We start from the raw sequence: 283,589 nt of genomic DNA, 5'->3' as shown, positions 1-283,589 counted from the left end.
TAAACAGGTTTGTTCTGAAGATAGAAGTCTGATTTTTTTGGGGCTATAAAAAAATATGAATATTTTAAATGAAGGTGATTAAAATTGAGAAATTGCTTGTACAGTATTGAAAACAATACTTTTTTTAAAGAAAAAATGTATTTTTTAATTTGTGCAACAAATTTTATCTGTTTTGTAACTTTTTCTGTTTTAAAAGCTTATTTAAGGGAAATTTCAATTTTGTTTTGATCAAATACTTCACTGCTTGATGATCAGCAGCTAAGAATATCCACAAATATTCTAACAATTAAAGAATTGTTATTGGAGTTTATTTCATAAAAGCAAAGTATAAGTTATCATAAAAAATATGGTTTTAAGCTTTTCTGTGGATGATGTCAAAATTTGCATTTAAGAATGAATCATGTCGGACTTCGACAGTAAAAGTTTGCGTCTTAAACATGAAAAGTACCCTTTGTCTAAGGAGAAACACTGTGGCAAACGTCGGAGCTCAGATGTACGACATACTTTTGTGGCTTTACTTCTGGCTTTAATGTCTATGTGAACAGTTTCACTGTTTACATTTAGAATCCAAACCAGACAAAGAAGTTGCTCAGTAAAATGTCATCTTGAAATTTTCTGCAAATCAAAACTCGTGAATATTGTAAAATCTTAAGTGTGATTTTTATTAAGAAAGAAAGAAAGAAAGAAAGAAAGAAAGAAAGAAAGAAAGAAAGAAAGAAAGAAAGAAAGAAAGAAAAAAAGAAAAAAAGTAATGACGCTGTGTGTAATACATAAATGTTAACAATTAGAACAAGAAGAATGTTTATTATTACAGACTCAAAGTCCGTTTGCCACATTACAAACAAAACATATAAAAGACTTAAGAATAAAAATAAAAATAAAAAGTAGTCAAGATAAAACAAGTATAAAAACAATAACATAAAATGACCAAGTATAATGATTAAAACTATTGCCAACTAAAAAAGTTTAATGTTTAAAAAAGGCAACTACACCAAAACCTATTACACACAATTACAATTTTTTGTTTTGCTTGAGTTAAAAAAAATCTTCAGGTTTAAAAAAAATCTTCAGGTTCCCAGAGTGAAACACTTTCTTGGGAGGTAGTTTGTTACTCAGACAACATGTAGAACAAGGAAGCGCAGTGACTCAAACTTTTGGGTTTCCTGCTTTCAGTGAAGTGTGACTTCTGAAGTCAAATTTCTTAAAATTCAAAGCCATTTCCACAATTGTCAGGGGGGAGTATCAGGTCAGCAGAAAGTTCAAATGTTCAAGTGTGCCCGCTTGTCTCTCGTGTTTGGTGTATTATGAATCACCTGGTTTCAAAAACAAGAAAGGTTAGCATAGACAAACAGATGGCACACTGTGGGTGCAGCAGGTCAGGACTTTCCCATCAACCCCAAGAAAACATATTGGCCAGTTTTTCCCACAGCCCTCACATTCACTCTATTATTATATCATCATATTTTCTGTTTGTTCTTCTTTTGATTTTCTGTTTTTGTGCATTTTGTGTATATGTTGTGTCACTTCTGCATTTCCACTCTCACTGTTCTTAAACTGTATTTATTTATTTTTTTAGTTTGACAATTATTTTCATTGCAAATAAAAGGAACAGAAAAGTTTCATTGTTTCAATGAACTCATGTTGAAATTATTTTTTTCAGATCTTCAGATTTTTATGATATAGAGCATATTTTTGTGAGTGTGGCTCTTTTTACCGTAAAATTAGCAAGACACATAAAGTCTAAGGTCAACCCCTATCCCCTCTGCTTAACCCTTGTGCTATCTTAGATGACCGCACCCTTACTTTGACGTGTTATTCCTACCATGACAAAAGTGGATAAAGGTGGAAAGATTTCATGTAATCCATGGACACCAGTGAAGATCACAAATCATTGAAGAAAAAAGGTTCAGCGCACTGTCTAGTGGGTCCAGATGACCCAACTCCCAATGTTAAAGTGCCTAGGATAGCACAAGGGTTACATGAGCATAAAAAGATGGCAGTTACTGCTTTCCCAGAGGCTTCACAAATGCTGATGTTTAATCAAACTTGTTTTTCACCACCAGGAAAATAATGACAGTCAGAAAGAGAAAGAAAGAGTCAGAAAGCTAAATTAAGTCTTTTTTCTTTATTTTTTTTTTTTAAGTAATACAAAGCATCCTCATTTTGATTGCAAACCACAAAAGTAAAACACAATATAAGCTGGGAGAAAACTGTTCACAATATGTTGCCCTCAATGTTTTTTTTTTTCAGTTCCTGGTATTAATATAAATTTTTCTCATTTGTAACACGTCTAATTTTTATAATTTAGTCAAAAAAATTATAAAAAAAGCCACAAGAGAAATTCATGTTTTTAATTCATTTTAGAAAAAGGGATATTTCTATTAAAAAAGAATAAACTACCGTGAGAATAAAGCATTTATAAAAAGCCTTCTGCCATTCTCACTTGCACAAAACGAAAGGTGAGACCTCAAACTGCTGCTTTCTTTTCTTGTCATTGGCCAGACAATGTAATAGCAATGTTCTCACAGACGTACTGCAATTCTCCCTGCCTGGGAAACTCTCAGAACTAAAAATATTGATTATCTATATTAGTCATCCTCTTTCTGCCATGGAAGGTAGAGACTGAAAGCAGGACCAACACAGATCATGTGAATGAGCTTGAGATGATAAGATAGCAGAAGAGGATTCTGCCAGTCTGGCACACACACAAAATGAAAGGTGAGACCTTGGCAGCTCTTACAACCTGCAAGTTTCAGTTTTTATCAGTGGTGAAATGAAAGAAAAGCAGCGTTCCCACAGATTTATAGCAATTCTTCACAATGGAAGGACGATCAAAATTAAAATCGAAACTATTTGAACCAGTCATCGTCTGTGTGCCATGGCAGCTAAAGACAGAAGACAGGGCAATCAAAAGAGCTTATGAGCGATACGATATGAAAGAGTTTCCTTTTTTTGAAATTAAAAATAACTCTTGGGCCTCTTTTTCTCATCACTTGTAAAGGCAAGGTTCCTTAAAGCTGCAGAACTGTGGCTCCTTGGTTCATGTTTCTTCACCAGTGTGTCATTTTTGGGATGGCTGTGAGTTGCACAGCTGAGCAACATGTGACATCTTTGACTTTATGACTTTTTCTTTTGTTTTAGATACCAATTTTGTTTTAGCAGTAACATGTAAGGATTTATGCTCAAAAAAAGACATAAATACTTAAACGTTCAACAAACATGATTTAACAAGTTGTTCTTGAAACTCAGATTACCTTTAAGACCTCCAATTACTTTCCAAATTGTTCCAGCAAATACGGAAAAAAAAGGGTCGATAAAAGGCTGCTGTGTCCTTTTTATTCTTTTTTTGTTTAGTTTTTATGTTTCAAAGTTTAATTTGCCTTTTGAACATGCAAAGAATAGAAAATACTAAAAAAGCTTAAGAATAATTGTGCAATTTTCATAATATGTTGGGTCTGTTTAATCTTTTTTTCTGTTACTGACGAAAAAGAACTTTTAAAACAGATAGAATCAAAAATTTTTTGGTTCAATTTTTTGCCATTTAAAAATAAGCTTTTTTTAATAGGACCTTTTTTGTTTATTTTAGTAAGTTAAATGAAACTTTCACAAAATTAAATTAAATTAAAATTTCAGCAAGTGTTGTCACGACAGAAAAAGGATGTCGATACTTGATGAAATGTGCAATAACGTCCAAACAACCAGAATATACTAAATTTATTATTTTATCAGCAAAGCATTTTCTTTTCTTCAGAACTTGACTAACCTTGTCAGATGGAGAAGAGACAAAAAAAAAAAAGAAACAAGCCCCACACAAGATCAAGGTGGTGGAAACCAAAACTCTCTTTTTCTCTTTTTTATTTGTTTTTTTCTCATGAGGCTTTGTCAGTGTAGATACTTTTGTGCTAAACATGAAAGATAAGGTTCAAAAGAAGTAGCAGTTTTTAAAACAACTTAAAAACTATGCGTTTTAGTGGTCTGTGTAACTCTTGTAATTTTGTTTTTTTTAACCTTTGTACAGCTTTTTGCATGACTTTTGGTAATAGTTTGGTGGTTGCAAAGACCAATATGAATATAAATATGACTGTTTCTACCGCACAATAACAGAAACATAAAAAGAAAAGGCATTGTTCTTTACCCTGGGTAAAGGTGAAACAGCGTGCAGAAATGTTTTGCCATGGATTCAGAAGTTCTGCAACCCTGTTGGATGCTCTAATTTTAGGATACTGTGGCATAGTACAATCATTTTTGTACAGTTAAACCACAATTAAAGAAGTAAGCATTCATGCTTAGATCACGCCAATTTTTCAATCTTTCAACAACACATTTGTGGCTTCCTCGCTCAGGTTCAGTTTGGCTCAATTTTGCAGGAGCAGCTGACGCAAAAGTCTGCTTCAAAAAGAGCTGATTTTGATCCCAAGACGATTTATAATCCGATTGCATCAGTCAACACTGATTCAGCTATTTTAATTACACTTTTCTGCTAAAGTTTTACAGAGCTTTATTTTATTTGTAAGTATTGGTAGTAAAGTGTTTGCTTGAATTAGATTTTGTAAAAACTTTATAGAAAAAAACTTAATCACATATTAATTTAAAGGCTGAACTTCATTTTGATGTCAGCATATACTTGCACAGGTTATCTGTACTTTATACAGGGTACCGTGTAAATTAGGTTTTAAAGTAGATCTATAGTTGTCAATCGTTAATTTAAAAAAATGACACTTGGCACATAAAACCTTAAAATCCAGGAACAGTTCCCAATTTGATGATCTGCTGACCTCTACTGATTGTAGGGGGCATTGCAACATCGTCCAGCTTAAACATGTTCTGCCCAAAGACATAAATCAAAATATATCCTTCATATTCTAACGGTAGTTTATTTATTCTACAACTAAAACGTATTAGTGTGAAATGTGTTGCATTCAGTTGTTATCTGAGTGTTTAGATCGGGCAAAACAAATAAGAGTTGCGTTCACAGACCATCTTAAACTCGTAAATTCCCCTTTTAATCGTTTCAGCAATTCACACCTGACTTGAAAACACAATCTTGTGGCCCAGATTGACAAATTATAGCTACTAACATAGCACTTCAAGCCATTTTCGGACTTGTGGTTTAAGGGAATAAACTTTAATTGCAAATTATCACAAGAAATAATAAAAATAATATGTCTAATTATCCTAAGTATTATTTCTACTTAATTGCTTGAAATAAACCATTTCAAATCAAATCAAATAATAAAAATAAAAGTGTATTGAAAAAAATCTGCTGATAAAGGAACGTAAGTATATCGTATGATATATCTATATATAACATTTACAGCCTTTTTTGCTTAATTTGTATGCCTGATGGGTTGTAGCGCATGGAATATAATGTTTTTGATACATTAAGTATTTGTTACACTTCTGTTTTACAACTTCGCCTGAATGCATCACAGCATTGCTTTACTTTACTGAGTTCGAGGAGTTTTTTCCACAAACCCAACTGCCTTTTTGCAGATAGTTCCAAAATGTAACGCTTATTTTTTGTTCAATATGTTACGTTAACTTTTAAAATGCAACGTAGCATCGTGCTCACAGCTTTTGTCATCGCGGAATAGTCATAAGTACATACAGTCAAACGGGTTGATGCGCGGAGCGAACATTGAATCGGCTTCCAACGGGAACACCATGCTAGCAAGCTAACAGGCTACAGGAGGTAAGAGCAGAAGGAGCGGCTAAATATGCTGACAGGATTTGTTCGCCGTGCGGAGACGTTGTCGAATTTACCCACAAAAAAATCACAGTAAACCTAATAGTTTGAAACTTTTGCGTATATGTCTTTTTCGGCCCGTCAAGTGAGCATCCAAACTTTGGCTAAAGAAGCTGGGGCCCAGCAGCAGCTGTACTAACTTTCTCCAGCTGCTTGGCGAAGAAAAATTACTCAAACACTATTTTATTTAGAAATAGTAGCTTTCAGGTTATTTTTTAAACAAATACCCCCTCTATTTGTCCTTTAAAAATGTTCTTTGGAACATTTAAACATAAAATAGGATAAATGAACAATCGGCACTAAAGAGTATGTTGCCATGGGTTACCGTGGGTGTAGTTCCTACTCACGCCCTACTCTAATTTAAAAAAAAGGGAAAAAAAAGTTATAATCGACTAGATATTATGGCAGCGCTGGGCTTTTGTCCAAAAAAGGTGAAGTTTAAAAAACCCCCATTATAACATGTAAATATGTGGTGCTGGATAGGGAAGTTCTTCAGTGCAACTTCCGCCTTTTTGGTCAGAAATACACAATAATTTCAAATAAAATATATGTGATTGGTGCAATCAATTGTGTTCCTTTTTGTCTTAACTGCTGCAACATGACTTATGAATATTTATAATGGTTAAATAACTCCAATAACAGTGTCTTATCTTTAGTTGAATTTTTCAGAGCTGCAGGGTTATTAGCGGCTGCAGGATCTCTGTGGCTCAGATCACATTCCTCAGCTCTGACCAGGGGGCAAAAACTTCTCAACTCCCGCACCTTCACTGACCTGCCAGTGGAACGGTCATTAAAAAGTCATGCTGTGCAGTTCTATTCCTTCCACTCCCACGTTTTTGGTGTGGATCCCATCGTTTTCCAACAAAGGTTGTATTTACATTCTCTTAAGTATCCAGGTTACGGTCAGCGTTCTCCAGTAACATCCCTTTTTAAATGGTATTTAAACTAAAAACCTGATAGGAGATTATGGGGGTACTTTTTTTGTCTTAGGAGTTTGGGTGCACTTAAGTAACTTTGTTGCCTGGGAAACTGGTTACAGGATAAAAAAAAAAAAAAAAAGCAAATGCCTCCTCTACCTCACGGGGATGTGATCACATTCATCCAGCTGCTCTGTGTCAGCAGCCTGAGTCATGCAAAAGTTTTCTTGAAGAAAGCCTGAGGAACCTGCGTTTGACGTACCAGAGTTACCAAGTTTGTGGTTTACACATCTAAGAAACCAGAATATTTGAAGAAGAAGAAATAGATTTTTATCAGATTTTTAAATGCATTTGAAAGTCTTTGAACTCTGGAGTGCCAATCTAAACTAAAAATAAATAAATAATCGAACTCACAGTTTAAAAGACACTCAAGTGGGATGTATGAAACTGATTGGATGGCCAACTTTCACTTAAGTGTCTGTAAATGTGTTAGAGGACTCAGAATGAGGAAGTTTTAACAGATTTGTTGTAAAATGTCAAGTTTATGCTGCTTTAAGTTGTGGTTTGACAGTGCTCATATACTGCATGCGTTTGAAGGGACTGATAGGCATGACAGTACCATGTGCTGTTAGCCCCTCAATGCCTTTTCAGTCACATTCCCAAACATTTGTCATTTTTAGCGGTTTCATTCACCTGACATCATTGGAGTGAGAAGCGCCTGACTGTTTCTTCCCATTTTCTTGTCAGACCGTGAATCACATATTGTCATTTCTTCCTTCCCGTGATCGTACTTGTTTTATCCCAGCATGCCCTTAATAGTGCAACACATGCTTCTTTTTATCAAAAGGGGTCATTTTAACAACACATTGTTATATCTGAGTGTAAACAAGTTTTAGGCACCGACTGAGTATCGAGTATCACAAGAATAAGTTTCACTTGATCCCAAACTTCAATACCTGAGGGAATCAATTAATATCAAGTAAAGGCAGGCCACTTGATTCAAATGGTGTTAAGCGGAAAGTTGTTTAGTTCTGCTTAAACTTTATTAAACTCTGTGCATTGATATGTTGTTTAAAATTCTGCCTGTTTGTCATTGTTTTTTGTATATTGGTTTAAAAGATAAGCCTGTGAAAAAAGTTGACTTTTTGATGAAAAAGATTATGGATAAGGGGTATTTGTACCAGTATCAAAACATTTGAAATGATAAACTACCGATTGGTCAGTATTGGCTAATAACTTAGCTTTTCTTAGCCGTTATTATTTCTGTATTGCCTGGAGGCACTAAATGGGATTATTTGAATTTTGCTTCAACTTTTGCTACACCTTTTTCCAATGTTATTTATTTGTAGCCTTGTTTATAAGGATCCAAAGTATGCAACTCTATAGAAATGTGTGGCTCTGGTTTCAAACTCCACTGTATGGTAAATGTGGAAAACGCTGTTTTTCGCAGGCAGATTTTGTTTTCCTGTTTAGTTTTTAGAAGCTTCACCTTTTTTTTCAGTTGGGATTTTGCATTTTTATTTGTATCCTTTTAGCATTTGGGATCATATAAAACAAGCATGAAAGCGGTGGTGGATTAAATTTGAATGTTTACGGTGTTATGCTGTAACCTGTTGCCACTATTACTTTACCACATAATAAGTCCATAGAACAGAAGCCTCATCATCTATTTTGTGTGTAATAAGTTCGTGACTATTCCAGTGCTAAACCTTGTTTATCATTTCTTGTTTATTCCTGTAATTTCATCCGGTTTGTTGACCTTTAAAATCAGAAAATGCAGCATGGAATTTTTTTTTTTCTATTTTAAGAAATGACAAAAAAACTACTTTGACATCTAGGGAAATGGGGCAGTTAGAAGTAGTGTCGGCGGATGGTTCTCTGGGCAGCAGACATCTATCTGTGCACCTATAAAAGAACTCAAAAGTATTTCAAGAATTTGTTTTGCCAGCTGCCATGTTGCCTTCTCAAGGCTGCTCTTAGTCTCTTTGGGGCTTTTGGTTTATATAAACTAGCCATGACATCCAACAGCTGGCTTGTGCACTACTGGATAAATGTCTTTATGGTGGAGTAGTTGTTGTAAATGCAAAATCACAAACTGCCACTTCATGATTTTTTTATTTTTTTTAATTTGTCTCAATATGTTTTTATTTACTCCTCTGTTGCTGTTTCATTCCTGCTTGATTAACCTTGAACTGCAGTTTCCCACGGCCAGCAGACATTAAAGTACCTTTTATTTTGTTTGACTGCACTTCCTGATGCTCCATTTAAGGTAGTCAGTGTGCTTTAGGATCCACTGCATATCTGCTGCCTTTTCCCATGCAGTCTTTTCTCACACCAAATAACATTGACATTTAACTGCAGGCAGTCAAACAAGAACAAAAAAAAATTATTTTAGGATGTTTTTGCCTTCTATTGTAATGTTTATGATGTAAACAAAATCTAAAAAAAAAGAATTTAAGAGCTAATTTTCAGTTGATTGTGTGCTTTTTTCCCAAAGTGGTCACACAAAGTGATTCTAAGCTGTTATAAGTTTTATAACAGACTTAAACTTGTAATTTGATAAAAGTTTTCTTTGTGTTTTTAATGCCCAAAACATTTGTTTAAGTACAACAAAAGCACATTTGCCTCATTTTGTCAGTAAATAATTTTTGCAGGTTCATAAACACTTCAGATAGATAGAGACGTCCAGCCCCTTCCTTATAACTGAATAACACAGGAATTACAACCTGTGCTTTATGATGTACAGATATAACACAGAACGGTTACATTCCCTATTAAAGAGATGTAATATTTACTTCTGCATAATTCCAATCCTTTATTGGTTTCTCCCCTGCCTCTTTCATGGAGCATAAACATCTACTAGTTTAACTTTTGAAGGCATGTCGGAAAAATACCCGAACCCATGCAGCTCATGCTTGGTGTCCAAGAAATGTGTCCATACGTTGTGAAGTCTAAATGTAGATGTAACTCCACCAAGACTTTAGCAACCTCTGACAGAGCGCTTGTCCTGCCATGTGAGATCCAATCGTTGGGTGTCTGGGAATGGCCAGACCCTTGACTGCGTGTTGGAGCACGAGCATTCCTGGAAAGCCAAAGTTAATATTGAGATTTAGAATGAATGTGAGCCACGCAGAAACCAAGCAGGTGCCAGTCAAGCAGAATGTCCTGTTGCCATATGTTTACATTTTTAATGGTTGGAGCACCATCCAAAAACAGCTCTGTAATCAGGTTTAGTAGGAAGACTCTTTAAGGTCCAGGTGACAATCAAAGTTCACTTAAATTATTTTAAACGTTTTATTTTGAAGATAAGGGCAGCAAATGCATCACTTTAAATGTTTGCTAGTCTATGTCAAGAATAAACTTGTTAGGGATAATATTTAAAACTGTTAAGTGAAACATTTTTTGTCTTTGCAACCACGCTTATAATGAATTTGGTCTTTTAAACCTTCTTGTAAATGATACCCTTTAAACGGCATTAGGATAGAATGAACTTTAATGTAATTGCCAGCAGCAGTTAAATTGTGGGTGGTCCACCGCAGTAGTGCACAGGGCAATAGAGTAAAAGGAAAAACAATAAAAGATAACAAAAGGCAAGAAACACGATAATAATACTGTATACAGGATAGAGTTGGGGTCAGTGTAGTGTGTACAGTTTTTATCCATATTACAGTGGGGTGTTGCAAAGTTAAATAGTTTAAAATGCCGTTTTACTACTAACTTTATTGGTTTTTAATGTCCGATTTGAATAATTTTTTAACCTGCCAAAAGTTGCAGATATTTGTACCATAAATGTGAAAACCACCAGGTTCCTATTATGAAATAATGATTTTTCTTATTTGAACAGTTACGTTAGCACTTCTTATGAGATTGAGCACATTTTAATGAATGTTTTCTAATCCACGTGTTTCATCAACAGTCGGGAGGCTGACATGAGCTATCAGTTCCCTCTGTGTGGGTCATTGTTGTTGACGGTATCCGAACTCTGTCAGGAGAGTTACATGACACCGTTTCAAGTGTTCAGCCCTCTGTTCACGGCCACTCCTCTTCAACAGGCGGCGCTTTTTTTTCAGTGGGCGAGTTTTTTAGTCCTCACTTTTAGTTAAGCTGAGTGGAGACGTCTCCTCTTAACAGTTCCCCTCTTGGATTGTCTTAGTTCTTTTTACATTTATCAAAGTAAGTACTTTACTCTTTTCTTTTTCTGCCTGGCAGTGGTTCAAACACTGTTGATGTGCATTCATTCAGCTTTTGTTGTTAAATGATGTAGAATTAACTTTTGGTTTACTAAAACTTGTGGACTATTTTCTGTCAAAACTGTGTTAACCTGAGAGGAAATATTCTGCTTGTAGTTTCTTTTTTTCAGTTAATCAGTTAGTTTCCTAATCAATTAACGAATCAATCTTTATTCATTCATCTGTGGAGCACGGTGCAACAGCTACTGATGGGTAAAGGTGACTTCCATACAAGACGTTAATAAATACTCCAAAACATAAAACAAATGTTAACGTAAAAATAAAATCAAATCATAAAATCCCAAATAAACATATAAGGACAAGAAGTGCCAAAGTACTTCACGATAAAAGCGATTGGTGACATGATTATGTGTATGGATGGACGTTTACCGGTATTCCTTTTTGGTACAAAAATAAAGTTGTTAAAAAGATTAGATGATATGTAGACTTTTTGAATGTTTTTTTATGTTGTTTCATTTTTTTTTCTTTTTAAAACACAGTTCACTTTTTACAAATAACTAAAAGTTTCACTTTGCTTTCTTTCTTTCTTTCCTTCACTTGCTTCCCAATAATGTCTGAATTACTTTTTTATTTTTAAGCTGCTGTTGAAAATCATGCAGTTAAAATAATGATTTAACTGCACTTCATTGGCTTTATTTATTATTATACTACTGTTGAAGGCATCCTATAGCTGTAGGAATATTTTAAATAACCTTAAATGCTGCTGCTAAGCCAAAGCTTTTCCCACAATGCAGGAGCAGTTTTGTCTTCGCTCTGCTAACTTCAGCCGCTATCTGTCAGAGTTCAGTCATTGTCATATGTTCTGGAAAGGATATGTCTCGTGTTCATGTCATATTTGGGATGATAAAGTGATTCACTTTTTATTTGTTCTTCCTCATTTTTATTCCGAGACACAGTAAATTATCTCATGGCTTCACCTTCTGCCAATGCTTCAGACACGTTGTTGTTTTAACTGAATAGACCCTCAGCTGTGCTCTGGAATGCTGTCAACTCCACATTCCCATATTGAACTAGTTGATAATCAAACTGACTTTATTTATATTTGAGATCAGCTGGATGTCTTAACACACTTACCATTAATCACAAGAAACGGGGCGATGGTCATCATGACATCAGCTTTTTATGAGCAGGAAGCACCTGAGACACAGAAACGTATGTGTACCCAAGCTGTTAGAGACTATGACTACACCTGTCTGAGGTCAAAGAGACAAGAAGTCACACCTGAATCACTGAAGTAGCAGGTCACATGATTGGACTGTTGGAAAGACTGCCTGCTTATGTCTCGATTGTAAGTTTGAGTTATGTATGTGGATGTTTCCAACGTTTTGGAACTCCAGTTTGCGTTTTAAAACAGAAATCCAAAAAAAATTTTCTTACTTGAAATTCTGGTAGAAATGGTTAAACCACAGTACTCTGTTCCTAATTCAAAAAAACTTCCCTAACAGGACATGAAGTGGCTCTAGGTTCTCCTCTTCCTCTGCTGAAGGACAACGACAGGAAATAACGCTACTGGCATGGAGGGCACCGGAGAGATCAGCGACACGGACAGCGGCATCATCCTTCACTCAGGTAAAGTGCTTTTTGCTCTTTTTCTTAATTTATTCCAGACCTACTCTTGATCACATGCATGACATCTAAGTTCTTGACTTAAAGACATTGCCATCATGGACTTTTTTTTTTTTTTACCAGTATCTAAATTTTTCTTTAACTAAATGATAAATCATTACAACTTTGGTGATTTGGTCCTTATATTTTTGTTTTTGTTTTCACATACACACTAATTTAACATTTGAATATTTATTTATTTTAATTTAAAATAAACAGAAATACAATTGAGTCTGTAAGTGTAACAGAAATCCTGATTGATTTTCAGACTGTTGTTAGCAACACCGGATCAGTCAAACTGGAGATGATGTTATCAAGTTGTCTTTGTGATTTTTGAAATTTTCTTGAATCTTCTCTCGGATCTCTTGAAAGATTTGGAACACATGGATTTATTCAGTTTTTTCATTCCACAGGATTGAAAATCACAGTTTTAGTTTTAAACAGAACTGATTGATCCTAAAAATTTCTCACGTGTTTTTTTTTGTTTTGTTTGTTTATTGCTGTCAGTAAAAATTAAAAATTAAAAATTTTGAGATAAGAAAATAGTTGAAGCTTTTAGACCTGGAACATCTTTGATTAATTATGTAAATGTTATACATTAAAAAAGTCATTTAATTAAATTAAAGCTACATACTTGATCTTTTTTTTCTAATTACATTAAATTATAACTTATTGTCAGATGTTTCAATGCAACCTCCCACCAATTTAAATTAAGTTTTGTTCATTTAAATTCTACCACCGTGACCTTCAGGCGTCTGTTATATTTTTCACCTGTATCAGTGTTGGTCTCTGAAAAGTCCTTAAGCTGTTTGAACAAACCATCGTGGCCATTGCTTAGTTCTGAAAGAATTTGCTTTTCAATCAGAAAATGCAATTAGGCAATTGCAACTCAATTAAGTTTATTTAAGAAGCGCAAGTTATTAACCAAATGCATCACCAAAAGCAGGAAACATCTATTACAGTTGTCATAATCCCATCCAGATAGTTAAAGAATTACATATAATTTCAAGTGCATGATGATGATATATCTAAAATGTGACAGATTATATTAAAGGGTTTTTGGTGTAATCCCTGAACTAAGGGGGGGAAACATGAAAGATTAGGAAGAAACTTCCAGCAGATCTGGATTTAAAAAACAACCACCTGCTGTGATTGGTTGATCTCTGAGAGAACAGAAAAGAGAAAGACAAAACCAAAAAATTACCGGGACATCTGCAGTTAGACTAATAGGCTGGTTAGCAACCGCAACAATGAGAGAAGATGAAACAGATGGATGAACACAAAATCGCTGGAATCGCTGGCCTCAAAGTCACAAATATTTATTAAGTCAAGAGAAATGTATTGAAATATGCCGCAGTGAGAGCTGAAAAGAGGAGTGACACAAAACACTAGAACATCTGCTAAAGGACAAAACAAAAACTCAAGAAGACAAAACAGAAGAAATATAAGTCTATACATAGATATGTCAAACTTAGGATAATTATTCATGAATTGTTTGAGAGAGAAAAAACAGAGTAAAAACCTATAAGGAAATACACAAAGATACACACAACCTTTACAGTTGTTGGTAAGACAGAAGATAAACAGAGGAAAGGTCTGGAGAAACTAAGGTATTTCTTCAATTTTCATAGAGTCAGGCAGGGAGCAGGTACAGGAAATGGGATTTGTGTTAAAGTGTCATCTACAATCTTTAGGTGTGTACTTTGTTTGAAAATGATCAACTTTATTTAGGGGATTTTCCAGACTTGCTCAATCAGGTTAGCTTAGGTGGAATATAGCATCATTAGGATTTTTGTTGTCAAATCCTGTTAAATATTTTGTTCTGTCTTTCTAACGTTCCTCATGCTTAACTTCAACCATGTGGTTCCTGCTGCGTACAATGAGACAATCATTACATAAAACAGAGGGATCGCTACTTGGAAGAAGAGGAATTCTTTAGCTTATTGTAATGCAGTCACATTTGCTTCCTGTCACGCCTCAGTTGTTTGTCAGTACTTGCAGGGATTCCTCTAGTAATCTTTAAAGGAATGCAGGCACAATGCATTCTGCTCCAAGCCCCTCCCTCTTCCTGAGACCCATCTGAATGCCATCAGTCACCAAGGCGATGGACAGCAGCCGCCAAACATTCGTGTTTACAAAAACCAAGGAAGTATATTTTGTGTCTCTAAAGTGAAAATCAACGAAAGACAAAAAGTATATTCTTCTTTTATTAGACAGAAGAATAGTTTGAAAATGTTTTTGTTATTGTTACACGTTGTCTTATCCTTCCAGACGGCTCAAGGCAAGAGAAAACTGATGGTACATGCTCCATTTGTTCAGTTTCAATGAGCATTTTGTTTCCTAGCAGGTTTAAAATGTTTCTTATCTGTGATTTCACTCTTGACCTTTGTATGACAAATGCGCGCTTGACGAGCAGATAAAGGACCGAGCTGTCGGGCAATGCAGTTGAACAGGCACGCCGTTAAAACAACTTTGTAGCAGAAAGATTTTTATAAAATGACCACAAACCTCGACGAGGAAATACTTATTTCTTGATTCCTATTTTTTTTAAGATGTCACTTAAATTACACGTGTCTTACATTAATAAATTTTACTCTCCACTGTCTTTTAAACAGGATCTGACAGCCCAACAACGCATATGAAGGACGTAACACATACACGGGCTATGAAACTGAGACAGCAGGAACTCCAAGATTACTTGGAAAAGTGCATACTGGAGCTGAAGGGACTGTGCATCCGAGAAGCTGTGAGTGAAAACTTGAACCATAAAGGCTAACAGTTTAACCAGGAAATTCATAATAACACTGCTTATACAAAATTTGACATTTTCAATGTTTTCCCAGTGGTCTTTAAACTATGATTATGCAGTTTTTAGCCAAAATAAATTAAAAAGCTGTCATTTCCTAGGACATGGTTTCCTCAAAGCAGCAATAGTTCAGTAGAAATTCAGCTCCGAGTTGGGGGCGAGACTGTTGATGCAGAGTAAACCTGCCCCCTCTTCCCGTCACCCATCTGTTTACACACTAGCTAATTAACAACTCCTCCCGCCCCCAACCTAACATTAGCTGTGCAACAAAAATGGCAAGCAAAATTGAAGCTATCCGGCCGTACAGATTTGAGACAGATACCAACTCAGACGAGGAAAACAAAGATGGACATAAATCTAGTCGTCTACAAGGGGATGCATCAGAATGGAGCAGAGCAAGAAGCTGGTATTTTCCACATGGCAAATACATTTAGTCGTTTTCAAGCTGTATTTTTTATGTGCTCTTGATTCACAATGATTTTAATAAATAATTATGCAATTTTAAGCTTAATTTTATCATCTATGTCCTCCATCATAAAAAACTACCACAAGAACATGTTAAAACACCAAAAACAGGATTTCCATTTGGATGGGTCTTTAAGGGGCAGGATTGGTGGGTCAAACCATCAAATTGTTACCCAGCGTGGCTGTATCTGGAACTCACCACTCCCCCAGGGGATGGGTCAAATGTGGAGAACAAATTTCACACACCCATGCGTGTGACAAGTGAGACATTAAATGTTTTTGTTAACAGCCAAACTTAAAGTGAAGGGAAAGGATGCGTCATTAATCCAGCTGTGGGGCTGCTCAAAGCATACTGGTGATAGTGGATTACATTGGTGTGGCAGTTCTGCGCAGGGTTTTGATGACGCATTCTCCAGCATATGTAAAGCCGTCGTCCAGAGAGAAGACGAGAGAAGAATGTGAATGCAGATGTTAGCAACATTTTGATGCGTTTTTCCAACCATCTCGCTGTTATCATTTCTGCATGATTACACACATAGAACCTAACCTGTTCATGGTACTGTCCTGCATGGGATGCCTTTTTCATAAATTCACTGCTTTAAATTAGTTGGAAACTCAAATCTCTTTTTTACTATATATGTGACTGCAACGAATCAGTATACCGGTACAAACAGTCATACACAAACCTGTCATTATTAACGTGCTTAAAAAGTAAAAACAGACCGAAACTCCCAGAGCTCACAGTTTCAGCTGCATATTTGCTGCCAGGAATTTCCCTCTTCATGGGTGAAAAGCAACTGTTAAACTTATTTAGCCATGCTGTCAAGAAAGGTTTTTCTGTCCTGAGAAAATGTTCAAAATAGGGGTGTAATCGACAAAACCAGAAGTAACAGTGTGTCTGTAAAAAAGAAACAAGAACAGTTGATTTTCTAAAGCTGTTCCTGGTATCTTAATGCCCTTAATGCCATTGTCACCTGTGAGAGACACTAAAAACATTTCTGTGTTTGTCCTGAGATAAAACGTCTTATTTTTCCTTAGATTTATGGTTTGGATCATTTCTCCTCCTGTGATTCAGATCATCTTTGTCTGAATCCAGCATGAGCTGCATGACACTTTCCATTGCTCAAATATATTTTGTAATCATTTAAAGGAAGAAAAGTTGGTATCTTAGAACCTTCAGACTTCAGCTGACGTGTTTCTGCTCCAGGGTAAAGTCCCAGGATGGATCATTCTTACTTGTTGCCTCTTGGGCTTGGCAAGCCTGTTGAAACATGCTTGGATGAACCAGTCCCTTTCCCCCCTCTTATTGACAAAGTATTAAGTAATCTCTTTGACCGTATCGTGTAAATGTACCTGACTCTGAATCAGTTGAAAAAAAATCGCTTTTTTTCTTTTAAATAAAGCTGTAAAAAAGCTTGTTGTCGCGCCAAAGATTTGATTTGGACATTAATTCTATGATAAAATGAAATGAAAGGAATGTACTGAGGAAAATATCCCCGCTATCACAATTGTGCAACACGTTTCCTGAAACTATAAGTCTGAACATGTCAGGAGACTACATTATGATTCTTGTGCATTGTTTCCCAACCGACAAGGAAATTGTTGCATTAGCTCTTCTAAAAAAGAAACCAAAGAGATGTTTTTCCAGTTTTTGTTTACAACAGTTATTCTGATTGTTTTTTTAACAATAAATTGTGAGGAATACTTGAATGCAACTGTCTTGTTTTGCTGTTTTTTAGGAGTTGACAGGTCAGCTGTCAGAAGATTATCCTCTCCAGCCAGGAGAGAAGCCTCCACGGATCCTCAGACGCATTGGAGCCTCCTTTAAACTGGATAAACAAATCATCCCTCAGGGATCACAGGTACACGGTGCAGACATTTAGATGGAACTGTGTGTTTTTATGAAAGTATCTCAACCCTAAAGGACAAATCTTCCTTTTCTGTCACCCTGAAATGATCGTCGCAGGACTCAGTACTGAGTTTAAGTCACGCTGACCTAGCTATTCAGACTAAGATTTATGAAGCAGCACGCAAGCTCTGTGAAGAAGATCACCTGAGCAAGGCTGTTAAGAAGAACCGAATGCTGCAATGCAAACATGAGGAAAAGAAACTGAAGCAGCTGCAGGAGGCGGCCTTCAAGTTGCAACTGGAGCACGGTCGGTCATCACCGCACCCTGTTTTCATCAGTGCACAACAAGGTGAGGCCGCCTGTCCAAGCAGAGCACTGGATGTCAAGTTTTCTCAGATTTTAACAGTGATTGTCGCTTCTTAAAACACACATGAAGCTGTTTTGTCCTTTTTGTTTTTTGCCTAGATCTTGGCACATCCCATGACAGCACTTTGTCTGATTCGGTAGTACAAGATGAAGGTACAGCTCAGTTCTCAGCTTTAAAACTAGCACATTTTTGTTTAAATAGAATCATCCGTGAGTCTTAATTAAGTCTCCATAAATGCCTTTTGTTTCTGTTCATAGATTTAGCTAGATATTTAGAACTTAAATCCTTTCCTTTTCTTTTTTTTTAGATGTCACAATTCAATCCTCGCAGCCATTCTCTGGACTTCCTTATTCTGTGGAAACTGATTCTCTGCAGCCTTCCCCTGTGTCCATACGTTCCTACACAGACAGATCCCAAATGTCTCCATGCATAGTTCCAGGGTCCCCACGGTTGAACTTGTGTCAATCTCCTTCTCCGAGCCTTGACTCTAATTTGAGTTCAACCTCCACCCCTGTTTACGACTCCCCGCCCATCCAGAACTCTCCTTGGTCAGAATCTAGTCTTGACCAGCCTTACCAGAAGACCAAAAAGACCCGCTCCTCCAGCAAGACGAGGTAACTCGGATCATCCCTCACGGCTTATTTCCTGTTACAGTGTGCCCTCCTTTGTCGTTCTAAAAATAACCAGCGATAAGTGAAATATGCAAAATAATCATCTTTATTGTCACAATATATACACACTTTATACACTTTTCTCAGACAGACGGGAACATTTTCAGACTTTTCCTTGTTTAAACCTTCAGTTAAAACCTTTGTAGAAAATTAATCCAGTTTTATAGAAAAAAACAAAGATTATCTTTGCAAACTGAACACATTCTTAACATGACACAGATTGACAATACTCTACAACCAATCAGAATACAAAGCACTGAAAAAAATGGAAAAACAAAATTGCACCCAAAAAGAACAATCTGCAAGGCCATGAAAGGTGTACCGTGTCATAGCAAGGGACCACTGTATTCCATTTTTGAAAGTTTTGCTAATATGTGATGTTCTGTTTGGGTTCCTTTAAGAGATATAATGATATTACTCTGAAAGTTAAAGTATCATTTTAATACAGCCTACCTACTTAAAAAATAAGTATTTAGATAATCACCTTCCTATTTATGCATCACTATACAGTTCAGTTTGTTTAAAGTGTTTTGTGATTATATTGGTACAATTCTTGATTGATTTATTCATCAAAACACGTTTTATTTTTGTTACTTTAGTCCTTTCCAATGCAAATGTACTCCTTTGACTTTAACAGAAGTAGAGATATCACTGTTGCTCAGTAAATGTGCAATACTGCCATCTGCTTTACATTCGATGCTATAACAAAGAACCAACATATCTCCATATTTTACAGGTGTAGCATCAATTTTTTTATTTTTTTATTTTCTGTCAGTCATGGTTCATTTAGATTGTAAAGCACAATTAGCTTGTAGTTTTAAACCAACCAGACTGTGATTTGGGTTTTTCTTTAAGAAAAAAAAAATATATCATGCCAGCTAAAGCTTTGCAGGCCAATAAAGTAATTTATTGTTAGTACCAACATAATATTGGTTGGTTGGTTGATTTCAATCAACCAACGAAGGAAAAAGACAGTGAAATTGAAAAATACATAGATATATCAAATCCATTGAATATATTAATTCATAGATTCATTAGAAAATAAAAGAAAATCATCCAATCTTCTTGACATTTAATTTGCTCCTAATAATAAATAGAGATATTTGCATTATGGAGTAACACGCTCATGAAATATTGAATCTGTTAACCCTGGAGAACCCAGAGGGTCAAATGAACTTTTTCATTTTTTAATGACTTTTTTTGTTAAATGCTGCTTCCCAAAATGAACAAACCAAAACCAAACATGATTATAATAAAACACTTTTTTGTTTATTTTCAGCAGTCCAGCCCAATCCGACGTATTACTACCTCCGCTGGATTCTTGTTTATCGCCGCTACCGCAGCAGCTTTCTCACCTGAGGCTGAGCCAAACGCAGTCAAACAGTGCCCCCTCCACACCAGAGATGCGTGTGCACAGACAGCTCTCCCTCAGGTAACTACACACCTGAAGTATATGAAGGAGGCGCCTGTCTTTATGCTACATTAAAAAAAAAGCTCAGAGTGGGGTCTTTTTTCAGACTTGGATAAAATTTACGTTTGATAAATATTTCATTTCCCAGATCCCTTCAAACAGCCAGTGACATTAATTTCAGAATATGTTCAACCACGATTGGCACGAGCAGCTACACATAAACAATTAGAGAATAATTGTACCGAGATCATGCTCCTTGTTCCAAATATGTGGTCTAAACTGTATTACTATACCTGAAAACACAAATTCTCTTTTGAGGCCATGCTAATTGTGTTGTATTATTTGTGATTCCTGTAGGGTGTCCAGCCCTGAATCATCATCATTTTATAAGGAGCGCGGTCGACCCAGAGGTCCAAGGAGGCGACTAACAGAGTTCGGAATAACGTTTGCAGAGACTCCGTCCTCTCAAGCCAACTATGAAATCCATGCTAGCTCTGAGGATAGCAACTCTGAGAAATCCTTCTCTTCTCATGGCAGCTCCCCATGTCAGGATCTGCCTGCTGATTCACCCAAAGGGTATCAAACTGGATACTCACTGGGTCTTCCAGTTGGCAGCTATGGACAGCACATCATTCCAACTCCTGGCTTTCACTCTAACAGACACATGTTAGGCCCTGGTTTTCAAAGACCTTTTTACAGAGAAGAAGTGGCCTACCTACCCGATGCAGACGTGGATCAAAGCCATTTCCTGCAGCAAGCTAATCGTCCTCCTTTAAAATATGACGGTTGGCACGAACAATATGTTTTACCTCACCAGAGACCACAAAGGCATTTACCTCCTGGCGTCAGACTCGCATCGCTAACAAATTTAAACCACTACCACCCCAACCATCTGTCGCCACACATGGTGAATGAGCATCTAAAATCGTGGCACCATAGGAACCAGCTCAGAGCTCCAAGGTCTCGCTCTCTGGACCGACAGCAAGCAGCCTTGATGAAGAACATGACGGAGACACCCTGCAAGCAGAATCACATGTACTGTGACCAAGTAAGCACAAACTACCTGTTATGTCACTAAGAAAAACCACAGTTGTAAGAACCCCAAAAGCTGCAAAGATTAAACATTTTTTGGTGGTGACTTGCTGCCATTGTTTGCTATTGAGCTTCACTCAAATATCTTGTTAATATTTATTGTAGTGCTTAAGGTAGTTTTGTTGTTCCAATTTTAACTTAACATATTTTTTTTGAACAGTGGAGCCTGTATTTTAAAGTCAGCATTTGTTTTGTTGTGGAATCGTGTTTTATTTTTTTGAAAGATAACCAGTTTTTGGTCAAAACTAGCTCTTATTAATGGTGATGGAAGCGAATATTAATATAATATAATATATACACTCACCGGCCACTTTATTAGCTACACCTTGCTAGTTTTGGGTCGGACCCCCTTTTGCTTTCAGAACCGCCTTAATCCTTGGTGCCTTAGATTCAACAAGGTACTGGAAACATTCCTCAGAGAGTGTGGTCCATACTGACATGACAGCATCATGCATTTGCTGCAGATTTTTCGGCTGCACCCGTTGTGGTCTTCTGCAGCTGAAGCCCACCTGCCTCAAGGTTGGACGTGTTGTGCGTTCAGTGATTCACTGTTCTGCAGACCTCGGTTGGAACCAGTGGTTCTTTGAGTTCCTGTTATCTTTCCATCAGCTGGAACCAGTCTGGCCATTCTCTTCTGACCTCTGGCATCAACAAGACATTTCTGCCCGCAGAACTGCCGCTCTCTGGATATTTTCTCTCTCTTTTTGGCTTATTCTCTCTAGAATGGTCCGAACTCTCAAGAGATGGTTAAACTCTAGAGATGGTTGTGGGTGAAAATCCCCGTAGATCGGCAGCTTCCGAAATACTCAGACCAGCACGTCTGGTACCAACAACCATCTTCTTCCACTTTCGGCTTCTCCCATCAGGGGTCGCCACAGCGAACAACCTTCTCAAACCGGGCTTGGAGCCGGCACAGAGGTAGAGAAGGGAACAGGGAGCAGCCCGGAGTCGAACCTTGGTTTCACGGACGGAAGGCGCCACAAACCAGCACGAGCTAAACCAGCTCCCTGGTACCAACAACAAGACATTCAAAGTCTCTTCAATCACCTTTCTTCCTCATTGTGATGCTCAGTTTGAACTGCAGCAGATCGTCTTGACCATGTCTACATGCATTGAGATGCTGCCATATGTGATTGTGTGTCTAAGAAAGTGGCCAGGGAGTGTATAAGCTTTGATCTAATGTTTTTATTATTGTCATTTTTTACCATCCAGCTGTTAAAACACTGGATCTTGAACTTTTTTTTTGTCCTTAATAATTTTTAATATTATCAGTTGTCCTTTTTCAACTTGGTATTAGAAGCAGTATAATAAAATTATGCGTAATTTTCTAATAAAAGTTACAAAACAGAAAAAAGTGTGGTTAATTGCAGCTGCTCCTATTTTTTATGCTGCCGTTAAATGTTTTTTTTTTCTATTCTTTTTTCTAGATGATTCAAATGAGCTCCGTCCAAAGAGCTGCTGAGAACACTGCCAGCCCATGGATTGTGGACGTCGGCTCCCACTTTATGAGCCAAGTGTAAAGAGAAGAACATGTCTGCCATGGTGGATGTGCAGACTGCTGGTTTTATCATTTGCTCAGAGGATCAGAACTAGCCATCACCAATACAGTGTAATGCCATGTGGTTACTAATTTAAGGTTTTTTCTGTAAGTTAAGTTTTACATGTTATTTGTTTCCACTCTGGAGAGGACAGAACTATCTGTACTGCTACATGTCAGTTTGAGTTATTTGTCTAAATTGGCTAATTCTTGGCTCAACTACAGGTGCATTTGTAATAAAATATAAAGATGTCCATTAGTGGATATCAAACTATCAGTAAATATTAATTGGAAGAATGATGGAAACAGCTGTTTTTTTAGACAACACAAGTACAACCACTAAAATGCTTGATCGGAAATTAATTAGATGTGTCACATTTTTTAATTTAATGTCAGTAAATAACTAATGTAAGATTAAAAAAAAATCAGGAAAATTTACTTTTGCTTTTTATTCTTTTCAACATCCTGATTTTTTTTTAAATCTGTATCTTATAAAGTGTTTCCTGTTTTATGCTATGTCAGGTAAATAGAACTAACCAACCCAATCAGCAAATTAAAACAAGGTACTAACAAATGATTTACAAACTATATGTTAGTGGCAGAGTGGCAGGGCTTGGCAGCTATTGAGACAAACAGAAAACTATATATCTTCAGTTTTGTAACTTTATCTTGGCCGGTTTGCTATTTACAATGGTTTTTTTTTCAGTGTAACTTTGTTTTTATTGTGTATCCCTTTTTTGGCAGCAGTTTATTTGTATGAATTGAAATGGAGCAGATCACTACACATTAGCCTTTTTGTGACCACTGGTAGCAATTTAAAGCAGTCATTAGATGAGATGCTCAGGTTTCTTTACCTAAGCAAATACATTAACCCTTGTGCCATCCTATGACCCCACCCTTACTTTGATGTGTTCTCCCTAGCATGACAAAGGTGGATAAAGGTGGAAAGATTTCATGTAATCCATGGACACCGGTGAAGATCACAATTCATTGAAGAAAAAAGGTTCAGCGCACTGTCTAGTGGGTCTAGATGACCCAACTCCCAACGTTAAAGTGCCTAGGATAGCACAAGGGTTACGAGGAAGATTGTACTAAAATTCAGTTTCAGCTTTACCAGTGTCACAGTAATCAAACTGCACATTTACATTCACTTAGTGATATTGCACCACTGGATTTGCATTAAGCAAGACTTGAAATATAAAAAGCACATAGACAAAAATATGCTTAACAAATGTTTCTGGTTACAAATATTAAGATTTAAAATACATAGATAAATATTGTGCCTCATTTTTATTTTTTTTAATCCATTTTATTAGTTGTCTTTTTAAGAAAGTATTTTAAAAGGTTTTTTTGCTGAACAAAATAAAATGTACTGTTTGAATATATTTTGGTCTTGTATTACTTTTTCTAAGTGTAGTAAAGGATTTATTTTTAAATTATATGTTTTATAGAATAGTTTAATTTATTGTTTTTTTAATGGTCAAAACATCAGTTGTTTTTAATTCTTTTTTTAATACTATAATATAAAAATGATATAAACATGGCTTTTATTGTGACAGTTAGGTTTGCAGTCCTCAAACCTATTCTCCATGGAGCAGGAAAGTATTTTCTTTATCCAACTAGCCGTTTCTCAAAAATTAAGAGAGACTAAGATGTCTTTATGTAGTTGGTAGCACTTAAAAAATGTGTTTCGTAAAAAAATTAATTTGACATTGAATGCCAATTAAATGCATTGGAAAAAGATTTTTAGGGCATTACAGTGATAAACTATTGAATGAGTTATGACTTATATTCAACATGTTGAAAATACTTTAACATGTTGAAAATACTTATATAAATAAATAAAACAAAAACACCTCCACAACAACAAACTCAAACTAAAGAATAAATAAAAAAGTAATGTTCGAAATGGAGTATTGAAACTCTGATTTTATTTTGAAAATAAACAGGATGTCGTTTTTTGTGTAAGGGACTTCTTCCGGAAATAAGTGGATTTCGCATAACGATAAATAATTCATCTTCCCGGTCAAGATTCTTTCTTACCAGGTAACTTCTACATTCAATATTAATTCACAAAGGTTTGTTTTGATGTTTTTTTGGCTTATTTTTTGTATTAATGTCGTAACTATGTGGTTCATGTTGACAGTGAGTTCATTTAAGAAAAAATAAAACTCCTGCTTGGGTATTGAGCGACAGTTTAGCGTCGTTAGCTAACAGGTAATGCTAGCAATCTGAAATCGGACACTAACCGATTTATTGTTTTTCCTATCACACCTCGTTGTATCTGACCCAACATATTTTAATTAAAAACAAATGACCACACCGAATTCGTTGATGGGGAAAATCTGTTGTCCTCTGCACTTGTTTACATTTTGTACTGCGTGTTCCGCCTGAAGCTTTGCTAGCGTTGTTCATCCAAAACCTTATAGGCACTAACTTTGTCAAACGTTCAATCAGGATCCTTATTTTTTGACATTTGTATTCAGTCGGGATTCCAAAAATGTCGTAAGATTATTTTGTCGAGTGAAAGGACGAAAGTATTTAGTCCTGTTTGATATTTTTGCTGGTGTTTACGACAACATTTTGTAAATACTATCAATATTTCTAATAGAAACTCCGCTAGTATGACGTGTGACTTCACTTCTCCTAGCTCTGAGCTATTATATATAGGTCACATAGAGTTACATATGTGCTGTAAATACTGGTCTGTCTTCCTTTTTGGGTTGGCTAATAACTGCGAGGCGGCTTTTTAGATGATTGGACGGATCTCCTGGCTAGTTATTCTTAAAATTATGGAGGTTAAGCTAGTTAGCATAAATATATATATAGCCTCGCCCACGAGTGGCCGGGATACCTCCGGCAGTCCCGTGACCCCGAATGGGACAAAACGGGTTTAGAAGATGAATTTATAAATACTTATCCCATAATTAAATGCATAAAGACATAATATGCTTACACATATGAGAGCATACCTTGCACATGCTCAGTATTTTAATGAGTATTTTGATACCTATAGATGTATATCTGTAGTTTTAGTACACTTTATCTAAGTACCGTAAGCACATTTTACTTGGAACACTGATAATATCATGAAAGTTGATTGTCACTCTGGTTTCTCAGGGAGAGACTCCTTTGCCCATCTGAAGCAGACTAGCGAGACTCTACGTGCTTTTTCAGCCAGTCTTCCTATGTCAGTCCGAAACGGGTCTGCTGGTGATGCAGACTGCCAGATCTCTGAGGACGGTCACGTCCCAGATGTTGAGCTGATGGAGCTTGGGCCCCTGCTGGAGGAAGGAGGTGGGCAGCAGGTGGCATCGGACGGCATTCATTCAGAGGTAGGACTCTTTCGCAAAGCTCTTCATAACCTTGTTGTGTTTTACTTAAACATTGCATCTTCTATTCATATCTCTTTGAAGGGGGCTGCAATGCTAACAGATGAGGATGAGGAAGAGGTTCTCACCTTGCCTCTTCAGGCTCACCATGCCATGGAGAAGATGGAGGAATTTGTACATAAGGTAATAACCAAAAGTAGGGCGTGTAGTTTAGAAGTTAATGTTATCAAGACACAAATGTTGTCAAGATGTCTTTATCTTTTGTCCATGTGGTGTAAATATATTTCCTTTTAAAATGACAACCAATATTTTTGTTATGTATTAAAGAAAAACCAGGCTACAACAGTAAAGGCACCCAGTTTGTCTGGAGCTGAAATCCTAGTTGTTCTGCCCTCAGAGTTTCAAAAATGACCCCCTTCAGCATCCAGAAATAGCCTGTGCCCCTCCCCCCCTCACCACAGAGAATGCACAAAAACTTTTTTTCTAACAGTGGGAAGCAACGGGAAGTAGCTTGTAAAAACATTAGTTTAGTTTCAAACAAAGAGTCAGCATCCTATGACTGAGTTTGACCCAACATAAATTATCCTCGTCTCATGTTTTTTAATCCTCTTCATCACCTGCCCGTCTAGCTTTACTTGCTCTGCAGGCCTTCAGAATGGCCTCTCCTTTTTTTAAGAACCAGCTGATGATTTTTTTTATGTCAAAACATGAGTAGAGCCGACCGGCTGCACACTCCTGTTTCTCAAGTCTAATAATTTAATGATAATAATCCACTTTTAATTGCTATCAACATTGATTGGTCTCTCTAAAGTTTGCATCTAATATTATTAGAAGCTAAAATACTTATCATAGGGATTATTACAGGAATTAACACTTGTAGATCCCAAAACAGACCTCCATCTCTTGCAGTAACAGATTTGTAAGACTATAAATATTATCTAAAGTTGTGCAATTGTTGGTATGTTTTTTAGGCCAATGTCTTTCAGCTGTTTATTTTTATTGTTATTTTTGTGTGAATGACAATGTTGTGTATGTTTGATGTGCATCTCAATACATGGTCCACAAATCAATACATAAAAAATGTAACTACATTTGTACCCAATTATTATCTTTTCATTGAAACTCTTTTTTTGTTTTTTTGTTTTCTTGCTTACTCACACTTTTCACTATCCTTCCAACTTCCAAACCCCTATTATCCCTTTCGGGGTCACGGGGCTGCTGGAGCCTATCCTGGCCACTTACGGGCGATCATATGATTGTGCACACATCCCTCCTTCACCCAATTGTTATTGACCCGACATGGTAAATGGTAAATGGCGTATACTTGTAGCGCTTTTCTACCTTCTTCAAGGCCCAAAGCGCTTTACAGTCACAGACCCATTCACACACACATTCACACACTGATGGTGGCTCTGCTGCCAAACACTGGCGCCCGCCTACCACCAGAGGCAAGGTGGGGTTCAGTGTCTTGCCCAAGGACACTTCGACCCATAGGCGTGCAAGGCAGGTAGGCATGGTAAAAGCAAGCCTATGATTGGACGTCTTTTTGTTTGGATCACATGTACATAAAAATGCAGATGGTAGAGAGAAATTGGCGGTTTGCCAGAAATGGATTATTTACTTGCCGATCAATTTATCCCTTTGTGCCTCTATAACCTTGCATGAAGTTTTCAACCAATGCTGCTTTTAGTTCCAGTGCTCAGCTGATTTGATAAGCCTCTGTATCTTTCACATCCCCAGTTAATGCTGTTGTTACGTTCCAGGTGTGGGAGGGGCGATGGAGGGTAATTCCTTTCCATGTCCTGCCTGAGTGGCTGAAGGACAATGATTACCTCTTGCACGGACATCGGCCTCCCATGCCCTCCTTTAGGGCCTGTTTCGGAAGCATCTTCAGAATTCACACCGAAACGGGAAACATCTGGACTCATCTTTTAGGTGACTTTTCTTTATCATTTTCCTGTTGTTGCTGTTTGCTCAGCGAGGACTGGACAGAAGGCAAATACAGTAATTCTGTTTTGTCTCTCCAGGGTTGATCTTATTTGTTTGTCTGGGCACCTTAACCATGCTGCGTCCCAACATTTACTTCATGGCACCATTGCAAGAGAAAGTTGTTTTTGGGATGTTCTTCCTGGGAGCTGTGCTCTGCCTCAGCTTTTCCTGGCTTTTCCACACAGTCTACTGTCACTCAGAAAAAGTGTCTCGCACATTCTCCAAGTAAGTGTCATTTTTGTCAGAACTGTTCGTCACGTACGTCTTCTCCATGTCGTAAAGAGTCAAAAGGGTCACATTTTCATGTTGGATTTGCTACTCAGTTTTAAATGTACTTTGGTGCTTCCTGTTATTTTTATGCTTTATTGTAGAATTCAGTAACTCCTCACCTTTCGCAGTTTTGTATTCTTTTCAGTGCAATTTTGCTAATTTATTCATTTATTTATTTAACAGCGCGTTGAGATTTTCTGTAGACTGTTGCCAATGTCCTCCATGCTGTGTCTCTTGTACCCATTGCCGTCAGTTGGCAGAATTTACACAAATCTTTGATCGCATTAAGAATGTTGGTTTCATTCTATTGTACTGGATGTGTTTTTCTACAAAGGCTTCAACATTGAGAGTTTAAAGAAGAGATAATAGTCTGAAAATGTTCACGTCTGTCTAAGAAGGTGTATAAAGTGTTTTGGGAAGGTTTTTCCCAAACACTTCCCAAATCCTGCCTTGTGGATTTTACCTATCACTGTTTTTTTCTTTCTTCATTTAGAACCTTACTCCTGTGATAAACGGGGGACCATTGTATGTCGTTAAAAATTGATGTTGGAAACGGTTCTGAGTGTGTCTCTGCATCCTCTTGTCTCCTCAGGTTAGACTACTCGGGCATTGCCCTTTTAATCATGGGTTCCTTTGTGCCCTGGCTGTACTACTCCTTTTACTGTTCCCCCCAGCCTCGCCTTATCTACCTCACCATTGTTTGTGTCCTGGGGATTGCTGCCATCATAGTTGCTCAGTGGGACCGCTTTTCCACACCCCGTCACAGACCAACAAGAGCAGGTCAGGACAAATGTTTGCTTTTTGGGGAATGTAACCTGGTAAATATATAAAGTATGAGTAACCCCTAAAAACTCTCCATCAGGTGTTTTCATGGGTCTTGGACTGAGTGGCATTGTCCCCACCATGCACTTCACCATTGAGGAGGGCTTTGTGAAGGCTACCACAGTGGGACAAATGGGTTGGTTTTATTTAATGGGTGCCATGTACATCACGGGTGCGGGTCTTTATGCTGCCAGGATCCCGGAACGCTTTTTCCCTGGGAAGTGCGACATCTGGGTAAGAAGTCCAGGTATTTTACCTGGACTGAAATGATTATACTTTGTTAAATATTTTTTGAAATGCTACATTTAGCTGCACTCACAGATTTTAACTCAAATGATACTGTTGGCTTTTTTTGAAGTTTCGATTTCAGTCTTAAACTTACAACTACATGGATGCTGATGCAGTTTTTAAAAAGATCCCCAAACTCTACTCTTTTTTTTTTTCTGCTCAAAAATTAGTGGTCAGTTTCATGGATTTCTGTGTTTTTGTATCATACAGTGTTCCTTTGCAGATTCTTTTCAGCGCAACATTTCATGGTTTTTTATTTTATTTTACCAGCGCATTGTGTTTTGTATAGCGCACTAAAACATCTGTAATCCTACTTTGTGGATTTCACCTATCATAGCTTATTTATTGCAGTAAACGAGGGAAAACTGTACTGTGTATGGTTATTAAATACAGGCATCTAAGCTGAATATTCCTGACCGACCTTTCCTTTCTTTTCCTTCCGTAGTTCCATTCTCATCAGATTTTCCATGTCCTGGTCGTGGCAGCTGCGTTTGTCCACTTTTACGGAGTTTCCAATTTGCAGGAGTTTCGCTACGGCCTCGAAGGCGGATGCACAGATGACACGCTACTTTAAAAGGCTCGACTGTGACTTATTTCTTTGTGCAGTTCCACAAACGCACACGCATTCACACAATGCTGCTGGAATTCAATATAGTCCCTTTCTGCTTCTTCTGTAATTCGGATTTGCTTCCATTTTGTTTGGGTTTTTGTGGTTTCCTTTTTGCCTTTGGCTCTTTTTTTGCTCCAGTACTGTAGCATAAACTAGCCAATGTACTGTAGATGGAACGGCCCCTACTTATTTCTCTTACTGTCCATCTTGGGAAGGGTGTTTTTAAATAAGGTAGAAGTATTCATTTGTACCGACGTGTTCCATGTGTTCCTGCCATTCTTAGAAACTCGCTACTATCCCAACCTCTTCAAATTTGTCTGTTCAAATTTACAAAGGATTTTTTTTGTGCTGTAGCAGAAGTCACTGACGGTGACCTCACATGTTCAGATTAGAGAATACTCGTTTCTCCATAACTCCAGAGAAGTGGGTGATCTTAAAGTTTTAAGCAAATTTCTAAAAGAAAAAGTTAATTCACACAAAAGTCACCAGCTGCAGTTTTTTTTGTTATTTATACTGAGGTTATTTGTTTATCTGTTCTTTCAAACATGGAGGACTGCCACAAACCTGCATTTTACCATTCAGCAATAAATCCTAAGTACTTCAACAATCCCATTGAAAAAAAATAAAATAAAAAAAAATCGTATACTCCGTTACCGTTTATGACTGATCGTAAGATGACACAGAAGGCTAAATGCAGCATATGATCAAACCTGTAAATCTTTTATTCGGAAAGGGATCCAAACTAATCAGGATTTAATTGACATTTCTGGGAAATGAAATGTATATAAATGTATCAGTGGCATTCCATTGTAATGACATAAGTCCCATAAAAAGCGCCATATGTCTAATTGAGTTTTTGCTGACTCGTGGCTCATGTCATGGGTCGGATGGTTAAAACTTCTCTAATAAATTTCCAGAGCAGCAGTTCACCAGGTTTGCACAATGTACAGAATAGGATTGGTTTGGATTCATTTTTGTCTGCTTGACATTTTTCTTTTGTGGCTTTATTCCAGATGCAATGTGAGGTGTAAATATGGAATGCACCTTAGTGTTTATGAATTTACTGAAAACTTTAAATCACCAAATGAGGTTTAAAAAGTATTCTGTGCGATTGATATAAACTGTTAGTATTCCTGTGCCTTAGGCCAATGGAAATGTTTTTAAATCAAATGGCCTATCTTAAGAGACAAAAGAGTATCTCTTCCTATTGGCGTTTCTTATTTTCCTTGCCATATATATGGTATGTATACAATCAGATCATAACTAAAGATACAATTCCATTGATAGGTTGTATGAACTGCTGTTTAAGTCTCCTTTTTTTAGATGAACATATTCGAGCTTTATCACAAATTTAAATGATGCGTATTCTTGACTTTGTGTAATGTCTTGTGTAGAAAGTGATGAAACCCCCATTTCACTGAAATGTAAACCTGAATATTTATTAATGGCAATCTTAAAAGATATTCTAATAAATTTTTTTTCTCTTATTGTTTTCTTTCATAGAATTTCCTTTTAATAAAACTGGGAAGAAAAAAGAACAGCTTTTGGTCCTCATATCACGACACCATGTTACTCTGAAGTCTGTCGCCTGTCTGCCTGCCAATCCGATGTAACAATATTAACAATGAGGACCACCACCATCAAATTTGACTATTCACCAATAATTTACCAAGTACTTCAACAATGTCATTCAATTCAGTTTTATTTACATGGGCTAATACTACAGCACAGTTGTCTCAACAGACTTCGCTACTTGTACAAAACATAAAATCTGATAGATAATACTATAGCTGATTACTAAACTAACCAGACTAGGTTAAACTGGGCATCCCTGCCTTTAGACCTTCCTGTAAGGAAAATCTCAAAAAAAAAAAAAAAAAAGATTCCAGGATAAAAAAGAAGAAACCTCGGGAATGTCCACATGAAGGAGGGATGTTTCCCAGGACAAACAGACGATGTTCCAGGACTGTAAAAGAAAAATTAGCTTATCTAACTCTACAACTACATGTTTGAATAGTGCAGCAGAGGAACAACACATGAATCGCACTGCACCAAACAGAGGCATGGAGAGCTAAATGATAAATAAAAGATCCAAAATAGAGGAGGAGAAGCAAATGAGAATAGAGGACAGACCCCCAAGTGAACCATACATTCCCCAGCTTCTAACTTCTACAATAGTAATAACGGTGGCGCAGTGGTTAGCACTCTTGCCTCACAGCAAGAAGGCCCCTGGCTCAAGTCCCGGCTGAGGGACCTGAAACAGAACATCAATGGGGGACCTTTCTGTGTGGAGTTTGCATGTTCTCCCCGTGCATGCGTGGGTTCTCTCTTGGGTCTCTGGCTTCCTCACACCGTCCAAAAACATGCTTCATAAGTCAAATATTGTCTAAATTTTCAATAGGTGTGTGATTGTGCGACTGACCGGCAAACTGTCCAGTATGTCCCCTGCCTTCACCTGCAGGTGGCCGGGATAGGCTCCAGCAGCCCTGTGACCCCGAGAGGGACAAACAAAATTTGAAAAACCAAGAATACTTTCAGATCTATTTACTCCATGAGCAAAGTGTTGTGTATCAATAATGAAAAAACAAACCTGATAGTAAATATTTCAAGTAAAATGTATTAAAGTTACATAGAGGTTTATATATTGTCAAAATCGTTGTATTCCCCCCCAAGTCCATATCTTTTTTTCAGGGATGGAATACTCTGACCCGGAACTTTTTTTCTCTTTAGGTGTTTCAACTCGAGAGTAATTCATGATCGGAACACTGTAGACAAGAACACATAGCTATTTGGCTAACTTGGCTTTACGCTGGTTTTTCGATTTGAGATTGTCTTTATATTAGTTTTCAGGTATGGTTTTTATGGCTTTGATTTACACCTTTTAAGAAATATCCACCAAGAAGTGTAATATTTTGTAATTTTTGGTTGATTTTGTTCGTGAGGTTTTAGCATCAAAATACATAAAGAAGTGACACCTCAGGTGTCACTTGGTTTGATTCGGTTTTATCTACACGATTCGGTTTTGTTTTTTAGATGCCTATTTATTCATTTTTAGCTATCATGAGTCAAGAGTGTTTTTTAATTGCAAACGCTGTATGTGTTTTGGTGTTAAAATTATATTAGACATGTTTACTTCCGCACTACAAATTCCCAAATACTTCTAGTTCCGGTCCAGTTTCAACCTTTGTTTTTGCCAAGAATTCCCTTCATTTTCTAGATAGCAAGGTTATCTCGATCACAATGTCTTTGAATTGTTTTATTATTATTATTTAATCTTAGATTGAGTATCTTATACGTGCGCAACTGTTTACAAACCTGATTATTAGGTTTGAAGATGGACAGCAATCAAGAGTCCAAAGATGGCTCAGACCGTTCAGAACTGGTGTCTGAAGACGGCAAGAATACAAAGTCCGTGTTGTGCCAACGCTGCGGATGCAAAGTGCTGTGCCCAGGCATGGCCGTTTTTGCAGAAAAGGAGGTACTTTTCTTTAAGTCTACCTGTTTGTTTTTTTAATTTATTTAAACATTAATTACAGGTTTGTCATAAAATGAAAAGCAATGTATGTAGCAATCCACAATCATGTGATTTATTGTAATTTATTGAGTCACCAGACAATCCAAATTAGAAAATAGTAGTATGTAAGCTACCCTTTTCAAATTCAAAATAATAAGCGATGATTATGATTTTGTCTTGGCCTGCTGTATTTTAAAAATAATTTTCTAGGATGAAATTCTAGAAAATTCAATACCCTTTAGTTTTTGAAGAACCAAATTTTGAAATGTTTAGAAAAAGGTCATTTCTTGTGACGTTCTTGTTCTGACGTGAGGACAGTTTTTGAAATTCTCGGACTCTGATCTTTGTTTGACTATTAAGGTCTTGTGTTTGATTCTTTAAGCTTAAATAAAAATATTTTTTGAACTGCATGTTTGTATGTTCTGTTGAATGTTCCGCGTTATTCATTCGTAAAGCCAGTTTGGTGACGTAACCATAGAGCTTTATAATGTAAGCAGATGTTTTTGTCATGACTATGGCTTCTGTTTGTTGGCTGAAAAACAAAACTTCATGTAAACAAAAGCAGGACTCGGAAAAGGTGGTCCTGAAGCGGGACAGTAAAGTAAAAGATAGCTGTGCAGTTCAGTTATTGTTGTTGCATTATCTCACAACCTGTTTGTTAAATCTGTGAACGTTTGTCTAAACGCGTCACTTTAGGCTCACAATAGTTCATTTTTTTATGTCTTTGAATCATTTTAAATTGTGCATTGGCAGTTTTGTCTTTAGGGGCTAACTAATTTATAAAGTCTCTCAGGTCATATTATTAATTGATTTGTTTGTTTATTGTTTTTCCAGCTGAAGTAAACATTACACCACTACCTGTTGTTCATTATTGATTTCTGGGTGCACATGTGGTTGGAGTTTCCAGCTTGGCTTTTACACAGGTCACATTCTGACTGTAAATGTAAATGAGGACTAAAATATCATTTATTTACAAGAAAAGAGGGAACAAATTTAATAAAGTCTTTTACAGATTGTCCAGAATAGTTGCAGACATAGAATAGTTATCATTTTCAGACTTACAAATGTTCATGCATTGTTACAAAGTCCATAATTGTCATCACAAACAGTTTGTGTTCTTTCCCTAAATCTCTCTCTAGCTCTTTCTACCAGCCATGCAAAAAAAGCGCAGCCTCAACTCCACAGGAGACTCGGTTGATGGCGACACTCTGACTTCTCACTGGTTGGTGGACGACATGTACACTTTTGAGAACGTGGGCTTCACAAAAGACGTAGGAAGAATCAAATATCTCATCTGTGCTGATTGCGAGATTGGACCAATCGGTTGGCACTGTTTGGATGACAAGAAATGTTTTTATGTGGCTTTGGAAAGAGTGAATCATGCATAATGATGCTGAATATGTGAGCCCTAAAGACTTCAAATAACGTGTTTGCAGACTACGCATTACTTTGTGGATTTAACTTGATTCAATCCTTCAGATATCTGTATGTTTACAGAATTGTGTGTACTTTGTTGTCTCAAAATTGCACCGTGTTTATTCTTATCAATTACACTGACAATATGGAGATCATTCTGATCATTCTGTCTTAATAAAAGTTTCTACAAAGTCATTCCTAATCACTGTTTTTCGCTGGTGAATTTTCTTAGTTTTCCTTAACTTTGTTTTCAAATCTCTGAAAAAATCAGTTCAAGTCGTTTGCCGTTGTAAGACACTCGACAGCTGGGGAGTTTGCGAAACTGCACATTTTGTTATTTCTGTCACTTTTTTTTTGTCTGAGATTTTGAGGAACTTACAAAAATAAACAAGAGAGTTTTTATGTTTTCTAAGTCATAAAATAATATTGTTTGTGTGGACTATTCACAAACGTACAATAAGACTGCAGGTTTCCCTTCAGACCACCTTATAGAATGGATGGTGGGGTTTTCTCTACTTAAGTAGCTCATTTTAAACATTCACTCAATAGGATTAAATTAGTAATGAAATGAAAATGATAAAAAAATAATATAAGATTTCAAACTACTATGCATTAGAGGTGTAACAATTACTTTTAAAAACAATTTGATGTTTGTGGTTGCCGATTTGATTCACTTTCAATTTTGGTTCATTTGGAACGACCTGATTCAATCCAATTCACTGACCTAAGATCGATCCAGGACGTCTTCAGCCAAAAACTCAACCAGTGACCCTCAGAGACAAATCTGTGCTGAACAGTGCGGGAAAAGTTTCCAATATCAATTCGATTATCAAGTCACCTCATTTAAATATTATTTCATAATGGTATAATCGATTCAATTCAGCCTCAGATCAATCTGGTTGGATCATAGGAATAGAAATCGATTAATCGTTACACCCCTACTATCCATGCATAAAGTTCAAATTAGAACTTTTCATACGTACGACAAGTGGTACTTCAAAAAAACTAAAAATGGGAAATAAACTTTTTTTTTTTAACTTGTTCTGTCCAACAGCTGAGCAAACAGATTAGAGCTGAAGGCTTTTTGTGTTGGACAGGTTTTACTATCACAAAAAGAGGTTATATAGCTTCGAGAAACGAAAGTGTAGATTTGTATAAACCCCTTTTTGTCGTATTTTTTTCTTTTATTTATTTGTTACATTTAGTGTGTGTGGGGAGGGAGAGGGGAAGAATGGGAGGGGGGGGGTGGAAGAGAGTAAAAGGAAGAAAGGTGAAAAGGTGGGGGATACAAGCACTGATTTGAATAAGTTATTATTTTAAGCTGTTACAATTATACCAGATCTGCTGGAAAGACGAATGTTACATCAAAGGTGAAAATCTGACACTAAGATGAGCGAAAAATATCTGTCCATCAATACACTGTAGGTAAGGAGGAGGGATGAAGCAGACAGGGAGCAGTGTGGCAGTGTGCACGTGCACGTGGGGGTGGAGATACATGCATGCTGCCGACGTGAACCGTGTGTTCATAAGGGGAACCAGATCCTACCCAGCCTGACCAGCCAGACCAGGAAAGGGGAGGAAAGCCCCCCAGGCCAGGAGCCCCCCCCAGCACCCGGACCCAGGCAGCCCAGGAGGGGAGGAAGAGGGGACCGCCCACCCCACCAGCCAGGCACAGAGAAGGCCCCCCTACAGGGGCCCCCCCCAATGCCCAGAGGCATAAGCGAACCCAGTGTCCGGCCCCCGGGCCACAGGACAGGAGCGCTTAGCCGTACCAGGTGGCAGCCATGGGGGCCACCGGACACCTAGACAAGGGCCAAGGACGAAGCCAGGGCCTCCAGAACCCATGAGCCGCCCACCACCCGACCGGCGCCCCGTCTCCGCAAGCCAGCCCAGGCACGCGACCCGAGCAACCCAGGGGCCACCACGCACACAGCCACCCCCTAAGTTGAGATGCAATAGTGTTTGACAGATTTGAAATGCACTATGTGTTGCACAAAGAATAGCAAAACAGTAACTAAACTGCAGATAGAAGTGGATACATATTTTTTACAAAAACAGTTGAGTTTGTTTTCTTTTATAGAAGAACTTTCTCAATCAATTTAGTTCTGAATTGAGAAAGTTTCTTGCCAAAAATGTTGACTCAGATGACTTTTTCAGAAAAACTATCTGTGATGGAACCATCCTGGATGAAAGTGAGCATTGAAAGATGTTTTCACATCAGTTAAAAACTACAATTTTCTTTAGGACATTATCAGTTTTTATCAGTTAAAGTTAGTCTTTGCTTACTTCTTAACAGCAGTACTTATTTTTTTGTCAATGGCAGAGTCCTTTGCACGAGTCCTTGGTTTTAAATTCATGCATTATGTAGCCTGAGAGTGAATGCTCTCTGCTTCTAAATAGCTTTCTAGGATGAAATTCTAAACACTCTTTTCTGAAAGCCTTTGAATTTTCTGCATGATTGGCGTCTATTGTTATTATGGTTGAAGGACCGATCTTCATTTTTGTCTCTGCAAAACATTAAGGTAAAGTCTAAGCACATATGTTGTAATGTCCCAGTTTTTTATGCTCTCTGAGTAAATATGTATTTTTCATAAAATGTGGAGAAAATGTTACAATAAAAGAGTAGAAATAGAACTGCTGAGAATTTATATATTTTACTTAAGAAGCAGATTAAATTACATTTTTTTGTACATGATGCAGGATTGACCTAATTTTGCACCTGTTTATTCTCTAGCCACACTGCTACTAAAAGTAGTTTCAAAGTACAAAAAAATGGAGGGAGTGGGGTAAAGAAGGTTTTAAAAAAATTACAGTTTACATAGAAAAAATTGAATTCCGATCGTTGTTTAAAAATTTTTTGCAGTGAGTTTTAAAAATAGATCATTTTATGGAATTTGTGTTTCTTCTAAAAGGTAGCTGTTAAACACATGTTGCTTTTTAAAATCTACAACACGGAATTGATGTGAAACTGAGAACAGGGAAATTCAAAGCAGCCTTAAAGACAGTTTAAAATTGAGTTATGAGAAGCCTTATGTAAATCTCAAAGACTGCACAGGTGGCATGTTAATCTGCGCAGACTAAAGAAAACTTTGCTAATTTTAGATATTTTTTATTAGATGCCCACATATTTTTTAAAAAAAATCTTTCTGGAATTAAGTGCATTCTGTTCTATCACTAAAGTGTGAGCAGTGTTTTTAATCAATGCTTTTTTCATGAAGTAAACCCATTATTGCAATGCGTCCAGAGGAAGAGGTTGGCTAAAAGGAAGTGGGATGTAGAAAGGACTGAGGAAGGTAGACAGGAGTACAAGGAAGCGCAGCGTAGAGTGAAGAGAGAGGTGGCAAAGGCCAAACAGAAGGCTTACGATGAGCTATATGACAGGTTAGACACAAAGGAAGGAGAGAAGGACTTGTACAGGCTAGCCAGACAGAGAGACAGAGATGGGAAGGACGTGCAACAGATAAGGGTGATTAAGGACAGAGATGGAAAGGTGCTAACAACCCAGGAGAGTGTACAGAAAAGATGGAAGGAGTATTTTGAGGAGCTGATGAACGTGGAAAATGACAGGGAAAGAAGGGAGGAAGATGTGGTTGTTGTGGAGCAGGAAGTAGCAGAGATTGGAAAGGAGGAGGTTAGGAAGGCTCTGAAAAGGATGAAGAGCGGAAAGGCCGTTGGTCCTGATGACGTACCTGTGGAGGTATGGAAGTGCCTAGGAGAGACAGCAGTGGAATTTCTAACAAGGTTGTTCAATAGGATTTTAGAGAGTGAGAAGATGCCTGAGGAATGGAGGAGAAGCGTTCTGGTTCCGATCTTTAAGAACAAGGGTGACACGCAGAACTGCAGCAACTATAGAGGAATAAAGTTGATGAGCCACACAATGAAGCTGTGGGAAAGAGTAGTGGAAGCCAGGCTTAGGAAGAAGGTGGAGATTTGTGAGCAGCAGTATGGTTTCATGCCCCGTAAGAGCACCACTGATGCCATTTTTGCTTTGAGAATGTTGATGGAAAAGTACAGAGAAGGTCAGAAGGAGCTGCATTGTGTGTTCGTAGATTTAGAGAAGGCGTATGACAGGGTGCCGAGGGAGGAGCTGTGGTACTGTATGAGGTCGTCTGGAGTGGCAGAGAAGTATGTCAGAGTAGTTCAGGACATGTATGAGAGAAGTATGACGGTGGTGAGATGTGCTGTAGGTCAGACAGAGGAGTTCAAGGTGGAGGTGGGACTACACCAAGGATCAGCTTTGAGTCCTTTTTTGTTTGCTATGCTGATGGACAGGCTGACAGACGAGGTAAGACAGGAATCTCCCTGGACAATGATGTTTGCGGATGACATTGTAATTTGCAGTGAGAGTAGAGAGCAGGTGGAGGAACAGCTAGAGAGGTGGAGGTTTGCTCTGGAAAGAAGAGGCATGAAGGTCAGTCGTAGTAAGACAGAATACATGTGTCTGAACGAGAGGGATCAAAGTAGAAGCGTTAGGTTACAGGGGGCTGAGGTGAAGAAGGTGCAGGAGTTTAAGTACTTGGGGTCAACAGTTCAGTGTGATGGGGAGTGTGGAAAAGAGGTGAAGAGGCGAGTGCAGGCAGGTTGGAGCGGGTGGAGGAAAGTGTCAGGAGTGTTGTGTGACAGAAGAGTGTCAGCAAGACTCAAAGGAAAGGTGTACAAGACAGTGGTGAGACCAGCTCTGCTCTATGGGTTAGAGACGGTAGCAGTGAGACAGAGACAAGAGGCTGAGATGGAGGTAGCGGAGATGAAGATGTTGAGGTTCTCCTTAGGAGTGACCAGGTTAGACAGGATAAGGAACGAGTACATCAGAGGGACGGCTCATGTTGCCTGTGTTAGCGACAAAGTCAGAGAAGCCAGACTGAGATGGTTTGGACATGTTCAGAGGAGGGATAGTGGATATATTGGTAGAAGGATGTTGGAGATGGAGCTGCCTGGCAGGAGGGCAAGAGGACGGCCAAAGAGGAGATATATGGATGTCTTAACAGAGGACATGAAGTTGGCTAATGTTAGGGTAGAAGATGTTCATGATAGAGTGAGGTGGAAAAGGATGATTCGCTGTGGCGACCCCTGATGGGAAAAGCCGAAAGAGAAAGAAGAAACCCATTATTGCAATGTAATACCGTCCTATTTTGTGTGTTTTTTTAATTCTATTTAATATAAAGAAAAATTACTGAAATAATGAGGAACTATAGATCTCTCTTTTGAAGTCATTCAAGCTATAAAATAAAGAAATGTTTGTCATAGACACAAACAGTTGGTATTGACACGTGACAGCTTTCAACCAATTAGCGAGCGCCTCTAGACCTTTTAAAAACAAAGTGCCGGTCGGCGCGCAACGATATGGTGGGTGTGTTCGAATAGAAAACACAGTGCATCTCCTAATATCTATTCATTCAGTGCAGCCGGGCGGATTAAACAGGAAGCAAATCTTTTATTTCATTTTTTACTTAAAAGCCACCAGAACTTAATATCCTGTCGTGGCAAAAGTAAGCAAATCAAACGCCTTCAAAACTAAAAAATTAGGAGAAACGTTGACACATTTCAAAGTCTCAACTAAGGGCTCTAATTGTATTATCCCTTTAATGTAGGGTAGATGGAATCACCTTAAATCATTAGAAATAGTTTATTTTTTCCATATAGTTTTTTGTTTGTTTTTTACACAATTAAAAGTGGTGTAATGAGTTGTCTCTGTTTAGTACAGTGAAAACGTAAAATTAATCAATTCTAAATATGAAACAAAGAATATATTGTAAATTTCAATGGGGTTAAGAACTACTTTTCGGTTTTTTTATTCCATGAGTTACTTTATTAAAAAGATTATGTTAAATCTCCCTTTTTTATTTTTAGAAACGACATACTATTTTATTTATAAATGAACATTCTTGATTTGTTTGTGTTGGAGCTGAAATCATGATGAGAGCGTTCGTTTCCTTTTGTGTGATGTGTGATAGGTGTCTATTTTTCAAGGCGGATGTATACCGTCTACTGTCATCAACTCGCCTCCAACTACTGAATCCGTCTTTGAGTTGAATGTGTGGACTGTGGACATGAACTGAAAGATAAAAAATTAAGGGGGGAAAAACCACATTCGGTTTAAAAAAGACTTTTGGACATATTTCAGCTGATCGTGGATGCAACGATGAGCCAACCGCAGCTGAATGAATTCATTCCTCCCCCAGAGTGTCCTGTTTTTGAGCCCAGCTGGGAGGAATTTGCTGACCCTTTTGCGTACATCAACAAAATACGACCAATTGCGGAAAAAACTGGCATCTGCAAAATCCGACCGCCACAGGTGAGCACATTTTTCACATCAAAAGTATTTTAAGGTGTTTCTGCGGTGTATAGGGGTCGATTGTCGTGAATAATTGAGCAAGGAAAGTTGTGTTTTTAGACAGCTTTCAACATGGCGGATTGCGGCTCCGAGTAGAATAGTGAGCCCGTCTGAGCTGGAGTGGGTTCAGTTGGTGATGGTGCGACGCTCCGCGCAAGTCCCTTTTAACACGAATATTTGCTTGTTTTTATTAAAATAAATTAAAGTTCTGGGCACCCAGATAGTTTGCATCCGTCCTTATAGGTCCTCATCGAGGATTTAACAAAAATAATAAAAAAAAATTAACACCTTCGTTGAAGTTTGTCCGCACGCAAATAATTTCTTTTTCTTCATCATCAACACCGAACGAAGTGTTTCCTCCAGTCTGGACGCGGAAATGATCAGCCGGTGTTCGTATTTTGTCCACTACCCGTGCAGTTTAGATGGCAACTTTAAGCAGGATTTGACGGATTTAGTGTGCGGAAGGCGACCGAGGCCCTTTTAAAGCCACAGTTTCCTGACACCCAACGCCGGCCATCGTACGTGCTCGGTGACCAACTGTTTATGGAGTCGGCGGCCTCCTAGAAACGACGGTTAACGGACACCGTCCGGTTCTTTGAGTAGTAGTTATAGATCAATGCATCCTCCTACCTGTATTATTATACACATATACATTTTTTTTAAACTTGCATAATTCTGCGCCACATAGGACGAGAGGCCTCTTTTGTTTGTTTTTAAAACATTTTTATTTTATTTATTTGATGGTTACTCGACAATCGATGCCTTATTTGTATAATAGTGTACAGTATTGCAGAAATAATAAACATTTACAAAAATATATAAATTTCAGAGAGAACCCAAATCATGGTCCACTTGATTGAACACAATGACCTTATTTCCTAGATGGGAGTGGGCAGATCCTTTCTTCGTGGGTGTATCCGTGGGATAAAGATCAGAATTAACTCAAATACATGATATTTCTGGAAGGTGGCTTTTTGTTTTGTTTTGTTTTAACTGGATGGAGGCGTTGAGGGGGAACGTGGTACAGTCGCCTTTAACAGGACCAAGGATCCGCGGAGGGCCAGTTGGCACAACCAAGGCCGTTGGACGGGGGTACAAGGGACTGGATTGTTAACAAATAGCGGTGGGAGGGTGGGTGGTGGTGGTGGGGGGGCTACCTTCAGTGTTTGTTGGTTGGAAAACAAAAACACTCAACTCATGTAAACAAAAGCAGGACTCGTCCTGAAGCGGACTAGTAAAAGAATAGACGACTGCGCAGTACTATTATTACTGCCTTCGAGTAATTCCATTACGTCACAGCCTGTTTCTTAAGTCTGTTATTGTTTGTTTGTCTAAACACGTTACTTTGGGCTATAAAATCGTAAATTTTTGTATTTTCTTTAAACAGGTTTAAATTGTGTGCACCTAGTGGGAGTTTTGTCTCTAGGAGCTAACTAAAGCCTCTCAGGTGGAAGGATACCTTTCTGTCCTCACTGCGAGTTGTTCGGTCCTGAAATCTTTCTTGATTTTTTTTTTTTTTTAATTTTCTTCCATAACTGCTTATTTTCTTTGATCTTTTAGTTTTTCCGGCGGAAGTAAACATTACACCACTACCTGTTGTTGATGATTGATTTCTGGGTGCACATGTGGTTGGTGTTTCCTGCTTGGTTTTTACATTTTGACTGTATGTTAGAACTGATGGGGGGGGGGGGGGAGTTGTACATGTGGTAAATCTGTGTGTCTTTTTTTATTTACGCACACATTTTAGTCATCCTTTTTCTCCTTAAAGAAATATATTTTAAGAATTTCTTAAGCCCCCATCCTTTAAACGTGTGCACATGGAAACACAAATTCACTTTATTTACTGTTTTTGGTCAGAAAAAATGAACAAACTAAAACCAAGTCATTGATTGATCTTCATACACAACAACCATATATATGTTTTGAATGGTTGTAAATGCACAATATTTGATATTCCACCTTTCACAGCTATAATTGCCCAGTTGAAATAATTCATATTTCAACATGTTTTTTTTAATCATTATTTTTTCTTATTAACCTAATGTTCTTTTTGTTGTTGCAATAGTAATGTAAGTTTTTATTACTTTTCTATTTGTCATCATAATCATCTTAATGAAACTGTCTTCATGTTTCATGTTGTTGTCCAGTTTACTCGGCCACCCATAAATAAACAAAAACGCTAAAAAAATTTCTAAACAAAGTAAGCATGTCTCTTCTTTATATTATCTGCAGTAGAAATGCAGCAAAACATTGCTTAACTCTTCTGATTAAAATGATGTCATCTGTTTTAGGGTGAATGGTTGGGTCATGCTCCAAGCTAAAAGACAACACAAGAAGTTCCTGTGTTCATTATAATCTGTGCCACAAAAACAAGTTATTCTGTAATAAAATATTTAATGGATCTGAATTCTTGCATGCTTCCTTTTTGATCACCTTTTAATGTTTTTAAAATACAAAGATGTATACTTCCTCTTTTTTGTTTCTTGTCTGTTTAAAACATTAAACTTGATGTTTGTTTGTTTTGTTTTAGGAATGGCAGCCGCCTTTTGCTTGTGATGTTGACAGATTAAAATTTACACCCCGAATACAGAGACTCAATGAGTTGGAGGTATTTTTTATTATGTTTATGTATTTAACTGATGAACAAGTCATTTTTTTCTTTTTGCTAATGTTTGTATTTTCTCAGTTTACGATTTTAGACCATTGTGTTTATTTCAAAATTCGACTTTAAAGCGTTTCTAGTTTCATAAATCTTTTGATTTGCCTAGATTCAGGTGGAAATATTTCCAAATTTAAAAGATGCGTAGTTTTATGCCGTGTTAAAACTCCAAACTGATTTTGCTCAAATAAATCTTTTCTGTTAATGAAGTGTTAAATACAATTACTAATCTTTGTTTTGCCTTCTAGGCTCAAACCAGAGTTAAGCTTAACTTCTTGGATCAAATTGCAAAGTTCTGGGAGCTCCAAGGATGCACTCTGAAAATTCCTCATGTGGAGAGAAAAATCTTGGACCTATACCAGCTGAATAAGGTTTTTACATTTCAGCATTTTACAATGGAAACTGAATCTTTCCTTTTGAGTATGCAGTTGCTGCCCCTACATGGGAACTCGTTGTTGACGTTGCTTTAAAACCCGCTTTGAACAGTTGGTGAATGAAGAGGGAGGCTTCGATGCCGTCTGCAGAGAGCGGCGCTGGACAAAGATCTCGGTGAAGATGGGCTTTGCTCCTGGCAAGGCCATCGGCTCTCATCTGCGTGCACATTATGAGCGGATCCTTTTCCCATACAACCTTTTCCAGACTGGAGCCAATCTGCCCGTACGCCCAATTACCATCTACAGTGGTTTTGTTGTTTTACTTTCAAATCACCACAAGTCTTTTGTTGTCCAATTTAGTTTACTTACAAGCAACATGTTTTTGTATTTTGAGTTTATAGAGAAATACTTAAAAGTTTCATACTTAAGTAAATATTAGCAGAGTTCATTTCTTTTTTTTTTTAAAGATCATTAATGAATATATTCATTATATAATACATATATTATTTTTTGTTAAGTGATGCCTGGCAGTGCACTTAAACAAGTCGCTCCGTGTTTGTCATCAGACTTTACTCCCAGCAGCAACAGTGATTATTACAATGTGTCACAAAGTTATTAAAGTAAAGATTTGTTTATATTGAGCTGCTGGTGCCTCTAACATTAATTAAAAAAATACCCTTCATTAACTGTTTGTTGCATCAGATAAACATTTAGCTCAGTAAGATTCAAACAGCCAAATCAAGATGACCAAAAAGCATATAATAGATCCGTTTTATTAGTATTTATAGTTCATAAAGATGTAAAAACCACTTACAAATTCCAAAATACCGCTTGGTCATGCAGATGGCTAAAAGGTTTGAATTTTCTTTTTTCTGTTTTAATCTGCAGAAGGCGACTTTGACTAATGACACTAAAGACAAGGAGTACACCCCTCATGACCTGCCCCAGCGTCAGTCTGTGCAACCCCAAGAGACCTGCAGCATCGCTCGCCGGGCTAAACGAATGAGATCTGAGGTGAGTGCCTCGTCTTTGTTCGCTGATGTTTGAAAATCATCCCAAAAAAAAGCCAAAATATAATTGAAGGCAAATGAACAGGAAGTGTTTGAAACTGAACTTTGGTTGGACAGAAAAACAAGGAAAAAAACAGGTTTTTGCTGACTAAATAGAAGTTTTCATGAAGATTCTGGACAACGCAGATTCTTACAACGCCTCAGAAGAAAAAATATGTATAATAAAAAATCAAATCTGAAATAAAATAACGTCTGTAGACTTGGACAAAAGCATTTCTATTTGATCACAGTTTTGTGATACTGTATCTCAGAGTGGATTTTATAGTTATCAAATGACCGAAAGCTTTGTCCTCCTGGATCATTTCTAAAATGTTTCTAAAGAGAGGCTGTTTTTGGCGTTTCCACACCTCCCATTCTCTACTAAAAGTTATGGACAACAAACCATTTCTAACAGGCATTTTCTTCCCGCCTGCAGAGAGGCAGCTTTAAAACAGAACCAGAGGACATTTGCGACAATCGTCCCAACCTGAGGAGGAGAATGGGAACATGTGCTGCCAAACCTGAACCAGGTAAGAAAACTCAAGTCTGCAGGCAGCGAGTCATTCATTTTCACGGGAACATGATTTGGGAAGCCTCTTGGTCTGTACTGAATGTTCATCCTTGTGTTTCAGTGAGAATGGCAGTCACTGTGGTGAAACAGGAGCCCACTGAACACACAGATCCAACCAATTATGAAGAATCTAAAATTAATAATATAAACAAACCAGCAGGGAATAAAGTAAATGGATTTTTTTTAACTTCTAGAAAACATGTTTTGAAGTCACTCTACATCAAAATAATGTGAACATGAATTGAGCGAGTGCTGCAGTCAAACCAAACTGCTCTTCTTTTAGGTGGACCAGTACATCTGTCTGGTATGTGGCAGTGGCAGTGCAGAGGACCGCCTGCTCTTGTGTGATGGTTGTGATGATAGCTATCACATCTTCTGTCTGATCCCGCCCCTCCACGAAGTCCCCAAAGGTGACTGGAGATGTCCCAAGTGCTTGGCTCAGGTGAACAGCTGCACCTCCGCCCTCCAGGGAGCCAAAGTTTGCTCCTAATTGGGAGCTACGGTCTTTGTATCGCGGGCTGCCTTTGTGCTTCATGGTCTTTGTTTTTGCAGGAATGTGGCAAACCTCCTGTTGCATTTGGCTTTGAGCAGGCCAGCAGGAGCTACACCCTCCAAACCTTTGGAGACATGGCCGATTCCTTCAAGTCTGATTATTTTAACATGCCAGTTCATGTGAGTTTACAGCACTTTTAAATGATTTGAAACGGATGCTTCACACACACAAGCACTCACAGACTCCTGAGTGAACATTAATACAGTCATCATTTATAAAAACAATAGAAAACAAAATATGCTTGAACAAGTAGTGAACATGAACAGACAACAAAGGGCAGGAGAGCAGAACAGAGGAGTTCTTTAATGTTGCACTGGTCTAAAGATCTTGGATTCTACAATAGCAGGGAAAATATCTGAAAGCCTGATGGGGAAAGAAATTCTCAACAGCAAATAGAACTTTTGAAATTGCCATTAAGCTTTTATGTTTCATTCTCTTTTTAGATGGTTCCCACTGAGCTTGTGGAGAAGGAGTTCTGGCGTCTCGTCAGCACCATCGAGGAGGATGTCACGGTGGAATACGGAGCAGACATCGCCTCCAAGGAGTTTGGGAGTGGTTTCCCTGTGAGAAACAGCCATTTTGAAGTGTCTGCGGATGATGAGGTACATCATGAGAATCTAATCTAATCGTGTTCTGTGAATGATTAGAAAGGATTTCTCATCTTTTAGTTTAATATGAATTTAATTTAAAAAAATGTAACATTGTCAGTTTAAGAGTTTCATTAATAGTACAAGAGTTCATGATTGTCATCAGCTGGTAACTTAACACAACTTTCTCCTTGCTGCAATAAAAAGTGAATCTATGTCTGTGTTTATTAATGTGAAGACAGAAAGGGCTGTTTCTGAGTGAGAAATGGATGCATTGTTGAGACCTGTCTCTGACCTGCAGCATTACCTAAGCAGCGGCTGGAACCTGAACAACATGCCAGTGCTGGATGCCTCCGTGCTGACCCACATTACAGCAGACATCTGCGGGATGAAGGTTCCCTGGCTCTATGTGGGGATGTGTTTCTCCTCTTTCTGCTGGCACATTGAGGACCACTGGAGCTACTCTATAAACTATCTTCACTGGTAGAGTGCTTCCCTTCAGCTTTGTGGATTAGTAATCAAGTATTAGTTGTTGTTCTTCTAGCCTGTTATGTCTCTCCTCTCTCTATAATCTTGTTTGGTCTCAAACGCAGGGGGGAGCCAAAGACATGGTATGGTGCTCCCGGTTATGCTGCAGAGCACCTGGAATCCGTCATGAAGAAATTGGCTCCTGAGCTGTTTGAGTCCCAGCCAGATCTCCTTCACCAGCTGGTCACCATCATGAATCCCAACACGCTGATGAACAACGGCATCCCGGTATCTGTTCTGTGTTCACCGTCACTGGAAAAGTGTGAAATAATGTTTTCACACATTTGCAGATTATGATAAACACAAAACTGTTCTTTAAATTCTAAAATAACCCCACCAAACCATTCTTATCTTGTGGCCAATTAGCTTGTTATACTCTGCTGTCTTCTGACATGTTTTTAGTAACCGCTTGTTTTTATCAACCATAGATCTATCGCACCAACCAATGTGCTGGGGAGTTTGTCATCACCTTCCCCAGAGCTTACCACAGCGGCTTCAACCAGGGTTTCAACTTTGCTGAGGCGGTCAACTTCTGCACCATGGACTGGGTAAAACCAGACTTTTGCACTGGACAACAATGCATTTTATTGTGTCAAATGTTTCATTTAAGAACGTACCAAAAAGAGCACTATAAGAGATTTTATAGATTTTAACAAAGAATCATCTGCTGTGATGTAAAGAATCTTCTTCTTAGTGTTTTTGCTCTTACACTTTGCTTCACCTCGAGCCTGTTTTGTCCCAACAGATGCCTATTGGGCGTAGCTGTGTGGATCACTATCGGCAGCTCAGCAGATACTGTGTCTTCTCTCACGATGAGATGGTTTGTAACATGGCCCTCAAAGCAAAAACCATGGATGTTGAGCTGGCATCAGCGGTGCACGAAGACATGAAAGTCATGATTCAAGACGAAAAGAAGCTAAGAGAATGGGTCAGCAAGCTGGTAAGCAGCCATTCAGCATCAACTTGTTCTCTGCGAAAATCCTAATCGAATCTTTAAGAGGTTTGTTTTTCTCTTTGGTTCTTTCTAATGTCTGAATCTGTGTCTCTAGGGTGTCGTGCTGTCTCGCCAAGTTGATTATGATGAGCTCCCAGATGAGGAGCGGCAGTGTTTCAAGTGTCGGACCACCTGCTACCTGTCTGGCGTCACCTGCGGCTGCAGTTCTGACAAGATGGCTTGCTTGTACCACGCCCAAAGCCTCTGCTCTTGTCCTTTTAGTAATCTAACACTCAAGTGAGTATGTAGTAAACAAACGACACTAACAAAGCATCAGCAGTGATTCTTTTTTTTATTTTTGCAAATTAACTCAGAAATTTGCTATAATTTTATTTTCAAAAAAAAGCAGTTAGACATAACAAATATGAAACAATAAAGTGCTACATTTTGCACATACATTTTCACACCCTAACTCAGATCATTGTTCAAATAAATACAATAGAATTGAATAACAGAAAATTACAAAACTATGATCCAGGTACTAAAACAGCTTCCCAACTTCATCCAATAAGTAAGATATTGAAAAGAGTTTTAAATTAATCTTTTGTCGCTTGTTTCCTTTTTTTAAATTGAAAACTTTAATTTGTGATTGGTATTCTGAAATAGTAAACATTATGATTTATTCCTGCAGTTACAAATTTACTCTGGACAAGCTGTGCCCTCTGATGGACTCTGTGAAGCTGCGTTCAGAATCCTATAAAGACTGGCTTTCCTCTGCTCAGGACATAGTGGAGAACAAAGGAAGCAAGAAAAAAGGTGCAAAAGATTAAAAAAATATTCCAAATCCATCATTAAGTTTCTAATGATGACTGACCGTAAGTTAGTTGAATGTTTTAAGACAATCTTTTTCTGGTCAGGTCTGGAAGAACTTCACAGTCTGGTGGAGCAGGCAGAAACTAAGGCCTTCCCTAAAAGCAGCCTCGTGGATCAGCTGCGTTCCATCACAACCGAGGCGGACAAAGTTGCTGTGATGGCGCAGCAGCTTCTCAATGGGAAGAGGCAGACTAGGTACTTTTATTTATTTTTTTTAAATCTTTATGAAAAATGATTTTCATGTGTTGAAAATTGCATTTGATTTGTAGTGAGAAATTAGAAAAATCAGGGTGTTGGTTTATCTAGCCTTTATGGAAAGTAGCTTTTATTTTAGTTATAGCTTTTAATAATTTGGGTGCAGATATCGCTCAGGAGGAGGAAAGTCTCAAAATCATAATGAACTGACTGTGGAAGAGCTGAGGTCCTTCGTGCAGCAGCTGGACAACCTGCCCTGTAACATACGACAGGCCCCTTTACTTAAGGTATTTGCTGTTTTCTTTATGAATCATTTGGTGTAACGATAAGAAGTGGTTTATATTCCGTAGAAAATTGATCACATAACATTGTATGTGGCCTTCAGTAACAGACGTTCATTCTTGTGGAGTTGCGTAACGCTTTCGTTGTGATGTCCAGGACCTGCTGGCCCGAGTGGACGACTTCCAGCAGTGCAGCGAGCGCCTCCTCTCCGACGAGTCGCCCAGCCCGCAGGAGCTGCAGGACCTGCTGGATGTGAGTCTGGGCTTGGACGTGGAGCTGCCACAGTTACCCATGCTGAGGGAAAGACTGGAGCAGGCCCGGTGGCTGGAGGTCGTGCAGCAAGCCAGCAGCAGACCCGACAGCTTGTGCCTGGACACCATGAGGAGGCTGATCGACCAGGGCGTGGGCCTGGCCCCCCACAGCTCGGTGGAAAAAGCCATGGCTCGTCTGCAGGAGCTCCTAACTGTATCGGAGCAGTGGGAAGAGAAGGTGCTCGGCCTCATGGAAGCCAGGTGAGAAGTCCCTTTTGGAAATGTTTTTATAGGAGTTTTCTATTAAGCAGCAATTTCCTTTCATGTTGATCTTGTGTTTTTTAAAATGTTTTAAAGTTGAATTAAACAATACTATTCAAATAATACATTTTAAAGAATGAATGAATTAAAAGTGATTACACTTCATCATTTGTTTGGAACATTTGACAGTAATCGCAACCATTAGCATCACTTTTGACGCTTTGATAAAATAAAGTCTGTTTCTAACAGAAAATGTTGATGTGAGAAAAGGTAGGATCGCCTCAAACTTTAGACTCCGGGAGTTAAATTTTATGTCTGTTGAGCTGGATTCGAGTGAACAAAGAGGATCAGTAACAAACTTTTACCTTTATTCAGTCTCCAGTGTGAATACTTCTCTTTACTGCAGACTCAAATCTGTATGCAGAGGGCTGTTCTGAAGGTTTCTGTAGAATCTGTACAACAATTGTGCACCATGACTCTTCACAGGCCATGTCACAGCGTAGACACCCTTGAGGCTGCCTTACAAGAAGTTGAAAACATCCCAGCATATCTGCCCAACTGTCTGGAGCTGAAGGACGTCGTCACCAAAGCCAAGAAATGGCTTCATGAAGCGGAAACGCTGCAGGTAAAACCAAATCATTTTTGTGTTTGACAGAGGTTAAAGTGATGCATTCAGTAAAAAGGGATTACCGGTATGTGGATTTATGCAACGGATTGGACAAAGGTTTAAAACGAACCAAAAGTTTACATGCATTCAAAAAAAAACACAAGATGTCACAGAGGGAACTGTACAAGACAAGTAATGATCAATAAATACAAAAATGTAATTGAAATGAATATTGAATATGTTCTGTTTGCAGCTAGGGGGACGGATTCCTGTCCTGGAGAGCCTCTCTGAGCTGGTTCTCAGAGCAGAAGGCATCCCGGTGAGACTGGAGCCTCTGAGTCGTTTGGAGGCCCTCATCAGTGACGTTCAGAACTGGAAAGAGAGCGCCGCAAAGACATTCCTGCTGAAAAACACCCCCTTCACCCTCCTCGAGGTAAAGAGATGAGCCACATGAACCAAGCGGGGCCTGCATTTCTAAACGTTGCTCCAAGTAATGAAGCGTTTGTCACTCTGTTTTAGGTCCTCTGCCCAAGATGTGACGTGGGATCCGGAAATCACAAGTTAAAATCTAAAAAACTGAAAGAGGTTTCCCAGCACGTTAAAAAATCTTCAACAAAACTGGAGTCGGTTTGTGAGATAGAAAGAGCTCTCTCGGAAAGCAAGGACTCTGCTTCTGCTGTGAGTTTGGCTTCATGTGTCTTTCACTAACAGGAGGATGTGGCTGAGTCTGAGATGCACTTTGAGCCCAGAAGGATGCGTCTTTCAGAACATGACTGAAGTAGTACGCGTTTAAATATATACAATATTTCGATCATCTCTTAAGCTGCTTTCCTAGCGTTTTCAGTGCTCTTTTCATTCCGATTGTCCCATTTTTAGCCAGAATCAAAACCTGTGTCGTTTTCTAGGCCAGAGTTTCTGAGGAGCAGCAGTAGAAAGTAGAATTTGAAAGTAGGCAAAAGTAGAATTCGTCTCTGAATTGTGGGCGGGACCATTGGTCCAGAGCAACCCCCCTTCCCGGCACCTATAACTGAGAGCTGTCTGTTTACATGCCCTCCCACTAGCTTACAGCCCCCCCCCCAACCTAATATCACTGGTGCAAAAAAAATTCTGAGCAATCTTGGTGCTGTCCAGCTGTAAAGTTCAGAGCCACATTCCAGCTCAGGCGAGGAAACCGACGATGCCCCCAGCGTAGTTTCTACATCACAAATGAGCTCTTTTTCAAATGGCGTTTTGTTCGTCTGCTCCTGATTCACAACAACTGAATAAGGAAGTACTCAGAAATGCAATGTTGAGCTTAATTTTTTTAAATAAATGTGAGAAAAATGCCAGAAGAACAATTGTGTCATTAACATTGAAAAGATTTGTACTTATTTTAAAGCTGTTGGTAAAGCTGATGTCAATTTGCTTCAACAGTCCTTTCAGTCATGGAACTGAAATACTCCTCTGCTTCTCTGTCCATTCAGATGAACACGCTTGCTGAGGTCCAGCAGAGGGAGATGGCCATCCTGCTAGCTCTGAGAGATTCAAACGAAGCCAAGCTTCTACCTGCTGAAAACTGTAGTGCACTTAATGTCTGTGTGTGCCAGAAGGCTCCTCTGGGGGAGATGGTGCAGTGTGAGCTCTGTCGAGACCTCTTTCACTGCAGCTGTGTCGCCATGGCCGCAGACCTCGAGTTCGGTCAAGCCTGGCTGTGCCCGCTTTGCAAGCGGTCAAAGAAACCTCCTCTGGACAAGGTCCTGCCTTTGTTGGCCTCGCTGCAGAGGATTCGGGTTCGCCTGCCGGAAGGAGACGCCCTGCGGTTCCTCATTGAGAGGACGGTGCGATGGCAGCACAGAGTTCAGCAGGCGTGCACAGCTGGACTGCTGTCCGTTACAGTGCGTAGAGAGGAGTTTTTTTTTCTTCCAAATACATCTGAGTGGCTCACCATGACTTAACTCAATCCTTCATGTTTATACTTCAGGCAAATGCGTGGCCCAGAACGGCTACATATCTGTCTCAGGAAATAAACGGTGGTTCTTTTTACACAGAGCATCAGTCGCTCCCACCTCAGGGTCAGTTTTCAAGGTTTTCTTCTAAAAAAAACAACAACTCTTGTTTGCCCTCGCTTTAGATCTGTATACTAATAATGCGGGTCGTGTTTTGTCACAGCACTCAGTCCAGATGTGGAGGAGCTCATGCTGGAGGGATTCCTGCTGCAGGTCACTCTCCCCGAGACCGAACAGTTGTACAAATACTTGACATACAAGCTCGCACCGCCGCCCTCGCACAGCAGCCCCAGTGGGAGGGGCACGGAACAGTCTCCGAGGAGGAGTCCTCAACACAATAAGGTAAATATGAATGCAGCTGGTGGTTTTAAATGAAATTTTTAGAAATGTAATGTTACATGACGAGTTAAGGTAGAAGCGATTGTCAATGCAGTAATCTGGATGTACAAATATTTACTTTCATTCAACTGTTAAGGGTGGAGTTTCCAAAAAGGAGTCACTGAGCAGTCAGAGCAACAGGACCAAGAGACGCAAAGAAAGCTCCGACTCACAGCACAGCGAGAAAGCCAAGAAATCCCGGAAGAAGAAGCCCAAAAAGAGCAAAGAACGGAGCGAAGAAGTGAAGAGGGTTTGCTCGCCGGGCCACACGTCCTCTGACCCCGCCCCTTCAGATTCAGAGGAAGACTTTTCACTCTGTGCTGCACCGTGGTGCAGAGAGCCAGAGGGGGATGAGGTAATTTCTCCCGGCATTTTTAACTCCCTCATGCTTTCCGACGGCAGCCACATCCCTTCTCTCTGTGTGGTTTCAGGTGAACTGGGTCCAGTGTGACGGCAGCTGTAATCAGTGGTTCCATCAGGTCTGTGTGGGACTCTCTGCTGAGCGAGCGGAGAAGGAGGACTACATTTGCATAAGCTGCACACAGCCGGACTATGAAAGAGGAGATTGAAGACCAAAAAACCCCGTCACATTAAAGGATGAGCAGTCTCTTTGAAAGCCGCTGCACTGGAGCGCACACTTGAACTCCTGTGTGGCTCCTCCCCTTTACCTTCTGGCTTGCCCTCAGTGAACATGGTGCTACTGTATTTTATTTTTTTTTTGTTTCTTTTTTTCCATCAGTTACTAAAGACTTCTGTCACTGCTTTTGTCTTTTGGCTGGTTTTTCCAGCAAATCAACTAATCTTTTCTCAAGAGTTTATACAGATGTGGTTTAAAAAAAAAAAAAAAAAAAAAGAGAAGAGCCAGCATTGCAGGGATCTTTCAACCAAAAGATGTCAGTTGACATTTCGGATATATTTTTTTATTTTTTTTTTTTTTTTTTTTTGACATGCATCTGAACAATGTGAAACTTCTCTTTTTGTTGTAGATTAAATTGTATTTATCTGAGCAGTAGCTGAACTGATGATTTCAGATACAGTTTTCACCTGAACTATATTTGTGCGTAGAGATACTTTGATTAGATGCCTTCCTGAAGCAAAAACCCTCAAGAATACACTTTATAAGACCTTTTAATATCTTGTGATTGAGTCAACAATTGTGTGCACCTAAAAATAGAAAGTGGAACTGCACGGTTCTGAACTACTAAAGTTTGCACCTGGTTATTTGCCATTACCCCCTTCATGTTTTCACTGGCTTACATGTAGTCAGGATTTCCTTTAGCGCTTGTTCGCGGGGGAGGATGCAGGTCCCGGACCCCCTTGTTCCTGGAGGTGGAAGACACTTGATTACGTTCGGAAAGTGAGAATGAAATGCCCCGACATGAAAGGAATGTACATTTAGTTTTTGGGTGAATTTTCCCCTTTATGGTTGAGGTTGAAAATATTATGTTGGACTTGGATAAGACTCAGACTGTGTGAATTATTTACCACGGGTATATACACTTTTTTTCTTGCTCCTTTGGATAAATAATATAATTCATATGTTGCATTTTGCATTATAAAATAAAATGTTTGTTCCCATATGTTTGTGCTCTTTAGTCCATGAAATCTTTTGCAGTTGTTGATAGTTTGCTTTAGCTTTTTATTTTTTAGGTGAGACCTGTTTTGTGTTACTGATGATAAGCTCTTCCAGCCTCATTCTCACTGGTTCGCTGATGACCTCTGACCCCGCAAATCCCTTTTTTAAACTTGTAAGTTGATTACATCTCATATAAAGCACTGCAGGTCCATTATAGAATGTTAAATACGTCACTTTTGATGTGCATCTGCTCAGTTTTTTTATGTGCTTTAAAAATATTTAGTTTTATCGATGCACTTCTTAAAATTAATAAAATGTTGTTTTTTATGGAACCAGGAGTCAAATCTTTTCAGGAGGAGTATGTGGGCCTGAAATCTTACATTGATTTCTGATGATAACATCACTATTTTAGGTATAATTAAGACACTTAATCTTCTCTAATAGAAATAACTTAAAGTTTTCTTAAGACACCATTTACTGCAAACCTTTTAGCTGCTGTAAAACGTGGAAATGATACAATCATCCGTATCCATAACAAGCTTTTTTTCACAGCAGTCTGTTGGAGAACTTTCATCTATTAACTAAGGTCACTCCCCAAGATCTGACCTTCAGTGAATAGTTGGAATTCTTGATGCGGCTTGACTTTTTCCGGTCTCGCTGCAGAGGTTAGTTACCCTTTTGGCTCCAAGCAGATCCTGGTCAAATCCCATCTGAGGTTCTGTGCACGCTGTTCTCCCAGCGTGTTGCAAATGTTTTATCCGAGTGTTTTTTCGTTGCCCCAAACCATCTGGTGGATCTTTGATTCTTTTTCTATTCAGTCTGTGAATTTTTAATGCTGAGAAATGGCATGGGACCTGGCAACCTCCACGATCCAGGATGGAACATGTGAGTGAAAAATATGGTGAAACAACAAATACTGGTCTTGGAAATCAATGGCCAAATATTTAAACATCAAGTTTTACATGTTGCTTTGAAATTATACAGTCTAGAGGACAGTATGGTTTTCCTGAAGAAGGTCAGTGTTTGGGCTAACAAAGTTTTGGGATTCCTATAGAGATATACAAAGTTCCAACTTGAAGAAAAAATTGAAACAGTAAATATGAAATCTACAAAATTGGGTAATAAACAAAGCAAAAATACACTGTGCATCACTTGAGGCATAAATGTGTAAATAAATACTTTTCACCACCTATGGTTTCAGTCATGTGTATGCAAATGCAAATAATCTGATCCCAAACATAAAGACTTTAAGCATAGTCCATCATTTGTAAAATGTTTTGATACTTTAGAATATTTATTACAAAAAACAGCAGAAGTTTGATTTAACTTTTGGTGTGGTGGCTCCAATTTTCTTTTTCTTCTGGTTGCAGAACAAATGTCATCTTATGGAGAGCTTCTATGAGGTACATTTTTCTTTTTTAGCTTATTGAGCACAAGATAGGTAGCTAATTTATTTTTCAAACAGGGTAATTGAAATTGTTTTACATGAATTATTAAGATATAGATTTTAATTATTAATGTTACAAATAAAAAAAAGACATTGAAAGACAGTATCTAATCGAACAAGTTACAATAAAGCATTTTGAATCTATGAATGCATTTTTCTTCTTCTTCCCACTCTCCTTTCTAGATGCTGCTCATAAAAAATTAAAAGAAAAAATATGTGAATGTGTGATGCAATTTAAATACCTAGAAATATTAACGTCTGTATTGAAAATCACTTATTTGACCATCGGTATACTGGATGTATGTATGTATGTATGGATGGATGTATAGATTTGTATGGATATATCTATAGATGTGTTCATATATGTAAATACCTGGTCTGATTGCCCCCCCTCCCATTTTTTTAACCAGTTATATATATGAAATTTGTGATTTTGACACAAAGAATGTAAAGGTAACCAGTTTATTACTGCTCAAGCCTTTTATGGCAATTTTTTTCTTCCAAATATATTATACAGTTATATACGAGAGGAAATGTTTTAAGACTTCATAATTGTAAAGGAGTTAGAGCCTTTAAATCTGAACCAGGGGCTACCCAAATAGATTTGGGGGCGTGATCATGACGTCACATCCTCGCCATTTTCCTGCTGCTGTTGTTGTTAGCCTATTAGCTAAAATATCAGCATTTGCACAGAGAAAAGGCGGGTCTGCGATACATGTACCCCGCATAGCTCAGCTTCTGCAGTGAGTTCATCGTGACTGTCGTTCCTGCAGTCATGGACGAGGATTTCTACAGCGGCCCAGGCGACTGGGAGAGCTCAGACGTGAACGTGGTGAGGAACCGGGGCTTGTTGCTGTGTGCGCCCGCTCCTAGCGACAAGAAGACCGGAAGCTTTTAGCTAAATAACCGGGTTTGACACACCGAGAGAACGGCTCTTTCAGAGTGTGAACGCTGAGCACTTTTCGAAGTTTTAAGACCCTCCTTTTATTGTTAACTTCGTCTTTCGGCCAGTATAACAGAAGTGTTTCAAGTACCAAAACAGTTAGCTTTGTCACGGGCTAGCATCACTTCAAAATAAAAGTCATAACCAAAATAGCCTTTAAAACAAAAATTAAACCTCATGTGGTTTATTATTGGGTTTTTATACATTAAGGTGAAATGTAAAATAAACCAAAACAAGGATTTTTTTATAATCATGATTTTTTTCTTACCCAGTTTTCATTTTGTGCGGGGTCTTGTGTGTGGGCTGATGATTTATTTTGAATTTAAATTTGTATGTTTATTTAAATCTTTGTTTTTAACTGTAAAGCGCTTTAAGCAGTTTAAACGCATGACAAGTGCGTTTTTATTAATAAAGCTTGATTGAATTTGTTGTAGATGATCTCTTTCTTCATCATCATACTTTTAGCTCGTTTTTTTTTTGTCCTATAAATGGGCTGATACTATGATTCTTTTGCCCTGATTTTTTTCATTAAGGAATTTGTCTGGGTTTATGAATCCATTAATGCTTATTGACACGTTTATGTGTTAAATTGAATGTTGGAGCTTAAACGTTCCTGTTACAGGAGGACGGTCACATGGAAGGAGAGACCGATGGTGCAATCCAGGAGGCTTGTCTGCAGAAGTTTTCCAGCAGGGATTACATCATGGAGCCTGCTATCTTCAGCACCCTCAAAATGTAAGCTTCTGGGGTCCAAATCCAACAGTTTAGTTTGTGTCATTTCTTTTATGGCGTTCTATATTGGTGTGAAGATTTGCTTTTGTCATATTGTGGCTTCTGGGAGACTGACAGCCGTTTTTGGTGTTGCAGGTACTTTCAGGCCGGTGGCTCTCCAGAACATGTGATCCAGCTTCTGTCAGAAAACTACTCTGCTGTGGCTCAGACTGTGAATCTGCTCGCTGAGTGGTTAATCCAGATGGGTAACTGATTCAATTATTTCCTATTTCCTGTATTTGTTTTGGAGTATGCTCAATCCTCATTTTTCCTGGTTGCAGGTGTAGAACCCGCTCAGGTCCAAGAGCGTGTGGAAAATCACCTGAAGAGTCTCCTCATAAAGCATTTCGACCCCCAGAAAGCAGATTCTATTTTTACTGTTGAGGGAGAGGTGAGCTCTATTTATCCTATATTTTTTAATGGATCCTCCAATTAAAATTGAACCAACATGAAGCTCCCATGATGCTTTGCTCCGTGTTTAGACTCCAGCTTGGCTCGAACAGATGATCGCACACACAACCTGGAGGGATCTTTTCTATAAACTAGCTGAGGCTCATCCTGACTGTTTGATGCTCAACTTCACAGTAAAGGTATCACAGTGGTGTTGTTAGGGCTGAATTAAAATGTACTTTTTTACTGCCCTGAAATGATTAATTAGGACTTTTTATTTAATTGTTAGATAAACTAAAGCAATCTTCTCTTCTGAGTTTTCTTCTTTACCATAATCTCAGAGTTTTTTAACATTACCCCTTTGGAGCATTTTGGCACCTTGAAAATAAATTGAATCTTTATTATCTTTCGGTATTTCTGCATGACACAACCACGCAAAGTTTTACCTCCAGTTTTCTGTTTTTCCTCTCAAACGTGTAGCTTATTTCTGATGCTGGTTACCAAGGAGAGATCACCAGTGTGTCCACAGCCTGCCAGCAGCTGGAGGTTTTCTCACGGGTGCTGAGGACATCTTTGGCCACTCTGCTCGATGGAGGAGAGGAAAACCTGGAGAAGACCCTGCCAGAATTTGCTGTGAGGCTTTTGTGTTACCAATTAAAGCACCGTTTCTTTTTTTGTTGTAGTTGTAGGAGATTTAACACTTTCTCAGATTGTTCTGTCCTTTGTGTGCATTCTTACTTGCTGTTAAAGTTTCCACGTTTTCTCCACCATGTTGCTCTACAAACTCTGCATTTGACGCTTTTCCTCTGGCGTGTGGTAAAGCAGCTCAGCCTTTAGGGCCAACCTGATCTGCCTTTCTTGTCTTTGTTGGTTCCACTTTCTGTCACAATAGGAAATTTGGAGCAATCCTTTTTTTTTTTATCATGGGTGCAAAATCAGTTTTTATTTAGAGTAAATCTGGAATTAGATGTGTTTTTCATAACTAAATTTCATTTGATCACTTACTAGGACTTACTCCTACTCCGATCCTCTTTAGGTTAGAAAAACGTTCCCAAATGTTTTTTTTTAAATTATGATTATGCCATTTTTAGCCAAAATTAAAAAAATCCTGTCATTTTCTAGGATAGTTTCTGCAAAGCGGCAGTAATTCATTAGAAATTTGCCTTTTGAGTTGTGGGTGGGACTTTTGGCTCAGAGTAAGTGTGTCCCCACTTCCTGTCACCCATCTGTTTACCCTCTCTCCTGCTAGCTTTCAGCACCTTAAACCCTCAACCTGAGCAACATTGGAGCTATCCAGATGTACAGTTTAGAGCCAGGAGTCGGTTCCTAATTCTCAACAACTTGTTTGAAGAAATACATACCGGTAATAATTCTTAATAATCTGCACTAGGGAAAGAAGAGGTTGGATTCCCTGCAGAGTTGTTGGGTGTCTTTTCTAAAGCTCCAGTGGGCTAAACTATAATTCTACTTTTGGTTGTGTAGCACTTAGGGTTCCTGTGCTCCATTTGCAGAAAATGGTGTGTCATGGCGAGCACACTTACCTCTTTGCCCAGGCGATGATGTCCATCCTCGCTCAGGAGGAACAAGGCGGTTCGGCTGTTCGCAGGATCGGCCAAGAGGTGCAAAGGGCTGCACACGAGAGGTACACCCGTAGCAATGGAGCTTAGTCCAGGGGTTTGCAGGCTGCAGCACTTAAAAAAACGGACCGGAAGGTTTATTTATTTATTTTTTTAGGAGCTATAAAGTCTTACTTTCAGGAAAATAAGACAGATTTGTATTTATGTTGCTGTTACTGTTATGGTAAATATAAATAAACTGTTGTTTTTGGCTTCAATAAGATATAATCATTAAGAGAAAATAGCCTTTTTTTCAGATTATGAAATGGTTTATAATTTTTGGCGCGACTTCCTTTTGAAATTAAAGATACCAGGTGTCGCATAGGATCATGTCAAGGCAGCAAATATAGTAATGGGCAGTGTAATTCCAGCAGAGATTTAGAAAAAAAGTTTATGTTACCGTTTGCGGTAAATCGAACAAAGTGAAATTAAATCAGCGCTAATTAAGTGACCAATATATATATATATATATATATATATTTAACTCTATGGTGCTCTTAAAATCCTTTAATTTCTTCAAAAATAGAAAATATTCCTCAGTTCTGGTTGTTCTTACCGACTTTCAATCATTTTCTGTGGTAGACTTATTCTGTGCTGAAAATTTGCGACCTGGCTCTGGACGAAATGGCGCCGGACACAAACGCCTGGAGGCGGACTTTCCCAAACCCAAAAGTGTTCAGAATTGTAAAATAAAACATTTTATTAAAGCTTAAACTGAGAAAAAAAAACATAACTATTTGGGTCGCCAGTTAAAAGAAAGTTTTATCAGCGGACATTTGTCTTCTGGCTGTTGATGTCTGCAGCCAGGTCCTTTTGCAAAAGTCTGTCAAAGTTTTAGTTGTGACACTTGCTGAACCCCATTAGAGGAGTTAAAGGTTGCAGACCCCTGCTTTAAGCCTTATACTGTTAGAGACATCTTTAGGTGCCGCTCAGAAGTGAATTTTATAACATGGTTCGAGGGAGGAAAATTATTTTGATTTTGCAGCTAGAAATTGATGAATGCGTTCAAAAAGATGCACCGTTTAAGGTTTTACTCCCCGACATGCTATCTGGACCAACAGGATGTGAACTCTTGTCTCTTGTTTTTAATGGCAGAGGCCACGATGCCAGCCAGATCACCCTGGCACTTGGAACCGCAGCCGCCTACCCTCGAGCCTGCCAAGCTTTAGGTGCCATGCTGTCCAAAGGAGCCCTGAATCCTGCTGACATCACAGTTCTTTTTAAGATGTTCAGCAGCATGGACCCTCCTCCTGTTGAACTGGTAAAGAATCACTTTTCTTTTTTTGTAGTGTCGATAAAATGCTGTTATTTTAAACGATCTTCTTGTTTTTAGATCCGAGTGCCGGCGTTTTTAGACCTTTTCATGCAATCGCTTTTTAAACCCGGATCAAAAATCAACCAGGACCACAAACACAAGTACATCCACATCTTGGCTTATGCTGCCAGTGTGGTGGAGACGTGGAAGAAGGTACAGAGTTTGCTGACATCATTTACGTCTGCTTTTGGTGCAGAGGATACTTTTTACAGGATAGTTGGCAGCTGTTGGTAGATTATTCATGAAAAGCAAAATTCATGTGCGTTTTTTATGGCTTTGATTCACCTCGATAAGTTCTTTTAACATTTTCCTGCCATTCTAGAACAAACGGGTCAACATCAACAAAGATGAGCTAAAGTCCACGTCCAAAGCCATAGAGACCGTTCACAACCTGTGCTGCAACGAGAACAAAGGAGCCACAGAGCTGGTGGCTGAGCTGGGCACTTTGTACCAGTGCATCCGGTGAGACGAGGATCCAAATCAGTAAAACATATAAAAAATACGAGCTCAAAGACAGAACTGCTTCAAATACTTTAGTTCTCATGAATGTTCAGTTGGAAGCTCCAAAAAGGTGCACGTCTACAGAGGAAGAAGGGACACAGTTCAGCACAAATTGAGCTGATTTGTTGATTGGAAATGATGTTATTGAAGTTATCAGGAGCTAGCTGAAGCTCTCAGATCTCCAACTCTGTTGTTTCACACAAAATAAAACAACAGTTATTTACTTTGAAGACCGACCATGATAAAAATCCTGTTTTTTGGGGTTTTTAACAGGTCATTTTCTGATGATACATTAAGAAAATTAAGCTCCAATTTGAATTTCTAATTATTTCTTTATTCAAATCGTTGTGAATCAGGAGCAGATGAAAAAATGCAGTTTGAAAAAGTGCTTTTTTCTTTTTGCTGGGTTGGGGTTGTGTGGGGCTGGAAGCTAGCGGCAGAACTGGTAAACGGATAGCTCGGTTAAGGGTCAGGGGAAAAAGGGGCGGGGTTGCCCCGCGCCAACTATCCCATCTGCAACACAGATGTGAATTTCTACTAAACTCCTGCTGCTCTGCAGAAACTATGTCCTAGAAAACGACACAGGTTTTTGGATTTTGGCTAAAGGCAGCATCATCAAAATTAAAAGACCACTGGGAAGAATAGATAAAAGATGATTGGAGTGGGACTTTAACCTTTGATTTAGCATTTACTCATGGCTGAAGACGGTTAACAGACTTATTGTGACAATATAAATCATATTTAAAAAACTGTTCAACAGACAGTTTTGTTTTGTTTGATTAAAAAATAAAAACTCTTCAGCAGACAAATGTCTATACGTACACACACACACACATATGTATAAATAAATAGTATACACATATATAAAAAAATGGTTGCTGGAGCCCGTCCCGGCAGGCGGGTTAGGCCCTGGACAGGTCGCCAGTCCATCGCACACGATCGCTGCTCATCAACGTTAAATAGTTTCATCATCTTCTATACAGCAGTGGTTTTTAAGGATCACCACATGGTTTTCTGCTCTGACTTTGCTGTCTGGCTGTTTCCAGGTTTCCCGTGGTTGCCATGGGAGTTCTGAAGTGGGTGGACTGGACGGTGTCGGAGCCACGCTACTTTCAGCTGCAGACGGACCACACGCCGGTTCATTTGGCCTTACTGGATGAGGTATAGCATGCCAGTCTAAGGATTATTCCAGGTGAAAAGTGCAGTGATATTAAGCTTTTTTTCTTCAATGCAGATTTGCACGTGTCACCAGCTGCTGCACCCGCAAGTCCTCCAGCTCCTCATCAAGCTCTTTGAGACGGAGCACTCTCAGCTGGACGTCATGGAGCAGGTACGCCTCCACCTGAACTCTCAGATGAAGTCTGTGGGATCTCACTGTGACGCCGACATGCTGGTGATCTTTCAACCCCCAGATGGAGCTGAAGAAAACTCTTCTGGATAGGATGGTTCACCTGTTGAGCCGAGGCTACGTCCTGCCTGTGGTGGGATACATCAGGAAGTGTCTGGAGAAGCTCAACACCGACATCTCCCTCATTCGATACTTTGTCACTGAGGTAAAAGCTGCTTTAGATGCTGTGAAACAAACTGTGTGGACTATGCTAAATTTACTGCTTATGAATGATTTTTATGTATTAAATAATTCCAAATTATTCTCCCCCAAATAAATATAAACTGCTAGTAGAACCCCATGTTTACTTAGCATTACTGTACTGAAGAAAATGTTTTTTTTTTGTACTAAACTAAAGCTTTTAATAAAAATGTTCAGGGATCACTAGTTCTTAGTTTGAATCCTTTAAGGTTTAGAAAACGTTTGTTTCTGTAGTTGGTATTTGTAGTGTTTAGCACATTTCTGGATTTTTATTTGAAGGTACTGGATGTGATCGCGCCTCCCTACACCTCAGACTTCGTTCAGCTCTTCTTGCCCATCCTGGAGAACGAAAGCATCGCAGGAACAATCCGGACCGAAGGAGAGCATGACCCTGTAGCCGAGTTCATAGGTAAGAAACCACATCCGTGTCTCCAGTAGAACATGTGAAGCTTTGAAGCAAACGTCCTTAAAAGGACATTTGAACTTTTAAGTTCAGAGAAAGAGGAAGTGGTTTGATATGTTCAAAAGCTCTAACATGTGATTGTTTTTTGTTTTCTTCAGCTCACTGCAAGTCAAACTTCATCATGATCAACTGAGCTGGAAAAAAACAGACCTAAATTTTCTTTTTTCCACATGTATATTTGATTTAAATATATTTTTTGTACTGTTATGTTGAACATTTGTGTTGGATTCATTTCCTTGAAAAAGATTCTTGTATGTTCCTCCTCCTTTTAGGATAAAAAGTTTTAATAAAAACATTATTTAAAGTTAGACCCATGTGTGGCTCCATCCCAATGCACCATAATGAAGGGCTTCATTGATTTCAAATGTCTGATAATACATGTTTATTGGCATAGTTTGACATCTTTGAATCATTTCAAGTGCAAAATGAGCATAAAAACAGCAAGATGCAACTATCTGAGCTTCATGCTGAGGCACACAAGGCACATTTAAAAGTGAGTTTTCATTAGCGTGTAGTGCATCATGGGAAGTCACCCCACGTCTGTCTTTTAAAAAATTCAAAGCATTATCTAGTTAAAATTTTGTTGTTGCTTGAAAATCAAGAAATGAGCAACGAGTGAGCTCCTTAAAACAGCAGAATATTTATCATAAAAATCTAAAACAGATGTGATGTTGATCTGGAAGCCCTAGAGAAAGTTCCCTTTTTTTTATATTTACGAGTATTAAAGTTTCCTCTTTCCCTGATTTGAAAATGATGACAGCAGAAAGCTGACTAAAGGCTGATCTACACATAGTTTTTGGGAACAATCGGATCTCCATACATGCAGTCCTCCTCCACCGCCAGATTATACGAGCTGCCGCTTCCTCCTTTGTAGGCGCTGGTCACAATCCGGAGCCAGCCCTTCTCACCCTGACGAGAGGAAACGGATTCATTATAGATCCATGATGCAGAAAACAGAAGAGGAATCAGATTGAAGCATGTTTGTGTGTGAGAATCCCAATCCAAAGATCAGATATCTTAACTTTAAAATTACATCATTGATGCACAAATCACTAATGAATTGCATATAGACGGCGCAATAATCACGCACGGTTCATGTTCTACGCTGATTTACGTGTCCTTTGCGTGGTTTAAACCTTCCATGGTTCATCTGAAAATTTCTCGTAAAGACTACAACTTTTCTCACTTTTTCCACATTTATTCATTTATGACCAAAGCAATGTGCACAAAATCTACACGTGTGACGTGGCCTGAAGACTCACCCAGGGCTCTCCCCAGGAGTTGCGAACGATCCAGTACTCGACGCCGTCCTCCATCCCCCATCCTGCTACCGACACGATGTGGTTGATGAAAGGCTCGTCCTGGTACTCCGAGTATACACCGCCCGTGTAAGCGTCCAGTTTATCTGTGGCCATAATCCCACAGCTGGGCATCACAAAGGTCAGAGGTTATCTACTGGATCTGATTAATGGTTACTAAAACATCTGATGAAGAAAAAATGAACGGGTGGAGCAATGCGCGACTGTTCATTTGTCAGGAAGACAACAGAGGAGAGACTAAAACACAAAGCAGCTCGAGTATGAAAATAGATCATTACAACAGTAAGCTCTCAAATCCATCATTATCCAGGCAAACATCCCATTCTACCAAATAAACAGATATAAACAACTCAAGCTGGGAGTTTTAGCTTCAAATGGAAGACTCTTTATTGACGTGGAAGATTGTAATGTGTACGTGCAGAAATAACCTCTGAAAAAAATGACACCTTCAACTTTTACAGCTTTAAAATACAAATGTAGATGTTAAAAACCTGAAGACCTCCTTTTAAAGGTGAGTACAAACTATTAAAGACCAGCTCTGATTATGTTTTTGGTGTTTTGTGGCGGACATATTTAGAACATTCAGCTCAAAACTGCATTTCTGAGTATTTATTTAAATTGTCATGAATCAGGAGCAAATTCACAACAAGGAGCTTTTTTTGTCAAACCAGAGTGGTTGAGTCATGGATTTTGGACTTGAAATATTCTTTCTCTAAACATTTTTCCACTCATCCAAGTGGCTTTCTCCAAAAATGATGATTCAATGAAGCCACTTGGAGTGAAGCGTTTGAAGTCTAAGACTGAAATTCAAGACGTTACCTGGACGTGAATGCATTTGCGATTGGTGCCTTAACCCTTGTGCTATCCTAGGCACTTTAACATTGGGGGTTGGGTCATGTAGACCCACTAGACAGTGCGCTGAACCTTTTTTCTTCAGTGATTTGTGAACCTCACTGGTGTCCATGGATTACATGAAATCTTTCCACCTTTATCATGGTAGGGATAATGTAAGGGTGGGGTCATGTAAGATAGCACAAGGGATAAAGTATTCTGTAAAATTGTAAGGCGACTGTATTCAAGCTTTGACGAACCTGATCGGTCCGTTGGCGTAGATCTCAGCCATCATCTTCTCTCTCCCGCTGACAGCACCGTAATCTCCGACCTTCCACAAGGTGTAGTTCTTCACCACATTGCACACTCCGAAGGTGGTGCAGGTGCCGCATTGGTTGAAGGGCTTGCAATCTTGAGGGGAACAGAAAAACCCGCACGGATCAGATTCACACCCGGAGGACCCTAACTGCGTACAGATAGGCCAAAAAAAGGTGGTGGCATAGTAATTTATGTTAAATCAAGATTTGAGACTTCTATTCTACTATCCGAATCAATCTGTAAGCAACTGGAGTTCTTAGCTTTAAAAGTTGAAATCGCTGAATCCCTCTGTATAACAGTTGTAGGCTGTTACAGGCCTCCCTCTGCCACTAAAGAGGCTTTGTCATCTTTGAAACATCTTCTGTCCAAGGTTCAGTTTACGGAGCTCCTACTGGCTGGAGATCTGAACAGGGACTGGCTAACCTCAGTTTCAGAGGAATTTAAAACTTTCTGTGATTCTATTAATCTTAGTCAATTGGTTAATGTACCCACAAGGCCAAACCTTAAACATCCAGAGAAATCCACCTTAATTGATTTAATTTTAACAAACGTTCCCCATAAATTTTCTGCAATTGGAGTTTTCTTTGCTGACATGAGTGACCATTGTGTTGTTGCTGCTTGCAGGAATACTAAAATCCCCCAAAACAAACCAAACATTATCTATAAAAGGAACCTAAAATTATTTAATGAGCAGGCTTTTCACCATGATCTATCTCTTATAGATTGGGAGCAGATAGACCTTTTACCAAACGTTGAGCTAGCTTTGACATTCTTTAAAGACACTTTTACCAACATTGTTAACAAACATGCTCCAATTAGAAGATTCAGAGTGAAGGGACGGGAGAATCCCTGGTTCACTCCAGAGCTGTCAGACACTATCCACATGCGTAACCTAGCATGGGCTAGGGCCAGAAAAGGTGATTCCTCCGTTGATTGGACTGCTTTTAGACAACTACGGAATAAATGTACCTCTCTTATCAAAAAAGCCAAATCAGATTATTACCTATCTGTCACAACTGACAATCTTAATAATCCATCCAAATTCTGGAAGGTGATTAAGTCTCTTTTTCTTATTAAATCTCCTCAAACTCTTCCAACATTTGTCCTTAAGGACTCAGTTCCAGTCCTAGACAAAGTTGATATGTTGAATTGCTTTAACAAACATTTTATTACAAGTGGAGACTTATTTAATCAAAAAGGTGCAGCACTCAATACTCCCTGCACAGATCCTCCTCTCTTCCCTGGGGATTCCTTCAACTTTACTCTCTTTACGGTGCAGCAAGTGCATAAGGCACTCAGGATGCTCGATCCCAGGAAACATCCTGGTCCAGATTCAATAGAACCTTTTTTTCTGAAAGCTGCAGCTGATTTTGTAGCACAGCCCCTTACAGTACTTTTTAACCTCTCAATCCAAAGTGGCGAAATACCTGCTATTTGGAAATCTGCCTTTGTTCGTCCTGTATTAAAGGGAGGTGATCCAGCAGTCCTATCTAACTATAGACCAATATCAAATTTATGTGTATTGTCAAAAATTCTCGAATCTCTTGTTAGCGATCAACTAAAAGACTATTTAACGATTAATGAACTTCTTTCAATGCTGCAATCAGGTTTTAGGAAGAAACACAGCATAATCACAGCCGCTACAAAAGTCGTCAACGACATACTTCTTGCTCTTGACAAAAAGCAACATTGTGCTTTGCTTTTTTTTGATTTGTCTAAAGCCTTTGATACTGTGGACCATGGGGTTTTAATGCATCGGCTTAGCTGTTTTGGATTCTCCAATACTGTGCTTTCCTGGTTTAGAAATTACTTGAATGAAAGGACTCAGTGTGTTAAATGTGATGGCTTGTCCTCTGAATTTTTAAATGTCCACAGGGGGGTGCCACAGGGTTCAATATTAGGACCTCTACTTTTCATTTTATATATTAATGAACTAGGACAAGATCTTCAAGATGCTAATATTCATCTTTATGCTGATGACACAATTATCTATTGCTTTGGACGAACTCCTGCGAAAGCAGTTGAATCTTTACAGAAAGCTTTTGATAATGTGCAGCTTACACTTCTGCAATTGAAACTTGTCCTAAATGCTGAAAAGTCCAAATTCATGTTCTTTTCTAATGCCAAAAAGGTGCCAGAAGATCTCCCTAAGATTCTCACTCTTCACGGAGATGCTATAGAGCAAGTACATGAGTACAAATACCTTGGGGTCTTACTTGATGACTCCTTGACATTCAAGCCCCACATTGAAAATGTTGTGAAGAAACTAAAACTGAAATTGGGTTTTCTTTTTAGAAATAAGCTTTGCTTCTCTTTCAAAGTAAAAAAAAAAGACTTGTGACAGCAACATTTCTATCTGTTTTAGACTACGGGGACCTTTTGTACATGAATGCTTCAAATCATTGTCTTTATAGATTAGACTCTGTGTATCATGCTGCTCTGAGGTTTATCACCAATTGTAGAGCATTAACACATCACTGTGAACTGTACTCTCGTGTGGGGTGGTCATCTCTGTCCACAAGAAGGCAAGGACACTGGTACATTTTTATTTACAAGGCCATGCTTGGACTGCTTCCCTCCTACATTGGAGATTTACTACAGAGGAGAAATGTTGATTCATATTCATTGCGTTCAAATGATCAACTGTTGCTCAATGTTCCATTTGTCCGCACAGAACTGGGAAAAAGATCTTTTTCTCACGCTGCTCCCACGTCATGGAACACACTGCAAAAAAACTGGAAGCTCCCTGATCTTATCTTTTTAAATGATTTTAAAACCAGACTGAGAGCACTTGAGGTCAACTCCTTTATATGTAACTGTTTTTATAATTGAATGTAATTTTATTTGTTGTCTGTGTTTGTAACTTTTTGCTGCCTCTTGGCCAGGACTCCCTTGCAAAAGAGGTTTTTAATCTCAATGGGACTTTCCTGGTTAAATAAAGGTTAAATAAAAAAAAAAAAAAAAAGTAGAAAACCGACCCTGATCTTTGGCCTGATAGTTGTTGCAGGTCTCATCCGGAATGCCGTGAGTGTGGGCAAACTCCCACACCCCAGTGTGATCTCCACCATGGCAGGAGCCAGCCTCGCCACAGTCGATCACATGCTGGACAGAAAGATATGCAGAAGGCCAGGCTGCTTTTCGCTTGATATTGATGCGATCTAGAAAACAAAAAAAAAGGGGGAACTGTCACATCTGTTGAGGAAGTCTGATGTCCAGACACAATGCTCTGGCTTAAAGATCCTACCTGCCATGGCACTGGTGCTGCCATGGGCCCAGCAGGATCCACAGTACTGGGGAATGTGCTGGTTCCGTGTGGTGCTGGCAAAGTTGACGCCGTTGATGCTCCTCCAGTCCCAGGACTTGGGCAGATCGGAAACATTTAAATATTCATGAGGTCGAGGAGCGGTCCTGTCAACACACACATCATTCAACACTTCTCTGGAGTTTTATCGAGTGGTGAATTCAGACTGGGAAAACCATTTGGTCTGGACCGGGTCCTGAACCTTGCGTTTGGTCAGTATCAGACTGCCCTCAAGTGGACATTCCTGTTCTGGGCTACAGCTTGTAAACAAAACCACATGACTAAAGATCTCTTCACTCATTGGTCAGGAATTACGAGGGCGGGGCAAAGCAACTAAAGGCCATGGATTACATGAAATCCTCTCCAACTTTATCCACCTTTGTCATAGTAGGGAGAACACCTCAATGGTCATCTTGACCCCATAGGATAGCACAAGGGTTACGAAGGTTCGCTAAAAACTGTTTGACATATAGATTATCGGGAAAACAGTGAGAAGCAATGTGTGTCACGTTAAAATTGTTTTAATGAGCCTGTATTCTTCCAACCACATTTCAATGAGTTGCTGTGTCTCATCGTTGTGGTTTTATGGCATTATTTTCAGACAATTCTGTTAATGAACTACAGGAAAGTGTGTAAGAAGCGTTTTCAGCGGCGTTGAAGTAAACTATCTAACAAGTAAACAGTTGGACTCTTTTTTTCTGTTTGATATCAAGACAATCGTTGCTTTACATTTGTCCGGCTCATCTGTTGCTTTATTCCTATTCTGTTTACGTCAGATACGGTGGCCGTTTTGGTTCAGTTGTTCTGCTCCGAGGACAGATTGTATTCAGACGAAACTCAGTCTGATTGGAAACAAACCAAGACCACCTCCAAGAGCGGTTCCTGGTCCCGGACCAGGGTCTGTTAGGGTGCATTCGGACTGAAAATTTGTTACGGATTATTGGGGGGGAAACAAACTCTGGTTCACTTTAAGCAAACCAAATGTGTCCAGTCTGAATACACACTTATTCAAGTTCAAAGTCCAATTCTGAACATTTTCTAAAGCATTCCTGGTGCTCTTTTAATCAAAATTATTTTTTTTAAGTGTTGTTTTATAGGACATGGTTTCTGCAGAGTAGCAGTAGTTCATTAGAAATTCACCTCTAAGTTGTGGGTGGGACTGTTGGCATAGTGTAACACAGCCTCCCCTTCCCGTCTGATTACACTCTTTCCTGCTAGCTTACAGCCACTTGCACCCCTTACTAATGCAATATTGGAGCTAACCAGCCGTACAGATTTGATCCAGATTCCAGCTTAGACAAGGAAAACAAAGACGTACATGGATCTATTTGTCTACAAGTGGATGCATCAGAATGGAGGGAGCTTGTTGCGATCTTTTCCCAACCACATTTTTTCATCTGTTTCACAATTATTTGAAAAAAGAAAAACTATTTTGTGCTTTTTTTTTTAGAAAAAGGCTACAAGTACAACACAGTTTTCATCAGAGTAGGTCTTCAATACCAAAGACTCTCAGACGAAATGTGATCTGTAGAGCCTTTTTGTACAATTAACTTCTGTTTCTAATAGTTGATAGAGTGAAGACGCTTTTTGTAGATTTTCTGTTTCACTTTCTTTTCCCCGTTGTTGAGCGACTCAAACACCTGACAGACACCGAGGGAGACTTTGGTGTTCTGACAGCAACATGTAGTTACAAATCCTTTACTGGCAAAACAATAGAAACAGCAGCAGTGTGTGATAAAGATACTTCCTGTTCCTCTCAGATAAAAAAAAAAAAAGAAAACTCCAGCCTCCTTATGGTCTGATGACTCATCAAACCTCGTGATAACTTTTTGTTCCTCTTTCCTGATTTTTTTTTTCTTTTTTTTTATCATGGCTGCTGTTACAGTAAATCTGAGATTACACATAAAGACAAATGTAGATCAAAGAAATCCAAATCCTTGTGAACGCACTTAAAGTCTAAAACTGTAAAAATGTAATAAATGCATATTGTTATACATAGCCTATAAACAAATAAAATGGTATAAAAATGAACGTATTTTTTATAACAAATAATAAAAACATATTTGGTTACTGGTATGGGTTTATGTAGATCGGAGAGTGTTTGGGGTAAGAAATGTTTAACAACACTTAAAATTTAGATCAAAATGTGACCTAGACCATCTTTTTAATTTTATAGAATCTTTACTTTTATTTTTTTCCCTTAAAATTACGAAAAATATATATGTTCTTTTCACTTTATTTGATCAAAAATAATCACTACATTATATTGGAGTGTGAATTTGTTCTTTGACAGAGATGATCTGATTTATGCTTAACCGAGCTAAGAGAACCAATCCGGCTAACAATCCAAGCTAGCAATTCAGCAGTAAAAAAAATGATCATAAATGATAAATAAATCAACTTTTTCCTGTCCCCCTTTTCAGATTTTTTTTTTCTTCCAGAAAATCGTTGGTTGCTGGGTAGTGTAGTTCCGCCAGTCAAACTGACCTGACTCCGGACAGGTTCGTCCCGGCTTTGCGAACATAGCAGGGCTGTTTCTTGTTGAAGAACACCCCGGCGGAAGCGGAGGACAGCACCGCCGAAACCAGGACACCGACCACGGCTGCCTTCCCGAACATCTTCCCCGTTAGAACTGAAGACCTGCACGCAGACAGAGGACAAACGGGCACGTGCGAGCTCAGACGACCTGCGCACTGACGGACTTTCTGTGGAAGATCGCAAGAACTTAAACAAGTCAAGCGGTTGTAAAACGAAAAGTCACATGACCGCATCAGCAGCTCGCGCGCCACATGTTTACAGGAAGCCTGAATACAGCTTACATTTTTGCATGAATCTCTACAGTTCTAATGGGTTATTCTGGTAAAGCATCCACGTGTCTGCACCTCCCCATTTGAACCCTCTACAAGGTTATTACTGTAAATTAAACAAACAAAATAACAAAAAGTTTTATGATCACATGACATATAAGGCCATGACTCAGCAAATTAATGTAAAAAAATAAGACTTTTTTTTCCCAAAAAGAAACTGCTTTACGCAGATTGTTTTGTCCACGAACCAACATAAAAATATATGTAAATTTTCACTGCTTATAAATTAAAATGTATTCTTATTTAAATTAAACATGTATAAATTATAAAGTGCTTCGTTTATTTGATAAATTCTAAACTTTGTTACATGAAAGTTTAAATAAAGTTTGATTGAAGAGTGACGTCTAACAGATGTTTTTTCCTCACAAATTTCAATTTCAACTTTTTAGTATAATGTAAGGACACATTTTCATTACGAAAATCTGTGAAAGAAAAAGACCGCTTGAAAATAGGATGAATTTTACATTAATGTGAACAAATCTAAGTTTAAGTCAAAACATTGTTTTTCATTTTAATATTTGTATCTAAAATCGATCTGAGAAGATATTACAACTAAAAATGGAGGAATTTCTCCTAACATGGATAATCCAAATTTGGTCTTTTTTAGTATTGACCCAAACTGGCTGCTGTCACTTTTTAAAAGACAAAGCAGTCACTGATAAGATGCAGATATGAACCATATTCCATCATCACAGCTACGGGCAGAATAGTCAGGGATAATGCTTGAACGCAGTTCGGAGACTTTATTATAGAAAATGCAAAGATTATCAGAATAAAAAGTGCATTTATAGACTAAAAGTCAACTTTAAAGATAATATGCTTTTATAGAGTACTACACGCACAAAAAAAGACAGTTGGCACCCCCCAAAAAAGATTGTATTTGTGCATCAATCAGACAAAGATCGATCAAGCCCATCCAACATCATGAAAGTGTAAACCGAGTCCTCCATCGAGCTGCAAGGATCACAACTGTTCGAAGCAAGATGAAGACAATTGTCATGGACAGCAAATAGAACTGTGCAATCAAGTACATTTCACAATTTCTACATTTCACAATTTCTAAGACAGCATGTATGGCGTTATCCTTGGATTGCATAAAGTATCAAATTCTCAGTGAAAGCTAAAGCTTGTGAGGTATGAAGTCAAATCTGAAACCTGTTAATTAATACGGTTACAGGAAATCTCTGCTGAAGCTAACACGCTGACACCTTCCTGCAGAACATAACCACAGTAGGAAGGCGAGAGCCTCACACATGACGAGTTTAAAACAAAATAATGAAATCAAGGGTGTTGTGGCAGTGGACCAGCAGAGGAGTGAACAGCTTCTAAACAAGTCTCCTTCTCTTGCAGTCACGCTCCATCTCGTCTTCAGCCCTGCTGGCAGGAGCACCCAGAGGAGACACTTTGTTCAGCAGGGAGTCTTCTGATGCCTGACCAAAGAGGGCCATGAGCAGAGCAACGCCAAAACCAGTGGCACGCTCCCCCTAAAAAGAAAAAAACTTTAATACAGATTTCTGAAAAGTTATTTATTGTTGTTAAAGAACATTTGTGAGCTTCTTTAGAAGAACAAAAAACACAAAACCAACACAAAGCTTCCACAAACAACTCACAGGAAATACAGTAAAAGGTGTTTTCAAACAGAAACGTTTCTACTTAAAAAAATTCAAAACCTGTTAGATCATTCATTTACTCTGGCTAAGTGGTTAATGAATTGTAAATATAACCATCCTTCTGTTCTGCCAGGTCAAATCTTAGAATTATGAGAAGTAAAACTTTTCAGTTTGAAGTCTTTAAACCCCATTTAACCTTCTGCTCTTTTTTTTCTTTTGCTACATAAAAACATTGAACATTTAGAAATTTTTGTGATCTGTCCGTCCCCCTTCATCACAGGATTCTTTTTAATATAAAGATGTCTGGGTTGTGAGGACATTTCCAGACTTGTCAACAAAGAAATAAGATGCTGCATCGGGTCACATAACAGAAGCATGTCATAAAGCGATTTTCTGGTTTTTGAAAGAATAATTTGACAGAGCTGGAAATGTGTATTTATTTGCAGCAAAAACATATTCAGGGAACAGGTTTAGCGTGACACGATGACATTTAATTTATGATGGCACTTCATTAATCTGGCAGTGGAAATGATCTCATCAAATTCACTGAAGCTTAATGAAAATTGTTTTGAGTCAAAGAAAATTGTCATTAGAAGCCTGTCAAACTCAGTTCTCTTTTAACCAAAATAAATTAGCTTAACAAAAAAAATGACAAAGTACAGAGGATTTATTTCATAAGACAACTCAGCTTTGGTCTTTAGCTTTCTGGTTTTAAAGGCTCACACAGGTTGGACAAATCAACTGTAGGCATCGAGTGTAGAGCTTAATTCAACTAGAATGTTTTGAGCCTGCAGAGTTGTAACATGTTTTTCTTAAACAGGTTTCTGTATTATTTGAAAATACAGCAGATAAAATTTAGCAGTAAATATCGTTGAAAATTGTGTTGTCATGGTAGCAGGACCTTCCCAGACTTTGCAGGCACCAAACCACCTTAAAAAGGCTCTGCGGTCTGACGGAGTCTGGCCTTCTACAACCCCCTCCTACCAATTACATTTCAAACTAGAGAACGAGAGAATCTAATGCTTTGGACTGATAAGATACTCACAGCATGAACAGGGGAGGCGATGTCAACGTGGACCCAGACGCCGGGCCAGTCAAAGCCCAGGTGAGAACCAATAAAAAGGCCGGCACAGGAGCTCTGGGCGTTTTCCCGATCCTACAACAACAGAAGAAACATATTTAGTAATAATTCAATAATAATTCAATCTAATATACAACTTTCCAGTCTGTAGCACTCCACACAGCTATATGAACGTGTCAAACAGTTTCATTAGACAAAAGCGGCTATAGGTGTAGAGCCGAAGCTCTTTCTTCATGAGGTTCTGAAACTTTATTGCGCCAACATACAAAGCCAGAAAATTCTCATTTTTACTTAAACGTGAGCGGAAATGTAAACAAATCTCATTCTCAAGTTGTTTACCACGAGCTGGGGAAGTAAATAAAAACAAATGTTACTTAAAAATTGCCATTAATGGTAAAATAAAATCCTTAATACAAAATTGCAAAGTGAGTCAAAAAGTGAAGATTTGAAGGCCAAAGTTCTGAAGTAAAGATCAGAAGGAACACCACGAGTCTCCGTTTCAAATTAAACTGCATTTTACATCGTTGAGCAAAGTGAATTGTTGCATCCTTTTTGCACATGTTTACACTTCAAGTGTCAAAAATGTGTGTTGTATTGCTTTACGTCAGGCTTAGTATGAGCCAACCGAAAGGTCTGCTTCACTCTTACTTGCTTATTAGCAAATAAAAATAAAGGACTTTTCTAAATTTTTGGTTGTTTTTAATGCTGCTTTGTAAAACAAATTCTGTACCGAACCGAAACAAAATCGAATTGTTGCATCTCCCATGTTTAGCAAAGAGAAAGTCCTGCTCTTGTGCATTTCATTTTGGAAAATCCTCTAAATCGTCCCGAGTTTCCGACTGGAAGTTGTGTTTGCTAGGACATTTGGAAGAATCCTTGTCACTCACAGCCACAGAGTTCTTCATGTCAGCCACAGCGGAGGTAAACTCGCTGAAGTGCAGCTCAGGACAGAAGACCAGAGGGTGAGCCAGATCCCCGCTGCTGCGGCCGGCACGAACACAAGCCACTTCCCACTGCTCGCTGTTGGTCATCACAGCAGCGTGGTACTTTCCTGTGGAGATTCCCTACATAAGAAACACAGACAATTTAAAGGATGTTCGGGTGAAAATGTGGGTGGATGTTCTTTTAACATTCACCTGAGCTCCTGTCAGTGTGGCCATATCCAAGATGATATCAGCAGACAGGTCCTTGCAGGCGTAGACAACCCCGTCAGCAAGCACCAGCCTGCCCTCTGCATCAGTGTTGTTGATCTCTACGGTCCTTTAGAAACAAACTCACATTTTGAGGATTGCCTCACATGGTTTGGCTTGGAAACCGATCTAAAACATGAGCCATAAGCAGCCACTTTGTCACAACAAGCATCAAATTAAATCAAGAATTCCGTCTCTGGGAAACTGAATAAAATGTAAATCCTTTTTAAACAAAAACACTCACTTTCCAGAGTACAGAGTGTGGATGTCATCAGGTCGAGTGGCTGTGGGTCCAACTGAATTCTCAGCGAGGCAGAACACCGCGTGAAGGTTATCCTTGAAGCCCTGAAGCGAGGAGAACATTCATTCTAAGCACAAAACCTCTGACGTACAGACGAGGCTCAGAGACCTCTGGCATGGAACAATACAACAGTTTTCCTGTCTCACCTGTTTAATAGTGGCTTTAAAGGCTCCCAAAATGGCAGCCGCCCCCCCACAGTCTCTCTTCATCCCAGGCATGGTGGTCTAAGAGAAGAAAGATGTGTACAGGTTTGACCTCTGCAATTGTAATTCATTCTAAGTTATATGAGATCATTTACTTTTTTATTTTCCATCTCAGAGTGCAAAGTGGAAAACAACTAGAATCTACCAGACTAGGGGTGCTCATTACGTCGACCAATGGGGGACCTGTGTGGAGTTTGCATGTTCTCCCCGTGCATGCGTGGTTTCTCCGGGGACTCTGGCTTCCTCCCACCGTCCAAAAACATGCTTCATAGCTTAATTGGTTACTCTAAATTGTCCCTTGGTGTGAATGTGAGAGTGCATGGGTGTATGATTGTGGCTCTGTGACAGACTGGCGATTTGTCCACGGAGTCCCCTGCCTTCGCCCTTCGCAAGTGGTTAGGATAGGTTCCAGCAGCCCCGTGACTCAGAAAGGGAAAAAAAACGGGTTTGACACGCAGAACGGTCAATCGAACATCCTCTGAAACAAACGTCACCGTGTTTAACGACAATGAGAATCTTTTACTCTCCCTCTTCTCTTGGCACACAGTGGGGCTTCTGCTGGTGTTCCAACAATCTGTCCTACTTGTGTTTTTTCCCTACCTACACTTACGGCACACGCACATAGCGAAATTGTCATTTCTTTCAGTCTTGGCGGCCCGTCCGTAATTCTGTTGATCCCCCTTGTGGTTAACACCAGCCCTTCAGTTATCGCTTCGGAGTGAGGCTGCACTGCTTCTTCAATCCAAACCCTCAATGCTAAGTGTCCGGCAAGGAGCCAAAAGGTCCAATTTTTACAACAACCATTGGGAATTGAACGTCGTAGTGTGGAAACCATTAGGCCACTCTGAGACGGACCGATTTGGTGACAGGTCTGCAGTCTGTCGCAGGGCACATCTAAATACATGTTAACAAAAATTACTGTGAATTTCATGCCTGAAGAATAGAAATAAAATGTAGTAAAAGTCTGAAGACACCTCTTTAAATCTGGGTTATATAAAATGTTACATATTCACAATTAACCGCTTACTGTAAACTTCTAAATGTGAATCATGTGAACAGGAAAATGGTTCTCTTATTCAGAAGAACAAACCTGTGTGAGGAAAAACAAATGAATCTGTTCCTCGCTCATGTCCACTCCTCTCAAATGATTTATAAATAAGTGGTGCCAGATTGCGTCTGTTTTTAGAAAGTCCTGGGGGCCGCATTAAAAAATTTTTTTTGAAAGGAAATGTATATCCTGGCCACATCAGCGTTTGGCCCTTGAGCTGGTCTATGTAATAACAACTGCAGATCTGTCGTTTGTACTGGGGGAATTGTGCGTACCTTTCCTTTGATGCTAAGTCCTCCTGTGTCATACACGATGCCCTTTCCCACCCATGCAATGGTCTGGGTCGCCCCGTCCGGCGTGTGGCTCAGAACTGCCAATGCTGGAGGATGCTCTGCTGCCTTTCCCACACCATAAATACCTGAGAGGACAAAGAGAAAAACGACTAAGTGTTACTTCAACTCCCAGAGAAAATCAGACCGAGCTGCAACATTTGTGGGTTTTACAAAAATCAGACTTTAGGTTTGACAGAGATTCCTGTAGTTTGTCATTTCAGAGACACTGGCAACATGAAAATCTACTTAATGTGAAAAATGTAGGTCTATATTCACAGCCTATGCAGAGTGCAACAAACAAAGTGCATTTTTAGGTTGTCCATATCACCTCTAAGCCCAAGTTTGCCCTCTCATAGTATTTACTCCACTAGGAAAAATATCTACTTAAAATGCGATATTGTGGGGGAAAACACTAAAATAACAAAACAGATGAAGGACATCAGACGGCAGCAAATGATCCAAGTCTCTTCTGTTCCTTATAAAATGAAGAATTCAGGAATGTTTGAAATTAAGCCACAGATTGTTAGAGAAGACATTCAGTGAGATTTATGAAGGTCTTCAGTTCAGGTTTATTGCTTTTAGATTTTAAATGGGTCAAAAAAAAACATCTCCTGGAGTTTCCTTAATCCAATAAAACCCAACCGAGATTTCTAAATCATATTAATCTAATGACTTAGTTAATATGCTTGCAGGTGTGTTTTAATGCATCTTATTATTCACTAATACTTGTGTGTGTGTGTGTGTGTGTGTGTGTGTGTGTGTTGGGGTTAATGGGGGTCATGTGAAGCCCTTTGTGCAACTAAGATTGTATGAAAAAAGTGCTGCTTTACAACAAAAAGTGAGTCTTGAATGCACCCAAACCGGTTTTCCAAAGCAAGTCCAAAAGCAAAACAAGTTTCCAGCATTAAACTAATTCAAACTCAGAAGACGTTTTATTTAATGTTTTTGTGCCGCTTACAACTAAATGATTCATCTGTTTCACTATAGGTTAAGTTTCCTTTAAAATCAGGAATAATAATAATAACAAAAAAACTGGACTGCAGAGTAACCCCCCCCCCCCCCCCCAACACAAACTTTACATTTATTCTTTTTTCCAATTTTCAACAAAAAAAAATGATTACTGAGAAAATGTCAATTTTAGAAAGGGAATCTGATATTTTACATTTCAAAATCGGATTCCCTTTTTACACTAAACCATTGAAAACACAGACTGCATCAACAGCACAACAAAACGAATCAAATAAAGTATTGGCTGAATGAAAAGACTTCCACTCGGGTCGTACCTCCAAACCCTCTCTGCTTCAGCTCCTCTCCACGAATGATGACTGGAGTGATGGCGAGCTCGTCTCCAACAGCTTTTATTTCCTAAAACCAAAAGGGATCAAAAAAGCTGCTAAGAATAATAATAAAAAAAAAACACTTAAGTTTGGCTACACTTCACAAAATTACCTCTGTTTTTGATTACAAGGATAAAGAATTAATGACACGTATCTAATAAGAGAGGGAATGACTGGTTACAGCTGCATGAAAATCAGCCTGTTTCCCTAAAGACTGACTTACATCCAGGAAGTGGTCGGTGTTCATCTCATTGCATGGTGTGTCCACGATCCGAGCTGCTAGCCGAACACCATCGGCGGTGTTGGAGAGACACTGAACAGAAGAAAAGCTTTGAAGCTACTGCAAACAACTGGAATCGCACAGCCCTGAAATGTGCGGCACCAATAAATCAAGTCACTGATGTGTTTACCTCAAGTTCTGCAGGATCCAAAGAACTGCTGTCGTTCCCAACAATTAGAAACTCCACAGTTACATGCTTTTTGTCGGTCCTGCGTGAGGCGGTGGAGCGGCGTGAGAAGATGGGAAAAGCCCTTGCAATGGCACAGCTGGAAGCAAACACGTCTGAGCGCTCACACACCATCTGGACGGGAATGAAAGAACCCCGTTTGATAACAAGCTTCTCTACTGGATAACCCAAAAACTCCCAGACGTACCAGAACAAAGCAAGACAATAAAGGACAATCACTAATAGTCAACAGAAATTGAATACACTGACCACAATGCAACGATTGCTGCCTCCAGGAAGGCAAGAACGAACTATGCGAGAAAGAAAGTGGGCAGAAGAGGGGCTGTTGTGTCTGCTGACGCGTGAAGGAAGGGCAGCCACAGCGGCTTGGTTGAGGTACAGGGAGCAGCTGTCCGTGGGGTTTGGGTTCAAAGTACCGAGAGCTGCCTGCCAGGTCTGAAGAGACAAGATGCAAGAAAGAAAAAACTGTTTAGGTTCTCCACAAACAACCCACTGTAAAGGAGCATGCAGTCTAAACAGATGCACTACTTTAAAACTACAACTGAGCATCTCTATGAAAGTTGTGTGTTTGCCGTTTTTAACGTGCTCTTGTGGCGGTTTCCTGATGATGGAAAATTAAGCTAAAAATTTCATTTCAAGTATTTCGTTATTCAAATTTCTGTGACTCAGAGGTAGAACAAAACATGGCGTTTGAAAAACATGATAGTTGTTACATAGAAAATACTCTGGGCGGACAACAAATTCCATTTTGATGCATCCACTCGTAGACGACTAGATCCACGTTAGTCTTCTTCGTTTTCCTCCTTCAAGCTGGTGGGGTTACTCTGCGTCAAAAGTCCAACCAAAACTCAGAGGCGATTTTCTAATAAGCTACTTCTGCTCTGCAGAAACTATGTTCCTGAACATTAAATATAGATCAAAAGATGATCGGAACGAGTCTTTAGTAGGTTAAATTTAAACCATGTTTGAATTTTATTTTAATTTTTTTGATTAATTAACTTCCCTTTCAAATTTGTTTGGATAGGAAATAGCGTTTACATATTTAAACTGAAACAAGGGGAGACTGTCATTTTCAAAATTAAGAAATTTTGCACAAAGCAAACAGGACAAGTATTGAAAACTACTTGCCTGAATTGACGTCAATTTTTTATTTTTAGAAAACTCAGCCCCTAAGACTACACAAATATCAAGGGAAAACAATATTGATAAGTGTAAAATGTTAAGTAAAGCAGCACATCTGCTTTGTCAAACTTGACTAATAAAACATAGTAATAATGATAATCCGTGGTGATTAATATAAATATGTGATGACTGAATGTTTTACAGTATTTTTGCGGGCTCGTACTGTCATATAATTCTATCATAGAAAACCAGGAAGTGATAGAGGCTTAAACTGTTAGAGCTCCAAGATGCTGCTGGGTAATTACTGCTGGAACCTTTTAATTAGCAAGCAGCCAACTTAGGACTTAAATAGACTTTTGCTGTTAAGTCAATCATCGCTGACTGACCGAGTCACCGACGGCGTCAACTGCTAAAGGCACCAGAAGAAGCCTTTTCTTTTCAGTTACGTTGCGTTGACTAAAAAACTAACACAATTTAAGTCCGTATGAAAAAAGGAACAATCTTAGATATAATGCACGTGGATTTAACCGTTACTTGTAAACGTGCTTTGAACTGTGACAGAAGCTTAGCTGTTAGCTTGAGCTAGTTGGCTGGCTGCCGCGCGCTAAACATCACCTCTTTGCTGACGGCATGCTGCAGCTTTCCTTTGATTTGGCTCCAGTTGACTTGCTGCAGGTTGCTCAGCTGTCCAATAATAAGGACAGGGCGACTATGAGGCTCCGAGTCACCGGCAGAAGGTTTAAACTCCAACATCACGTTCGCCATTTTTGGGACTCCAGAGAACTACGCCGAGAGAAGAAGGCGACGGCAACTCGCAGGGGACAAAAATGCTTTGATGCGCTCAGACCAGAAGCTAAGCGGTCATCTGTCGACCTCTACTGGTGAGAGGTGGGAATTAAACGTAGCGCATAATTTACTTTTCTTTAAAATAAAAAAGTCGATTTAATACTGTTTATATAATACATTTTCACCTCATCTCACAAAAATGTATTTATCACAAATGTAACTCAATTTAAATGAGTCATATTGCCAAGGAGTTCTGTATGCACAAATAATCATCTAAATCTACATTTTCTTCCTTTTTGTGCTATATTTCCCCAAAGCTGCAAAGAATTCCTTTAAATCCAGTCGCACTTTCTTAAAATGGTTTATTTGTAAATGACGAGTGTAAAAATAAAGCAACAGGAACACATGCAAAAATAATGGCTGCGTTAAAGAACATCTCATAAAAAATGTACGCCATAAAACTGAAAAACCTTTACATTGTTCAATCCCCACAAGCAGAATCCCAAAAGCAGATACTTAAGCAACTTTTTAAAACATATTTGAAATCATAATTGAGTCCAAACTAAAATTTTATTTCATTAATAAAGATGAATATTAAATATTTTTCACTTTTTCTCTTCCTTATAAGAGTCAAAAAGATGATTTGCATTTAAAAATTACATTATACCCGGTACAGTACAATGCCTATGAAGCTGTATTTTAGAAACACAAAAGTAAAGTTTTTTCCAATTTTTAGCCTCAGATGTCAGTTTTTTTACTCAGTGGTCTGGAAAAATCAAATGGGTGGAACATTTTTCGTCCATCAAATCAAGAACTTCCGTAAATAAAGCAGAGAAACCCATGTACAATTCCAACTGCAGTAACTTTGTGAAGCAAGTAGATTAAACCAAAACCATTCACTTTATTAAAAATGCAAAACCCTTCTTATCATTGCTGCAGTCTGAAAGTACTCAGCTCTTCAAAGAAACTTTCTTCTGATATTAAGTTTTTATTATTGTGCATTCTTATTGTTTTTGCTTCCTTGCTGCTAACAAAAAGCAAATTCGTTTGACATTAAAACACCTATAGTCTGACAAAGATTTAGCCAATCATGTCCACTGTGTGAAAAGATTTATGAATTCATTTGCCTTTAGATTTGCTGCTTTGATTCACGTGAAGGTTACTCTTCTACAAACTATTGCAAAAAGGACCATCAGGAAAACGGTTTGCCTTCATTCCAGTAGGAATCAGTGTTAAAATGCTTCCAGTCGTTGGTTCATGCAATGCAATCACTGCAAAATAAATGCAAAACACAAACTAACAAGTAACTCCTGGAAGTAAGCATCATTCCAACCTTCTGCTTTAGTAAAGTGACTTTTGTGTTTTGAAAATGCAAAGAATATTCTCACAAAACTAAAAAAAAAGGTTTTGTGAGAAAAAAGCTTTAATATTTGTGTGAACCAAGTGGCCTTAAAATTAAGACACTTTTATTCGCTAGAACAACTTGTACAATTATAGGCTTCCTAAGCACTCATTTATTGCCAGATATATTCCTTTAAGTTGTGTCTACAGCAAAAATGCACTGTATTTTGATACAGTATAGCATCAATCAAAACAGAAGGTATTTTTGAACATTTGAACACAGATTTATAGAATTTTATATTGAACAAATTTGGTTTCATCTTCTGTTGTACAAACATGACACAAATTATACTGAAACACAAATCGTCATTTAAAAATGCTAAACATTTGTTAGTGTTGTTGTTTTTTTTAACATCTTTGGAGTTTCCCTGCTTAGAAGAAATGGTGAAAATAAAAAAAGGAAGATCTTTAATTACTTGAAACTTGGCATGTTAATCTTCAACCGCTACAGATTCACATCTTGGACCCTTTTCGGCCTGGCTTCTTTTCTTCTAAAGTATAAAACTTCTTCTCTTTTAAGTTGAGCACAATGAGCAGCATCTATCAGATGGTGTGGAGGCCTCACACCTACAGTACAAAACACACTGATCTGGGGTTTTATCCCGATAAATGAAAACTGCAAGATTTGTTTCTGGATAATACAGGCATAAAAGCTCAACTTCAATTCAAGATATTTGTATTTATACATTTCTATATGACTCTTCGCAATAAGATTAAACGATAGCTATGTTTTTTAAGCAGCTGAAGTGAATCCTTTTCTCAAGAGTGCTTTTTGTGTAACACTTCAGACAGGACAAGAAAAGTAGAAAGGTCTCAGTGTGTAAAAGGCTGAGTTAACATTAGTTTGAAAAGAATCTGTCTCTTCACAGACAGGCAGGTGGGTTGGACTATTTTACATCCCATCAACCAGTTTTACATTGAAAAGATCCCAGTTTTTTGTTAAACAGAAGCCCGACAGGACGCCATTTCAAACAAATCTTTTTTGGGGAGAAAATTCCACGAGCCCTTGCTAGTAAAAGGATGACTATTTCACTCTGACACTTTTAACTTTGATAACCTAAGTGCAACAAATGCAATGCCGAATACAAAAGGATGCCGAGCGGAAAGGATGTCAGGATTTTTGTAACACTATTAAATAAATTCTACTGGGAGTAATAACTTGTGACCAGTTGCAATACCCCTCGTAACCGTGCATGAATAAAATGTTTTGGAAGTTATTGAGGGAGGATGCTCAACAGAAAAAACTTTGTTTAGTGACATGCTGTTTTGTAAATCATTATTTGCAGAGATCCATTATGTAGGACTTCAAAAAGTCAAAAAGAACTGACCCAGGAAAACTATCTTGAGTGATCAGGAAATTCATTGCTATGGGAGCAGGCTGCCATAACAATCCAAACATGTCAGTTAAACCAGGATGTGGAACTGCATATTGACTGGGTGGCAGGATGTTCCACCCATGACACACCGCCGCTTTAGTTAGGACACTGAGGACATTCTTTTGCTACTTGTAGTGGTTGCATGAACTCCTTTTTACCCTCCATCTGAGTAGGAGGTGACCAATCTTTGCCCTGACATACAAATCAACTGTACAAATCTATTTTAATCACACACCATCATTGTTAAGATAAGGTCCTGAGTTTTCTTCAGCAATAGATTTCCTTCGTCTTCAGGCTGAGGATTCCTTCCCTCTGCATCCATTGTTAGTAGGCACACTTTCCTGCCAGAGTTTGTATATCAGAGTGTTTTAACATTGTTATTACACAAAGCCTCAAAGCGGCTGTGTTTGTGTACGAAAACTGTACATAATGTTGGCAGGCACTATGTATCCCATGTTAGAAGGCTCCTATTTAAGCATCACTTCAAAATAAAAGCACCTTTACGTACCGGTAGTCTTTTAGCTGTTATGTTTCCATGGAAAAGTTTAAAATGTGTTAAATGGAAAGTAGAGCTCAGCTTAGAAATAGGTGTATGGATTTTTAAGCTTATATAAAGCTAATACTGGCATTCAGTGGAGTAAAACTATTAAAGTAAAAGAATAAGTTCTGATGATAGGTGCTTCACAACTCAAGCTAGAGTAAATGATAGGAAGCTTCCGCTAATAAAAACAACACCAGATTGAGGAGAATGGCTTATGTTTGAGTCTGTGCTTGATGATGACCGAATAACACTTTCAGCAATAAGTGGTGGATTTTCCCTTCGGAGAATACCACTGTTTAGGCATGACACAGATTTCCATTAGAGCCACAGGTGGCAGAAATAGCACAGTTCTTGAGGATGGGGTTGAAGTGCGAGGCTGTCGTGGCGTCAGCTTCTCTGGGGGGGAAAGGTCTCATGGTGGAGAGGATCAGGGCCAAGCAGTCGGCTACGTTCTTGTTTGGGGCGCAGGCCAGAGCTGGTGTGAGTCCTGCAGAGAACCACCAGAAAAAAAGATCGGTATTTGACGAGGAGTTTCTGACGTTCTCCGGAAAGACGAGCAACATGCTCCTGCGCACCTTTCTCATCTAGAGCCATGACGGCTGCACCTCGGCTTAGTAACACCTGCACGACAGTGGCCAGGCCTTTTCTTGCAGCAATGTGAAGGGGCCTGCAAGACAAAGACGGCACTCACTACAGAGAACAGAAGATACAGGAAACCTGTGACATGAATGACTAGAATCAAAGACTTTCTTTTAGTCCACAAAAGGCTGACAGTTGCCTTTAATTCACCAACATTAAACAAATTATTAGAAGGAAGACTCATCCCCTTGACAAAAACAGTAAAAGGTTATTTAAAGGTAAAAAAGAAAAAAGTTTTTTATTTTTCTTTAAAAAGTCCAAAAGAAGTCCATTTTTTTAGTTATTTAGGAATGTTGGAGGCATAAACAGCATTTGCATAAAGAACTTTTCAAAAGCTTCTGAAGTCATGAAAAATTGTCCCTCTTTATAGACTTTAGACATTTAAATTAGTTACAGAGGGGTGGGGGGCATTAAACTAGGTCTTGCTTGCCTTTTTTCTTAATTTCTACGTTGGAGTTGAAGCCCACTGTGATGAAAATTGTGTTTTGGGTGTTTTTAACATGTTCTTCTGACAATTTTCTCATGATGTAAAAGACAAGAAAATTAAGATTAAAATAGCATTCCTGAGTGTTTCTTTGTTCAAATACTTGTGAATCAGAAGCAGACGAAAAAAAGCCGTTTGAAAAAGAGCTTATTCGTGATGTAGAACAGTGGTCCCCAACCTTTTTGTCACAGCGGACCGGTACAACGCAAGGCACGTTTATCGCGGACCGGTGGGGGTGGTGGTGGTGGTGGTGGTGGTGTGTGTGTGTGGGGGGGGGGGGGGCAACGCAAGGTGTGTATCACGTGATGTTTGGTGTCGCGACTTTGACGTGCGTTAAGTGTGACGGATGTAACAGAGAGAATCTGGTCACTTTTCAAAATAAAACATTTTTTTTTTCGAAAAAAACAATCAAATGGAAATTATTTTTTCTTTCTGTGCGGTGCCAAGTGTCCCGCGGACCGGTACCGGGCCGCGGCCCGGTGGTTGGGGACCACTGATGTAGAAAGTATGCTGGCTGGGCCACAAGCTCCCTGCTTTGTGATCTCAGCAACGGGAAGGGGAAAGGGGCGGGGTTGCTCTACGCCAATGGTCCCACCCACAACTTAGAGAATTTTTTAATGGACGACTGCCGCTCTGCAGAAGCGATGTCCTAGAAAACAACACAGGTTTTGGCTACGAACGGCATAATCATAAATAAAAGACCACTGGGAACAGAGATGATCTGTGGGTCTTTAAACGAACAGTCAAACCAAATAGTGACGTGTTGCGACACAACGTTCTTGACAGAGTACAAATTTAAAGACGCACTGACCGACATCAATGCTGCTTACTTTTCTCAAATAAATGAGTATGTTTGTTTCCAGAGGAAATAAGAAACTGTATCCCACTATTTTAACTCTTAACCTGCTTTAATTATTCGTTTGTCGTATTTTTGAACAATAGCAGAGACAGAACTTACATCTGAAGAGAGTTATTTCTGGCATTGATGAGAGAAGAATCTGTTATTTCTCCCAGGATCAGCAGAGCACACATCTCATGACCCTGCAGAGTAAAGCAACACGGGTAAAGACACACATGGTGGTGTGTTTTGTATTTCCACAAGTTTTTCTTTTTAACCCTGCATTCTAAATGGTTTTTATTTTTTACAATATTTCTCATTACGTTCATCCACTGCATGCATGGAATACATTGTTTAGAATGTGTATGTGACCTTGTTGCAGGCCAAGTGAAGTGCTGTGTTATTATTAGCATCCACCAGGCTCAGGTCTGGATTCGCTTTGTGCAGCAAGAACTCTGAAATGCAGAAAATAAGTAAACAGTGGATTCAAAACAATCACTCATTTCTTTGTAGAGTGGCATTTCAGTGCAATCAGGCAAACAATATGTGAAATAAAGTCACAGGCATGATGGTCAAAAGAGGAAAAACGGAGACATACCAACAGCCATAGTCTGTCCACAGTCAGCAGCAACCATCAGGGCAGAACGCCCAAAGTGATCCACAGCATTAACCTCTGCTCCGCAGGTCAGCAACAGCTGGAGGCCGGCAACACTTCCTGAATGCGCGGCTGCATGCAGCGGACTCCTGCACACCAACACACACAGTGAGAACTAAACCACTGCAGGCAACAGGACATATTTCATAGGCAAAAACCCAAACACAATTCCTTGAAGTTCAACACAATCTACACAAAAATGAGATTTTCAAACATACCTATTCTGATTTAGGGTAAAACTGTAGTAACTGACAAACAGATGGTGGACAAATATGGTTGTTCTCCAATAATTTGACCGTTTAATTCCAGTTCTTAAATTAACGCTTACATTTAAAATAATGAATAGAAATCATCACAAAATTATTGCTTTTATTAGCATCCTAAAATAAAATCCAGGGCTTGAAAAATGATTTGAATTAGAATCAAACTCACCTTCCTTTTGCATCCTTTTTGTTGACAATTTGAGGCCCAGCAGCCTTTACTAGCAGCACCGCAGCAGCATCAAATCCACCGACTCTGTGCAGGCGCAGAAAGCTTGTTAAGACTTTGGATGGTAGCTTTAAATGCAGTAAAATGATTTATTTCCGGTTTTAACAGGAATGGGACTGATACGCACAAAGCACAGTGCAGCGGGGTGAACGGATTCCCTTCCTGGTTGCTAAAAATCCTGTTTTCAAGTAAAACGTGTAAACATCCTTCATGTCCTGGAAAAGACAAATGGATCTAATTATTACATCTATAAAAGGGTTTATTCCTGTATATTGGATTGGCATACTAATTTATATCTGTTTTATGTCAATCACCATGATAGGCAGCCCAGTGTGTAGGCGTGTAGCTTCTGAAGTCCAGCATGGAGTCCAGAGGATCCGCTTTCCTGGCAGCTTTTAGCAAGGCACCGAGCAGCTTTGTGTGCCCGCAGGACGCTGCGAGGTGCAACGGCGTTCTTCCCTGAAAGTCTCTGCACAGAGCAGAAGCCCCGTGTTCCAACAGAGCAGATTCACACTCCTCGCTGCCCAACATGGCCTGCAGGGATAAATAAAAACCACCATGTAAGAGGGAAAAAAAAACTAGGATTGTTATTCTTTTTGTGCATTTACAACATGTAGACTCACAACTCTGTGAAGGGCAGTGAAGCCTTTTTTATCTGCTGCATCAGGATTGGCTTTTTTCTCTAAGAGGATGTGAACGCAGTCCGTGTGACATCCCAGAGCCGCCAGCATGAGAGCCGTTCTGAAAAGAAGAAGTTTCATTTCTAAGAGTCAGAATAAATTACGAACTGTCTCAGAATACTAGACCTGCCTTAGGTCGCTACACTCGCAGCAGCGCAGAACTGTGCACGAGGGAGAGAGACAGGATCATCGACAAGAGCCAACACCCGCACAGAAACATGAAGGCAATGAGGGACAGCGGGAAAAGAAGCCAAATCTAAACCATTTTCCTTTGATGGTGAATATAAAGGCAGAATTTAGAGTCTGCAGATATAATTGAATCTAGAATCGGCTCCAGAAACCTGAGAACTGAGAGAATCTTCTCCAAAACAGAGTCATTACTGAAACTACTTAGTATTTTTAAACCTTTACAATGTTTGTTGTACATTTTAATTTGTATTTTGTGCTGTGGTTGCTGGTTTGTGTTATTTCACTATACAATTGCTTAAAAACCTAAACCTAAACATTTTTTTCAAGTAAAAAGTTGTAAAAGGTAAATAGTTGTTTTGAAAATTTTAGCATTGACAGTTTACATTTAAAATGGTTCTAGCCCCGCCCCCTCCAGTCAGAATGACATTTTCGCATTTGAGGAAAAGAGCAAAGTGCTGGAGGCGTAGTGCACAGTGCTAGTAGGCGTAACAGGTTTTTTTTCCCACATCGCACTTTAAGCAGTGGCATAAACCACATGTGTTGCAACTTATTTTATATTATGTTGTCATTTTTTACACTGCTGTCTGAATTCTAATGTAGCCAGGTCTTGTCTTGAACCAGGTTCACACTTTATGCTAGGTCTTTAATTATAAAAATTAAATTAAAGAGGTTCTTCTTTGTGCCATGTGGTTTCCCCTTGAGAATTTGCATATGAGCGGACAAAAAGTAACGAGTAGTGAATTACTTTTATTACAATTTCATCCAGTAACTAAAGTAAAGTAGCCCAATACTTTAAAAAAAGTAATTTACCCAACACTGGTGATCAAATATAAAAAGTGGCAAATTATATTCATCAATATTAGTACATCACTGAATTTGATGATTATAGAAGTCAGCACAGTGTGTTTAATGTTTTTATGCTCTAGTTGAATTGGACTCATTCTACAATATGCTTTTAAACTACAGCTGATAGAGACAGACTTATATTTTTAAAGGAAATAACATATTTTTGCTGAAAATAGTAAATTTGAAAAGCAAATAAATAATTCAGCTCCCCATTTTAATCAAATCTCAAAGAAAGTGTTAGCAAAACTGGTTTTGTTAAAATCATCCAAAATTATTCATTTTTGTGGCTTTTTTTTTTTTTTATGTAATGCAAAAACATTTAAAGTACATCATATATTTATGATATAACGGATTCACTCACCGCCCCTGTGTGTCTTGACTGTCAACGACGTCCACGTTTTGCTTGCAGTTGACGAGTAAAAGCAGACAGTCCACCTGGCCTTCAGCAGCTGCACAAGCAAAAGCTCCATTTTAATCATTCGCATGATTTAAACCGTATGGATATAGGAGGCCACATACACAAAACTTTGAAGAAAAGACCAGGTCAGAAATCTGAGGGATTCACTCACCTGCAGCGTGCAGAGCTGTCCACCTGCGTTTGTGCTCCCTCAGGCCGTAGGAGGCGCCATGCTCCAGCAGGACCTCCACACACTGAGAAAAGCCCCTCTGAGCAGCCAGGTGAAGGGCAGTTTGCCCTTGAATGTCGCGAACATCCAAACTCACTAAAGTCTCACAAAGCAGCCCGAGTGCTTCACAGTGACCATAATAAGCCTGAAGCAAGAGAAGCAAAAGGACCAATCATTTCAAAATAAAACTTTTTTCCCTTAATAATCGTCATTATTATTATTAAAATACTCACAGCTAAGTGCAAAGGACTGACTGGAATATTGCTTTCAGCTTCTTCAAGGCAATTAAAAGAAATCTCCAAGAGCTGCAAAAGAAACAAACTTGATTTTAATCTGAAGTAAACAAATGTTTCATTAAAACTGCTTGATGGAAAAACAAAACTGACCAGCTCCAGATGCTGTTTGTTCCCACACGCTGCTGCGTAATGCACAGCGCTGTAACCCCGACAGTTCTTCAGAGTCGGGTCCACACCGTTGTCTAGCAAGTAATCTAAACACCTGAACACAAACCGTACAAGCAAGAACTGCAAAAACCCTCTACTTGTTTCTTTTTTTCAAAACAGGCAGCCATTATAAGCAAAAAAAACTAATCAAGAGTCCATATGAAAAAAACATGTAAAGTAGCACAGGACGACTAAATGAACTTAAAAATAACCAGCAAAATATTGAAACATAATCTTTTTATAAAACTGAAACTTACAGATAAGCTTCATGTTCTTTCTCCTCACTGAGACTTGAACCGGAGACCGTTTCTCCCCTGTGGTTAAAAAGACAGACCCTTTAAATGTAGGGGGTTCTACAGGGAATGGTAAACATGATTGCCCCTTAAAGGGCTGTCTAATGGATATAAACTGTGAGTTGCAATTGCATCTGTAATTCCAACATTTTGGGATAACGTCTCCATCAGCAGTGCTTTTGCTTTTCCGCAGAGCCTGTTTGGTTTTAAAATGACCGTGAGCTTTCTCACCCGCAGAAGGCGTGTGAAGCTGCAGCGTAGTGAAGAGGGCTGCAGCCCATCAGGTCTGCATCGTTGACCTCTGCACCAGCTCTTACCAGGGAGACGGTGCACTGGCTGTTCCCGTTGGCTGCAGCATAGTGCAGAGGAGATCTGAGAGGCAAAACTGGAGTGAATTCAACCCGTTTTCAGTAAAATCCTTTCTGGCAGTTAGTCAGGCCTGCTTACCTCCCCAAAATGTCTTTTATATCCAACTCTGCACCACAGTTTAACAGCAAATTCAGACATTCTACATTTCTGCAAAGACAAACAATAAATAAAAAGACATGTTATCTGATTATTTCTACCATAACCAGGGGAGAAATTAGATTTTTGTTTGTACTATAACAAGTTTCATCAACATACATTTTTAATAGCAGCAAATGCAGATTAGTGTGTAATGATTAGTCGATCCAAACAAAATGATTTTTCTGACTTAAGTCGTTAACTGAATCAAATTAAATAATAAAATCATTTCAAAATGAAATAAATTGATTATAATCGATACTGGAAAATACCATTTGGATTTAGACACGGTGCGTTTATTATTATTATTATACATAAAATCTGTGTTGTAGTTGCAAACTTAATTAAAACCTAATTAAATTAAATTAAAACCAAACTTAATTAAATTGTGTAAAACAAAATAAACAACAACAAAAAAAGACCTTTACCCACCATACTTTAATTACTGTTTTAAAGTCACATTCAGACCGTTTTATCTCATCATCTCTGTGCCCCAAAAATAGTTTCCAAGAATAATTTCATTACTGTCCTCTCTAAAAACATGGATGGCTCAGACCTCTAACTCACCCTCCAGACGCAGCTGCATGCAGGGCGGTCCTCCCATGATCATCTGACATGTTTATGTCCAATTCCTCTCCCGAGCTGGGGCTGCCCACTGCAGAGGGCATGGAGTTGTAGAAATGGCCTAAATGACAAACAAAAAGCAGCTTTATGCATGTTTTTTCCACTCAAAACCTGATGGAACAGGTGGGATTAGATGATGGCGCTTTGGAAGTCTGGCTGAGACTCACCGCTGGACAGCAACTTGCGGCAACAGTCTGGAAAGCCGCAGAGGGCTGCCAAATGCAATGGAAGCATCCCATGAATCCCTTGTCTAAAAAGATCAGAGCAATACTCGTTTATACCAAACCTTTATGTTTTGGTCAATAGTAAATTGACTTTGTTTTTTTAAATCAAGCAAACCCACAAATGCAGCACTTTAGAGATAGAAATGAGCTCCAACAGCTAAGATCAAAACAGGCCCAAAATAAATGTAAGTCTTAGATTTAAAGGGAGACACTGACATTCACAGGGGAAGTCATTTATTCATTCAATAACTTTTCTTTTCATTGAAAAAGTGATCTATCTCAAGAGACCACAATGATCCGCTTTCTGAAACATTCTAACATCAATAAATACATTAACTTCATGATTCATGATCACAGGATCCTTAAAATGTTTGTGTCTTAACTTCTGTGAGATAATGCTTTCTTAAAATGAAAATGAGAACATTGGAATTTTGGAAAATTCAAATGCTGCGATAACTGTGATTGACAGTTCAGTTGTGTCTACTTCAGCCAGACTAACCTGTTTTTGTCAGCGCCATTTGTCAATAAAGTACTGATCAGTAACTCCTGCCCATATTTGGCAGCAATATGAAGTGGGGTGTTTCCATTTGTATCCCCACAATCAATCTCTGCACCTACAGAAGGGAAATTACATGTTTTAAACATGAAAAACAACCAACAGATTCTCACAAACTGAATATTTTCAGAGGTGCTTTTGTATTTTGTGATTTACTTCACCATTTTGAATCAGAATCTGTGAGCCGGTGAAGCGTCCATACTTTGCAGCTATATGTAAAGGGGTCTTCCCATCTTTGTTCTGTCAAAAGAAGATTTGGAGAGAAAATACAAGTTCAGTCAGTCTGAATAAACTACTCCCAAAGATAAGTTGTTTTTTTTTTCTTTTTCTTATTCATCTGTTTACCTGCACGCTGACATCAGCACCGTTGTTGACCAACAGCTCAAAACACATCACCCCACAGGAAGAAGCAGCAGCCATGTGCAGTGGAGTGTTGCCATGGTAACTTGGCTGGTTAAGGTTGGCGCCACAGTTCACCAGTTCTGAGGCTACGATGTCCTGCCCCGTGTAACAGGCCATATGAAGGGCCGTGTTCCCAAAGCTGTTGGGCTCATCAGGCTGACAAGAAAAAACACAAGACAATGAAAAAAATTCAAGTTTAACATCAAAAAAAGCAGATGGGAAGCCTTTGCAGCAATAAATACAAAAGATCCGATTTGCGGATTAGATTCAAAATAATATTAGCCTGCTGTGATTAAAAATGATAATGTTTGCTTTGCGACAGTGATATGACCGAGCCACAGCCATGTTACCTCAACCCGAAGTCTCAGCAGATAGCTGACCACGTCGAGTTGTCCACTGACAGCTGCAACGTGAAGTGGAGTATAACCATGCTTGTCTTTGCACGTCACACTTGCACCATGAGAAACCAGCAGTTTCACAACCTCCAAATACCCTGAAAGAAGAGCATCAAATACACATTAGTAAAACCCTAAAGTATGAAAAACCAAACAAATGTAAAATATACTGTATGGGGAAAATTGGATTTGAACATTAGCAGTCATTAACAGACACATAAAGGTGGAAGATACCCGCAGCCTGTTAACAGAAATGGACATTTCTTCACTTAATAAGAAGTCTTTCAATATGTCTAAGCACCAAAAGATTAGCAAACGCTATAGATTCTCTTAACACAGAAGCCATCCCCATTTAAAGTTTTCAAGAGCTGCTGACTTTTTTCACGTCTTTCTTGCACTCATAATGACAGTTTAATTATCTGGATGTACCCAATTATGTCTACCTGACAAGTGTTTCACTCACCAAGGTGTGCAGCCCAGTGAATTGGCTGCCTCTCCTTCTTATCTTTGGCGCTTACATTGGCTCCTTTGCACACAAGCAAGTTCACCATCTGCAATGCAGAAGCACTGAACTGTGTGAAGCTCTCCTAAAATACTTACACTTGAAGGACTAAGATCATCTATATTTACAGAGAAGTAACATATAAAACTGATTTAATTTGTTTGGTCCGTAGCAAAAATTGTAATATAGAGTAATATCCTTCCTTGTTCCTCAAGGACATAAAAATTATCAAATGTATTCTTTATATAAACCAATCACTGAAATAACCACAAAGCATAAAAGTGACTGTTAACGTCACATTACCTCTCTGTGGCCACTGTGTGCTGCATAGTGAAGCGGTGTCCTTCCCAACTTGTCGGTAACATCCAGGCTGCAAACATGTGGTATCAGCGCCGCAGCGCAGCTTGTGGCCCAGTTTGCTGCTGCAACATGTAAGGGTGTGTGCCAGAATTTGTCCCGCGAGTTGACTTCTGATTTGTGTTTTAGCAGCAGCTCCACAGCCCTCTGTTAAAAAAAAAAAGAGAATTTAAGTACACAGCAAGGTAACTGACTTTTCCCTTTATTCTGTTTGTTTTTTTAGAAGATATAGGTACTTTGTTTCTTGAGGCAGCAGCTCGATGTAAAGGAGTAAGCATCCCAGTGTCCTTAGCGCTGATATTTGCTCCTAAAACAAACAAATATTAGCTTTGCTGTGTTTTCTTAGGGCAAGGAGGAAATACTCAAGATCTTCTTCTACTACCTGAGCTAATAAGTATTTCCATAACATGGACATCACCCAAATAAGAAGCAGCATGAAGTGGTGTCCCTTGTTCTTGGTCCTAGACACATTAAAAAAAAATAAGAGTCATCATGTTAAAGAAGCAAGTGATACTTATTTTTTATTTAGCTTTCATAAAATATAATTTTCCAATGTTATTTATACTTCTGTCATAACATCCACCAACTCCATTATAAACTTCAATTCTTTTCAAATGTGTCAGCGCTCTTTTGTAAAATCAAAACACTGACTCAAATCAGTGTTTTGATTTTACTTTTTGCTCTTTTGGTCAGCAGCATCACCAGCCTGACTAAATTTATTCTTATAGTTTTAATGACAATGGAAAAAGGGATGAAAGTCACCAAAACGGTGAGTGGATGATCTTACCTGTGCGTTGACATTTTCGTTGTGGTTCAACAAAGATGTAACATCTTCTGCGTTTCGGCTAAATATGGCTTGGATCAGTGGAGACTGCAAGAATAGATGAGACGTGAAATTAACCCTACTGCCTCTAACTTAGAACTCTACTATCAAAGAAATCACAGGAAATGACAACAAAACGACAATTTTAACAATGACAATAAACAACAGCGATCTTAAAAATGTATACTATTAAAAAAAATGTAATTCACCTTTGCACAGTATAACATTTACTACATAAACTCTTGTCAAACTTTTCTCGTTGACTAGCTTAGCAGGCTAGCCACTGTTTACAAAAGCTATGAAGTGAGTTAGAATGCAACAAAAATGTTTGCACTACCTGATCCGTGATACTTCTCAAGTCCATATTCGAATCACTGACAAGGCATCTTCATTGTAAGTTAATTGGAACTTCATAACACATCAGTATGATGCTCTTAAGCTGTTAGCTTAGCACAGCTGAAAAATTTGTGAATGTACAATAAAGGTTTTTTTAAATATCGCGAGAACGCGATTTTGAGGGTCGACGGGATTTAATGCAATTATTTATTTATTTTCCTATAATGAGCTGTTGTGCACATTTTATCGTTTTTTTCTCCAAAATTAACAAATAAGTATGTCATAATCTCGAGATCACATTATTTGTCCGAAATTAGTATGTGTGCATTTTTTGTTGTGTACAATAAAAAAGTCACACACGTGTGTTCCTCTTTTACATTAAGAAAGCAAATGACATGTGACTTTGAATAAAAACATTATCGCGTTTTAGATAATAGGACCAAACCATAGAACTGATCATCTCCTAGTAATGCCCGGGCGTATATATCACAAAACTGTTGTTATTTTCTAATGTGCTCCAGAAAATCAAATGCCTCACAAAAACCTAAAAAAACGAAGAATTTTCCCATCTTGTATGCAATAATATTTCAAAATCAATGTATTGCCAAATTATGAAATTAATGTACCTTAAGAAAGTTTGATAAAGCTTCACTGATCAAATCCCTAAAATTCTACTCAATCTCGATTAAATATGTAACTCAGGAGTTAATCAAGTTAAAAACCTTTTCTGATGTCAAGCCGCTCTGAGGCCTTTAGTTGAACTAAACTCAGAGTTTCACTCTAGTAAACCTGTTCCAAGGAAAAAATAGAAAATAAGTTCAAATGGAAAACACAAATAACTTTTTATTATTATTATTTTGTTTTGACACTGACAAAACACACTGTCTTAAATAACTTTAGTTCAATAATAAGAAATAATAGAAGTATATCTCAGTAATTGATATTGTACTATTCCACAAATAAAGCATATACATTTTTCCTTTATTTTCTTGGGGTTCCTTAATGATCAACTGAATTATAACAGACCATTATTACAAAAACAATTTACTTGTCCCATAAACAGGGATTATGCCATTTTTTTCAAATATATATTTCCACACTTTAGATCAGAAACATAAAAAATGATTGTTATTTTGGCAAAAAAAAACTAGACTGCAAAAAACTCAATCTAATCACAGTCTGTCAACTAGGCTAATGACTGTAGAAACACTAAAATATTTGAATACATTATTGTTAAAGATAAGAAAATGGTTTAATGCTAGATATAACTTATTAGCTGTGAGACTGCAAACAAGTGCATCATTTCTCATCTAGTAAATAATTATTCACCAAGTTAAAGTCCTCAAATTTTTATGACCTTTTTATGCCCAGTCTGTTAAAATATATTGACGTATGAAAGAAAAAAACAAAAAACAAAGTCATGCAAAGTCTTTGAAAGTTTTATAAAGTCTTACAAAGGTTAATCTTAAGAAAAGGTTTCATTGGTTTCAGTCTTCCTTGATGCCTTTAGCTTTCAGGTCCTTCTTGACTCTTTCCAAATAGTTGGGATCAGGATATCCAAAACTGTGGGAGCAAAACATAACACATCAAATAATTATGAAAAATAAAATAAAAAACTAAAAGACATAGTATATAAATTGTGATATGTACTTCTTTATGCCTCCTGACAGAGATGTCTTGTGGGAAATGTCATTCCAAATAACCTGATTTTCTAGGCCATTTGTTTCGGAATTGCCAACTGTAAAAATCAGCCTCTGGTCAAATGCTTTCTTTAAAAGTTGCAGAACAGCATTGCCTTCTTTGTTGTCTGGAAGATATGCAGTTCTGCAAGTACCAGAAAATGGCTTTCCTGGGTTGGGATGTCTGTCCTGCAAAAGGAAAATTAAAGACAGATTTTGTAATAGTTTGAAAGGAACACTTAATAAAACAAAATCCATCTATAATTTCACCTCAGATTAACAAATAAATCAAATAAACAGAACACACAAAAAAGGAAATCACCATTCATTATAAATATTTGTGCTGATTGTAGAATGAATTTATTTTACAATGGTTTCTTTTGGAATCCATGGAGATTTTTTTTCAATCAACCAAGTGTTAGTGCCAAAAATTTAGTTGCAGTTTAAAATTTTGTTGTGTTTCAGAAAACATTCTTGTTTTTCTGGAAAAAATGCTTTAAAGAGCCACTCGAGTCAAAATCTTTTTTTTGGTACGTTCCGGCAGTCTAGTTCAGGCGGTAGAGGAGGTTGTCCAACAACTAAAGAGTTGGCAGATCGAACCCTGCTCCCCTCAGGGGATGGGTCAAAATGTGGAGAAGAATTTCCCCATTGTGGGATACATAAAGTATCACTTATTATCATTATAATTATTTAACATGTTTCTCATGATCAAGGACATACATTGATAAAAAATTTGATTAAAATAGTATTTCTTGATTAAAATAGTATTTCTTGATTTAAATCATCATCAATTGAGAGCAGACAATATAATGCCATTGGAAAAAACCTGTTAATGACGCAGCTGTTACAGTTGGTTGGTCAAAGATCTTTTTTTCAATTGTGGCTAAAAATGGCATAATCATTCTTAAAAGACCATTGGGAACGATTTCTGGACTAGATCAAAAGATGATTGGAGTGGGACTTTGAAGAAACTGAAATGATTTCTGCAAATATTTACCGTCTGTACTCCATTGGCGATGTTGTAAGTGATGACGATGTGGCCACAGCCTGAGAATCCAGGGAGAGAATCTGAATTTTTGACCCATGACATCTGTCCGTTTGGCTGATCTCCCGTTAACACATCAAAGACATGGTTGCATATGGGACATATGGACCCAGTCTGATGTAATGCATCCTCTAGGCACTCTTCACAAAATTCATGTTGACACTTCAGCCGCCTCTTTTTATTCAATGGCAGTGAACATATAGAACAGTATTCTTTACCAGGCTTTTCTTTTGATAATGTAGGTTTTTTAGTGATTTTCAAAGAAGTGAATTTATTGCCACCTTCTGATGTACTTTTAGAAGGAAGGGTGAAGGACAAAGTTGATCTAGAAGTACAGGACTTTGGAAGCTGGGCTTTTCTTTCACATGTTGGGAGTCTGAAAGCATTTACTGCATAAGTCGAAGTGTCAGTTCTTTTGCTGCAGAGCATATCCATTTTTGTTGAAAGCAAATCTTTCACGTTCTGGTCCATCTTTGATGGTGTTGCCTGAGCTCTCAATTCAGACTCCTTGAGAAGGTTTGTTCCTTTCTTCATTGCATTTATTGCATCGCTGAATGCATCCTGACTGCAGCTTGGCCCAAATGCAGTGATTTCCTCAGATGTCAGAGTAAGCAAAAACTTTTTTTCAGCTTTCTGGATGACCCTGAATGCATCGCTCCACTGATCTGGATCAACAAACTTGAGAGGAATGAGTGAACCACAAGATTCAGCTCTAAGAACTCAGACATAGCTGCAAGTGGACTTCCAGCTCCCTGATCAGCTTGAAATGACACATTGACGTGTGCCACCATTTGAACTTTGTGCTTTTGTTCTATGACTTTAATTTCTTTATTGCAGACATGATTCAGATACCAGAAAGAACTCACTGGGACTACACAACTCACTTCAGAGGTTATGGGATTCATGCTCTTGAGTTGGGTTTGAGTTGGGTTTTTCCCCACGTATTGAAGACGATTTTAAGATACTATCCTCATAACACAATGTGTTCAGTGGAGAATTCACCTCTAATCAGAGATTTCTTTGTGTGGAAATCAAAGAAAACATTTGCCTGCTGCAGGGGCTGGTTGAGAATCTGTACAGTTTCCTAGAAAAACAAAAGTATAGCACTTCATTTAAAAACAAGTCGTATTGTTTTTTTTTCTTTATTAATAAAAGAAAAAGCTTTTTCTTTCACATATTACTAATCAGATACATGGAGCAAATTGTAATTTAATCCCGAAGAAACTAAACATTAATTCTCTAAAAGGATTAACTCCTGGAAGCAGATTAAATTAAACACTTTTTTTTTAGATTAAATTAGATTTATCGTCATCAGAAAACGTTTAGGTATAGAAAAGAAAAAGTTAAAAACAAGAGAAAAGAAAAAACATCTTGTTAATCAGATCACTACAAAGACAGCACTTTTTTTTAGAATTATGTCACAAAACAGGATTTTTTTAAGAAAAAAATGAGTCAAGCGTAACAATTGATCAACAATCATCATCAAAACATGACTGTTACATATTTTCATCCCCAAAACCATTTGAAACTGTTTTCTTGAACTAAAGTTCAAACTTCTGTAAGGCTGTTTCTAGCTCTTTCACAATTAAAGATCCGCTAAATCAAAATTAAAAGATAATTATGACGTGATTTTAACTCAGAGGATTTTTTTAAACAGTAGCACAAGGTTCAACACAAACCCATATTTTAAACTTCTTCATTTTTTTGGCACTCAAATATTGATAAAAACTATGTTATTCTGGCTTTTACTGAAAATAGCGAAAATAAAAAATGTAATTCTAGCGTAACTATAAGGACCACAGTATGAATGCTGGCAACTCATTAAAGTTTTATGGATTTTTTAATCACATTTTTGTCCTTTTTCTATCAGAACAAAAGGTCAGTAGGTCATTGAATTAAATAAAAAAATCCATTGAATGTATGTTGACAGAAAGTTTGAATTTCAGGCAGCAGTTGATCACTTACCGTCCACCGTTTGGCTGAAACCAACAGAGGAGAGACTGAATCACTGGAGGATCAGCCAAGAGAGTCAAAGTGAAACTTTAGTTGCGTAAACATAAGGAGGTTGAACCTCATAAGGAACTCGACTGCGTTTAAGCAGCTCTACTAAACTAGTAAAGTCACAGCAGGTGGGTGGTCACCTGATTGTGACTAAAACATGATTTATAAATCACACTGAGGGTAGGGGTTCTAAAATAATGTTTCATTTCCCATTTTTATAATTTTGTTCCCCTGAAAGAATAATGTTTTTAGCATGTCAAAAAATAAAAAAATAAATATATATATATAGTTGTTAATTATCCAAAACTGTCTTTATTAACCTCATTCCATTTAAGTGTCTGTTTTTTAAATGTCTTTATTGCTCCTTTACTTCATGGTTTTACCAAGTTTATTTATCTGCCACAAGCCTGGATTCCTGCATTTTGGGTCCTACACCACCAGTTCCTAATAAAACATAACAAGAGCTTTGCGGATTTGGAATCATCTTTTCTAATGATAGAAACTTAATTACACTTATGAGGTTTACTGATTAATTTACATTTACCACACTTAGCCTTCAACAACAGGACAGGCAGAAAAGGTTGTTTTTCTACTTACAAACCAGTAGAGAATGAAATAAAATGTAATTAGATACGATTTACCTTTTGCAATAAGGAATTTCTACGTTTTCCTTTGCTCTTACAGGTATTTGTTTAGAGTGGACAGTAAAACTTGCAGAAACTCAAAAGATGTTGCGAGATTTTCCACATCATTTTATTGTTATTTGGCTTTTTAGCAAACAGTATTCAGTCTGATATCGCAAAGGCACAGCTACAGACAGCTGCTGACGTGAAGCAAATATAAACGATAAAACACAAGATTGAAAAAAAGGCACTTTAAAAATGAATTTCTGTGGAAACATCCACTGCAAGGATTTTATAAAATAAGGTTGAAATGACATCAATATTGACCAATGAAACATAAAAAAAATTAATATATAAAAACATGGAAAAAATACTTCATTGAGAAGTGTAAAGTTCTCTTACAACATCAAAACCTCTTCAGTGCCGTCTCGTCTGTCAACGTCTTTAGTTCCTCTTTAATAAACTGTTTTAACTCTCAACACAACTATTTTATTTTTTTCCTCTTTGGTTGGTGGAAGTGCACACAGTACAGTAAACATTGAGTAACACAGTGAGCTGGGTGGGTGCAGTAAAGCTGCCGGAGTGGTGCAGGTGTGTGAAGAGCAGCAGCAGAAGGAAGGCTGACTGATTACATGGTCGTCGCCATGCGACAAGATCGGCAGGCAGGAAGTCTACTCGGCTTCATCGCTCAGAGCAAACCTGGACAAGAAAAAACATGTTCACAGCGGAACAAATTATTACAATCTAAGAGCACAATAAAGAGGAGCATAACTGATGTTACACTTTATAAAAGACTCTCCCTTAGAGACCCAATCCAATCATCTTTTGATCGATCGTAAAAGCTTCCCCAGTGGTCTTTTAATTGGGATTATGTCGTTTTTAGGTTTTCTAGGATATACTTTGCCCAGAGCAGAAGTAATTCATAAGAAATTTGCTTCTGAGTCCTGGGCGTGACTGTTGGCATGGAGAAACCCTGCCCCCCTTCCTCTCTTTGTTGCTGAAAGCTCCAAGTTTACATGCTCTCCTGCTAGCCTACAGGCCCTCACACCCCCTTCATAACATCATTAGTACAACAAAAATGGCGAGCAATGTCGGAGCTATCCAGCTGTACAGTTTAGAGCCAGATTCCAGCTCAGATGAGGAAAACAAAGACGGTCATGGATCTAGTCATCTACAAGTTGATGCATCAGAATGAAGCTGTTACTATAAATAAGTTTCTTTATGATAAACATTTGGTATCATGTATCAAACCTGGTCTGCTTACCACTGTGTGATTCCAGACTTTAGATCCATCTGAGCTAACTCAACCTGAACCTGAGGAACAAACATGTCATATCAGCGTAAAGAAAAGAATTGAAGACAACAGAATAAGAAAAGAGAGAATAATTTTCTCACTAAAATAGAAACCTTAGAAAAAGACTGATCTGGCTTTAATGTGGTGAAACAAATGAGCTTGTTAGCATTGGGTACATATTTGAAGTTTTAGAGCAGCAGGGGTGACATTATCTGCCACTCATCTGTCTTATGTTGTTTGTTTGCAGCAGTGGCGATTTCTTTAAGACTGCAAGGGAAGCTCAGCTTCCCTTATAACGTCACAAAATTAATGGTCAAATATGTACTAATGTTTTAACATTTTATTGACTAAAAATGCATTAGAAAATGTTCATCTCAAAGACGTGTTCGTTCAGAATCCGTTACATATAGAAGGTCGGCTGACTCGATTTTCTTCTCATACATTGCTGCAGCGTCACAGTGCATTTCCCTATTGAAGCCCAGCGTCCATTGACTTCAATGGGGCCGCTTTGAACGTTTTTTTTCAGCGCTTCGAAACTAGACGGTCATTGGATAAACGCTGCGATTATGTCCCGCCCACGGACGCTCAGCGTCTCTGGGGGTGAATGGGGAGTGGGCTGGCCCGGACTCCAAGCTTCTGCGTGATGATTGGAGGGTCTGTCAAAAGACTGCATCTCTTTTTGACTGACAGCGATTCTGTACTATGAGGAATCACTAAAGCTATTCGCGCTCAGTCCCATCGCGGATTTCTCAAGTTCAGTCGAAATAAAAACTGCTGCAACCTATTTCTTTGATATTTGCTTGGCGAAATTGCTTGATTTTCATCATACATTTCACACAATTATACACCACATTCCTTGTTTCAGTTTTACAGAGTTTAATATATTTTTTTAGATCGTTCAGTCATTCATTCCTTCATTCATTCATTAATCCATTCATTCATGTAACGTTAGTAGGCTAGGCTAGCGTCTTGGGTGAAACTGCTCATAATGGCAGACGGTGCTAATATTGTCGACCTGATTTTGGCGATTCCTACACCCGAAACACAATGGGCCAAGGCCGTTTAAGCAGTCTAGCTCTGCTGGCCATTGAGAGCCACACTGGACAAGTCACTTGAAAAGACGCCTAGTTGGTATGACAGGGTCACAGACAATTTTCTTGAAAAGGAACGTAGGGCAGAATTTACTTTTAAATAAATAGACAATTTTATGATGTAGGCCGAAAAGGAGCTTTCCCTCTCTGACAGACCAGTAGCTGGTTTGCAGAACAGAATCTCTGCTAAAGATTCTGACTTCCAGACTCACCTGTCCAATAACATCTTTGCCTCTGAAGGAGTTATTTTTCACAGATGCACTGAGGCACTTGAATGGAACCTCCTGCTCCGGCAGATCAAACTCAAACCTTAAAGACACAAGCAGAGACGTCATCAACGTTTATGGAAGACTCGATGGAGCAGAGACACTGGGTTCTTTTACCTTTCATTGTACTCGGGGTTGAGGTCTTTTTTCTTCACGGCGGTCTTTCTCTTGGTGGCTTTGGTTTTGTCTGGCAGCAACATGAGAGAGACATAGCTGTCTACTCCATCCTTACTTTGTGCCAAAAGGCCTCTGTGTATGGAGATGATAACAATTAGAAAACTAGACCTCAGCCTGAAAAAATAAAAAGAATAAGAATAGAATCTAAGAATACAAAAAAACTGCTTTTGATAAGTTAGACATTTTTCAACTTTCCCCCTTAACTTCTCCCTTCAGTCTTGGATGTTTTAGACTCATGTGATAAATATTTCCTCATTAATACAAGCAGATAATTGGTTAAATATAACTGCAGGACCTTCATCTGTTAAATGTCTATATTTTATGATGTAAAAAGGACTGGAGAGCGAAGACTGCACGTCGAATCCAACATGCACGGTTCAGGCTCATAAATAACAAATTTTCAAAACAATAAAGAAAATAAGGAGATTCTGTCTTTTAAACACATGAGAACTGATCATACCTAAGCCTTCTCCCAAGAACTAAACAAACAGATGATTAATTGAAGCACATTGTGTTGGAAGGGCCTATCGAAGCTGCAGTGATTGGTCCTGAAAGAAACATCTCCGCATTCTGGATTATTTTCAAGTGAAAACCAAGCAAAGGTGTCCGAACAGCTACATTTCTGAACATTTTTAGCTAAAATTGCATCATAAACGCAGACGGTCTACCTGCAAACCTGAAGCACACTGTCTAAGAAAAAAAAAAGATAAAAGTCACGCTGCTGGAAATTGCCCATTTTAAATCCAAATGAGCAATGAGTTTTTGACGGAACCTGAAAAATGTACGGTGGCCCAGAAGTGCAAATCAACAAGTCACTCAATGCAAAAACATATTAAAGATCACACAACTATTAACAAAGCAAAAGGCATAATTGAAAAAAACAACATTATATTTTAAAAATCAAAACAAATTTCAGAAACCAAAATGTAAGAAAGCTTCTGTTGGAAAATGTTTCCATGACAATTAACTTCTGTTTGAAAAGGTAAACAAACGTCATCAATTAATCAAGGACATCCCACAATAGCTACCTTTTCCAGATTCTTATTTCGTGTATTTTTTTACATTTAATTTAGATTTATGAGAATTTCTTTTGATGTTCAAATTTTTTTCAATGTTTTTATTTTATTTTTTAAATGTAATGCTGTTACTTGTTTTGTTTTTTTAACTGTTGTTGTGGTCTATAATATGTTTTTGTGTTAAGTGATTTATTGATGTGATTTACAGATTTTACTTACTTCTTTAAAAAGATGTAAGGAACAAAAAAAGGATACAATAAAACTATTTTTTTATTTACTTTTTTTATAGAAATTAAATGTACATGGCTAATCACTTTAAGGGTCTTGCAAATTTACCCAACAAATTTAAAAAACTAAAACAAATCTAACTTTAAGGAAGGAAAAAAAAAAGTATTCTACAAAAATCAAAGATTGTGCTGTGACTTACCTGCAGGCATGGACGAGAACCACTAGTTTTTTCTGCTGAGGGGCGTATGTGAGAGACATCTTCAACTGTCCGGCGCTTGCCGCGGCACACGGAAGAGCCTCCGTACCGATCAGATGCAACATTTTAGTGTTCAGAATCTTTAAAAAACCAACAGAACCTTCAGTAAGAGTCAGCATTCATTGTCATGTCTTTTCGTTTGTTTTGTGTTGCCACCTTGAGTTCAGCCCGCAGCAGGATCTGGCTGTAAGCTGAGGCTCCATCCAGATGGAACCAGCGGTCCAGAACCAGCTCTGGTTCTGAGAGCAGCTCCCTCACAGGAACAACCAAAGATCCCATTGGTTCGTCCCAACCGCTCGAGAGCTGCAGTGTGAGAAAGAAGAGGATGCTGTCATTGGATCATCTTACAGGTGCAGTGGTGTAAACCCATCCAGCCTGAGCTCACAAACTGTGCAGTGAGCAACAACACGTCTGTGGTCTGAAGATGCGGATCTTGCCTTCACGATGAGAGTCTGACGTTTTGGGTCACGAACCACAAAGTGAAAAGATTCATTCCACTGAGGATTGGCACTGCGGTCACACAGCTAAGGGGAATATGAAGATGGCATTAATAACATTTTTAGACAACATGACACAGCAGCGAAAAGAAGATCCTCACTTTGGTTTTGGAGGAAGCTTCTCCCAGAACGAGCTCGGCTCCTGCTCTGGGCTCTTTTCCACTCTTCTTTAGCTATGTGGTAAATGAGAAACAGGGGGGGGGGGGGGTGTGTCATTGTGTGGATCTTTGATAAGTGTGGGACAGACTGTGGAAAAACTGCAAACTCACAGGCAGTGACTGTGCTGCCTGGATGTAAACAAAGAGCAGCGCTGCAGAGGGGACCGCTTTATTCTGGTAAGACTGGAGCGACTCCAACTGCATCACCTAAAACAGAACCAAAAAAAAAACATGGAGTCAGCTGTAAAAAAAAAAGATTAAATTAAAAACATGCAGGAGGGCAGACCTGGTCCAGTCTGATAGAACTTGACACTGTAGGAACCCACTCCAGAATTACATGAACTTGTCCAGACTTCACATCCTTGAGGGTGAACCACTGCAACACAGCCGCAGTTGAAGAGGCAGCAACTCCTCATTAAGACCAGATAACAATCAATCAACAGCAGCTACTGACTAACCTGATCTGTGTACTGTGCACTCATGACCTCATTCAGCCGAACACTAAATCTGTGAACACAAGAACGAGAAATTATTCCATCTGTCTGAAAAAAAAGAACATTTTGATGCTGGCTAAAGCCTTTAAATAACAAAAACTGAAAAAAATATGATAAAGTACTCCCAAACATTTGATTAAATCAAAAAAAAAATTTGTACCAAAAAACTTTAAACAAAAATAATCTCTCAATGTCAACTGTAGTATTGTGTTTTTGAAGATCCAATCATGGAACATTTGTCCCTAAAACCCAAACATTGCAGTGAAACTTTTTTTTTCCCATAACAGGACTTTTTCTCTATTTATAGATCAGGAGCTTGAGAGAAAATCACCTCCCCAGGAAGTCGTCAGAGTTCAAATCCTTATCGAATGCTTCAAACTTGATGTCCTGGTCATGGTTCCCACTCAGAACCACCTGTGGATCACAAACAGATTAAAAAATCTGCAGAGAAATATCCGCGAGCATGAAGTTCTTTACCGTATGTGTCTTACCTCATACATTTCATTCCATGTTGGGTTTAGATTCTCTTTGATAACATGACTCTTAAACATAAACCCCCCAATGTTGATTTTTACATATGGGTCGCTTTTGCCCTTTCCCAGAACGATGTCCTTTGCCACCAGATTCTTTGCCTCCAGCAGATGGATCCTCAGCACCCCCTACAGGACAATGAAGGTAAGATGGTAAGCAGCAGAGCCACAGCTCATAAACATTTGAAAGACTTTAAAAACTTATTTCTGGCAAACAGTTTTGGTAGAGTTTTATTCACTTCTAATTGAAACAATTAATTAAAAGTAGTCCTTTAGAAAACTGAATCCAATTTTTCCCCTTTAATTCACAATATCTTTATTCCTTAAACCAGCCACACACTGATGAAAAAAAAAATATATATATTTTTTTTAGCAAATGGTGAGTTTTACTTTAAAATTATGGGACTTCCTTGTTTTAAAAAAAGCTAAAATGACACATAAAAACATGCTCAAGAGTCAGAACCTTCTGTAGGGGGGGTAAGATAACCTTACATCCAAAATTTAAAAAGGGAAACTATAAGATCAACTTAAGTCTGATAGAAACAGTTCTAACCAAATGGTTCGAATACTTTTCCAAATGTCAGACAAATGATGCAATTTAAATTTGAAGTCAAAAAATAGTCAAATTATATATACTATATAAATATATTTTTCCCAAATACTAAAACTAATTCCCAGCATGGTTTTAGTGACTTTACACCCACAGTGGTACTAAAAGCATGGAGCACTTTTTATTGGCTGCTCCACAGGCAACCTTGTAGTCTGTCTGATCTTGTTGGGGTTGTAATTTCATGTGCCAGAGAAAGCTGTGCACATGAAAGCAGTTTATTTGTTTGCTACGTTTTATTAAGCAAAATGCAGTATATGATTTAAAAAAACCCCCACCTCTTTCCCAAAGTCTCTGGGTGGCGTGGTGCGTGATTGAAGAGCGGTCTCCGCTTTAGGGATTTCACTGACTTTTGCAGATGGCTTTTTATCAGTGGGAAGACCTGAGAATGTAGACTGAGCGAGGTCCTCCATGGTAGTGCTGCAGTTACACACACGAGCATTAATTATTATGTATGTATTTCCTTTTTGAACTTGTTTTCTATCAGACATGACAGGAAAAAAAGAATAAAAAACATGTTTTTACTCACCAGTCTGTTTGGGCGCTTGGCTCATGATGTGTTTTTAAATCCTGGGATTGTTCCTTTATCGTCTGACGGACAGATACAATACAGTTACTTAAATAACAAAACATATTTGTGGGATTTTTAACTAGTCCTTTTGGGAGACGTGACTGACCGCAGAGGAAGGACACACATCCAGTGTGGTTTGAACATCAGCTGGTTTCCTGGGATCAGGCTTTTCTGTGGAGAGGTCCGGATGTGCGGCTTCAGGCTCTTTCTGGGGCTCTGACACCTTAGGAGATCTCAAACCAGAAAGTGAGGTTATAAATCATGACAACCAGCCTGCACTGACACACAATAATATGGCTTTGCTGTTTCTGAGCGGTGGGCTAACAGGTCCAACCTTCCACATGAGACAAATAACTCACTGGGTTGCAGGCAGTTCAGAACTTTTTTCCTCCACATGTGCTGCTTTGGGAATTTTTTCTGCATCAACTTCTTTCTTGGAAGCAGCAGCAGACGGTTTTGGGACGTCTGTCATCCGTGTGTCAAGGATCTGCAACCATCAACCTTCCACTCAGCCTCTGTGTCAGCCGCAGCAGCATTAACCTGTGCATGTGCATGCAGTCGTTTACCTTGAGCTCAGCTCTGAGCAGAATTTCACTTTCAGGTGAAGCGCCATCCAGGTGCAGCCACTTGTCCAGAACCAGCTGAGGTTCAGACAGCAGTTCCTTCACAGGAACTACCAGAGATCCCATTGGCTGGTCCCATGCACTGGACAGCTGCAGACACACAGAAGGTTATGGGCTGGAAATGTTCTGACAAAAGATAAAAGTTTGTGGCTCCTCTGTTGTGTGACACGTAAAGAACATCCACCTTCACTATCAGCATTTCCTCTTTGGGCTTGTGAACCAAGAAGTGAAACGCTTCACTCCACTGGGGGGACGTGGAGCGCTCACACACCTTCAAACAGAAAAAAGGACGAGACAGAAGAAACAATATGACGAGATACAGTTTGTTAAATGAGTTTGAGTTCAATTTTAAGATGGATTCAGTAGAAATGAACAAGCTTTCAATGATTCACAGTTTTACATTGATGTGAGGCCAGGGATGAAATTAAAAAGGGTTCAATTTGAAAGCTTTATGGAAAGAATGTAATCATTTTTAAACTATTTTGCATCACACTTTTAACTTAACTTAAGTTCTAACATTCAGGCCTAAATAATATGACACACAAACAGAAGTTGTGCATGCATCCCTGCATGAAATCTGTGTGTGTGTGTTTGCTTCATGCCTCCATTCATCACCTTTGTTTTGTATGTAGTGTTGCCCAACAAAAGTTCCGCTCCTGCTTTGGGCTCCTTTCCACTTTTCTTAAACTGCAGAGTAGAATTAATTATTTTTAAACCTTTTTATCCATTATCCCTTAACGTAGTTAAGCCTTCTTGAAGCCATTGTATTTCTAGAGTCATAAAAATATTTATATGCAAAACAAATGTTTCATTTCAGACACAGAATGTGGAGTTTAAAGATGTGAGGACTCACAGGAAGCATGCGTGCTCTGTCCATGAAAACAAAGAGCAGCGCTGCAGACGGAACTGCCTTGTTCCGGTAAGACTGCAGCGACTGCAGCTGCATCACCTGCATGAATCCAACAAATTCATTTACTGCTGTGACACAACAGAACCTGGAGAGGAAGCATCAAGCTGGAAAAATGAAAAACGGCACAAACTTGAGCCAGGGCGTCATTTCGCGACACAGTTGGAACCCACTCAGTTATCAGACGAACACGACCTGAATTCACATCGTTGAGAGTGTACCACTAGAAGAGAAAAGAACCATCTGAGTCACAGCCTGTAAACATTTGAAAACCAGATCTGCAGTGATCTACCTGGTCCTTGAACTGGGATTGGATTATGTCAGACACGCAGATTTTGAACCTGTTAGGAAAAAAAATGTAAATGTTCATCAAAAAGTTGGATGAAGACACAAAGGTTTTACGACTGAGACTGAAATATCCAAAGGAAATGTAACATTTAGAAACTTTAGTAGTGAAAAATAATTTTCGTTTATGTTCATTTGATTTGCAAGTTTGCTGATTTTCTAATAATGTTTAAATACTAATGTTTATGGGTACATATAGTTAAAATAACTATGTTTTGGACAGTAAATACAGTTTTTTATTACTGTATGTTCTGAGGTTTTACCAATAACAGACTTCTACTTCATCAGAAAAACTCATCAGCCACTTTATTAGGTCTTTTTTCTCTCTATTCTCTATTCTCAATTCTTACAATGATTTTTAAGTTTAAATGATCACATAAATTATAAATACACTTTTTTATTTGTTACTTAGAGGATAATGTTTGAAAGGCAGTGTGATAAGAGTGGAAAATATCGCCAGCTGGATCAAAACTTTTTGCTCCCTTCATTTATTTAACAAAAAGCAGACTCGAAAACAAAAAAGCTGTTTAACCATAAACAACATGAAGCACAGACGTCTCAAAGAAACTGCCAGACATTATGCTAGAGTCAAATACAAGGTCATTAAACCTTTTGACTTGAACTAAAGTTAAAGTCACAAAAGTCTTCCACAGAAAAATGAAAACAAATGAGGTGATGAAATGGTCCAAACACCACAGGTTGAAATGAAAAGGCTGTAATGCAAAGGAACTATGACCTCTGAGGTTCCTCAAAGGATGGAGTTGAAAAAGAAATCAACTCATGGGTGTTTTAACAGAGATATTTTTTATTGTTGTATCAATCAGGGAAAAAAGTCTGAATTAGGCCTGAAATGGAATCAGATGAATAACAATATGAGCTGATTTGATTGTTTTTGTCTTTTTGTTTCCTCTGGCTTTAGACCATTGACTGCCTATGAGAACTAGACTGATTGACCCCTCCCCCCTGGCGTTCAGAAGAGGAAGTGCCTGCGGGCTCCAAAATCCCATAAACTTCTATAGAGAACTAAACAACCAGTACTCAGTCATTAGTTACATTTATTCATTTATTGAGACAGCGTACAAAAAGGCTACATTAAGCTACATTAAGCACCAGATTGTAGCTCAATAGCTAATTTCCATCTGTAGTCCCAAAACAATACATTATGGTTAAACATTCTAAACATATTTACCAATTTAAAAGAAGTGTAATTAACCTCTTTAATTACATTTGTCAGAATAACAATTTTGAACATGATCTTGATAATCCTAATTTTTTTCATGATAGTGCAATTTATTCATGTTATAAACTGACCAATCAGATGATGTGGTCTCACGTCAAAAAATCTGACTGACAGATTTCGTGTAGCCCACTTTCAAGTGGTAGGGATGTGGACTTCCAAGAAGCTCACTCTTGATTGGGGAGAGAGGTTCCCATAGAAACAACCACTCGGACGAGTCACTGCTAACTAATGATGTCAAGCTCCAACAAGGCATATCACCAAAAAAATGGCAACAGAATTGACTGCATTTAGGTGGAGCTCGATGTAAGTTGTTGCTTTCTATGGATGACGTCACACTCAGTCGGTCCAGCTCTCATATACATTCAATGGTTTAGAGCCCTGATGACTGATGTTATTTGTTTGAGAAATAAAAACATTTTTAATTAATTCTTTATGCTTTGAAAATTGTTCATTGAGGCTGAAAATCAAAGCAGATTAAGACCACTCTGGGAATAATAAAACAGAAACATTTGAAATGAACCCTCACCTGCCAAGGAAGTCATCTTTGTTGAGGTCTTTGTCAAACAGCTCCACCTGCACTTCCTGTCCAGACTGAGGCCTGAGCACCACCTGTGGCACCGCAAAGCAGTTTAGACTGAATAATCCGTGTATTTAAAACAACTATAACGCCTTCACGCACCTCATACATCTCATTCCAGACTGGACTGAGATTTTCTTCAACCACATTGCTCTTGAACAAGAACTCTCCAACACTGATTACAGCATAGGGGTCACTCTTGCCTTTCACCATGTGCCCAAACCTGTTGTCTTTAGCAATCAGATCCTGAGCCTCCAACAGGATGATTCTCAGCAGTCCCTAAATGGAGGAAATATGAATACAAGCAGCACTCAGATCAAAGTTTAAACTGGGTTTTTGTTTTTCTGCTGCCCTCAAATTGTCACTTTGTGATGTTACCTCAGTGGCAAAGCTAAGGTGTGGTGAAGTATGAAGGGGCTGCATTGTAGCAGGACTTTGGGATTCTTCTGTCTCATCCTTGTTGACATCGTTTTCAGTTTCTTTTCCTTGAATTACTTCATCAGAAATCACAGAGGAGGTTATGGTCTCCATGGGAGTGTCCACTGAACTTGACCTGGAAAGGTAAAGAGGTATAATGAGGAACATTGACAAGATAATAAAAAAAAACGTTGCATCAAAAACCATCTCTGAATTATTAATCTCACTTAAGAGCCGTGTCTGCCTCTGACTTGTGTTTGGCTGGTGGATGATCAGCTGCTGCATTGACCTTAGGCTTTTCAGCAGCACCAGGACATTTAGTAGAAATCAGCACCTGGAATTAGATTCACTTTGTTACCATATTGTAAACAGCGGTACTGCTGCCATGATTTTGAAAACAAGTATCAGAAAAAAGGTTCGAGACAAGACTCTGCCATCCCAAAAAGAATAAGAACATTCTAAAAGAAGTTAAGAACAGCAACATGATAAAGAAAACAAAACGTTTCCATTACTTTCAGTTCGATTCTCAATTGGATCTGGCTTTCAGGTGACGCTCCATCCAGGTGGAACCACCGATCCAGAACCAGGTCCGTCTCAGAAAGCAGTTCTCTCATTGGAACAACCAAAGAGCCAATGGGCAGGGTCCAGCTGTGGGAAAGCTGAAACAGCAATAATAACAAACAATATGAGAGAGAAACAGGGAGATCTCCCTTTTTATCACCTGTGTGTGAAGTTGCTCACCTTAAGTATCAGAACTTCTTCTCTGGGGTCGCGCACCAGGAAGCAAAAAGCCTCATTCCAATGAGGAGATGTTGTCCGATCGCACACCTTCAGAGGAAAATTAGCAAACATCCCTCACAGTTAAAATGTTGAGTCAATACCAGCACTCTGGTTATTCAAAGACTCATTCCAATCAAAATAGTGTTTTTGGTGTTTTTAACATGTTATTGTGTCTCTTTTCTAATGATAAAGGGCCACAATGAAAATTAAGCTCAAAATTGCATGTCTGGGGATCTCTTTTTTTTTTTCAAATTTGTTGTAAATCAGGAGCAGATGGAAAAATGCTATTTGAAAAAGAGCTTATTTGTGAAGTAGAAAAGACAGTGGGTGGGCCACAAGCTCCCTGCTTTGAGCTCTCAGCAATGGGGGAAAGGAAGGGGGGCGGGGTTGCTCCATACTCAAAACTCAGAGGCGAATTTCTAATGAACTACCACTGCTCTGCAGAAACTGTCTCATAAAAGACAGTTTTTTTTATGTTGGCGAAGTACAGTATAATTATAATCAAAAGACAACTGGGAAAACTTAAAAAAGATCAAAAGACGATTGGAGCTGATCAGAGTGGGTCCTTAAGCAAGATTTGGGTCTTACTGTGGTTTTATGGGACACTTTCCCAAGAATCAACTCCGCTCCTGCTTTTGGATCTTTTCCACTCTTTTTGACCTGAAGGAAGCAAAATAATAAGGATCGTGGGCTCAAAAGGTGACAACCATTTTTTCACATTATTGCTCACAAAGTAATTAGGAGACTAACCGGTAAGCCATATGCCTGCTCAACAAAAACAAAGAGGAGACCTGCAGAGGCCACGGCCTTGTTTTGGAAAGACTGTCTGGAGTAGAACTGGAGAGCCTACGCAAACAGGAAATAAAGACAGAATTAAGCATGATGAATCAGACTTTGGACGCAGTAGTCATGAGTGATTAAAGACTAAATGTGAAAATGCTGACTTGGTCCAATCTGTCTGCTTCTGAGGATGTCGGAACCCACTCGAGCACGAGGTGAACCCGCCCAGACTTCACATCACTCAGGGCGTACCACTGACAGAAAAAAAGGCAGAAAAGATAAAGAACATCAAGCAGAGTCCATTCCTTTGACTTAAAGTGCAGCATCTTCCCACCTGATCTGCGTATTGGGCGTCAATGATGTCCTTCAAATCGATCCTCAGCCTGGAGTTAAAAAATGGTGAGATTAGAATGTGTCATCTGTTTATGCTCCATGAGAAAAAAGCCTGTGTTGTAGTGACCTGCCCATGAAGTCATCCTTCATATCCATGTCTTTATCAAACACCTCCAGATGCAGCTCCTGGCCCGGGAGCTGGGTAAGAATCACCTGAGAAGCATTCACAGTTTGTAATTGTCATTATTTTATTTTTAAATACTTCACCAGGGTCATTTTGGATATGATCCATGTCAAACAAGCAATTCAAGGCAAATCTATCAATTATTTTTGGTATGTTACAAAAAAACTCCTAAATGGCTTTTATTTGATATTTCTAGATGGCAACTTTTGCTTTAAGGTCTATGACGCTGGGCTTTATAGCCACACACACCTTTTCTCGCAAATGCATCATTCAATGAAAGCTGTAAATGCAACAAGAACCTGACCTCATACATCTCATTCCAGGTGGGATTCAGGTTTTCTTTGATGGTTTGGCTAGTGAAGGTTTCACCCCCAATGCTGATCTTGACGTAGGGGTCGCTCTTGCCTTTCAACATGCTGCCTATCCAATTGTCTTTTGGAACAAGATTTTGACCTGCCAACAAGTGAATCCTAAGAAGACCCTAAATATGATTAAAAAAAAAAACGTATTAAATGTTTTAACACACTTGTATCAGCCATGACTGTTTCCAACAAACGTCCCATCTTGTCCTTATTGCCCCTCATTACCTCTGTAGCAAAGCTCGGATGGGGGGAGGACTTCTGGGGCAGCGGTTTCTGCATTGCAGCTGCTACACCGGATGACACATCAGATTTAATATTTTCTTCATCCAACCACAAGACCTACAAGTAAAAATGTGAACATAAAAATAATTAAAATGAGAAATGTTAATCCATTGTTGCACGTTACAATTCAAGAAAGGAATCCTGCAATGGTACCCTGAGAACTGCATTGACATAGATGCGACTGGCTGGTCCAGAGTTTTCCAACTGGAACCACTGGTCCAAAGACAGGCTAGACTCTTCCAGAATGCGAGGAAGAGGGATTCTCAGGCTGCCCAAAAGCTGCTTGCTGTCAACGTCCTTGACCTTAAAACAGACGAAAGCTTAACGAAAACCTTGACTCGTTTAACTATCAAAAAGAACACTCAGTTGATTTAGACGATACCTGAAAGTCTATGTCCTGTTTGTGGGGATCCTGAATGAAGAAGGTAAAAGCTTGCTCCCACTCTGGATCAATAGTTGTGTAGCAGGTCTGAACACATGGAAAAACAGCATCAACATTTGCAAGCAGCACGATGGACTGCCTCTTGATCACCTCTGCAGCCTCACATTTTTACCTTGCTCTCTCTTTTCGTGTCCTGAACAGATATGTGGACCGTGGGGTTTGGCTCTTTATTTCCCTTTGTCATCTATAAAACAAAACACAGTAATAATAAAATATGGGCTCGCTGGAGAGCTAATAAATAGCAACCACTAACTGTACAACAAACTGGACAAGTGTGACGTCACTCATAGAAAATGGCTTACTACTGGCTCCAACCAAATGAAGTCATTTTGGTCACCATTTTTCAGCAAAGATCAGTGGCAGTGATTGGTTAGAGTCAGTCTTGACTATGGCAACCACTCTAGCAATCAGAAGTGAGCTTGTTGGATGTCCACACTCTTACTACTTAAAAGTGGGCTTAGAAGAATCTGTCAATCAAACGCTTTGAACGTTAAACCACATTCTTTTTTTGGGGCATCTGATTGGTCAGTTTATAACTTCATGATCATTTTTCTTTCCTGTGCTCTCTCAGTTGAGTCCTCCTGCTCTGGGTCAGCTGCTGTTTAGCTGCCTCAGCTCTGAATCGTTGCTTTGCTGTAGTGAGGCTGGTCCCCGCCTGTGATGCTGCACTTGGCTGGCTATGTGGCTTTCCATGAAGGAGGAGGTCCTAACTATTAGCCTTTCCGCCGGCCTACTTTTCCGTGCTCAGCCTGTTTCCTCATGTTTATCTACAATGGTTAATGGAGGGTTGTGTGTGGAGGGTGTTTAGCTTTTATATTACTGTGCTTTTTTTTATATACATTTATTTTGCTGTACAGCACTTTGAGTTACCTTTTGTATGAAAAGTGCTATATAGACAAAGATTGGTTTGATCTGATTTGATTAAATAACTTGTAAAACTTACACGACATGAAAAAATATTATTTAGAAATTAGGTTTAGCAAGAATATGTTAAAAAATGTAGCAGAGCAAGAATAGTTAAACTGACAAATATAATGACTGAGTAATAGCTGCTTATTTCACAATAAAAGTCTGTGGAATTTTGGCTTCTTGGAACCAGTGGGTACTTCCTGTTTGGAACACGAGGTGGGAGGCTACACGCAGTCCTGTTCCTATATATAGTCAATGATTGTGACGCTCTATAGCTGGATAATAAACATGTGGGTCTTAGTAATGCTGTATTTGAGTAACCATGGCAGCAGCAGAAACACTTCAAAAGGTTGTGGTAAAATCCAGGAAGTGAGCATAAAACCACACAAACTGGCAGTAAACACCTAGTTTCTGCTTTTCTCTTACAGGGCTCTAACAACAACAGGTATTAGAGTAAATTCTTTCACATCTCAAGAGAACGGTTGCGATTAAAGTCTACAGACGAAGAAAGGGAAAAGAAAACGCCTTTTAAGGCTGTAATAGAAATCAGCTCTGCGGCCGACACAAATATGGCAGAGATGTTTGACTCACAGGAAGTGCCTTAGCCTTGTCTAGATACACAACCAAAACGGCAGAAGAAAGTGGCTCCAAATTCTTTCCAGTGACGGCCTTGCTCTTCTTTAAGACCTGAGGAAATTCAAACAAAAAACGTGTCACTGGAGTACAGTCTTTCATAAGTTTTTATCATGGAACACTTTATAATGAAAAAAATAAAATAATGATACAGAGTAAGAAGAAATAGGAAAAAAATGAAAATTGGAGGCTTCAACCTGTTCTAATTTATCAGTGTTGGGAAGCAAGGAGAGCCACTCCAGCCTGAAGTGAATCCGTCCAGATGAAGATTCCTTCAGTGTGAACCACTGCAATGATGTTAATGAGCATACATTTGAATATCACTATATTTATTCTTAAAAGAGACCTAACAGCGTTCACTTACATCGTCCACAACAATGGAATTTTTAACAACGCCCAAATCCAGTTTGGTCCTATATGAAGAAAAAGAATAAAACAAATGAAAGAGCTTTTCAACAGTTATACAAGAAGTTGAGGCTTTTCGCATGCCGATCTTGACAGATGACATTTGGAAGAGTACGACAAAGATGGAAATTTTTCACCTTCCCAGAAAATCGTCTTGGTCTCTGTCTTTGTCGTACACCTCCACCTCCAACTCCTGACCTGGCACCTCATGGACTATTACCTGATGTTTGTGACACACACGAGGACATGAGCACTGATACGAGACAAATCCTAACTAACACAACACGCAGAATGGACTCAGGTGGGAGGATGGCACACCTCTCAAATTTTAAGGACAGTACTGCGATTCTTGCTCACCTCATACATCTCTCCCCACTTGGGACAGTCCGTATTGTCAATGTGTTTGGATGTAAATGTCTGAGGCCCCACCCTTAATACGGCATAGGGGTCGGACAGGCCGGCCATCACCCCCTTTACATTGTGGTCCTTGGCTGGCAAATTCTGTGCCTCCAACAGGTGAATTCGAACCACACCCTGGAAAAAGAAGAAATTAACTTATAGTAGTATTTCCCAAGGACTCCCATCATCTACATCTGTGTTCTCAGACTTCACCCTGGGAAGAGGACAGCGTAACTGGGCCAAGTGCAAATCAGGAACCAGTGGGACAACCAGCCGGTTCGGCAACACCAAGAACGAAGCGATGGCATCCATAATCATGCTGTCTGACTTGGCGCTGCAATGACCCACAGTCACATTTCAGTGAAAAAACTTCAACCCCCTCAGATAAACATTCAGAATAAAGGCGTGGAAAGGACTACAGTGCAATTCCAAGAAGGTTTTATTTCTGTAGGACTCACTTCACTCCAGGAATGTCAAACAAATTTGTCAGTCCAGTCCAGTTGATGTCTAGTTTCTGGGAAGAAACGGGAGCCCGGTCAAAGAGAAAATCAATCAGGATTTGCAGCAAATCAAACAGATATAAGTGACACATGATATCTGCAGCGGGAAGGGTTGATGATACAACAAGACAAAGAGAGAGGTGACCGCTGATGGACCTACAGGACGACGGATGAAAAACATGGTAACTGCGCCCACAATGGGCACATCGCCAATCAGAGGCTCCAGAATCACACGCATCATCCCATGAAGCTAAAGACAAAGAAACACAAAGGATGTAAGCCGTCTTAATGCAACCCAGATACACAGATGCCTGCTGAGGTTGAAAAACCTGAAATGGTATGAAGTTGCTCAATAAACAGAGCTAATTGTCCAGGCCCACCTGTATTCCCTTGACTCCAGCCTTGCAGAAGTATCTTTTCACTTCAACGTTAATCTCCACATTCCCAACATAACTGAGGGGAAAAAAACAAGGAGCTCATCAACACAGACAGGCAAAAAATCCCAAAAGCAGAAGTCACCACCGTGATCAGAGTACAACGAATGAACAGTCACCTGATGTAGAGATCTAACAGGACTTGTCCTTTATCGTTCTCTGTGTGGGCCTTGATTCCCACAACCTTCATGGCCTGAATCAAGCAGAAGACATTTCATTTGCACACGAATGCGGGAAACATTTTGATGTGGAACAGCCTCTATACCTTGTCTCCCATGTCGACCTTAGTGAAATTAAAGGTCTGAAGGTGGGTGGTGGAGGCTCTGATGGATGGAGCAATAGTTTCCACCAACAGCTTTTCCAAGTACTGGCCGACAAAGGGCCACACCTGCTGCAGTACCTGTCAAGGACAAGCTTGAAGTGTAATTAACTTTAGAGCTTTGGGAAAAAATTTCAGCAGCTGAACAGCAAAACGGTCAGACGTGTTGGCTTGAAAGACCCACTCCAATGAAAATTGTGTTTTTCGTGTTTTAACGTGTTTTTTTTGTGGCATTTTTCGGATGATAGAGGACATATATAGGGAAAATTTAAGTCCCACTCCATTCACCTTTTGATCTATTGTAAAAGCGTTCCCAGTGATCTTATTATGATTATGCTGTTTTAGCCAAAATCAAAAAACTTGTCATTTTCTAGGATATAGTTTCTGCAGAGGGGCAGTAGTTCATTAGAAATTCACCTCTGAGTTCTGGGTGGGACTGTTGGCGCGGAGTAAGCCTGCGCTTATTTCCATGATCCCTTTGTTTACACTCTGTCCCATTAGCTTATACAGCCCATACAGCCCCCCCAAACCCTAAACTAACTGTAGCAGTGCAAAAAAGATTGGTGAGCAATGTTGGAGTCATCTAGCAGTCCAGTTTTGGGTCAAATGCCAGCTCAGACAAAAAAAAAGAAGACATACATGAATGAATACATCAGAATGGAGGAGGGCAGGGAGTTTTTAGCCTGGTGATTGTAGTTTGTATGTAATAAATACAGGCTTTTTCAGACAACATTTTTCAGTCTGCTCCTTATTCACTAGGATTTGAATAAAGGAACACTCAGACACACAGTTTTACTCTTAATTGTCTTTATGTCCCCCGGCTGTAAAGTTAGGTTTGGGTGTGAGGGGCTGTAAGCTAGCGGGAGAGAGTGTAAACAGCCCACGCTCCCGCTCACAACTAAGAAGCAAACTTCTTATGAACTACTGCCGCTCTGCAGAAACTATGTTCTAGTAAATGACAGTTTTAAAAAAAAGTTTTGGCTAAAAACAGCATAATCATAAGTAAAAAAACTGCTGGGAACGCTTTTACTAAAGATTAAAAGATGATCGAGAGGGACTTTAATAAGCAAAAAGAATGACAGAGTCAGCTGCAGCCGCTCGCCCTTCCCAGCTGCTTTGTCCTCCTATTTATGTTCACGACACGACATGACACAATGAGCGGGTTGAATGGGTTCACTGCATACATTGTTGTGTGGCAAGCAAAGAAATTAGACATCTTTGGTACTCTTGGGGGAATGTAGAGTAACCTTGACGCAGGGGCGGTGTTTTGTAACAAGCGAAAAAGCAGAACAGTTGGTTACTGTGTGGCATAAATGCAGAGTGAGTCATAAACTGCTGGCTCCTGTGGAAGTCAGAGGAATCTGCTGACCGCCCCTCCAGTTATGGCTCTCAAACCGATGCTTTGTTTGTCATCTGCTGCTTGGGTCTCATGGCTCTGCTATAATGAAAACTGTTTTTTTTTTTTTTCTGGTTAAGATGATTAAGGAAGCTGCCTTTTTTTGGAAGTCTGAAAAGAAAGGGCTCTCTCCCCCACTTTCCTGTGCTGCCGGCGCTGAATTGGAAATGTTGAGAGAGCTGCCTGGCGCCGGGCCTGCTCCCTGCAGCACACAGCAGCCAGCAGGGGTGTGGCCTTCGCAGGAGCATGCCAGCAGCAGTGCTACCTTCTACCATGCAAGCTCAAATGTCAATCAGCATAAACCCTCCTGCTTTAAACATGCTTGCCTGTGAGACTAAACATCTATGGAAAGTGAAGGTTTTCTTACCTTATTTAGCCATTCCACTTTTTCTACATCAGGAAAGTTTACCTGAGGGAGGAGAAATGGTTTTTATTTGTTTTATTTTCAGCTACACAGCCTGGTAAACACACAACAGGAAAAGGAAATGATTTGTAGACTCCAGTCTGGGGATGTCATTAGTTATAAAGCTGGTATCTCTCCATGGTTTACAGAGAGAATGTTTGCAAAATGAAAATGTGGACAAAAGGGAATATTTTAAAGCTTGTAAAAAGAATGCAAATATGCATGTTTTGCAAAAGTTTATCGAAACTTCCTGTGTGACCTGACCATGCATGCCAATTGGTTAGAAGGAAACCCACTGGTGAAGGCAGCACGAACGGAAACTTATCTTCTCTGCAGCTTTGATGGCATCTTCTTGCAGGTTTGAGTTGCTTTTATTTTGCTGCATTTGCAGAACTTTGAGAACTTTAGTTTAATAACTAAGTTATGCAAACAACAGATAAATCATGAGATGGCTTTTTGCGCATCTGCATTCTTATTGCAAAAAAATTGGTTAAGTTTCAAGACTGCTCTGTTTACAGACACCACAGATGTGATTATTGTAAGGTTACTGCAGGTCAAAGAGGGAAGTGACTGGATTTTTATTTACATATTTGGCTGTTTTATCTCACCCAGGCTGGAAGATCTCGCTTGATTTTGGAGAGCCTGCTGGATGCGTAATCGTCCCCGTCGCTGAGCAGCTGCATGGCCGACCTTAGGCGCTCCTCCTTCGCTTCTCGGACGTGTTTCCATCCCGTGTAAACCATCATGCCGAAGACCAGCAGGCTGGTGCTCACCCGGTAATAACCGGCGAGGTAGACGGGGAGCAAGGCGCTCAGGCATTTCCCGAAGGTCCACAGCACCGCCACGGCGCTGATCCCCTTGACTTTGACGGGATCCTCAGCGCCGTCACTCGGCGGGTTCGAACCCTCGGCGCCCTTGGGCTCCGTCGGCTCCGATTTGTCGTTTTGCATGATCTTTTCTGGACTCCCGACTAACTTAACGGCTAAAGCTCCATATCTAGAGTCGGAACCTGGAAGAACAAACCGCGCAAGTGGGTACAGTGTCCGACCAGGTGTTCGGTTAAAGGTGGATAAAATAAAATAACCTGCAAGTTTCTGAGTTTGTTTTGAGTGAAGGCAGAAAAGAAGAGACTAAAAACAAGCCAGTCCCGTTAACTGGATGAAGCCCGAAGCCACGCCCACCGCCGCAGGAGAAAAAAAACGGCCGAATTTTTCGATGCTGTGTCACTCCCATCTTAAAATAACCCTGAGATTTGAGCGCAGCTTTGTTGAAGAAAACGCCCCGGAGGCAGCTTTAAATTAACAAAACAAAACGTTTTCACAAATTAACTCATTTAAATTCTGATTTTATTCTTCATACAAATAAAGAAACCAATGACAAAGCCCCATAAAAAGGTGGAAATAATATGTAAAAAAGTGCATCACAGACATTGAAAACACACACAGACAAAAAAAGCCCAGAACATGAAAGACCCACTCCTATGAAAATCCTGGTTTGAACATGTTCTTGTGGCATTTTTCTGATATATTATGAATATAAAGATCAAAATGTAAATTTTTTAATGATTGTTAATTTACTGGATTATTTTAATGTGGCGGTATAATGAAACAAGACCAAAATGTTTGTTCAACTTGTCAGGTGCTGCCAAGTTGAATCACCACACTCGTCTCGTCGGGTCTCGCGATACTACAGCATGACCAACGTCCAAAATTTATATTTTGGACGCTTAGACAGACGAGACAGATTAGACAGATTTTTAAGAGTTTATCTGTGACTTTTTAGAAAATCCTCTGGGCGGGCCGCAAGCTCCTTGCCCCGCCCACAATTCAAAGGCAAATTTCTAACGAACTGCTGCCGCGCTGCAGAAATGATTTCTTAGAAAATGTGACAGTTTTGTATAGTAGTACGCATAAAAACGGCATAATCATAACAGAAAGACCACTAGCAACATTTTTACTATATATCGATGATCAGTGGTTCTTTGAAGGTGAACTCAAAGGGCATCATTGTCAGATTGAACTATCACATTATGAGACAACATAAAAACCCAACTGTTGAAAGTGAACAATTTAAAAAAAATCTACAAAGGATAATGAAGGCGCAGATGTTTGATGAAGACACTTTTGATGCCGACTAGAGATGACACACCTCGTTTCAGCCTCTCACTGAGACCAAGTCACCTGTTTATTATAAGAGCGAACAGCAGTTTAAGGTTTTCATTTGCAGATTTTCACTGTTTTTTTTTTTGTATCTAGTATTACTTTTGTCCATTTCTGGTTATTTCAGTGATCACAGTAGCTTTCATTACCAGAGGATTATCAATTTTGTCCATTCATCCATCTTTTGAACCCGCCGAATCCCATTTTTGGATCACGGGGCTGCTGGAGTCAACCCAACTACTGTTGGATGAACAGGTTGTTGTTGGTCTGTTGCAGGGCCACACAACACACACATTAGGCACAATTTAGAGATACCATTTAACCTATGAAGCATGATTTTAGACTGTGGGAGGAAACCAGACAGCACAGAGAAAACCCATGCATGCACGAGGAGAACATGCAAACTCCACACAGAAAGGTTTTAAACCAAAACCCTCTGACTGTGAAGCGAGAGTGCGTTGGAGAAGCTGCACCTGGATGCAGTGTGCAGACCGAGGTGTGCCGCATAGCATTGAGGCAAGCCCACTGAATGTGATTTTGGATTACAGTAAAGGCTGGCATTCAAAAATACTAAGTGTCTCATCTTTTTGAAGCTGATCTGGTTTCTTTGGTCAGTAATGATCTGCTGTTTAGGAGAAAATTCTCTATGTTCTCAGGTGCAGGGTGGTTGTGGAGTCAGTTCTAGAAGAAAGGAATGTTTTTTTGTTTTGCTTCTTATTCCAGTGGCACTCATTTCTGTACGTTTTTGTGTTGATGTCTCGTTTTGTGTTTCACCTGGAGCTCAATTCCATTCACGCTGCTGCTGTGCTGCGCTGAGCGTGTGATGAACTTTCACTACTCCTCCCCAGCTCAGCACAAGCACTGTATTGACCAATTATGAGCGGCTTAAAGAGAAAAAGGAAGCGTTTATGAATTTGTAGATACAACTTTGTTATAGTATTAAACATTTACAACCCTGCAAACCGGAATAAATTTTATGTGTCCCACCTCTTGAATCAAAATACCACTTAAAACCCAAAAACCTTCGAAAGAATTTAACTGAGTGTCAACATTTGTTAAATTTAGAGGCCATGTGATTTCCACTTTTGTTCCGTCAGTGTTAAATACTGTTTAATTACATGCACAAATGTGACTGGAGTGGACACGTTTGTTTCTCTTCTGTCAACTACGAAATGCGTAAACATTTATGAATGTAAATATTCAGTTTGCAGAAACGGATAAAAATGGATTGACAGTGAGATGGTTACTGTTTTTTTGTGTTTGCTTTAATGTGCAAAGTACCAAAGTTATGTTTACATAAGAGCAACCGACAGAAACAACGGACACAAAGCAGTCTCTGTCTGGAAACGTCACGCATTCTGTGGCTGTTGACTTTTTTTTTTTAAATTAAAAAAAAGGTCCATTGAGCTTGTGGCCCGCCCGGCATCATCTCAAATCGAAAAGTAGACAGAAAAGCAGTTCAGTAAAGTCACATTACACCACCATGTGTTGTAAAGTCATTTAGTTTTTTATTCTAGCCTCCTTTGGATGATTAAAGTTCAGCCATCAGTTTAGTCTTAAATATAAAAAGAGCAGCTTCCAGTTGAGGGTCCTACAGTCTGCTAGGTTTCTTCAGTGAGGCAGGGTGGTGATCCTCATACTCTGACTTGCAATGGGGTACGACACCATAGGGGTGGTGGCATGACTCATGGTGATGCCCGGCAGAGGCTGGGTCATGGACACAGCAACAGGTGCCACGGACACCGCCACCTGGGCCATGGAAACAGGCGGGGCCATCCCTTGGGCGATGGTCTGCGCCAGGGCAGCTGAAAGAGGGGTGATCTCAGGATTGAGGTGGGGGGCCGTTGGTGGGGCCGCATTAGTTGGGGGTGCAGAGGGGGCACCGGTGGGAGCGACCAAGTCTTGCTGGGTGACGGGTCGAGGCTGCAGTCCGGCACTGCTCAGCGTAGTGTGGGTCTGGGCAATGCTGTGGTTGTAGGAGCTGACAGCACCAACAGGGGGCGCCAGATTCTGCTCAGTGGGGGCAGGTGTGGAGGACAGGGTCATCACCTTGGCTTGGCTTCGGAACTGGGCGTTTTGCTCGAGAAGAACCTCATTTGTGGCGAGGAGATTAGTAACCTTCAAATCAAGACAAATAAAAGCAAATCAGCGCATTTTCTTTTTCAAATAAGTTCCTTTATGTCAAACATCCTTCCTTAAATGCAATCCTAACTTTTCATCTTAACATTTTTTAAGCTTTCCCATCAGGATTTTTTTTATTTGAATCAGCTGATGTTTGAGGGTATTTCTTAGTGATTTATGAGAGTTCTTGTTAGTAAAATTACAGAACAAAGGTCTTACTGTGTATTTAACCAAAAAATACTGTTTATAAAACTCAATCTAAAACAAATTAGGAATGTCTTTAACATTCTGCAAAGTAAATATTATACAGATAAAATTCAATTGATCAGATAAACATGCTAACATCTTTATGTCCATGCCTGAACAATAATTCTCAGAAACATTTAGCTAAAGTCCGACTTGTCAGACTTCTTTACATATTCATGTTCTTCCTAGGAACTGCTGTTGTCACAATAATAGAAGCAACAGCGGGTGGACCAGATGCTCAGAGGAATCCGACAGATCAAGTCCTTGAACAAATACGAACACGGGGCCGCATAAACATCCTGCTCTGACTACAGGTGCAGAACCCACCTGCTCTGCTCCCCATTCTCACACGACGAGGTAGTCAATGTAGATGATTGTAGCCTTGGAAGAGTTTTGAAATAAGCATTAAAATGTCTTTTAAAGCATCAATAGTAAAGGCAGCATGTGGGTTTCTCAAGCTGATTACAGCTGTTTGTTTCTGTAATTTTAAACCTCAGCCATAGTAGAACAAAGCTCACTTTAACTGTTAGTATTACTGTGGTGTGGCACGGTGCTGTGAGACAACTGTAGGAATTTTTCCATCTAATGTTGTCCACACATCACTGATGGACCTTTTAACATTGTGTTTTGTTGTGTGTGAAAAGGCTCATGGGACATTAAAGAGAGCTGAAGTGTCACTGACAGATTCAACTTGGTCTTTTGAGGTTATATCACTCGTAAATAAAAATTAAAAATCTTTTGTGCAAAGAAGAAAAATAAATCAATTAGAGGGATTCTGTGATGCTATGAATATTCAGCTGGATTGTTTTCTGAGACAAACTGGAGAATAAAACAGAAAGAAATCTTTATGTTAGAACTTGAAAATGACGTCTGTTTACTGTCAAACTGGTTAAAAAAATGTGGGGAGCATTGGTACCTCATCATGGTTTCAATGCTAGAAAAACAATCCAATCCAAAATCCAAAACAATCCAACTAAACTCAGTTTTCATCTCAAGTGGCTAACTTTTTTGCTTTGACTTATAAGATGAATTATACTGTAAAACACAATTAGTCTTATAAGTAATATATAAGTATACCTATTATAAGTATATTGAAAATTCACATTATTTCCTATTTTTATTTATATATAACAGAATATATCCTACTGCTGTATGTATTACAGATACCAAATATTAGTAACTGTATTCTGCCAGTGGTTACTATTTAAATTTCCATTGTTGAAACTTGCGGATTACATTTCAGGATTATGTTCCGCTTGTTTTTAATCAAGTTAAAAAGTTGTCAGTGTAAGTCAACATTCAAAGTGGTCCCTCAACAAATTTCACGTTTGCAGTCCAGCATGTTTTCAGGTAATGTGAAGAGTAAAAGGCTGCAAATACAGCCTGACTGTTTCTCTCATTAAACACTGAATCAGGAGGGGGCAAGACTGCAGCCTCTCTGTCAGCAACGGGAAAACAAAAGTCTCCAAATGCAGTTGGAGACTTTTAAAAAGCAGAAGAGCATCATTCCACACAGAACCTGCACTGCTTTAGAAATGCTCTGTGGATTTATGTGGGATACATCTTAAGTTATTCACATCAACAAAGCAAAAAATACATTTTCGTCTCTGCTACTCTACTAGGGTGTGTTTTATTCGCAAGACTGCTCCACTGCATGTAAAAGCAGTTATCTGTGTGGTTTAACAGACGCTTAAGTTAAATATAAATTTTAGTCATCTGACAAAACATAGGTAACACAAACCCAGACAGATTATGTATTTTATTTTGAAATGAACCAGGAAACTTATTTCTGAGTTTAGACTTTAAACATGAAGTTGAACTGTCTGCAATTTAAGACGGATTTCCTTTGAAAATAGATCGATAGTCTTAAATGGTATCTAAAAATTCATCCAGGTGGATTCCATCATAGTAGTAGATTTAGTTTAATTCTGAATTGACAAAGCCTTTTGGATAAGAGGTGAAACGTCTTTTAACTTTGTCCAGGTGGCAGCCCCTAAACCTACTACTCTGATTTTACTGAAAATGTTTTTATTTAATGATTTTGTGTTTTATATGATTATAAAACTTCTGTTTGCCCCCTCTAAATCAGTTCTGAATAAAATTTTCAAATATGTGCTGTCAAAGAAGATCAAATTGATTCCTACTGTGAACAAAGAAACGTTTTTAGACTTAAAGATGTTATTTGACATGGTTTAATGCTGAAGCTAATCAGATTCCTCTTCTTTTTCAGGAGGATGCAAAGACTAACCGTCATATGTAATAAGTGGACAAATAAAAAAAGCTACTTTGGGATAACCTAGAGTGGCTTTTTAAAACAATACATTTTACCCAGTTCACACTAATGTGCTCTTCAGTCAGTGTGACTTTGACAACATTGCTTCAAAGGTTTTATCCTAACCTGTTTCTTCAACTCCTCCACTCTCTTCCTCAGCAGAGCATTTTCTTCTTCGAGGAATCTGTACTCCAAAGGACGAGATGGCAGGGTGGCCTGAACCCCGAACTCATAATGTCCACTTCCACTCCCATCTGTCAGACGGAGCCCCTCCAGCCGTCGTCTCTTCAGCTGCAGGGAAGTGTGGTCCATTGAGGCCTCCAAGGAGCTGGCCTCAAGCAGCCCACTGTCAAGCAGTGGTTCATACACAGAGCTCCTATCGTATCGCCGCTGGCCAGAAGAACCGAGCGACAGGCAACCGCTCATGCCACTTCCTCCTACTCCACCGACTCCTGAGATAGCTGTATCTCTGCAAACCCCAAGGCTAGGGCAGCCAGTCCCCATTATATTACCAACACTTCCACCTCCCACAAGTCCCTGCATTGCTCCACAGGTGACCCCTCCCCCACCCATCCCTCCTCCAGTATTTACCACCCCACTGGTCCCCTGACCCATAATGGCACCCACTCCAGCCCATGAAGGTTCATACTCGTAGTCTTTTTTCACATGGCGAAATTTACACTTATTGCCTCTTTGGCACTCTCCCTTAAGGAAGTCTCTGCAGATGGGAACCTCGCCGCGGCTGTGGGGGAGGTCCATTGGGGATAGTCCGAGTCGTGCTGCAACTTTTCCTCTGAGACGGGGGGGCAGTGCTCCAGTTTTCTTGTAATAGTCCTCATCTTCTCTTGAGCCGTGGACAAACCGACAGCTGGCGCGCAAACACTCCTTATTTTGATGGTCGTGACAAAAAATAAATTCGTTCTTTTGGACTCCCAAGTCTGGAACCTCATTGACATCCGGGTGTCTAAAACGACAGCGCTTCCCTCTCTTGCAGACGTTGCGTATAAAGTCCCTGCAGATGCCGTCTAATGCCAGACCTGCTCCTTGGCCTCCGACCCCACTGCTGCCATTGCCAAGCGCCGCTCCGCCCCCCATGCCCTCTGAGCCACACACGCTTCCGCCAACGTCTGCCGAGCCCCCTGCCAAACCAGAACCAGGACCTTCGTCAACCAGAATGGCACAACTCCCACCACCACCTGACAGGTAGGAACTGTCTCGATCAGGCATGGCGCTCGGCCCGGCTTAAGGAGAAAATAGGACTCATGTATGTGGGGGTGTCTGACGCGACCTGGCAAACATGCACATAAACAGAAGTCATAGAGAACCCTTTATCCTTGAATCGAGAAAGTCTGCTACGCATTGATCTGCAAAACAAACAAATAAAAGCTCTTGTAAGCACCTTTCCAATACAAATATAAATTCTGGCATAAATATAGGAGAAGTTTCACTTTCAGATAAAAACAAGTTCCCAACTCCCAACAGTTGTATGGCGAATAACATCCATATTATTAAGGCATACATAGTTATTTGAGGCATCAACATCATATTAGGAAGTTCTGGACACGCTGAGCAACATTATTAATATGAAAAAGGCTAAATAGAGTGATTGCGACTAGCTTACCACGCTAACTGCAATGCTAATAGCTTACAAACATTGCCTAGCTGCTAAAACGTACCTTAGAACAACGAGGAAGTAACGGAGCACCACGGAGCCGCAATGTCTGCAGCTATTATAATAAAAAATATTCGAATAAACAAGCGTTTCTGCGTTTTTGTCTTCAAATATCTCAGGCCTCCGTGTTGTTTACCACGTCTATTGATGTATCTTTCAGTACCACCAAAGAAGACCTCCGTTCTCAATTTCTAATTTCCATACTATTGTGCGCCCTCTACTGGTAAGAGGGACCCATTGCAGCTCCAGAGAAGAGCTTCTCGTTGAAAACATTTTGTAAAATAAGACAAAATTTTTTAGACGGTCTACATTTACGGTGTTTGGAGGTTGGCGTTCTGGAAAATACGTTGAAGTCCACCTCCAATGACGACCAGACACGGTAGCCTTTTGTTTATTATGATAATGAGCTGTTAAACAAGATAGCAGCTGCTAGATATTTGATACACTTCTGTTTTCTCTCAGTTGTTCCTGCACTTGTGCTGCTGTCGCCCAGGATGGCAGCCTTTCAAGTCTGCATTGTCTTATTGCTGCTGTTGGTGGAAGCCTCAGGGACGGTGAAAAACTATTATGACATCCTGAAAGTTGAGAAAACAGCAACCGAGAGCCAGATAAAAAAGGCTTTTCGCAGGCTGGCGCTAAGGTTTCATCCAGACAAAAACAGGAGCGCTGATGCAGAGAAGGTCTTCAGGGAAATGGCTGAAGGTAAATAATGATTTCATCCATTCATGAAATTAAATGATGTGAAATCAAACAAATTTTTAATGATCTGTTTCCCCTTCTCCAGCTTACTCGGTTCTCTCTGATAAGGAGAAAAGGAGGCAGTATGATAGTATGGGCCATGGCGCTTTCCTAGAAAACGCTGACACAGACCAAGAACAGGACACAGGCTTCCACTTTAGTTTCCCTGACTTCTTTCATGACCTCCATGGTAGTCCCTTTATGGAGGATTTCCACTTCCACTGGAGTTTTCCTCTGGAGGAAGAAGAAGAAGAAGATGATTTATATGAACATTTCTCCTTTTCTGAGCCAAATGTTATCTTCTTTTCAGAGGATGAAAACGAAGAAGATCTGTATTATTAGTTTTTAAAAATCTTTTTATGTACTTTTTTTTTTTTTTTGCTTCCATATACTTTTATTGTATTTATAATAAAGTTACCTGATTAAACGTGGCTTGATCTCAGTCTAAGTTGAGTTTTTACTTCACTCTTTTTTTATGGAGCAGGCAGCAACACCAGTAGCTGAGAGATAACTGAGTGGACGGTTGTGGCACTTTTCCTGTGTGGGCGTGCCTCAGGTCCACAGTTACTGACTAACTTACTGCTGTTTGTCAACGTCAGCACATTACATTCACCAACGTTTTACTCTGCTTCTCTGAGGTCCACTGTGCACTTTGAGCCAGAGGATATCCTGTGCCCTCTCAGCAATTGAAGCTGGAGAGCAAACGACAGACAAAAGAGCTGAATTTAGTGAAATAAAAGGAGGTTCAAACTTTTTTTCAAAGCAAACTGGAAGCAAACATTTGATAGACGGAAAATGATGGTAAGTCCAGCAGATATCAATTTTGAAAATGCGTGAGTGTCATGTGATTTGTAAACCCAACTAATCATCCATCAAAGGACTGAAGTGTGCTTTTTCTTCTTTCTCCTGTCATTGTTTGATCTTTGCAGGCATTGATTACAAAGATTTTAACATGTTTTTTTTCTGCAGGAAGAAGTGAAGGATACGTCCTCATTTCTGAGCGTCCAAGTCCACAACATCAAAGTTACAGAAGTGCTACAAGAGGGAGATTCGCTCACCTTTATAATTGTGTCTCAGAAGGTATAAAATGTATGTTTTTGCTGCAAAGGGGATTTATTCTCTGAATGAATGTTTGATTTTCTTTCCACTGGGTGTTGCAGTTGTCTGGAACAGGAGAGTTTCATGTGGATCGAACTTACGAAGACTTTGAATGGCTGCAGCAGCACCTCTACTCCATGGAGGATGTCCCTGGAATACAGGGAGTCATAGTAAGACCTCTTTTAGCATCTGCTGACCCCATATTGTAGCCGGTGTATATTTTCCTAACAATCACACGTCAGAAACACAAACTAATCTTATCACAATAGACATTACAGTTTGTTCAAGCTCTGTTATCTGGCATTTTTCTTGTGGGTGTGCATAAGACTAAAGTGAAACTGATGTCTTGTTTTGACACCATGAGCTAAATGTGCAGTTTTCATTGTTTTTAATTATAAATCAAACAATAGTTTAAAACTGACACAGTTTAATGACATCCGAACAATTGCTTTTCAATGCTTAAGATAAACAAGTACAAAAGAATAATTAAATGATTACAAAAAAATTGAAAAATATAGAATTTAACCAAAGAAGTGAAAAGAGAATTAGAAGCTAAAAAATGCAATGAATTTATTGTGATATAGATGCATTTACATTTGCACCTGCCAAAATGTTAAAAATATATTAATTTTGTTAGACATTATCTGTTGGTTTTTGCTCACATCCCCCTTTTTTTAACCAGGAAGATCATGTCTTTCCTGCTCTTCTCCATACTATCTTGTATTGTAAAGTGACACATCTGCATGGTCTAAGTGAATAATGTTTTCCTTGTTAAGTTATTAAAGTCTGTTTTGCCAAATACAGTGGCACAAAAAAGTATTTAGTCAGCCACCAATTGTGCAAGTTTCTGCACTTAAAAAGATGAGAGAGGCCTGCAATTTTCCTTATAGGTAAACCTTAACTGTGAGAGACAAAATGAGATCAAAAATAACATTGTCTGATTTTTTAAGAAATTATTTGTAAAATGGTGGAAAATAAGCATTTGGTCAATCACAAAAGTTCAGTTCAATACTTTGTCATATACCCTTTGTTGGCAATGACGGCAGTCAAACATTTTCTTTAAGTCTTCACAAGGTTTTCACAAACAGTTGATGGTATTTTGGCCTATTCCTCCATGAAGATCTCCTCTAGTGATGTTTTGGGGCTATCACTAGGAAACATGACCTTTCAACTCCCTCCAAAGATTTTCTATTTACCGGTATATCACAATTGTGACTAAATACGGTGCTTCTCTGCCCCAGTGTTTATTCGTTTACAGCTTCAGTGTCCCAGGAAACCTTATTTTCAATGATGTTTTTAAGCCCTTTTTACTCATATGTTTATCAATTAGTAGTTATAATTTTGCTTTTATAGTTTTATTAGCAGCTTTAGTAGTGTGATTGTTTTTATGACTGCTTGTGCAGCACTTTGGAAACACTTTTGTTTGTTCGAGTATGTGAATCCATTGATTTGCCTACAGTAGATATGAAATGAGTAATTTTCTAAAACTGAGTTTGAAAAACAACTCTTTTGGTTTTTCAAGTTTCCTCCTCTTCCTGCAAGACCTCAGGTGAACGCATCGTCCAAAGTTCTGAAACATCTTGGTGAGTCTGTCATCACATTAAACGCCTCATACTGTATCTGCATGAACGTTTACCAGATAAAACGGTAAAATGTCCCGGTTTAGTATCTGATCAGAGATTTTTTTTAAGTGAAATCAGAAATGTTTTTGTCGTATCTGCAGGTGTCCTTGGATTGGGAGAGTGGCAGCCGTACTGCAGAGCGCTGGAAACTTTCCTCCGGCAGGTAGCGGCACACGGTATACTCGGCAAAAACAAGGGCGTGGAGATCTTTCTGACGAGCTCAGATGTAAGTGGCCAAAACTGGTTTGCTCCACTTTTTATTCCTTTTTTTCAAACTATATCCCAGTAAAAAAAAGAGTTAAAGAACAGTGTGAGGATGTTTGTTTTTACAAGAGAGAGATAAAAATAGTTAAACTTTTACAGCATCATTCCAGAGGAAGGGTTTGTCATGTGACTAACAGAGTAAACTTTAAAGTCACAAACGCTTATAACTTTGCAGAACCACTTTGATGACAATAGTGTTTTTGGAGTTTTAGCATGTTCTTGTGGCATTTTTCTCATGACAGAGGGTTTATTTAAAGAAAGTTAAGCTGAAAAATGAAAGAACAATACAGTTTGTGACGCAGAAAATACTCTGTTTCTTGCTTGAGCTCTAACAACAAGGAAGGGAAGGGGGGCGGGGTTGCTCCGTGCCACCCACAACTCAGAGGCAAATTTCGAATGACCTACCACTGCTCTGCAGAAACGATGTCCTAAAACAACACAGTTTGTTTCATTTTGGCTAAAAATGGCATTATCATAATTAAAATAATTCTTTGAAAATAAATCAAAAGATGATCGGACTGGGACTTTAATGTTTGAGGACGCACACAAAAAAAGACGACTTTCAACCTCAGAGGTTAAGATCTTGTTATCAGAGTTTTTTTTAGCTTATTAAATTATAGAATGCATGTGTGCACATGTGACAAGCATAGAGGAGTTCTCATTTATGGATAATCAGATTCTATGCAAATGAACACAAAGGAGAGCTTCTGATCATAAAACTGAAGCTCAAAGAGAAATTAGTGCCTCATTACAGGTGCAGCTTGTAAAGCATGCATTTTAAAATATGAGTCAACCTTACATTTATGTGTTACTTTGTTGTATACTATTGCTTTTAGAGCATGAAAAACTTGAATTTCTATGTCCAGCCTCCAGGAAGACAGAAAGCAAAGAAAAACATTTTCAACCGACTGAGTCAAGCCGTGGAAGAGATGAGGAAAGAGGGCCATAAGGTACGCCTAAGGCAACACAGAGACAACATGTCGATGTTGGATGTCGGGGGGGGTTCATTGCTGTTAACAACTGACTCACTAGGATGTGGACGACTTCTTCCAAACCAAGCGAGATCACAACTTTTTGCTAACTGGTTACACCAAGATGGCCGCTGAGGTGAGGGAGTCGCCTGTCTGTCTCTGTTTTTGTCCGTCTCACGTGTTTTCAGAGAAAACCTGATACATTCACATTTTTTACATCTAGAAATTCCTGGATGTGGTGCTTACAGAGCAAAGTAAGAAACATCTGCCTTTGTCATTTTCTAAATGTTGTGTTTTTTGGGATTTATGTGTTTCTTGTTCCACTGAAATGATGTGGCTGCATCTCTGCAGAAATTGCAGTTGCCTGCGGTCACTTTTCAGCCTCTCTTCACCTCTGCATGGAACCAGAGGAGAATCCTGAAAAGCACGATTTTTCTCAGTAAGGGGAAATACACACAACAAGTGATCAAACTGACCATTTTTGGTTTGTGTCATTTATTTTTATCTCTAAAACAACCAAACTGTAAAAAAAATTGTAAAGATATTTAAATTAAGGTTTTATAGGCTGAATAGTCTGGTCCTCCTTAGTTTTAATAACTTTTTTTACACTGTCCCAAATATTTTTAATAAACTAAATACCTTTGTGTTGCAAAAAAAAAGAAGCTTGTAAAGTAATTGATTATGACAAACTTCTTTACCTCTCTACAGGGTTTGTGTGAAATTATCAGAAGTCTTCAACTCTATGAAGGTAAAACTTTTAACCCAAATATTGTAGAAGCCTGTCACTCACTGCTGCCCCAAAAATGACCTGTTTGTGTTCTTGTGTGTTTTTTCTTGCAGAAAAGCATGACTAGCGCTGCCATGAATGACATGAATACTCTTGGACTGGGTCTGGATCTGGAGTCTCGATACCAGGAGGCAGAAAAGGTCTGAAGTTCATTTAAAGCTACCCAGAAAGCAAAGTTGTTCAGTCAAACTCGAGTATCTTTAACCCAAAAAAGCATGACGTGCTTTAACCTTTTAAAGATCCAGAAAAGCACAAAATATCTCTCAATATTATTCTTTTAAAGTAAAGGAAATCTGTGTAAAACAATAAATGAACACTATTAGACTTTCATAGAATACATTTGTAATATTTTAATTTGTATTCTTTAGCCTTTAAATTAATACAGAAATAGTTTTATTCAGGATTTTTTTCTTATTTATATACTTATTTATTTTGAACTATTCATTTAATATTTTTTATTTATTTTAGTGTTGTAAGAAACAATGTTTTTGCAGTTAACTTTGTAATTTTTTAACCTAAACTTTAAAAATATTTGGTTCAGGTAAATATGTTAGAGAAATAAAGTGGATTGAGCTTCTGGAGGTCTTTAAACATTTACTTTTTTGTTTAATTCCTACATATTCAACCCGTATAGTTGCACACAATTTAATCACAAATAGCCAGAAAATTTGAGGAACTATTTATAATTAATTTTCCTTATTAAAAGCAAATCAAGGCAACATGGAAATTACATTGAGTTTATGGCAGAAACGTAATTCCATAATCCTGTATGTGTAAAACATATCAAACAGAAACACTGACTGACTTCAACCTCTGATTCCTTTCAAAATAAAGGAAATGCTTTTTAGGAGAACCTGCAAGCTGGTGGAGCTGCAGAATGCGACGAAAAATGCAGACAAGGCCAAACCCCTGAAGAAAACTGCGGTGAGACTTTAGGCGCATTCTCCTTGGTGACCAGCAGGTGGCAGCACTTACACATGAGTAGCGACAAAGACACATTGTAAGGTGATGCTCACTTTCTTCAGATGGAGGAGGCAAAGAAAGCAACAGAGACGGAGTTTAGGCAGATTTGTGAGGTTGCAAAGAAAGAGGTAAGACACACATTGATGTTTGTCCACAGATCTGCAGAAGGCGGTTCTCATGGTTTTCCTTTCTTTGCCACAGATAATTCAGCTGGAGAGCAAACACGTGGAAACACTGCAGCAGGCTCTGGTTCAGTGGTGTGAAAAGCAGCTTCTTACAGCCAAAGAAAGCGCTGAGGTGTACAGCCAGCATCTGCAAACTTTTAAACGGATGTAGTGACTTCAAGGATTCACTTTTTTACATAACCTGAACCTCCAAATATAGCACCACAGGGTGGTTTATGTACATTTCCTTCACTCACAAAACATTTTCTTATTTCAATCAGGTAAATCGATGCTCACACTCGCACACATTACCCATATTCTCCTAAATCACAATAAAAAAATCTAGTATCATCATACTGAAGTGATACGGAAGTGAGATGCTTTTACTGTGCTGCCACAATGTGCTGAGATTGTATTGTACTGCAGGAGCTCGAGGCTCACAAAATAAAGTGTGATGAATTGATTCCCAAAGTACCTACTTGCCTTTGTGTGAGTTTCTCACTGCTGGATCATTAATCAGTTGGTTTGACTGCTTCTGCAAGGACATGGCAGCAAGGACATTGTGCACCGTCTTTTTGTTTGGCTTTTTGAAAGCCCTCCGCAGCTGTGAATACCTGTAAGTGATCTCTCCAGCAGCCATTCTGTTTCCCCTGTGATTACAGAGAAACCTTAAGGAGCGCTGACACGTGGCTGCGAGAGATGGTGAAGGTTTCTGCACATAAGCCAAGCGTCAGCCTCCACCTCCCTGTTTTCTGTGGAGTTAAGTTCACTTCAACACTGCTGTGCGCTTCCTTTCATTTGTTCCGCTCTGTGACTTCTGGTGGAGCATTTCCCATTTGACTGAATAGGTCTGAGAGATGAGTGGGCAGAAATAAGATTTAACTTTAAGGGAAAAAAAAGTCTGAATCCTACAGGAGGGCTAAGGTCATGTTTTTCAATTCTTCCAAAATCTTTCTTTTAAATTGCTTTAAAAACATATTTTCTCGCTTCATCCTTGCTCTCTGGCTTAGAGGATCATCCAGCCTCATAAACACCAACCTGCTCCTCAACCTTAACAATAACTTTGATCATTTTATTACTCTCTATTCTAGGCTAGCTCTAAAAAGAAAAGATTGTCCATTGCTTGCACGTTTTGTGACAAAAAAGGATGCTTTCATTAAATTGTGAAAAACTACATTTGTGCATAAGTGTGTTTGTGTAAAAATAGAGCATTTGATGATAAATGAAAATGATTGTAATATTTTTGCCTTTTTATGTTAAAGTCCCACTCCAATCATCTTTTGATCTGTTTTCAAAGTTTTCCCTGTGATTTTTTAAATTATGAAAAATCATTAGAGCCCCCCCAACAAATAAACATTTTCAACCGACTGAGCCAACAGGAGTGGCACCGGGTAACCCTCTGTTGGTGAAGTGAAGGAGGGCTTTTACTTCTCTCATAGTTGATGAGAGCTCTCTGTTTACATGCTCTCTTGCTATCTTACAGCCCCTCCCACTCCTAACCTAATGTTGAGGGTGCAACAAAAATGGCATAACTGCATATTTTTAGTCACAAATACAATCTTTTTCAAAAATATTTTTTCATTCCCTCACAATTTAAAACGATTTGAATAAATAAATACTCAAAAATGCAATTTTGATCTTTTTTTTTTTACAAATAAATGTCCTCTATCATCAGAAAAATGCCACAAGAACATGTTAGAAATACAAAAAAACACATTTTTTGAATCAATACGTCTTTAAACAAGGAAGTGATCATAAAAAACTGTGGACAAAATTTAGTACCAATTCATTTCAATAGTGTCTTTGTTTTTCTTAAGCATTTCGCTCATCATCCTTTTTAAAGATTTATCTCTGCAAAGATCACATAAAGTTTCACCTCAGATCACTGATGACGGATTGTCGTCTCTCCTCGAGTCAAGATAGTTGATTAGAAATGTGTTCACTTTGGTGCTGAATCATGTGCTTCCATGTCGGACGGTAACCTGGTTTCCCAGCTCCAGGTGGACCGCACAAGGTCTACCAAAACTGAAGTAGGGGTTTCAAATTCCACACCTCTAGGGCCGGCGTCCAACATGTTTTCTTACCAAGCTGCCATAGAAGCTCCTTATTGGCTAAACACACCTGATCCTGGTAATCAACAGCAGATGAGGCGGGATTTCTGGAAAACCAGCTGGAAGCCGCCCTCAAGGCCTGGATTTGAACACCCCTGAAAAAGAGTGTAGGGATGAGCTCATCCCCTTTTCCACAAACAAAGATTTTCATGAAAATCATGGGAACTTTAAAACAAAGAATTTTTTACTAATGTGTTCATTTTCTTGTTAAAATCCCAGCTGATCTGAGGTTTTGTCCTAGCCAATAATTATTTTTAATTTTATTCTGTGATAAAAATCCTCTCTCTACATTCACATCAATGGCTCTTTAAATGTCACCATCAAAGCTTTTGCACTTCATCGCTGTGTGGTTTTAATGAAACTTATCAAATTTTAACCATGCTCCTTCTTTTTTATTTGTTTATTTATTTCATAAAATCTACCTAAACCTCCATTGTTGCATTACAAAGAGACAGCACAATTAAGAAATGTAATCTTTCACAGGCTTCATCACATAATTCTCTGCACTTTCATTCTCATTCTGGATGCTCATGCAGGATCCCTGTAACTGCATCAGAGCAGATGAATTTCTCAGCAGGGGAGCCTCATTACTGCTGCTTTCTTTGTGGTGCTGCAGTGGCTGACTGATGTGCATGGTGGATGCACACTCACACAGCTACAAGAGCTCTCCTCCGCTGAGAGCATGACCCAGTTCAGGGGTGAGTAGCTCATAGCAACACTCTGTGTGAGCAGGAGAGTGTGTGCGTCCTACTGAAAGCGCACACCTCGAGCTGATTCTCTAAAGCAGCTCATTACTGGTGGAAAGGCAGCACTCAGCATATCGTCCCGTGCCCTGACAAGAGCCGGTTTGTCAAGTGAAAAGTGAACATACAGTAGGACAAGGTGCCATGACTCAGCCAGTCTCTCAAAGCTGCAGCGCGTCCATTAGATGGGGTTTGGGAGCTGGTTATATGAGAGTCAATATGAAGTTAAGCCACAGTTGCTTGGTAGGTTTCACTGACAAGTTGAACAAGGGGGCGTTCTATTACAACATGCTCATCCAGAACCATGAAAATGATGCGCACAAGCTGCAGCACAACAGAGACAGTGTTTTCACTGCTGTCTCTGGGGGGTCCCAGCCCTTGGAAAGCAAAGGAAAAATCAACATTGTCATCTTGTTTATCCATGCTGCTTAATCCCAAACCAAAAAGCATGATGGACAGTAAAAAAACTCTATCCAAGATTGTTGACGCTTTGTTCGATTTTTTCACAGTCAGTTTAAAAATTGCATGTCTGATGTCCTGCTTCTGTTTAGAGCAGCTTCATAACTCACATTTATAATAGGAATGACATTAAGATTGGACCACTTAGAGCCAAATCCAACCCTCAAGGCAGCTCTCAACCCCTGATTGGATCCTCCATCGATTCTCAATCCACTGCAAAGCATTAGAATTGCTAATCTTCCCCATGTTTCTGTTCAGTTCTGAATAGAGCCTTAAATATTAATAGATTCATGCACTCCTCCTGACTGCTTGTCATGCATTCAAGGGATAACGGGTGATGGCCTGGTACTGTTAATTAGGATTGTTGAGTGCTGTTTGCAGCAGTGACTTTTCTGACATCTCCTAACACATGACGGTTCCCAGAAAACACAAAAACATGCAAAAACCCTCTCATAGGAGACATAGGGGGGGCAGGGTGAGGCTTTTCTGAAATTACAACATCATCTTTTATTCATTCGTTAATGAAATATAAAAAAAAAATGGGGGGGATGCACACAAAACAGTTTCAGTAAAACTGGGATGATGCTTTGTTGTCCAGGGATGATCAAGTTCATAACTCAGAACACACGCCGTTACACACACACTACAACCACCCATTATTGTAAGATCAATTATTCATCAGTTTTTCCACAGCAACAACACAAGGCTCCTGACCCCAGAGGTCACCCTGTCACATGTGCTAACATGTGGCTCTCCTGCATCTCCATTATTAACATGGCGTTTGCTGCTGCGTGGGCTCCCACGTGGCCACAGGAAGATATATCGTGTGCCGCACGCTCTTCAAATTCAAGGCAGAGATTAAAGAACGGGAGAGCTGCTCGACTTCCTGTCTCTTGCAACTGCAAAGGGAGGTTTGAGAGATCTAAGGAACCTGGATCCTCAGATCTTCGAAGAAAAAAAAAACTTTTCAACACTGCAAAAAAAGATCTTGCAAAACTTAACTTTGTATCCTGGAGTTCATCCTGAATTGCACTTTGATTAAAGTAGAAAATAAACCCGTGAAGTGCTGTAAAATTATGCAGCTTTATTTCAAGGACAGATGACTTGATGGGATGCTGCGCTATGGCAGAGGAGACCAGGTCTTCTAAAGGACAGACTCTGTTCTCTCCACCTTCAAACAGCATTTCAAGGGCAAACAGCACGAACGCCCCTGCAGCAACATCTGTCACAGAGACATTTTCAATTCCTGTTTTTAATTTCACTTGTCCATACAGTCATTAATGTCCTCTGGTTATGGCTCCTAAATTACATTTTGAGATAATACAGGCAAAGTATCATTAAATTCCAGTCACAGGTAATGCCTGGTAAACTCCCACTATGATTCAATTAGAAAGCACACAGCCTGCCTCCCTGCTGATTGTGCTCTTAATCAGACCATTCCTACTGCAGGGCTATCAAGAGCTAAGAGAAGAAAGAAAGACGGAACAAAGCCACTCAAATTGAGCAATTTTTTTATGTTGTGTGCTTTACCTGATAAAAGCATTATAACTCAGAGTTGTTTTCTAGTGTAGTGTCATTCACGACTGCACATCAACAGTTTGTTCATTAATCTGAGCAAGCTCGCTTTTTTCTTTTCATGCTTTTCACAAACTCCTGGGCAGCTTGCTGCTCCTCTGCATTCAAATATCTTGTAATAGTTTTGCTTTGTTGGAACAGAATTATATTTGCACAGTCTGCTGTTTGTGTTTTATAGTACTTTCTCTGCAACAGAGAAACCCTTTTGTTCAGACTTTCTTGTGAATCTTATTTTTCTGTCCTAGAACACATTTGATATTGAATGAGGATGTGTTGGACCAGAGTTTTGTTTGATGCCTTTTCTGTTCTGACAGTAGTTCTTTGAACCCGATCGTAGACTTTTCATGTTTGCACTGAAAAAATTAAACAGGAGAAAAATGTGTTTGATAAATTGCTTAAAAAAAAACCAAACAGTCAACCCAGATACTTTAAAATCAGTGTTGATGCTTTTCGTGTCTCTGCTCATGGAATGTAAAAAAAGTAAAATTGTTTTTTTGTTATGACAAAGTGATGCTGACATACAGTCCAGGAAAAAGGGAAAAATGCATTAATGCTCGGCCACCAGGTTTCCCTCAATGACAGTTGTTATGAATATCAGCGTAGAACGTGCACTAATGCAGGTATTTAGCTTACTTTAGGACAAAAAAAAACAAAAATTCTGAACAAAACAAAATTCAATTAAAAGGTTTTGATGCGTCTGTATTTCAAGCACAGACATTTTAACAGAATAGGAATAGCAAAACAGCCAAATGTCTGAACAGAGCCTCAATCGCATAGAGGACTTCTGATCTGATCAAATGCATGGTCAAATGGAGTTTCCGAACAGTGAAAAGAAATGCTCTTTTATTCTGGATTTGAAAATCACAAGTGTGCAGCATCTGTCAGAGAAGATCAGAGTAAGAGTGGAGTAAGGAAGGCTTTTCTTGAGGATTTTCTTAATTCCTGCAAATCTGGAAGCCTGGTTGCTGGATTATATAGTTTAATATGCAAATGCTCAAGCTGGAGAAATACAGTCTGTTTCATGGATGTTCTAGATAAAGACGTATTTCTATAGGGCACAAGTCAGAAAATTGCGCATTGTTAGAACAAATGTTTTTTCCTGGGAATGTGCCTTCCCTTTCTGGAGAGACTGTGTTTTTTTTTTTAGCCCAGAGTCTCAGCAGGGACTTTTTTTAACACAGAAAGAAAATCTGGTACAGTTTGCAATAAAGGGTAATTTTCTGTTGATTACAGAGCAGCTGCAGAAGAATGATCATCTCCAAACCGGATCGCTGCAGATATCTCCTGAGCTTTACCTTCCTAGCTGTCAACTCCATAAATGCTGTTCTACAACTTTTACCAGACGTTCCAAAAACACAAACATTCATACCAAACTAATGAGAGACAAGGAAAGTCTGAATGAAATTTTCTCTAATTGGACAAAGTATCATTTATACTTTACAAGGGCAACTTAATTTCATGAGAAAGAAGGTAAAACAGCAGCAAATTGTCTGCATAATTTCTTTCTTCATCACAACACAAGTTTTTTAAATAAGTCACTTACAAACCAAATTTGAGGAAAATTTAAAGTACACATACTCCAACGTTTGTGTTTTAAACAGTTTATCGTGGCATTTTTCTAAAAATTGGGGACATTTGTTGGGACGTTAAGCTTAAAATTGCATTTCTCAGTATTTCAGTGTTGTAAATCAGGAGAAGATGAAAAACTGCCTTTTGAAAAAACACAGAAAATATGCTGGGCGGACCACAAACTTCCTGCTTCACCAATTTAAAGCATTCACTTGTTTATCTCCATGTATGTCTTTGTTTTTCTTGTCTGAGCTGGCATCTGGCTCATAACTGTTCGCCTGGATGGCTCCAATATTGCTTGCAATTTTTGTTGCACCGCAAATGTTAGATTGGGTGTGTGAGGAGCTGTAAGGTAGTGGGAGAGTTCCCAGCAATGGGAAGTGAAGGACGTGGCGGGGTTGCTCTGCGCCAACAAAAGCAAATTTCTATCTGTCGCTCTGCAGAAGCAACCCATGTTTTTTTTTATTTGCTTAAAAACGGCATAATCATAATTCAAAGACAGCAGAGAACGTTTCAAAAATAGATCAAAAGATGATCGTAGTGGGACTTTAGGCAAAGCTTAGACAAAGGGAAAAAATAAACTGAGGTTTTCTGTGAAGGTGGTGCTCATATTTTGGTAAAAATCACAGAAGTGGATGAATTTTTGTCATGAAGTGATAATGACTGATGAAGGAGCGCATGCCCCATCCTGTCCAAAAGACCCCTTGTGAACTGGGAATTAGACTTCCTGCTAAGTGAGAGCTCAGAGGGAAACAACAGCAGAGCCGGCGTATGAGTCACAATCCCAACACTTATTAGAGCTGTTCTCACTGGGACAATGAGCACTAAACAATCGTTTGTTAACAGTACAGCTACAAACTGAGTGAGGAAAAAGCACAGCAGATAAATATTTTCCAATACCGAGGAAAGTTTCTGTGCAAAGAAATGCCAGTTCTGTTTATCTGTGTCATCAAAGAAAAACCTTTGAGAGCTGCACTGCTACTGCAAGGTCAGGGAAGAACAGAGCTGCGTCAGTACAAGCAAACACATCCTCTTTGTGCTGAAAATGAACAAAAACAGTATTTTTAAGCACATAGTGGAAAAGAGCAAAGAAAGCCTTTGCTGTGATGACAGAATACATTGAATGCTGGGTGTTAAGTGCCGTAAGTGACTGGAGAAGACAGTCAGCCATGCAGGTTTCAGTACTCCACAGATGGGGGCACATTACATTCAAAGGGCTGTTGCAGAGTTTAAGGAGCGGTCACTGCAAAGACACCATTTCTCTTAATGACCAAACTGATTGATGAACAGTTAAAAGCATTGATTTGGTGGATGTAAGAGCTCTGTTGGCAGACAGAAGCAGAAAGTTTGGAAATCCGTGCAAAACAAGTTTCATGAAAGGAAACTTTAACAATGCTGTTTGTTTTTGTGGAACCATGCAGAAATCCTGCTGCAGTTTTCTCCAACACTGGCAGACAGAACATCTTTAACTGGCTTTAACCCAAACCCAAACAGTTACAAAAAGTGCTGTCCATGTACAGATGTCTTGACTGCCCTTGTGATGCCCAGCAGGTTAAATGTGTTTAAGATTGACTGTCTTGCAAAGGCTCTCCATCACTCTGTGATTGGCTCATAGCAGGTCATCCATCCTCTACCTCAGGTGCAGCTTCATCAAGCGCTGGAGGCAGAAAAAGAGCAAGACTTCCCTCCAGCTCAGAGGTCTCGATGCTGGCACTATGTCCTTCAAAGAGATTGTGTAAAATGTCTACTTCTGTTTGATAATTTCAAAGGTTTTGCAGCCAAAATGCTTTTCAGATCCTCTTTGGATCTTTCAGTTTTCATTCAGGTTTTATGTGATTGGTTAATTTTCTTTTTTCTCCAATAAAAAAAAGATCACTTTCTTATGAAAACCCCTGCTCCTCTTTTCTAGACTTATCTGTATATTTAACTGATACCAAGAAAGTGTGGTCCCGAGGGAGTTTATTTTTCTATTGGCAGATGCACACAAAAGAAGGCAGGAGACGGAGGTACAAAAATTAAAATGATTTTATTACAAAACATTAAAACCAATTAAAAATGGACCCGTTAAAAGACATACACAACAAATTCAGTATGCTGAGGACCAGCAGACTTAAGGGAGGTGGAGGCTCCCAGAGAACAAAGATAAAATTTCACCCCACTCACGTGATGCAGACCACACACACACTGTGAAACCTTCACCCAAGGACACGTCACTCCAAACTGGGGGGGATAGCCTCCACCTAGAATTCTGGGCTGGCACCTGAGTCCTCAGCACTGAGGGAGGGGGGAAACAAAGGTGGATCACACAATAAAATCCAGTTAAAACACAGGTCTAAAAGAATTGTGTAAAAATGCTAAAAGCAAAATAAAAGAAACTCTCGTGAGAGTAAGTCCGCCCGTAGGGTGCTGCTCAATGAACGGAGCGCGGCCGAGCTTTTATTCTCGTTGGTGGAGGATTCAGGCGTGACGCCCCGTTAGTCCTCCGTTGCTCAGGCTCAAAGGCAGCTGAGGAGCACCCGGGCCCGGCAGAACCCTGGTCAGGAGTCTACAGGGATTCTGATCACGAGCGGTGACAGTTCCTTAAAATAATTCTAAAATTCAATATATAAAAAGCAGCAGCTGTTCAGCAGGTGGGAGCGTCAGAAAGTCCCCGGCGCTGCAAGAACAACAAACATTACCAAAATAAAACAAAAAAAGAACAGCTTAAAGGCAAGCGCAGGACTTGACCCTCGCCGGCTTACCAGACAGACTGTTCGTCACCTGGGAGGCGCGCTCGATGGCAGAGGCTGTATTTTGCTCAATCTGTGCCTGCAGGTCTCATCCGGAGCTGAAAGAGTGTGTTAATATGAGGCAGCGAACAAACTCTTGTCCTTAGCCTACCACCGCTACTTTACCTGTGAGGCTAGCCGGAGGTGTGAAAACAGGAAGTGGGCGGTTCCAATGGCCAAATGCTGCCCCTGGCCGAGTGAAGGCTTCTTTGCCCTTTATAGCGCCCCATGAGGCCAGTGCTAGTAATCCTCTGCCCTACAGCACCTGAGCCAATTAATCCTGCCACAAAAGCTTTCATTCGTTGTATGGAAAAAAGGTTTTCAATCTCAGGTCGGAACACAAACAAGTGTTTAACGCTTTTGACCTGAGGAGAAGTGTGTAGAGCACAGTGTGACTCAAACATGACATGTAGTTGATTATCTTAAACCAGGAGATCTGAAGCTGCAGAAGCATCCATTTCACAACTCTGAGAAACACATCTGAACAAAGCCTACAGCATGCAACACTCAAGAACTCCTTGTGCAGATGTCATAATGAAGTTTACACGAGAATTAGAATTATTTTTTTGAATCAAGTAAAAGCCATGGTTGTAATGTTCCAAGCAGGACAACTCAAACTAGAGAAACACATGGGAATAAATAAATATTAATTTATTTGAAGATATTCAAAAGTCAAATGTTCCGCCAGTTGCGGGGGGTGGGGGTGAGGGTGGGGGGTTGCTGAAACTTCCTAGTGACAAAAAAACAGAGAAGGAGCATGCTAGAACAGTCATGGAAAGAGGGGGAATCCCTCATGGGAGGCAAACAAATCCATAATCCAGAGGCAAAACTCAGAGGCAGAAAAGGCAAGTAGATACACCAAGGGGACAGACTTAATCTTAGGCAGGGACAGAAAAAGGGTCAAATAACAAATAAGCAAAAACTATGGAAACTTTGAAATGCTGGAATGTGAGTTACTGTCCGTCCTAAATAATGTGGCTCCCAGGTGGATGAATGACAATGATTAGGCAAACTAGGTGGACACTGGGAGAATCGAGATCATGCAAAGCAAAACACAAAGATCGTGAGGATGGCCACCCTTTTGAAATGTTTGTTTCAGTTGACATGAGCAAATCTAAAGCCAAAGCTATGGCTCTGATTCACCTCAAAAGAGGATCAATGGATGTGCACACAAGGCTCCATAATCAACTGTGTGTGGCTCATCATGTATACAGGTGAGCACATGAATACAGATGAGAAAAAATTAATTTAGTATTGATGAAGACAATTTGTCCTCCTCTTGAATGATGTTGTGGGGCCACAAAGGTGATCTGGTCAATCACTCAGCTCTGGTTGATGATGATTGATGTGGTCCTGTGTTGCACTTAATAGAACACCAGTCCACAATCCTCTGAAGGCTTGTGTGTGCGGCTGCAGGTACAGGAGCACGCCTCAGCCTCTGCATGAGGTAAAGCTGTTTTTAGTGCCAAAAGATTATTTGGTAAACGCTGGAACGTTTACTGAGAGAATAACTGAGATGGGGAAAAAAAGCATGTGTTCTACGATCACACTGGTTAAATCCCCCATGGGAGCTTAATGAGGTTTTGCGGTCAATTGGCAACAACGCTGACAAAACTATTAAGACTTTTTTCACAAACTCCTGTGTTATTAGCATTTGTTTCTGTATGTTACATTTGTTTTAGATGAGATCTTTACAGCTTTACCCAGACATCACAAAATTCATCCCATTTCGATTTCACTCTAAGAGCTCATCCAGGCTCCCATGTGTTTCATTATGAGGCTAATGCAGCGTCTCCTGTACCCACACCTGAGGGATCATCTGCTGCCTCTTTGCCTTGCTCTTCCTTCCATTTACCCCAGTTTTCCATTGGAGGTAATGAGTCAACTGCCCTAAATGGCTGCGTGGATCTTAATGTTCCCTCACCATCTGTGCAATATCGACAGCACAGCCCTTGATCCCGCTAAGAGAGGAATTAGATTCAGGGTTGAAGTGTCAGCATGGACAGATGCACACAATTACATTAGTAAAGAGTCACAGCCAGTTCAAGGGCTCTTCCTTTGATGACTGAGGTGCATCTCTGCCACCAGTAGAAATGTCTGGGATGTGATTTTATCTAAAATCGAGTGTTTATCAATGTAGATCAAAAATATGACTCAAAATCTAAAAGAATCCTAAAGTAAGAATTTATCTGATAAACCCTTAAATGTGTTTGGTAGGAGTCATAAGGAGGTTAAAACCAGTTTTTGTCCTACAGAATTTAACATTTCATCTATAAAATATGATCCAAAGAGATTCAGGAGCTTTACCACCAATCATGTTTGTATGTCAATAAAGTTTTCATCCATCAATCCATTTTCAGTCAGACAAAAACTCTTGCAGTAGAGTTTTGCAGAGTTTTTGGCTGCCTGAAAGGCGAACTCGTTCGCTGTTTTCTAGGATCGGGTTGCGTGAACAGACGTCTTAGCAAAAACTTCCCTCTCCCAGGTCACTTCTTCTTCAAAATAAAGGAATCTGATCTCTCAACATCCGCTGTGTATTCTGTGCATCGTAGATAAGACTTACACAAACACTGCACCATGTAGCGATTAGGCTAAATACATTTGGCCGTTGCTCCTCCCACAAGCGTCTGGGGAGCAATTTTTTTAAACTCTTTTTTTGGGTCTCGTGAACTTGCGTCAATCGCATATCTGTGTGTGAACACAGGATTATGCAGCGGAGCCGCCATCAGTGTGTGTGTGGGTGAATGAGACTGTTACATGCAGGGGTTTTTCATGTCTTTCTTTTGTTTCTTTCCTCTGCATGTGCTTAACGAGCTGAGTGAAGACACCTGGTGGAGACCTGACCAGCTGCACAATCAGGCCCCAAAGCCAGCCACCAGGCCTGCATATAAGCTCCTGTGAACCACTGGAGGAGGAAGCTCTTCCTGGATCACTACCAGATGAATGTTTTGAGCTTGCTGTGTTGGAGATTGTGGGAGGTTTGTGGACAGGTAAGACAGGGTACCCTGTACACCTCATGCAGCTTGCGTTCTGTTAGACACACTAGGTAAGTTGGTTGGTGCCACCCCTTGTATGTTTTATCATCACTTTATAGATAAGGCAGTGAGTCTTTTCTTTTCTTGTTTTAGTTTTAGCGCTTTGATAGCCAGGCTGAGTTTTGTTCTATTAATTTCATTCCTTTGGCCCAACCTTTGTCCCTACCTCCCCATCTCCACGTTCAATAAAATCTTTAAAAGTTCCTCATTGTGTGTTTATGTTACGTACACCTCCGCCCTAGACCTGTACGTTTGTGAACGTAACAGAGACTATGCCTGTAAAGCGCTTTGGGCCTTCTAAGAAGGTGGTAAAGCAATATATATGCAAACGCCACTTACCAACTTGTTATTTATTGTAACTAAGATCAACCGGTAAATTGAGAGCTTCACTTTTTGACTTAGCTCTCTCTTCACCACAACGGACTGGTACAGGGACCGCATTCAAATTATGCCACTCCAATCCGCCTGTCATCTCACACTCCGATCTTCCCTCACTCATGAACAAGACCCCAAGATACTTACTGTATACTCCTCCACCTGGAGTAGGAGCACTCTACCTATACCCACCTTCCTCCAGTCAAGAACCACGGCCTCAGACTTGGTGGTGCTGACCATCATCCCAGCTGCTTCACACTCAACCGCAAACTGCTCCAACGCATGCTAGAGGTCCTGGCTCAATGAAACCAATTGGACAACATCATCTGCAAAAAGCAGTTTTCATGAATGGTTCTTTGAATTTTTGAGTTTTATAGCAGAACTAGTGACCTGGTGACCATCTCTGATCACCTGTCAGGAGTGCCTGTTCTCTCTCTTTATCCTCCTAAAAAGTCAAGACAAAAATGTCTGATAAATCCTATAAACCTTTTAGTGAATTAATCATTCTACTGTTTATTTTTCTTTGCAGGTAGGCACCATCCATTCATTTTTCACTCATATTCACTCCTCAGCCCTTCATCCCTCCCTCCTCCTTCTTAACCTTGTCCATCTCATTTTTCCTTCTCTACTGTATTATCATTTGGCAGAAAGTGGATTCTGCCAAACTCACCAAGACATTGACATAATCCGCTCTCTCTGAGTATAGCCCCCAATTCCACAGTTAGAAACCTTGGGGTTTTACTTGACCAGGATTTATCATTTAAGGCTCACATATCTCAGGCATGTAGAACTGCCTTTTTTCACCTGCGGAATATTGCTAAGATCAGAAATATACTTTCTAAGAGTGATGCTGAAAAACTCATCCATGCATTTGTTACGTCGAGGCTGGATTACTGTAACTCCTTGTTAGCAGCGTGTCCTAAGAGTTCCTTAAGAAGTCTCCAGCTTGTTCAGAACGCAGCTGCTAGATTGTTAGCTGGAACCAGCAGAAGAGATCACATCACTCCTGTGTTAGTTTCGCTCCATTGGCTCCCAGTTGATTCTAGAATTAAGTTCAAGATCCTCCTGTTAACCTATAAGGCCTTACATGGAATGGCCCCGTCCTATATTAAGGACCTCATAGTCCCTTACCAACCAATCAGAATACTTCGCTCGCAAAATGCAGGACTGCTTGTGGTTCCTAGAATTAGTAAAAGTACGGTTGGAGGTAGAGCGTTTAGCCACCAAGCCCCTGTCTTATGGAATAAACTCCCAGCTCATGTAAGAGAGGCCGACTCAGTTTCTACATTCAAAGTTAGACTGAAAACATTCCTCTTTGGACAGGCTTATTGTCAGACTAGTTAGTATTCAGAGATTATTTAACTTAATGTTAGTTTGTTTAAATTAAACTTAATAATAACTATTTCTTTTAAAAGGCTGCTAGAAGTTGAAGCTGGGGTAACTATGGTACACTGGGGTTCTGTCCTCTTTCCTTTTTTACTTCTACCCTTCCTCTCCTCTATTCTTGATCATAATTTATCATTTAGTTCTCCATGCCTCTGTTTGGTGCAGTGCGATTCATGTATTGTCCCTCTTTTCCTCTCCCCTCCTGGGGAGTGGGAGTGCTTCCAGACTCCAGTTGGCTCATCCGTGCTCCAGTTCCTGACCGTTTACCTCGCCTTTGCTCCTGCTCCTACACCTGGCTGTGGATCCTGCCTCTGGCTCATCTCTGGCTCGTCTCTGCTCTGTACCTGACCGAGTACCTCGTCTCTGCTCCTGCTCCTACACCTGGCTGTGGTTCCTGTCTCCGGCTCGACTCGCGCCTTTGACTGTCCCGATAACCACGGCTGGATGAAGCTCGTCTGCTGGACTTTTATATATGTAGTTGTAGATTTAGATAAGTTAATTCTTCTCTAAGATTTCTGGTAAATCGCCTGTCCGTCCTGGGGGAGGATCCCTCCTTCATGTGGGCACCCCTGAGGTTTCTTCGTTTTTTCCGGAATCCGGTTTTTTTGGGAGTTTTTCCTTACCGCGAAGGGGGGTCTAAGGGCAGGGATGCCAGTATAGCTTAGTCAGTTTGTTAGTTCATTTTAGTATTTTTCTATTGAACTCTTTGTATTCGTGATCCTTTTGATTTCATGTTTTACTTCGAAGCCCATCGAGACGACTGTTGTTGTGATTTTGGGCTATACAAATAAAATTGAATTGAATTGAATTGAATTGAGACCACGTAAACACTGCTATCGCTATGAGAAAGCCTGAAGTCACATTCTCTCCAAATACCCTGTTGTTTGATGTTATAACTTTGTGGTCCTTCTAGTGAACAAAATGATGCTTGCAGTTGTGCTCTCTCTTGACCTGTTATGACAAAAAATCCATTAATGGAGGCAAAACTTTAAATTGTGTGGAAAATAAGAGACGTTGATGGCAGCAGAACAACACGTTCTGGACCAAATTACAGTGAACTGTCATACTGTCTCCATGTTTAATGCTGGAAAGCCACATTAGCGAGACTACTCCTAGGGGCACAGTTTACACAAAAGAGAGGCTAAAACCATCGATGCCCCTGTTAAAGAGAGAGCCCACTGTTCTATAATAGCAGAATTACGACCTATTATGCAGACAATTGGTAGTTAAGTGCTCATAAAATGTTAAATAATTGTCTCTGGGTGGGACGTAATCGGCTTATACAAACTGGCCAGGAAGGTTTTTAGGCTGCCAAAACTACCAACACCCTGGGGGCCGCACATTTGTGTTTCTCTCCTGTATGCGACACAAAACAGTACAAATGAAGGTTTAGCTATCAGCAAGGGGCCGCACAAAGTGTCCGCATTTAAGATTTCTATCAATTAGCTGGAAGCCACATGCAGGATGTCAGAAGCGAGATCATGAACTAAGAGTTTTAATTGGAAAATGGACTCTGAATTAGGATGTGAGTGTAGGAAGATGAACCAGGTTAGATATTTATAAAGCCAGAAAGTGAACTCTCACGTCCCATAAATCAAAGTTTCTTCCTCTGTCTGCACTGTAGAGCCAATTACTCAGATGGATGTGCTGTGGTATATCGTCTTTGGTCCATCTCTACTTTGCACCACTATAAACATTTGTGGTCAAATAGTGCCGGATAAAATCAATCCCTTTTGGTTTTCCATGGGAGTAAGTAGCTTGTAGTTAACAGCAACTGGTTATTTTGGTTCAATTTGGCTTCAAGTGTTGTATTGACATTGCAGAACACAAATAAGCGATATATAAAATATATATATATAAATATATATATATATATATATAAATAAGAACACAAACACAAATAAATAGGCTAAGGTCCATCAGGACCAGAACCTCCAGACACAAGAACAGTTTCTTTCCCTCTGCAGTCAGACTCTTAAACGCCCTGTAACCCCCCCCCCCCCCCCCCCCTAAATTTCACGTCAATGTCCAACCAGTCACCAGCCCACTACCTGCACCTTGAACATTCTCAGTCTGCACTGTTTTGACACTCCTTGCACTACTGACTCTATTTATATTTTTGTTCTGTCCATTGTGTAAAAATTTTGTTGCTTACTGTTCTTCTGTTTTATGTTGCACATTTGCACCGAAACAAATTCCTACTCTGTGTAGCTACGCAGAATATGGCAATAAAAACCTCTTGAATCTTGAATCTTGAGAACACAAATAATCTGCAGAGGACTTTTTAAATGAGAAACAACACCCAGCATTTCAATGAGAAAAACTTTGAGTAACATCTATGTATTTTCAATAAAATTATGAAATGTATTTACTGTCAAAAAACACCCCAAGCTGTCTGTTTCAGTTGTTATTTGCATCCATGGGCTCAATGTTTCCTTATGATTTATTTAGACTGGAAAAGTCCCTTGCTCCAGACCGAGTCCGTTTAATTTGGCCCAGATCGAGTCCTGAACCTTGCACTTGGTCTTTATTCAGACTGCCTTTCAACTGGACATTTCTTGTTAACAATGCTTGTTAACAAAATCATGTGACTAAAGATCTCTTCAGTCATCGGCCAGGAACTACAAGGGTGGGGCAAAGCAACGAGAGAAAGAATACTGAAAGGAATACTGGATACTTGTTTTGGACCATCAGGGGAAACAAAGTCTGGTTCACTTTAAGTGAACCAAATGTGTCCAGTCTGAATACCCCCCTGGTTAGATGTTTTTGAGGCTTTTTATTTCTCCCAATCATAGTATATTTTTCTTTTTCACCATATTGCAGTCTTCTAAAATGGTTTTGGGTTAAAGTTATGAACATTTCTTTTAGTTTTTGTGACTAAATCGGTTTACTTCTTGCCTCTCCAGAACTTTTGTCTATCACATCACAGTTCCTTTTGTCAAAGAATTGCAGGGTAATCCAGATACAGGAAAGATCAGTCAGAAAGCTTAAGCAGGTATATAAAATTTAAAACCAAAAGCCTCAATTGAGGTTGGAAAAATCCAAGACAAATCTCAAAGCAAGAATACAGATGACACATTCCTGATAATGGTGTAAGTGGCAGGCGAACACTATCTAAATCAGAAAGCACTGACACTGGGGTCTCAAACAGCGAAACTGAAATACTACACAAACAACTATTCTAAGTGTTGGCAGGATGCAAACATCACTCCACGGTGAACCACAGGTGAGTGGGCGGTGCCCTCCAGGAAGAACTACAGCCAGCCTACACAGAAAACAGAGGAGATGAGGTTAAAAAATAAAACCCAAGAGACAAACTGTGTCACATTCAGGAGGACTTTGGGGCTTTTTGTTGTTTTTTTTTTTTAATGCCAGCCTTCAGGCCTAATGCTGTCTATCCTAGATTGTTTCTCCTGTGAAACATGTCTTACAACTTGTGCAGGTCAAAAGAGTAGCACAAACAAATTTAAAACAATAAATATGTTTTTAACAGAATAAAGGCAATATTGTGACTAGAATGGCTCAAGGGTCTTCTGCAACCTGAGGCTTTGTAGACAGAAGCAGCTTCTTCATCCCTCCATTGTGAATCTTTGACTGTCAAGAAAAATACTAACATTTTGATTAAATAATGGGTCTGTAATTATATTTAGAATTTAACATGTCATAACTGAAAAATAGAATGGTTAACAGTGGTATACTATCAGAAAAAGCTTAAAGCACACAGATTTGTTTAAAAAATTTGACACTGCGCCAATGTTGTCATGTTTGTATTTTTTTGTAAAAGGACAAAAAGAATAAAGGCACACCAATGTTAGGATGATAGAAAATGCCATGTTTGAAATGACTTTCTTGCATTTTTAATCAAGAAAATCTGCAGCAGCAGGAGGGTCCTTTTTGACAAAGGGAGTATTTTTTTTAAGGGAACTTGCATTTGCTGCTTTCAGAAGTAAAAAGTAGTTGAAATTATTATACAAAGAAAAATTAAAATAATTCAATTATTGTAAATATTTAAAGGCACGTTTTATAAATAAATGGCTTAATGGTCACAAAAACATTAAAAAAACTATTTATTTAGACAGTGACTTTGTTGGAGTTTAGTCAGTAAGAAACTGGACCAAATGGCTCTTTTTGCTTTAAAGGTTCCTTGGTTTATCAGTTGATTGTCTTTGTCGAAAAATTTTAATGCTTTGTCCTATAATTTGTAATTAATCAGCATTATAGGGTGATTATTTTCTCTGCATCTATGATGCTTCATAGAGCCAGAATCGGCGTTTTAGGAATTTTGATTACCGAGAAGGAGGGTCTAAGGGCAAGGGTGCTTAGTCTGTTCAGTTTAGTTCAGCCAGTCCCTACTATATTTTATGACTGATTTCATCTTCTTATACAATTACCAGTATGAAGCTCATTGAGACGACTATTGTTGTAATATCTCTATAAATAAAATTGAACTGAATCGAATTGTATTTATGAGCACATTAAATGATCCCTCAGGCTGCTGCTGAAGCAAAACATCCTGCCAGCAGGTCAGAGTTCATTGAAACACTGTTGCACACTGATGACATGATTAGTCTGATTCTTTAGCTTTGTTGCTGCACTTTCAACCCCACCCACCCTCCAGTGGGAGGGACTCAGCCGGGACAGATGTTCCCTTCCAGAGACAACGCCCCGTCAAAGCCTGGGAACGCGTGTGAAAGCTCTCCAGGCCTGGGATCACTCTGCTGCTCATTTCCAAACGTCTTCACTCAGAGGGGTCTGGCACTCACTCCTGCACGCCGGGGTGGGGGTGGCTGCGTCTGCTGCTTCTCCCTTAGCTCTGTTCCATGTTCCATTGATGCCCTAAAGAGTCCATGTTAGAGGTCAGCCCTTCAGGGGTGATGGGGTCAAACTACATCTCATGAATATGGACAAACTGGGGGCTCAAGGGACCATCTGGTCTGCTGTGTTGGAATGAGCCTGCTGAGAGGGTGGAGTGTACATGTGATCACTTGCTGAATATTTTTTTCTACCCAGCACTTGTAGATGGATTTGATTGAAACGTTGGAAACACGTGTTACTGCTTCCAACAAGTGTAATTTCAAGAGTTTTTTTTTTTATTATTAATTTAGCTGAATTATATGAATTAAATTAAAAGTTTTAATTTTGTCAAAAGATTTGTAAAAATAAACAAAAAGGTAGAAAATTCTTTATGGAGTATCCCAAAGAATTTAGAACTTGAGCTTTTTGTTTCAAGACGTATCACTTGAAGTCCCCTGAAATTATGTGACAGTTTTCAAAAAACGTGTTTGTGAACTTTGAATTTTTGACCAGAATCAAAATGATCAAGTAGGTCTTTTGTTTTCAAGTATTTCAAATCTGACTTATACTAGATATATTTACAACTACACTAAATTAGCTTTAGAACATCATCACTTCTCTTTATCCTTTTAAAAAAGAATTTAGTTATTGATTTTTTAACGGAAATTAATCTGTTTTCAAAGTGTGCATTTTTGTAGGAATGAAAATGTGAGCAGAATCATCAGTTTAGCAAAAAAAAGAGGGAACAGTGTGGTTCTGGTTGGTCCATGATTGTTGAGGATTGAGGCAACCAGGCTTTGAGTTCCACGCTCATCCTCCTTTGATCTATTTTCAAAGAGTCCCCAGTGGTCTTTTAATTACAATTATGTTGTTTTTATTTAAAATAAAAAAAATAAAAAACTATGTTGTTTTCTGGGACATAGTTTCTGCAGAGCAGCAGGAGTTCATTAGAAATTTGTCTCTGAGCTGGAAGAAGGGATCCAGTGGCCCGCCCAGCGTGTTTTCTACGTCACAAAAAAAGCTCTTTTTTGTTTGCTCCTGATTCACAACAATTTGAATAAAGAAATACTCAGAAATGTCATTTTAAGCTTAGTTTTTTTTTTACATATGTCCTCCATTATCAGAAAAATGCCACAAGGATATTTTAAAAACAATGTTTATTGATATAGAAGTGCGACACATTTAAGGGAGCTTCTTCAAGAGAGATTTTTGATTTTTGATAAGTGAAGTAAAAGCATTTTTCTTGATCACCTCTGGTTTATAAAATAATTTTCTGTTCATTTTTTTAGGAATAACAAGTTTTTGAGAAGAGCAAAGAAAGAACAAAGTGCTATTTCATCTTTTAAAAGTTGTACTCAAATGGGCACAATGACAAATTTAGGACAAAAATACAGATTTAAAGCTGAGGGCTGTTACAATGTCACAGTGTAAACAAAGGAAAAGGGAAGCACAAAGTGGAAGACACTTTCATGTGACACAAAGCTACATACATTTTTAAAAATACCACTAAAGTCTGTGTAATGGAGCTGGCCCTTTGTGTGTTGACCTCGATAAGAATCTCATCCCTCTTGACACTGTTAGAAGATCTTTGAGAAGAATCTCCACACACTTCAGCTTCATGCTTTCATTCTGCTCTTCATCCCCTCTTTTCCTCATCCACTCCTCCTGGGACTGAAAAAATACAAAGCAGCTTTTGTGCCCTTGTACGTGTTTGTTAGAGAGGATTTTTTTTTTTAATGTTTAAGTGCAACGGAGAGGGCACACATTCTTTTTGTCCCACCTGTCGACACAGGTGACCTGAAAGTCAGTGAAAGGAGATAAAGCAGACTTTCAAAGGGAGAAGGAGAAGGTTTGGGTACCACTTACATCTGTCAAAAGAAAAACCAGCCCGTTGATGGAGGAAACTGGCATCAAAGCAAGTGGAGTTCTGCTCACATGGATTTTTAAAAATCTCTTTGTTCCTTACACCTCGGGTGGCTGGGCTTTGAATAATTTTTTCATCTGTAAACCCCTTTATTTTTAACTAAATCACACATATTGTTTGTCTATGTCGTCTTGCATTATCATTTCTAATCTGGTTTCATTCCTGATACAGTTTGGTTGAGTTGGAAAAATTGTTTTGGCTACAAAACATCAGAAGTAATCATTAAGCTCAGGCTATTGAAAAATTGTTGGACTAAAAAGGAAAATTTATATATGAAGCATTCAGTTGAAGAAAAATACAAAGAAATGGTCACAAACACTCAAATAAATGCTCAAAACAGCACAAAACATCCAAAAGGAATAATTCAGAGTGTTGATAGTCCTGAAATGTTTCTCGTGCACATATTGAAAAGCTTACAAAAGATTATGAGAAAACTTTCAGAAAAGCTTTGCTTTGTGTTTTCGGTCTGTCTTGTTGAAACAGTGCATTAGCACAAAAGCTGCAACATTAATTTGGATTTTGCACAACCTTTTTGCTTTAATTCTTAAATACACATAAATGGAACCTCTTGTATCTTCCGTGTGCACAAGTCATTCATTTGTTTACACATGACAAAAACATGATATATCTGGGACTTTAAGGGCTCTGTAGGATAAAGAAAACATAATCCTTTTAACCAACTTTGACTAATGTGAAAATGTGATGGTAATAGTGAAAGAAACTGTCCTTTTCAGTAAGAAATGTGGGATCCTCAATGGTACTTGTAAACTGTAGAGCCAGTTGCAAGTATTCATTTATTTGACCCCCCCCCCAGGCTCCCTGGATGGGAGCATTTCTGTCCCAGATGGGGGGGGGGGGGGGTGTGTGTGTGTGTGTGTGTCCAAGCATGAATGTAAAGAGCTTCTCTCATAAAACCAGAAATGAATTTCCCGCAGTGAACAAAGGATTAAAGATATTCTTCTGACAATAAGACATATAAAAAGACCAAAACTCCAACTCAGCCATGCAAAAGCTTCAGTTATTGATACTCTGTTGTAAATGTGTCTGATAATGCCCAGGAAACACCGTATGATCCACGTGTATTTTATACATTTAGAAAAAGGATCAAAGTGGGAAGCGTTTACGTTCAGAGGGGTGAGCCTGGAGCCTGACTGTCCAGCTCAGTAGCGCTAAAGACACGGAGCATGAATAAATCACCACAGTTTGACCCATTTAAATACCAAATGGAACCAAACTCTCAGCTGGGGAACTGCAAAACACTTCTTCATTTCCATGATGGAGGCAAGACTGGTAGACAGCAGGGATGCCACAATTCTCGGTTTAAAACCCGATTGTGGGGAAAGTGAAAAGTTTAATCTCAACTGCATACGTCACGCTGAAAGTGTCAAACACACGTAATAAAATTAAAGAAATTATGATAAATCGCTTTATTACATAACAACAGAAAGGTTTTTGGCAATGTCTTTTGCTTATTAGCAAATTAGAAAAGAGCATTTTTCTGATTTTTTCGTTTTTTTGTTGTTGTTTTTCTGGAATACAAAAATCATATCAAACCGAAACAAAACCTTGACCCGAAAATGAAGTTTGAACCGAATCGTGAGGAAAATGAACCACTGCATCCCATAGTAAACAGTCAGGCTGAAGTTATGCAGCATGCTTGAGGAACACAAATACCAACAACTCTGGTTGCATTGATGTAATGTCAACGTTTAGGGTATCAGTCATTCTCTCCCTGTTGTTGAGATTCTTATTGTCTAGACTTTTTAAGATCTTCTCTAATGAAAAAGTCTTTGGTGTTTTAAACAATTTCTTGTGGCATTTTCCTGATGATGGAGGACATGCAGTATATAATGAAAATCAAGATCCCTGTACTTCTTTGTTTTCATTGTCTGAGCTGGTGTCTGGCTAAAAACTCTACAGCTGGATAGCTCTGATATTGTTCGTCCTTTTTGTTGCACCAGTAATGTTAGGTTGGGGGTGTGAGGGGCTGTAAGCTGGCAGAAGAAAACAGTAAACAGGATGTCAGGAATTAGGGGCAGGCTTACTCCACACCAACAGTCCTAGCTTTTTTTATTTTGGATAAAAATGGCATAATCTTTGTTTTAAAAAACCCCCCACGGGGAATGCTTTTGAAATAGACCAAACAATAATCGGTGCGGGACTTCAACTCATCAATTCTTTAAAATGCTCCAAGTGTAAGACAAACAAAGCTAGAAACAATGTGTTGTTGTTTTTTAATTCAGTCATCAGTGTAAGGTAGTCATTGGTATAAGGTCACCTTTTGATGGGATTTTCTCATTAATGCTTTTAAAAGCTTTTAAAAATTCAGTTAGAATCTCAGCATGAATCTTTGCAGAGATGGTTTTGGTTTTCAAAGGTTCACTGAACTGTCCACCCTCCGCCTTCCCTCCACTGTCAGCGTCGCTGTCCCACAGTCAAAGCAACCTCTTCTCTTCTTAATATTTAAAATTCATGTAGGGCTGGGTGTGATGGGGGACAAAGACAGTGGCAGTGGGGGCTGAGACGCTGCCGTGTCAGAATCACACGCGAGGTCGACGCTGATACGAACCTGTGACGACTTGATGTCGCCGCTGCGCCTGTTTCTCACATCTCCCCAGAGGGAAACTGTGTCAGTGTCACACATGAAAGGGCTGTGCATTTACATGATGGACACCACCTGTGCGCGCTCAGCGACCTGCACTGAGGCTGCCTCATTGCCTCCATTGTTTTAGACGTTTGCTAGTGACAGCGGATGTGATTGATGAATCTGTGCTTTTATACAGAAATAAAACCATCACAGCTTACAGATTTATATCAGAATGCAACAAAAACCTCCCAAATCAACAATGATTGTTGTTTCACACATCTAGAAAAAACTGATTATTCCAACATACAGTTCTGTTTTTATGATCTGGACTAAATGAAAGCAGGCATCAGAGAGAAAAAACCAGAGAAACCCAGTTTGAAGATTTTTTTTTTATTGTTTATTTTTTTTGCAATTGCACCTTCATTTTTGCCATTTTTCACTGTTGTTCTTTGTTTTGGTGCTTTGCACCTCTGAGGCGCAGCGGCAGAGCTTTAAGCTTCTGCTCTCCAGAGTCACATAAAGCTGAATGCTGGTGTCAAAGAGGGCCACCGTGTTTGTTTACATAGCATTTACTAATTATTCATATTTAATGAGGCTCAGTAGAGTTGCTGCTTCGTTGTTTCTCAGTTTGATTTAACCTAATGAAGCTTTTTCTCTTTGAAATCCCAAATGCCTTCAGACGACTGTGCTGCATCCTGATCCCCAGCCTGATGATGTGTGTACTGCTTCAGAGGACACACCCGTGTGTCTGCGGGTGAGTTTCTTTGACAGTTCTAAGAAGGAGTGCCCTAAATCTTCAAAGGTTGCTCACTCTGCTGAAAGACTTTCATGCAAACATTCTTAAGCATACCTGCCCTTGACAGCCATCAGCCATCCATAATCATTTATAATGCACAGCGTTGGTTCTTCTCTAAAATCAGTCTGATTTTAAAGGACTCCCACTCACTTCCTGCTCTTCAGCTCTCCATCTACTGATATTAATCACTCAGGAAATTGAACTTAATTATCCCCTCAAACCAGATATCCGCTTGAAAATATTCACTTTTTCCATATATGTGGGGTGGACCAGGTGTTTGAAAACGAGCCACAGATTGAAACATTGTGAAAAAGGTGGGTTTTTTATTTACCTAAAAATGCCTTAAAGTTGACCTCAGTAAATTAACCAAAAGCTTAAATTAATAATCAACGTTCCTCCTCTTCCTCTTTCTCAGGAGGCTGGACACTCTCAAAGAGAAGCACAGCACTTTAAATAATCAAAGACACCTGTACACAGAATCAGTCAATAGGTCAGACTCCAAACTCTCCAACATGGGACTGAAGTATACACAAAGCACATGTGCAGGCCCGCCTGAAGTTTGCCCTTCATGATTTAGAGAGTGGTTAGGAGAAGGTGCTGTGGTCAGATGAGACCAAAATCAAGCTTTTTTTTGCATCAACTCAACCTGTTGTGTTTGGAGGAAAAGAAATGCTTCCTGTGACCCCAAGATGTTGAGCACGGAGGTGGAAACATTATGGTTCGGGGGTGTTTTTCTGCACAGTTTTCCTTTTTTGTGTTGATGGGAGGATGGACGGAGCCATTTACCGTCAAATACTGGTTGAGAACCTCCTTCTCTCCTTCTCCTTAAAAATGGTTCGTGGAATGGTCTTCTAATGACCCAAAACATACAGCTAAGGAAACCAAGGAATGGCTGAAGAAGCATATCAAGGTCATGGAGTGGAACAGCCAGTCTCCAGACCTCAGTCCTAAACCTATAGAAAGAGCTGAAGCTTGAAACAACAACCACAAAAAAAAAAAAAGATTTAGAAGTCATTTCTAAAGAAAAAGTGGACCAAAATTCTTCCTAATATGTGCAGAAACCTGCTCATCAATGAAACTTCTGACCTCTGTGCTGCTAATAATGGTTTTGCCACAAAGTACTAAGTCTTTCTGGCAAGAGTATAATACTTATTTCCCTCAATGAAATGCAAATACATTTATTAATTAATTTCTATCTCTCACTGTTCAAAGAACCTGCCATTAAGTTGAAAGACTGTCAATTTCTTTGTGGGCAAACCTACAAAATTAGCAAAAGAAATGTTATTAACAATGATAAATCTGACTGACATCTGCAATAAAAGGTGCATTTTCCTTTGTGTTATAGATTTCATTGATTACAGCTTTTTTTTAGCAGCAAATAACTTGGCAACGCTGTCTTAAATACACAACTCTTGACATCTGAGATCTGCTTGTGGTGATTGATTCCATGGCTGTAACAGGGAGATCAGACAGAGAAGCAGAGGCAACAAAACTGCAAAATGCAAGGTCAAAGAAAAAAAAAGCAGGCAGCCAAAGAAAATACGTGAAAAAGTCACACATATCTTTGCTGAATTCCCCTCAACTTTGATCAATCACACTGTAACAAAAAGGAGTGAGAATAAACCTTTTCTATCACATCTTTCACACTTTGTTCAGCAAATCCTCTCAATCGCTCATCTTTACTGATGTTCACGTTGTTTTTTCCAAATTGGAGCATTAAGCCAAACTCCCTGAGCTCAGTGAGCACTGAAAACACCCAGACATGTGCTTTGTGGTGTATATTTAACAACCTGTCATTTTTTTGACAGCAGTGGATATTTTAAGCTCAAACCTTCAGAGAAGGACAATAAAGAAGTGTTTTAAACATCAAAAAGTGCTGTGTGAGACACTATAAAGAAGATGGATGCCTCAGCTCTCTTGACTTGAGTGTTATTAAAAAAACACCTGAAATATCCACCTGTGAGTCAAAGGGAGAGCCAAGGCCAAATATTTCCTTCTTTACAAATCTGATAGTAACAGACGCTCATGTCAGTAGCAGGATTCGTTGCCACCGGCGTCAGGAAGATAATATTCTGGATTCAAGTCTCAGAGATTCAGACACAGCTTGTAGCCAACAAAGAGCAGTTGTCTTTGTTCAGCTGCTGCAGGAGAGGGAGGAGTGAGCAGGGAGGGATGAGGATGGAGGATGGGAGCAGCAGTTTCTCCTTGCTGGGTAGAAACACAAAAAGAGCTGAAAGCCTGGATGTCCCGCTTTAATCACACACTAATGCCTTCACTCCCAGTTAGGACTCAGAGTCCACAGCGACATGTTTGGTGCTTAAAATGCAGAGGTGACACCGCCACAAGGTGCTGCCTGAACATTCTTATTCTTCAGGTTTCTCCTATTGGTGAAACTTGGAAAAACATGGATTTAAAACTAACAGCAGGTGTTTATGTGGGCTGATACATGGGAACAAAGCTGAGAATTCACATGATTTTTTTTTTTAAGGATTCAAAGATTCAAGGAGTATTTATTGCCATTTCCAGTGAACAGAGCAGTTTCACAGAATAGGAATTTGCTGCTGTGCTAGTGTGCGACATAAAACACTTAAAAAATGAACAACAGTAATCAAAATAAAAAACAAAAGAAATGACCATGGTCAGAACAATAAATAGAAATAAATTGAGCAAACAGTGCAAACTGAGGATGATCAAGGTGCAGGTAGTGGACTGGTAACTGGACATATACAGTAGGTGAAAAGGTTTAAGGGGCTGGAGTTAAAAATTGTTCATGAGTCGGACTGCAGAGGGAAAGAAACTGTTGTGTCGTGAGGTTCTGGTCCTGATGGACCTTGGCCTTCTGCCTGAAGGGAGTCGTTCAAGTAGACCATGTCCAGAGTGAGAAGGGTCTGCTGCTATCCGACCTGCACCTCCCCGGGTTCTGGAGGCATGTAGGTCTTGGACAGATGGAAGGCTGCTATACCAAACACCTTCTCAGCTGAGAATCAATACGCTGCAGTCTGTTCATGTCCCTGGTTGTAGCTCCGGCGTACCACACTGTGATGGATGTCATTCTGCATTTAAATTTGCAGAATGAAAGATGTCTTTGTCCTGTGGGATTCATAATTGCCCTCCCTAACGTGATCAATGTTTGAAAAAGTGACCAATCAGAACAAATGTTTATCGATTTAAAGAAAATGTTTTTTGCGAATATACATCTAGAGGTATGGTATGGTGAGGTGAAAATGTGTGAGGGCCAGCATTCTTTGAACCCCTATAACATCAAATGCGAATGAACTATTTAATTAATATTAAATTTTAATTTGATACATTTTATTTCTTCTCAGAAATACACATAATTCATATTTACCCAAATGACTGTGAATTTCATATCAATTGCCCAGACAAAATGGATTATTGATTTTATGACAGCAGGCTGCGGGCCAGTGGAAATTTGACTGTGTGGGCTACATTTGGTCCACACTTAAGGCCGGACTTTGGACATGCCTGACCTACACAGACCAGTTTTGGAGCCACTCACTAGGAGTTGGGTTATTTTCTCATTTTTACCTTGAATGAATTTTGCTCTAACTACACTGAAACACATAACAAGGCCTTTTTCAGTATTTTTACTTTTACAATTTTACAAACAGAAGGCTCAAAAAACATCTGGTTAAAATATTGACTGAGCAAAAACATTTGTTGATTCTCTGTTTTATAATTTTTAAATTATTGTTATGTTTTTGTTTTTTTTTGGTATTCTTTTCCTTGTCCATTCATATTTTCAACCAATTTTGCGGCCTTATACTACGTTCATATTGGGCTTGTGTCGTGCGCTCAAGAACGCACTGAACCGAGTTCTTGAACGCGGATTCAACATATGATATTCACACTGGACTGATGCTTCCTGATACTAGTGCATGTACAGTCGGAAGAGGCTTGGTGCGACATGTCGAAGCGGTGCAGATCTCGTAAATCTTGCTCCAGGCTTTTTCTTTCTATCTGATATATGAAATACTTGGTGTCAGATAATTCTGTCCAGGCACAAACTGAAGAGGAATTTCTCCTTCATGATCACTTTTCAAACATTTGGCACTTGCGTGAATTTAAAAGGACGCATACATCACAACCAAGATCAATTTTCTGATTGGTCAAAGTTCAACTGGTTTTACGCACATTCAATGGCGGCTAGTTTTGCCCGAAAATTGACTTAAAATCTGGTGTAGCGATGCGTGAACTGGAAAGTTTTGAATACAGAAGCCAAAAACCTGCATGTATGCGCATTTACATAGACTTTTCATTGGAAGAGGTTGCTTGTATGTGTGTTGGCTGAGGCCAGTGTGAAGGAACATAGCATTACAGTAGTTGATGCTGTTGCATAGAAGAGATCAGAAGAAACAAAAAAAAAACAATAGAACGTTTAAAACGGTTGGACAAAGGATTTTGTGAGCAGACATCTATTTTTAAGAGAAACCAGTAAAAATGTTGCTTCCTTGGTTTTATTTGATCATCTCAGATGCATTCAGGTCAGATGTATATTTCCATCCTGCAACAGAAACATGAAACAGACAGATCAAATAGTCTGAAGCCTCTGGATTTTAACAATCCACATTTTCTCTCAGTCACATCAAAGCTTGGTGAAACACACATTAGTCTGACATGTGGAAAACAATTCTTTCTCCATTCCTTCTCAAACAGAGTACAACATATAACAGTCAGCATGACTGAACACTTTTTCAGTTAAAATGGTTCAAGAACATAAAGCTTTACCAAACCGGAATAAATAGGAACAAAAAGAGCTTTTGAAAGAACTTTTCTTCAAACAGGCAGCATGACTGAAAAAAGAGTCAATCGCTGGTCATGTGGGCGAACAGGAGTTTCAAACACTCCCTTGGAGAGGCTGACTCCGATTCTTCCGAACCTTTTTGATGTATTGTAGCTTCATCCGAGTCCAGACCCGTTTTTGTTCAGCTCATTCAGAGCATTTGTTGCTTCTTCAGCTCACGCCTCCACATTAACAGCAAATGTTTTCCATTCATCTAGTGTCTTGTGTTTCCATGCTCTGACAAGCATGACCCAAAAGCTGTCATCATGCTGCCCTGATCCAGTTGTGCTGGAACAATGAGACAAGCGAAACACGTTGGACAGACTGCCTGAAGACCAGAAAACGTTCTAGGATTTTTGAAAGGTGTTTAAATATTTGCAGTCTTCATGCTAATAAGCATATTTTTAAGATATTGTTTTAGAAATTATCCGACAGTTCAATTATTTGGCATGCACAGTTTTGCTAATTGGCTGTTGACTCATATTTCACGGCACTTGTTCATAAAGCGGGGGATTGTTTGGATGAACACACTGGACTAAAAGACCAAGGGATTGCAAGAAAGTTTATCTGAGAATAGATTTATTATGGGCCATAATCAAATCAGTCAGGAAACTGCAGCTTATTCAGAACTCTACAGCTCAGGGTCTCACAAGGACCAAAAAAGTAGACCAGATCAGTCCAGTCCTTAGGTCTTTCCACTGGCTGCCTGTCTGCCAGAGGTTAGACTTTAAAGTTATGTGGCTGGTTTCTAAAGCTTTCAATGGTTTAGCACCAAAATACATGACCTCCTGACCCAGTACGTACCATCCGGATCCGCTATTTAGTCTGTCCCCAGAGTCAAAACCAAACATAAAGAAAGGGGCATTCAGCTTCTCTGCTCCACAACTCTTGAACAGAAAGCTTTAGATCAGCTGAAACACTCAGTTTATGTAAATCCAGATTAAAGACCCAGCTGTTCTCAGCTGCAATTGATTAGTTTATGTTCAAAAGTTTACTTTCACCCTCGGTTACTTTGAGCTTACTTTAAATTCAGTTCTTCCTAACTTTAATTTTTACTTTGATGATCACTTCTTTAAAAGGTCCAATCCAAAAAGAAATGTGTGTTTTTAAAATGTCCTTGGGGCATTTTTCTCACGATGGAGGGCATATGTAAAGAAAATCAAGCTTGAAATTACATTTTTGAGCATTTCTTTATTCAAAATGTCCAAGAGATAGAAAAATGCTGTTTGAAAAAGACCATAGTTTTGACATTGAAAAGATGTCGGGCGGGCCACGAGCTCCCTGCTCTGCTCCATTCTGATGCATCAAGACGTACCTGGATCTATTTGCCTGCAAGTGCACTTGCAGGCAAATAGATCCAAATAAATAGATACGTCTTCGCTTTCCTCATCTGAGCTGACATCTGGCTCACACCCCAACCTAACGGTAATGTTAGGTTGGGGTGTGATGGGCTGTAAGCTAGCAGGAGAGTGTGTACGCAAAGGGATGACGGGAAGTAGGGGCAGGGTTACTCCACGCCAACAGTACTGCCTTAACTTAGATGCAAATTCTTGATAAACTACTCACCGCTCTGCAGGAACTATGACACAGTTTTTTTTTAAATCTTAGCTAAAAACGGCATATTCATAATTATAAGACCAATGGAAACACTTTTAAAAATCTTTCTCTTAATGCTTTATGTGAAGCACTTTTAATCATCTTTAAACACAAAATGTGCTTTACAAATAAACTTGCCATAAACTTCTTGAACACTGACATATTACAACACAAAAAGATTACATTTGAACTGACATCCCACTAAAAGAAATTTCACGGAGTATGGATCAGAAACTAATGAAAAAAATCAAATTGTTAACCACAGCTAACATCTAAAGCATCCGTTCAGCAACATACTGCAAAATTTGACGGAGAACTCTGTTGAAGTGACCTACAAAATGCTGTTTAATTATTAACCACCAACCTTTTTTTCCTGACTGTCTCTGGAGTTTAAACTCAGCGCTCACAGTTCCATGATTTAAGCAGTCGGATGATCCACTGATCATTTGTTATTGCTCTCATTTATAATCTCTTCGTGAAAGTGCTTGGAAAACTTGTTTTTGGTCATTTAGAAGGGAATTCAAATGAAAGCACTTTTTTTTACCACGTGTCCCCATTTTTCAGCTCCTGAAACAAACACCCTCAGACATTTCCAGGCTACATTTTTCATGCTCTCCTTTGCTGTGATCCAGCAGATGCCACATCTCTACTAAACAGATATGACCTGCTTTTGTTCTCAGAGGCAAATTAAAAAAAAAGGAAGTAATAAATAAATTCTAAACCTGACGGAAAGGATTCCTTTAGAAAGATAAACAACATTTTAAGTGTTTCCTCCTCTTTTTTTGTTCATTTTATCATTTTTAAAAACTGTTAACAAAAGTTTATGAATATCTTTTTAACTGTTTGGCAAATCAAATCTCATCATGTCAAATAAATGCAAATATGAATCTGTCCCTTAGAGCCTTTGCCTAATTGTTTTTCTCAGCTGCAATTAGTTAGCAATCTGATGATGGTGTTTTTAGGGGGGGCTGATAGGTTGCAGAGCATCGCACTCCAATCTGGATGCTGATGCAAAGTGACGTGCGTTACAGGATTCAGGAGCGCATCACCTCGGAGGTCAATTTAATTGATTCTGATGAGACTTTACGCTTAGCTTTGCAGTGGACATTGACTGTCAGTGTTGTCCACAGAGCAGAAGCCTCTTTGTTTTTACACGTCAAAAGTGACCTAAGCAGTTACAAAAAATTAAAAGCTTCAGCAATGGCTTCTTTTAATAATCCGTTGTGCTATCTTATGGGGTCCAGATGACCCCACCCTTACATTGACGTGCTATCCCTACCATGACAAAGGTGGATAAAGGTGGAGAGGATTTCATGCAGTCCATGGACACCACTGAAGTTCACGAATCTTTGAAGAAAAAGAGGTTCAGCGCACTGTTGAAATGTTAAAGTGCTTTGGATAGCACCAGGGTTACCTCTGTGTCTGTGTATTTGTTTACAGGTGATGTTTGAAACAGATATTTTTTAGGAATATCTCATTTTTTTTCATCTCTGTCATTAAATGTCTTTAAATGTTTGATATCAGAAGAAAATTCTAAATAATCTCAATCAGAGAGCATGTTTCAACTGTCCCCTGGGAGAGCTGCAATCACAGCGCTCAGGGACCACATTGTGGTTTAAACCCCTCCTACTGCTGCGTGTCAATCATTTTTAGAGTCTCTGACTCAAGCATGAGTTTGAACTTCTCAAGGAAGACACACTACCATGAGGTCATGGAGCTGGTCTAAAAAGATGTAAAGTAACAAAATGTTTGACTTGAAGAGGAGTAACAGAAATTTGAAATAGAACATTGTTAAGTAACACAATGCAAACCTAAAACTTTTCACTCCAGTTTTAAAACATTGTTCATCTGGACACCACTTTGAGTTGGATGAATACCTGTGTGTTTTTTTTTTTTTTTTCTCATCCAAAGGATGTTTCCACATTGTTGCAGGGACTGTGGTTTATCACCCAGCAGCTAAAAACACCGGCACGCTTTGGAGAAGGGTCTCAAAGCATAAACTTTGACTTCTGGATGAAGAAGAGTAAAACTGAACATGATCAGAGCTGCGTCAGTTCACCACCTAACTAGTTTGAAAGTTTTTTTAGGCAAACAAGTCCACTCAAAGCAAATTAAGAAAATGACTTCACAACTGAAGTTTTTTTTAGCTTGTTTATGTAGCAATTTAGAAACAACAGTTAGTTGACCACACAGTAACGTAAAAACGGACTAGAGACGATTAGTTTAACAAACCCTGATAACTCTTTTGTGGTAATTTTTTGTGTGGAAAACTCATCATTCAATTCTTATTGTTTAAGTTTAACTTTGTGCTCAAACAAGGGCGGGGTCTTTTGGTTAGCAGATGATCGCTGAGACTTCCGCTCTGTAAGAATGTGCTTGTTTTGTTCGTTCAGTTTATCGGCTGTTGTGACCACCTCAGAGCTGAAAAAATTGGCTTGATGTTGGTTGAAGGGTCATGTGACCACATCCTTAGTCAAAGTTTTTCTACAGTAAAGCTCAGACGGCATGATCAGACCCCAAAGCATCTGAATTTGGACCCTCAACTGAAACACTTCTCTTTTCTATAGTACAGGTTAGACAAACATTGAAATGACATCTCACCTGATTTTTATAAATAAAGGTCAGTCTCAGTCTTTGGTACCTGAGATCTACCACACTTCATGTATTCCAAATATTTCTGCCAAAGTCCCTGCTGATCAGCTGAATACTATCATTTCAGGCTCTGACTCGATAAATACACCAGTTGACTTGGATGTCTGGAAGAAAACCAGGGCTGTAGCCTTTAAAGATCAGGTTGGGTTATCGTTGGTAAAACATTTAATTTGAAAAGCCGGGTAAGTTATGCAAAGAACACGGCAATACAAATAAACAAGAGATTAGATTAGTTTAGATTTGCTTTTATTGTCATTGTCCATTGTACAATGAAATTGAGGACATTGCTTGATTCAAAAGTGCAGAAAGCCTTTTTTAATTAAAAAAAGGTTGTTCAGAATGTTGCCATTCTGACTCAAAGAAAACAGCTCTCTGAATGGAATTGAACTTTACTGATCTCACGTACAGTAATGGAAATTCACCCGTCATGGCAGCTCAAAAGAAAAAGAAGTAGCAATACAAATCATAGGTCACTAAACAGCCAAACAAGTAAATAAATAGACAGATACACAATTGAAATATTTGACCTGTTTGCACAGAGGAGTTGTGCAGTTTAATGGCTGTGGGAATAAATGACCTGCTGCTACGCTCGTTCCAACACTGAGGATGTCTGAATCTGTCCCTGGAAGAACTTCTCAGTCCCTTTACAGTCGACTGCAGTGGCTGAGAGCTGTTGTCCATGAAAGATCTGAACTTTGTCAACATCCTCCTCTCCCCCACAGAGTGGAGTACACACCCGACAAATTTTCCCTATTTCCACAGAGACAAGCTTCTTATAGGTTCATATCCAGGAGAGATCTTGATCCTATCGTTTCTCTGAAAAAAGATGTGAGTATTTTCCAGAATCCATCCATTATGCTATATTGCAAAACAACATAAGGAGCTTTCAGTAAATTCAGGGAGGCGTAAAATGTATAATTTCTGTCAAGACGGAGAGGACCAGCTGACAGGGGAGCTGCTGAGGCTGTTTTTTGTTGTTGTGCAGCATAAAACTGTCTTTGCGTGTCTGATGTCCAGGTTTCTGCGGTCCCGCAGATTGGATACAGCAGAGAATGCCAGCAACAGTATTGAATGGGTACATAAAAGTGTGCTTGTGTGTTTGTAGGTGTGAATAAAACTGTATTTGCAGATTGTCAGCGCTGTTTGTAACAGCTCAGCAGACGGTGAGAGGGACAGGAATGCTCTAACTGTTAAAGAGCCGGCCTGCAAATGTGCGATACCCTTGGAGGCTGGGTGTTGTTGTGCCATGTGAGACCACTTATTTTAGAGCAAATATGCCTTTTTTGTTATTGTCAAAAATGAAAGTCTTTTGCTGATTATTTAACAGTTTGGAACAAACTACAAGTTTTGGTTAAACGTAATATTACAGGCAGAGAGCCTCACTTTACTCTTTCCCTTTTTTTCCCTTTAAATAGTCCACCTAAAGAGGACCAGAAAAAAATTGTTTTATCGTCAGATGGCTTTATGAGGCTGGGACTAGCAAAAGGTAAAACTGAGGGCACAACGTTTTTTTGCAAGCGATCTTCCCAGATGGCTGCATGCGGAGGGAACTATGTGATCAGAGATCTAATAAACCTGTGGGTATGCTGCATCTCTTTTTCTGGGAGGGAGTGGTTGCCATGGCAACCACACCACAAGTGCTGAAGGTTAATGCTGGGGAATTATGATTTCCAGATTGGAACTACACAAACACATACATATGATTTGTATTGTAATGCTGAGAATGACATGACTGTCTGAGAGCTGCTGAAAAAAAACAACCCAGAAAGGATTTGGAGCAAACTTTACTTTAATTCCTGTTTAGTACAACATTCATACTTTGATGATGAATGAATCTTTGAATATTTTTAAATAAGTTTTTCAGACAAATTTAGAAAAGAATAGCTGCAAAAAGCAAAAAAAAAAAAGGTGTTCTTGCTCTTTGGAAAAAAAAATCTCAAAAACAGCTTATTATTCAGGTTCTTGTGATTTCTAAAATAATTATGAACACTAAGACGGTGTTTAAATATTAATAAATTGCTATCATTTTTTCTTCTCCTATGTATTACAGTAAATTCAAAAATAAATGAAATAAACTTTGTTTTTTATTTTTTCAGTCAAAAAATAGCTTTTAGTTTGTTTAAAAAAAAAGAAATTAATAAAAAAAAGAAATTAATAATCGACTGCTTTATTCTTCAACTAAATCAGTTCAATATTTGGGCACATTTAGGTTATTTAAAGGATCGCACCTTTAACACATCAAATGTTTTAATGTGTAATGACGCTTCCTGAACGTATAGTAGGAGTTGAAACGTTTGGGGAAAACATCTTGAATCTTATCCACATCTGGATCAGTGAAAAATCTGAGCACAAATGACCTTAATTAGAAGAGGAATACTTCATCCTCTCTGATTTAGCTGCATTATTAAGCACCCGTGCGGTATTTTGGTTACATATATCAGCAAGACCTTCATGCACAAATCAAGATTGATCTTTTTCTTTACATAAATAAAACTGATTTCTGGGTTCTTTTGAAGTTTAAAGTGTGATAGAGGTTGATGTTATGGTTGGTTTCCAGAAGTCAGCATCAGCTGTTCAACAGTGATCTTAAGGGAGCATTTGAATTTGACAGCATTTGGATTTGGATCATGCATTTGGGAGCTTTGGTTGAGATTTTGAGCTGGACTCTCAAAGCTGCTAAAACAACCCACAGCGCATGTGTGAAAGACAGAAAAAAACACACGAGATCCACTTTGAAGTCAATTGGATAAACTACTAATTAGAAAATAATAATGTCACAAAATCTGGAACAATGACTGCAGTGTTATTTACCATTTTTACATGTTAGATAAAAAATGCAGCTAGGAATATTAAATTAATAAATTTAGAGAGCCACCAACTTGATGGACAGCAGCCAAAAAGAGCAGCAGACCCTGTGAAACAATGACCTCTTGTCAGCACTTGCCGCTGGTTCCTTGCAGCATTATCACTCCGTAGTTCGCGCATTGTCGCTCGCAGCCAGCAGGGTGGGACTTTGTTCCCATGGTAGCGATGACAGAGCAGATGGTGAGGTTGTCTGCTTGTGCACAACAGTCCGTGTCAGACGTGTTTCTGTCCAGCTGACCCGGGGGGCAGCTGCGCGTCTCTGGAGCTGCTGCTGCTCCTCTTCTGGAGAGAGGCGAGCGCGCGGACGCAGCAGCAAACGGGCTGCTTTTCATCAGCTGCATCGATCCCTCCTATTAACAAAGCTGATCATTTGGACTTCGGAGCAGAAACTGCGTCTCTCTCGCATCCTCGTCCGAACTGCGGATGCTGACAGACACATCCAGTGAGCTGCAGCAGTCTTGCGTCAAGGATCCAGCGCACCACACAGGTAAGACGAGCCATCTGCTTGTTTGTGGCTGAGCTGAAACGGGGATGTCTGGGGAATGTGGCGTGTTTCTGTGGAGACGTAGCACCTGCTGGGATTAAAATGCGAGAAGCGCAATCCAGATTCACAAATCGATGGTCAGCTTTAACGCTTTCACAACCTACATCACATAGAATTATGTTTTAAGAAACGTTCCAAATCAAAACGATCTAATCTTAAATAAATACTGCGCTATTGATTAATCTAATCAATTGAATAAATTTTAGCTGCGAAAACTGGAGAGTTTTTTTTGACATTTTGTGGTGTCTATATATTTATTTTAAATGTTGCAGGTCATCCTAGTTTTAATGAAAACAGATGGAACAACAGAAAATGTGGAGCAAATCAGATTTCTGTTGACCTAAAGTTAAAATGTTTCGGTTTTGCCATTAAGGGCAGATAAAAAGGTGCGGATGTGTGAACGAAGCTCCACCTGCCTCATTATTAAACCTTCCCGAGAAGCGTGGCATATCACGTACCAGAGCAACAACCAACAATGTAACATTCATACAAACCGCAGCATCATTCGCCAGTACAGAGATGTGCTGGAGGAGCAGCACAACAAATACGCATTTAGAAGAAAATTGGCTTATGGCAAATAATGGAAAGTGGCACAGTCATAACATCTTGGTTTCTGTATCATTGGGGTCACCTTTTGTCTATTGTTGCCTGAAGGGACCTGTAGAAGCTCAATCAGATCAGCTGCTTAAAGTGGTTGCCAAGTCAAGAGAAACACCACCCTATTGTGTGATTTGCGCACAACTTTGCCTGCTGGCTTTGTCTCAGAAGGACACAGCTTCAGCAGATGTCACTCAAGAAGCCAATCATCTGATGGTATTGGAGGCTGAGGCACAAAGCTCTGTGACGTTTCTCCTCTGGACACGAGGAGTGTGAGAAAATTCCCAAACAAAGGTCGTCTGCGCATGTTGGGGCAGGAGCCATTGTACGCCCTATAGGTCCAACCCTGCAGCATGTGCTGGTGAGTTGGGTTCCCACAGCGTTGGAGGGTGCAAAAGACCAACCCCCCTTCCAGGAGAAGCATCTGAAAGCAAGGGTGAAAACAGGAGATGTTTGATAAGATTACTCTTTATTCAAGTGAGGAAAAGTATAGAGATTTTTCTGTGTCCTCTTCATTTTAAAATGTAAATGAGAACCCCTCCCTCCTGTATGGAACAAAGCTAGACTAAAAATCCTTACAGAGCTTTTTGGATGTTTTTGAGAATCAGCTGTGATGTCTTTGTCTTCCCCTGCCTTTTGTACCCCCCCCCCCCCCCACCACTACCAAAGATGAGAGAGTAGCATGACAGCATGATTGATCGGTGCAGCAGTGATAAACACATTGGCTTTTTACTGAAAATGTGACTGCAAGGGGGGGGGGGGGGGGGGGGGTAAGGCTTGGAAAATGGGCAAAAACCTAAAAAAACGAAATAAGCCAGAGAAGAATAATTGCAGCAAGATTCGTTCCTGCTCCACAGGGAAATAAGGCTGCCATATGGATTTGCAGTAAGTAGAAATAAAGAGACAATTTGCTGGCCTATAACTTTTAAACCATAGCGGTGTCTTCTGAGGGTTTCTTTCTGTAACGCGGCATCATTTTCTTTCATTTCACATTCACCGCTGGGTTTTGTCATTGTACTCTCTGTCAAGTTGCATTTTCAGTTCATCAAATTACCTCAGTTCTCTCCATCCTTGCAGTCCTTCTCCTCCCTGGATGTACCTCTGCTATCAGCAGCTGCACCAAAGCCGTCTGTGATTTAGAGTGAGAAGCTTGCATACTAATGGAGTTGTAGAAAGAAGGCCGGCAAAGTGAAGACACCGACAATTATATTTCCTCTTTTTTGGTTCTTTTTAGCAAACCAGCCAGTCCACAAATCTTGAAATAGAAAATCAAAATTTTACTCAAGACTCAAAAAGGGTTCAAATCCATCTTAGATGTTTTGTTTGTTTCATTGTTTATTGTTTTCATGCCATGTGTTTCATGACAAAGGTTGTGTCAATCCCCCCCCCCCCCAAAAAAGGCTTCATTGGCTGCCATATTTGTTTGGTTGCCTTATGGCACAGAGAATCTCATGCCTTCTTATTTGGTTGTAAAGTCCTGCTGGCATAGCAGTTGCTATGGCGATGGCATGCCTGTGAGAGTTGGGATGCTGCTGATTGAGAAACACTGCTTACATTCTGTGCCTGTAGGGCCTCTGTAGAAGCAGCTTCTTTTAAACTGAATTTTCATTATGTTCGTCCTTTATTTTCTTTTTTTACTAAAAAAAACCCTGATGTTGTGTTTTTTAGTGCCCCAATTCTTTTACACTATTAATAGGAGATGTTGGGATCTGAAAAAAATAAAAACGAAATGGTAACATTTGTAAAGGTATACAATTTGAGATCTAGGTTAGGTGTTCTGTTTTAGTGAATACGTATTAATTATGCATTTTAACAAATATACAGATAGTGTATAAAAATGGACAAAACAGCAAGAAAAAAGGCAATTTTTAATAAAACATAAGTATGTAGTAATTGATGCCACTTCTACTCTGCAAAGACTTGACTTGCTTAACTAGGATTTTGATGCAACTTCAGGCAGCACCAGACAACTCTTTTTTTGTGCTCGCACTCAAAACCACTACACCTCATTGTGGATCTACATTTATATGTGTAGGGGAAGCTTCAAAATGTTGATACATCCAACCAGAATGAAAGATGGTGACATTTTTAATTCATCTGATCATTTAGACAATACTGCTTTTCACTCTTTTTTAAAATTTATTTTATATTTGTGCCTAAGGTTGATGAAGATAAATAAACTGTCAGAAATTTAATTTTTTTTCATAAAAGTATTTAATGATCCAGAAACCTAATGCGTGAGCGTGCTAATCAGATTAGTCTTCCATTTTCCTGTAATTAGATTTGATTGAACATCAACAAGATTGTTCCCTTTTAATTCAGTAAAGGTGAGCATTTCAGACGCCAACAGACTGTTTTTGCAGAACAAAATATATTAGACAATAGAAAAAAAATTGTACTTGAGCCTGTATTTAATTTTTCTACATAAATGAAAAATGAATGTTTCATTCCTAACCCAAATAAGAAAAATTTATCAAAATCCAGTGAAGCACTCACATGGTGATTGACTACAAAATAGGAACATAAAGATGGAATTATGTTGGCTTCAGTGTTGATCTTTGGTGTAACTTTTTTCACACTCCTCAAGTGTTTTTCCAAAAACGAAACAATATATAAGCTGGTTGGGTAAAACTGCTCCACTCGTGGCTGTTCACGTCTGAACAAATTGGCTGCAGAAAAAGAGAAAGTAAATCCTGCTACTGGAGGCTTCATCTTTTAGAAAGTCAGTAATTCCTAGCTGTCAAAGTGTTTGTGAGGCATTTCCTTCAGCACATGGCTGCACACTAAGATTTGCAAAGAAAAGAAGTTATGACATTTGTGAGGAGACATATACAGATGCACCAGTGTGCCTACATTTTATAAGTGTCCTTCCTTGGTTCTGCCAAAGCCACAAGATTAAAAGCAGAGTTTTAGTGTACGGTTGCATAACTGCTCTGACTGTAAGAGCATTAATCTGAGCTGTAATGTCTGTCATTACCCTGATACAGCACTAGTACTCCATAGGTGCTTTTTTTTCTTTGTTAGTCCCTTAATTAAACACCTAAAGAGTGGTAAAGAGAACAGATTGTAATGAAAAAAAAAAAACTATCCGATTAGTTTCTCATTGAAACAACTGCCATTTATAATAGGACAGAAAATAAGGGTAATAGTTGGAAAAGTGCATATACTGTATGTGCATGTGAACCTCCCTCGTGTCACCAAGGTCACCTCACAAACATGATGCAGACCCCAACGGTGCAGCCAACCTGCCAGAAACCCGGTGCCAGGTGACCTCAGCATGGAAGCAGTGTCTTTATATAACCGGTGAGACACCGGAAAACAGAGGAAACACAAGTCTCTCCACATCATACATCTCATGTTTAAAATGTAAAATAACAAAACGTTTCAATGATACAAGAGAGTCATGATGGTTATTTAACAAATGGATGATTCCAGGTTTTGTTTCTAATTTAGAACCGTGAAAGTGCCTGTGTTTGCTGTCACACCTTATCACACTGAAGGAACTGTGTTAGTCTGTTCATAATTTACAGAAACAACATGATTTTGTTGTTCACATAAATTAGTGCTCTGTTTGTCTTTGTTGTGCTACTTTTGTGTTGTTGAAAGCCATTCTGAGGAGAGGAAAACGTTGCCAATGCTTTACAGGGAGTGATAAAAGAGCAGAAGAAATTTGAGATTCTTTTGTTTAAATATCAGAGGCTTTAAGTTCTTAGACGTCTTTTTTCTTTTTTTTTTTTACTCTAACATGCACGGACACTCAGATTGGACAGAGGGTCCAGAGACGCTCAGCCTTTTTCTTGAGCCGTGTGGAAAAATGGGAGTTTCTGTGAGCAAAGGTCAAATTAGAAAGTCAGCAAGAAAGCTTCAAGTTTGGGCCATGTTGATTTTTTTACTCCTGACTGTAGAAGGTAAAAACGATTTGGGCATTGAAACTTCCAAATCTGTTAACATCTAAAATCAGCTAAATAAAGCATTAAGAAACAAACAAGGCTTGTCTAACAAAAGGCAAAAAAAAGTTCAGAGGGAAATACATTGTTTAGATTTAGTTCAATTCAGTTTAATAAAAACAAAACAAAATAATTTTAACAGTTCAAACAATTTCAAAATTTTCCTCACTATATTTTAATAATAGCCTGTTTTTGATCAACAGATTATATCAAAGCCATGAATCTTTTCTACGTACTAAACAAAAAAAAAAGAATAGAAGGGAGAGGAAAACTTTTTTTTTTTCAGAAAATCAGGAATCCACGACCAACAGAACCAGATCAAGAGTAATAGCAACCATCTGTTGTGACTAGTTCAGATTTATGCAAACAGAAATGAGACAAACACAAAAACTCTTTAACATTTCATCTAAGACAAATAAAGCTGGTTTGTAACAGCAGCAATGAAAGAAGGGGAAGCAAAACAAATGAGATGAAAAAGGTATTTTAATGATTTTAATGAAAATTTCTGGAACATCCATTTTTGCACCGAAAAGACTGATCTTTTTTGTAGATGTTATTATCCCTCAGTGAATACTAAGGCACTGATGAGACACTGTGTTCGGCAAATGAATGGTGACATCTTCTGGGTTTTCAAGCGGGCGCCTTCCTTCTCCAGTGTTTTGCTGATAGGCCTACAACACCTCCAGAGGGTTCAACAGTGAATCCCAGCGTCCCAGGTTCACCCCCCATCATCCATCAGACATTTGGAGGCCGAGGTCGGGTCCCTTCTCTTGTTCCACAGCCACTGACTTCCCTTCTCAGCTGTCCTGGAGAGCTCTTTAATTGCCTGCCTTTGAGCCTTCCCTCAGACTCCCATCTCTCTGAGTAGCCTGGGGGTTGAGGTGGCCACAAACCCCCTGCAGCCTACTTCCACTGGGCATACCTTCACACTCCAGCCTTGATCTTTGGGGTCTGCTGCAGGTTCGGCATACTTCAGCATCTTCCGTTCATAGGCCGCCTCTACTGCACCCTTCCAGGGTATCGTGACCTCTATAATGTATGCGAGCTTGTGCGAGGATGACCATAGTACAGGGTCTGGTCGTAGGTTGGTGGATGCAATGCAGCTGTCTAATGTCAGCTGTACTGGTGGTGTTGAAGGTAGCTTGGACCGCACGGACAAAAGGTGTTAGCTGCCGATGAGATGATGAATGAGGAAGGGCGTTCACGTGTTTTTTGCCTTTCCATCACTGTAGCAAGACACCTTAGCACCAGGTTGTGTCACCAGATCTAACAGCCTTGACTGAGGCTGGTCTTACATCCCACCAAGATGCACTTAAATGTTGCTGGGCTTTGACATAGACAGCATGTGGGGTCTTTGCTATCCCACTGGCTTAGGTTAGCAGGAAAAGGTAAGACATCATAGGTAGCCCTAATTATAAAGCTTGCCCTGAAAGCCTTTATCTCTCACAGGTCTTTCCAGGAGAGCTTATAGTCATAGTAGTAACTAGGGAACAGAGAGCAGTTGGGCACAGCATTACCGGAAAAGGAATACTAACCACACGTGTTGCAGAGGTAGAGCAATCAAACTGATTGGAAAATAGATATGGTTCCCACTCTGCCTGCCCATGTGTCAAAGTGTCCTTGGGCAAGGCACTGAATCCCATACTGCTCTTGTTGGTTGAAGGCAGTGGAGCTTCCAGCAGTGTGTGAATGTGTGTGTGTGTGTGCATGGCGGAATGGGACTGTGACTTTAAAGCCCTTTGAGCCATCAAGGAAGGTAGAAAAGCGCTATGTAAGGATAGGTATTTGCCATTTTGCTGTTGGGAGAGCAAAAACCCAAAGTCACTGTAAAAAGAGATCAATGGTAACTGCAACAACAATAATAAAGCAGAAAGTAGACAGGCAAACACAACAAAGAGATAGTTAGGGACTGCAACAATGACATTTGCAGGATTAAATACAGAACAGATGGAGGGAAGATGTGCAATTTTTAAAGTGGGGAATACATCTGGTGCTTCCAAATTTGACAATGAGATTTTGATTTGAGATGTTCGAGTAAGAAGCAAGAGCCTTAATTTTTCGGAATTGAAAGAACTGTTGTTTGTTTACAGATATCTGGACTTTATCTTTTTCTTTATCCTGATCAGAACTTGCTGCTCTGTATGTTTTACAGGTTTCCCTGCTCCATCAGACATTTTTTAAATGACTTTCTGTCAATCTGATGAACTGAACTGAGTTTTCCAAGAGAGATGAGCATGTAACAGGAAAAGGCAGTGAAGGTTCAGAGCAAAAAGCACTCAATATACCTTTAGAAAATTCTCACACAACTGATGACCTCATTAAAAAACAGATGAGGAACAAGCTTGTTATATTTTAGAAAGTATGAGTAAGTTACACATTTGGTTGTTGTGTTTCTTACTGAGCCACAGCGTTTATTATTTTTTTTGTCACAAACAAACTAAAAGACATACTGAAATTTAGAGTTTGTTTATTTTTGTGTGTGGAGCATGGGCCTATGGCACAAATAAATGAGTGATTAAACTGGAGAGCTCAGGCTCGCTTTAGACTAAGCCTGTTGTGTAACGGGCAAACAGCCAGAGCGACAGACTGTGGTCTTCACACACATTCATTTCAAAGAATAACCGATATTAAGCTGGTATGCCAATAATCAAAATAACCCAGAAAGAAAAATGTGTTTCCAGTCTGGAAGGAAATCAATTCAGGAGTTTTTGTAAGTTAAAGTTTTGGTATTGATAAATATACTTACAAAAGCTGCTGATTCCTGTGCTTGGATTATTACATGGTTAAGGTTTTGAATGAAAAAAAATCAGTTTTCTATCACTTTCACCATAATTTGGGGCATGTAGGGCAGCTTCCTGAAGTCATACCAGTGAGTGAAGTGAGAACACCCAACTGATGGAGTACTTTTTGTGCCATTATTCCAAGCGCAACACTCACTGTTTTAAGCATTAAACTCTTAAAAATGTTGTGCGCTCAAAATTTTATTTTGCACTTCAAGCTAAAAAAATATGTGCAAACAAAACAATTTTCACTCGAGAGAAAATCTCTCTTCTGTGCACAAAACAGGGAGGCACAACATTACCAGTTTGGCAAAAAAGCCAGCCAATCACAAACATAGACATGGAGGTTGAAATCTGTGATTGGCTGGCTTTTGTGGCACATTTTTAATGCGGTGAAGAGAAGAGAGAAAAGGTTTTCTTGAGTGAAAATTGCAAAATTCTTAAAGTTTCATGCTCAAAACATTGAGTGTTGTGCTTGGAATACTGGCAAAAAAATCACTCCATACCATCCCCATTTTAAAAACTCAGATGTTTAACATTTCTTAACTCCTGTGCGGTCTTTACTGGCTCTGTCAGCCAAAGGCAACAACTGACGTCCATCAGGATCAAATGTCAAACATCTATGACATTTATAATGCATTATATTAAAGCCAAACTGTTGTACTAAATGTCGGTTTGGTGGTTTGTTTGGCAGATATTTCCTTTGCACTTTTTTTTATTTTTTTATCAAAGCGTTTTTCACTCTTGGTTTATTTCCTCTCTTTCAGGCTGGAAGTGACCAGATGTTGGTTGGACCGGCCTTTTGCAAAATCATTCTGGAGTTGTGCTGGAAGAAAACCCAACTGATCCTCATGATCCCTCCTTCCAACTAAACGTCCTTCTCTCTTATAGCTCACTGGATCTGAGAGAGCAAACATGGCACTGAACTTCCAGCTTTGGTTTCCTCAAATCCTTTTGTGCGTTGGAGTTGTTTCCTTTCTGCCTCCATCAAACGGCAAAGAATGTCCTCGTTTATGTGTTTGTGAGATCCGTCCCTGGTTTACTCCTCAGTCAACCTACAAGGAGGCGACCACGGTGGACTGCAATGACCTGAGGCTGACACGCATTCCATCCAACCTGTCGGCGGACACCCAGGTGTTACTGCTGCAGAGCAACACCATCTCCCACACCAGCGGAGATCTGCAGGCTCTGGTGAACTTGACCGAGCTGGACCTTTCCCAGAACAACTTCACCAATGTGGAAGCCGTTGGCCTTCAAAACATGAATCATCTGACCACCCTTCATCTGGAGGAGAACCAGATCAGTGAGCTGCCTGACCACTGCCTGGGAAACCTCTCCAGCTTGCAGGAGCTCTACATCAACCACAACAAAATAAGCTACATCTCTCCACGCGCTTTTGCCGGCCTGCGCAACCTCCTGCGACTGCACCTTAATTCAAATAAGCTTCACACAATGGACAGCCGTTGGTTTGAAGAAACACCTAACCTTGAGATCCTCATGATCGGGGAAAACCCAGTTATTGGTCTACTGGACATGAACTTCCAGCCTCTAGGAAGCCTGAGAAGTTTGGTTCTGGCAGGTATGGATCTCACCGATGTTCCTGCCAGTGCCTTTGTGGGCTTAGACAACCTGGAGAGTATTTCTTTCTATGACAACAAACTGGTCAGAATCCCTCAACTTGCTCTTCAAAATGTTCCCAACCTCAAATTTTTGGATTTAAACAAAAATCCTGTTCGTAAAATCCAGGAGGGAGACTTTAGAAACATGTTACATCTGAAGGAACTGGGCATCAACAACATGATGGAGTTAGTGTCGATTGATCACTATGCGTTGGACAACTTACCAGAACTCACAAAACTGGAGGCTACCAACAACCCCAAACTGTCGTACATACACAGGTTGGCTTTTAGGGACCTGCCCTCTCTCGAGAGCCTGATGCTCAACAATAACGCTCTCACAGCTGTTTACCAGAAAACTGTGGAGAATTTACCCAACCTGCGGGAGATCAGCATTCACAGCAACCCGCTGCGCTGTGATTGTGTCATTCAGTGGATGACTTCCAACCGGACCACGGTGCGCTTCATGGAGCCCTTGGCCATGCTGTGCACCTCTCCACCAGAGCTTAAAGGAAAGCGAGTTCTGGAGCTGAAGCTGCTGGAGTCCCCAGAGCAGTGTCTCCCCCTCATCTCCCACGACAGTTTCCCCAGCCACTTGGACCTCGAGCTGGGCATGAGTGTTAATCTGGACTGTCGAGCAATGGCTGAGCCAGAACCAGACATCTACTGGGTGACTCCTCTGGGTTCTAAGGTTACAACAGACACGGTGTCAGAGCGGTATCACCTCAGCAGCGAGGGGACTCTGCGGCTGTCTCATGTTCAGGTGGAAGATTCTGGTCGGTACACCTGCGTTGCACAAAACTCAGAAGGCGCCGACACGTGGGTTGCCACAGTTCGTGTGAATGGGACCCTGCTTGACAGCGCCCAAGTGATGAAAATCTATGTCAAGCAGACAGAGTCTCACTCCATTCTGGTCTCTTGGAAAGTCAACTCCAATGTCATGTCGTCCAACCTCAAATGGGCTTCAGCCACCATGAAAATCGACAACCCGCACATCACTTACACAGCTCGCGTTCCTGTGGATGTTCACGAGTACAACCTCACGCACCTGCAGCCAGCCACCGAGTACGAGGTTTGCCTCACCGTTTCCAACATACACCTGCAGACACACAAGTCCTGCGTCAATGTGACAACACGGAGCGCCACCTTCGCCCTGGACCTGTCTGGTCAGCACCCCAGCGCGGCCGTGCTGGTTGTCATGGCAACCATGCTGGCCTTCCTCTGCCTGGCCACCGTGGGCATGTACACGGCCCGCAAATGGAAAAGGAAAAACTACCACCACTCCCTGAAGAAATACATGCTGAAGACCTCCTCGATCCCGCTTAATGAGCTGTACCCTCCACTCATTAACCTGTGGGAGGCTGATGGGGAGAAGGATAAAGATGGGGGGACAGAGGTAAAGCCTTGTCCTGTTGATACCACACGTAGTTATTACATGTGGTGAGAACCGACTAAAGAGGCTGGACTGCCTCTCCAGTAGCACAAAAAGACACTTTTGCCATTTTGGTGCAAAAGTCAACAAGGGTTGCAGGTGGTTTTTGTATTCTCAGCTTTGCTAATAAGAGGCAGAGTGATCAAGCGCAAGAAGTTTATTAGTATAGCGTATCGCCTTTGTTTAATCTGTACTTCTTCTTAACTGTACTGGACTCACAGACGGCAGCTGTATTTAGCCTCCAGGTCGACTTAGTTGTTCTGCTCTATTTCTGTGGTGCATTTCTGACTTTCTTTAGAATGAATAACAATGCAGGGTGGAGGATCTTGTTGCATTAGTAAAACTCACTGTTTCATTTTTATTCTATTTTGTAAAGGAGCTATTTTGTTGTGCACTGGTAGAGAAAGAAGTTTGTACAGACTTCAGTCAAAAGCTGACAGCAGGGTTTAGACTCATTTAACCGTCTACTGAATGTTAGCAATCGTGCCGTAACGTTGTATCAACTATAACTTTGAACTTTTTGATTTAAAAATGGCAAAGCAGTAGATTTTTAGTTTGCTTTTAAATGTAAAGTTAAATGCCATAAATGCGAACTTTCCTTACACTTTTTTTTTTCTTTTTAGTGCACTAAAACCTTTGAGTCCTTTTTGGATGATTTGTTTCTTGGACTAGATGTTTTTTTTGCTCTTTGCTTAGTTTGTTATTTTTACATACAATATGTATACTAAATAACCTAACTAATAAATTTGGGTTCTTTTGCAGACACTTTTGGACATTTCTTATTTGTACTGGTGTACAGTAACTTCTCTGTCTTATTTTGAGCAATGTTAGATCTTTAAAATTCATATCAGGCACTGATTCCTTTAACAGATTTTAAATTGATGCTACAGGGTAAATCAAACTTAACAGTTAAATACTGCTCACTTGCTGTTATGTTTCTTTTATTTAAAAATAATTACACTGGAGAAATATGCACCCTGTACTGTACACACAGATGCACATAAAAATGAACTGCTGCTGCCCCCTGGTGGCTGAGCCACATAATTACAACAACATATTAAGTACAAAGTCGAGCGTTTATTGGAAGAGACTATTTCTTATTTATCACAGAAGTCAAGAGGAACTGTTGTAACTTCAGTGTACACACAGATACACACAGAAACAATAGGAAAAAAACATGTAATTTTCCGTGAATTCCACTCAGATTTTTATGAATTGAATTTAAAGAAATCTTAAACCTGAGATCATTGGATGTTAAAAGACACACTGAATGACGAAATTTGTAGCTTTTAACAGTCTCTTTCTGCATTTGTCATTAACTTTCAATGTGGAAAAATTAGCAAGAAAATATAAATGATTTTTATTGTATAATAATAAACAAATAATAAACCCTTAATGTCTTTATTATTTATAACAAAAGCTAATAATGTAAATTATTAGCTAATAATGCAAATTATTATGGGCACTGTAATAATGTAAATTATTTTTAATAATAATGTCAATTACTTTTTCTTAGCATTAACTGTTTGACTAAAGCAGAAACAAAAACACTGTCAAGGCTCATGTTGGGTTCTTTATCCGCTCATGGTCCCTTTATTCCACAGAAAAAAAGCTATAAACACGTTTCTCTGCAGCATGTGGGGAAATCTCTCACTTTTACTCACATAAATAACTTTAGAGTCCTTACATTCTGCCTTTACATACATTGTCAGAGACAGTACAAAAAATCTGCCTTTGTAAAATTAGAGTTACAAAAATATATTTTAGATTTGACTTCTTCAGAATTGTCGGTGGCAGCAAAAGAATCGGATTGATCTCATGACAAGAGCGTGAGCCAGAAGTTCTTGGATCAAACTGATTTGGTTCTGTCATCGTTTCTGTTCAGCAGCACAGCGAAAACCAAGATTGGAAGCGGAGCTGTCTGGAGTGTTTTGGCTTCGAGCAGCACATCTGTACCTGTAACAATAAGACTGAAGACACGGGAGATAAGAGGACAAAGTGTTACTCCAAATATGTCATCTCTCTTTTTTTTTTTTAAATAGTCTTGTTCTTAAAAAAGATAATAAAGCTGGGAATTCTGCCTGAGTATTCACGGTTATTATTTTACCTCCTGTTCGTTTATTTATTCCGATTTAATAAACAAAACTAGGTAAACAATCACAGAAACAAAAAAAATCTGACTGTTGTTACAAAGGCTCAGATAGAAACCAATGTTTATTAATGACAACCTACTTTACCAAACTTGGCAACACATTAGAAATATGAACTAAAAAATTATTTTTCATTGTCATGTAAAATAATGAAAAGAAAAATTGATGAATAAAATTGATACAAATTGTAAAAAAAATAATAAAATTGATAACAAACTTCCACACACTACTGAAAATTTCACTATTTCTGTACTACCGGTAAAATGAAAATTGCTGAATGTGTTTCAAAGCCCAGTACTACTCAGTCCTGGACTTGACATAATAAAAAAGTGTTTTTTCAAATAAATAATTTTTGGCCATACATTTGTATTTTATTAGCCTTTTGTGGACACAAATTAGCATATTATGTGGCCATAATTTTGTATTTTGTGGCCACAAATATGAATTTATTCGCATTTTGTGGACACAGCTTAGTATTTTTTGGCCATAATTAGTATTTTGTGGGTACAAATTAGTATTAAACATTTTATTAGCATATTGTGGGCACAATTGGTATTTTGTGGCCATAGCTAGCATTTTGTCCACACAGCTTAGTATTTTGTATGCACAAATGTCTAATAAAAGTGTATTTGTTGCCACAAAATACAAACTTGTGGCCATATAATACTAATTTGAGGGAACACTTTGATTTTTAGCCTCATGTCCAGGGTTCCATATTGTAATCTCTATAATTATAATTATTAGGTTACGTTTTTGATCATTCACCACCAAATGCCAAAACCTTTCTACCTCCACACAAACATAAACACATTTTTTTTCACTATTGTCAGACCAAGAAATTGAAGTTCTTTTATTTCTTTTCTTCTAATGCCTTCAACAAAATTGGGAGTCCTGCTGGACCATCAGTAACACAGAAATGGTTTGTGTTGTTGCTAAAACCCGTAAATCCTCTAGAGTGGCCAATATGCGCCAGTTCCAGAGCCCTGCCTCTAAAACCCAGAAGAGCAGACTGAGTATGAAGCCCGAGCTTTACTCCGCCTCTCTGCATTGGAAGGAATCAGAAGATGATTTCTGGCCGCTGCATAGCCGTGATGTTACTTCATTATGTTCCCGTTTGTAGCTCCACACCGGCGCCGTTTCAGCTCATGACAAAGTGGCGCCTCAAGGAGGATTCAGGGGCAAATGTCTGCTGCCAATCTCAAGATGAAGACCATTTATCAGTGAGTGTGTAAGAATAAAATTTCCTCTTTTCTCATCAGTTAAATCTGCAGTTCAGTTTGCTCAGACTAAAAGCTGTATTTAATGTCATTTACTGTTTGTTCAGATTTTTAATGGCACACAAAGAGTTTCTTCATTTTAACCTCAGGAAGTCAACATGTAACAAAGTCCAGTTTTTCCTCTAAAATTTGGACGTGCTACAGATTAATGTTGGGGCAATAATTGTTTTAAGAACAAACTGCAGGAATTTTTGCTGATCTTTTTGCCAAATTTACCTTGTGGCACATGTACGAGCCTCCTTTCTTCACCTTATCTGTGCCTGACGGAGGACCCGTCTGCAAAAGAAATCCATCACGTTAAAAACTACCTTCGTAGGAGGTGAGAAGTGGAAAATGATGCTGGTTTTTACTGGGTTGTGCTGATGGTCTGTTGTGTGGTGCACGCTCCACCAGTCTGAGGTCCACTCCCATGCGTTCCCCACCATGTCATACAGACCAAAAGCATTGCCTGGGAAGGACATCACCTGCAGAAAAATCTAGGTTACAACAACACTGCCTGCTGGCATAAATACATTTGAATACAAATACATGATTTGCTAACAATACATCGGTGCTGCCTGCATAAAAGGATAAATATTCCTTCTAACGGGATCTATCCGGGCCTCCCTCTCCAGCTAGACTAACCCACCAAGGGCAAATACAGATATTTATTTAAAACTGGGCAGGTTTGACAAATGACCGATGAGCGGAGAAGTTCTGCTAAAGTCCTTCCATAAACAGGCTGCTGCTCAGCGAGGAGTCTCACTGTGGAGGTGCTGCTCTGATTGGCTGAGTGTGTGTCTGTTTGGAACATCTCCACAATCGATAATCCGTCTCGACAAAAAAGGAGCAAGAGGTTTATGAGCAAGAGATTATGAGCACATTCAGACCTGTCCGGCCTCCTAATGCATGAGGTAGTTGGTTATTCTGAATGTTGGGATTAGCAAACGGGATGGAAAGGGTTATAGGATTGAAGAGGACAACAAACTTTAAAAAGACTCAACTTTTTAGCTGCTTTTTAAATGTGTGTTCTCAGATTTATGTGTAATTATTCCCTTTTAAACCTGCTGGTTCAACTTTCCCTACATTAACACACATTAAAACTGGTAGGTGTTTACTTTCAATTAGCCAGATCACTAAAAGTCCCACTCCGATCATCTTTTGAGATTTTATAAAAGCGTTCTCAGGGGTCTTTAGGTTATGATTATAGTAATAATAATAATAATAATAATAATAATAATTGATACTTTATTTATCACACAATGGGGAAATTCTCAGCAGCCGAACCCCGCTCGGGAGGCAGTAGCGTTAAGATTATGCAGATTTTGGCGAAAATCAAGAAACCTGTGTTGTTTTCTAGGAGATTATTTCCGCAGAGCAGCAGGAGTTCATCAGAAAGTCACCTCTGAGTTGTGGGTGGGGCCGTTGTCACAGAGCAACCCCACTCCCCCTTTTCGTCACCCATGACGGAGAGCCCTTTGTTTACACACTCTCCCACTCATCGGAGTGGGTCTTTCAGGTTTTTAAGGCTTGTTTTCAGGAATCCAGGAAACCTTTAAGATAATGTCTCCACTATCTAACCTGAAATATGACTTTCTTATCATAGTTTGATTTCCTTTGTCTTTTCTTCTTACCGGGGAGGTTTTAGTGTAGCCATCCTCTGCAGAGTTGTGTGCTGGGAATTCCCCCTGCCAGAGGTTGGCGTAATGCTGTCCCTTTGGGTTTAGCTTGTTTCCCCAGGGGTAGAGTCTAGGCATGGAGGCATTATACCAGGATATTCATCAGAAAAGACTTAAAGGAACCCTGAAGGCAGGACTTCCTTCTTAGAAATATCACCTGTCCTTCAGGCCGCCCCTGCAGGCAACCTCCCACTCTGCCTCAGTGGGAAGTCTCTTGTTGACCCAGGAGCAGTAAGCCAAGGCATCATTCCAAGAAACCTGAACGACAGGATGATCCATCCTGCAATAAGCAGCTTTAATGAGCACACTCAATTTTATCAAAATGTTTCCCTTAATAAAGCAAAGTCTGCATATGAACTCTGAGTGGTTAGAAAATTAAGTGTTGTAATATGGATCCTGAACTGTGTACTCGCCTGTCTGTGATGTTGGAGTCTGGACCTTCAGGGTGCTTCCAGTTCGCCCCTTTCACTGGAAGCCACCAGGGGGCAGCAGCCACCTGTTTTTTTTTGTTGTTTTGAAGAAGGAAGAACGGATTTTGGTGTTTTATTGTGTTTTTCTCCTCCATTTTTTTTAAGTCAACAGACATGTTTCCGGGTTTGATGCAAACTCTCTACACAATAGTTCCAGTAACGGCTGGCACAGATTTCAGTGATGCCTCTCAGGCTGAAGCTGCACCTGACAGCTGAGATGAAGCAGTGAATTCCCTGCGTCTGGCTTTCATCTGGGAGAGGTCTGTGGTGTCGAGGCCCCTGTAGCCAACCCATGAACACGCTGGATGCTTTATAAAGCAGAATATACTTTGGTTTTACCAGATATAAGATACTTGAAAAAGTCTTCCAGCATACTATCTTATTTTGATTGTAACCTATATGGCAACTTCGCATTATATTTAAAAAAATGTATCTAAAAAGACAGAAATCTGAAATAAATGTTCAAAATACTTTTACTTTTCTTTACATTTCATAAAAGTTCTATGTCAAAACTGATTCATGCAGTCTTCCTGTAAAGAATGCAAAGGCCTTTTTTGTTGTTTTAGCTAATAATTGCTCCTAACAAATTTCTCTTTAGATCCAAAGCAAGATGTTGCAAAATCACAGTAATTGGATTTGTTTATAGGAAACAAGACACATGCATTCAGCAAAGAGATACTCTCTGAGGAAGGATAATATGAGGAGATCTTAAAAAACATGTAAATGTAAGTCTAATTAAAAGAAAACGGAGTAAAGAAAAGCTTTAAGCACTCCATCCTAATTATTTAGTATTTTTATGTACACTTTTTAAATTCTATGTGTCATTTTAAGACCAAAGAAACCTGTTCATTTATTAATTTAAACATAAATCTAAATTTGGCACAAGCTTGACTAGCTCTAGGCATCAAAGCTTTAATACTTTGAGTGCTCTCACTTTGTCTTTCCTGATGAATTCCTCTAAGTCACGAGGAAATCTGAAACCAGGAAGCAGGGACCTGACCTAACCTGACTCGGATCTGTGAACTTTTCCACCCCTGGCACTTGAATGCTGCACATTCCGATAGCAACCACCATAATAACCACCTGCATCTGTCAGCTATCACCTAGTTCTGTGCGGGGTGGGGCAGTAAAAAATGTTGCTGTGTCCTCAGTTGGTGTTTTCTTGATGGAAGAAAGCCCATCTAAGTTTAGACTGTAGATGGAGCTTGCTGCTGGGCGATGAATGGAAACTGAACAGTGAATGGACTTACTGCTTGGCTGATTTGGCTTTTGACGTCTTCGCTCACAATTCCCTCAAATACAAACGAGTCTCCAAATTTTTCCGCCTGACACAAAAGATAAAGCGTTTGAACGAAAGACAGGATCACAGTCAAAACTCATTTCTAAATCTGAAAACATGAATTACCTCAGTGATGTACCCTGTGGCACGGACGAAGCTCTGGAACTGTCGGTTGGTTACTTCATGAATGTCCATGTGGAAAGAGTCCACGTGCACCGGCCGCTGTGGGCCCTCGCCATCTGCAGCGATGCCAGGCTGGTCTGTTCCCATCAGAAACTCTCCTCCAGAAATCCACGCCATCTGTGGGCGGCATTAAAATGTCACTTAGACTGAGAAACTTCAGAAATAAAAGAAACACAATGAAAATGGTGATGAAAATGTTTTCTTTCCGACGTATTTTTAAAGCCCCACTCTAATGAAAAAGGTATTTTCAACATTTAACTGTGGCTTTTTTTTGACGATAGGGAACATATAATATAATTTAGGCTTAGAATTTATTTCAGAGTATTTCGTTATTCAAATCATCAATCAGCAGCAGACAGGGAAGGGGGGCGGGATTCCTCTCCGCCAACAGTCCTCCACAACTCAAGAGACGAATTTCTAATCAAATACTGCCGCTCTGCAACTATGTACTAGAAAACAACAGCGGGGATAAAAACAATTCATAAGTAAAAGACCACTGGGAAGGCTTTAAAAATAGATCAGAAGATGATCGGAGTGAATCTTTAAATGGAAACATATGACAAAATAAAATGAAAAAATACAACAAATAACTGGAAGTGAGTGAGAAGAAGTAAAAGCCTTATAAGTTCTCATTCCCATGCCCTTCACCAATCTTATTTCCTTGTGCACCCACTATCTATTATATCCGGCTCCCTCTAATGAGTACTCATTAAGTTTCAGATACACATATATAGGAAAATATACAGATACAGCGGGGAAAATAAGTATTGAACACGTCAACAATTCTCTCAAAAAACACATTTCTAATCGAGCTATTGACACGAAATTTTCACCAGATGTCGGCATCAACCCAAGTAATGCACACATAGAAAGAAATCCAAACATTTATGTCCATAAATGAAGTTATGTGTAATTAAGTGAAATGGCACAGGGAATAAGTATTGAACACGCTTACTGAAATTTATTTACTACTTAGTGCAAAAACCTTTGTTGGTGATTACAGCCTCAAGACGCCTCCTGCATGGAGAAAACAGTCGAATACATAACTTCATTTATGGACATAAATGTTTGGATTTCTTTCTATGTGTGCATTACTTGAGTTGATGCCGACATCTGGTGAAAATTTCGTGTCAATAGCTCGATTAGAAATGTGTTTTTTGAGAGAATTGTTGACGTGTTCAATACTTATTTTCCCCGCTGTATGCACACACACAATTATCTCCTTTTTTATGCATTTCCATTTTTAGAGGTGATATAATTCAAAAATTATTTTAAAATTTAGTAAAAAATTTGAGTTAATGACTGATTACCATTAATGCTAGTTTGTTTAATATACACTACATAAACATCTTTCTGCACAAAAAAAAAAAAAAAAACGTACTTACAAAACGCTGACAAGAATCAGTTTACTGTTTAAACTTCTATTTGGCACCAAAACAAATGACTTCCCAACTCATATCTAGTGGATTTACTATAAACATGGCAGAAATTTAAGTGTTATTTTACCCACGTCAGTTCCTGGGCTCAGTATAAAAGAGGATGAGTGTGGTTTATTTACGTTTAAACATCTTTATTAGTTCACTTAATTAACTGTTTTATATCTGGGTTATATTCAAGAACACCAAAATATCTTGTTCTTTTTTTTTTTTTTTTTTTTTTTTTTTTAACTTGTTCTGTCCAACAGCTGAGCAAACAGATTAGAGCTGAAGGCTTTTTGTGTTGGACAGGTTTTACTATCACAAAAAGAGGTTATATAGCTTCAAGAAACTAGAGTGTAGATTTGTATAAACCCCTTTTTGTCGTATTATTTTTTATTTATTTGTTACATTTAGTGTGTGTGGGGAGGGAGAGGGGAAGAATGTGAGGGGAGGGTGGAAGAGAGTAAAAGGAAGAAAGGTGAAAAGGTGGGGGATACAAGCACTGATTTGACTAAGTTATTAATTTAAGCTGTAACAATTATACCAGATCTGCTGGAAAGACGAATGTTACATCAAAGGTGAAAATCTGACACTAAGATGAGCGAAAAATATCTGTCCATCAATACACTGTAGGTAAGGAGGAGGGATGAAGCAGACAGGGAGCAGTGTGGAGTGTGCACGTGCACGTGGGGGTGGAGATACATGCATGCTGCCGACGTGAACCGTGTGTTCATAAAGGGAGCCAGATCCTACCCAGCTAGACCAGCCAGACCAGGAGAGGGGAGGAGAGCCCCCCAGGCGAGAAGCCCCCCCAGCATCCGGACCCAGGCAGCCCGGGAGGGGAGGAGGAGGGGACCGCCCACCCCACCAGCCAGGCACAGAGAGGGCCCCCCTACAGGGGCCCCCCCAATGCCCAGAGGCACAAGCGAACCCAGTGTCCGGCCCCCAGGCCACAAGACAGGAGCGCTTAGCCGTACCAGGCGGCAGCCATGGGGGCCATCGGGCGCCGGACACCGAGACAAAGGCCAGGGACGAAGCCAGGGCCCCCGGAACCCAAGAGCCGGCCACCACCCGACCGGCGCCCCGTCCCCGCAAGCCAGCCCAGGCCCGCGACCCTAGCAACCCAGGGATCGCCACGCACCCACAGCCACAGCCACCCCCCTAAAACCCTACGCACTACCACCCCCCCCGCCATAATATCTGACCCCCCCTCCCCAACCCTCTCAGTGCCCTCCCCTCTCTGTGATGGGGAGGGAAAGCCCCAGAGGGTCCCAGCGAGCCAGCCCCCAGGTCGGTCCTACCCATGCACTCACACACACATACTCACAATCATCTGGTTACCCTCCCTACCCCCGCCGCCAAGCAGCAACCCCCCCCCCCAGCCGGCCGACCCCCAGCGCCGCATGCCCGACCCCTCCCGCAGCCGACAGGACCCCCATAAGCCCGGCCGCCCTGAGAGGACCAGGCGGGTGAAGACCGGCCGCCCCCCCCCGACCCCACCCATGTATGGAGGTGTGGGAGTGCTGTGTGTGTGCTGCAGGTAAAATAGGAGGTCACCAGTGTGGGGGGATCCACCGCTGCCAAGCCGCAAAGCCCCCCACTCCGGAGTCCCTCTGTGAGTGGTGTGTATTTGCTGTGTGTGTGCTGCTAGCATGCAGTGTGTGTGTCTACAGAGGAAGTTAAAATTGTGGGGGGGCCAGCGAAAGGTGAGCACGGATGTTTCACCGTGCCCCCCTCCACCAGACCCTCTCCACAAGGCCCTAGATGAATCAGAGTGTCTAATATGCAAGTAAAAAGCGGGGAGGAGGGCGGGTGCCAACGAGAACCCAGAGAGGGGCATCCCCAGTGAGCCCCGCCAGCATACCCCTCCCATCCAGATCCCGGGGCCCTATGTGCCTGTGTGCAATATTTGTTTGGGTGAGAGCGGGGAGGAGCGGGCGGATGGGCACAACCGGGGGAGAAGGCTCCCCCGAGCGACCGGCCCCCCAGCCGGCCGCGGTAGGCGCCCCCCCTCCCAGAGCGGCCGGGCAGCCAGAAACGCCAAGCCAGCCGCAGTCGGAGGCCAGAGCCTCGCGGCGCCGAGAGACAGCCAGCAAGGAAGGGTCCCGGTGCCAGAACGGGGGGGCAGGGGGTCCAGCCCCACCATTCATACCCTGGCCCCCCTAAGGACTAGCAGACTGCCCCCCCAGGCCCCCCCCCCAAAAAAATAAATAAGTAATAATAATAATAATAATAATAATAATAATAATAATAATAATAATAATAATAATAATAAAATAATTAATATAATAATAATAATAATAATAATAATAATAATAATAATAATAATAATAATAATGAAATAAACCCACCCAAGTGAACCCATTAACCCCTGCTGTGACTGCGGCGCCGACCCCCGGGGGGCCAGGCCACGCGGCAACTACCGGCCACGGGCGAAACACCGGCCACGGGCAGACGACCCCAGGCCCCAGAGCCCCAAGTCCCCCCCCCGGCCCCCGCCACGGCGACCAGCCACCCAGCACGGCACCCGGCCGCCGTTCCCGGTCAGCCGCACTGCCTACCCTGCGCCCAGCAGGCACCCGCCCAGGAACCCCTGCCAAGTTGCCGGCAGAGTGTGCGCCCCCACCACCACCCCACCCAGGCAACCAGAGCCCCGAGCCGGGAGAACGACAGGCCCGGCAGAGCCCACCCCCCCAAACCCACCCCGGCCCACCCAACCAGCCAGGACCCGGCTCAACCTATCACCATCCCACCCCCACTAGGTGATGTGACTAACCAGCTGGAGCCAGGGAGAGTCTGAAGCCGACAGGTTTTTTGTGGAGGACATTATCTCTGAACTAATATGCTCTGACATGAGGTTTCTGTAGTGGTTGATGCTAAGATTATTTTTAGATTTCCAGTTTAGGAGGATAGTTTTCTTTGCGATACATACAGCGGTGAGAACCATATAAGCCTTGTTAGATTCCATGTTGATGTTATTCAGGTCACCTAATAAGCAGAATTTGGGGCAAGCAGGAATCTTATGATTAAACCAGATTGATAAATCCTCACAAACCTTATGCCAGAATGATTGGACAGGTGGACAGACCCACAGGGCATGCAAATAGTCGTCTATGTTGTTACCTATGCACTGTGTGCATGTAGCAGACTGATTGAGACCCATTTTAAATAACCTCTGTCCGGTGTAGTGAGTTCTGTGGAGAATCTTGTATTGAATAAGTTGCAGATTAGGGCTTTTGGTCATATTAAAGGCATTCAAACAGATCTGTAGCCAAAATTGATCACTAGAATTCAATGATAGCTCAGACTCCCATTTTGTCATGGGTAAGTAAATGGTTTCATCTATGTCTGATAACATCTTATAAATTTTGGAGGTGAGTTTGGGATTTTTAAGGTCCATGAAATGTGTTACTGTAAGGGGAGGGTCTAGGTCTATTTGGGTCAGGCAGTATTTAGTGCTTATAGCTGATTTAAGCTGCTGATATTCTAGAAATTTGTTTATATTAATTCCATAGGTTGAGGATAACGTTGAGAGGGACATAAATTTTCTATTCTGAATTATATGCTGGAACTGCTCGATTCCTTTGTTCTTCCATGAAGCAAAATGAATCATGTTTTTGTTAATCAAAATGTCAGGGTTATTCCAAATGGGGGTAAGTTTACATGGAAATAATGTGAGGTTGTTTTTTTTAAGAAAATCCCACCAGGCTGTTAAGGATGAGCTGATGTTTAAACTTCTGAAGCATTTGTGTTGTTTAATTTTAGAACTGAAGAAAGGTAAATTAGAAATATCTAGGTTATCACAGAGATTTTGTTCAATGTCTAGCCAGGATTCATCCAGCACACCAGGATTCAGCCATTTTTGTACATAACACAATCTGTTCGCGGAGTAGTAGTCCTGGAAGTCTGGAAGGCCTAGTCCTCCTCTATCTTTAGGTTTTTTAATAGTTTTTAAACTAATCCGTGGGGGTTTACCTTCCCAGAGGTATTGGGAAATGAATGAGTCTAATGATTTGAACCAAGTAGTTGGAGGTTTGGAAGGAATCATTGAAAATAGGTAGTTAATTTTTGGGAGAATCATCATTTTTATGGCTGCAACTCTCCCGATTAGAGAAATGGGTAGAGTTTTCCATCTAGTGAGATCAGCCTCGGTTGTTTTAAGTAGTTGGGTGTGGTTTAGCTTGAGTAGATCAGAAAGCCTAGAGGAGATATTTATACCTAAGTACTTTATGTTGCCTGTTTGTATTTTAATAGATGACGGATTTAGATAATTGCAATTAATTGGTAAAATTGTGCTTTTAGACCAGTTTATGGAGTATTCTGAAACTGAGGAAAATCTATTAATTAGGGAGATGATTTGGCAGATGGAAGATTGTGAATTAGGAGTAAATAGTAAAACATCATCTGCATAAAGACTTATTTTGTGTTCTAAATTTTTGGTTTGAATGCCTTCAATGTCTCGACTTTGCCTAATAGCAGCAGCTAGAGGTTCAATAAATAGTGCAAATAAAGACGGAGATAGTGGACAGCCTTGTCTGGTTCCTCTTTGTAAATTAAAGCTTGGAGATGTTTGATCATTTGTTCTGATACGAGCATTAGGAGAGGCATATAGTATTTTAATCCAGTTAATAAATGATTTTCCAAAGCCAAATTTGTTCAGGGTGGCTATTAAAAATTTCCAGTTGACCCGATCAAATGCCTTTTCTGCGTCCAGTGACAAAATGGTTGCTTCTCGGTTGTTGATGGTTGTATAATCTATGAGGTTGATTAATCTGCGCATGTTGGTAGATGAATGTCTACCCTTTATAAAACCTGTTTGGTCAGGATGTATTAGAGAGGGAACTACCTTCTCCAGCCTTCCCGCCAAAGCTTTGCAGATTATTTTAAGATCTGCATTAATCAGCGATATGGGTCGATAGCTGGATGGTGATGTGGGATCTTTCCCAGGTTTCAGAAGTAAGATTATATTAGCAGAATTCATATTTGGAGGTAGATAATTGTTGTCCTTAATTTCTATTGTCATTCTGAGAAAAATGGGAGCTAAGATTTGCCAAAACTCTTTATAAAATTCTGCTGGGAAGCCGTCTGGTCCTGGGGCTTTTTTACTAGGCATGTTGGTTAATGCTTTATGTAGCTCTTCTTTAGTAAAAGGGGACTCCAGGGCTGTGATTTGTTCCTCTGTTGGTCTAGGCAAATCTATGCTATTGAGAAAACTGTTGATGTCATTGTCAGAGGGATTAATTTGGGATGAGTAGAGAGATTGGTAAAAGTTTTTAAAAACTGAATTTATTGCAGCTGGATCATGTGTTGCATTTCCTGTTAGGTCTATGACTGATGAAATAGTTGTCTTCTCTTTGTTTATTTTGAGTTGATTTGCCAAATATTTCCCAGATTTATTACTGTGATCAAACCTCTCCAAGCGTAGTCTCTGTAATAAAAACTGTGTTCTTTGATTAGTTATTTCATTTAATTCGATTCTTACTTTCCTTATTTGTTGTAGAGTTTGTTCATCCGGAGAGTTGCTGTAGGTTTCCTCTAACAGTCTGATTTTTTGCTCTAAATCCACTAGTTTAGAGTTTTCTTTTCTTTTTTTGTGGGATGAGAAGGCGATTATTTTTCCTCTCATGACTGCTTTCCCGGCCTCCCATAAAAGGCACGAGGAAATACCTGGGTGGTCATTATTTTGAAGATATGAGGACCATTCTTTAGCAAGGAAATCTATAAAGTTAGGGTCTCTGAGCAACGATGTATTGAACCTCCAGCTCCTTAATGAAGGTGGTGATGTTTTGTTTTTAAGAGTCAGGGAAACTGGTGCGTGGTCGCTGATAGTAATGGGGTGGATCTGTGCTTCCGTAGCTATGCTCAACAAGGAGCTGTTAACCAAGAAATAATCTAGCCTGGAGTATGATTGATGAACTGTGGAGAAAAAGGTATAAGTTCTTTTCGTGGGGTGGAATAAACGCCAAACATCACAAAGACCAAAATCCTCCATGTACTGTTTAACAGTGTTTGTGGATTGCCAGATTCTAAGATTTCCTGTGTTATTTAGCCTATCCATCTCTGGATCTAAACACATGTTGAGGTCACCTGCAATGATTAGCGATTTGTCTGTATGTTCAGATAGCGCAGAGAAGAAGGAATGAAAGAATTTAGGGTCATCTACATTGGGGGCGTACACATTAGCTAAACACAGCTGCACAAAATATCTTGTTCTACTGTTAATGTCTTCTCGGTTTTCTACATAATAAGGTAATACCATGTAAATGTGACTATGCACATGTTTCTATGGCGTTTTTTTAAAATGGTGAACTGAGTTTGTAGCACTTTGAGCAACAAACTTTGTTTTACAATCAAACTGTTTGATTGATGAAAATAAACAAAAATTTTAGTTTAGTTTTAATAACTGGATAGTATAAACTTCAAGCTTTTATTACATTACCAATCTATTCAAAAGAAAATTCCTTTTTTCCAGTTTTTGTTTGTTATGTTTTTGCTTTATTGTGAATGAACCTTTGATGACATGTTTGCATGCTTGTTTTCACACCTGACTTTGCACTGGGTTCTCCTCTCCACGGGCCTCCGACGCTCCTCCATTGGACTTGGAGCCAGCAGAAGAGTACTTCCCGGCAGGCTGAGGCTCGGTCATCATCATGGGCCCGCCGGAGGCTCTCTTTAGCTTGTCACAGCCGCAGCCCGCAGCTCCCTCTGCGGGCTCGGATTCCTGCTCCATCCCGCATGAGCCTTCCAGAGAAAAGGCTTCACGCATGAAGGCAAGGACGAGAACCAGGCGCAGAAAACGCAGCATTCTGTATGAAGGTGGATCAAAATCCCCTCGTGTTGTTGTTCCTGTCACTTCCGGGATAGTCACGTGGTCAGTCAGCTGACCGGGCAACACGTAATTTAACTCTTTCTAGCTTTTTTTTTAATTTTATTTTTAATATTTGTTGATTCGTTATTTTTAAAGGAGAAATAAACACATAAGTGCATTTGAAAATGGGCCCATTTCAAATATAAGTAAAAAAAAAAACCACGACCAAATCGTTTGAGATTATTACATAAAATATCAGTTCCTGGTTTTTCACATCATTTCCCCCCGGCAAATTGAAAGAGATAAAAAATGCATATACATATATTTTAATGGTTTGTGTGGGATTCCTGAGCCACATAACTCTGCCGTCAAATCAGCGGCTCCTGTTGAGCAGAGGAAAAAAAAAAAAAAAGGTGGCAGCGAGCCAGCAGAGCAGGCACCCCGGCAGCAGCAGCAGCAGTGCCCGCCTGCCTCCGAGCGCAGCCGCGGAGCTCCGAGGAGCGCCGAAAGCTGTCAAAAACGCCTTTCCTCCCCGCGCGGAAGACTGGATTTTACCCTCAGTCCGGCGGAGAGGAGAAACACAGACATGTTTTTCATGCTGGCGCCGACTAAGCTGAATATCTGAGCGTTTTTCTACCACTGAGGAGGTAAAGTTGAGCGCGCAACTCCCACAGTTTGACATCTTCTCTCTCTGCCTTTCTCTATTCTGTTCTTCACGGAGGGGAAAAAAAAGATGTTCAAGAGAGGAGAAAAGCGGGCGATTCCGGGGTTTTGGAAACCCAGAAAGACCCCTCCATCCATAGGGAGGCTCGTGCGTTTGGATCACATTTGTTCTCGATGTGTTTTTCCGCGATCTTCATCTCGTGAAGCTGTTCTTCTGCACTTTTCAACTCCCACAACGTGGGAGCAGTCTGGGGGGGGGGGGGGGGGGGATCACATTTCAGCGTCAGTTGTGGTGACCTTCTGCAGGTGCAGAGATCTTTTTGGTGTTTTAGATGAGCTCTCTCTTAATCATTAACCAACAGAGGTAGCAGAAGCACCAACATCAGGGTATTTTCATTTCCTGCCGCTTCTATTCAAATCTTTGGGGATGACAGTAACTTATCAGGCAAAGGGAAAAAAAACAGTGGTACCTTTAAACTGCAAGCTGGAAACGAAAAATCCACCTACACAAAGGCTGCCTGTCAGCTTACACAAGTTGCTGCTATCATGACAGTTGAAGTAATGCATATATTGAAAATAGCTCTTTAAATTTTGTCCTTCTTTTTAGGTGCTGCCTGATTTCATAACAATCATGTCTGATAAGATGTCCAGCTTCTTGCATATTGGAGACATCTGCTCCCTGTATGCAGAAGGATCCACCAATGGCTTCATCAGCACCTTGGGGTACGTTTTTCTCACCTCTAATGGACTGTTGCTGCAGTTAACGCCTCCACCTCTTGCAGATCTTGTGATTTTGCAACACTTTTCTCACATCTCTGTTCGCTTGTGATATAGAATGTGGCTTTCATCTGCTTAGGCAGACATTCTCATGTGGTATCAAAAGAGGGGTGGGTCGCTGTGAAAGCAGGTGGAGTCTTCTCTGGAGGAACTTCAGTTATGAATGAGTCGTCCCCTGAGAGTCCCACAGGAAGAAATGTGGCCAAAAGTTTGTGTTTATCTTTTATACTCTTTTTGACTGAGCCACCAGTGTCCATACAACTGGAAAATGGCCAAATGTGATTAATTTTCATTCTAATTAGACAAGAAAACAAAAAACAAAAAGAAAACTTAATCCTGCAGAGTTGCAGTGCAACTGCCAAGAGGCTTGTGCATGGGTACCATTTATATGCAAAAGTCAGTTTTAGGCAGAACATGAAAGCCTTGAGTACCGTTGTATAATGCAAGTGCTACCCGTCTTTGCCCTTTACCTTCACTGACCCCCACTTACCTGCCCATGGCTGAGTGGTTGCTTCAGGCCCTTCATTCTTCCCATCTGCCCCTGCCACCCTGGCCAGAGCTGCATATGACAAATTGATTAAAAAAACAACTTTTTTCAGCTTTTCTGTTGGTTTTATCTCCATAGCGACCATCTAACGTTTTGGTTGCCTGGGGGTGGCGAACAGGTCTATGTAATTTTTAGAAGAATCTGCAAAAATAAACTTTTGAATTTCCTTGGAAACAAAGGTTTTTTTTGGTAACATTCCTAATATGTTCACATCCTATGTTATAGCATTTTGTTCAGTTTTGGCCAAGGATTCATCTTTGAAGTTTTCCACAAGATTATGGGAAATGATGTTTGAGCAAAGGGTAACGCTATTTTTCCAAGCTCGCCTCTCTAACTCTGTTTAAAATATACAACTTCTAAACACATAACCTTTTCCCAAGTAGCTTTCCAATGATGCTCGAGTAGTTAGAAGGTGATAAATCAAAATCCTTAGGAGGACTTTAAATTTTTAGCTGGTACTAAAGTTAATTTAAAAAAGATTTTAAGATGGCGGCCTCCTTCCGAGGTCAAAGGTCAATAAAACTTGAGTTGTGGTTGTAGACTTAAGCTGGCGGCATGTGGGAGAAAATTCATGAAGTTTGTTCAAATAATATTTTCTTCTTCCACTTTTGTGCGAAAATGTTAAAATCGCTTAATTTTACACTTTGCCACAAAACAGCCACTAGGTCATAGGTCCTGTGGCCATCCCATAATATTTTAAGAGCTTCATTTAGATATCTCCAAAATGTGTGTTTTTGTTTTGTTCCTTGATTTTGAACTAATTTGTTTTAGCCTCATAAGAGATATTCGCCTCATTCTTTTTTTGGGGAAAATGTTGCCACTTTGTGATGTCATCAATTTTTAGGGGATTTTCCACTATGCCCAAAATTCCTTTTCACCAGTTTCGAGGTCTTTTTTTTTAATCGCTAGCTCATTGAAAAATAGTGTGATTTTTACTTCTTCTTCCATGAAAATGAAAAATCACAAGATTTTCAGGCGTTTGATGTGCAGCGTTCCAGGTCAGTGGCCTGGACATCGCCCCCCACGGCGTCTGCTAGCTCATCTAAAATGGAGAGACCCACTGCACTGTGTGCACTTTTGTTTCTGTTCAGGTATTTCAGTGTGTAAGCATCTTAATATACACCCATATAGTTTTCTTTAAACGCTGTCATGAAAGTTCCACAAAGCAGCTCTTCAGCATTTCCTGGATTGTCTGTTGTCACAGGAAGATATCAAAATAAAAAGATGGAAATTCGTTGTGAAAAAGTCACCAGCAGAGCAGTACAGCTACTGCCATAAACAAAGCGGAAATTAAGTAAAATTTTAAAAGAAGAAAGTGCAAATAGCTACTGTTGGTGTATGTGATGCAATTGTCATTTCTTTTATGTAAACAGATTATTATTAACACGAGTTTGTTTACTTTATCATAGACTTGAAGACATCATAACAAAAAAACAGTGGAAGCAATTTCTAATGGCACAATGTGCTGCAGGCATAAGACATCCTACAACTTTTATCTCCAGAATTCAGACATTATTAACAAGATTTAAAGTTGTCATACTGTTGCAGTGAGGATTCTGCGGTCTAGTTCAGTTTTTCAGTTGTGTTTTTGGTCATGTTCTGTCCTCTGTCAGTCACTCCAGGTTCATGGTAATCGTCCACAGCTGTCTTTTTTTCTGTTCATTGTCATTCGCGAGTAGACGTATGTGGTTTTCACTTCTACATTGTCCGGTCATCTGTTTTATTAGCATTTTGTGTCTTTACGATTTTATGGCCTGTTTATTTTTATTTATTAAATGTTTACGTTTCTGCCATCAAGGCCAGTTTCCTGCATTTTGGGTTCTACACCTCTATTTCCTGACAGCTGGATCCAATGTGACTCTTGTTCTATTTTGGGATTCACAGCTAAAGTCTCTTTTGCATCTTATCCTCTAAACAGAAGATGGTGAGACAGAATGATCCAAAGTTTAAAGAAGGCATTTCTAATCAGAGAATACAACATTAAACTGGTACATTTAGTGTTAGAACCGGAGTGAGGAAGCAATGAACTCGCCATAAATACTGTTCATTTATTCTTAAATTTGCCCCGCTGTTTTATTTTGAACTATTCCCAACTTCCTGTCCCTGCACAATCTGCTCTGTGTTGAATCCTGGCAAAAGTAAAAATGGACTCCTTTTCTAATGTAGAGCTTTTTCTGAAACATTAACCATATCTAAGCTCGTTAAATCAGTGGACGGCGACTAGTTAGACCAGGACTCTCAGATTTTAGTTGCTTCACTGTCACGTCTCTTCAGTTCTCCTTGGAGCTCAAGCACTCCTATGGGGACGAGTGCCCGTGCCTGCTGCCAGTATAAAAGCAGTTTGGAGGGCTGAGAGTGTAAAATGTTGGAGCAGCTCCAAAGCTGATGAAGTTGTAGAAACATCAAAATAAATGCCTGCCATGCCAGCCTTGAGTTTGTTGAAGTGTGCAGAGGCAGATGCTTGGCCTGACTTTCTCATGGAAGGGGACTGAGGTGGATGTGGGGTTTGGCTCCTGTCCAGTCTAGTGTTCTTACAGGCCAGCAAATGCTAAATTTGTCACCAGAAATTCCAGTCTAGCCACTGGCCACCTCATTCAGAATATTTACTAGTTTTTTTGGAAACCAAAAGATTCAATGAGAATTCTTCTTCAGCTGTTGCATCATCATCACCACAATTCACACTCTTTAGTGAGCTATAACCCCCCCTAAGTAGTTTGGGTTCAGCTCTCACTCGCTACTTTATTTGACTCCACCAGCACTGATGCTTGCAGCAGATGATCAGCTGATCGAGAACCGAATAGTTACAGTATGTTAAAATTGTGGGCAACATTTCTGCTCTAAAATCCAGATCTGAACACTGATCAAGTTCAGAACTGCAATGCCACAGCTTATCTAGTGTTGTTAAAAAAATAAAAATAATGTAAATAAGTTCTCATTTTTACTGAGCAGTTGGCTTGATCTGAATCATTTTAGAAAGAAACAATAAAATAGCATGGACAAGGTTTTTATTTTTGTTCTACTTTAATTTATTATTCAAACAATCCTGTTGAGGGAAAGATATATCACTGAGTTGCTTCAAAACTGTCATTGATTTCCAATAGTTTTTCATGGCTTATTAACCAAACATGTCAGCTCTTTCTCCTGGAACCACAGTTTCAGAACAGATCTGTCTTGACATGTTTGAAAAAGTATACTTTCTTTGAGTCCCTCTCCAATCATTTTCTGAGTTATTTTAAAAGTGCAGTTCTCAGTGGTCTTTTAGTTAGGATTACACTGTTCATGGCCACAACAACAACAACAAAAATTGTTGTTCTTTAGGACATAGTTTCTGCAGGGTAGCATTAGAATTTCAACTCAGAGTTGTGCGCGTTGACGCGAAGCAGTCCCGCCCCCCCTTTCCCACTCCGTTGCTGAGAGCTCAGAGCAGGATGTTTTTGGCCGGCCCACACCTAAGTTCTCTAAAGTCCCTTCTGCTAATTTCAGCTGACTGATGCTCTCTAGTAGAGGAACTGTTTATACCTGAACTCACTCAAACAGGGAGTTGTGAAGGCGTGAACAACTGATAATATTTGTTACAAGTGATCCACCAAACCTTATCAGATGTTTGGATACTTGAGGGATGAGTTTTTTGGAGATAACAAGGCTGCTTTTGATAAATAAAAAACTATTTGTAGAGACAAGCATCTAATGCTTTCATTAGGGTTTCCTGTTAGACAAAAGCTTCAATATTATTCCTTCATTAGAACCACATTGTAGATAGAACCACCCACTTAATGTCAATGCAAATGACATTTCCTTTCTTCTCCTTTGAGGGCTTTTAAAACACCATGAAGAAGCTTTTTCAGAAAACAAAAAAAGCGACAAGAGAAGACAAGATGGAGACTGTCTATGAGAATGAAATTATGAAATTACAAGAACTTTTAGAGCAAAATCTGGACCTAATTTGTTTATTCTAGTTGTTTCACAAGGCCTCTCCCTCAATATAACATCTGGAAAAGACTGTATGGTAATTAGGACCATTCATTTAATGGTTTCATAACTCCCACTTCTGGTTGTCTCTGTTTCTCCGCCACCAATTTGTGACTAAGATCCTGAAAAATCAGAAGCTTCAACCCCTTTAAGAAAAAATCCTCCTTAATGGGCAAAAAAAATAGTTATATAATTTATTCAATAGTCTTTGTTTAAACAAGATTTATGATGAAATGAAAGTCAGGTTCACATTTGCTCATGAGAAGTTGCAACAAAAAAACAAGCAAGTTAAAGTAATGTCGTCTTGTTAATAAAAGAGTTTCTAAACGTCAAATTTAGCATATGAACCCAAGTCCTAAAGGATGTTGAGCAACTAAAGCCAGACTCAGTTCTCCTGCATGTCATCTGTATATATTTACCAGTGAGAATAACAGTGATGATGCTCTTTTTCTCAGCCTTGTGGATGACCGCTGTGTCGTCCAGCCAGATGCCGGGGATCTGAACAACCCTCCAAAGAAGTTCAGAGGTAAGCAGCACACACTCCTAACACGTCTGACTGCGTGGCACATGCACCTTCATGTGCTCTTCTGCTTCTTTGGGGATCTCCATCATGCCTCTGCCGTGTTATGCATGTTGCCTCTGCACATCTGAATAAATACGAGCAAGATGGAGAAAATCAGTCTTCATGGTGAAAAGCAAAGCACAGCAAGAAGCTGCCTTGAGCTGTTACTTTTGGTGAACTTTCTATTATTAGCAACAACACAGGAAGAGGAGCTTATGAAGCAGAGTTCTCAGGATAGAAGTTGAATTTCCTTGTAAGAGGTCTGGGCATTGGTTTTAAAGTCCCACTCCAATCATCTTATGATCTGTTGCTAAAGCCTTCCCAGTTGTCTTTTAATTATGATGATGACCATACTAGCCAACATTAAAAAATAAATAAATAAATGCTCTGCTTTGTAGGACGGCAGAGCAGCAGTATATTATAATATCCATGCATATTTATTATCTGTTTTAAACAATTTAGCAGAGAAAAGTAAGAGAAAGTTGCAAAAATATAAAATATTGTCATCAGAAACTTGCCTCTGAGTTGTGGGCAGGACTGTTGCCGTGGAGGAAGTCCGCCCCTGCTTCCTGACACTCCCACACCCCAATCTAACATAACGGGTGCAAAAAAAAAATGGCGAGCAAATTTGAAGCTATCCAGCTGTACAGTTAATAGCCAGAAAAACCAAGATGTACACGAATCTACTGCCTGCAAGTTGAGGCATTGGAATGGAGCGGACCAAGGAGCTTGTGCCCCGCCGATTGTAGATTTTTCTTAACAAGCTTTTTCCAACGGCAAGTGTTCATCTTCTCCCAATTCACCGATGATTTTAATAAAGAAATACTCAGGAATGCAAATTTAAGCTTAATTTACTCCGATGTCACAGAACTGGGTCTTCACTGTAAGAGGCTTTGAGCTTTGCTTGAAAAAATACATACAGTGTTCTCTAAAAGAATGAAGCTATTTACCATTCACTGCCCCCCCCCCCCCCCCCCATTCACTGACATCTTCTGACCTCAGACCTCCAACGTTGCGAGAGACTCCATATTTCCTGCTCACAGCCTGTTTGCGCTCAGGTCCATTAAAGCTCAAACACCCAGACTCTGAAGCAGTTGATGTTCTCAGCAGTAACTTCTCACTCACTGTGGTATTTGCATATTCAATTACTAGTTTTTATGGAATAGGGACTACCTAGTAAGCTTGTGACTTAAATTAGTTGTTTTTTCCACGTGGGCCGATAGAGATAGCATTACTCATGTTGTTGAATCCTCAAGAAAGTATGCAGCTCAGAAAAGAAAAGAAAAATCATTACGCCTTTTCTCATTCTAAAAGTAAAACTTTCTATATTTGATGGGAAAATTCACCTGGACGCTGTCTTTCAAAAGATTATACCAGAGTGTAACAGATTCTTCCTCAGATAGTTTTGAAGAGCCACCACTCCATAAAGCGAAGACGATTGAGTTCAATAAAACTACAAAGTGGTTAAGTTGCAGTTCAGACTGTTTTATTTCAAATTCTTCGGATTCAGTTTTTTGTTTTGTTTTAGTAGAGGACCTATCCGCATAAAAAGGTCTCTTTGATTCAAATCGCTGCCCTGCCTGTGCATCAGACAGAGAGAAAACTTCACTCCCTTTTAGCAGGAGGTCTCGTTGTCAGGCTCTAAAAAGGGAGTTTTTATTTCACTGCAGAAAATGTTTTTGAGTTTCAACTGTCATGAATACCAAGAAGTGTGTTTTTCAGGAAAGTATGCTAAGTCACTGTTGAGTGTTGTGATGCCCATTTCCATGTGTCAACAAATTCTTTAGTGTGTGAAGTTACAATCCTTCTGCTTTCAGTTTGTGGGTAAAGCAGATCCCAGTCAGATAAATGAAAAAAACAATAGTTATTTATAATTTACAGTTTTTGCAGAGCAAATTTGCCTCTCACTTGTGGGCAGAACCATTGGTGTGGATCCCCTCTTCCTTCCCCTAGTTGTTGCTGCCCATTGTACTTTCTACGCAACAAATACAATCTTTTTTAACTTGCATTTTTTCATCTGGTCCTGATTCACAACGATTTGAATAAAGAAATACACAGAAATTTAATTTTTTGCTTAATTTTCTTTATCTATGTCTTCCATCATCAGAAAAATATGTTAAAAACACAGAAATCCCAGTTGTCCTCAGAGTGGGTCCTTAAGTAACATGCTGCACTTCACATCTGGAATCATGTCTGCCATATAAAAGGCAAAGAAAAGGCGTTTTAAATGTGTATTGCTTTGATCTCTGGACGGGTTACTTCAGTTAAGCTCTCAGTGGGTCTTTGGATTCCCATGAAATGTTATCCACCCCCTAGAGATAACTGCACTCACCAAAATAAACAGACCACATCTCCACACTCCAGGACAACTCTTCTTCCCTTTTACTGTTTTAATGTATTTTATTCCATATTTTATGTTTTAATTATTTGGCACTTTGTGATATTTTCTTTTCTGGGAGAAGTAAATAAACTTTGCTTGGTTATCAAGCTGCTGAACCACTATTTGAACCCCCTAACAACTTTCTCCACCATCACTGTAAAACCTGCATGTTGCACATTAGCTCATTGCACACCTGTACATAATTTTGCACACCTGTAAATAGTCTCTGTTTTTAAGTCAGCACTTTTGGGTTTTGTTTTTCCTTTTTTCTTATGTTTTTTTCCGAGTTTGGGAACTTGCAAGTAAGATTTTAATTTATAAGTGTTGTTGTCTATGTGACAATACATTTCTTGAATCTTGAATCTTCCCTCTCTGCTGCCGATTTGAATATTTATTCTGTTTTCTACACAGCTTCCTATCCGATACATTGTGAGTAAATTGACCACAATCACTTTTTTTGGTAGTTTATTAAGCTGCCCAATTTATATTGTCATAAATGTGGACTTAATTCAATAAAGTTTATTGTGTTTACAAAGTTAACTGAGTTCTTAAGTTATTTTTTCTCGGACAGGGTTTGTGTTTGTTAACATACCTTACATGTTTCGGCGGAATCACTTCCACCTTTGTCAGAGTCGTCATCAGTGTGTGACGTCTTTAAAAACAGATGATTGTGGCTAAGGCAGAGTCACCTGTCAGACTTTGAAAAGTGACTCCGCCCCTTGATGTCAGGTTTTTTGCTGGAGTATATTGCTCCAGGTATGAGAGAGCAGGAAGGCCCCCTCATCCAGGTTCATGGAAGTATGAGCTCCACCGCCTCCATAATCCATCTGCGGTGTCTGTTGTCTTCAGTGCGGAGGGCTTTGGCCTTTTCCCAGTCCATGATGTGGTTTTCTTGTTGGCAGTGGTCCGTTATGGCTGATTTCATATTTTCCTGAACTGCCTTTTGTCGTCTTGTCTTCAGCCATAACGGACTTTGTGTCAGAGAAAAATATAACTTAAGAACTCAAAAAATGTGTTTAATTTTCCACATGACACTACATGCTAAAACAGACTCTCACTGTGTCTGTCTCTTAGTTTTCCACCCCTGTTAGCATTTTTTGTATCTTTCTTTAAATACATATGGAAAATGAAAAAAAAAATAGATTTTTAGCCAGGCATGAAAGGGAACCCTTCATCTTTTGAATATCCGTAAAGAGGAGTAGCGTTGGGCAATATCAACTTGTTTTCAGTAACTTCTCTTTATCTTGTTAAAAATTGTCTAACAGTTTTTTTCTTTCATATTTTTAAAAACAGAAATCATGGCTCCACACAGTTTTTTTTAAACGTTTTAAATGATTGTCCTTATATTAAAAAGCTTTTTTCATCTCTTTAACCAAATTTAGCGTTGTGAAACACTTGTGGCACCAAATCTTTCTTGCGTTACCCATCATGCAGCTGCACACGTTAGCAGTGGTGCATGAATAAACACGTTTTGTGCAGCAGAAGAAGTGGCGTCCTCACGTCTCAAAGGAATGGGAAAAGTCCAAGCATGCAGATTAAGATTATATTTGTTCAAAAAAAAGGAAAATGAAAAAACAACAACACTTGTTTTATAAAAAGTGAGTATTTTGTTCATTGGCATTTCTTGTTGTTTCAAGAGGAAAAGGGGCTTTAGTCTAGTACTATAGGAAGTAAAAACACACCATTATAGCAACATTACTGCATTTCACATCAAAAAAGCCAAATATTTTCACAAGTAGCTGGGAATAAAGTCTGTGTTTCTTATTATTGTATTGTAAAAAAACATACAATAAATAAATTAAAACCTTATTTATTCACCAAAAAGTATTAGTCAGCTCTATGTCTATTAATAGAAATGTAAAATTGGCTCATGTAAATATGCACACTTACCCCAGAAATAGGAAGAGCTTCTTTGAATGTGTTTGGGCATTTTTTTTTTGAATATTCGGATAGTGTGAGTGAGAGTAAGCAACCCTTCGAAGAGGCGGTTCTTTTACATGAGTGCTGTAGGCCACACGAGCAGATGAGCCATGTCCACTGAAGCCCACTGTCATGGCTGAGGTATGCTCAACATTTCCTCCAAATGTAAACATAAAATCCCTCCACAAGCATGTGCTCTCAGCTGTATAGTCTCTAGAAACTGAGAAGTTAACTGGCTTTGTGGCTCACTGAGACGCTCAGGTACTATCAGAGGTTTGACAAAAGGGGTTTGGAGTTTTGATGTGTGTGTGTGTGTGTGTGTGTGTGTGTGTAGGGTGAACCTCTGTAGTCTGTTGGGAACTGATCCATTAGCAATTAAGTAAATTGTGCTTTGACAGGTCTTCCCAACAGCTCTCTGACTTCCACGTTGAAGCACTTTTAAAAAAAAAAAGGTACTGCAACCAGACCAGATCCCCGGGTAACTGATGACAGTGGTTACACAATAAAGCTGCACCGCCACACTTCAATGTCAAATGGTTCAGCTTTACAACAGAAATAGAAATACACTTTTTTCACTTCTGCGTCTAGATCCATTTTTTGAGAACTTATATAGTGACACATTTTCATATACCTCATCATTTTTCTATAGTAGAGGTCGGTATAATGCTTCAAATAGCCTCCGTGCAAAGCAGTTTATAGGAAAATCAAAAAACGTTCCATTATCCGTTTTTCTATTAATTGTGAAATCAAACAAACTTTTTCTGAGTTTGTTTTTTGTGTAGAAAGACAAATTTGTCAACATTTGAGTCCATGTTCAGCTTGTCAATATGAGAAAATTATAATCCACTAGGAAAATGCTTCAAGCTTCTGTTATTCTCTTTGAAGTTTGTTGGCTTTAACGGTCTGTTGTTTCCCACTCTGCTGTGACTACATTACGTTTGTTTTCTATGTTCTTTTTCTGCTTCTATTTTCTGTTTCCTCAGATGTCAAAGAACTACCGTATATAAATTAGATTATTGGGGGGGGGGGGAGACAAATCCAATTTCTCAAATTCACATAACTGCTATTCTTTGATACAGGATATTAAATTTGACTTTTTGCATGATCTTTCGAATAATTTAATTATTTAAAAAAAGCCAGATAATGATTAAATTTTTATTGTGCGTGGAAAAAAGTCAACTGTGTCACATCACCTCATTTTACCTCAAATTATAAAAAAACAAAAAAACACTTTTTTTACTCAAGATGAGGCTAAGTCGGATAATTTTCCTAGACATTTTGGAAATGTTATTAACTTCTTTTTTGTCACTGATGTTTAAACTCATGGAGACAATTTTTGTCTCTATTACCAATTTCATAAAATGTGCTTTGACAGGTTTCTACAAGAGCTCACTGACTTCCACATTGAAGCACTTTTTAAAAGCAAAAGGTAGTGCCATCTCATCAGATCCCCAGGTAACTGATGACAGTGGTTACAGGGTAAAGGTGCACTGCTACACTCCAATATAAAATGGTTCAGCTTTACAACAGAAACAGAAGTAAACCTTTTATCATCTCTACGTCTAGATCTATATTTGGAAAACATGTATAGTGACACATTTTCATGTACCTCATAATTTGTTTCTATAGTAGAGGTCAAAATAATACTTCAAATAGTCTCTTTGCAAACCAGTAGCTCATGTAACTATGTTTGTCCCTTTTTTCTACTTTCTAAAGAACTAAAATGCAGAATGCATGTCCATATGATGATTTTTACAAAACATTCCTCTGTTTTCAGTTTAACACGTTAATGGGAAAATCAAGAAAGGATCTATTATCCGTTTTCTATATTAGTTTAGAAATTGATGATTTAAAAAAGTAGTCGTTTTTTTGCCTATTTAGCAGATTATTTGATTGACAGATTCATTAGCCATTGATGACATTTGTTGGCCTGCAACATTAGGTGAATCTCAGGATTGACCACGCAGATTTCTCTCACGAATGGTTCGCAAATGAGAAGTGCTTGGTAAATAAATATTCTGCATCTTGTTTGATTTGCGAGTTTATATCACATCTGTACCACAAGATTATATTTGTGACTCACTTTTATGCATTTCTGAATTTATATTACATGTTTGCATAAAAGTATTTGTGAACCGGAGTGTGTGAATTTGTGAAGTCAAAAATTATATTTGTGAACTGGAGCATGTGTCTTTTTTAAACAAGAATATATTTGCATTTGTGCATAAGGTCGCGTGCATTTCTGAAATTTGAAACTGATTTGGCCTCATTGTATCTGTTCGTTCTGTTTGTTCCTCATTTATCCCAGACTGAAGACTACAAGCATGTGAAGGTCATTATAGAAAACAACAACGTCTGTGATTTACTCCTACCCCTGTCACTTCCTGACTCACTTTCCAAATGTACGCAGCATTTAAACCTCAAACGGCCCATTTTTAGATTAGACTGTTAACCTCTTCCTGCCTCCTGGCGGCTACTGAAACTCTGCTGCTGTAAGACTCATGCCAACCTGTTTTCTCTTCTCTACATTTTTCTACTAAAGAAGATACACAGGACATTTCTCCTGACTCTTTTGAGGAAATAAGAAACTGTAAAAAGGCTTCTGTTTAGAGCAACTCTAGTTGATTATCAATCTTGATGTGAGCAAGCAAACCGCACGCCTTTGCTAATGACTACCGAGAAGAGGGGTTCAAAATGATGAGAACGATGCCACCAGCTCTTCCTCTTTTTCTGACACTGGTGACTGTGCATATCTTAAATATCAGTGTTCTGATCTTCTGAATGATCTTTCTCATAGTCCTAGCTGAAATGCATCAGAACCCACCTTCTGCCTTTACCTGCTGCACCCTGAGTTTGATCCTGGAGCTTCTCTCACCGGTTGAAGGGCAGGACGGACAGATCAAAACCAGAAGACCTTCATTAGTCTGTTTTTTTGTCTTAAATTAAATAAAAGCATTAAAATAGTACATTTTAAATTTGATTTCAAAATTCAATTTAAGTAAATGGATTGTCCCAAGAAGTTAGGGCCTTGTGTGACACATGATGGGGCATTGGGGTAATATTAGTCCCGACCTTTTCGGTAGTTACGCAGTTAATTGTTCACCAACGTGAAAAGTGTTGCTTATTCTTTTTCAGACTGAAAAACTAATTAAACACGTTAATTTAGTTGATTTCCTGTCTTATCAAAGTCTCTTACAGTTAGGTGAAACTGTCCTCAACGTCTTTCTAAATGTTGTGATGTTTCTGCAAAACTGAGGCGCTGTAAAAATCATGTGAAAGTTAGCTTAGCCTTTTTCTGGCTACACAGATACACTGTGATCATAATTTGAGATATTTTAAAAGCGTTCCAAGTGGGGTTTTACTTAACTATGATGATGCTTTTTTGAAAAATCAAAATCCAATAACTAGCATAGTTTTCTAGGAAATAGTTTCTCCAAAGCAGCAGACGTTCATTTGAAATTTGCCTCCAGGTTGTGGGAAGGGCCTTTGGTTCAGAGCAATCCCGCCCCCTTTCCTGTTGCAGACAGCTCGGAAAAGGGAGCTTGTGGCCATTCTAGGGTAGACACAGATAAGCTGCATTATTGTCATCTGGCCCTGATTCACTACAGTTTGAATAAAGAAATACTCAGAAATGCAATTTTAAACTTAATGTTTTCCATCATCAGAAAAACGGCACAAGAACATGTTAAACACACACTCAAAAAAAAAAAGATTCATTGGAGTGGGTCTATAAAAAACCTGGATTATTTTTTTTTTCCATTAACAGCATCAATTGATTTACTTTTTAAATTATTTCTAGGTTTTTTTTTTAATCAAAGATTGCTCTCAGTTAGTTTTTCCTTTAAGAATTCCTCATTTTACCAATATAAGTTTCACTTTTGTTCAGTTCAATTCGCTAATTGTGGGAAAACCAAAACAGATTTGTTTTGGGAAATTTAGAAAATAAATGATCTTATATCAAACTGAATGACCATGTGAAATAAAATTAAATGGATGCACTGGAACAATTTAGTGTTTTGTTAGTCACCCTTCGATTGGAATCCTGCAAAAAGAGCTGTGCTTCCTCAACTATCACATGAAGAAATGATCACTTTCTGTTTGCAAAGCTGCCAACCCCGGCCTCTCTTGTAATTATCAGTGTTGTGGTTCCTGCTTGGGGGTAGTGTTGAAACATTAAAGCATCTTCGGTGAGGCAGCATTTTTCTTCTGCTGCATGTTTGTGAGAAACAGGGAGCTCTTCAGGTCAGAGTTTGACAAAAGTGGGTCAGTTGTAGTTGCTGGCTTTAACACACAGCTATCGCCTGGGCTCTGAACATCATTTGCAAATAATTTGATCAGAATCAGAAACATTGAAAACTTGATTAGTCATTATTTTGTTGCTAACTGTGTGACATTAGCGGGGAAGATTTGACGCTAAGTTCTGAAGCAAAATGTTAACTTTTTTTCATTATATTTGTGAGAAATTATCATAGGTATTTGCGTGTTTTTAATTAAAAACCCTTTAACTGCCTTTTCATCCAAATGTTAGAGCACATTTAGAAACACTTTGATTGTGTGTGTCACCCCCCCAAGGCAAAAAGCAGCAAAAAAAGCAACATTTTTAAGTACTATTTTAGTCTTGGTTGGGTGCTTAAAGGGTTAAAAAACACAATCAAAACAGAAAAGAATAAGCTAACTTGTGTTCAGTTGGATTTAATGGGAGTGTAAATAAAGTTTTATTTAAAGATGGGGAATGGTGGCTATGGAGATGTTGTTAAATCATTTTGGGCACCCTGCACACTTTGTTTTAATATGACCAACTTTGACAGGAAAGTCTTTTCTCCTGCATATGATTTTGATCAAATCCTTTTTGGTTTTTGTTCTCACCGCATTAAACTTTACAGCGATAACAGAGTTCACTTCCTAAACTGAAGGCCTCTGTGTTTGCTCATCTACAAACACAAAGGGCTCTGTCTGGTCTGTTTGTATGAGTACATTTGGAGCATGCAAACACACGCTGCTTCCATCAGCGGCACTGTTTTTCCTCCACTTTCTTACCCTCAGTTTCACATTCTTTGCTCTCCCTCGCTTTCTTCCTCATTCCTCTTTCACTTCCTTTTCTTGCAGTACTTTGAGCGAAGCTAAACTGAATCTTACAAGGAAGCAGAAAGGATGGAAGGGTGGAGATGTGATTTGGGGAGAGAATTAAAAAGATCATTTGAGGAAACAAATAGTATATGAAATGATTAGAAGAGGAACAGGAACAATGACAGAATATTGAAGTGAGAAGACTGGGAGTCTCCACCCTCTCTCTTTTCTCCTTCTGACATCCAGCTCCCCTTCTCATGGCTGGCCTTATTTGGTCATGTTACTGTAGCTTAAAGTGGAGGACAGACAGAGACAGAGTGGAGGAGGGATGGACAGATTGTTCCTTTTTTTTCCAAAAAATCCCAGATAAAGAAATCTGTGGTCCAATAAGGTGTTTTTAAATAGAGTGAGAAGGTCAGAAAAATGAGAGAATCTGCTTGTGCTACTTTTGATCTTTCATTCTTTGCCTCCATGAGCTTCAGCTGCACACAGAAGAGGAACTCTCCTGGGACAGAAGAGGAACTCGCCTAAAACTGTGTACACATGCAAATAAAAAAAAAGGCCCGCTTTCCCCTACGGCGGGTTGCTTTAGCATCTATGAAAATGAGCTGCACAATCAAACAGCATCATCTTATTGTTGTGAACTATAGTTGATCTCACTGTAGCTGATCATAACACACAGATGTTTCTGTGTCTTCAGTGGCTGCTGTCAGACCGCAGCATGCAGCTTCTTGTTGCTTGTAAAGCATGAGCGCACACACAACACATGCTGTCCTTTCAGAAGCAGAAACGGGCTTTTGATCTCCGTCCAGGACAAATATTAATATGTGTTTGAAGTGCAAGCACACACGTGTCTGGATCAGCAGGATCGAACAAAAGTGGCATCTGCTTGTGTGGCTAAGGCTTTGAATGTGTGATTAGTAATGTATTATCCAAGCTGAGGATCTGTGATATATCATCATGGCAGCTGGGACTTTTTCTTTTCCCCAAACTGCTTACTTTTTTACTCTGCTCCTGCCTTTGTTTTGTATAATTTACAGAACCTAAACCGCTGTTTGTTTTTGCCTGCTCCCCCGTGCAGACTGTCTGTTTAAACTGTGCCCCATGAACCGCTACTCGGCCCAGAAGCAGTTCTGGAAAGCAGCAAAGCCAGGAGGGAACACAGACACAGTGCTGCTAAACAAGCTACATGTAAGTGAAGTCAAGCACACGCTCCTGCATGGAGAAGGTCCAAGGCATAAAAAAAGAACAGACTTATGAGGGACACAATTTATTGGGAATCTGCTTTTGCTTTTTAAAAATTACCGTAATTGTTACATGAATTTTTATTTTTCATAAAATAGTAAATTTATCCCTACTTTTGACATAAAAAAGCTTTTATTTTGAAAATGTACTGGCGGTATTCCCCTATGCCCTTTTACAGACTTTTTTTCAGCAGTTTACCTGGCCAAGCACTCATGAAATTGAAGATGACAATATTGAGCCTGTGCTTTACTGCTAAAACTTCACCTTTTTGGCCATGAACTGGGCTTTTAGTATTCTTGTACTGGTTACATGACTATGATGCACTGGTTTGCTGTGAGATGAATTGTCTCTCACCTGTGTTTTCCTTCCCAGCATGCAGCTGACTTGGAGAAGAAACAAAATGACTCAGAGAACAAAAAACTTCTTGGAAGTGTTATTCAGTACGGAAACGTGATTCAGGTTTGTATTTCAGCGAACAAAGCATGCTGGTGTGTTACGGGAAAAACTGTTGTCAATTTACCAAGAGCTGATTAACTTGAATCTTACATATTATTTATAAAAATCTGAAATACTCCTAAACCAAAGGGAAAAGCATGTACATATCATGTTTTGGGTGTTTTTAACGTGTTCTAGTAGCATTTTTCTCATGATGGAAGACATATTTAAAGATAAGTAAGATTAAAACTACATTTCTGAGTAGTATATTTATATAGTAAATCAGGAGCAGATGAAAATGTGCGTTGAAAAAGCCTGCAGCAGTGACGCAGCTCCAGTATTGCTCGCCATTTTTGTTGCACTGGTAATATTAGTTTGGGGTTTGGAGGGGCTGTAAGCTAGTAGAAGAAAGTGTAAATGAAGGAATGATGGGACAGGTGGGCAGGCTTAGTCCGCGCCAACAGTCCCGCCCACAACTTAGAAGCGAATTTCTGATGAACTCCTGCGCTCTGCAGCAAACTATGCCCTAGAAAACGACAGTTTTTAAAAAAATGTTGGCTAAAAACTGTATAAATTATTAAAACACCCCTTGGAACGCTTTTAAAAACAGATTTGATTGGGTCTTGAAGCGTTTTATTTATTCTTTTTTTTTTTTTAATGTTATCGCTCCTCTACAAAAATATAGGCCACAAAATGTAACCCATAAGGAATATAATCAAATAAAAAACATTTTTCTCTGAAATTCCGTTGCAACAAACATAAAAGTTTTGCTTGATTCTACTGGTATAAATTTTACATTTTTGTATAATAGAAACCAAGTAGCACCACCTTTTCTCCAAAAGCAAAGTCTGCTGTGATCGGTCATTTAGTAATGATTAAATTTTTAATTTTAATTTTAATTTTAGACCTTACTTAAATATCAAGTTAAATTGCAGTTTTGATGTTTTGGTTCCTCAAACATTACATGCAGTATAAAAAGTCATAAAATGATTGTAACTGTACAAATGGTTTTGATCTAATCAGTATATTATTCATACGGAGCACTGAACACAAAATCTACCAACTATTGCTGTCTAGTTTCTAGTTTAAATATCTTATTACACTTGATATAAAACAAAACTAACTTTCTAGTAAGCGCTCAGTAAAATGTAGTGACTTGTTTTAAGACAATAGTTCTTTAATATCTTGTTGAGTCCTTCAATCTTGAAAACATCTAATTTCAAGTGAATTTACTAATGAAACCATTTTTTTCTCCAAAACGTAACAATATTTTCGAGTAGAAGTTTTATTTGTGATGGTGAAAGGTCTTGTTTCAAGAAACAAACTACTTGTATTTAGGGAAACTGTATAGTTGTATTTGACTTGTAACGATATGAATGCATTTAACATCAAGAAAAAAGTTTGAAAGTAAACATACATATATTTAATTTTTAAGACAGTTTTATCTACAGTGATTCTAGTCTTATTTTAAGATGATCATAGTCTAGAAAAAAAGGTAGCTGGACTGTTGTTGCTCTTAAAATGGAATATATTTGCGTCAAAAGGTGTATAAATAAATATAATTTAAAGAAATAAATCTCTTTTCTGAGCTACAAATGCCTATTTTAAGACATAATATTTCAAATTATCAGAGCAATGTATATAAATGTGAATTTTTTACAGCCAATTTCAAGACAAGATAGGGCATTACATTTTTTTAAGAAAGCTCACCAGTTCCATTGCTAGATTTTAACTTGTTTTGAGAAGGACACCTTCTCAAGAGAGAGTGCTTTTGTAGCTTTAAAGCCTAAAAAAGAATAAAAATTCATCTTAAAAACAAAAACACAGCAAATAGTAAAAATTAAAATAATTGCGGATTTTCAACATAAATAAGGTGGACATTATCCTGGATATTGTGAGGTTTGTTTTCTGAAAGGACTTTATTTTTGCTTTAGCTGCTTCACTTGAAGAGCAACAAATACCTGACAGTGAACAAACGCCTGCCAGCGCTGCTGGAGAAGAACGCCATGCGGGTGATGCTGGACACGGCCGGAAACGAGGGCTCCTGGTTCTACATACAGCCCTTCTACAAGCTGCGCTCCATCGGCGACAGCGTGAGTCTCGACGTTTGTGCATACGTGGAGCTAATGTTCGTGAGACTGCGTTGGAAGAGGATATTTTTATTTAAAATGTGTGGTACTCCCTTGTTTATTTTATTAGGAATATAATGTGTTAAGAAGACAGAACATTTTATTTTAAAAAGATTTAAAAAAAATTCTGCCTCTCTTATACCAACAAATCCCCATTCATAAACTAAAATTTGCATCTGTAACGGTTTTTGGATTTTAGGAAAGAAAATTACATCAAGTGTTTTCGGCAACTTTTTTTTGTCTGGAAACAAAATCTTTATTTGTGATTAGCTGTGAGAAATGTTTAAAGCAGGCATGTCCAAAGTCCGGCCCGAGGGCCAAATGCGGCCCATGTTCAAACTTTCACCAGCCTGCAGGCTCCTATCATAAAATGGATAATATGCTGCCTCAGCACTTTCTAAGGACGATTTCTGATTGGCTAAATTATGTTATGAGACAGTGTGAACCTGTGGCTTCAACCTGTGGCTACGTGACCTTCGTGACCTTCAGAGCTTTAAGGACCAAACAAAAAGAACATATTTATTTGTTTTTCTGTCTGCATAATCAAAATATTTGTGTTATTTTCCTATTCACATGACTTAAATGTAAAAGTTTACAGTCAGCATTTAATCATGAATAATATTTAACGTTTCATATAAATCCAGATTTAAGGTTGACGAAAGTGTTTTTTCTCAAATGATATTTTATTTGTCTCATTTTCTAGTGTTCAAATGTAAAATTAACTGTAATTTTGGCGAATATATAAAATTTTATATATATAAAACATTCCTAAAATGCTGGTTACAGATAAGAAGAAGCAGACAGGAGCTGCTGCATATTTTTTTAAATTGTGTTTCACATTTAATTTAAATCTCTTTCGTTTTCAAACATAAGAATGTGCAGTTCTTTCATTTTCACGTTTGCTTTTGTTCGACTGCCTGTCTGCTTGGTTCCTTTAAAGAGAAAATGGAACGTTGCTCACTTATCCATCTCCTCACGATTGATCTAATTAAAATGTAAATGAAAGCTGTTCTTAAATGCAGCTGGCACAAAAATATGTTGTCTGCCTACATCTTTCTGTTAACATTCTTGGTTCGTTAAACTTGACATCAGCCGGTTTAACATGAAACTATCACTTTTGTTTGTCACCAACTTTTCTTTTCTTCTTCCCTTTCAGGAACATAACTCTGGAATATTTCCAACATTTAGAAATATTTCCTTACCGTCTAAAAACCCTTTTTAATAAGAGTCATTTACTGTAGCTTTACAGCATTTACATCCTGGTTTCATTCTGTTTTGGGTTGACAGTATCGACCGCTGCATGACACAGTGTTGTTTTTGTGTTTTTGCAGGTGGTGATTGGAGACAAAGTTGTCCTCAACCCAGTGAATGCTGGTCAGCCACTTCATGCCAGCTCCCACCAGCTTGTGGACAACCCAGGATGCAATGAAGTGAGGCTAATGCAAGCGCTTTCCGTCTCGCTAAAACACAAACATTTAAACTACATAAGAAAAATAAACTGTTGTAGTGACAGGCTGCAAACATTTTCTCCAAAAAAAATGAAATGCTTGGCCAGACCAAACTCTTTTTTTTCCCCCCTTTCACTTTCAGGTTAACTCTGTGAACTGTAACACGAGCTGGAAGATCGTCTTGTTCATGAAGTGGGGTGACAATCAGGAAGTTGTGCTAAAAGGGGTATGTCTTACAGTCCTGTAAAGGATGCACTTCAAACTGTGGGCGTTGTGTAATGTTGCTCATCGGAGCTGAGTGGGTTGGATGCTTTGTTTGTTTCTATTTTGGTATATCAAACAGATGCAGATGCTCACCAAAAAGAGGAGTTTCTTGGTGACTCTTTGAGGCTTTTTAGACTTTATTTCTTACCATGTAGAATTCCTAGAATTAAATATTGTATTTGACTACAAGTTGAACTATGGTCAAACATTTCAAGATATTAGCCCAGCAATATTCTCAGCACCTGCGAGTATCAAATAGTTTGCAGTGTTCAAAGCGCTCTCTTCCTCTATAGGGGGATGTGGTGCGCTTGTTTCACGCCGAGCAGGAGAAGTTTCTCACATGTGATGATCACAGAAAAAAACAATATGTCTTCCTTCGCACTACTGGACGGCAGTCAGCCACTTCTGCAACCAGCAGCAAAGCATTATGGGAGGTGGAAGTGAGTGTTAACCATGGCCTGCATGATGACAATCTTCACGATCACATCTTTAATAGATAAGGTTCTCTGATACCAGGTGGTACAGCATGACCCGTGCCGAGGGGGGGCAGGTTACTGGAACAGCCTGTTCAGGTTTAAGCACTTGGCCACTGGACACTACTTAGCTGCAGAGGTAAGTTTTTTTTGTTTTTTAACTCTTTAAAGCCGAAAAAAAAAGCAAAATAAACTACAAAATATACAGAATAAACATGCTTTTTACATTTTTGCAGGTCAACCCAGAGTATGAAGAGGAGCGTCCTGATAACCGCTCTTCAGTAAGTGAACTTCTGGATTTTTTGTTAATGAATAGGTAAGGCAGGGTTAGTTCGGAGAAGAAAACCCAGTCAGAACACCCAAGCATTCTAACATTCCAGATATGGAGGTGACCCCATCCCTAATGACAGCAGAGCTGTGGGGGATGAATGTCAGTTAAAAAAATAAAAGCAAAGCCTCATAGTAAACATTCCTCACTACAAATGTGACGTATGTGGATATCAATGACCAGAGGGTGGCAGGCTTTTACAATTTATAGACACTTTGTAGCTTCAGGTGTGTTAGGAGTGTTATGCAGTTTTCTGTTGAGAGTAGAGGAGTATTGTGCCAATATATTGCTTCTTTTGTTCATTCACCTTAGTTATCAACATTAAAGGTACTTTATTAGTACCTTGTAGTAATAAATTTTAATGAATTTTAATCATTATTGTTTTGTTGTGTTTAGAAAAACCTCTCATTGCAGGAAATGTTAACCTCAGTTTGTAGAAAGCAGCAGCTTTTTACTGTTTCATGATCTAGACCATGGGTCTGCAACCTGCGGCTCCGGGGTCACATTTTTCCCATCCGTTGAGGCTCTCTGGTTGAAGAAATTAGGGACCACCAGATTATAAATTGGATTTTTTTAATTTTTTAACAAATTGATGGTTTTTGAATGTGCCTTGCTGAATAAAATCACGTAATTTGCTCATTTTTAATTTTTGTGAGTACGATTTATATATTTCTGGCAGAGATGCATCACAAACGGTGAAATAAACTTTGTTTTTAATCATTACACTACCTACTACTGCTTTTGCTGCATTGAGGTGATCTTTTGAGAAACAAAGTGTCTTTTATTTTGAAAGGAAGTCATGTGAAAATCTGTCAAAATTTATAAACTATTTTGTATTTAGGAAAAAGGCTATTTTTTCATTTTATTTATGCCAAAAAACAATAGTTCATTTATATTTGAAGTAAGACTGTGGCTTTGGGTCGTGCTACTGGGTCGTGCTCTTTAAGAAATCAACCCAAAAGGCCATTTAAGTGTTGAAAGTTGCAGACCCCAGGACTACAGCGTTCTGTTTTTCCATGTTCTGCCTGCTGAGTTCTGTTTTTCCTCATAGCTCGACTCAGAACACGAAGCTCTGCGAGCTCGTCTGAGATGTGCCCAAGAGAAAGTCATGTACGCGCTTGTCGCGGTTCCTGATGGAAACGACATCTCGTCCATATTTGAGCTGGACCCCACCACCTTGAGGGGCGGGGACTCGCTTGTTCCCAGGTGAGAAAGCTTTCAGTCAAAACTAACATCAGGCTCATCAAAAGAGGAGCTTTCCTTGACCTAAAACGAGTTTGTCATTAATGTCGGAGTTTAATAACTTACCAACAGTGTTCTACATGTAGACTTCCTGTTCAAGATGCTGACAAGAAACCATAAAACTAACTTGACTGATAAAACCCTCAAGAACAGCCTATAGAAAAAGAGGTTGCTCCAACCCAGAATATCTTGAAAAGCACAGATAAAAGAGATAACCTGCATGTTTTATAAGGGTGTTGGAGCTGCAGGAGAACTTTGAGTGCTCTTCATGACAGAAGCTCATTTCCATAAAACGTGTTCCTTTTCCAAAAATCACAGTGTGCTCCTGCAGAATCCTGCAGTAGTGTTCATGTTAGTTGAACATTGATTGGTTAATTCATATACAGCAAAAAGGCTCTGGTTTGAATCCCAGCTGGATTTTTTGTGTGTGGAGTTTGCATGTTCTATTTCTTTAAGGTCTCCAGCTTCCTCCCTAAGCCAGAAAACATGTTTCATAGGTTGATTGGTGACTCTGAATTCTCCTTATAAGAGTGAATGTAAGGTTGTGGTCTGGATGGACTCTCAAACTGTCCAAGATGTGCCGTGCCTTCACCCTTAAGTGGCTGGGATGAGCTTTATCAACCCCTGTAACCTTGTACAGGACAATGTGGGTGTAGAAGATGGATGGAGGTTCTCTTGAGTTTGACTTTGGCCCCTTTAAAAGTGGAAGTGATAAGATTCACATTAGGAATAGAACTGATTCCACAACGGGGAAATTGATTTGTTACCATAGCTCAAAGGAAAATTACCTAAAAATAAAAGATAAAAAGATCAGAATCCATAATAAATAGCACTAAAAATGCAATAAAGACTGAAAAGTGTCTATGAGGCATATAGAGTCTAATTGCTGACAGAAAGAAAGGTTTGCATAAGCGCTCCTTTCTGCAGCGATGGTGTAGCTCCTCAGTTCACCACCAGTTTGCAGCTAACTTAAGGAGGCTGGATGGGGTCTGGTTTGGAGACCACAGGATTTCCTCTCTGCTTTTTGCAGATGATGTTGTCCTGTTGGCCTCATCGAGCCAGGACCTCCAGCGTGCATTGGGGCGGTTTGCAGCTGAGTGTGAAGCGGCTGAATCTTCAGCACCACTAAATTTGAGGCCATGGTTCTCGACCGGAGAAAGGTAGTTTGCCATCTCTGGATGGGTGGGGTGTCCCTGCCCCAGGTGGGGGAGTTTAAATACCTTGGGGCCTTGTTCACGAGTGAGGGAAGACCGGAGCATAAGAATGATAGGCGGATCGGAGCGGCGTCCGTAGTCATGTGGTCGCTGTATCGGTCCGTTGTGATGAAGAGAGAGCTGAGCCAAAAAGCAAAGCTCTCAATTTACCGGTGGATCTTCGTTCCAATACTCACCTATGGTCATGAGCTCTGGGTCATGACCGAAAGACCGGATAAGCGGAGGAAAATGGATGGCTGAATGGCTGGATTGATGGACAGATGGATAGATGGACAGATGGATAGATGGATAGGGAGCTCCACTTGGGTATTATTGTCATTGTCCATTGTAGAATGAAATTGAAGCATCATCATTCCAGTGCAAGAGTAACAAAATGACAAAATACAATATTAAATAAATCAGTATGTACAACATATGCAGTGTGCAAATATAAACTGTAATAAAGAATGTCCGAAATTTGTGTTCAAAATTACGTGCAAAATTTTGCGCAAACATATCAGATGTGTAAGATGTAGCAATGAGGTAGAGTGTTGATATTGGGTAGACACTTAAGTGGACTGTGTTAATACAGATTAATCTGTGCATTTTGTAATTGAGGATGGTTATTGCCTTGGGAAAGAAGCTGTTTTTGAGTCTGTTCGGTTTGCTTTTGATGCCTCTGTAGCACCTCCCAGAGGGCAACAGGTGGAACAGATCTGAGCCGGGGTGTGAACTGTCCTTGATGATGTTCTGGGCCCCTAGTGATGCAGGGTGCGGAGTATATGTCAGTCAGGGTGGGGAGAGGGCGGCCAATGATTTTCTGAGCCGTCTCTACAACAATACCTGCAGTATCTCCTTATCCGTAACTGTTATGCAGTATGTGTGCAGGCTCTGGAAGGATGACTAGTAGAAGGTCAGCAGCAGGTTGGTGCTGATGTTGTTCAGACGCTGCTGAGCCTACTTGATGATGCTGTTGTTGTTGTGGGCTGGACTGCAGTCATGCGTGTAGAGGCAGGACAGCAGGGGGCTCAGCACACAGCCCTGTGGGGCGCCGATGCTCAGTGTGCGGGTGGAGGAGAAGTGGGGGCCAAGTCTCACAGTCTGTGATCGGTTTTTGAGGAAGTTGTCAATCGAATTGCATGTGGGGGGGGGGGGGGGGGGGGGGGGGGGGGTCAAGAGTGAGCAGTTTGTCGCAGCGTCTGTCCGGGATTATTGTGTTGAAGGCGGAACTGTAATCCACAAAGGGCAGGCCAGGTGGTTCAGCATGGAGTGGAGAGCCACGGCTACGGCGTCCTCTATGGCAGTGTTTTTCAACCTTTTTTGAGCCACGGCACACTTTAACCTTGACAAAAATCCAGCGGCACACCAGCATCCAAAGAAAAAAAAAAGCAGAAATTCATGGTCTGTATTGATCGACAGCCCCCCCCCCCCGCAATCTTACGTGGATTTTTGTGATAATTGTGGCAGAAAAAGCAGGAAGTTGCGGCTGTTTTTTTCTAAGAGATGAACCACCAGCTAATACCAGCTAAAGACGACCTTTAGCTGGTATTTTTGTTAGAACTGAGCGACTTTATCAGCAGAATTAAGAACAAGGAAGTGAAGACTGTAGCCACTTCTGATTGGTCAGACTGATGACATGTGATTAAGCCTTCAAGAATGATTTGCGGAGACAGTTAAAGGGGCGGGACTTTTCCTTACACAGTTATAGCTGCAGCTAAATCGCGGTACCGTGATTCTTATCAAAATGTCTTTAATAAATTAAATAAACACAAAGAAAAAGTAATTTTAAGATCTTTTATATTCCTAACTACTCAGTGTTTTATCAGGGCCTGTTTGGATGAACAAAGAGCTGATTTCCTGGAGATGTAAAATGTTTTTAGATCAGTGAATGAGGGCAATTTCCCACGGCACACTTGACCATCTCCCACGGCACACTAGTGTGCCGCGGCACACTGGTTGAAAAACACTGCTCTATGGATCTGTTAATGTTTCTATTTTTCAACGGTGGTTAAATCCAGTGTCCAGCTTTTAAAAATGTAGGAAAATATGAAAAAAAATCAATTATTGTATTCTATTTTTCTACATGGACTTGAGTTGTTTAAGTTATGACATTACTCTTTGTTCTAAAATCATTTTTTTGGTTTGATATTTAGTTGTAATGGCAAAAACACTTACAAAGAAAAGCTGCTTTGCTTTTAGAAACTCGTATGTGCGCCTCAGACACCTATGCACCAACACATGGGTTCACAGCACCAATCAGCCGATCGACAAGGAGGAGGAAAAACCTGTCATGCTGCGGGTAAATTCTCGACAAACTCACACACTTCCTTTCATTTGATCTCTAAGTTTGAGTCGTGAAACATTCGGGATTAAATAATGGGTTATGGTTTAGAAACAAATGACAGAAAATGGACTTCAGATAATTGAAAATAAAGATGTGTGTTTATTTTCTGGCTCAAGATTGGAACTTCTCCACACAAAGAGGACAAAGAGGCTTTTGCCATTGTGCCCGTTTCCCCGGCTGAAGTCAGAGACCTCGACTTTGCAAACGATGCCAGTAAAGTGCTGGCTTCTATTGCTGGAAAGCTGGAAAAAGGCACCATTACACAGAATGAGAGGAGGTAACTCACACCATGAGCCGTTTCGATTGGAAGTTATGTGTATTTTATTTGGATAACCTTTAATATCTTGTAAATAGGGCTGTGACCAAACTTCTGGAGGATTTGGTGTTCTTTGTGGTGGACATTCCAAACAACGGACAGGATGTTCTGGAAATTATGGTTAACAAACACAACCGGGAGCGGCAAAAAGTTATGAGAGAACAGAATATTCTCAAACAGGTAATAAAAAAAGGAAACACGAACATAGTCGAACAAAATATTCTTTGTTTTTCTGTCCTTCGTAAACTAAAGTTCTCCTTATGCTGTCCATGCTATCTACTGTAAATCAGCCCATTTGACTTCACCTCCTATAATTTCATCTTTGCATTCAGATCTTCAAGCTGCTGCAGGCTCCGTTCACTGACAGCGGGGACGGGCCCATGCTGCGCCTGGAGGAGCTGGGAGACCAGCGCCACGCCCCCTTCAGACACATCTGCCGCCTGTGCTACAGGGTCTTACGCCACTCGCAGCAGGATTACAGGAAGAACCAGGTAGAGTTTCAGGCCTAAATATCTTTTGAGACCCCAGAGGACACAGGAGGTAAAAGGAAGGCCAACCGTTCTGTTTATAAGCTTTTACAACTCAAAATATTAAAAAATTAAAGATAACCACAATTTATGGTTACACAAACACACAGCAAAAGCTGCGCTTGAACTGGACTTCCACCTGTTGCTTCAGATTAATCACATTTGCTGACATTTGTTCTCTTAAGGTCTCACCTTGATGTCATTTCAGTTGTCTCGGTTATGTCTGAGATCACTGCCTTTTTCCATGAATTCACTAAAGCAGAGTGAGAGCAGTCGGAGAAAAGCCTCATATTTATTTTTAGAGTATTCTGTTATACTCTAACAGTCAGATCCAGCTGTTTCTGTGGGTGCAGAGAAAAGCCCAAATCACCACCTATTCTGGTGGTTCTGCTGAGTTGGTTGGACAAATTTCTCCAACATACTTTTAATGCAGATGTCCCTAAAAAATGTTTTTTTAATCTTTTTGCATCTTTTAATCTATATTTAAAAGGAGATTTTATCTCTTTGATTCATTGGCCCTGAAGTGCGAATCACTTCAAGAAACCACTCAACGTAAAAACACATTTATCATGACAACAATTAAAAACAAATAATGAAAAAATAACGTTACATTTTAAATATCAAAACAAGATTACAGAAACTAAAACGTAAAAAAAGAAAAAAATATTTTGTAAAACAAAAGTAATTTCTAGAATTCAAGATCCAATGCTAAAAAGCTGAAGAAAGCAACTATGTAATTTAATAAATATGTGCAGCCAGTGCTGAACTTTTTTCATGGCTGCTCAGACCCGGAGAAAGAGTTCTTCTACACCTTACCTGTCACCTTTTTCACACCTGAAACCTCCTCCACTCGTTCCAACCTGCTCGCACAAACTTTTTTACCTCTTTCTTACATTCTCTGTTGCTTTTGAGACCCCAAGAACTCCCAAGTTCTCCGCCTTTCTTCACCCGTGAATGTCCTGTAAATTTCATCCTTCAAACACTACTGAAAACTAAAACACTTAAACATGTAAAAGGCATGTCTTTTTTTTTTAAATATCTGCAGGAGTACATCGCCAAACAGTTTCGCTTCATGCAGAAACAGATCGGATACGACGTACTGGCAGAAGACACAATCACCGCTCTGCTCCACAATAACCGCAAACTTCTGGAGAAACACATAACAGCTGCAGAGATCGACACATTTGTCAACCTGGTGCGCAAAAACCGTGAGCCCAGGTTTGTGTGTGTGTTTTCAGTTCATTGTGGCCCCAGTTAATCTGATGACAATGTTTTCTGCTTTATCCATCACATGGGGCTTGATGGTACACAAAAGCCTTATTAAAGAGATTTGCTAATCAAAATGTTCTGGGTGTTGATAACTTCCCCTTTTAACATTTATTTGTTCATGCTTGTCTTTAGGTTCCTGGACTACTTGTCAGACTTGTGCGTGTCAATGAACAAGTCTATCCCTGTGACCCAGGAGCTCATCTGTAATGCAGTGTTAGATCCGGCAAATGCAGACATCCTCATAGAAACCAAGTGAGTCATATCTTCATCTCCTCCTCTCCATGCTAATACGCATTGGGTATAATGATATGCAGATGCTTGTCATCCATCTTTGCAATTTTTTGCAGAGAAAAAAAACGTTTTTTCCCTTCAAACATCTTTGCAGGCTGGTTCTTTCAAGGTTTGAGATTCAGGGAGTTCCACTTGGGGAAAACTCTGTGGAGTCAGAGGAAGATGAGGAGGAGGTGTGGTTGTTCTGGAAGGAAAACAACAAAAAGGAAATCCGCAGTAAAAGCATCAGAGAGCTGGCCCAGGACGCCAAGGAAGGTCAGAAGGAGGACAAAGAAGTGATCAGCTACTACAGGTGATTCCTGCACCTCAATGTGTTCTGGCTGCATCATTTAAAGGATTCATTAACACATATAATGTTTTTGATAGCTTTTTACATTCAAAATATAAAAAAATCTAACCTGCATGCAAATTACAGATATCAGCTGAACCTATTTGCCAGAATGTGTTTGGATCGCCAGTACCTGGCAATCAACAAGATCTCCTGCCAGCTGGATGTTGACCTGATTTTGCGCTGTATGTCAGATGAAGATCTCCCCTTTGACCTCCGTGCATCTTTCTGTCGAATGATGTTGCACATGCACGTGGACCGCGACCCCCAAGAGCAGGTCACACCTGTCAAATATGCACGGCTATGGTCGGAAATCCCCTTGAAGATCTCCATTGAAGAGTGAGAAAACAATACATTTATCATTGTACATGTTTTTTCTGTTTCAGAGGAGAGTGCTGTTTATGTTTTATCTATATGTTATTTATTTTGGACAAAAATGTTTTCTTAAATATTTTTATAATTTCCCGTCCGATCTGTTTTATAGCTATGACAACGATGGGACGTCCAAGGATGAAATTAAAGAGCGATTCTCACAGACTATGGAGTTTGTTGAAACCTACTTGAGAAATGTTGTTAGTCCAAACTTATCGTTTGGAAACAAAGAGAAGAACAAGCTCACGTTTGAGGTTGGTCTGACCATGCAGAGTAAAACATATGAACTCTCACTTGTGTCATTTTTGAAGGCGAAACTGGCAAACCTGCTTTATAATATAGCTATTTTTCTCCTGCATAGGTGGTGAATTTGGCCAGGAACCTGATTTATTTTGGTTTCTACAACTTCAGTGATCTGTTGAGACTGACCAAGATCCTGCTGGGAATTCTGGATTGTGTCCATGTGGGTGCAATCTACTCTTTCAACAAGCAGGAAAAAGAAGACAGCAAAGGTAAAAATGCGGTGAGGGATTGGTGGGGAGCTCAGAGTTGAAGTTAATCTGCAGGTTTGTTTTTGTGTGCATTCTTTAGGTAGTAATGTGATGAGGTCTATTCACGGTGTGGGAGAGCTCATGTCCCAAGTTGTCCTGAGAGGAGGCGGTTTCCTCCCCACGACTACAGTCAACACCTCTAATGGAGAAGCAGTGAAAACGCAGATTGAACCCGAGAAACAGGACATACTTGTCATGGACACAAAGCTAAAGATCATTGAAATCCTACAGGTGGAGAAATTTCCATTTCACAAATCTGAAGAATAAACTGAGCAGGTGTCTTATGATCCGTTTCTTTGTGCAGTTCATCCTCAATGTCCGTCTGGACTACAGGATCTCCTGTCTGCTGTCGATCTTTAAAACAGAGTTTGATGAGAGAAACTCCCAGAGTGACTTATCCATAAATGGAGTGATAGAGAGCCAAAACAACATGCAAGGTCAGAAAAACTCATATACGCATCACATGATATAACGTGGACCGAACTAAACTTTTCTAACCCAAATCATGCCAAAAAAAATGTAGATATTATTGCCCCAACTGACTCATTAATAACCCACTTCAATCATCTTTTGATCTCTTGTAAAAGCGCTCCCAGTGGTCATTTAATTATGTTTTTGCTGTTTTTTGCCATATAAAAAAAACGGGGTAGTTTTTTAGGACAGAGTAGCCAGTATTTAATCAGAATTTCACTTTTGAGTTGTGGGCAGGGCTGTTGGCGACTAAGAGCTCTCTGTTTACATGCTCTCTGCTAGCTTACAGTCCCTCACACCCCCAACCCAACTTTACTGGTGCAACAAAAATGGCGAGCAAGAGAACCAGATTCCAGATTACAGTCCAGACAAGGAAGACAAAGACGTACACGGATCTATTTGTCTGTAATTGGATGCATAGAAGTAGAGCATGGAGCTTGTAACCTGCCCAGCATATTTACAAATACAATCTTAATCAAATGGCACTTTTTTGGCAGCTCCTGATTTAAAACTCAGAAATGCAGTTCTAATGTTAATTTTATTTATTTATCTCATCAGACATTGGAAAAAATGAATGTTAAAGACGACAAAAAACACAATTTTGATTGGAGTGGGTCTTTAAGCATGAGAAGGGTCAGGCCCTTTTCATGAATAATACTGTATTATCTTGCTTTTGCAATACAGGTGCTTTGGATTTTGAGCACATGGAGGAGCAGGCAGAGGGGATCTTTGGTGGCAGGTAAAAATCTCAAAATAAAACAGTAGAAAAGTGTTTTTCTCCCTGTTGGAGTTTGAGTGTGTTATTTGCCTATGTTCAGTGAGCAAAACAACCCATTAGACCTGGATGATCATGGTGGTCGGACCTTCTTACGGGTCCTGCTGCACCTAACCATGCATGATTATCCTCCACTGGTGTCCAGAGCTTTGCATCTACTCTTCAGACACTTCAGTCAGAGGCAGGAAGTTCTGCAGGCTTTCAAGCAGGTAAAACAGCAAAACCCACATCCAGGTGTGTTTGACATCAAGCTGTGTTTGAAGACCTTTGTTTGAAAAGTAGGACTTGAAATGTGAAACTGAGCAGTTACGCTGAGCTCAGAGGATTTGAATTGCAGTAACATTCTCTGTTATTCGACGCTCTCAAGTTTGTTTCAGCCTCTTCTGTTCACCCAAATCCCTGTAACTCTGCGTTTACAGGTCCAGTTGTTGGTCACAAGCCAAGATGTGGAAAACTACAAACAAATAAAGTCTGATCTGGACCAACTGCGTTCCATCGTAGAGAAGTCTGAGCTGTGGGTGTACAAGAGGTTGGGACCAGACGAGGGCATGGATGGTGGGGATGCCCTCGCCTCTGAGCACAAGAAGGTGCATTGGGTTTTGATGTACAACATTTAAAACTGAGACAGCAAAGTCATTAATCTTGCTGACTCCTGCAGGGAGACTCGGGATCCACAGAGAAGGGAAAGAAAACAGAAAGCACCAGCAGTTACAACTACAGAGTGGTCAAAGAGGTATCAGTATTATTGCTACATTAAAATTTTGTTTATTAGCGCCAGACGTATTCATCTATCACCTATCTCTTGGGGTTTCTTCAAAGATCTTGTTGCGTCTCAGCAAGCTATGTGTCCAAGAAGGTCCGACAGGTCGGAAGAACAGGAAGCAGCAGCAGAGACTGCTCAGGAACATGGGAGCTCATGCTGTGGTTCTTGAGTTGTTACAGATCCCTTACGAAAAGGTAACGTAACCTGGACGTTAAATGTTTCTGGGTTGTATCAAATAAAAAGCTCTGACATCAGCTGTTGGTACTTTCAGGGAGAAGACTTGCGCATGCAGGATATCATGAAGCTGGCGCATCAGTTTCTGCAGAACTTCTGCGCAGGAAACCAGCAGAACCAAGCGCTGCTCCACAAACACATCAATCTTTTCCTCAATCCAGGGGTGAGCTGAGATCATCCATGACCTGCCTTATACCTTAGTCACAAATGCCCTTACGGGTGGATACGGGGTGTCTATGGGCGAAAAAATGCGCACAAAATTTTAAGATTGCAGGCCACACAATTTTTTTGGATTTATTCAAATTTGCCGTTTAAAAAGATTTATTTTGGGGAAGATCTAGATTTTTTTTTCAACTTGTTCCCAAAACAGGAAGAATTTCTGCAGTTATATGGTACTGGTTTAGTTTTGCGACTTCAGGCTTGGAGCAACGAACCGCATGCTGCTAAATCTGTTTGAAATCTGTTGCTTCCGAAAGTGGGAGTACGACGAATTTGTTTCAACTGAGGCACTCTGTCGAGTGGGAGAGGTGCTGCTCTCTACAAGATGCTCAAGCTAGTGGAACCTCACTGAACACCTGCTGCAGTGTTTTTTACAGCTTGTATTTAGTTGCACTTTGAATTCAGGTCAAGAGGGGTTAAACTAATAAAGTTTTTGTTAAATACATTCTGTTATTCTGTATTGTTTACAAAAGTAAAGAGAGGTAGAAAAAACAGAATAAAATCAAAAATAGAATTCTGTGTGAACAGACCTGAGATTTTATTTTTTGCCCATATTGCCCAGCCCTACCACTCGGTGACCCTGTAAAGCGAACATTTTCATTAACATTTTTTTCCAGGGACAGGTATTGGCGAACAAAACACAAGAGTAAGTTAAGGTAAAGTAGGTGAGACACAGACACGTTGGACAGATTTTTTTGTATTTTAACCCCCTAAACCCTATGGACCGCAAAAAAGAGCCTGTTAGAGCTGTTCAAGCACCCACTGTTTGCTCCTTGCTTGCAGCCTGGTTGTTAGTAAATTAGACAATCAGAGCCTTGGTTATGTAGTCATCCTTCTGGTCTCATCTGCACACCCCGTGCGTGCGGTCAGTAAGGAACCAGTAAGAACCACTAGAGTGTGGTGTGGGGGCACCGTACGCCATAAGTGCAGGCAACTTATACTTAAGGATAAATCTATTTACCACACACACACCAATGGTACGTTCCATTTTCATGACATCCCTTAAGGTGGCCATACAAAAGAACTGTGAGACACACCTGCGCTCCCCCGAACCGCCTGTTCAAATGCATGTCATTATGGTCTTTAAATAATTGAAAAAAATCCAGAGTTGTGACTGCAGCTCAATTTTTCTCCCGTTTGTTTGCTCTTGTAAAAGATCTTGGAAGCGGTCACAATGCAGCACATCTTCATGAACAACTTCCAGCTGTGCAGCGAGATCAATGACCGGGTGGTTCAGCATTTTGTCCACTGCATTGAAACCCATGGCCGTAACGTGCAGTACCTCAAGTTCTTGCAGACCATCGTCAAAGCAGAAAACAAGTTCATCAAGAAATGTCAAGACATTGTCATGGCAGAGGTTTCTTCTCAGTTTTTTTTCCTAAACATTCCAGTTGTGACCCAGTTTTCTCTTGACTTCATGTTATTCCTTTTATTTCCTGCAGCTGGTGAATGCTGGAGAAGATGTTCTTGTCTTCTACAACGATCGCGCTTCCTTCCAGACTCTGGTCCACATGATGCAGTCAGAGCGGGATCGAATGGACGAGAACAGCCCACTGATGTACCACATACACCTGGTGGAGCTTTTGGCCGTTTGCACTGAAGGCAAGAACGTCTACACAGAGATAAAATGCAACTCGCTGCTACCACTGGATGATATAGTGCGGATTGTTACCAATGAAGACTGCATCCCCGAGGTGAGGTCTCACCAACAACGACACAAAATATATCATTAAGAAATACTTTTAGCTTATTTTTACACCAAGCAACTCTACCAATAAACATCTATTATTCTAGCAAAACTTATTGTGCTTTGATTCACATCAACCCCACTCATCCATTGACTTCAATCCTCCTCTTCCAGGTGAAGATTGCCTACATCAACTTTCTAAACCACTGCTATGTAGACACTGAGGTGGAGATGAAGGAGATTTACACCTCCAACCACATGTGGAAACTCTTTGATAACTTCCTGGTTGACATCTGCAGAGTAAGAAGTCTTGAAGTTGCTTTAAAAAGAATGACTGCACTGAAGAAATCTTTGAGCTTTGGCGTCATTTGTGTTGCGTTCAGGTGTGCAATAATACCAGCGACCGTAAGCATTCAGACGTCATTCTGGAGCAGTACGTGACCGAGACAGTCATGAGCATCGTGACCACCTTCTTCAGCTCCCCTTTCTCCGACCAGAGCACCAGCCTGCAGGTAAACATGTGTGACAGTCCAGGTGCTGAGGGACACTTCTGTCCCACACACACTAAAACGTGTTGACCGAAAATAGAATTCACCAAAGATTTGCCATTCAGCTATTATAGTTTGGAAAATAAATTTAACTTCATCACGATTTCATTTCTTTTATCCAATTCTCAATCTTCTTCACAATTCTTTTTTGTCATTTTGTACAAAAATATCATAATGCAAATATGGGTTATTAGCTTAGAGTCAGTGAACAAGCGTGATTTATTTAAAGGCACTTTACACAGAAAAATAATTGCTAAATGCTCACCGATGCAGATTACAACCACAAATGTTTTACATTTTTTTCCTGAAAATGCACTTCTTCTCTCATTCCATTCAGACCTTTTCTTGATTATTTTCCTCTTCTGGTTAAAGTTAAATGTCCTTTAAAAATATGAAGACATTTTTATTAAAGAACTTCAAATCTCTTTTGAAGCCTCTTAACCTATGTGTTACATAACATGTTTAATGTAGACTAGAATAGGATAGAATAGAATGCTTTGTTGTTATCATGCAAGAAGCACAACAAAGTTTAAGGTGGCCATCATGTCAAGGGGCATTCTGGATCATGATAATAAAATACAATATATAAGCAGCGCAAACGCAGTATAAATATGTGTATTTGTACAAATGTCATGGTGTTCAAAATGCTTCACTTAGAAGCTTGATTGTCAGTTGTCACAAGAACAGGCAGACGGCTGTTTGCTGGGTTTGCTGGGAGATGTAGTGTGTTTAGAACTCTGGGGACGGCTCCCCCCGGTGACCAGAGGGGGAGACAAAGTTCTGTCTTCTGACATCAGTGCATAATAACTGTTTTTGAGTCTGGCTTTGTGGGATCTATATCTTCTTCTTCATGGCAATTTTAACAAGTCATGGCCATGACATTGTATAATAATTTTATCTTAGGTAAGAGTTTACGTCATGCTGCCAACATATACCATAGTTTCAGAAACATCAAGTATTTTATTGGGGTATTTACATTTGTTCCTGTTTACTTTCACCAAGCAAGACTTTTGTCTACATTGGTCATGTTTTCTCCTGTGGCCTCCACTGCCAAGTTTTCCAAGTGTTGCAGCTTTCTCCTGCATAGAGGGTTTTTGAGGGGTTTAACCAAAACATGTTCACATAATCTATTTACAATGTTTATCCTGGGATTTCACAGATAATATCGGAATAAAGCAGGCATTTGGTTTTTAGTTTGAAATATAAATGCCAAAGTACTAAATTTAAGCTTGGCAAACATTTGTGTGTTCAGTGTCGGTGTGAGCTGAAAGACAGAAATATTGTATATTTAAAATCCTTATTTGATCATTTTTCCAATATAGAGCCTCCCTTGTACGGATCCTCTTATTCCAAACAGTAGAGCAGCAATTTACATATGCCTGAAGATGTTAGGCCCCGCCTCAGTCTGTTTTAAAGGCCTATTTTTGGCGAGTGCCATGTTTTTCTGACGATGGAGACATACATTAAGAAAATAAGCTTAAAATTGCATATCAGATTTTTTTATTTATTTAAATTATCGTGAATCAGAGGAAGATGCCAAAATGTCTTGGAAAAAGCTTGTAGCTTTGATGTAGAGCTACAGTTGGCAGGCCACAAGCTCCCTGCTCTGCCCAGTTCTGATGCATCCAATTGTAGACAAATAGATCCTTGTGCATCTTCATCTTCCTCATCCGAGCTGGGATCTGGCTCAAACTGCAAATGTTGGATGCCATGGAGATGACACAAGACACTTCTAATGGTGCTGAGTTAAAGCCTCTGCTCACCTTTTTTGTCTGTTTCAGACCAGGCAGCCGGTCTTTGTGCAGCTGTTACAAGGGGTTTACAGAGTCTATCACTGCCAGTGGTTGATCCCGACTCAGAAGGGCTTTGTTGAGAGTTGCATTAAGGTGCTGTCTGATGTCGGTAAGATGAACATCTTTCCTCAACACGCAGACTGACTTCATATTTGCTTGCTTTAGGCGACAATAATGAAAATGTGTGTCTCCACCAGCCAAAAGCAGAACCATAGCCATCCCTGTCGACTTGGACAACCAGGTCAACAATCTGTTTGTAAAATCGAACAGCCTTGTGCAGAAGACTGCAATGAGCTGGAGGCTGTCTGTTCGCAATGCCGCCCGCAGAGACTCTGTAGTGACTTCTTCACCCAACTACAGGAACATCATCGAGAGGCTGCAGGTACAAATTTACATTCTTGGATGTGCACATGAAAGTTCATTTTTTCAAACATTACAGATATTCCTCTGTCTTGAATCAAGGACATTGTGTCAGCACTGGAAGACAGGTTGCATCCCCTGGTCCAAGCCGAGTTGTCTGTTCTGGTGGATGTGTTGCATCGGCCCGAGCTGCTTTTCCCTGAAAACACTGAACCGCGCAAGAAGTGTGAGAGCGGAGGCTTCATATGCAAGTAAGATATGCAGAGCTATTTACAGTTTACTCCTCACTGGAAAGGAGATTGAAGACTTTCTGTGTATTTTCAGGCTGATCAAACACACCAAGCAGCTGCTGGAAGAAAATGAGGAAAAGTTGTGCATTAAAGTTCTGCAAACTCTTCGAGAGATGATGACCAAAGACAGAGGTTACGGCGATAAGGTAAGACAAACATAGGCTAATTCTGTTATGAGTCTGTGAAAACACAGTCACTGTTCATGGGCATTTTTTTACTGAATGTTTATTGCACTGATCATTTTTCCTACATTTATTTTTCTTTTTTATTTGATGTTAATGTGTTAGAATTATTTTTGTAAATAAGTTTTAACAATCACTAAAAATGTATAGTTTTTTTCCCCTCAAATAATTTAATCCAATCATAGATTTTACAGGATGTTTTAGATATAGTTCATGTGAAATTTTCAATAATTTGTTTAGATTTCAGCTAAAAGATTCATTTAAAATGATCTACTCTGGATCACTGCCATGATACTGAATCAAAATGACTTCCATTTATCATTTTATTTGATCAAATGATAATTTATTTTCAAAAATATGCGTGTTTAAAAAACTACCTGAAAAAACTGTTGATAATAACTGAGAAAAACTAAACTGTCTTCAATAATTATTCATTTATTAGGAACTATCTACCGGTACACGCATTTGATTGCATGAAATATTATAAGTAATCACTTAAATCTGTTTATATATTTGATTAGACAAAAATCTTTGTGTAAAGATCAATTAATTATTGGTTAATAATTTTTTTACCAGCCCCAATCTACCATGTGACATAACCAATAGGTGTGCTTTCAGTACGTTGCATGTAAGCCATGCAGTTACCACACATGTTTATGTAATCAAGCACATGCACAGACTCCTGCAGCAGGTTGTTCGTTTGATCCCATCTGCTGTCAATATAACAGACTTCATTCATTTCTCTGCAAAATAATTTTAAAGGGCCTATATCATGCTTGTCTTAATCCTTTCAAAGTAATCTATATCCAAATTTATGATAATATATTACATTTGGGACACTTAATAATGATTTTTTGAAGGGCATTTAGTTATTTTCACAGTTCGTTTTCCTTTCCAGAAGTAAGAGGACTTGGGTATTTTTTCTTCTTCTATTGAAGTACTTCTATGTTGACAAAGCAGGTGGTTGGGGCCATCCCTTCAGTAGACTGGTCTTGATGTACTCTTAGTTTGAGCTGTCAGGGAAAAATTAAAAGTGGTTTTTACCTTCTGACACACATCTACTCTGAACCTGAGGAGCTGCTACCAACAACCTGCCCCATTTCTTTTTATGGGACTTTTCGCACCATATTGAAATTTTATTTCTTGGCATTGATGCAAATGAGACTAACGACTAAAGTCGACCCTGCTAAAGCAATCCTGACGCCTATTTTGACACTCGATAAAAGAGATTTTTATTGGGTTTTTCTTTTAATAAAAAGTAAATCGGAAACAAAAACACAGGTTAAAAAGGTTTTTTTCCCCACTGAAAGCAACTTTCAGTTCAAACAAAAAAGACTGACTCCTATACTGTAGGAATTTACACTGTCTTAAGTTTAAACAAGATTGTAACTTTGTTTGACATTTTCACAACTTTGGCATCTGCATTTTAAGTTATTTTAGTAGGTGCCTACCTTCAAGTTCAGCTTCTTCCTCATTATCTCCTCCCTGACTAACCAAACTGAGGGTTCTCTGACCACTGTCTACTGGGGGTGAGACACGACAAAGGACTAATTTGTTGGAAGTATATGTTTATATGTACATAACATACGATGCGTTACTAACATGTGATGCTGTAAGTGTATCCCCAGCTTTACTTCTCATCTTTCTTTGTTGAAATCTAATCCCTTAAACCCTCTGTTCTCTTTCAGCACAGGGCCTTTGATGATGAGATGGATATTCCTAAGGTTGTCTCTCTTTTTCTCTTATTCTTGCTCGTATTCCCCTAAGCTCCTGTCTGCTATGCGTAGTTTTTCTGTGTCTGTGTCGTAGTCGCTGCGATGGCAGCAAACAGGCGCAGTCTAATTCTGTCTCAAACACCTGCTACTTAATGTCTGCGGTAAAAACAGAGCAGATCTGCAGCGAGTACTACTACAACTGACAAAGTTGAGACTGAGGCATTGTGGGTATTAGGTGCAATGGCTGGATGCATGCTGCTTTATAGAGGTGGGGATTCCAGGTGTTGAGGTGAGTCACGGCGTAGCTGGGCTAAGTTCTAGAGCTGCATTTGTGCCTGATTAGTGTTCTCATGTTCAACATGAATCATAGAAATGCTTTTTGAGACATCTTTAACATGCATATTAAAACACGATTAATAACATAACAAGATCATGTAAATAATATCATTATTTTATATATATTATATCAATGCATAAAAGCAGCTCTGAAACTTAAAAGAAGCCTCTTTGTTCAGATCATTTACATTTTTATAGATCCATTTTTATTTGTTTTGTTTAACAATTTGCATGCTCGTAGCTTTATAGTACTTGGTATGGATCAGTCTGTAGTGATTAAAAGGGAGTTTTTTTAAGATGCTTTAGAAATGACTTAGGAATATTTGCTAGTATCCGTGTTTGAGCTCTCACACACATATATACTGCCCACATCTACATTATTTTTCCCACATTAGTACAAAACTGATGCTCAATAAAAGATGTAACGAGCCCATTGCAGCATTTTTAATTGAGGAAGAAAAAACTCTGTGATAAATCTGTCCATCAGGAGATTCTGGGATCAGCTTTGCTTTTTTGGAGTTTGTTGACGTTCTTCCTGTGTTGCTGAGATGAAAACACAGTGCAGGTGTGTGTTTTGGTGCAGACAGAGGTGATGCACCAAAGAGAACTGGACCTGACACAGTTCACACTGAGTCTGTAGTTGAAGTGATGCCCACAAACATGAGAAGCACCGTTTTCACACGGCTCATCCTGTGCGAATAAAGTTTATGTTAAACCGTTTTAAGAGAAATTTGACCAAAATGGAGACTTATGCTATGTCCGAATTCCCACCCTAATCCCTACTAAACAACTATATAGTGCGGGGCTATCTAGTGCCCTGGATTTTAAAAGCAATTCGGACGCTATGCTCGCTACTCGCTACTTTTTTTTTTTTAAACGGCGAATTTGACGCCATCAATTTCACAAAGTTAAAATCTCATCGATATGAGTGTTTTACGAAGATCATTTATGAATACAGTGTGTTTTGATGATGAAAAAGTTGATGGTTTGTTTATAAAAAATATACATTTAAATGCACCCTGGTTTTTCACAGAGACTTTTAGGAAATTTCCATGTCACTCAGCTTTGGAATTAGTGATTCGGGCAGCTACAATTTAGCGAATGCACTATATAGTGCACTATGCAGTGAGTAGAGAAGGAATTCATACACAGCAGTCTTTAAAAAGATCAAACCAAAATGTTTTTGAAAATGCTGCTCCCATTTCCCAGTAAAAATACTCTGATTTAGTGTGGATGACTTGTTTCATTTTTTTTTTATTTTGGCAAAAAAAAAAAAAAAAAAAAAGAACACAACAAACAGCAAGGCAGTTCCTTTTGCATAAGCTTTAGTATAATGGATGAAAAACCTTTACTTTATTCAGTTTGTCATAATTCACTATTTATGAAATGTTTCATTAAAATGTGACATTTTAATGAACTAATTAAAGCCACAAAAAATAGTTACGACATTTATTTAATAAAAAACAATCACATAGAATATGATGTTTTCTGTCATGAATGAGGATAAAAAAGAATTTTAAAAAATAGCCACACATGTACTCACATTAAAAATTGAAAGCAAAGTCACCCAAATATATTTTCAGATGAATTAATGTAAACATCTGGATTATAATCCATATCTCTGCACTTATATAAATCTGTTATTCAAATAACCAAAAAAAATCGAAGCATAAGAATAAATATTTGTTCTTATATGTTGATTTAAAATTAGGTAAAATAAAAACAGCTGTGTGAAAACAAAAATATCTTGAACACTGCTTGCTTTGAATCAATTTGACAGTATGACAGTAAAAAATATATGGCCTTGTTTAGTGTAAATGATAAGAGGAGTCCACGTTTTGACAAATTGGCATGACAGAAAAATCTAAATGTGTGTGAATGACTCAAAACAACAGGAAAGGTTAAAAAGTGACAGAAGACACGTCCTCTGTTTATGGTTTTACTGGCCTAAAGCAGGGTGTTTCCCCTGTGCTTTCCTGATCCACCAATGGGAGGCGCTGTTGCCGCGTGCGTGTGCTGTCCATGAGTGAGCATTAATGAATGTGAGGAGCTGTGGCAGTCATTGAAGCAGTGTCCTAGTTTTACTTGCCTGTGAGCTGCACGATTCCTGGGCCCCTGCCAACACTGAGCTTGGTTACATAAGAAGAAGCCTGTTTTTTTTCCTGGAACTCAGCCGCGCTACTGGTGTGTGACCTTCAACGGTAATTGCCTATAAAAGTGTGGAAGAGGTGTTTACCCCGTCGTCATAGATGCACATGCATGTGTGTGCACACCTGTGGCTGTAAATGCACAGACGGGTGTTGAAGGGGGCAATTGCACAAGCTTGTTTTGCCAAGTGTGAGATAAAAAAACAAAAAAAAAAAACAGCTGTAGTTTTAACAGATGAATGGAGGCCTTCTCCTCTCGTATTTGTATCCATTTTTTTGTCCCGCCTTGCTCTTCCTTTTTGCCCCCATTAAATCATTTCCCAAAAATGCTCTCAGCAGTCCCCACTTCCACTCGCACGGACGCAAACTCACGCCCACTCTGTAGACCTGATGAAGTTGGTTGTGATTCTCTCCCTGGGTTGGGCTGGAAATTGGGTTTTGCCTTTTGGGTTGATCGAGCACAGCATGAAGGGGAAAGCAGAAGTTATGAGTCACCTGACTTTTTTCACATAAAACCAGGATTGCAGGATATAAATCAGTCTGTCAAGAGAAACGGGAATAGAAATATAGTGGGAGGTCTATTTCTGACATCCATGATTATTGGTTAGTTTGTTGCTCTTGAACTGAGTTGTGCAAGGGTCAAAGCATTCATAGGTCTTCTTAAACTTTTCGATGTTTTCACAAAGAAAGCATATTTGACCTCTTTGTCCTCCAAAAGAGTAAATGACCTCAATACAAGTATAAGATCTGTTTTTTTCTTGCGCGTTTTATCTCTACATCTGTGTGACGTAAACGTGCTTTTACTTCTTTGATCAGGCCAAAGCTCACCTTACAGGTCTGCTACAGAAAGTGGGTCATCTCAAGCGAAAATGACAGAAAGTACAGTACTTTTTTTCATTTTTTTAATCTGCTGTCAGTACATTTTATCTCCTTCACGTTTGCGTTTCTAACATGACTCAGTTTTATAGGTCATAGAAAAAAGAGACGTATTTATTTATATACTTTCAGAAGAATCGAGGTGGAGGGAACTATGTGTATGTGTGCGCGCACGCGTATTTATCTGTAGTGAAGTGTGAGGTGTAAGACACATCAGGGGTTTGCCCTGGGGAGATTCCAGTTTGGTAAAAAATTACTGTAGGCAGTGAGGATGTGGCCGCTGTGAGAGGTTACTCTGTGGTGTCTGTGGTCACGGCTGGGCTGATTGGTTATGCACGTGTGCTCTGATCAGCACACTGCTTTGTGGTCAGTTGTGGTTACAGTGAGATACTGTCTGAAGACTTGCAATCCTGTGACTGAACTTGGCCCAAACACATCCTCTGCAGCTGGATCAAATGTTTTAAGCCATCAGAAGTGAACAGTAAATTTAGATGAGAAAAAAATGTATGTTACACCACAGTGTAGAGCTAAAAGGGCTTTCAGATTGTTTCCCTGTAAAGAAGAAATTGAAAATCTTTCCTGTCGATCAACAATAAGAAAAAAAATCTAATGTTTGAGCTCAGTTTAAACCTAGAAAAACTTCAGAAATCATAGATAGAGCTAATTATGGATTGATAGTCATTTAAAGTCCCACTCCAATAATCTTTTGACCTATTTATAAAACCGTTCCCAGTGATCCTTTAATTATGGTTATGCCATTTTTATCCAAAAAAAAAAAAAAACGATCTTACTTTCATAGTTCTCCAGAGCAGCAGGAGTTTATCAGAAATTGACTAATGAGTTGTGGCGGGACCGTTGGTGCAGTGTGAGCATGCCTTCATTTCCCATCATATCCATGTTTACACGCTCTCCCTCTAGCATACAGCTTCTCATATCCCCAACCTAACATTACTGGTGCAACAAAAATGGTGGACAATATTGGAGCTATCCAGCCGTTCAGCTTTAAACCAGATGCCAGCTCAGACGAGGAAAACCAAGACGTACAAGAATCTGTTTGTCTGCAAGTGGATGCATCTGAATGGAGCAGAACAGAAAGCTTGATGGCTGCCAATTGTAGTATGTATTTAACAGCTACAAGCTATTTCAAATGCCATTTTTTCATCTGCTCCCGATTTACAACGATCTGAATGGAGAAGTACTCAGAAATGCAAATTGAAACTTTATTTTCTTTAAATGCCCCCTATCATGAGAAAACTACGGTGGCCTTGAAGTGCAAATCACAGATCAACAGATCATTCAATGCAAAGACATGTTAAAGATGACAACAACAATTAAAAAAGCAACACAAATAATAAAAAAAAACTGCATAACATTTTCAAAAAAAAAAAAAATTGCAGAACTGTGTAAAAGAAAAAAATTTTGGAAAACAAAAGTAATTTCTAGAAAACAAACTGAAATGTTAGAAATACGAAACAGAAAAGGTATGTGACGTCACTGATTGGATGATGATATCCAGTATTCATTCGTAAGAAGTAACTTTCAGTTCAAATGATGGACAAATGTCATCATTCAATCAGCGATGTCCCACACCTTTTACAGGTACATTGTTTTTGTGTTGAGTGATTTGCACTTCTAGGCTGAAAAAGGCTTCGAGAACATGTTAAAATCACCAAAAACCCGATTTTCATTGGCGTGGGTCTTGAAGCACACCAGCACAGATCAACATAAGACCAATACATCCCCTTTCACTTAAGTCAGATAGCTATTGCTGAAGGTCAGGGTTAAAACCTCTGAAAGGCATTGTGAGACAGGTTTTTATAAACTTTTCAAAAGCTGCGGAAATGGAAAGTTTTTGAGAACATGTGAGGGTAAGTGGGCTTCGTCCTTGAAAAAACGTAATTACTAAGTTTACTTAAATGCCACATACCAGAAAAATAGAACGTTCTGGAAAAAATACTCTCTAAATGTGTTTCAGCCAGCAACAACTCCTGCCCAGAATTGTGAAAACATGATCTTTCTCATGCAAGATAATGCATTGTTCTTTAGTAGGATGTTTTTTTAGCTTTTTTTCTAGCGGTGTTTTAAGTTTTGTGGAATTTAAAAGTTGATACAAATAGAACAACTTACTTCTGTAGGAAATGTGTAATTAGGTTAAAAAGCGCGTAAATCCATATCCTGGGCTTTATACCCAGGTCAATAAAAATGCTTTTGTGCTCATGTGTACTGAAATTCGGTATATCCAAAAGACGCAGTTTGGCTCAGGTGTTTTGTGTATGCAACACAGTAGCCCATTGCTGCTAAATCTGACGTATTGTTTTCATGTTTTTTGGCTTTTGACACATTTAGGCCATGAAATATTGGTTCAAATGTGGATAAACTTATAAAATAAGTGTCATTGAGTTGTAAATTAAATGCTGAGAGAGTTATTTATGTTCATATTTTGTCCCAAATCCAAATGAAACCTGACAATCATTAATAGACCTAAGTTGTCCAATGAAACCTGTAGAAGTGAAACACCAAGAAACCAAACCCAACATTTGGGCAAATTCTTTGTAGGATTTACCAAAGATAACATCTCAGAAGTTGTCATTTTCTTCCTTAGCGCCTTACCTGTCTGCACTTAGTGACTGGTATATCTGATCATGCAAATAATATTGATTTCTGTTGCCTTTTCATTCATTTAAAGTCAGACCTTTCTGTGGATCTTGTTTGAGTGGACATAAAACTTTTACTATAACTGTCCTTTATTGGCTCTAGTGTTTTGCATCATTGTGTGAATGTTTGTGTGTCTGTCATGGCTGGGTCTTCAAGTAATCTAGTAAAGTGTTATAAAAGTATATGCCATTCGGTAAATGGTAGGAAAGTTATGTAGTCAAAATTAAAAAAGCAAACTATTGAAAAATAGATACAAACACACATATATCCTCATATATGTATATACAGTATTTAAGGAATAAAATGTGTTCCCTCTTGCTCACCTTTCCTGTTTTTCTGCAGCTCTGTGGGCTTCTAGTAACAGATGGCAGCTCTAATCAGCTCTGTGTCACTGGTTTAGTGGCCTGATTTCTTTTGGAGTGATTATGTAACTCTAACCCAATCACCCTTGCTTCCCCTCCCCGCTCATGTCCCGTCCATTGTGTCCTTTTACATAAGAATAATGTGGAACCGCAGCTTTTCTTTTTTTAGTCTGATCTTTGCTCAAGGAGCACTGTACACGCCGCACAGTTCGTACCTGTGCAGCCTGGTGCTAAAATATATAAATATATTGAAAGCAAAGTCACCCAAACTCACCAAAGTCATTTTTATATATAAATATAAAAATATATAAATGGTGTAAGAAAAAAGTTGCATTCTGGTAAATTCCTTTGTCTTTGTCTGATACTGATATTGTGTGCGAACACATGAAACCATTCACAGCAGTGATGCATGGTTTCAACCTGAACTGTTGCACCAGAAATGACTTTTTACACTAAAGGCAAATGATGCTGCTTCGACCAATTATATAACTGCAAAAAGAGATCATAAAAAACTCTAGAAAGTAGTAAAATAATCTGTCTATGCAGCAACAAATTTTTAGTTTACAAGAAATCTTATTATAGGATATTGTAATCTAGAAACAAGGAGTTTCACACATTCAAAAGAGAAAAATAGGCCAAAAAGGCTTTCTGTTAGATAGAATTACTTCAAATTAAATGTTAAACAGCCCAATAATAAGTATTTTTGCTATTTCTAAGCAAATAGTTTGTATTTTTTGAATTTGCATGTACCTAATTCTAGTTTATTTTGATTACAGTGACAAAAACCTAGTCTAATACACGGAAACGACTCATTTTAGAGCGAAATATGAACAAAATGAGAATACCATCTTACTAGAGTTGGACCATCGTTATAAATCCGCATAAAATAGTAATTCTGCTTCATAAATGCATTTAAATATCTTAAGGATATTTATTTAATTGAGTTATTTTAGTTTTTTGAGTCTTAAATCATGTTTTTCTTTCGTCAAGAGTATGCAGGGACAATGGTTTTGATTGAAATAATATTGTCCGTATCTCTAGATTTTAGCTCTTTTTGGGACAAACATTTTTGGCTGTGCTGATTTTGAGAAAAGTTTGGAAAGGTGTCGAGCAAAGAGAAGTTGAAACAACCTAAAACCTGGTCACATTTGTAGACGTTTTGAAAAACAAACTAAAATCTTTGGAAATATCAAATAGTTTGCAGTGGAATTGTATAATATATTAATATGTTAGAAGATTCTTTGTCACCAATACCAGCAAACTCGTTTATTCTGTCTTTAGATTATTAAAACTTTTTCAAATTACAATCTTAAAATGTTTGCACAGAGCCCAAACATTAGATCAGCTGCTGATTTATTTTTTATGATCAGCAGAAATTATGCTTGAGCATATTTACAGGATTTGATTTTCTAACTAAAAAGGCTTGTAGCTTCTTTGTAGTAGTTGGTTAAAACCCTTTTTATGGAGTTCCACCTCTTGAGAGACGCCTTTTGATGTAGTGGTTGTGAATTAGCTGTAAAATGATTAATTTGTATCGAATCTAAGAACACTTTGTTAGGCAATTACACTTAAACCTTTATAGTAATGTGCTTTTTTAAATTTTTGATCTTGTTTGTGCACATTCATTCTCCTAAAAGCTGATAGTCCAGGTCTGTACTTAACTCGATGTAGCTGAAGCCTTTATGGAAGAAGCTGCACAGAAGATTTCAAATGAGGTAGATAAGAGAAATAAAGAGACGGCCAACATTCCTGACTACTTTGAAAGCGTGTTAACATGTGGAACGGGGGCATTCCTGAAGATAAAAACGTCTGCAGTTGAATTGGAAAGGTGCTTGGCAGTGGATGAAACACTCATCTTGGTACAGAGAATACCTTTCATTGCTAAAATTGAAAATGAAACCAAGCGTTTTGAATTGAGCCTCGGCTTTAACTGTTCATCTATGTGAGAAAGGTTACTGGCTTTAACTTTACTCACTGAACTCCACATTCAAGCTTGACAACTGTTAAATATTGTGTTTTTTCTGAAGCTTATATGCATGTTCACCACAAAGCTGTACGGTGACTGAAAATGCAAGTTTAAATCTTGTTTGTCTTTAAAGACCATTCAGAAAAATTTCTGGAAATAGGCCACAGGAAAAACTTTGCACGCATCTTAATTTCTGCTTCCGCCCTTCCAAAGTCACAGCTTTTCTAACTTTGCTGTAACCGAATGGCCGTTCTCACTGAGCAGATGTATGCATGGCATTCTGAAAAGCTAATGAAGGTTCTTAAAGTAGAACCCTGACAATGCTTTTGCTCTGCTGCATGAATATTAACTCTTTTTGTGTCAATATGTCTATGCTACTCACTGCACCCAGAAGCTGTATCAGAACCACCCTGAGAAACTTTTGGCTGACCAGAAGAGGGTAGGTACACAACACCACTTTGCTGTAAAAGTGAAATTTGTGCACAGCATGACAAAACAATTTTTTAAACTTTTATGATTATTGATTTGAAGTGTTTAAAAGCCCACTGCCATGAACATTTTATTGTTTGGTGTTTTAACATGTTCTTGTGGCATTTGTTTGATAAAGAAATTTAAGCTGAAAATTGCACTTCTGAGATTTTCTTTATTCAAATTGTTGTGAATGCGATGTCAAAAAAAATAAAATAAGGCTGTTTGAAAAAGATCTAATTTGTGATGTAGAAGATACGCTGTTTGGGCCACAAGCTCCCTGCTCCGAACTCTTAGCAACGGAGAGGCGAAGGGGGGCAGGGTTGCCACGCTCAGTCTTGCTTACAACTTTGAGGTGAATTCCTAATGAACTACTGCCGCTCTGCAGAAACTATGTCCTAGAAACCGTCGCAGGTTTTTGGATTTTGGCTAAAAATGGTCTAATTATAATTGAAAGACCAGCGAATGGGCGGCCGTGGTGCAGTGGTAGGGCGGTCGATCTCTGGTTCCTCTCAATAGCAGCTATGCTATGGTTTACTGTTCTATATACTATATTATGTTTAAGGAAATTCATTTATTTTTTCTTAACCTTGAGGGGAAAAAAACTTAGGACACATCATGTTTGTGTCAGCAGTTTATATTGCATCTTTAAAGGATAAGATAATGACAAAATTTGCAGCTGGATTCTTTACATGTACATAAACTCATCCGAACCCCTGGAGGATAACTACTTCCTGGGAGCTTACATAATTTTTCTGCTGTCGTTGAGGGACCACCCACTGTTGGCAACAATTTGCACGTAATCGCACAAACACAAAGTTACCATTCTCTTTCATTTCCTTCACTTCATCCCATGGGAGGTCTGTCAGGTAGCTGTGGGCTTCGGTTGCCATGACAACGGCAGAGTCGTGCCGCTGACTGCTTAATGTTGGATGAGTCACGGTGTGGGAGGGCGGCCCGTTGGTCTGTCTGAACGAGAATCCAGACTTTACATTGCCTCTGCATAGGGTCGCTACTGAGTTGATGGATGGACGACAGCCCTGTAGGAGGCAGATACACCAAGAATTCAAGGTTTTACTGGACAGAATTTCAGAAAACCTTTCTGAAATTTGAAAATTTGGTTGATAGCTGTGGATTGCGGGGTGTGGCCGTGATTAAAAAAAAAGAGATGGTTTCCAGAGAGTGGGGTCTTTATCGCCAAAATGAACGACATTTTGCTGATTTTTCACAAACTCCTTCCCCTTTGACACTGAAGTCACATCATTACATCCTTCCTTTTTTTGTCTCTTATAGGGTGAGGCACTGAGGCAGATTCTGGTGAGTCGTTACTATGGTAACTTCCACCAGAGTAGTGGGCGGAGGGACAGTCTGACGTCATTTGGCAACAGCCACCTCAGTCCGGTAGGACCGGGCAAAGCTCAGTCGGGTGGGTAACGTGTGACCTTTTATTAATTCACAACATTAACACACTAAAGACTGAAAAGTCCTGAACATCTTTTTTGTGATCCCAAAACGTCTCCAACAAACATTCCAGATATCCAGGTCCTAGAAATGATTATAATTGTATCAGCTGGCTGGAGTCAAACCCTTTGCTTCTGCAAGGAGAAGAGCGTATCAGTCTGCCCCCCGTGCCGGTTATCAGAGCTTCACTCTGGAGCTGTCCTTTAAGCATGCAGGGACAAAACACTCATCACAGCATGATAATGTGGCAATATTGTCACCATATGCAGTCAAAATAATGGAACGGTGCCTTCTATTTCAGTCCTTTTTTTCTGCTTGAACTCCACTTCATTCTGAAATGTCCAAATCCAAACTAGGGTTCCAGGAAACACACCTACTGTTGCAGTGTTACCTAAATTACCTGAATGTCTTGGGCTTTCTGTGGTCTCAGGTGTGACCTCATCATAACTTCTATCAGCTGAACAGACACGTGTTGTTTTGGCTTGGCTTAAAAACAAAGAAAAGCACATCAAATCCCAGTTCAGTCTCTTCCCCTTGGTCTCCAGGGAGCTGGCGCATGTCCAGACCACAGGAAGTCCACCCCTCCTCTCTGTGATAAATGTCTCGCTGTTGCTAGGAGACGGGCTGCAACTTCCTCTGAAAACAGCCTTTGCACCTGTTAGAGGAAACAGGAGCCAGGAGGAGGATTTCGGACGTAGCAGGGCCACAAAAGAGAGCAGGCAAAAGCAGTCATGCATTAAAGGGTCTGTTTTGATTTAAATTCGTATGGCATGGATTATGTCTAAATCAATAATTAATAGATAGATGATTTAACACTCAAAGTTACTCTCCTTTTTTTGTTTTTGTCGTCTTTTAGAAATATTACTACCTTTTTACTTTGCAAGTTAAGGTATCATAAAAAAAATGTAAATAAGAAAACAATGACGCTGGTGGTATTTAGGATTATTTGATAAGTAGTAAATAATATTTTATTAATATTGCATTAAGATTCCTTTTAATTTTTTCAATATTTCTTCTATTAAACCCTAAATTTAAAAGAAACACATTTAAAGTGATTTTATGTACAAATAGAACTGCTGGTAAAACTGGCAATACTATAACCACATAACTTAAACTGCAAAGGAATAAAATGATGAAGACAAGAAATAATTGGACTTTGGTTTGAACTTTATTATTTTATCTGTCTTGCCTTTCATCTAAGGCTGTAATTAATTAAATGATGTATATCATGCTATTTATTAAGCCTTTCAGGGTAAACTATATCCATATATATGAGAATATATTACCTTTAGCACACTAATTAACACATTTTTTAATGAAATATGAGTTATTTTCACAGCTTATTCTCCTATCGAAAAGTAAGATGACTCAATCTCTGAGGCTTCGCCTTTTGCTCCTTGTGGTTGCCGCCCGTTTCATGACGTTAACCCAGAGTCGGCCTCGGCCTGCGTTTCGCCGCCAAAAACAAACAACATCCAAACTATTGCAGAGATGAATGTGGATATTGTGCATGTAAAATAAAAGTGTTTTGCCAAACACCGCTATCTTCATGGAGAAAGTGTGTGTTGGTCTGGGGGCGGAGCTGAAAGTCTTCCTGGAAGGGGCTGCTCCTCACTTATCTATATCTATGTCACAATGTGAGAACCCACTTGTTTTTGTGGGTTATGGGCCTGGTACTCAGAGCCAAGGTTTTTAGAAGAATACTCAAAAATGCGTTTTTTGTGAAGAATAAACATTGTAATAACTTGAAAGCTCAAAAAAGTTGATTTTGCATTATATAGGCCCTTTAATTCCAAAACATAAATTACAAAAAGACCCTTTAATGACCTGACTCCACACTCATCTCTTCTTATTTAATGCGAAAAATTCTCAGAATTGTTTATTTTATGTAACTGTTTGAAATATATTGAAACAAAATAGATATTAAAACAGAATTTTACATATATTCCTGAAACAAATCTAATTTTTTTCTCCTTGTATTTCCTGTACGGTACAGTTTTGGGGGGTCATGGTGGTCTGAGTCGCGGCGAAATGAGCCTAACCGAAGTCCAGTGTCATCTGGACAGAGAAGGAGCTTCGGACCTTGTTATTGACCTCATCATGAACGCCACAAGTGACCGCGTTTTCCAAGAAAGCATCCTCCTGGCCATTGCTCTGCTAGAAGGTGGAAACACCACCATCCAGGTCAGTTATCCAAACATCTTTTCCTTTAAATGAAGGATTCCAATTCCAAAGCTATGATCTTTACATATTAGAATGATGTCCTCGTGAAAAGGAGAGTTCTTTAGAATAGGATTCTCCCTCATGAAGGGGGGTTTTCTTCACAAGACATTGTGCTGTATATGTGGGTCAGTGTGTCATTGTGGCTGCACTAATGCATCGCTATAATTGCTCTTCTTATCATATCTCACTTCATGTTACATTGCTAGGGGATGTTAGCCTATGTGTTTGTAGAGTTTTTGACTTACACTACAAAGAAGTAAGACTCTGTGGAGTCTTTTACACACACTCATTCTATATTTAATAATCTTCAAACAAAATCAGATTTTCTCCCGCTTGATTCAGCCCAAGTCACTCAAGCTTTTCTTGTTTATCTGTCTGTTGCTCCGACAATTGATCTCCCCGTCTCTCCATTAAGTGTGTCTGTCTGCATGTTGTTGTGTAAGCATGCAGCTTGCATAATCAGATTAGAGCGAGGGAGCCACTGGGGCAGAGATAATACTTCAGCTTCCCATGGCTGCTCCAAAGCTCCGTCACGTGATCCGTCTGCGTTACATAAGGGCTTGTGTGAATGAACAATGAGGAATGTCTCAGCCTTCAAAACATTCCAGCACCGCTCCCACGAGTTCTCTTGCCGGCCCAAACTGGGTCATGCTGGGCCCCCGGAACTGGGCCAGTGGGGAGAGGGGGTGAGGGAGGCAATGAAACACAAAGGGTATTGAGGAGAAGCAGAAGCACCTCTCAATCTAGCATTCTTGTTATTTATATTTGAAATACAAAGAAAAACTTGTGTTGCAAAGTTAGAAATGCAGCACACAGAGCTTATCTTTATGTTTTATGTCTTGAATGTTTTCCTAAATGTCTGGCAAGAAGTGAAGTCAGTGATGAAAGTCAGGGTTCACCACTGTGATCCACATCGCTTTCTGTCTTCTCTGTCTCCTTTTGACGTGGCGAGTTGAGGACCTGTTTGAAGTCAGATATGGTGTTCCTATGAAACAGTTTCAGTATTTTTACTTATGGTCTCGATTGCACAGAACTAAAGCATTTACGCGATCATTTAGTTCCTTGCACGCACTCATTCTCGTCCTTCTGTCATACGAAGCTGATTCATCCTAAATACACCATGTTCTTATAAAAAGAAATTGTAATGCAGAATAATCGAAAGTAAATATATCTCGTGACAAAAATTGAGTGGGTTTTTGAAAGTAGAAATGTGATTTTTGTTGCAGACAAGTAATCAAGGACTTTGAATAAATCTCTGTAGAATTGGGAACGAATTATAATAGTTAACATCCTCATTTCATTTAGCATGGCATCAGGGCAGATGCAATAATAAAAAGTAATCACAGCTGGATCTCATTTAGGCCACTGGTGGGTTCATGATAAGATACTGTGAATCTCCCACCCAATCATGTTAAATGTTCATTCACATTTTATTCAGGATCTGGAACCTTTGAAGGGCCTACATAATGCAAAATCTTTTTTTTTTTCTTTTAGCTTTTTTTTTTTAGATTTGAAGTATACTGTCATTCCTTTCAAAAAGAAACCTTAAAGCGGTATTTTGATCCATTCACGCATTTCTGAGCATTCCTCTAAAAACCGGCGGTCTGAGAAGCAGATCTAGTTTAATGACATGAAATGGGTAACACTCACATGGAGTGAAAGTCGGAGCGCCAGAGATCCAGTCATCTTACCTCTGGATTGGAAAATAACTCAGGAAAGGAACTAAGATTTAATTTAAAAAAAAAAGTGTTTTAAAACTATTTTAATAAATTGGAAAAGCAAAAAAAATATAAATATAAGTCAACACAGAAATCTGCTGCTTGATCATATCAGCTTGGAAAAAATGTCAGCCCAAAGTTCAAGTAACTTTGAAAGAATTCGGTCTCTCTGGTCTCCCATAGCTAACTCCGTGACTTAGGGGGTGGGGGGGGCATGGTCGTCGCTGCTCCTTGCCCTTCTGCCGTGGGCCGGGGTGGGGGTCGGGGCCTCCGGTGCCTGGCCGGGGGTGGTGGGGGCTCCGTTGGTCGGGGGGTCGGGTCCGGCGCCTGGGTGGGGCGGCCTGGGGCGCTGCGTGGTCCTCTGGGCTTGGGTGTGGGGGTGCGTGGTGGTGGTCTGGCTTGGCTTGGGGGGGTGGTCCCTTTGCCTGTGCTGGGGGGGGTTGGCGGGGGGCGCTGCTCAGGGGGGGGGGGCCCAGCGGCACTGGATGGGCTTCCCATCTACACCTGGGGCTGGGATCGGCCCTTCCCTGGCTCTGGGGCGGGACGGGGCAACCCTCTTGGGGCCCCCGGTCGCTCTGGGTGTCATCTGCTTCGGCTGCGGGGTCTGGGGGTGGGGTGGGGTGGGGGTCTTGTCAGCCCTGTCCTGTGGGGGGGCATTCTGGGGGAGGGGGGGGGCCACTATTGGTACGGGGCAGGGGGGGTTGACGGGTCGGGGTCTCCGCTGAGGCCATCTGCGGTTTCCCCGGCCGGTTGGCTGCCTCGGTCCCGTCGAGGCCTGACCAGAGCTCTTCTAGGGCCGGCGTTTGGGGGTGGGGGCCTGGGCTTGCTCCGGGGGGGGCCGGCGCTTTCTGGCTCCTCTCTCTCTGTGTGGGGGTGGTGGTGCTGGGCCTGGGGTGTCTGCGCCTCCGGGGGTGGGGCCCCGGGGCTGGGTGGGCCTGGCCCCCTTGCTGGGGGGGGGGGCGGGGGACAGCTGTTTGACCACCGGGGGACAGTCTATCATCTGTCCCCAACTTACCCCCTTCCTCATATAACCTCATAATAGGGTGAGGGGGTGGGGGGCTTAGCCTGCGATGAGCCTTGGGGGGGGGGTTTACTAGGCATTGGCCCCCCTCCTGTGGTTGCCGTATGGAGTGGGCCCCCCCTCTTTCGGTTTTATTTGCACCTTAGACATGTAGGGCCCTTGGTAGGGGGGGTGCTTGGACATCACTGCCAGCAAGCAGCGGATGTCCTCCTAGCACCCTACCCGCCAATTTTAACCGCACCTTAGACATTTAGGGCCCCTTGGTGGGGAGGGTGAGGGGACTTCACTGTGAGTAATCAGGAGATGTCCCCTTAGTGCCCTACCCGCCAATTTTAACCGCACCCCCCTTAGTACACACACCCCTCCCCCCTCAATATATACATCCCAACATAAACACACACACATGCACACACACACCCTTTCAAACACACATACACGCACACACATTTTGCAAGGAAGGTGGGACCTGGGTCCGTCTGTCCCCTGCCTCTTCCCTGGTGGGGGGTACGGGCCGCTTTGCAGCGGCGGCCGTGTCCCCGGGGTGCCGGCTTCCTGGGCCCGGCGGTGCTCTCTCCGCGCGGTGGGGGGGTTCACATTACATCTGAGCCGGGGGTGTCTGGTCCCTGGGGGGTGGGTTCTGGTCCTTGCTCCTGAGTGCTGGGCCCCGCCAAATTTCCAACTGTGGCCGAGCCTGGTCGGGCCATATTTACAACACCCCTTGTGGGCCCTCTTTTTTCCCCGGGGTTCCCCCCTCCTGGGCGGGGGCGGCGGGCCCCTGCCTCGCTCCTCCCTGGACCAACCGTGGGCCGGGCGGGTGGCTGCCTGGAGTGCGGAGCGGGTCTCCCTTGGGGGGTCCTGGCTTGTACCTGGGGTTGGGGCGGGGGGATGCCCGGAACTCCTGGGTGGTGGTCGGGTGCTCGTGTCGGGCTGTGGGCGTACTTCTCCGGTTGGGCCCTGCGTTGGGTTCTCCCGGCGCGGCGGGGGGGCTGCTCTCCTGGTTGGGCTGGGGCGGCGCTCTCTTTCCCTCCGTGCGTTCCTGGCCTCTGGCTCTGGGGGCCTTGCGGCGGCCCTGCTGGCCCTGGCCTGGGTGGCGGGCTTGTTCGCCCGGGCGGCGGTTGTTCCCTGCCGGTTCCCGTGTGGCGTTGGGGGGATTCCGGCTGCCGCTGCTGCTGCGGTGGGGGTCTTGGGGTGGGGATGGCTGGGCACTCTCCTTCCTTCTTTTCACGTTCCACCATCCATTTTAGAAGAACATAAACACTCACCTGAGCACTGGTGTTAGCTCACCTTTGCACTAACAGTTTGCATGACTGAATGACTGAAATATTTCACACTAGTTGGTTTTAAGGCATAAGTATGCGTGTGAACACTATCTGTTTTGTGTACATGTCGACAGGTGGACATTTTTGCAGCTAGCAGGTGTGTTTATAACATTTGAGTGTGTGTGTGGACAGGCTCCGCCCCTTTTTTTTTCTTTTTTTTTTTCTACATTTGAACCTTACCATAATGATTAACAACCAGTAAACTTGTTGCTTTATGCTGCTTCATGGTCTTATCCCCCTTCCCCTCCTATTATCACCCCCTACCCCCCCTCTCTCTAACGTCCCTCTCTCTTCTTCCCCGCTTTCCTTTCCGTCCGGTCCAAGACCAAAGATTTTCAGACATGATTGAAATTAATAAAGTTTGGCCTCAATTACAAAAGGGGTTTATTCAGACATACCTTTGGTTTGTCTGAAGATTAATAACCCCTCTTGTTAAAGTAAAATATGTCCAACACAAGAGGCCCTCAGCTCTCATCTGTCTGCCCAGCTGTTGGACAGGACAAGTTAAAAAAAAAAACAAAAAAAAAAGTGTTCTTTACTGTGCCAGGTAACATATCATTTACATGAATATTGTTCACTATGAAAGGCTTAAGAATAGCATGGTATAGACCCTTATGGTTTTGGAACAAGAAAGAGAACGACAACAAAGCTTGAACATGTCTTGTTTGTAAATGTGGGTGTGGATGTGATACTGCTTATTGATAATTATTAATTAAAGACCCAATCTGAAGTAAATAGTGTTTTTGGTGTTTTTAACATGTTTTTGTGGCATCAACATTAGGCTGAGAATTACATTTCTGACTATTTCTTTATGAAACTCATGAATCAGGAGCAGACAATAAAAATGCATTTTGAAAAAAGTGTATTTGTGACAGAAAATATGGTGGGCGGGCCTCAAGCTGCACGCTACGAGCTCTCAGCAAAGCGGGAGGGGGAGGGCACCAACGGTCCCACCCACAAGTCAGAGACGAATTTCTAAAGAACTACTGCAGCTCTGTAGAAACTTTGTCCTGGAAAAACGACACAGGTTTTGTTGGTTTAAAAATCGCATGATCATTATTGAAAGAGCACTGGGAACACTTTGAAAATAGATCAAGAGATCTTTTTTATTGGATTGGGTCTTTAAAGACCCAAACCAAGAAAAATTGTGTTTTTTTTCTAACATTTTCTTGTGGCATTTTTGATGATGGAAGACAAATATAAAGACAATTAAGATTAGAAGTGTTTCTTTACAGAAATCATTGTAAATCAGAAGCAGACAAAAAATGCCATATAAAAAGCTTGCTGGTAGTTGTTACATAAAATCTATATTAATCACGCCACAAACTCCCTGATCCGCTCCATTCTGCTGCATCCACTTGCAGTCAAATAGATCCATGTGCTTCTTTTTTTTCCTCATCTGGCTCCAAACTGTATTGCTGGATAGCTTCGATATCGCTCACCATTTTGGTTGCATCCGGGGTTGTGAGGGGCTGTAAGCTAGTGGGAGAGAGTGTAAACAAGGGGTTGATGGAAAATTGGGGCAGGCTCACTCCGTGCTATCAGTCTGACCCACTACTCAGATGTGAATTTCTGATGTACTGTTGCTCTGCAGAATCTATGTCCTAGAAAACAGTGTAATCATCATTAACAGACCACTGGGAAGGCTTTTACAAAAGATGATTGGAGTGGGTCTTTAAGAACTTGGAGGACTCATCAGTTTTCTTCTTTGTGCTTTTTTTTCCTTCTTAATCATAACTTGTTGCTGTTTCTTTTGTAAGACAGTGATTGGTGCATTCTGCACTTCAAAAGAAGTTGGGGTATTTGGGGGCATACTCTTTCTATTCAAGCCATGTTGGATGGAGTATCTTAGTGTGAAGGCAGCCAGATAACACCTAACCTCGCTCTGCATGTTTTACATAACAGAGAGGCTTTGCTGGGAAAGGTGCTGCACTGTCAGGTCTGCACTCCAGACCTGTCAGCCACGGACATGACGTGGAAACTGTGACATATTTGGCCCTGAACTGTTGGACAGCTGTAGTCCAGTATCACCGTAAAAACATGTTTTGTTTGACGAAGTGCAGCAATCAATGAACTCGGCTCCTCAACCTCTGCAATTTCCCATTAAAAAAAGTCACCCCCTATAGACTTTCACTCCACCCCTGTTGTTAGCGTGAATTTGTGCGTTTTTCAAATGCCGGGAATTTAAACCAATGAAAATGAAAACTCAACTGATTTAATTCATGCTGGAAAAAAAGGTTGACCTGCGAGAAAAAGGACAGTGGAAAAGTGAAGGTCTTTGCAGAGAAGAGTGGAGCAGCAGTTCCTCTCTGTTTGCATGCGGCGCTGGCTGACGTGTGAGGCGGGGTGATAGGAAAAGGCAGTGCAAGTATAAATAGCTGTTACATAACATCCCTTTGTTGATGCCAAGTCGTAGAACGGAAGGAGAGACGGGGAAGCGCTATGACCTTGTTTTTCAGTGTTGTCCGCCCCCGCCCTGCTCCTCTTCGTCTCATTCCACTCAGGGTTTGTCGCCATAGATACAGACAGGCTCTGCGTTTACCCAGCACTGTCGGGGGGCTGCTCGTCCTTCTCTTCTGCCTTCCTCTGCAACACTCTCGCCAATCGTTCTCCACTTTGACCACCACGAGCTTTCTTCACATTTTACGTCAAACCTGTCGCATCCTTCCTTTTAAGTAATATTGAAACAAAGATGACACCTTTGATAAGGTGGAGCAAGCTTTTTGAATTCATGTGCTCCAAGTGGCACCGAAACGCTGCAAACGCAGATATGTGGTAACGTGATGTTTTCACTTCTGATTCAGCGTCACAAACATTTCTGAGGAATTCATAAAATGAAAGGTTCTTTTCTCCATTTCCTTTCCGTGGTGTCCTTGCTGTGTGTGCCAGCTTCGTCTTAGTTTCAGTGACATAGTTGAGTCACTACACTTAAGTTTACTTCTTAGAAACTGGTTTAAAAAAAATCTCTGCCAGCTTGCCCTGCTTGTACTGCTGGGCAAAATTTGAATTTTCCAGTTCCTTCACCTCCAGCCAATGTCAATCAAAAATTCTGGCGTGGACCACAGTGAAACGTAACGCCAAGGATACAGATGAGACACCCCTGCCGGCCAATCTAGCCAAGTCTCCAGTCCAACTGCACACTCAGGCTGATTGCAGTATCTCCAACCTGAGATACACAAGAGCTCATGGAAAATGAGTCTGATTACATAAGAATGAAACTGGAGGTCACAGAGTTTGGGGGTAAACACTCTATTGTGGATCTTGTGTGCCATGTGGGTGTGTTCAATCAAAGTTGCATGTACTTGTGAGACAGCTGACCCAGATTTTTTAGCCATAAAAGTGTGTGTGGTGTGTTAGCATTTGCAGCCTACAGCCTGACTGTGCAAGCATTTGCTGTTTGTTCCTGTTATGTAATGGCAGCGGGTGAGCGCTCTTCTGCTTGTTTGTCCAATCGATGCATGTCATCCTGGCCTCCTGCCTCACCCTCTGCTCTCCAGCCTCCTCAACCCCTCTGCAGGTCCACAGGCCTGACCGACCGTTACCATCCCACCTCCTCAGAGCTAATCCTGTCACTTCTTTCTCCACTGTATCATCAAGTTTCTTGTTGGGCGATAGATAACCTTGCTTCGCAGGTCCTCTCATCTCCTTGTCCCTGAGGTTTTTGCAGAGTGCGTACGTGCAGGAGGCCTGCTGCTCAGCGGTGGAGCTCCAGGGTGGGGTTCTGGAGCGCAAAGTTGTATCTATGTTATGTTGACTGAACCTTGGCTGCAAAGCTATGTTGGTTGCGTGTTTTTGTAAATAATACATGGAGACTTTGGTGTGGCTGCTCATTCGCTTTGTCTCTGTTTTTAGTCGTCAGTAAAAAAAAAATGTAGCCCTAAATTTGAAAGCATGTAAACCTCCAAGTACAAAAACATCTTGATAAAGGCCGTGCACAGAGCAAATAAGGCTTGCAGTGTTTAGTTTGCCTAACACACTTGTGACTATCATTACATGCTCCCAATTGGCCAATTTTACGTCTAACCTGCAAAGCCAGAGGGTTATGTAACAAACTTTTAGAGCTGGCCTACATATTGTCCAAAATCATTTTCTCTTTTCATATCTCTCACTCTTCTTTAGCTCTTTCTCATTTTTCTCACTTTTTTGCTATCATTTCTTCCTCCTCTTTTATTTTTTTTAATTCACTCCCCACTATCTGAGTTCCTCCGTTTATGTAAGCAGGCAAGGTCACTACCTCTCCTTGTCATTTTCACCCCTTTATTGTGGCAAGACAGCTTTGGCTGGTAAAAGCCTGAAACATAGGCTGCAGCGGCTTACATAATCAAAACAACAGCCCCGTGGGATGAAGTGTGCTGTATACATTGTGCCTGGCAGGCTCTAAAGTGTCCCAATTCTGATGACCTCATTTCTTAGGCAAAACTGAGGCGTTTCAGCACCGTGTCTCGGTAAATCCTGGCTTGCTTCTCTGGAGTTATATAATCCAAAGACCCATTTTCCTTGTAATGAGAGATTACTTTTTTTCTCTGTTACTTAACTGAGAAAAGACTTTTTTCTTCTTTTTTTTTAAGATTTAACCACTGGAAATTTAATCTCAGTATCATTTTTTCAGGAATTGGCCGCTTTGTCCTCACAAATAACCAAAAAAAGCAGTAAAATAACTTTGTGCTAAAGATATTTTTTAAAGACCCACGCCCTTCATCTTTTGATTTATTGTAAAAGTATTCCCAGTGGTCTTTTAATTATGCAAGAAATGGAATTTAAAGCTCAATTCCCTTCGTATCATCATTTAAAACACAAAAAGCACAATTTTTATCGGAGTGGGTCCTTAAAAATGCTTTCAAGTAGACTGACACTAAAAAACATTTTAAAGAAAATGCAATGAAAAAGTTAAACTGGATTTTAAAGTTTTAAAGTAAAATACTTTGTACTGTTTTAACAGCTTTTATTCATACACAATTTGAACAACAGTTTTTCTTATGTGCTTTCAGCATTCCTTTTTTTGCCGCCTTACGGATGACAAGAAGTCCGAGAAGTTCTTCCGGGTTTTTTATGACCGCATGAAGTCGGCTCAGATGGAGATCAAAGCCACTGTGACAGTAAACACTAGCGACCTGGGAAACAAGAAACCGGACGAGGACGACCAGGAAAAGGAAGTTACCGTTGGAAAAAAAGGTCAGGAAATGCCTTTTTAAGGGTCAAATGCGTCAGCTTATTGTCTGACAAATTCATATTTGAGATGTATGAATCAGAGGTTAATTATGATCTTTTTATTATCATTTTAATCTTAGTGACAGAGTCAGGTGTTGCCATGACAGAGAATGCCAAAGAGCAACTGTTGGAGGCGTCATCTGCCACCAAAAAGGCCTTCAGCTCATATCGGCGTCACACTGACCCAGACGAGCACTTTCCCGCAACAGATGGCCAGCCCAGCTCTGGGGACAAGAACCAGGATGAGGGAGAGATGAGTTTTGTGATTGTTATCATGCAGCCTATTCTTCGCTTCCTCCAGCTACTCTGTGAGAATCACAATCGTGACCTGCAGGTGCGACAAAGCAAGCATCACATGCTTTTAAAGATATGTTTAAGCATGCACCACCCTTAGATCAACTGCTATGTTTTTTATTTAACTCTGTCCCTGTAGGCTGTGGAGATGACAGTTTTATCATCACAGCCTTCCTGTAGTTTTCATTTTCAGACTTTTCAGAATGTATAAAACAAAATTGAATCTATGAATTTAAAGATAATTCCTGCAACGCTGCACTTGTGAAGGCAGTTGCCCATTTTAGCAACTTTTTAGCAAAAGTTTAAACAATTTGGGAAAATATCCCAATTTCAGAATAAATTTAGGATCAATAACAGGTTTGGAAAAAGAAATCTTTGCAATCATTTTTATTTTTGCAAACCAAACGGTTATAAATAAGCTATTTTGTTACATTGGTCAATCTAAATCACAAAGCTGTAGAGTAACTTGCAGAAGATGTTAATTTCTCCCCATGCCAGTCCTTTGCCGTTCGTGTTGCTGACTTGGGTGGCTGCATCCTCTCACCCAAATTTTCCTCTGTCTTCTAGAATTTTCTACGTTGTCAAAATAAAAAGAACAACTACAACCTTGTGTGTGAGACCCTTCAGTTCCTTGACTGTATCTGTGGCAGCACCACCGGCGGCCTCGGTCTGCTGGGGCTCTACATCAACGAGAAGAATGTTGCTCTCATTAATCAAACTCTGGAGAGCCTGACCGAGTACTGCCAAGGCCCCTGCCACGAAAACCAGGTACTAAAGACACACGCGAGCAGATCCTCTTATATGCTATGACATCTTTTTTACCTGTTTGTTTTTCACTTTGCTGTTTTCCCTAGAACTGCATTGCAACTCACGAGTCCAATGGTATCGATATCATCATAGCACTGATTCTAAATGACATAAACCCGCTGGGGAAGAAACGGATGGATTTAGTTTTAGAGCTGAAGGTGGGTTTGTCTGTGAAGTTGGAGGGTCTTCTTGGTGAAAAATCAAATCAGATTCCTGTGGGATAAACACGTGTGACTTAACATTTTCGTTTTTATTTTTCTGTTTAAAGAACAACGCATCCAAGCTGCTCCTCGCCATTATGGAGAGCCGACACGACAGCGAGAATGCGGAAAGAATCCTCTACAACATGAAGCCCAAAGAGCTGGTTAGGAACTCATCATGATATCAAGCGTAGTCTGGTAAATTGAGTAGGAAAGAAGGGGAGATATATGTGTCTTTACAGGTGGAGGTGATAAAGAAGGCTTACCTTCAAGGGGAGATTGAGTTTGAAGACGCCAAGGAGGAGGATGATGACATAGATGAAGAGGAGCATGATGCTGCTTCTCCCCGAAATGTTGGACACAACATCTATATTTTAGCTCACCAGGTTGGGCTGCATGAGTACTCTCAGTTAATGGCATGCATGCTTATAATGCATGTTTTTCCGATGAGTAAACTCGTTTGTCCTCGGTTCAGCTGGCGCGTCACAATAAAGAGCTGTCCATGATGTTAAAGCCAGGAGGAGCCGGCGGAGAAGGAGATGAGGCCTTGGAGTTTTATGCCAAGCACACCGCTCAGATAGAGGTCAATATACACAACGTATATCAGAATAAATAAATGAAACGGTTTCACTTTTTACCTTTTGTGTGTCTCACGTTGAGTCCTACGAAAGAACTCTGTGGTGACGGAGTGTTTTTGTTTAGATTGTGCGTCAAGATCGCACCATGGAGGAGATCGTTTTCCCGGTGCCCAACATCTGCGAGTTCCTGACCTCGGAGTCAAAGCTGCGGGTGTACTACACCACCGAGAGGGACGAGCAGGGCAGCAAAATCAATGACTTCTTCTTGCGAGCAGAGGACCTCTTTAATGAAATGAATTGGCAGAAGAAGCTTAGAGGTAGGATTAAGACTCAAAGCTAAACTTAAAGACATATTCCAATAAAAATGGTGTCTTTTTTTGGTGGTTTTTACATGTTTGTGTAGCATTTTTCTGATGCTACACAAACTTAAAATTGCATTTCTGAGAATTTGTGTCGTGATGAATCGGGTCAGACGATTTAAACTTGGTACAATTGGGATCAAGACAGTTGAACATGCAAAGCAAGAAACAGCAGACTCCAGCGTTTTTTTAATCTGGTTTTTTTTTTCATTTTTGTTGTACCTAAGGTCTAAGTATTCCTAAAAAGGTCTTAAAATTACTTAAAATGTAACTTGTGTTTGATCTGCAACGGCGAGCCACAAGCTTCATGCTTCGTTTCATTCTATTTTATTCTATTCTAGTCTATTGTAGACAAATAGATCCATGTACGACTTGGTTTTCCTGGCTCAAAACTGTAAGAGAGAGTTGGGTGACGGTAAGTTGGGGCGGGGTTACTCTGTGCCAACATTCCCGCCCAAAACTTTGAGTAAACTTTTTAATGAACTCCTGCTGTTCTGCAGGAACTATGTCCTAGAAAAGGACAGAGACACAGAACACTTTTCTTGTAGATCAAAGATTGGAGTGGGTCTTTAAAGTACGTTTTTTTCTGAGATGCAGCAGCTAAACTTAAAAATATTTTTTTATCAGAATTTGGAATGAAGAAATTTTCTTTTTAGTTTTATTCTCCAGTGAGGGATTTTTCATTCTGTTTCATCGAGTACCTGAGACTGAAACATGCATTTATGTTTTTCATTTTGACAATGATAAAATAATTGCATAAAAAATGCATAATTATTCTCTTCTTTGTTGTGTTTGCTGTCATTGCCGGGTCTGAGTAACTCTGTCCTAAACACAGTTTCTGACATTCAAATGACTGTGTTAGAGGGCTGACGTGCATCCACACAGTCTTCTAACCCTTCATCAACAGGCTTCTCTAGACATTTGTATAGTCTAAAACGTATGGGCTTGCTTTAACAAAAAGCAAACAGAGAAAATATTAGCAGTGATCTTAAAAAAGCTGCTGTTCCTTGGCAAGAATGTAAAAATAGTTACGAAACCTTTTTGAAGCAAAATCCCTGTTAAACTATTATTTGAAAGCATTCAAAGACAGTTTCCAACTTTTCTAAAACCATGCAATGTTCATAATAAAGTCCTCCAAAGACTGAGGGGTTACATTCTAGACTTCAGTGAGCGCCTAAGGGGTCATGACATGACGGGGCAGTTAGAAGAGTCTGAACAGGTTTCCTGGAGGAAACGTCTCCTTCTTTAAAAAACAGCAAGGTTTGACCGACATTTGCAAAAAAGCACGTAAAGAAACCACAGCTGACATGAAAGCTCAGTGATTTCTGAGATCCTCCAAATGCAGCTGAAACTCTTAAGATGACTGTCAAGCAAGGGGGAGGGAATCTTATCATTTTTAAGAAAATCTATGACTTCATCAGCAGTAAACAAAAAAATATGATGCCTTCTGCATTGAATAACCAAGACTTTGGATTCATTCAAAGTCAGACATTAAATTTAACAAAATGGCTGTAATTTTTAAAACACTAAAGCTTGTGTATGTCATGATTTGTCAACCTACCTGTTTAAATGCACCTGATTAAACCTGACACAATTAACCTTTGCAGAGATTTTACAATAACACTCATTAAAGCCAGACGTGTAAAAAAAAAAAAGGAAGAATAGAAAAGAAAACATGCAGGACAGTCTTTTCTGAGGACCAAGGTTAAGAAACACTCCTCCAGCATCGTTTTTCTGCTTGTGACACGTGTCTAACCCAAATTTATTCTTTTAATGTGGGGAAGAGGTTGGGGAAAATTGGTATGTGAGATTTTCCAAACCCATAATAATATTTTGCTGCTATACATTGACAGAGTTGTTATACCTCTTCATAGACTTTCCAAGAACTTTTTAATAGCTTATTTTTACTTTTGAGGGGTTAATTAAAAGCAGGTGCTTCCATTGGCCACTCCCACATCACACTCCAGTCAAGATTTTCTTTATTTTTCAAGGATTTCTTTCTTTTTTAAATAACAAGCTCGGCTTTGAAACATCTCGTGTGTGTGTTGGGCTGAAGTAAACTCCACAAAAGCTCAAATGGAAGAATTATTGTGTTAAATCTTAAAGAAAAAAACAATCAAAATAATAAAGGTTGTAAAAAAGTATTTTTGCTGATTCTCTGAAGTGTTTAAAGCTTAAAGTTCCCTTCTAATCATCTTTTAAAATCTTTTTTCAAAGCGTTCCCAGTGGTCTTTGAATTATGATTATGCCCTTTTTAACCAAAATCTAAAAAATCTGTGTCGTTTACTAGGACATAGTTTCTGCAGAGCAGAAATTAATTAGAAATTTGCTTCTAAGTTGTGGGCGGGACCGTTATCACAGAGCAACCCCGTCCTCTTCCCCCTCCCTCTTGCATTTGCAATTGCATTTTTTGCCTGCTCTTGATTCACTTTGATTTAAATAAGGAAATACTCAGAAAATCTTAATTTTCTTTATAAATGTCTTCCATCATCAGAAAAATGCCACAAAACATGTGAAAACACCCAAATCACAATTTTCCTCAGAGTTGGTCTTAAACACTTATCTACTATGATGATATGAGGGTTTTTTCTTCTTACAGTAGAAGACAAACTTTTGTTGGTTTGTACCTAGCTGTAACTTGGTGGAACCAAACATTGAAGCATTTTCATATAAAACACTGTAGTTCTTTTCTGTATTAGGAGGCTTTCTAGAGAGTTCCTTGAAGCAAAAAGGTGCTTAGATTTATCAAATTATTCAAATTTTCTGTAATTCTCTAGGTTCTAATAATATGTACCACATTGCAGTCATTAGACAGTACAGTTTCCCCCATCTTCTAGCTGAAATTTCTCTTGGCAAAGGAATGGGGAGACCCCAAAGGGAGCGGAAGCTGGACAGACGCGTGCATCGGCAGCGTGACAGCCGGGCGCGCTCAGTCTTCCAGCATGCACTTCTGTTTAACATCTTTCCCGTGTCTAAAAGCAGACGGGGGCTTTCCACGTTCTCTCTGCAGTGAAACATTTGTACGGTAACCTCATGATTCACAAGAAAGAGTGTGCATGCACGCTAACAAATACACACGCGCCCACACTCAGATCCACATAGAAGACTGCATGCCTACACAAAGCCTTATTTTGGCTCTCACATAGAGTGGGGATGGACAGAGAAAAGTCCCTGCATTTTTTTCTCTTTTTCTTTCTGTCTGCTTCACAGCTTGTGTGCTTCACTCACAGGTCAATCCAGCCATGGAAAAGGTCAAATGCATGTTTTTTTTTAAAATTCAGATTTAGTCTTCATCTTGACCTTTTAGACTTCTTATTCTTTGTCCCACAGCCAAATGTTCACTTGAGAGCAGTGTAATAAAGTTTTTGAGGATTTTTTGTTCAAATTGTGAAACTATTGTGTTTCTACAATTAAAAAGGTGAAGATTATTTTAGCTTTATGCAAAGCTGACAAACACAACATACTCCTTTAGAGAAGATTTCTCCCTTTTCCATGATTTTAGACCATTTTATTCAAATTCTCTAATTGCTTTCTTTGTTTACAGAACAGTTTAACTGCCAACTTCTCATTGGACTCTTGGAACCTTTGACATCTCAGGCCCACACATAATGATGGAAAGTGAAGATTTGATTGTTGGTTTTGGTCTCCTCTCCAGCCCAGCCGGTGCTTTACTGGTGCTCCAGGAACATGTCTGTGTGGAGCAACATCTCCTTCAACCTGGCTGTGCTCATGAATCTGCTGGTCTGCTTCTTCTACCCCCTGGAGGGGGTGCATGGAGGTCAGTCACATGACTAGGCTTTGATAGGGAAGAGTTAAAAGCTGGACTTTAAGTTCACATGCCGTTTCATGTGTTGTGAAATTTTCTTTTCTGGTTTCTGTTGGCCAAAGTGTGAATTCACAGCTGTTTCACGTGTTTTTTTTTTTTAACATCGTCTCACCTGTTTTCAGAAGATTATCATTTACATACATAAAAGCAGTTTTTTAGTGCTTGCTGCTGGTAATGTTCTTTGGATATCTCATTCATACTGAGGTTATCCATGGTGCAGAGGTGTTTGCTGTCATCAGCTTCAGGTTCAAAGCTCTTTACACCATTTTCTGTCTAGCACGCCATGGGAGCGGTCACATCAGTGGAAGTTATAAAGGCGAAGGATGCAGGTTGCTCTTTCATTGTACATCAAACTCGAATGTTGTGCTGCCACCCACACAAGGCTGACTTCAGAGATTGGAATCTCAGACCTTCTGCTAGGGTTCAGCATTGACCTACTGATCTCCTTTTGTCACGGTGTTCGGATCTGCCGACTCCTAATCACATGATCTGGATCAGGAGCAACCTCACTATCTTTGTTTGTGGCACCCTCAGAGCAGATTTTGCTCCATTTACTCTCAATGATAAACAGCAGAGACGTTGAACTTTATTTAAACAAAGTGTCTTTAAGTATAAAGACGTGTATTTTCAGGAAAATGTGCATAAATAATGTGTCATGTTTCATTTGTTTTAACCAGTATACTCTTTCATTTTCCTGAGTCTTCTTTTTCTCAATGTGCAAAAAAACTAAACGAAAGCAGACAGACCTTCTGTGAGCCTTCTTTCTTCTCTCTTTTCTTTTTTTTACTCTTTCAAAAAGTGGTTACACAACATGGATAGGGTTTGACTGCATCTGCCCTCCAAACTGGAATTTGTTTCGTCTGCAAGGCGTCACATCACGTGAGACTCGGGCGCACCTTTGGCCTGCTTGAAGCGACACTTCTCTGGTTTTTGACCTCAGCCTTTTGTCGGACACGCAGGCACACACCCTCTGCGCTCTTCCCTCTATCCTTTTGCTAGGGGATTTAGGATGAAGGTTATAGGAGGGAGAGATTTAGGTCAGTGTGTTCTGCGTGCGTGCGTGACTGACCGCCTTTTGATGAATGGCTTTGGTTGGCGTGGCGCACTCATGACTGCACTTTTTGCAGCAAGTGGTATTTGGTTGATAATTTTTTAACTTTTAACCTGCTGGCACATTTAACTAAACCAAGAGAGACAAAAAAAAAAAAGAATAGAGTTTGTAAGTGAATGCAAAAGCCCCAACATCACTGGAGCTGCCCCCACCACACACACACTTTCTCATGAATCTTTCAGCAGAGGTATTTTTAGAGGCTGTTATGTAAGTGGCACCTGTCATGTGATCTCCACAGGGATTGGAAAGAAGAAGAAAAAATACAGACAGAAAAGTGGGGAAGGGGGTGGACGAGGGGAAAGCAGGGCTCCCCCCTCATATCAGCAGCACTTCTTTCCACGTGGCTGAGTTTCATCTCAACATTGCAGTTCTTTGTGTGTTCGATTGCGGGACAGTGTGGACACGTATGCTCACATTGAAGCAGGTTGGGTCCTGCTTTGCCTTTGGTTCTGGTCAGAAATGGTTTGAGAATATAGCTTGACAGGCAAAATGCTACGTGACCAGAACACTAATCCTGGATTTACCTATGGATCAAGTGCAGCACTGGGTCGGCTCTAACTAAAGCTTAGTGCGCACACTTGTGCACTCACATTAAAAGTGTGTCATGCACTTTTTGTCGTTACATAACTCACTCTCTTTGAGTTCAAAGCCTCACTTGTGATGAAGAACTCAGAGAAGTTTGAAACCTGATGCCAACTGCACTGACAACCTTTAACAAGCAAATTCCAGACAGGTCAATTATAAAAATGCAACTTTTTTGCCCATGTCACTTCAGGATATTCGTTTTGGCATCTCTCCCATTTACGTTTTATGCTTGGCTTCCTTGTGTGCTCATTTATCACCTGCAGGAATGCTGGATCCCCATCTGTCTGCATTGCTGTGGATAGGAGTCTTTGCAACGCTGGCCATCGTAATCCTCATGCCCCAACCGCTCGGCATCCGCGCCCTGGTGTTTGTCACAATTCTACGCCTTATCTTCTCTGTGGGCCTGGAGCCCACGCTCTTCCTTCTAGGTGCCTTCAATGTGAGTGATCTTACCTAAAGAGTCCACTAGCTCAAAGTACCGACTGTCGTTCACTAAAATGAACCTGTTTAATTTCCCATCTATCCCTGTGAAATCCCTTTTCTAGAGTCCCATACACATAAATATATGTACAAGTGAACAAGAATTAATAGAAATCAGTAATTTCATTCTGCGGTTCCCAATGGTTACTTTTCAAAGTTAAAAGCAAACTCTAAACTTGTAAACCGGGCCAAAATATAGCCAAAACACTTTATATGTATTGTTTTTATTGTGAGAACCTGGATTATTATTGTGCTTGAGTAGGAATATTCTCATTAAAAATGCCTCTATTAGCAATAGTATGTTCACTTTGAAAACTGAGAAGCTTTAACCACATCTATTGCACTTCTGCTTTCAACTTTGAGATGCAAGCCCCTCTGGCGTGTTTGTTCTGCGCCCGCCTGCAGTCCTCCCTGGCACCACCAAGCTGCCCTATGTGGTGTGATGTGCGTCACTAAACTCCAGAGAGACTGGCACCACCCCTTCACCTGCCACCATTTTTTTAGATATGAAAAAATATATTTAAAACTAGAAGGAGCTGCATTTCCAGAAGAAAATGCAGGGTTGAATGCTGTACTGCTGAATGAAAGCTAAATTTGCTGAAGAAATGTCTGAACTGTACTGGAAAAACCTTGAAAAGTTAAATGATCAAAAGTCCTAGTAGGAATAAGCTGAAAAAGGTGAACATTGTAATAGTAGAATGTCTAAAATAGGTCAAAATTTGTAGAAGGAGTTAAGCATTAAAGCTGAAATTGTTGAAAAAATGTCTGAACTGTTGAAAATTTGAAGATGTTGCTAAAATGGCTAAAAGTGCTAGCATTGGAATCAGCATCATCAACCGACTCAAAAAAACACATTGTTTGAGAGTATCATATTGGTAAAAGCTACATGTCTAAGTTGATAGAAAATCCACTTTTTTCAAAATGGCGGCTTTTCTATTAATTCTATCTCCATAGCAACCATTTTATGTTTGGGTCGCCTGGGGATGACGAACCAATCGACGTCAGTTTCAGACAAATCAGAAAAAGTAAACCTTTGGACGTCCATAGCAACGAAGTTTGTTGGCTAACGACGCCCACATTCCTTATATGTCCAGATCCAGCGAATTTCAATATGTTCAGTTCCAGCCATGGATGAAGTTAAATGCAATATTTGCTTCAGATTTGGTCAAAAAATGGCCACCAAACAGTAGGTTGTGTCGACATCCCATAATGATTTCTAAACCTATTTTATAGTCCAAAGCCTTGTGATCAATTTAACGTTTGAACGGTATATCTAGCTAAAGGCATGTTGAAGTTACAATGGTTGAAAGAACCAAAGGTTTTCAAGGATTCTCAATGTATTTAAATGGAGCGAAAATCTTGGAAAATCCTGTAATATCTTGAAAAGTTCAAAGATTTGAAGGACCAAAAGTAATAGCTGAAAGGAATAAGCTGAAGGAGTTGAACATTGAAATAGTAGAATGATTGAAATAGGTGAAAGTTTGAAGAAGTTTAAAATTGCCTCACATTTTGGCAAAAAATGGCCGCCAAACTGTAGGTGGTGTTGCCATCCCATAATAATTTTGAGCCTTATATTGAAGTCCAAAACCTTGTGAACATTTCAATGTTTGAACAGTGTCTCTAGCCAAAAGAATGTTAAAGTTACAATTGTTTAAAGAAGCAAAGGTGTGGCCAATGGAGCAAAAATATTGGAAAATCCGGGAATAACCGGGACTATCTGGAAAAGTTCAAGGATTTGAAGGACAAAATGTCATACCTGGAATAAGATGAAAGAGCTGAACATTTTAATAGTTGAATGGTTAAAATAGGTGAAAAATTGTAGAAGAAGTTTAACTGTGAACTTCTGCACGAAAAATTCTCCATGTATTTCAATGGAGAAAAAATCATGGAAAATCCTGGAATATCTTAAAAAGTTCAAGGATTTGAAAAACCAAAAGTCATAGCAGTAATAAGCTGAAAGAGCTGAACAGTTTAATAGTTGAATGGTTAAAATAGGTTGAAAATTGTAGAAGGAGTTAAGTGCCGAAAAACGGCGGAAGATAGCGTAAGAGGAAAACAAAGGGTTGAATGCTATACAGCATTCAACCAAAAAGGCTCTTTTTTTGTTTACACGAAAGCAGGTTATTAAGAAATCAGGTTAAGCCAAGAAATCAGAGAACATGTTACCATGGACTGCAGTAACCTGGTTACTCTAAAATCTAGTTTAGGTAGTCAGATTTCCCCTAAAACTGTGTCACTGACATTTTTGAACCATCTTTGGTGTTACTAATATATCGTTTCTTAAAATAGGTCACATTTGAGCGGCCCTTTGTTAAAGGCTTTTTCTTTTGTGTCTCAGTGACACCTTACCCCCTTTTTGAAACCAATACTATAGATATTAGGTCCACATATGGCTGAGCATTCACAGGAAAACCACTGTTAACATACAGTATATACCAGGTCAAGGCCAAGGCACTACAGAAAAACCAAAAAACAGAATCATTATAGACTTTATAATCCAATTTGTTCAAGGCTATCTCAGAAAGGACTAATTATATTTGAATAACAGCCTATAGAAGTGACCAACAGATTATTTCCAAAGATTTTCTGTATAATCCCCATCCTCAGCAGAAGGTTTAAAAAAAAACATTCAAACCGTATTAAGGAAGGGTGATCTCCCATGACCAGTTGGGGTCTGATAGTAGCAGACAAACACAAAACACTGAAACATCTGTTCTAAAAGAGTAGTTTCTCCCGCAATACAGGAACAAGCAACGGATGCACAAACACAATATCCCTGCAACATCTGTAAAAGAAGAGTAAAAAAGAGTAAAACCAGGAATCAGATTAGCATAGAGAATCTCTTATATATACTCCTTTATATAACAAAACGAAATGTTAGGAATTATATCAGTACAAAGATGTACAACAGCTGAAACATCTGTTATAGGCAGAGGCATATTACTCTTTGCAACAATGACACAACAAAACCCAAATTAGCATAAAATCACAGAGCATCTCTAATAAAATAAATGGATATGTTAGCATGAGCAGCTATAAGAGAGCAGGAAGAAAAAAAACACTGGAACATCTGTAACAAGTAGGGGCATAAAGACTCATTTTAACAATGACTCATATTGTAATTTGTGGTTGACTGTGCGATTCATGGTGGATTTTGGTTCATTTGAACGATTCGATTCACTGACCTAAAACGGATCCAGGACATCTTTAGCCATAACTTCAGCCAGTGTGAGTCAGAAATTAATACCTGGTTACTGAACAGAGCACGTGAAGTTTTCCAGATTCCTTTTATTTCTTGCAATTGTAAATTAAACATATGTACAAGTAAACAAGAATTAATAGCAAATCCATTCACATTTTAGTTTCATATATGTCAGCCCACTGTTGTATTTCCACATTAAAACAATTCAAAGGGAACATTATTAGAACATTGTAGCACACTGTATGGTCAGATGTCTTTGCTAAATTCAAAGTTTTTCCACAGATTGGACTATAATGATGGCTTGATCTTTTTTTGCTGCCATTAATGTGTGTTGTCCGCTGTGATGCACTTGGTCGTTTTTACATTATAGTAAAATAAAACCTGCCATTACTCAATCCAATGTAATTTTTCATTGATGTCTTTCATTTTGAAATGATTTTATAATGGTTTAGGTCGATTGGATTAACAGAGAGATTGATCATCGATTGATCGTCACTCCCCTAGAAATAAGACAACATGTACATGTCAGTGACTGCAATTTTGTCTCTGAACGTGAGCCAGCAGCCAAAGACGGAGGACATTTCCGGGCATAAACCTGCAGTGTCTTTAACATTGTGTGATTGGATTTTGTCTTCCAGGTTTGTAATAAAATAATCTTCATGATAAGTTTTGTTGGAAACCGAGGAACCTTCACACGAGGTTATAAAGCCATGGTGATGGACTTTGAGTTCCTTTATCACCTCCTCTACCTCATCATCTGCTGTCTGGGGGTGTTTGGTCACGTCTTTTTCTACAGTCTTTTGGTGAGAAAAACAAACACTTGAAGACAATTTTGAGAACTTTTTTGAATAACCGATTTGTAAGTTTCCCTCTGGATGTAATTAGTCATGGTGCATTCAAGGTCATGTTTCAGGAATTCTGGAGATGTTTTTTTGTGCTGACATAAAGACTCTGTTGTTCCTTTAAGTATGGTGACTGGAATTTGCACTATAAAATCAAAAAAATATCAAAGAAATGTTCAGCTCTGTCTTTCTGTGTTGCAAAAGCGCCAGAAATGTTTGACAGTTAGTGGTTAAAAACACATAAATCACAAAACACCTGATAAACTCATACAAAAATTTGTAGTTACTTATTGCCATATTTTTACCTCTTAATTTGACATTATTCCCAATGTGTGCATCTGTAGCTTTTCGACTTGGTGTACAGAGAGGAGACCTTGTTGAATGTAATCAAGAGCGTGACTCGCAACGGACGCTCCATCGTGTTGACGGCCGTGCTTGCTCTCATCTTGGTCTACCTGTTCTCCATTGTTGGCTACATCTTCTTCAAAGATGACTTCATCCTGGAGGTGGACCGAATCCCCAACATAACCCTGAGTGAGGACAGGCTGTGGTCAATATTGTCAAATTTATCTGTCAAATTTTAAGCAAATAAGGTCTTCTCTGACTACTGAGGCTGCAAAGGCTTATATGCATTCAATGATTTTTATTCATATAACTTATTGTCTTACTACATGGCCCCAGACAAATGAAAGCACTTTGAAACCCCTCAACTCTCTATTTAAGAGAACCCTCAAAGTTTTAAACAAAAAGCCCCTGCATTATCATTGCTGTGACATTCTAAATAAGTTAGATGTCATTCTAACTGATGTCTTTCCCCATCAGTTAGGGGGATGGGAGGTGTGAAAGAAGTGTGTGTGTGTGTGTGTGTGGGGGGGGGGGGGGGGGGGTGTTGTGTGTAGGTTTTTTAATTTTGGTGCTTGTTTATTTTAATTTTCATGCTTGTTTTTATACTATTTATTTTGTTTTGTGTTAACGTAAAGCACTTTGTGTGATACTTTTATATAAAAAGTGCTTAATAAATCAAGTTTGATTTGATTCGATTTGAAGTATGCCTTAATGGATTTTGAAAGTTACAAAATGTACATGGATGTCTGTCTCATTTTTATAGTTTTGAAGGGGCTGGCCCCTCCCCCTTATTAGATTTCATAAGTTAAAACAAATGCTGGTATAGGCACCAGGGCTATAACTTGAGAGGACTGTAAATCTTCAAAGGGCGCAGGACTAAATTCAGCCAAACAGTGGTGTCAATCAGAGGAACACAGTTATGGAACACGCTGCCACAGCACATTAGAAACTGTGAAAACAATCCTACCTTCCAAACAGCTCTAAACAATGGCTGAAAACAAACCAGTCCTGCAGACATCGATGTTATTGTTGTTTTTCTTGGGTTTTTGAGACTCGCCTTTTATTGTAAATAACCTTTGTAAATATTTTTACCACTAATATTGTGCTATTGTATTGTGTTGTAAATGTAATTGTTGAACCTTTTATCCTGCTTGGGACAACGGATGAAATTTAGTTCCTGTTTAACCCTTGTGCTATCCTAGGCACTTTAACATTGGGAGTTGGGTCATCTAGATCCACTTTTTTCTTCAATGATTTGTGATCTTCACTGGTGTCCATGGATTACATGAAATCTTTCCACCTTTATCCACCTTTGTTATGGTAGGGAGAACACGTCAATGTGAGGGTGGGATCATCTAAGATAACACAAGGGTTAATATGCACCGTCCTAATTCAAATAAATAAATAAATGGAAATATATGCCCTTAACCATTTGAGTGTTCTTCCTGAAAATTTAAAAAACAATCTGTCTCGCTCTGTCTTTTTTGTAGAAGGTGCAGACGATGCAGATGGGGAGCTTTTGTCAGCAGTGTGTCATAACGGCGCTGGTGAGAACTGCAGCACCGCCGTTCAGCGGGAAGGTAATTGATTAAAACTACATGTTCCCTATTTTTTTTTTTTTCAATGTTTTACCCCAAAGAAGATCTGATTTTAAATATTTGTGTCACTAAAATCAGCTTGCTCACTTTTTTCAATCAAAAATTTTGAAAATAAATGTGGACTAAATGCAACATTGAACACATTTCTGTGACGTCTGGTCAAATGAAAACGTATCACGAGGAAACGAACACAGAAGACGGCAGAACTGTTGTCTCGAGCTGCACCAATGAAAGAAAAATGAAGCTTGAAATAGTGCAACAGCTTTCTTTTGTTTTGCATTTAACCACCATATCTCTCTTAAACATGTGACTCGTTCAAGCCTCACATGACTGCCATTTGACCCAAGTAGCTCACATGTGACCTCCCTGACCTAAATGAAAAGATTTTTATGATTTGTGTCCTAAAAAAGATTCAGCTTCTGGGACTTTATCTCTCAGGCTTCCTTTGTTTGGCTCAAAATAATATCAGTCGAACATTTTGGCCAAAAGCAGTGTGAGAATAAAGACCTGAAACAAAACCTAATACTCTGAGGTTTTTTTTTATTTCTTTATGTAAGTTTGAAAGATGATCGTTCTTTTTATATTATTTACACGCGGTAGTTTTTGCTTCAGTTTGGACCCGAGGCAAAACAAGATAAATCATTTTGTCAATTAAAAAAAATCCCTTTATTTCAGAGCTGTTGTCTCACTAATCAGTCATTCAACTAATCCCGTACTGACCCTACATATTTTTCTTTTTTTTTTTCTTTCCATGACGCCCTCAGATTCGGAAAATATTTTGGTCACAGTGTTTCTCACAAAGACACTTTTATATTGTAACCAGTAAAAAAAACACACAGACAAAATATTAATTGGGGACTTTTTTTTTCACTTCTCGCGGAAGAGATATAGCACAAAAACTGAAGTCGTTTCGGATGATAGACTTTGAACAAACACTCCACTGGTGTCAAAGTGTTTACAGTGCCTTTCTTTTAACTTTTGTGTGACATTTTGCAAGAAGAAACATTATGATTAATGGTCAGGTTGGGATTCCAGCATGTAGAAGTCAAAAAATGTTGCATTTGCTGGCCTTGCTTACAAAAAGAAACTATTCTGGTCTTTTACTTCCTGATGTCCCGGTTAGACCTGTCTATTTAAAAAGCAGCTTAAGAGTTATGACAATAGTGTTGGAGTAACACATGTTTGTCTCACTATTAATTAGTTAACCTTTATATTGTCCCAGATTCAGGAAATAATAGTGAGGAGGACAGCAACATGGAGCGGACGTGTGACTCTTTGCTCATGTGCATCGTAACTGTGCTGAGTCACGGCCTGAGGAGTGGGGGTGGTGTGGGGGACGTTCTCCGTAAGCCGTCTAAAGAGGTACGTGCCAAAAATGATGAAGTTCCTAAGTTGTGTGTGTTATTAGGGAGTGTGTTGCAGCTGCAGCAAAGCTCGTGTGAGCTGGCAATGCGCTCACCGCTCTGTTGGTTTTACTCCAAAAGCTGGGAGGGTTTGCAACGTTTCCTTACAGCTGCACTGCCTCCGCCTTGTGTGAGAATTGCTTCTTAAAATAGGCTTCCACTGAATTCAGGCTCAACCACTAATGATGTCAAAAGAGGACGTGAATGGCTGCTCCACGTCGACATTGCGACTCGACTTTTTCTGTCTTCTGAGGTATTGGAAAAAAAAGAGGCAGGCAGTCATGCTGACCTGAAAAGCTCAATGGCACACTACATGGTTTCTTAAAAAGCAAATTTGTATGAAAAAAACTAGAAGCGTTATTGTGCATCTGTATTTAGCTGGGGCACTCTGAATATAATAAATAAAACTTATTTTTAAGACCACTAACCAAAAAAAAGTGGAAGAAGTCAACAAGTTTCTCTGACATTTTTGAAACAAGCTGCATAAAAAAAATAAAAAAAAAACTTTTAGACTTAAAGGCTCTCTCCGATCATCTTTTGATCTATTAAAGGCGTTCCTAGTGTTTTTTAATGTGCCGATTTTAGCCAAAATATAAAAACCTGTGTCGTTTTTTTCAAGACAGTGTTTGCAGAGCAGCAGTGGCTCATTAGAAATGTTCTGAGTTGTAGGGAGGACCTTTGGAGGGGAGTAAGCCCACTCCTTTTCCCATCATCCATCTGTTTACATGCTCTCCTGCTGGTTTAAAGCCTCTCTGGTGAGCAATATTGGAGCTTTCCAGCCAGATGCCAGCTCAGACGATGAAAACGAAACATTCATGGATCTATTTGTCTGTAAGTGGATGAATCAGAATGGAGCAAAGCAGGGTGCAAGTTGTCCACCAAGCATATTTGGGACGTCACAGATACGATATTTTTAAAACAGTAATTTTTTTACCTTCTACTGATTCACCGTTTGATTAAAGGAATACATAGAGATGCAATTTTTAGTTTGATTTTCTCTATATATGTCCTATATCGTGAGAAAAAATCCACAAAAACATGTTAAAAAAACACGATTTTCAACGGAGTGGGTCTTTAACATCTGGCTTCTAACACCTGCGACCTTCTTTCTACCTACTCAGAAATTTAACATGAAGGTCAATCTTACCTTCTTTAAAATACAGAGGTACAATTTTCAAAGTGTCCCTCTGTACATGCCATCCAAACAGGAGCCACTGTTTGCTGCCAGAGTGATTTACGACCTGCTGTTCTTCTTCATGGTCATCATCATTGTTCTCAACCTTATCTTTGGTGTCATCATCGACACTTTTGCCGACCTGAGGAGCGAGAAGCAAAAGAAGGAGGAAGTTCTGAAAACGACCTGCTTCATCTGTGGTGAGTGTGCTCAGGTCATTAGTGATGGAGCTGCTTTCATTTTTATCTTGGGGGATGCTGTACATTCCCCACCTTTGTTTTGTTTCCTCCTCCTGCATTTCACTGCAGAAGCTCTCCAAAAGACAGCTTTAGCTTTGGTTCCTGTCGCTTTGAGGTTTCAAACCTGTTCCTGCTTCCACTCCTCTTCAGTGTGACATGCGGCTCTGAAAGCGCACGTTTGTCTCATCAGTTGAACCGTCTAATGTGTTGCCCACTTTACTTCTCCAGGGGAAGAAAAGGGAAGTTAAAAGTGAAAAACAAGATTTTGTCATGAAGTGAAACTGCCTTAAATTCAGTCCTGGTTTTTACAATATTTACTTCTTCTTTTTTCTCTGGATTTTCACACCACCTCTTTTCCCAATTCAAGTTTCAGCCAATCAGTATGCAACAAGTGTGCAGGTGCACAGGTGAGAGCAATTAGAGGTTGAAGTGTTTCTACACATCCAAATTTATCAGGATACCCATAATCCTCTGCTCTATGTAGGAATAACAAACTTCAAGAGCGTGCCTTCTCTTGTTTGAATTCAACACGTGAACATCTCTAAACCTTCCCTCCTTTAAATCCCAAACTTCCTGTCTTCACTGTGGCGTAGTGTTTGTGTGGTTTGCTGAAGCGAGTGTCGTTTCCTAAAGCTGCCTTTGTCTTCCTCCCACTTTTTCACAGAGCTGTTCTTCCTAAGAAAGCTGAGTCATGAGGGCTTCCTGCCACTGCTCTGCTCGCCTCCATTATTCATGTCTGTTTCACACGCATGCACGTCTTCTCCTTCTCCAAACCTCATTAGCACCTTTACCAGATGTTTGGTGCAGCTCCAGCGGTGACCCAAAATGTGTCCCTCATTAGGATTTACAAAACACATTGACACAAATACTGGCAGCGCCGCATGTGAATCTGGGCCTTGACAAGTACGAGCCCTGCAGAACACGCTGCTGTGAGCATGTGTACGTTGGGTCAGCCAGTCGGGACGAGTGCTAAGCATATGGAACCAGAATGGTTTTATGTCAAGCTGCCAGCACTTAGCTCTGACTCATTCACGTTAAATAAGGTCAGGCCACAGGGGGAGCTGCTGTCTCTATGGTTTCCAGAGGAACCACGGGAAAACTGGAGATGTGGAGATTAGGAGCCAATTTTCACAGGAGTTAAATGGCCTGACGTCCTTCAGCTTGGTTTCATAAGGCATTGATCCGTCGCTCAGTTGTCTAGTGTTAGTCTTTACGTCTCATGGGGGCTTCGGTCAATGATGGATTTACGTCAGGAACCTGCATACGATTTTACTGCATTTAATGATTTTCCTTCTAATTAAATAACAATATTTCTTTTGAATCCTTTATTTCACTAAAAAGGAACCAACGACCAGATCCCATAGAACCTACTGGACATCCCCCTTTCCACCAAAAAGACATTACAATTTCATCCCATAAACCATGAGGGTTCAATGTCTTGTTCCAGGTCTGGAGCGGGACAAGTTTGACAACAAAACCGTGACTTTTGAGGAGCACATCATGGAGGAGCACAGCATGTGGCACTACCTGTATTTCATTGTGCTGGTGAAGGTTAAAGATTCAACAGAATATACGGGTCCTGAGAGCTACGTGGCCCAGATGATCAAGGTAAACATTCTAACCGAGTCCTGAATCACGGCAGCTCTTCTGTGGAACCATGAGTGATTTCAGGAAATTCTAACCAAACGTGACAAACTGTTGCAGATGTTGCAACAGTGTTGGGAACACTAAGTGATACAATCATGGCATCTGGCCAGATGCCATGATTGTATCACTTAGTGTTCCCACACTTAAAGTCCAGATGCCATGATTCTGCTTTAAGTAAATGTCACCTGGATGAATGAGAACCCTCATCGACTAAGTGATACAGGAACTGTTTGAAAGAAGTAAAATAGCGACATATTGATTAAAAAAACAACATCACACAGGTGTCAGTTTAGAGAATGTATAGATTCCTGGCTGAACCGTTTTTTTTTACACATTTTGATTGGTTGCACACAGGAACACAACCTGGACTGGTTCCCCCGCATGCGGGCCATGTCACTGGTGAGCAGTGACGGAGAGGGGGAGCAGAATGAGATCAGGAGTCTGCAGGACAAGCTGGACTCAACTATGAAACTGGTGGCTAACCTGTCAGGACAGCTGACAGAGCTCAAAGAGCAGGTAACATGCAGTGTCAGAATTGCTCATTTTGTGACCCTGATGATCACCATCCTCCCTCCAACTCTAAGCTATGTTGTGTAGAATCGCGTGACCGCGAGCATTCGGAACGCAGAAGCCTAAAATTCGTGTGGACAAATGTTTACATAGACTTTTCACTGAAAGTGGCCGCTTGAACACGAGTTGACTAGTCCGCCGTGTAAGTACCTAATCGGATGAGTGTGGCGCATTCCACAACGCGCCATACAAGGTTTCGTTCGTTCGGTGTTCAGCCTGTGTTGTTCACACGTCAGACAATCAAGGAGCAGCAGGGAAGGCCTTCTTCTTCTTTGGTTTTTTTATACTGTCCAATAGCATTTTTCCGCTGGAATGTCAGGGCGGTGCAAAGCCTGCTAATCTTTCTCCAGGCTTTTTTTTTCACAGCTCTATTCTGATACATGAACGACTAGGTGTCATATAACTGCAGAAAAAACACAATTAATAATTTGTCCTCCATGGTGATGTGTGCAATGGTTGGCACCTTCGTTTTTTTAAAAGGACCCTACCTACATGTCACTACCAAATCAGACTCCCTCATTGGTCACAGTTCAGTGATGTCGCGAGTTAGAAGCCAAGGAGTTCAACTGATTGAACTTCCAGCGCGTGATCAATGAGCACCCGTTTTTGTACACAGAACCCGCGACCAGAATGAAAAATTTCGTAAAATTCAGGTTGACCCATGTTTACATAGACTTTTCATTAAAAGTAGTCCACTGAACGTGCGTTTCTGAGCCCAGTGTGAACGTAGCATAAAGTTTACAGTTCTGTTGGATTAGACACCAATGAAAAACGTGTTGCACAGCTGTTCTCTGGAAAAACTGATAGAAAACATTCAAGTTTTCTGTTAAGAACGTATTGCGACATGACAGAAGTGACTGTGACTGAAATGTCATCTTTGTATTATTCTGCTTTTTACCCTGTGCAGATGACGGAACAGAGAAAGCAGAAACAACGAATTGGACTTCTGGGTCATCCCCCACTTATGAACATTAATCCCCAGCAGCCAGCCTGAGGGCCACAGTGGGCCACGGTGGGCCATGGTGGGCCATGGAGGGCCATGCACGGCCACTGAAGCCACCTCCTCTATGCTGTGCACCTCATTCACTGGGAAATACCAAACAAAAGCATCTATCTCTAGTATGAATTGGGTCAACTTTTGACTCTTCTCTGTACCGCACCATTCAGAAAATATTATCCTGATAAGCATGTTTGTGCGTGAACGAGATAAGGTTTCATTTTGTTGATGTGTGGGTGGAGTGTCTACTGAGTGCATCTACACCTGAGGAGCCAGTATCTGGATTGCCCTAAAAAGATGACAAAATGTGACGATTTCAACTTTGACACCCAGACTGCCTTCTACATTCGCCGCCTCAGACAGCATGCCAAAGTTCAGCCACGGTTTCTGTGGGAGTTTCCCAGTGAAGTGACCTTGTTTGGAGGCTAAGATCCTCCGTTTTGCACCAGTAAACCCAAGCCGCATGCTAACTTAAACTTTTAACTTAACCGTACGTTATTTAATGTTTTATTTTCATCTGACAGCAATAGGAGAGCTTTATAATATGCAATTGCTGAATATAAACAATTTTATATTTTAATTTAAGATTGTTTCTATTTAAAATGCAAAGACAAACATCTGAGCACATTTGTGGTGAGTTTTTTTCTCCAAAGGATCTAATGTTGAAAACCATTTTGAGGGTGTGTGTGTGTGTGTTTTTTTTATGTGGAAGACAAGCATTTATCACTTTCAGAACTCTAATCTCAAACAGAGGTCCAAACTGTTCTAGGGCACTTTAGATAAAACCAAATGAAGAAAAGAGATGGGTTTGAGGCTACAGGGAAGCCCTTGAAAAGATATTAACTGACCTCTTTAAACACTTTCCTCTGCTTTTATTCTACATTTTTTACGAGTTTAAACTTACTGGGGGGTTAAATCAAATCATTTAAGTGCCTCACAATGTAAGGGGGTCAAGGACGTACTCAATGATAGAGTCCTGTTACACACTTGTGAATTCTGAGGGGTTTGGGAGCGTTGCTATGGTGACTATGATTCCACTTCAGTATGTCTTCGCTGAAATTATGTAATCGTTTATTATCAGAGTCCTGAGCACTGATCGTTTTTATTGCACATAACATCTTTTTTTGGTTTTTCCACATTTAAAAACAAATGACTGTGTGGTTGTTTGAGTGTAAAGGATGACAAAAGAAGAATAAATGAATTAAAAAAATGTCTTGCTGCTTGACCAAAAGGCAACATTTCTAATAATTGATGTCTTGTTTGAACTGTACATTCTATTCTTGGTGTCTATTTAAATAAACAAGCGTGTAAAATAAACTGGTGTTTGACTCAGCCAAAAATCCAGAGCCAAAGGAAATGTCCCGCTAAGGGAACAAAAGCCTTGCCTTCCTTAATAAACTGCCATGCAGTATATTTTCAAACCTCAAAGTGTGTTGTAAAACTAGATCTGGTACTTTCATGACCACTGGAGGAGGGACGTTTCCCCTACCAAGTATTGCAGACAAAAATAAAAACATCCGCACAGAGGTCGTGGTTGGTAATTCTGTTATTGGTCGCACAGACTTCTGTGGTTTTCTGCAGGATGTCAGCTTTTGCATGTTTTCTAAAATGTTCTGGTTAATGTGAAACCACTTTTTTTTTTCTATTGACGTGATTAGGATTTCCATTGAAATCTTTTTTTCTTCCATTAAATTAGGTCAAAGCTAGTACTTTTTTACATCTACTGAAGAAAAAAGCATCAGAATCTACAGTGTTGCACAGATATTCTTAGTAGTGAATCTGTCACTTTCAAATAATAGACATAAGTTTATGATTCCTGCATGATTTGAAAAAGGCTTTTTTTTCTAAATGAATCATAAAATGACATTGTAAGACTTTTTTTTATAAAGGTTTTTCTTATTATTATTATTTAATTTCTGTCTTTAGGAAATAAAGTAGTTCGTAACATAAATAATGTTTAAAGAAAATAATTACATGAAACAGAAATTCATCATCACAAGGACAGAAAAAAATAAAAAGAAAGATCATTTTGTGCAGATTGAAGCACCATTTATTTTGCAACATTAGGATAGGTGTCCGTGTCCCTGAGGAGTGGGCTCTGGTCCTGGCTCGTACCTGGGGTTGGGGCGGGGGGATGCCCAGAACTCCTGGGTGGTGATGAGGTGCTCGTCTGGGGCTGTGGGCGCCCTTCTCGGGTGGGGCCCGGCGTTGGGCCCTCCTGGCGCGGTGGGGGGGCTGCTCTCCTGGTTGGGCTGGGGCTGCACTCTCTTTCCCCCCATGCCTCCCTGCTCACGGGCTCTGGGGGCCTTGCAGCGGTCCTGCTGGCCCTGGCCTGGGTGGCGGATGTGATCGCCCGTGGCTTTGGGGGTTCTGGCTGCCGCGGCTGCTGCGGCGGGGGTCTTGGTGTGGGGGTGGCTGGGCACTCTCCCTCCTTCTTTTCACATTCCACCATCCATTTTAGAAGAACATAAACACTCAATTAGGTGTTAGCTCACCTTTGCACTAATATTTTGCATGATTGATTGAATGAAATATTTCACACTAGTTGGTTTGAAGGCATAAGTATGCATGTGTGAACACTATCTGTTTTGTGTACATGTTGACATGTGGACTTTTTTGCAGCTAGCAGGTGTGTTTATAACACTTGAGTGTGTGTGTGGACAGGCCCCGCCCTTTGAGATTTGTATTACATCTGAACCTTACCGTAATGATAAACATCCAGTAGCTTGTTGCTTTATGCTGCTTCATGGTTTTATCCAGCCCCCCTCCTATAATCACCCTCCTATCCCCCCCTCAAATATCCCTCTCTCTTCTTCCCTCCTTTCCTTTTCCGTCCGGTCCAACACAAAAGATTTTCAAATATGATTAAAATGAATAAAGTTTGGCCTCGATTACAAAAGGGGTTTATTCAGACATACCTCTGGTTTGTCTGAAGATTAATAACCCCTGTTGTTAAAGTAAAATATGTCCAACACAAGAGGCCTTCAGCTCTCATCTGTCTGCCCAGCTGTTGGACAGGACAAGTTTAAAAAAAAAAAAAAAGGATTGTACTGTGAACAGACTATGTATATATATGTATATAAACTCATTTATGCA

General features: G+C 39.6%; 15 protein-coding genes and 4 long non-coding RNA genes across 29 annotated transcripts in view; 10 read left to right on the top strand and 9 right to left on the bottom strand.

Moving 5' to 3' along the window:
* The window catches only part of gpr25 (G protein-coupled receptor 25), a 2,569-nt gene extending 1,885 nt beyond the window's left edge, over positions 1-684 (top strand). The window contains exon 1 of the mRNA XM_004069240.5: positions 1-684. This exon is cut by the window's left edge and continues 1,885 nt beyond it. The gene's annotated coding sequence lies outside the window, so the exon portion shown is untranslated.
* A 4,725-nt stretch (positions 685-5,409) lies between these two features.
* On the top strand, positions 5,410-24,101 carry inavab (innate immunity activator b). 4 transcript variants are annotated; one of them, XM_020703478.3, is made up of 10 exons: positions 5,410-5,692; positions 12,359-12,482; positions 15,134-15,264; positions 17,529-17,651; positions 17,756-17,987; positions 18,104-18,157; positions 18,313-18,619; positions 19,959-20,108; positions 20,445-21,135; positions 22,607-24,101. In XM_020703478.3, exons 2-10 carry the CDS (start codon positions 12,428-12,430, stop codon positions 22,697-22,699), a joined length of 1,836 nt encoding a protein of 611 aa, XP_020559137.1. In that variant the 5' UTR covers positions 5,410-5,692; positions 12,359-12,427; the 3' UTR covers positions 22,700-24,101. The 4 variants fall into 4 exon arrangements, with proteins under 4 accessions (XP_020559137.1, XP_004069287.1, XP_078803738.1 ...); XM_004069239.5 differs by having other exon boundaries at positions 19,956-20,108; XM_078947612.1 differs by lacking the exon at positions 5,410-5,692 and adding an exon at positions 10,748-10,836.
* On the bottom strand, positions 21,983-22,337 carry LOC144992206 (uncharacterized). Its single transcript, XR_013656082.1, has 2 exons — positions 22,201-22,337; positions 21,983-22,016 (listed from the first exon to the last, which is right to left on the bottom strand). It is a non-coding gene; the product is annotated as an uncharacterized LOC144992206 (long non-coding RNA).
* A 553-nt stretch (positions 24,102-24,654) lies between the features above and the next one.
* adipor1a (adiponectin receptor 1a) lies at positions 24,655-31,514 on the top strand. 2 transcript variants are annotated; one of them, XM_004069113.4, is made up of 8 exons: positions 24,655-24,762; positions 25,837-26,051; positions 26,133-26,231; positions 27,812-27,983; positions 28,076-28,262; positions 28,900-29,087; positions 29,170-29,363; positions 29,863-31,514. In XM_004069113.4, exons 2-8 carry the CDS (start codon positions 25,905-25,907, stop codon positions 29,989-29,991), a joined length of 1,116 nt encoding a protein of 371 aa, XP_004069161.1. In that variant the 5' UTR covers positions 24,655-24,762; positions 25,837-25,904; the 3' UTR covers positions 29,992-31,514. The 2 variants fall into 2 exon arrangements, with proteins under 2 accessions (XP_004069161.1, XP_078803737.1); XM_078947611.1 differs by having other exon boundaries at positions 24,715-24,794.
* A 1,226-nt stretch (positions 31,515-32,740) lies between these two features.
* On the top strand, positions 32,741-35,159 carry rabif (RAB interacting factor). The gene is made up of 3 exons (XM_004069112.5): positions 32,741-32,877; positions 33,354-33,505; positions 34,681-35,159. Exons 2-3 carry the CDS (start codon positions 33,362-33,364, stop codon positions 34,927-34,929), a joined length of 393 nt encoding a protein of 130 aa, XP_004069160.1. The 5' UTR covers positions 32,741-32,877; positions 33,354-33,361; the 3' UTR covers positions 34,930-35,159.
* A 5,729-nt stretch (positions 35,160-40,888) lies between these two features.
* kdm5ba (lysine demethylase 5Ba) lies at positions 40,889-54,955 on the top strand. Its single transcript, XM_011475433.4, has 27 exons — positions 40,889-41,249; positions 43,819-43,896; positions 44,196-44,318; positions 44,434-44,604; positions 45,210-45,335; positions 45,807-45,900; positions 46,003-46,109; positions 46,225-46,383; positions 46,494-46,613; positions 46,938-47,096; positions 47,383-47,564; positions 47,675-47,837; positions 48,038-48,157; positions 48,355-48,549; positions 48,659-48,840; positions 49,235-49,359; positions 49,461-49,611; positions 49,778-49,898; positions 50,050-50,405; positions 50,892-51,030; positions 51,266-51,445; positions 51,532-51,690; positions 52,476-52,886; positions 52,973-53,063; positions 53,161-53,339; positions 53,473-53,730; positions 53,807-54,955. Exons 1-27 carry the CDS (start codon positions 41,097-41,099, stop codon positions 53,942-53,944), a joined length of 4,440 nt encoding a protein of 1,479 aa, XP_011473735.1. The 5' UTR covers positions 40,889-41,096; the 3' UTR covers positions 53,945-54,955.
* A 717-nt stretch (positions 54,956-55,672) lies between these two features.
* nelfcd (negative elongation factor complex member C/D) lies at positions 55,673-64,293 on the top strand. 2 transcript variants are annotated; one of them, XM_078947610.1, is made up of 16 exons: positions 55,673-55,836; positions 56,322-56,354; positions 57,964-58,076; positions 58,209-58,318; positions 58,394-58,503; positions 58,595-58,702; positions 58,983-59,135; positions 60,014-60,144; positions 61,214-61,379; positions 61,452-61,586; positions 61,756-61,895; positions 62,981-63,095; positions 63,169-63,264; positions 63,347-63,487; positions 63,802-63,931; positions 64,084-64,293. In XM_078947610.1, the coding sequence occupies exons 1-16, from the start codon at positions 55,828-55,830 to the stop codon at positions 64,116-64,118; spliced, it is 1,725 nt and encodes a 574-aa protein (XP_078803736.1). In that variant the 5' UTR covers positions 55,673-55,827; the 3' UTR covers positions 64,119-64,293. The 2 variants fall into 2 exon arrangements, with proteins under 2 accessions (XP_078803736.1, XP_004069158.1); XM_004069110.5 differs by lacking the exons at positions 55,673-55,836; positions 56,322-56,354 and adding an exon at positions 56,999-57,230.
* Positions 64,294-64,343: 50 nt separating this feature from the next.
* Positions 64,344-72,738, bottom strand: ctsz (cathepsin Z). The gene is made up of 6 exons (XM_023955174.2): positions 72,242-72,738; positions 69,698-69,861; positions 69,432-69,611; positions 66,396-66,546; positions 65,248-65,410; positions 64,344-64,894 (listed from the first exon to the last, which is right to left on the bottom strand). The coding sequence occupies exons 1-6, from the start codon at positions 72,523-72,525 to the stop codon at positions 64,769-64,771; spliced, it is 1,068 nt and encodes a 355-aa protein (XP_023810942.1). The 5' UTR covers positions 72,526-72,738; the 3' UTR covers positions 64,344-64,768.
* Positions 72,739-73,349: 611 nt separating this feature from the next.
* Positions 73,350-82,136, bottom strand: npepl1 (aminopeptidase like 1). The gene is made up of 12 exons (XM_004069109.5): positions 81,928-82,136; positions 80,440-80,625; positions 80,134-80,304; positions 79,947-80,036; positions 79,670-79,751; positions 78,330-78,472; positions 76,950-77,027; positions 76,747-76,847; positions 76,449-76,572; positions 76,200-76,376; positions 75,277-75,387; positions 73,350-74,105 (listed from the first exon to the last, which is right to left on the bottom strand). Exons 1-12 carry the CDS (start codon positions 82,075-82,077, stop codon positions 73,947-73,949), a joined length of 1,572 nt encoding a protein of 523 aa, XP_004069157.1. The 5' UTR covers positions 82,078-82,136; the 3' UTR covers positions 73,350-73,946.
* Positions 82,137-83,503: 1,367 nt separating this feature from the next.
* On the bottom strand, positions 83,504-100,127 carry LOC101169196 (serine/threonine-protein phosphatase 6 regulatory ankyrin repeat subunit C). Of its 2 annotated transcripts, XM_078947609.1 has the most exons (30): positions 98,998-100,127; positions 97,972-98,189; positions 97,776-97,884; positions 95,950-96,033; positions 95,545-95,623; positions 95,399-95,469; positions 95,109-95,309; positions 94,767-94,854; positions 94,259-94,401; positions 93,852-94,064; positions 93,668-93,746; positions 93,450-93,564; positions 92,894-92,976; positions 92,670-92,787; positions 92,046-92,114; positions 91,830-91,970; positions 91,563-91,619; positions 91,249-91,360; positions 91,096-91,167; positions 90,806-91,007; positions 90,598-90,685; positions 89,145-89,262; positions 88,836-89,055; positions 88,649-88,736; positions 88,465-88,548; positions 87,976-88,121; positions 87,750-87,832; positions 87,498-87,580; positions 85,992-86,083; positions 83,504-85,903 (listed from the first exon to the last, which is right to left on the bottom strand). In XM_078947609.1, the coding sequence occupies exons 5-30, from the start codon at positions 95,564-95,566 to the stop codon at positions 85,713-85,715; spliced, it is 2,979 nt and encodes a 992-aa protein (XP_078803735.1). In that variant the 5' UTR covers positions 95,567-95,623; positions 95,950-96,033; positions 97,776-97,884; positions 97,972-98,189; positions 98,998-100,127; the 3' UTR covers positions 83,504-85,712. The 2 variants fall into 2 exon arrangements, with proteins under 2 accessions (XP_078803735.1, XP_023810941.1); XM_023955173.2 differs by lacking the exons at positions 97,776-97,884; positions 97,972-98,189; positions 98,998-100,127 and adding an exon at positions 96,323-96,492.
* Positions 100,128-101,777: 1,650 nt separating this feature from the next.
* Positions 101,778-122,474, bottom strand: esyt1b (extended synaptotagmin-like protein 1b). Its single transcript, XM_023955170.2, has 52 exons — positions 122,133-122,474; positions 121,489-121,530; positions 119,672-119,806; positions 119,526-119,599; positions 119,353-119,425; positions 119,133-119,222; positions 118,931-118,986; positions 118,686-118,806; positions 118,431-118,607; positions 118,211-118,293; positions 118,033-118,081; positions 117,866-117,955; positions 117,627-117,722; positions 116,239-116,310; positions 116,067-116,153; positions 115,838-115,987; positions 115,628-115,741; positions 115,345-115,521; positions 114,984-115,069; positions 114,858-114,906; positions 114,688-114,777; positions 114,494-114,589; positions 114,332-114,403; positions 113,705-113,791; positions 113,476-113,622; positions 113,191-113,297; positions 112,925-113,099; positions 112,649-112,825; positions 112,496-112,578; positions 110,677-110,725; positions 110,518-110,607; positions 110,331-110,426; positions 110,093-110,164; positions 109,662-109,748; positions 109,421-109,567; positions 109,214-109,341; positions 108,961-109,087; positions 108,813-108,874; positions 108,562-108,703; positions 107,638-107,805; positions 107,478-107,560; positions 107,111-107,159; positions 106,939-107,028; positions 106,764-106,859; positions 106,596-106,667; positions 106,435-106,521; positions 106,154-106,300; positions 105,941-106,077; positions 104,438-104,569; positions 104,267-104,363; positions 102,934-102,983; positions 101,778-102,368 (listed from the first exon to the last, which is right to left on the bottom strand). The coding sequence occupies exons 1-52, from the start codon at positions 122,472-122,474 to the stop codon at positions 102,341-102,343; spliced, it is 5,433 nt and encodes a 1,810-aa protein (XP_023810938.1). The 3' UTR covers positions 101,778-102,340.
* On the top strand, positions 121,746-124,642 carry LOC110015169 (uncharacterized). The gene is made up of 2 exons (XR_002290299.2): positions 121,746-121,882; positions 122,137-124,642. It is a non-coding gene; the product is annotated as an uncharacterized LOC110015169 (long non-coding RNA).
* A 527-nt stretch (positions 124,643-125,169) lies between these two features.
* zc3h10 (zinc finger CCCH-type containing 10) lies at positions 125,170-130,171 on the bottom strand. Its single transcript, XM_004069106.3, has 3 exons — positions 129,999-130,171; positions 128,449-129,686; positions 125,170-125,801 (listed from the first exon to the last, which is right to left on the bottom strand). The coding sequence occupies exons 2-3, from the start codon at positions 129,547-129,549 to the stop codon at positions 125,295-125,297; spliced, it is 1,608 nt and encodes a 535-aa protein (XP_004069154.1). The 5' UTR covers positions 129,550-129,686; positions 129,999-130,171; the 3' UTR covers positions 125,170-125,294.
* Positions 130,172-131,332: 1,161 nt separating this feature from the next.
* On the top strand, positions 131,333-137,075 carry si:dkey-28n18.9 (sorting nexin-6). The gene is made up of 14 exons (XM_004069105.5): positions 131,333-131,533; positions 131,702-131,812; positions 131,893-132,000; positions 133,353-133,413; positions 133,554-133,678; positions 134,583-134,666; positions 134,749-134,823; positions 134,911-134,941; positions 135,039-135,126; positions 135,396-135,435; positions 135,528-135,614; positions 136,309-136,398; positions 136,500-136,565; positions 136,639-137,075. The coding sequence occupies exons 1-14, from the start codon at positions 131,528-131,530 to the stop codon at positions 136,771-136,773; spliced, it is 1,107 nt and encodes a 368-aa protein (XP_004069153.1). The 5' UTR covers positions 131,333-131,527; the 3' UTR covers positions 136,774-137,075.
* A 7,990-nt stretch (positions 137,076-145,065) lies between these two features.
* On the bottom strand, positions 145,066-146,079 carry LOC105354133 (uncharacterized). The gene is made up of 3 exons (XR_013656227.1): positions 145,953-146,079; positions 145,800-145,885; positions 145,066-145,714 (listed from the first exon to the last, which is right to left on the bottom strand). It is a non-coding gene; the product is annotated as an uncharacterized LOC105354133 (long non-coding RNA).
* Positions 146,080-150,790: 4,711 nt separating this feature from the next.
* Positions 150,791-248,111, bottom strand: LOC144992205 (uncharacterized). Its single transcript, XR_013656081.1, has 2 exons — positions 248,096-248,111; positions 150,791-150,908 (listed from the first exon to the last, which is right to left on the bottom strand). It is a non-coding gene; the product is annotated as an uncharacterized LOC144992205 (long non-coding RNA).
* lrrn1 (leucine rich repeat neuronal 1) lies at positions 172,683-184,321 on the top strand. Its single transcript, XM_004069104.5, has 2 exons — positions 172,683-173,127; positions 181,276-184,321. Exon 2 carries the CDS (start codon positions 181,424-181,426, stop codon positions 183,566-183,568), a length of 2,145 nt encoding a protein of 714 aa, XP_004069152.1. The 5' UTR covers positions 172,683-173,127; positions 181,276-181,423; the 3' UTR covers positions 183,569-184,321.
* Positions 185,195-199,259, bottom strand: sumf1 (sulfatase modifying factor 1). The gene is made up of 9 exons (XM_004069103.5): positions 198,536-199,259; positions 190,517-190,690; positions 190,362-190,436; positions 189,055-189,137; positions 188,799-188,921; positions 188,597-188,711; positions 187,334-187,447; positions 187,200-187,259; positions 185,195-185,526 (listed from the first exon to the last, which is right to left on the bottom strand). The coding sequence occupies exons 1-9, from the start codon at positions 198,794-198,796 to the stop codon at positions 185,425-185,427; spliced, it is 1,107 nt and encodes a 368-aa protein (XP_004069151.1). The 5' UTR covers positions 198,797-199,259; the 3' UTR covers positions 185,195-185,424.
* On the top strand, positions 199,308-281,810 carry itpr1b (inositol 1,4,5-trisphosphate receptor, type 1b). Of its 5 annotated transcripts, XM_011475427.4 has the most exons (60): positions 199,308-199,446; positions 200,070-200,185; positions 205,211-205,281; positions 215,766-215,875; positions 216,302-216,388; positions 218,299-218,457; positions 219,825-219,923; positions 220,084-220,167; positions 220,499-220,645; positions 220,722-220,817; positions 220,915-220,959; positions 222,058-222,212; positions 225,641-225,740; positions 225,902-226,062; positions 226,140-226,281; positions 226,434-226,592; positions 227,674-227,846; positions 228,030-228,149; positions 228,283-228,480; positions 228,604-228,855; positions 229,001-229,142; positions 229,250-229,400; positions 229,480-229,670; positions 229,744-229,876; positions 230,595-230,649; positions 230,729-230,894; positions 231,105-231,272; positions 231,344-231,418; positions 231,505-231,642; positions 231,720-231,845; positions 233,058-233,258; positions 233,344-233,595; positions 233,763-233,888; positions 233,972-234,100; positions 235,918-236,038; positions 236,127-236,311; positions 236,392-236,540; positions 236,614-236,725; positions 238,450-238,485; positions 247,210-247,257; positions 248,580-248,712; positions 250,744-250,931; positions 260,017-260,200; positions 260,317-260,570; positions 261,098-261,298; positions 261,385-261,495; positions 261,606-261,701; positions 261,780-261,923; positions 262,013-262,120; positions 262,240-262,432; positions 266,130-266,252; positions 268,260-268,435; positions 272,317-272,481; positions 272,865-273,054; positions 274,356-274,445; positions 275,686-275,825; positions 277,075-277,240; positions 278,727-278,887; positions 279,281-279,442; positions 280,404-281,810. In XM_011475427.4, exons 2-60 carry the CDS (start codon positions 200,094-200,096, stop codon positions 280,488-280,490), a joined length of 8,226 nt encoding a protein of 2,741 aa, XP_011473729.1. In that variant the 5' UTR covers positions 199,308-199,446; positions 200,070-200,093; the 3' UTR covers positions 280,491-281,810. The 5 variants fall into 5 exon arrangements, 4 of the variants coding, with proteins under 4 accessions (XP_011473729.1, XP_020559132.1, XP_020559133.1 ...); XR_013656079.1 differs by lacking the exon at positions 277,075-277,240; XM_020703473.3 differs by lacking the exon at positions 238,450-238,485.
* The last annotated feature ends 1,779 nt before the right edge of the window (positions 281,811-283,589 follow it).

This window comes from Oryzias latipes, chromosome 5, assembly GCF_053564925.1.
Source record: "Oryzias latipes strain Hd-rR chromosome 5, Olatipes_Hd-rR_3.1".
Taxonomy (NCBI): Eukaryota; Metazoa; Chordata; class Actinopteri; order Beloniformes; family Adrianichthyidae; genus Oryzias; species Oryzias latipes.
Note: the sequence above shows the minus strand (reverse complement) of the source record. Positions and strands in the feature narration are given on the sequence as shown.

What these genes read in the sequence shown, in the direction of transcription:
- inavab (XM_004069239.5), top strand. Translation starts at nt 12,428, where the DNA reads ATGGAGGGCACCGGAGAGATCAGCGACACGGACAGCGGCATCATCCTT. An exon ending in GACTGTGCATCCGAGAAGCT is followed by an intron (nt 15,265 to 17,528) that starts GTGAGTGAAAAC and finishes GCTGTTTTTTAG; the next exon opens with GAGTTGACAGGTCAGCTGTC. An exon ending in CGCTCCTCCAGCAAGACGAG is followed by an intron (nt 18,620 to 19,955) that starts GTAACTCGGATC and finishes GTTTATTTTCAG; the next exon opens with CAGTCCAGCCCAATCCGACG.
- adipor1a (XM_004069113.4), top strand. Translation starts at nt 25,905, where the DNA reads ATGTCAGTCCGAAACGGGTCTGCTGGTGATGCAGACTGCCAGATCTCT. An exon ending in TGGAGGAATTTGTACATAAG is followed by an intron (nt 26,232 to 27,811) that starts GTAATAACCAAA and finishes GTTACGTTCCAG; the next exon opens with GTGTGGGAGGGGCGATGGAG. An exon ending in GTGTCTCGCACATTCTCCAA is followed by an intron (nt 28,263 to 28,899) that starts GTAAGTGTCATT and finishes TTGTCTCCTCAG; the next exon opens with GTTAGACTACTCGGGCATTG.
- rabif (XM_004069112.5), top strand. Translation starts at nt 33,362, where the DNA reads ATGGACAGCAATCAAGAGTCCAAAGATGGCTCAGACCGTTCAGAACTG. An exon ending in CCGTTTTTGCAGAAAAGGAG is followed by an intron (nt 33,506 to 34,680) that starts GTACTTTTCTTT and finishes ATCTCTCTCTAG; the next exon opens with CTCTTTCTACCAGCCATGCA.
- kdm5ba (XM_011475433.4), top strand. Translation starts at nt 41,097, where the DNA reads ATGAGCCAACCGCAGCTGAATGAATTCATTCCTCCCCCAGAGTGTCCT. An exon ending in AAGTGTCTGCGGATGATGAG is followed by an intron (nt 47,097 to 47,382) that starts GTACATCATGAG and finishes TCTGACCTGCAG; the next exon opens with CATTACCTAAGCAGCGGCTG. An exon ending in ATGAAGCGGAAACGCTGCAG is followed by an intron (nt 51,031 to 51,265) that starts GTAAAACCAAAT and finishes TTCTGTTTGCAG; the next exon opens with CTAGGGGGACGGATTCCTGT.
- nelfcd (XM_004069110.5), top strand. Translation starts at nt 57,174, where the DNA reads ATGGACGAGGATTTCTACAGCGGCCCAGGCGACTGGGAGAGCTCAGAC. An exon ending in AGACCCTGCCAGAATTTGCT is followed by an intron (nt 59,136 to 60,013) that starts GTGAGGCTTTTG and finishes CTCCATTTGCAG; the next exon opens with AAAATGGTGTGTCATGGCGA. An exon ending in ATTTGGCCTTACTGGATGAG is followed by an intron (nt 63,096 to 63,168) that starts GTATAGCATGCC and finishes TCTTCAATGCAG; the next exon opens with ATTTGCACGTGTCACCAGCT.
- ctsz (XM_023955174.2), bottom strand. Translation starts at nt 72,525, where the DNA reads ATGCGGTCATGTGACTTTTCGTTTTACAACCGCTTGACTTGTTTAAGT. An exon ending in CAGCACCAGTGCCATGGCAG is followed by an intron (nt 69,612 to 69,697) that starts GTAGGATCTTTA and finishes TTTGTTTTCTAG; the next exon opens with ATCGCATCAATATCAAGCGA. An exon ending in ACTCCTGGGGAGAGCCCTGG is followed by an intron (nt 64,895 to 65,247) that starts GTGAGTCTTCAG and finishes TCCTCTCGTCAG; the next exon opens with GGTGAGAAGGGCTGGCTCCG.
- npepl1 (XM_004069109.5), bottom strand. Translation starts at nt 82,077, where the DNA reads ATGGCGAACGTGATGTTGGAGTTTAAACCTTCTGCCGGTGACTCGGAG. An exon ending in GACTTAGCATCAAAGGAAAG is followed by an intron (nt 77,028 to 78,329) that starts GTACGCACAATT and finishes TTCTTCTCTTAG; the next exon opens with ACCACCATGCCTGGGATGAA. An exon ending in TTAAAGCCACTATTAAACAG is followed by an intron (nt 76,848 to 76,949) that starts GTGAGACAGGAA and finishes TCCTCGCTTCAG; the next exon opens with GGCTTCAAGGATAACCTTCA.
- LOC101169196 (XM_023955173.2), bottom strand. Translation starts at nt 96,349, where the DNA reads ATGGACTTGAGAAGTATCACGGATCAG. An exon ending in AAAAAGGATGCAAAAGGAAG is followed by an intron (nt 88,122 to 88,464) that starts GTGAGTTTGATT and finishes GTTGGTGTGCAG; the next exon opens with GAGTCCGCTGCATGCAGCCG. An exon ending in TGGACAGACTATGGCTGTTG is followed by an intron (nt 87,833 to 87,975) that starts GTATGTCTCCGT and finishes TCTGCATTTCAG; the next exon opens with AGTTCTTGCTGCACAAAGCG.
- esyt1b (XM_023955170.2), bottom strand. Translation starts at nt 122,474, where the DNA reads ATGCAAAACGACAAATCGGAGCCGACGGAGCCCAAGGGCGCCGAGGGT. An exon ending in AAGGATGACTTCATGGGCAG is followed by an intron (nt 114,907 to 114,983) that starts GTCACTACAACA and finishes TTTTAACTCCAG; the next exon opens with GCTGAGGATCGATTTGAAGG. An exon ending in ACGCCCAATACGCAGATCAG is followed by an intron (nt 114,778 to 114,857) that starts GTGGGAAGATGC and finishes TTTTTCTGTCAG; the next exon opens with TGGTACGCCCTGAGTGATGT.
- zc3h10 (XM_004069106.3), bottom strand. Translation starts at nt 129,549, where the DNA reads ATGCCTGATCGAGACAGTTCCTACCTGTCAGGTGGTGGTGGGAGTTGT. An exon ending in TGGAGGAGTTGAAGAAACAG is followed by an intron (nt 125,802 to 128,448) that starts GTTAGGATAAAA and finishes CTTGATTTGAAG; the next exon opens with GTTACTAATCTCCTCGCCAC.
- si:dkey-28n18.9 (XM_004069105.5), top strand. An exon ending in ACACCAAGATGGCCGCTGAG is followed by an intron (nt 134,824 to 134,910) that starts GTGAGGGAGTCG and finishes TTTTACATCTAG; the next exon opens with AAATTCCTGGATGTGGTGCT. An exon ending in TGTGGTGCTTACAGAGCAAA is followed by an intron (nt 134,942 to 135,038) that starts GTAAGAAACATC and finishes GCATCTCTGCAG; the next exon opens with AAATTGCAGTTGCCTGCGGT.
- lrrn1 (XM_004069104.5), top strand. Translation starts at nt 181,424, where the DNA reads ATGGCACTGAACTTCCAGCTTTGGTTTCCTCAAATCCTTTTGTGCGTT.
- sumf1 (XM_004069103.5), bottom strand. Translation starts at nt 198,796, where the DNA reads ATGCTGCGTTTTCTGCGCCTGGTTCTCGTCCTTGCCTTCATGCGTGAA. An exon ending in AGAACCCAGTGCAAAGTCAG is followed by an intron (nt 190,691 to 198,535) that starts GTGTGAAAACAA and finishes TGCCGCCCACAG; the next exon opens with ATGGCGTGGATTTCTGGAGG. An exon ending in GCTCGTACATGTGCCACAAG is followed by an intron (nt 185,527 to 187,199) that starts GTAAATTTGGCA and finishes CCGTGTCTTCAG; the next exon opens with TCTTATTGTTACAGGTACAG.
- itpr1b (XM_011475427.4), top strand. Translation starts at nt 200,094, where the DNA reads ATGTCTGATAAGATGTCCAGCTTCTTGCATATTGGAGACATCTGCTCC. An exon ending in GCCCCTGCCACGAAAACCAG is followed by an intron (nt 261,299 to 261,384) that starts GTACTAAAGACA and finishes TGTTTTCCCTAG; the next exon opens with AACTGCATTGCAACTCACGA. An exon ending in TCTATATTTTAGCTCACCAG is followed by an intron (nt 261,924 to 262,012) that starts GTTGGGCTGCAT and finishes TCCTCGGTTCAG; the next exon opens with CTGGCGCGTCACAATAAAGA.